The sequence below is a fragment of the Schistocerca nitens genome, chromosome 10 (genome assembly GCF_023898315.1).
Source record: "Schistocerca nitens isolate TAMUIC-IGC-003100 chromosome 10, iqSchNite1.1, whole genome shotgun sequence".
Taxonomy (NCBI): Eukaryota; Metazoa; Arthropoda; class Insecta; order Orthoptera; family Acrididae; genus Schistocerca; species Schistocerca nitens.
In genome coordinates, this window is record NC_064623.1 from 111,357,868 (window position 1) to 111,646,225 (window position 288,358).

Consider the following 288,358-nt stretch of genomic DNA (forward strand, 5'->3'; position numbering starts at 1 on the left):
CTCTTCTTTCCCTCGTCGATATCAGAGCATGAGAAATGTTTATGTTTGTGTTTACCTATTTGCTGTCGAGAACATACAACTACACGGCCACGGTATCACCTGGTTCCGGAATAGCTAGCTTAATATAGTATGAACATAGTGGGTTTCGGTGCAGCCTTATTTAAGTTTGATATTAATCTTCACTTAACCTTTGAGACTTTAAGAACAAGCTACTCTTAATCAGGCCCAAAACTCGACTTGTAACGAGAGCACTTACGATCAGTCCGTCACAATATTAATAATACGTAAGGCTCTACACCAGTGTAAGAAAATATCACTGTTCATGAAATAACAAAATATACGAATAAACTTCTTTACATTTTTCCTTTTATTTAATCAAATGCTTGCAAATGTTTATTTCGCGCCCACAAATCATCCACACCTCGATATAGAGTGTAAACGTGTGCATGAAAAATAGCACACTGTTTCTGCTGATAACCACGTATGAGCTTCTGGGTTGCTAGGCTACTTCGATCAACAGGATTTATATTGGATTTTGAAAATGATCTTTCTATCCAAACTTACGCCCCCCACAATGGCTCATCAAATACCCTTTGGCGATAATTAAGTATTCGCGTAAATTGTATTTTCGCGAGTTTAAAGCAAACCATCGGCGGCGCGAAAGCAGTCTTGATGCCGCGACACACCCGCGACGCTTAATAGCCTCTCACGAAACTGACCTGCATAGAGCTACAACCAATTTCAAGGTCATAATTCACCCTACACGATTGTGTGCAGTTGAACTGCGTCAAATCAATTATTTTTGGAATCGTAATCGCTGATCTCGACAATGACCGTCCATAAACGCACATAACACTCCTTTTTTTTCTAAGAGTGAACGAATGACGTCACGTCATCTAAATAGTTATTAAAATATTATTCCAAATGATCTCAAACATTTATCATTATATTTTAATGTTAATCAGAAAAAATATGATTTATTATCGGAAAGTAACACATAAGAGCCATCCACGGTGGCCGAGCGGTTCTAGACGCTTCAGTCCGGAACCGCGCGACTGCTGCGGTCGCAGGTTCGAATCCTGCCCCGGGCATGGATGTGTGTGATGTACTTAGGTTAGCTAGGTTTAAGTAGTTCTCAGTTCTAGGGGACTAATGACCTCAGATGTTAAGTCCCATAGTGCTCAGAGCCATTTGAACCATAATACATGATTGCAAATCGCACGTAACTATATGACAGTTTTGCATAGCGTCGGGACTTAATCACGCAAATTTATACAGGGTGTTACAAAAAGGTACGGCCAAACTTTCAGGAAACATCCCTCACACACAAATAAAGAAACGATGTTATGTGGACATGTGTCGGGAAACGCTTAATTTCCATATTAGAGCTCATTTTATTACTTCTCTTCAAACCACATTAACCATGGAATGGAAACACATAGCAACAGAACGTACCAGCGTGACTTCAAACACTTTGTTACAGGAAATGTTCAAAATGTCCTCCGTTAGCGAGGATACGTGCATCCACCTTCCGTCGCATGAAATCCCTGATGCGCTGATGCAGCCCTGGAGAATGGCGTATTGTATCACAGCCGTCCCCAATACGAGCACGAAGAGTCTCTACATTTGGTACCGGGGTTGCGTAGACAAGAGCTTTCAAATGCCCCCATAAATGAAAGTCAAGAGGGTTGAGGTCAGGAGAGCGTGGAGACCATGGAATTGGTCCGCCTCTACCAATCCATCGGTCACCGAATCTGTTGTTGAGAAGCGTACGAACACTTCGACTGAAATGTGCAGGAGCTCCATCGCGCATGAACCACATGTTGTGTCGTACTTGTAAAGGCACATGTTCTAGCAGCAAGGGTAGAGTACCCGTATGAAATCATGATAACGTGCTCCATTGAGCGTAGGTGGACGAAACTAAAATGTAACACCCTGTATAAAGAAATCCCCCAAATCTCAATTTCTCCATACCAACTGACAGATACCAATAAGATATTCAATACCTCATAGATCAATCCCGACCTATACAATTTTACGCGCTGTTACAGAAACGCCCTGTATGGATGTAAATGTAGACAATGCCCGAGATGGACCGGCGATGTGACGTACGGTAGTTGGTTGCCGAACCGAGCCTCACTGAATACTGCGTGGGCCTCCGTGCTCCAGATGCTTGGCGACGCCGTGACTGTCTCTGCGATAAGCGCCGGACCGCCTATCGTCTGTGGGCGGCCGAAGGTCCCCGGGGTGGGCAGTACTAGAGCAGTGCGCGTGCGGCGAGCTAATGCGTACGTAGCAGGCGGCGTCACCCACCGACAGCGGGCGGCTGCCACGCCCTCCAGCAGGTAAACGCCGCCGCTGCGGTACTTAACACGTCTATGCACTTCGAGAGGCACTTTACGGTGTGTGAAGGTGGCGCGCGCTGCACATGGATTGTTTTCAAAAAGTAGCGGGAATTTTGTAATTTCGCGTGTTGCATTAGTCCGATTCTCGCTATGTTTTCATTATTGTTTTGGTAAAAATCTCCGCAAAGTCTCGGTACAGTTAAAAATACCATTATACAATAACACAACTGTACCACTATTTTTTTGGGGTTCCGTAAGTGAATCGGTAAAAACTGATCACTTTTTTTTACAAGGGAACCTCCCCATCGCACCCTCCCCCCCTCAGATTTAGTTTTAAGTTGGCACAGTGGATAGGCCTTGAAAAACTGAACACAGATCAATCGAGAAAACAGGAAGAAGTTGTGTGGAACTACGAAAAAATAAGCAAAATATACAAACTCAGTAATCCATGTGCAAGATCAGCAACATCAAGGAGAGTATGAGCTCAGGAGCGCCGTGGTCCCGTGGTTAGCCTGAGCAGCTGCGGAACGAGAGGTCCTTGGTTCAAGTCTTCCCTCGAGTGACAAGTTTAATTTCTTATTTTCAGACAATTATCAAAGTTCAAGCACTCACACATAATCAACTTCGCTCTCCAAAATTCCAGGACATGTTCAGATTTGCTTGGACATATGCAGGATTTGACGGTCTACACAGGGAAAAATTTGAAAACGTTAAAAACATGTGTTTTGACAGAGCACAGGGAAAACTGTGCGACTGTGAAACTGTTGCATTCATTTGTTGCATTTTTGTGACAAATTCTTATGTTTTCATCACTCTTTTGGGAGTGATTATCACGTCCACAAGAAAACCTAAATCGGGCAAGGTAGAAGAATCTTTTTACCCATTCGTACCCAAGTGTACAAGTTAGGTGGGTCGACAACATATTCCTGTCATATGACGCACATGCCGTCACCAGTGTCGTATAGAATATATCAGACGTGTTTTCCTGTGGAGGAATCGGTTGACCTATGACTTTGCGATCAAATGTTTTCGGTTCCCATTGGAGAGGCACGTCCTTTCGTCTACTAATCGCACGGTTTTGCGGTGCGGTCGCAAAAACACAGGCACTAAACTTATTACAGTGAACAGAGACGTCAATGAACGAACGGACAGATCATAACTTTGCGAAAATAAAGAAAGTAAAATATTCATTCGAGGAAAGATTTGAACCAAGAACCTTTTGCTCCGCAGCTGCACACGCTAACCACGGGACCACGACGATGCTGTACTTACACTATCCTTTATGTTACTTATCTTGCGGATGGAATAGTCAGTTTGTATATTTTGCTTATTTTTTTCATAGTTCCATACAACTTCTTCCTGTTTTCTCGAGTGATCTGTGTTCAGTGTTTCAAGGCCTATCCACTGTGCCAACTTATAATTAAATCTGAGGGGGGTGCGATGGGGAGGTTCCCTTGTTAGAAACGGGTCGTTGCTATCAAGTTGAAATTTATGTCACATTCTCAGGTCTGTACGCCTCTGCTGGTGTCTGCCCCCGGTAGCTGAATGGTCGGCGCGACAGAACGTCAATGATAAGGGCCCGGGTTCGATTCTCGGCTGGGTCGGAGATTTTCTCCGCTCAGGGACTGGGTGTTGTTTTGTCCTAATCATCAGCATTTCATCCCCATCGACGCGCAAGTCGCCGAAGTGGCGTTAAAAAATGGCTCTGAGCACTATGGGACTTAACTGCTGTGGTCATCAGTCGCAGAGAACTTAGAACTACTTAAACCTAACTAACCTAAGGACATCAGACACATCTATGCCCGAGGCAGGATTCGAACCTGCGACCGTAGCGGTCGCGTGGTTCCAGACTGTAGCGCCTAGAACCGCTCGGCCACTCCGGCCGGCGAAGTGGCGTCAAATCGAAAGACTTGCACCCGGCGAACGGTCTACCCGACGGGAGGCCCTAGTCACACGACATTTACATTACCCCTGGTGATGTAATGCTAAGCTTTTAAGTCAGTGGTTCCCAATCCCAATCCTTCTTAGACCATTACCCCTGAGTGCAATCAGACATTAGCTAGTACGCACTCCCCCCCCCCCCCCCTTTTCCACTACTCAATATTATCACCAATTTAAGCACCTAACTAAAGTGTAGAATGAAAGACTTTTCTTGGAACACTTATTTTTAAAATGATGAAAGATGTACGATATTTAGTTAATGTGTGTGGGAGGCGTGGGATGGTGGAGTGGGGAGGGGGGAGGTTAGAATGAATGGCGAAGGAATTCTTGGTTCATCGCAAGTGCTACCCACATCTTCTTCTGAGATAAGAAAGCCAACTGTCCACAGTGATAGCAGGCACTTGTTTACAAAACAAACTTCCCCTGCTTTACTCCGCTACGTTGCGGCACTTGCTTGACCTGGTCACTGCAACCCCATTTAAAATCATCCAAGTTAAAATATTTGCACTATTCTTACTGTTCGTAAATAGATTGATGGCTGCACTCCTTATTTCTGAACTGACAGAAATTTGAAGACTTGAGGGTGTTAATGCATTGTGTGTGAACACGGCCTGTAATAGTAATAATAACAATAATAATAATACAGTGTACAGCGCTATAGTAGCCCATAGGTAAGTTACTGCTGTGTCGTGCTGTCAATTAATTCGATTAGCTGTTTCGGAGCGAGTAATGAAGCAACTGATGGACTTCTGAAGATTCTATCTACAACATGGAAAAAACGTTTTCTTGAGATATTTAGCATATGTTACGCATATGTCTCATTTTTATCATCAGCGATGTGTGGGACAAAACACAACATATGTTTGTATTGTGTGGACTATGTGAGAAACTTGTAAATTCCACCGCATTAATGCTATTAATTGAGAAAAAGTAATTATTGATAACTTATATGATCAATATTAGTAACTTACAGAAATGATAATAATAACGACATTCCAAAAATAATTTAGTTTCGTGACTGAAACAGAAACGAATCGTTTTGTTTTTACCTCTTAGACAATTTCATTTTACCCCTCAAGCGGTCATAACCCCACGTTGCGAACCACTGATCTAAGTCATTACGGTCAAACGATACGGCAATTTATGTCACTTATTTTGATACTCGCAAACTAACTCACTAAAACCTATAGGATACTTCCTCTTGACGTAGGATCATTAAAGTTAGCGAAAAAAACGTCTCACATACAAGTAAAGAAAAAGAACATCAGAAAATTATTAATTTTTAATTGTATGACACGCAAAAAATATGTCGCTTATCATTTGTTATCTGACTTCACACTAGAAATTAAAACTTCGTCGAAGGTCTTGGAATCCCTGGGACCTATATCTTGCCAATATCAGTGTCGACAGCTGCCAAAAATCGTCGAGAACCTCCGTCCCGGAATGGACGAACTGTCTATGTATACACAATTAAGTTTGTACGGAGCCCTGTGTTCGCGAGCCCGACCCGCACCTGGCCAATGTTTCATTAAAGACGTCGATTTCAGACCAATATCAGACAATTTTAGGGTCTCAAAAGCAACTAAGGTATGCATTCTCCCAGTTGCAATACCAATAGACTGTCAACAGTATCGTCTGAGATCGTTTATAACTACCAATTGATACTGCAACTGGAAAAATGCGCAGGCCGGTGTGGCCGAGCGGCTCTAGGCGCTTCAGTCCGGAACAGCGCGACTGCTACGGTCTCAGGTTCGAATCCTCCCTCGGGCATGGATGTGTGTGATGTCCCTATGTTAGTTAGGTTTAAGTAGTTCTAAGTTCTAGGGGACTGATGACCTCATATTTTAAGTCCCACAGTGCTCAGAGCCATTTGAACCATTTTTTGGAAAAATGCATAGCTGAGTTGCTTTTCAGATCCGAAGGTGGTCAGAGTTTTCAATAAATAATGGTGATTCAGCTGTGTATTTTGTGATGGAATTCTTAACCTTTGTAAAAGCTGTTCAACATCACCATCACAAAATATTTTCATGTATACCGTGTTAGCCGTATAGGATATTTAATCCATTGTCAGCTGGCAAAAAATTTACATGTGTTTCGGCAGTATGGGCGATCATTGCTTAATACGAGGTGCGGTTAGAAAAAAACCGGACTGATGCTGGAAAAAACATTTATTTACAATTATTTACAATTTCATGTTATCTCCTTCAATGTACTCTCCTCCTCGGTCTCTACACCGCTCCATACCAATTTTCCACTGTTCATAGCAATGCTGCAGATCATTTTCGGTAAGTCCATACATTACTTCCGTCGCTTTTTCTTTTACTGCTTCAACAGTCTCAAATCTAGTTCCTTTCAAAGCTGACTTGACTTTATGGAAAAGAAAAAAGTCACAGGGGGCCAAATAAGGTGAGTAGGGTGGATGATCTAAGATGGGAATGTTGTGTTTTGCCAAAAACGTCTTCACTGACAACGCACTGTGAGCTGGGGCATTGTCTTGGTGAAGGATCCATGACTTTTTTCTCCACAAATCGTTCCGTTTTCTCCGTACTCGCTCACGTAGGGTAGCCAGGACGCTAATGTAGTAATGCTGATTCACTGTTTGTCCCTCTGGTACCCAGTCAATGTGCACAATCCCTTTGATGTCAAAAAAAAACAATCATCATTGCCTTGAATTTCGATTTTGACATTCGTGCTTTTTTTTGTCGTGGAGAACCAGGAGTTTTCCAATGCATCGATTGGCGTTTAGTTTCGGGATCGTAAGTAAAAAACCACGATTCATCGCAAGTAATAACATTTTGTAAGAAGGTGGGATCACTTTCAATGTTTTCCAGGATGTCAGAACAAATCATTCTTCGGCGTTCCTTCTGTTCAATTGTGAGACACTTTGGAACCATTTTTGAACACACTTTGTTCATGTTGAAACTTTCATGAAGAATCTGCCTAACACTTTCCTTGTCAACTCCTGTTAACTCAGACACTGCTCTGATTGTTAAACGGCGATCTTGTCGAACAAGTTTACCGATTTTTTCAATGTTTGCATCAGTTTTTGCTGACAATGGTCTGCCAGTGCGAGTGTCATCACTGTTGTCTTCGCGGCCATCTTTAAATCGTTTAAACCACTCAAACACTTGTATTCGCGATAAACAATCATCGCCGTACACTTGTTGTAACATTACAAACGTTTCACTTGCAGATTTTCCTAGTTTGAAACAAAATTTGATGTTAAAACGCTGTTCTTTCTGTACACTCAACATTTTCCGACGCACAGACAAAACGTCAACTACTTAAAACAGACGCCACGGGCAGACTGAGTGCAGGAGGCAGATGAAACTCGAGCAGTAGGCGGAGCGAGCGTCACGTGACAGGCCACGCGACTTTCAGCCTTATTGCATTCGTTTTATTGTTTCACCAGTACTAGTCCGGTTTTTTTCTAGCCACACGTCGTATACAAAACGCGATGTCTTTGACAAATTCATCACCGTCCAGCCCAAACCGCCAAGGACAGACACTTGCACAGGATGTTGATCTTATACTGTAGGCGTCGTTCAAGAAGAGATTTTTCGGAATTCAGTGGATGAAAGAGTTTTTGAAAATACGTTGCTGTTACGGCAGTTTTATAGCTAGATCTACGAAAACTGGTATTTGGTTTCTCAGTCAGAAATAAAGAAAGACGAGTTTCAGGATTTTTGGAAATTTAGCTCCTATGGGGGGAGGGGGAGGTAAAACAGTGGGTATTTTTTTTAAATAAACCGCTAGTAAGGAACTATCAACGTACCTTTAAAGCTTACGTCTATCACAATTGGTAGCTGACTTACCGGTTACAAATAAAAAAATAAGTGTTTCGATATTCTGGGAAATACAACCCCTAATTGGGGGAAATTGGGGATGGAATGGTTTATGAATAATTTCCTTATGAAAGCCGTTTTAGGGCTAAATCTATGAACTTTTTAATTTGGCTTGTCAGTTAGAAATAAGAAAACACATGTTTCACTAAGTTTGGAAATTTAGCCACTAGAGAGGATAAGTAGGGTGTGGTAGTTTTATGGAAATACTTCAGCATGCAAATATTTTTGAAGCTCTAACTATGAAAATCTATTTTTCGCTTCTCTGCTAGAAATAGAAAAACACAAATATCACTGTTTCTCGAAACTCGGGCCCTAATATGGTGAAATCTGTGCCACAATGTTTTATGAAAACATTTTATTGTGAAAGCATTTTTAAATCTATGTTAATTGGTACTTGCTTTCTCTTTCAGAAATAAAAAAATCCGTGTTTCACTGTTTTTGGAAATTCAGCCCGTAATGGGGCGAAACAGGGGTGAAAATTTTTAAGAAAATATTTCGTTATATTAAAAAAAAATAAACCTAAATGTAAAAGTTGGTATACCCCTTGTCGGTTGGATGTAAAGAACTACCTTAGGGGATGAATGTTTCTATAGAAATATCACAAGAAAGCAAAAGTCATACTTGATAAAAGCCTTGGGCTCCAGCTACGAGAATCGCTTTTTGCTCAGAATTAAATTCGGAAAAAACCATGCTTCTACGGCCTTAATTAGCTTAAAAGTTTACACGATGTTGCAATTTTTGAACAACATAAAAATTCGATTAAAGAACAAAAAAAAAGTGGGACTGTACAGTCTACGTGAGCGAAGCAGAAAGCGCCATGCAAGTTGCATTACAAAAAACAAAACTGTATCACCACATTTTTTATTGACAACATTGATTTCGGTCAAACATCATACACTATTCGGATATCAAGGGCATCTCAGTTATGCATTCTCCCGGTCGCAGTACCAATAGAGTGTCAAACGTATAGACTGAGACAGTCTCTAGGTTACAGTTGGTATTGCAACTGAAAGAATGCATAGCTGAGTTGCTTTTGAGGCCCGAAGATGGTCTGATGTTTGATCGAATTTTATGTTTTCAGTAAAAAATTGTGGTGCAGCTGCGTTTTTTATAATTCAGTTAATAATCTCCCTAAAAGCTGTTCAACACCGCCTACAGAAAATATTTCTATCTGTATGGTGTTAGCCATATGGCATATTTAAACTGTTGTCAGGTAGAAAAAAGCTTGCGTGTGTTTTTGATAGTGTGGGCGATTATTTACCCATACATGCTATAAAAATGTGTGTGCGTGTGTGTGGGTTTTTCGTATGGCCTCCTCAACCTATGGACCGATTTCAATCAAACTAGGTATACATGTACCTCACTGCCAGGCGTCAATTGTCGTGGGGGCAAGAACCACATACTTATCAAAGGGATGGGGGCGGGTGTGAAAAACAAGCGTAGTCCGCGACTCATGTGTTCTCAGAATTCATTCATCTTGTATTTGAGAATGACAGCGACTAGCAAGAAACTTTACACATAATTTCAAAAATTTCAAATCTTTACGAAATCTTTTTCTCGCTGAGAACTCCTGCTAAGTAATGGAACGAAAAATGTTTATGGCTTAGTACTTTTTCGCTGCATGAGGCAGGAGGTATTATTTCTTTACTACTAATTGCATTCGCGAGACATTTTACAGACAGTATGCACATATATCAGTGAACAAAAGTGCAAAATTACATCATTGTGCGGCAGATAATTCAGTAGACATGTACTCATAAGCAGTGAGACGCTTGAAAAACTGCCGCATCATGCATGATGTGTAAATTTATTACTTCTTTGCGACTAACTCTGTTCGCTATAAATTTCTGACAGTATCCACATGTGCCGCTGAAAGCACCTACAACATTACACAGTTCCGGAGATGTGAGGTCATAAACAGTGAGATGAGTGAAAAACCGTCACATCGCACTTGGCTTTTAAATTTATTACTTCGTTGATACTACCTCCATTGGGAACACATTTTGCAGACAGTATCCACATATGCCGCAGAATGTAGCTACATAATTATCTCATTCTACTACACACAGTTCAGGAGGTATGACGTCACAAACACAAAGCACAAGGCGAGATGCTTCGTGGCACGGGCGTGGACGTACAGCTATGAATAATTACCTGGGCAACGCAGTGTTTCTTCGCTAATTGCTTATAAAATGGATCAGAGAATATGTAGTAAATTTTACTACAACAACTCAATAAAGTACAGCAAACTTTCAGAGCCGTTAAATACTCCTATGTTACAGGTAGAACTACGGATTACGAGTGGTATAAGAGATTCAAAGCAGGGCCTGAGGACGTTGAAGATGGCGTGCGACCTGCACGCCGCGGCACATCAGCCGATGAAATCTTGCAAAATGTGAAGGAAATCATAATTCACGGCCGTCTGAAAACAGAGAAGTCCCTTAAACGGCTTCCGTTTTATAAACAGATGAGATTAAAATTGCATCGTTGAAAATGTCCAGAAATTGAGGACAAGAGATTTTCGGGGATTGGAAAAGGGGTTGGCATATGTGTGGAATATCTATCGAAGACTATTTGGAAAGGGATAACATTTATGCAGAGAAATAAATTTCCTCTCTAAAAAAACAAAAACTCTCGATTTTCCTTAACATATGCAGTACGCTGTACAATACTGTAATTTTATGTAGGTACTGTGTTGAGCTGATACAGCTACACTATGTGATCAAAAGTATCCGGACACCGTCAGAAACATACGTTTTTCATGTTAGCTGCATTGTGCTACCACCTACTGCCAGGTACTCCATATCAGCGACCTCAGTAGTCATTAGACGTCGTGGGAGAGCAGAATGGGGCGCTCCACGGAACTCACGGACTTCGAACATGGTCAGATGATTGGGTGTCACTTGTGTCATACGTCTGTACGCGAGATTTCCACACTCCTAAATATCACTAGGGCCACTGTTTCCGATGTGATAGTGACGTGGAAACGTGAAGGGACACAGACAGCACAAAAGCGTATAAGCCGACCTCGTCTGTTGACAGAGACCGCCGACAGTTGAAGAGGGTCGTAATGTGTAACAGGCAGACATCTATCGAGACCATCACACAGGACTTCCAAACTGCATCATCATCCATTGAAAGTACTATGACAGTTAGGAGGGAGGTGAGAAAACGTGGATTTCACCGTCGAGCGGCTGCTCATAAGCCACACATTACGCTGGTAAATGCTAAACGGCGCATCGCTTGGTGTAAGGAACATAAACATTGGACGATTGAACAGTGGAAAAACGTTGTATGGAGTGACGAATCATGGTACACAATTTGGCGATCCGATGTCAGGGTGTGGATACGGCGAATGGCCTGTGAACGCTTCTGCCAACTTGTGTAGTGCCAACAGTACAATTCGGAAACGGTGGTGTTATGGTGCGGCCGTGTTTTTAATGGAGGGGGCTAGCACCCCTTGTTGTTTTGCTTGGCACTATCACAGCAAAGGCATAAATTGATGTTTTAAGCACCCTCTTCCTTTCCACTCTTTAAGAGCAATTCGGTGATGGGGATGCATCCTTCAACACGATCGAGCACCTGTTCGTAATGCACGGTGTGTGGCGGAGTGGTTGCACGACAATAACATCCCTGTAATGGACTGGCCTGCACAGAGTCCTGACGTGAATCCCACAGAACACCTTTGGGATGTTTTGGAACGCCGACTCTGTGCCAGGCCTCACCGACCGACATCGATACCTCTGTGAAGAACGGGATGCCACTCCCCAAGAAACCTTCCAGCACCTGATTGAACGTATGTCTGCGAGAGGGGAAGCTGTAGTCAGGGCTAAGGGTGAGCCAACACCACACTGAATTACAGCATTACCAATGGAGGGTGACTCGAACTTATAAGTCATTTTCAGCCAAGTGTCCGGATGCTTTTGATCATATAGTGTAGGAATGTTATGAGGCAGGCGTGGCTCGTAGTCAAAGGTGCTCAGTTGGGGCCGCAGCGAAAGTTATGTGAAAGCATATTTTTCAACATTATAGGTGTACACTGGCTGACAAAGAAAGTGAAGTACTTGGAAGTCAACGATGGGATGTCTGTGTAACTTCGTATACCTTGTGTAACTTCGTATACGTAAACACCGTCGGCGCGTATGTACGAGTTCTGTCCAAAAAATTCCGGAACTTTGTCCGCAAAATTTTGCTACGCTTACCTTTTACTTATTGTGCATGGTCTTCGAAATATACTCCTCCACAACTGATAGAGCGCTCGCAATTCCGTTTCCACTTCCGGGAGAAGTCTTAGTACGCCTCTCGCTCGATGACGCGTACCGCCATCTGCGAATTTTCTTTTATCTAGTCAATCCCTGCAAATCTTCGTCCTTTCAACGGGGTTTTCAACTTTGGAAATAAAAAAAGTCCACAGGAGCCAGGTCTTGTGAGCACAGAGGATGAGGCAGCACAGTGATTTTGTTCTTTGCGCAAAAGCGACGCACCAGCAGGGATGAAAGTGCGGGTGCGCTATCGTGATTCAAGAGCCATGAATTGTCTCGCCACATTTCATGCCGTTTCCTTCTCACATTCTCTCGCAGGTGTCGCAACATGTCCCGACACTACGATAGATTAACAGTTTATCCCTGTGGCATGAATTTGTGATAAACTATTCCTTCAAAATCAAAGAACACTTGGGCAGAACACTACACCCCTCACCTGACGAGTTTTTTTTTTTTTTTTAAATCTTGGAAAACGTTTCCTGACCCATTGTGAAGACTGAACCTTGGTGTCAACATCATAAGCGTTGATGCACGTCTCAATACCAATTAAGGAACATTTCTTTCTCAAATTAAAAGGAAGGTCAGCGTTGGTCGTAATATTGATGTTTTATTGATAGCAGAATGTCATCATCAATATTACGACCAACGCTGACCTTCCTTTTAATTTAACATACATGGTCGTTGTGCACACAGCACTCCATGAAGTCGCCAATCAGTTTCTTTCTCATCTGCGTGATTCAATTGCTCTTCACGCATTGCGAAGACAAGGTCTTCCTGGTCCTGACTCATCAACCGTGGGATGAACTCGGCGGCAACGTGATTCATTCCAAGATGCTGTGTCAGGATTTCGTGACACGATCCAGCTGAAATGTTACATTTTCTACCATCTCTCGGACAGTCAGTCTTCGATTGGCACGCACAATTTCTCACATGGGCGTCGTCGGTAGACGTCCGTCCTAAACGAGGGTCGTCTTTAACCTCCGTCCGGCCACTTTTAAATCGTTTGTGTCATTCGTAACACCGAGTACGGCTTGAACACTCATCACCGTAGACTTCCTGCATCATTTGGTGTCTCTGTAAAGGTTTTCTTGGGTTTCACGCAAAACTTAATGCAGACGCATTGCTCCTCTAACTCTGCCATCTCGAAAGTTGCAGACTGCGCGACACATTAAACACAGGCGTGTGCAGGGATCCGACCACATTTCGCTGCAACGCACCATTGCTGCGAAATTACGGTGTTCCGTAATTTTTTGCACAGGCCTTGTATAAGGTGACGCGGACAGCGCCAGATACTTACTGATGACTGTGAAGGACAAGGAGATGCCGTATACTGGTCTGAGGCTTCGTTATCAGGAGCGTTCTCAGAGTGTAGCATAAGCCGGTATGGGAAATTACCGTCCCATGCCTAGATGACTCTAACAACACAAACAGCTGGTTTTGGAGCGTGTGATGACCTCACCCCATACGAAAAATAATTATCAAAATCTGAAGTTACCCAAAATTCTAGTTAGAAAACAAAACTATTTGCTGTACTTCTCAATTGGTCACAATCCCGCTTCATTTATAAACTGAAAAACCGAATGTTTACAAGAAACTGCTCTGAAAATAACCCGAGTCAACAAAATTGTGTATGTAGGCCGACTCTCTGAAACTTCAAAAACATCACAGATAATATCCGATAGAATTTAGAGAAGGTGACAAAATTACGTGAATCGCATAAAATACTGTTAATAACTGCATGAACACTGGGGGGATTCACCATACATCTACCCACTTCTGTGTATAACCGGCATCTCTCAATACTACGACTCGCAGCAATACAAAATCAGAGCGTTTAATACTGTGTAAACATTCCCCACGTGTTTTTACAACTGGCATATGTGATTCGCGCTCTAATAACCCTACCACAACAAAGGTCAGCATTTAATAACGATTGTGGTGTTGCTCACGCTGCTAAATACTGCATTTTCGGGCAACAACAGTCATATTATGTGGCAGGTGTTATTAGAGCACAGTTAATAAAGTTATTTCATGTAATAATCAAAAAACTAGACACTCATCTTTTTGTGTTTCCCACGCTGGTCTCGTCGTAAAATCATGGCTCAATCGTTGAAAATGTAAGTGGTTATGATTCCAAGCTCGGATGCAAAAAGGCCTAGGTTTTATTCTGCTATATTCAAAAGTTATGTAGATGCGCTTCACAAACCATCCTTGAAGATTACACTTTTGCTGGACAATGGTGATGTAAAAAAATACTCAGCACTCCGAAATTGAGTTACACTTCCTTTTAATTGCTTTTATTGCAATATCACGTAAACACAAAACATCACTTCACAATACAAAAAAAAAACTTGAAAACATCTTCCTCACAGTCACTGTTAAAGTTCACATTTTATAAGCGGACTACGTTATGCGTCTTTCCAACATGACGTCCAACACTTGACTTTCTCAAGGTCCGACTCTCTAACAACTTAACAATCAACTAACTATCGCTTACGCGCCCAAAAATCAGAGTTACAAGTACGTCAAAGATCATAGTGACAAAAGAAAGAATACACATAAGAATAATATCATTGCAATATAAACATATCGATGTATCAAAAGTGAAATCAAATCTGAATGTTGTCTCAGAAACATGTAAACTACTTTACAGAAACACAGTAGAATATTACTGGTATCGAGAGGTTCAGATGAGGTACCATAGTGGTTACGTAATTCAAGTGCCATTACAGCGCTCATGACAGGAAATGCACCAATGGTGAAATAGTAGCTTTTATGTCATTGGTAGGAATTCAGCGCAATTATGGCGTTCGCCGTAATTTACGGGCGCAGCTGTATTTCGCGACAAAATACTCTTATTAGTCACTATCACATTGCTGTACTCATAACGATACACAAAACCACCTAAAATAAAGCGGCTACAATAATTTTGACATGCAAGGAGAAAGAGTTGTAATGAGAGGAAGAAGTTAACATTCACTGGTGTTTCAACATTGACTACCGTGCAAGTGTTAGTTCACTAATGGTACTTTTATTTTCGATAGCATAAAGCAAACAAACAAGCAGAGAACTGATTTGAATACTTTTAATATAGAAAGAAAGTTTTTAGATCAGGGGATAACGCTCGGCGAAATATCTTAACTTTTCGTTGCACACGAAGCGTTGCGCTGGGCAGCACGACGTCGGCGGGTTACGATGTTGTCAGCAGGACACAGGCAGTTCCGCTTGTTAATCTTTTCCTGCGAAACGCGAACAAAGTTTCTGCACAGCTGTATCAGTAACCCAGTGTCGATTAACACACCACGAGACGCTGGTATGCGATCGTTGTTGACACGTCCCCTCTTGCAAAGCACATTACGTAGACAGCGTTCGTTTACATACTTCGTGCACTGTCCATGACGCTTTCGTCCATAACTACGCAGTTCGTCACATTCATAGAGGCGTAGCCTCAAATACACAGTTCATAGAAGTCTTTTTTTACGTGATTCGCACTGTAAACAATGCCCACTCTGTTCTCGCAGTTGAAACTTCCGCAACGTCATTGAAATTCATATATACTGTACAGTTAGTTTTAGTGTCCACTTTCGTAGAATGATAACAGCTGCCAGCAAAGCTCTGTTCGTGTCGGTCACAACAAAGTCTCGTTTCCTGCAATTCCGCAGTCCAGCTTATTAGCCCCTGAAGCAAGCCGGCGATGGCATTACACACCGCCGTGGTAAAACAAATTGACGCCCTCATAGTTCGGCATCACTGTCCATACAATTCCGGGTGCTAGGGTCGATAATAATGTGCGAGGCGGGAGCGAAAGATCACCGAAAAATCTTGGGCGGTGCACATGCGGTGTAGCGTAGGTAGTTTTTGTAGGCCAATTTGGGGTAGTTTCCCGACCTCACACACCACAACTATCCATTACCAAATTGTTCAGCCGGCCGGAGTGGCCCAGCGGTTCTAGGTGCTACAGTCTGGAACCGCGCTGCCGCTACGGTCGCAGGTTCGAATCCTGCCTCGGGCATGGATGTGTGTGACGTCCTTAAGCTAGTTAGGTTTAAGCAGTTTAAAGTTCTAGGGGACTGATAACCTCAGATGTTAAGTCCCACAGTGCTAAGAGCCATTTGAACCATTTTTGAAACTCATCATCCGGTAAGTGACACGTCGGAAGAAAAAAAGGTCGGGTACGGCTTTTCTGCCATACACCCCCTAGACTGAAGCGCCTAGAACCGCACGTCCACACCGGCCGGCAGGCAAACAACAGCGTACCCATCAGTTCATCCGCTCTATTGATATTTTCGATTCCTTTTGTGGTGTCACCGCCAGACACCACACTTGCTAGGTGGTAGCTTTTAAATCGGCCGCGGTCCATTAGTATACGTCGGACCCGCGTGTCGCCACTGTCAGTAATTGCAGACCGAGCGCCACCACACGGCAGGTCTGGAGAGACGTCCTGGCAATCGCCCCAGTTGTACAGCAGACTTTGCTAGCGAAGCCACACTTACAAATACGCTCTCATTTGCCGAGACGATAGTTAGCATAGCCTTCAGCTACAATTGCTACGACCTAGCAAGGCGCTGTATTCAATTGATATTGAGATTCTATTAATGTATCATCAAGAGCGATGTTCTACAAAGGTGGATTAAAGTTAAGTATTCCAGAAGTACGGCCTTGCTGTGCTGGTACTGCGAACGGCTGAAAGCAAGGGGAAACTACAGCCGTAATTTTTCCCGAGGACATGCAGCTTTACTGTATGATTAAATGATGATGGCGTCCTCTTGGGTAAAATATTCCGGAGGTAAAATAGTCCCCCATTCGGATCTCCGGGCTGGGACTACTCAAGAGGACGTCGTTATCAGGAGAAAGAAAACTGGCATTCTACGGATCGGAGCGTGGAATGTCAGATCCCTTAATCGGGCAGGTAGGTTAGAAAATTTAAAAAGGGAAATGGATAGGTTAAAGTTAGATATAGTGGGAATTAGTGACGTTCGGTGGCAGGAGGAACAAGACTCTTGGTCAGGTGATTACAGGGTTATAAATACAAAATCAAATAGGGGTAATGCAGGAGTAGGTTTAATAATGAATAAAAAAGTAGGAGTGCGGGTTAGCTACTACAAACAGCATAGTGAACGCATTATTGTGGCCAAGATAGACACAAAGCCCATGCCTACTACAGTAGTACAAGTTTATATGCCAACTAGCTCTGCAGATGATGAAGAAATTGATGAAATGTATGACGAGATAAAAGAAATTATTCAGGTAGTGAAGGGAGACGAAAATTTAATAGTCATGGGTGACTGGAATTCGTCAGTAGGAAAAGGGAGAGAAGGAAACATAGTAGATGAATATGGATTGGGGGGAAGAAATGTAAGAGGAAGCCGCCTTGTAGAATTTTGCACAGAGCATAACTTAATCATAGCTAACACCTGGTTCAAGAATCATAAAAGAAGGTTGTATACATGGAAGAATCCTGGAGATACTAAAAGGTATCAGATAGATTATATAATGGTAAGACAGAGATTTAGGAACCAGGTTTTAAATTGTAAGACATTTCCAGGGGCAGATGTGGATTCTGACCACAATCTATTGGTTATGAACTGCAGATTGAAACTGAAGAAACTGAAAAAAGGTGGGAATTTAAGGAGATGGGACCTGGATAAACTGAAAGAACCAGAGGTTGTAGAGAGTTTCAGGGAGAGCATAAGGGAACAATTGACAGGAATGGGGGAAAGAAATACAGTAGAAGAAGAATGGGTAGCTCTGAGGGATGAAGTAGTGAAGGCAGCAGAGGATCAAGTAGGTAAAAAGACGAGGGCTAATAGAAATCCTTGGGTAACAGAAGAAATATTGAATTTAATTGATGAAAGGAGAAAATATAAAAATGCAGTAAATGAAGCAGGCAAAAAGGAATACAAACGTCTCAAAAATGAGATCGACAGGAAGTGCAAAATGGCCAAGCAGGGATGGCTAGAGGACAAATGTAAAGATGTAGAGGCTTGTCTCACTAGGGGTAAGATAGATACTGCCTACAGGAAAATTAAAGAGACCTTTGGAGAGAAGAGAACCACTTGTATGAATATCAAGAGCTCAGATGGCAACCCAGTTCTAAGCAAAGAAGGGAAGACAGAAAGGTGGAAGGAGTATATAGAGGGTTTATACAAGGGCGATGTACTTGAGGACAATATTATGGAAATGGAAGAGGATGTAGATGAAGATGAAATGGGAAATACGATACTGCGTGAAGAGTTTGACAGAGCACTGAAAGACCTGAGTCGAAACAAGGCCCCCGGAGTAGACAACATTCCATTGGAACTAGTGACGGCCTTGGGAGAGCCAGTCTTGACAAAACTCTACCATCTGGTGAGCAAGATGTATGAGACAGGCGAAATACCCACAGACTTCAAGAAGAATATAATAATTCCAATCCCAAAGGAAGCAGGTGTTGACAGATGTGAAAATTACCGAACTATCAGTTTAATAAGTCACAGCTGCAAAATACTAACGCGAATTCTTTACAGACGAATGGAAAAACTGGTAGAAGCGGACCTCGGGGAAGATCAGTTTGGATTCCGTAGAAATGTTGGAACACGTGAGGCAATACTAACCTTACGACTTATCTTAGAAGAAAGATTAAGGAAAGGCAAACCTACGTTTCTAGCATTTGTAGACTTAGAGAAAGCTTTTGACAACGTTAACTGGAATACTCTCTTTCAAATTCTGAAGGTGGCAGGGGTAAAATACAGGGAGCGAAAGGCTATTTACAATTTGTACAGAAACCAGATGGCAGTTATAAGAGTCGAGGGACATGAAAGGGAAGCAGCGGTTGGGAAGGGAGTCAGACAGGGTTGTAGCCTCTCCCCGATGTTATTCAATCTATATATTGAGCAAGCAGTAAAGGAAACAAAAGAAAAATTCGGAGTAGGTATTAAAATCCATGGAGAAGAAATAAAAACTTTGAGGTTCGCCGATGACATTGTAATTCTGTCAGAGACAGCAAAGGACTTGGAAGAGCAGTTGAACGGAATGGACAGTGTCTTGAAAGGAGGATATAAGATGAACATCAACAAAAGCAAAACGAGGATAATGGAATGTAGTCAAATTAAATCGGGTGATGCTGAGGGGATTAGATTAGGAAATGAGACACTTAAAGTAGTAAAGGAGTTTTGCTATTTGGGGAGCAAAATAACTGATGATGGTCGAAGTAGAGAGGATATAAAATGTAGACTGGCAATGGCAAGGAAATCGTTTCTGAAGAAGAGAAATTTGTTAACATCGAGTATAGATTTAAGTGTCAGGAAGTCGTTTCTGAAAGTATTTGTATGGAGTGTAGCCATGTATGGAAGTGAAACATGGACGATAACCAGTTTGGACAAGAAGAGAATAGAAGCTTTCGAAATGTGGTGCTACAGAAGAATGCTGAAGATAAGGTGGGTAGATCACGTAACTAATGAGGAGGTATTGAATAGGATTGGGGAGAAGAGAAGTCTGTGGCTTAACTTGACTAGAAGAAGGGATCGGTTGGTAGGACATGTTTTAAGGCATCAAGGGATCACAAATTTAGCATTGGAGGGCAGCGTGGAGGGTAAAAATCGTAGAGGGAGACCAAGAGATGAATACACTAAGCAGATTCAGAAGGATGTAGGTTGCAGTAGGTACTGGGAGATGAAGAAGCTTGCACAGGATAGAGTAACATGGAGAGCTGCATCAAACCAGTCTCAGAACTGAAGGCCACAACAACAACAACGTACTTTTCTTTATAGCATTCATTACATATCCTGTTTCAGACCTCACGCCAGCCTGCGTGAGTTTAAGCGCGTGTCTTTCGGCTTCCTCTCATTGTGTCTAGGCTGTCTTGTCTAGACACAACATATTTGGCGACGAGTCTCAAAAGAGGATTTAGCGTTCGTATTGCCCTAATTTACTTGTGTCATGGCTTCGCCACAATCTCCAGATGTACTGTGCGAATTTTATCGCTTGCAGAATCAGCAGACGCAGGCGTTATTGGATGCCCTTGGACAGCTCGTCCAGGGTCAACGTGCAATGCACAACGATGCGACAGCCGCCGCTCCACCGCTACCGCAGCCACAACACGCAGTTGCACCACCTTTTCGTCCCTTTGACGCGGAACTGGAAAGCTGGACGGAGTGGTCACGCCAATTTGGATTCCATCTCGCCGCCTACAGAATTCAAGGTAATGAGCGGCAGCCTCACTTATTATCGTGTATCGGCGTCCAGACGTACAGAGTGATAGTGAAATTGTTTCCCCGAGGCGACGTAGCAACTCTGTCCTACGACGAAATTTTGTTGGCATTAGATGAATATTTCAAGGAATCAGTCAATGTAGTTGCAAATAGGTATACGTTCTTTCGTACAAAACGTACGGCCGGTCAAACTAATCGGGAGTGGGTTGCAACTTTGCAAGGCCTTACTAGGGATTGTGCTTTTGAGTGTGAATGTGGACTCCCTTATTCAGATACAATGGTACGTGATGCAATTGCACAGAACGTTTCTGATGTTCGTATAAGAGAACAGATTTTGAAACTAGTCAATCCCTCCCTTCAACAAGTGATGGACATATTGGATAGGCAAGACACACTTGACTTTGCTCAGGAATCGTTTGAAACTTCGCCGGCTGTGTGTCACGTTAACCGGCCCGCCGGGCGTGCTGCATGGAACAGTAAACAGTCCTCGCGCCCGGCCGCGCTAAGCCGCCAAGACCTCAGCCACATGTGCCGTGCAAGCACCAAATGCAGTGCTAAAATCATGCCCGCGGTGTGCAACCAGACATTCGCGTGAGAATTGCCCGTCACACCAGGCTATTTGCTTTTTCTGTAATTAAAAAGGACATGTTCAGAGTGTTTGCCAGAAAAAGCTCCGAACGGACACTAAAAACCATTCCAGGTCCTTTGCTTCGAGCCGGAATCGAACCAAGAATACTCAGGCTCGTGAACCTTCGCCCATGGACATTCATGTAGTTAATTCCACTCCGCCCAGTGCCTCTCTCTCTAACAGTGACCGTGTTCGTCCCACAAAAAGTGTGCGTCGACGTCGCCGGAAATCACGTCAATTAGCAAGTGATTCTGTCCCAGCGCGTCTTGGTGGTTAACACGCATCTTGGTTTGTACCGATTCAAAAGACTGCCATTCGGGTGTGCATCCGCCCCTGCGTTGTTTCAGCAATATCTACAAACTGTTTGTGCCTTGGTCCCTACTGCAGCAAACTATCTGGACGATATTATGATCTCCGGAAAGACGGAAGAAGAACATTTAGCCAATCTCAGGACATTATTTCAGGTCTTGCGCCAAAATGGTCTTTGCTTGCGGAAGGACAAATGTGTGTTTTTTGCTCGTGATTTACCATATCTGGGACATGTAATCAATGCCCAAGGCATCCATCCTAGTCCAGAGCACCTCCGTGCCATACAAGCCTTGCCTTCACCGCAGAATTTGACGCAGCTACAGAGTGTGTTGGGAAAAATTAACTATTACAACCGATATGTTCCCCAGGCCTCTTCCATTTCAGCTCCGCTTCATCGCTTACGCCATAAAGGTGTTCCGTTCGTCTGGACGACGGAATGCGAACGCGCCATTCGCCAGTTGAAATAGGCGTTGCTTTCAAATACTTGCCTTACGCCATTCGATCCCCAGAAACCCCTTTTGTTGATGGTAGATGCATCGGATTTCGGGATCGGTGCTGTGCTTGCGCACAAAGATGGATCGCACGATCGCCCTATTGCCTTTGCGTCCAAATTGCTCTCGTCTGCGCAAAGAAATTATTCACAGATAGAGAAAGAAGCCTTGGCTCTCGTATTTGGTGTTACTAAGTTTCACGATTTCTTGTATGGTCGTCACTTTACCATCATCACAGACCACAAACCTTTGACATCGCTTTTTCATCCGAACAAGCCTGTACCTCCACGTACAGCGCAGAAATTCATTCGCTAGTCAATTTTCCTCTCGCAGTACCGCTACGATATCTTGTATCGGTCCACTGCTAAGCATGGCAACGCTGATGCGTTGTCCCGTTTGCCTGTTGCTGAAGATAGAGCATTCGATTCTTCCGAACTTGCTTGCATGTTCATTGATTCGGAAACCGATGACGTGGTCGAATCGTTTCCGATTGATTTTCGTCGTGTCGCTACAGCCACAGCTGCTGAACCTGTCCTTGCTACCGTTTTGCGTTTTGTTGCTACGCAATGGCCCTTGTCAAAATCACGGATCGAGGATCCGTTGGTTCGCCGATTTTTTGCTCACAAGGAGAGACTTTTTGTACGACGTGGTGTTTTGCTGTTGCGTTCTGATAATGATCAGTCCAGGATCGTGGTCCCACGTTCGTTACAGTCCCCTGTCTTACGGCTTCCCCACCAAGGACATTGGGGTATAGTGCGAACGAAACAACTTGCACGTCAGCACTGTACTTGGTTCGGAATCGATGCTGCGATTACGAAAATGTGCTCTCCTTGCATGGCGTGTGCCGAACAACAATCCGCCCCACCGCGGAAATTCTTTGCATGGCCGAAAGCCACTTCCCCTTGGCAACGCTTACACATCGATTTTGCTGGTCCGTTCTGGAATGCTCGATGGTTAGTTGTGGTCAATTCTTTCAGTAATTTTCCTTTTGTGGTCCGGATGTCTTCCACGACGTCATCTGCCACCATCCAAGCGTTATCCGCTATCTTTTGCATTGAAGGTCTTCCACAGACTATTGTTTCCGACAATGGCCCACAATTCATGTCCGCAGAATTTCAGTCATTCTACAAGGCCAATGGTATTCAACATCTGCCATCCGAGCCGTTTTCGCCTCAGTCAAACGGTGCCGCTGAACGATTGGTCCGGACTTTCAAGTCTCAGATGTTGAAGTTGAAAGAGTCGCATTCTCGGGGGGACGCGTTATTGCTCTTTTTGTCTTCGTATCGCTCTCAGCCCCGAGATGGTCGCTCGCCGGCTGAGTTGCTCCTCATCGAACCTTGATGTCTTTGCTGCATCCGCCGCATCAGGTTCCTGTGCAGCGGCAGCCACCTGCTTTTGCTCCAGGCGACGTTGTATACTATCGCAACTATCGAGGTTCACGGCGTTGGCTCGCAGGGCGCATTCTTCGCTGCCTCGGCCGCGCTATGTATCTGGTTTTGGGGGCCTCTGGTGAGGTGCGTCGGCATCTCAATCAGCTGCGCCTCTGTCGTCACACGGGTTCTGCCGCTCCCCGTCTGCTTTCAGCGACGGTGCCGTCCGGTCAGCGCCCTGGGGACCCATCTACTGGCTCGCCTCATCCCCAGGTGTTACCGACGATGCTTTCCATTTTGCCTCATGGCGACGCGCCGCCGCCGACCGCCGGTCCTCCCGCCGGCGCCGCCCGCAGTGGACGCGTCGCTGCAGCCGCCGGGCGCCTCCCTGGGTCACGCGCCGCCGATCGCTTTTCGGGACCAGCTATCCTCCGACATGGACCTCTTGCCCGCTCCGGACCAGATGTCGTCTTCGCCCGTCGGGTACCCCGAAGCGATGGAGGGCGACCCTTCGGCCCCTCCTGTCTCTTTACGGGCGCATACACCGCATGTTGGCGTGCACCCTGGACTAGGTTTTCAGGCGGTTCCTAGCTCCCCTCGGACCGAATGGCAGGGTGCGGGTGGCACAGCCTCGCCTGTTGTTAGGCTCCCCACCTCGTCGCATACGTCAACATGGGGTCCTCCCCACGGCGGGCGGAAGCCTTATAACACAACCGTACGCCGATTTGCGGGGGAGGAATGTGGTGTCACCGCCAGACACCACACTTGCTAGGTGGTAGCTTTTAAATCGGCCGCGGTCCATTAGTATACGTCGGACCCGCGTGTCGCCACTGTCAGTGATCGCAGACCGAGCGCCACCAAACGGCAGGTCTGGAGAGACGTCCTGGCAATCGCCCCAGCTGTACAGCGGACTTTGCTAGCGAAGCCACACTGACAAATACGCTCTCATTTGCCGAGACGATAGCATAGCCTTCAGCTACAATTGCTACGACCTAGCAAGGCGCCGTATTCAGTTGATATTGAGATTCTATTAATGTATCATCAAGAGCGATGTTCTACAAAGGTGGATTAAAGTTAAGTATTCCAGAAGCTACGTACTTTTCTTTATAGCATTCATTACGTATCCTGTTTCAGACCTCACGCCAGCCTGCGTGAGTTTAAGCGCGTGCCTTTCGGCTTCCTCTCATTGTGTCTAGGCTGTCTTATCTAGACACAACACCTTTTGTCCTCGTAGCTTTTTCTCGTAGGCCTACATGTGGCTTGGGAAGAAGACACTGAACGATTAATTTCCTTAGTGGCAGAGCGGCTTTTTTTGTGGGACAAGGCTCTACAAAATTGTAAGGACACAGGGTGACCATACATTTCCAACTGGAACTTGAATTGTCCAAAGATGTAATATTTATTTATTCATTTAAAAATACATACATTTAACACTGTCTTCTCTGATTATAGTATATGAACACTTAAGGGGACCACACCCTGCCTATCTAACCCATGATAATTTAGGCAAGTATTTGACCCATTTCTGAAAAAACTATTTGCTGCAGGACCTTAATATTTTTACTGTATGTTACATGATGCTAATAGAGTCAACTCTACTAAAATCTACTTTATCCATTTCATAGTTTTTAAGAAATACGGTTTTTAAATTTACTAACAAAAAAAGTTAAGTTTTTTCTGCAGAAAATATTGTGTGTGATGTAACCTCCCCACAAAAATTTTAAAAAGACTATATTTATTAGTAATGGAGCCACAGCTAAGTGTAAACTCCCCACAAGAATATTAATGGCAAAGACAATTAAATGAAAGCTCGCTATCTGACTCAAGTACAAGTTCCCATTAAATAATGAACGCTAATCCCATGATAATGAAACTGTAATGATAACCTAAACTCAATTCAACCGAAAACTCGGTGTTTGCCCTGTGCGAAACGAGAATAAATTTCTTACCTTAGTGAAACTGCATGTCAAAATTCTGCTCTTATTGTTCTCTGGCGCTTGCACGAAAAGCATTGGAAGTACCTTTTGAAAATCTTTGTTAAAAGGAAATGGAAGGAAATTTGAATGATTGTCTCTAAAATTGCTTTTAAATCAAAATTATTATTGGGGGCGATTTTTGAAAGTTAAATTACAATGACTGTTCGTTACATTATCTGATGAGCGCAAAGCTGCATGGTTATTTATTTAAATAAATTATACCTCGTCCTGAATCTCGACCATTGCGATGCCGACGCCCGCCGACTGCTCTCCGCTACTGCTAGCAACCGACTCCAAGCATTACTGAGGACTGACTATTGCAGACTGACTGACTGCTCGCTACTGCGAGTCGAGCGCAACTGCTCTGGTCAGAGATTCTACAATGTCTCAGCATCGCTGCCGCACAACATACGTGTTTCATAACCCTCCACTGGGGGGGCAAAAATTTGGCAGCGATGGTGAGTCATTTGGACTTGCCATCGTAACAAATTTTTCTTTTAATTAATTAACATTTACAAAATATTTAGATGTATCACATGAATTAAATGTTGTGCGCATGCACCGATTACAAAACATTACAGACAAGACAAAATATAAGTACAAAACAAATCAGGAAAAATGTATATACAAATTATTTGACAGATAACAAAGTGTACACACACTGAAAAATTCTTTAGCAGTTTCATAACAGGCAAAAAAAAAAAAATCATGTTGACAAGTGTCATGAGTGCACATGCACTGCAGTGGAGAACATATCAGTAAAAGACGAAATGTATATACAAGAGTAACAAATGACATAAATCATAAAAGGTATACAGAATGAACACAAATCATATCGAAAATTGAGAAGAGTGCACAGGCACTGTAGTTCAGTTGAAAACATATTCACATAAGTGCACATGCACTGAAAACTTTTGAACATTTTTATAACAAATAAACGCAAGAGTAGAAAAAATCATCAAATCACAAAAAGTATATACAATATAGATGACAAGAGTGCACACATACTGCACTTCAAAACAAATCGAAAATGTCTTTAGTATTTTGACAACAAATGGCAAAAATCATGTCGACAAGTGACACAAGTGTACTCGCACTAGAGTTCAACAAATCGAGAAAAAATGTATATGCCATGAACATAAATGGTGTTAGTAAAAAAATGATTTTCCCTATTAGGATAGGAAAGGAAAGGATTGCATCATGGTTGTAGCACTTTAGTTTGCACATAGCTGCACTGAAAGTCCATATCTTTCCACAGAATCACAACTAAGTGATACAATCTGCAGTTCCGTTCCCAGAAGTATTTATCAGCGTATCAAGACAGTGAAACGTCGTAGTAGTATTCCATACTATCATTTGGCAGTATACCAGGTACACCAAACAGTGGGACCAGAATAACGTCTTCATCGCTTACGGTGGTGGACAGCATGTCGTGTCAACACCACGCTCTTAAGAGGCGGCACACAGTGCTCCATAACAAAGTCTTGATTAGTGATTACATAAGTAGTTTCTTCGCCTACAGTGGTGGACAGCATGTCGTGTCAACACCACGCTTTTAAGAGGCGGCACACCAACGTAGAATTAGTGCAAAAACCAAATATAGTGCTCCATGATAATGAGGATGGAGAAGACAAATGGATGTTACAATAATTTCAGGTAGTTAGGTCAGAAGGTGAAGGACATTAACTAACACACAAGTCTTGATTAGTGATTACATAAGTAGTTTGCGGTATCCATACTCTAGTCATTGAACATTTCTGTACCATGAATGTAGTATTACAGAAAAATGTTCATTAATTAATTTAAAGACAAGAGTGGTAATCAATCGCCATCAAGTATTGAGTATTACAAAACATTTTTCCTCATTCAAATGACATATTTACAAGTAACTATTAACACTCAGTGGCCTAGCAACTTTCGATTAGTACAAAATATTTATCATCATTCAGTATTAATATGTGAAGTCATCATTGAAGACACTAACAAAACGTTAAGTTACATTAATTATTGGCACTCAGTGGCCAGCAAGTATTGAATAGTATAAAACATTATTCATCATTCAGTATTCTTCATATCATTAACAAATCATTATTAAAAATCAGTTAATTACAGTCATAGCATTAATAAGCATGGGCATTATAAGTTACATTAATTATGGGCACTCAGTGGCCAGCAAGTATTGAATAGTACAAAACATTAGTAGCATTAATAAGCATGGGCATTATAAGTTACATTAATTATGGGCACTCAGTGGCCAGCAAGTATTGAATAGTACAAAACATTAGTAGCATTAATAAGCATGGGCATTATAAGTACAGTCATAGCATTAATAAGCATGGGCATTATAAGTTACATTAATTATGGGCACTCAGTGGCCAGCAAGTATTGAATAGTATAAAACATTATTCATCATTCAGTATTATTCATATCATTAAGAAATCATTATTAGAAAAATCAGTTAATTACAGTCATAGCCTTAATAATCATGGGCATAATAAGTAATTACATTAATTATGGGCACTCAGTGGCCAGCAAGTATTGAATAGTACAAAACATTAGTAGCATTAATAAGCATGGGCATTATAAGTTACATTAATTATGGGCACTCAGTGGCCAGCAAGTATTGAATAGTACAAAACATTAGTAGCATTAATAAGCATGGGCATTATAAGTTACATTGATTATGGGCACTCAGTGGCCAGCAAGTATTGAATAGTACAAAACATTAGTAGCATTAATAAGCATGGGCATTATAAGTTACATTAATTATGGGCACTCAGTGGCCAGCAAGTATTGAATAGTACAAAACATTAGTAGCATTAATAAGCATGGGCATAATAAGTACTCTCATTACAATAGATAGTGGCAATTATGTTTTGGTATCATTAAGAAGTCATTATTCAAGTGACATACTATTCAGAGCTGATCAGTGTTATTCAGAATTATCATAAACTAGTGACATTATCTGGGACTGTTAATACATTTTGTGTTTTCTGCTAGCAATGCATTGCTTTGGGTAATTATAAGGGAAAGCAAGAAGAAATAAGAGAAAAAATTGCTTCTAGGTTGTTCCTATAAATGAAAAGATTGTGTAACGTCATTCGTCATGAGTCAGTTGTAGCAAGGTTATCACATTTATAAATGATAGACACAAGTGGGTAAGAAAAATGCAAGTACTAGAACAGGTATAATAAGTAACAAGTTTAGTAAGTATCATAAAAAGCTTCTCCTGAAAGAAAAATACAAAATGGATTATTGAGCTGAAAGAAGAAACGCAGACTATGCTGAAAAGTAGTGAACTTCGAATTAACAGGTAGTGAAATGTGTATAAAAAATGTGTTCCATAGCTGTCTTTTCCAAAACCTTCAGTCATCCTACTACGCAATATAACACCTGCTGTCAAAGTAAACTGCAACAAATACTTAAAGAACTACATGGCATAAATACATAACTTCAACATTATCCTCATCTGTAAAGAAAAACTTCATTATTCATATCATCATAACTCCATCATTATCATCACCTGTAAACAAAAACTTCATTATTCATAGTACCATATTCTTCATCATTGTTCATTATCAGCATTCATTATCATCTGCAAAAATCATTTCATTATTCATCACACAACTATTCCTAATCCCTAGCATATTTCATCACTTAAAACTAAAATGTGTAGTTCTGTCTGACAGCTTGCATCAATCGCTTTGTATTCTGAAAGAAAAAATTAGTTAAGACTGCTATTTTGCGATGTGTATAATATATTCTGGTTAATGCTTGTTAATTCTGATCCATTTACTCGTCCTCATTAGCTTATTGCATCTTCTTTCGTTTATTCCATAGGTGAAATTCCCACTTCTGTTTAATTTATTTCCTTAACGCATCATTTCTTTCTGAAATTGATGAACAAAGATTAATGTCTTGCATTTAAATCATATACCCATTAAATAGTGACTGGTTAATGGTGACTCAATTAAGCATACAACATAACATGACAGAAAACGTAATATCTCAAAACACAGACAGTGTTTAAAGGCAAAAAGTGTACAGAGAATATCGTAATGCAGCAGCAAAAAAGGAAAATGTAAAACAGTCATGATGTTGAGATATCACAAGGCAAAATGTCAAAGTCAAATGGTGTGTGTTATACCTTAACTAGTTCACAGTGCATACAAACAAAACATGAAAACAATCGTACATACATAAGAAAGACAAAATGTGACATTCGTTGTGTTCAGCTTATATGTAGTGTAGTTAATAGATGCGATAATTAAAGACTTCAATGGAGAGAGAATTTGATAAAATTAATGCGTCATTATAGAGAATTGCATAATTATTCATAAAATGCGTAAGTTCATCTGAAAAAATGCACGGTCTAGTGTGTAACGACAAGAAGAGCGACCTGCTAACCTTACCTTGCCGGGCACTTGCCAAGAAAAAATACGATAATCATCAGTAATTAGTAATGTCAATATAATTGCATAAGTGGTCATAAAATGTGTAAGTTCATCTGAAAAAATGTGCACGGTCTGATGTGTAACGACAAGAAAAGCGACCTGCTAACCTTACCTTGCCGGGCACTTGCCAAGAAAAAATACGATAATCATCAGTAATTAGTCATGTGAATATAATTGCATAAGTGGTCATAAAATGTGTAAACGGCCTCATAGCATGTTACATCGTAGAGTGGTTTCATTCGATAAAGGGTTTAATGTTTGACACATGATGGTTGCCTTTCGATTTTCTGGTTCTCAGAGTTTCGACGTGTACAACATTGGGGTGAGGAATGCTGCGAATCCGATATGGACCTGCGTATAGAAGTTCAAATTTACTGCACTTACCTTTTAATTTGCTGGATAAATAGTGTGTACGTACTAATATCTTCTGTCCAACGTGAAAGTCTCGGTGTCTACAAACCTGTTTTTGCTGTCTTCTCCGGCGCTCTGCGGCACGTTTGATGTTGTTCAGCGCAATGTCAATTATTTCGTGGTGTCGTAATCGACGAGATGTAGGAAATGTTACTAATTCTTTGATTTTGTTTGGTGGTTCAACGTTTTTCAGTATAACAGACGGAGATAGCATAGTGGATTCATTTGGAATGGAATTAATTACATCTTGAAATGAGTATACGTGTGTGTCCCAATTAATATGTCTTTTGTGGCAGTATATTCTACACAGTTTACCAATTTCTTTCATTAATCGTTCACAAGGGTTCGAAGAAGCGTGGTACTTAGATATATAAATCGGAGAAATGTTTCTAGCTCGTAACATGCGTGTCCATATAGTAGAACGAAATTGTGATCCATTGTCAGAAATTACTTTCATCACATGCCCTACATGAAATAAGAAATGCTTTACAAATGCTTTCGAAACAGTTTTGGCAGTAGCTTTGCGTAACGGAGTGAAAGTAACAAATTTTGAAGTGAGTTCAACAGCGACAAAGATGTAGCAAAAACCTCTATTAGTTCTCGGAATTGGACCAAAAATGTCTACTGCGGCCATATGTCTTAATTTAACAGGTACAATGGGGTATAATGGAGGAATATGTGAAGTGGTGTCAGACTTAGCTTTCTGGCAAATTTTGCATGACGCTAAAACTCGTCGTATACGTTTTTCCATGTTTGAAAAATAACAGTTCTGTCTCAGTATAAGAAAACATTTTCTGGCTCCATAATGTGCGTAGCTTAAATGAGTGTACCAGATTAATTTGTTAACCAGTTCGTCAGGAATGCATAATAACCAATTGTTACTGTCTGGATGAGAGCGGCGAAACAGAATGTCATTGCGTACAGTGTAGTGGTTTCTAATCGTAACATTATTCTTATCTTGCCAAAGGTGTTTAATTTCTTTCCATACATTGTCTTTACTTTGCTCTCGTGCTATGTCCTGTAATGACGATGAAATAAAATTTTCAAATGCGACTTGTTGAATGTACATGACGCTGAAATTTGCTTTGCAGAAATTGGTTGCTACGTCTTCCTGATTGTTGCTGAGAGAACGCGACAGTGCGTCTGCTATAACATTTTGTGTGCCGGGAATGTGAACTATTGTAAAATTAAATTCTTGTAAATACAGTTTCCATCTGCTTAATCTGTCATGAGTAAATTTAGCCGAAAGTAAGAATTGTATAGCTCTGTGATCCGTGTAAACAGTCGTATGTCTGCCATAAAGAAAGTGTCTAAATCTCGTAAAAGCCCATACAACACACAACGTTTCCAATTCTGTGACGGAATAATTTCGTTCAGCAGGTGACAGAATGCGGCTTGCAAATGCGATGTTTTTAATTACTGTAGAACCATCTTCTTCAATTTCCTGAAAAATGTGTACGCCTAAGGCTGTGTTGGAACTGTCGGTGGCAATGGAAAAATTTCGTGTAAGATCTGGGTGCGATAAAAGTGGTGCATTCAACAAAGCATGTTTCAAATAACATTCTCGTGAACAAAATTCTGCGTGTCAATAAGTATTGCTTACGTTACTGGAATAGGCTACCTGTACTGTGTCTGGTCAAATTCTGTCGTACGTGCTGTTATTTACGGGACGATGCTGTGGTATTTTGACTATTTAAACTGCTCTGTTATTTCTTACTGACATGTTACGCTATAGATGACACCTATTGTCTGTTTCATTCATGATTATATGTTGTTGCTGACATTCTTGCTGCTGAAAAGATCGACTGTAATGAAATGTACGCTGAAAAATTGTGCTCGTTAATTTCACGTCTGTCATAATAGTCACTTCTATACGGCGCATTGCGATACGAGTCGAAATAGTGTGTTTTCTGTACGTAGTTATTTCTTTGCTGTGCGTTACTATTTATTGTAGCTGGGACTATACGTGCACGCGGCGAAACATTAAAGCCTGGTTGACCTTGTAGACTGCATTGTTGGTTACGCATACTAAGCGGCTGACTTTCATGCTGTTGTGGTGGAAAACGTCTATTGTTACCAAAAATGTGGTTGCTGTTACTGCTAATTTTACATATACTGATGATTACGATTTTTTTTTGTTATTAAAATTACGGCGGTAGTTGTCATTACGGGAGTGCCTACTGAAAATTGTCACATTCGGTAAAAGTTTGTCTTATCGGATTTTCTTTAGTCATTTTTCTTAATTCTAAGTAGAGCAATAGTTAAAGAGCTGTTTTGATAGATATAAAGGATAGTAGAAGAGAAGGCAGCAGTGCAGAAAACTAAAGATGAAACAGCACTACTACAGCTCGGGGCCCTATGCTCGCTACGGCACATATTCATTAAAGCGTAATGAATCCCCTGAGGTCAATTACGCACTGCAAATAAATTTTAGCTTTTGCGTTCCAGGCAATGTCGGTAAAATTCCAAACACAAACTGCTGTATTCTTGCTAATTCCAATTTCTGCATTATAGGTAATACTGATGAAAGTACAATAGCAAATTGTCGTAACAGGTTCAAAGCTCGTTTCTGCATTACAGGTAATAGTGGTGAAAGTACAAAAATAAATTGTCTCATACAGTGCAAATCGTGTATCTGTGCTCTGTCATTATTAAATTCCTTACACTTTCTTACGGATAAAAATTGCTCGTAATCTACGTTCTCGCCACTGAATTTGAGAACACGTTCAGTTTTGTGTGTGAATCTGTTTGTCTGTGTCATTTCGGAATTCAAATTGCGTATCTTTTTAGGTTTTAAGTCGCGTAGCTTTTCGGATTTTAAGTCGCGTAGTCTCTGTAAATTGCTCACATTATACGCGCTGCGTGACTCTGACAAATGCTCGCAATGTGGCGGATCCTGTAACCTATTGGTGACGGCAATAGTTTTCAATTCTGTTACTTTAATACTCTCGTCATTTTGGTTGTTATGTGGTTCACTTTTACTATCGACTTCCGTATTCAGAGTGTGTTTAACTTCCAGTGACTCTAAATTAAACTCGTCGCGTATCTGTACTGCGTTTTTAGGGCATTGTTCAGTGACTGCATTAATTTCGTGGATCTGTGTTGCGTATGTTGAACATTGTTCAGTAACTGCATTAATTTCGACTTTCTGTGATTCTGTTGTACCTACACGTGCACTACTTAATTCTTGTGCAACAGTGCCAACTTCATTATTACTGTTACTAGCACAAGCTTTAGTATTCACACGTAATTGTTCTTTAGTGTCCTGACATTGCACGGTAACATCTGCAATCCGTTCGTTAGCTTGTTTGTTCTGTTCATTAAGGTTGTCCCTTTTTTTTTTGTTCGTTAGATTGAAACTTTCATTAATTGTTTCGTTAAGTTGTTTGGAATGCTTATCGAAACTTTCATTAAGTTGTTTGAAATGGTTGTCGAAACTTTCATTAAGTTGTTTAAACATTTGTTGCAAAAATGCTATAATTTGAGCCTCAGTAGCATTACCTGCTCTATTCTCTGTACTGTTTGACGGTGTATCTCCCATTATCACTTTCTGTGTGACCATTTGGTCATTCCGTAATTTACAAAAAGGTTTATCAGTCGAACGTACCCTGTCAGTCACTGTTTCGGAATTAAATAAATCCGTCGCACTTTCAGTACATTGTCCGTTTTCATTAGAAAAATTTCTCTGCACGTTACTTGAATTTTTCAAACCGGGTGTGTTAACCTGGGCAGCGCTCATTACAATAGGGCGCCCCGCGTCATCAATTGTCGTCAAATTAACAGAGGAGACAAATGAGTTCGCTTGTTCCTTATTAAGATTTACATCATTATTAGTGGCTGTAACGCACTGATTGTCGGTGAACGCAAGATTGTCATAATTACACTGCGTGTCACAATTACTATCGATCACATTGTTTAAGTCGGTAATTTCGTTCATGATACCTCGCGATACACTATTCACAGTCTTTCGCGGCATTTTCACAATAGTCACAATTAATCACAAAACAAATAAGCACAATGCAAAATCAACACACAAATACAACAGAGCAACGAATTGCCGTTGACCTGTAGTAAGAAAGTCACAAGATTAGTAAAAGCGTTACGCCAAATTATAATTATATCTAAGCAATAAGAGCAGATATCTGACTGTTTTTCAAAAGATTCTCACGAAATACGATCCTGGACTGGGTGTCGCCAAGTGTAACCTCCCCACAAAAATTTTAAAAAGACTATATTTATTAGTAATGGAGCCACAGCTAAGTGTAAACTCCCCACAAGAATATTAATGGCAAAGACAATTAAATGAAAGCTCGCTATCTGACTCAAGTACAAGTTCCCATTAAATAATGAACGCTAATCCCATGATAATGAAACTGTAATGATAACCTAAACTCAATTCAACCGAAAACTCGGTGTTTGCCCTGTGCGAAACGAGAATAAATTTCTTACCTTAGTGAAACTGCATGTCAAAATTCTGCTCTTATTGTTCTCTGGCGCTTGCACGAAAAGCATTGGAAGTACCTTTTGAAAATCTTTGTTAAAAGGAAATGGAAGGAAATTTGAATGATTGTCTCTAAAATTGCTTTTAAATCAAAATTATTATTGGGGGCGATTTTTGAAAGTTAAATTACAATGACTGTTCGTTACATTATCTGATGAGCGCAAAGCTGCATGGTTATTTATTTAAATAAATTATACCTCGTCCTGAATCTCGACCATTGCGATGCCGACGCCCGCCGACTGCTCTCCGCTACTGCTAGCAACCGACTCCAAGCATTACTGAGGACTGACTATTGCAGACTGACTGACTGCTCGCTACTGCGAGTCGAGCGCAACTGCTCTGGTCAGAGATTCTACAATGTCTCAGCATCGCTGCCGCACAACATACGTGTTTCAGTGAACTTCCTAATGGGGTAATATTAATTAATGTTGTACTGGAGGTGGCTTTTTATGTTATGCAGAGTCTCTGAAAATTTCATTCATTTATCTATGATAACATTCCTCACACACAAAGAAAGAAAATATGTTATGTGGACATGTGTCCGGAAACGCTTACTTTCCATGTTAGAGCTCATTTTATTACTTCTCTTCAAATCACATTAATCATGGAATGGAAAGACACAGCAACAGAACGTACCAGCGTGTCTTCAAACACTTTGTTACAGGAAATGTTCAAAATGTCCTCCGTTAGCGAGGAGACATGCATCCACCCTCCGTCGCATGGAAACCCTGATGCGCTGATGCAGCCCTGGAGAATGGCGTATTGTATCACAGCCGTCCACAATACCAGCACGAAGAGTCTCTACATTAGGTACCGGGGTTGCGTAGACGAGCTTTCAAATGTCCCCATAAATGAAAGAGGGTTGAGGTCAGAAGAGCGTGGAGGCCATGGAATTGGTCCGCTTCTACCAATCCATCGGTCACCAAATCTGTTCTTGAAAAGCGTACGAACACTTCGACTGAAATGTGCAGGAGCTCCATCGTGCATGAACCACATGTTGTGTCGTACTTGTAAAGGCACATGTTCTAGCAGCACAGGTAGAGTATCCCGTATGAAATCATGGCGGTGAATCGAGGAAGTACAGTACATACTGACGAAACTAAAATGACCTCTAACATGGAAATTAAGTGTTTGCGGACACATGTCCACATAACATTTTTTCTTTATTTGTGTGTGAGGAATGATTCCTGAAAGTTTGGCCGTACCTTTTTGTAACACCCTGTAGGCCTATAATTCTAACGTCGATCAGTTGTAGAATCTTGTAACACTTATTATGTTCGAGTATAATGACTTTTGTAGAGACTAGAAATCTACTCTGTGGGCATGGGTTTCGAAAAAGACGATGGTATGAAACCCATCTCGCGCTATTCGTCCACAAGACTCAGAGGGCCATAGACACGGGTTCCTAGGTAGATGCCTTGTTTCTTGACTTCCGCAAGGCGTTTGATACAGTTCTCCACAGTCGTTTAATGAACAAAGTAAGAGCATATGGACTATCAGACCGATTGTGTGATTGGATTGAAGAGTTCATAGATAACGCAGCATGTCATTCTCAATGGAGAGAAGTCTTTCAAAGTAAGAGTGATTTCAGGTGTGCTGCAGGGGAGTGTCTTAGGACCATTGCTGTTCACAATATATATAAATGACCTTGTGGATAACTTTGGAAGTTCACTGAGGCTTTTTCTGGATGATGCTGTAGTATGTCGAGAGGTTGTAACAATGGAAAATTGTACTGAAATGCAGGAGGATTTGCAACGAATTGACGCATGAGGCAGCGAATGGCAACTGAACCTCAATGTAGAAAAGTGTAATGTGCTGCGAATACACAGAAAGAAAAATCCTTTTTTAGCTGCAATATAGCAGGTCTGCAACTGGAAGTAGATAATTACATAAATTATCTGGGAGTAGGCCTTAGGATTGATTTAAAATGGAATGACCGTATAAAATCAATCGTCGGTAAAGCAGATGCCAGACCGAGATTCATTGGAAGAATCCTAAGGAAATTCAGTCCGAAAACAAAGGAAGTAGGTTATAGTACACTTGTTCGCCCACTGCTTGAATACTGCTCACCGGTGTGGGACCCGTACCTAATAGGGTTGACAGAAGAGATAGAGAAGATCCAACGGAGAGCAACGCGCTTCGTTACAGGATCATTTAGTAATCGCGAAAGCTTTACGGAGATCACAGATAAACTCCAATGGAAGACTCTGCATGAGAGACGCTCAGTAGCTCGGTACCGGCTTTTGTTGAGGTTTCGAGAACATACCTTCACCAAGGAGTCAAGCAGTATATTGCTCATTCCTACGTATATCTCCCGAAGAGACCATGACGATAAAATCAGAGAGGTTAGAGCCTACTCAAAGGCATACCGAGATTCTTTCTTTCCACGAACAATATGAGACTGTAATAGAAGGGAGAACCGATAGAGGTACTCAAAATACCCTCCGCCCACATTGTTAAGTGGCTTGCGGAGTATGGATGTAGATGTAGAACTGACGCTGATCACTCCCCTTAGCCCGGGTGCTGGCGTAAGAGTGTGCAAAAATGTAACAGGAGAGAGCGAATGATCCACTGAACTATTTGGGGGGTTTGAGAAGACAGCTTAACGAAATATTGAATTAAATTTGTTCAAAAATGGTTCAAATGGCTCGGAGCACTATGGGACTTAACAGCTGAAGTCATCAGTCCCCTAGAACATAGAACTACTTAAACATAACTAACCTAAGGACAACGCACACATCCATGCCTGAGGCAGGATTCGAACCTGCGTGGTTCCAGACTGAAGCGCCTAGAACCGCTCGGCCACTTCGGCCGGCAATAAATTTGTGTTAAGTTTGTCTAGTATTACTGTTTTCCAGATTATTTACAACTAACATGCGTACAAGTTTACACGTACTGTGCTGTTTACTTAGATGCAAACTCTTCATTTTGTGCAAGAAAACAATCAGGAAATTTTGGAAATTTCTGGTAAGTTCCTATGGGACCAAACTGTTGAGGTCATCGGTCTCTAGGCTTAGACATTGCTTAACCTAACTTAAACTAACTTACGCTAAGGACAACACACACACCCTTGCCAGAGGGAGGGCTCGAACCTCCGACGAAGGTAGCCGCGCGAGCCGTGCAAGGCGCCCTAGTCCTCGCGGCTACTCCGAGCGGCCACTGTAGCATGTCGGTCAATACTTGTGTGTGACGCTAAATCGACACAGTTATCCAGAATGAATGTTTCCCTGTGCAGCGGAGGGTTTCGATTGTTTTGGAGCTTGTCGGCAGTGTTAAACAGTACATGAAGTGTTCCGTACTCGGCACACTCCAACAAGAAACAAAATTCTGTCCCGACAGCGGAGGAAGAGAGGGGGGGGGGGGGGGGGGGGCGAGAACCGTGCAAGGCGCCCTTCGACCACGCGGGACTTGGAGAACGAGCCTGATTACCAGGAAGCTACGATGCAGGTATTGTTTACTTTACCTGTCCATAATGTTGCTCTGGTATATCGTATTTACATTGTCCCATGACGGAACGTGATGTGAATCAACGACATGACCATACATTGCTCAGTGCTGTTCAGAGACGTACAGTAGAATACGACAGAGCAGTACCGGTACAGCATTTCTGGGTTGGAGGGGGAGATCCTATTCCATGGCCAGCGAGGTCACCGAAGCCTTATGATTATTTTCTATGGGGACAACCAAAATCACTTTTGTATCAGACCCGAGTGCATACCGAGATGGAATTTATCTAGGCTGCCTGTGATGTGATTCGAAACACACCAGGGATGTTTGTCAGGGTGGGTCAGAATCTTGTTCGTCGGTGTCAAGCTTGCATTGAGGTTGATGCCCGTAATTTTCAGCACATTTTGTAAGATTCAGTGCTAACGGTACGTTCATTGTGTCAGTGATAGTATTTGCAGTTAACAGAAACTAATGTAAATAAAGAATTACACGGTAATGTGATTTTATTCATATTATCTCCTTAGCTGGCCAATCCGACCACAGGTTCCCTACCTCAAATTGTTCAGTGGAGCATCCTCTATGTATTGTTGAATTTTTGAATGCTCTTATGGAAACACCTTGTATAACATACTGTGCCTGGGCAGAACACTAAACACCAACAACAGTAACGCACGCTGATGGGCACTCTACGCGTCACGGAAAATTGTAACTATAATGAACGTGTACGAAGTTACAGTGACATACGACGGTGTCGTTTCGGTGCCTTTCTGTTTTTGTCAGGCTACAAGTGAAGAGTTTGAGTGCAAGTGCTGCTCTAAGGTGAAGTGGTTGACAGAGGAGAGGAATTCACAGTGGCCTGCATCAAGCCAGTTCCAACATAATCCACTCTGCACACACCCCCTCTCGAACAGCCCATGTGAGGAAATGGAGAAAGAAAAAACGTGGTCAGGTCACTCCTATACTAAACTTTGTTCCGTTTTAAGACTGCGCGATGTGTGAGAGGTAGACTGCCTCTAAGCCGCTCTCGGGATACAAGAGGATACGAGGAAGGAGACACCGCGGTGACGTCACGCAGACAGCGTTCGCGAGTTGCAGTGTCGCGTTACGCGGCGCAGAAAATGGCTCTGAGCACTATGGGACTTAACATCTATGGTCATCAGTCCCCTAGAACTTAGAACTACTTAAACCTAACTAACCTAAGGACAGCACACAACACCCAGCCATCACGAGGCAGAGAAAATCCCTGACCCCGCCGGGAATCGAACCCGGGAACCCGGGCGTGGGAAGCGAGAACGCTACCGCACGACCACGAGATGCGGGCCGCGGCGCAGAAACCAGAAGGCGGAAAAGAGATAGTTCAGACCTCCGAAGGCGTCTCCGAATGGCGGATCTGAAAAGACACAGATGCCGCATCATCACACTGGAATTGCCTCATCAGCTTTCTTGATTTAGTCACCAGTTTTAGAATAAAAGCTGTGTACAAACATATGTTATTGCTCAAATTACAAGTGCTTACACTCATCAACACTTTACAACTGATAGATTCTAGCGGCAACGTTGTTACGTCTATACATTACGTTCATACGTATATACATTACGTTACGTATATATAGTAGGTGACGCAGTGATAGAACGAATCTACACTCCTGGAAATTAAAATAAGAACACCGTGAATTCATTGTCCCAGGAAGGGGAAACTTTATTGACACATTCCTGGGGTCAGATACATCACATGATCACACTGACAGAACCACAGGCACATAGACACAGGCAACAGAGCATGCACAATGTCGGCACTAGTACAGTGTATATCCACCTTTCGCAGCAATGCAGGCTGCTATTCTCCCATGGAGACGATCGTAGAGATGCTGGATGTAGTCCTGTGGAACGGCTTGCCATGCCATTTCCACCTGGCGCCTCAGTTGGACCAGCGTTCGTGCTGGACGTGCAGACCGCGTGAGACGACGCTTCATCCAGTCCCAAACATGCTCAATGGGGGACAGATCCGGAGATCTTGCTGGCCAGGGTAGTTGACTTACACCTCCCAGAGCACGTTGGGTGGCACGGGATACATGCGGACGTGCATTGTCCTGTTGGAACAGCAAGTTCCCTTGCCGGTCTATGAATGGTAGAACGATGGGTTCGATGACGGTTTGGATGTACCGTGCACTATTCAGTGTCCCCTCGACGATCACCAGTGGTGTACGGCCAGTGTAGGAGATCGCTCCCCACACCATGATGCCGGGTGTTGGCCCTGTGTGCCTCGGTCGTATGCAGTCCTGATTGTGGCGCTCACCTGCACGGCGCCAAACACGCATACGACCATCATTGGCACCAAAGCAGAAGCGACTCTCATCGCTGAAGACGACACGTCTCCATTCGTCCCTCCATTCACGCCTGTCGCGACACCACTGGAGGCGGGCTGCACGATGTTGGGGCGTGAGCGGAAGACCGCCTAACGGTGTGCGGGACCGTAGCCCAGCTTCATGGAGACGGTTGCGAATGGTCCTCGCCGATACCCCAGGAGCAACAGTGTCCCTAATTTGCTGGGAAGTGGCGGTGCGGTCCCCTACGGCACTGCGTAGGATCCTACGGTCTTGGCGTGCATCCGTGCGTCGCTGCGGTCCGGTCCCAGGTCGACGGGCACGTGCACCTTCCGCCGACCACTGGCGACAACATCGATGTACTGTGGAGACCTCACGCCTCACGTGTTGAGCAATTCGGCGGTACGTCCACCCGGCCTCCCGCATGCCCACTATACGCCCTCGCTCAAAGTCCGTCAACTGCACATACGGTTCACGTCCACGCTGTCGCGGCATGCTACCAGTGTTAAAGACTGCGATGGAGCTCCGTATGCCACGGCAAACTGGCTGAAACTGACGGCGGCGGTGCACAAATGCTGCGCAGCTAGCGCCATTCGACGGCCAACACCGCGGGTCCTGGTGTGTCCGCTGTGCCGTGCGTGTGATCATTGCTTGTACAGCCCTCTCGCAGTGTCCGGAGCAAGTATGGTGGGTCTGACACACCGGTGTCAATGTGTTCTTTTTTCCATTTCCAGGAGTGTATATTATCATCTCACATTAAGTTATGGCAAGAATCTACTATTCTATAAACACTAAAGAGCCAAAAAAATTGGTGCACCTGCGTAATAGCGTGTAGGGCCACGCGAGCACCTAGAAATGCTGCAATACAACGTGGCATGCACTCGAATAATGCCTCAAATAGTGTTGGAGGGAACTGCCACCATTAATCCTGCAGGTCTGTCCAAAAATCTGTAAGAGAACGAGGAGGGGGAGATCTCTTCTGAACAGCGCGTTGCAAGGCATCCCAGATATGCTCAATAATGTTCATGTCTGGGGAGTTTGGTGGACAACGGAAGTGTTTAAACTCAGAAGAGTGTCTCTGGAGGCACTCTGTAGCAGTTCTGGACGTGTGGGGTGTCGTATTGTCCTGCTGGAATTGCACAGGTCTGTCGGGATCCACAATGGACATGAATGGATGCACGTGATCCGACGGCATGCTTACGTACGTCTCACCTGTCGGATTCGTATCTAGGCATCTCAGGCTCCCATATTACTCCAACTGCACACGTCCCACACAGTCACAGAGCTCCACCAACTTCAATAGTCCGTGGATGACATGCAGGGTGCATGGTTTAATGAGGTTGTCTCCATACCAGTACACGTCCATCATCAGCTCGATACAATTTGAAACGAGACTCGTCCGACCAGGCAACATGTTTCCAGTCATCAACAGCCCAATGTCGGTGTTCACGGGCCCAGACGATGCGTAAAGTTTTGTGTCGCGCAGTTATCAAGGGTACATGCGTGGGCCTTCGGCAGCGAAAGCCTATATCGATGATGTTTCGTTGAATGGTTCACACGCTGACAACTTGTTGATGGCCCAGCATATAAATCTGCAGCAATTTGCGGAGGGTTACACTTCTGTAACGTTGCACGACTCTCTCCAGTCGTCGTTGGCCCCGTTCTTGCAGGATCTTTTGCCGGCCGCAGTGATGTCGGAGATTTGATGTTTTATCGTATTCCTGATATTCACGATACACTCGTGAAATGGTCGTACCGGAAATTCCCTAACTCATCGCTACCTCGTAGACGCTGTCTCCCACCGCTCGTGCTCCGAGTATAACACCACGTTCGAACTGATTTAAATCTTGACGTACTGCCATTGTAGCAGCAGCAATCGATCTAACAACTACACCAAACACTTGTTGTCTTATATAGGCGTTGCCGACCGCAGCACCGTATTGTGCCTGTTTACATATCTTTGTATTTGAAAAGGCTTGCCTATGGCCGTTTCTTTGGCGCTTCAGTGTATTTGCTCTTCATAACTTATTGTCATAACGTATAAGACAAATACGTATTCTATAGTTCTAAAAACTGCCTGTAAAATCACCTGCAGCATTCGTAAATCATAATTTATACAAAAATCTTTTTACGTCATTTTAGAAAAAAAATATTTAGAAACATTTTTTAAGAATTCTTAAGAATTCATTACTAAATTTTTCTTTATACAAAAATCAGAAACAGTATGACAGACTTCACGTACACTTCCCACGTTTATTGTAGCCATCGTACAATTAGTACACAATATGGGATTGGAATCACTATTAACCGGAGGCCATCGTGTACAATTACCGGGTCACTTCTGCATATGGCTGTGCTAGAACTAATATATTAACGTGATATTTACCCATTATTTCCAATGTCAGAAATGCCACTATGTAGCAGAATTTGTTCCAACAAAGCTATAAATAGCAGTGAGCTGGTAATTCTACATGACGGCCTCCGGTTAAGAGTGATTCCAATCCCACGTTGTGTCATAATTGTACATTGGTTGTATTAAACAATGGAGGAATGTTCACCTAGGTATCAGGTGATCAGATTGCACACAGACGCCCGGTGACAAGAATTCACCTAGGTTCAAATGGTTCAAATGGCTCTGAGCACTATGGGACTCAACTGCTGTGGTTATCAGTCCCCTAGAACTCAGAACTACTTAAACCTAACTAACCTAAGGACATCACACACATCCATGCCCGAGGCAGGATTCGAACCTGCGACCGTAGCGGTCGCACGGTTCCGGACTGCGCGCCTAGAAAATTCACCTAGGCCTCAAGCGATGTGTTGTCGTGGATAAGTTCATATAAACATCGTAATTAATAAAAAAAAGCACACACATTATTAGCTCCATTGTCGGTCTACTCACTTTGAATATATTCTTAATGGAACGTATCTATGCCTGTAGATATGAACCTATTCCTGCTTGTACGAAAACCAACCTCTTCAAGATACCATTAGTTGTGCACAGAGAGGTTTTAAGTGGTTATAGAATGTCACATTGTTTCTGATTTTCTATAAAGGTATATTTGGGGATGAATTATTAACAATTTTTATACAATTATTTTAATTTTTTTCTTAAATGGTATGAAAAGGTTTATGTATAAATTTCTGTAGGGTTGATACTAATGGCATTTCGTGTAACTGAGTCTTCAGTGACTTGATTTAGGTTACCGTGGATATGAAACAGACTGCATATTTCAACATCCTTGGTGAGCAAGCGTTCCCGTCTCTTCTACATCTTCATGCCACTCAACGACAAGTTTCTCGTACACCACAGCATCGTTATCCAACTGCCCCAGACTGGTGCGCACATTGTCGGTCAGATCGTTTACCTGTAGAGAAAATAACAGCGGTCCTATCACACTTCCCTGGACCAACCCTGCCGATACCTCTGTCTCGGACGGACACTCGCCTTTCAGGACAACGTATTACTTTCTAAGTCTTCGGGAAAACCTTCGATCCAGCATTTGGGGACTTAGAGGAAGCTTTTAACAGTGTTTACTGGATTACTCTCCTGCAAATCCTGAAGGTGGCACAGGTAAAATACAGGGAGCGAAAGGCTATTTACAATTTGTACAGAAACCAGATGGCAGTTATAAGAGTAGAGTGACATGAAAGAGAAGCAGTAGTTGGAAAGGGAGTAAGACAGGGTTGTAGCCTCTCCACGATGCTATTCAATCTGTATATTGAGCAAGCAGTAAAGGAAACAAAAGAAAAATTCGGAGTAGGAATTAAAATCCACGGAGAAGAAATTAAATCTTTGAGGTTCACCGGTGACATTGTAATTCTGTCAGAGACAGCAAAGGACTTGGAAGAGCAGTTGAACGGAAAGGACAGTGTCTTGAAAGGAGGATATAAAATGAACATCAACAAAAGCAAAACGAGGATAATGGAATGTACTCGAATTAAGTCGGGTGATGCTGAGGGAATTAGATTAGGAAATGAGACACTTAAAGTAGTAAAGAAGTTTTGCTACTTGGGGAGCAAAATAACTGATGGTCGAAGTAGAGAGGATATAAAATGTAGACTGGCAATGGCAAGGAAAGCGTTCCTGAAGAAGAGAAATTTGTTAACATCGAGTATAGATTTAAGCGTCAGGAAGTCGTTTCTGAAAGTATTTGTATGGAGTGTAGCCATGTATGGAAGTGAAACATGGACGAGAAATAGTTTGAACAAGAAGAGAATAGAAGCTTTCGAAATGTGGTGTTACAGAAGAATGCTGAAGATTAGATGGATAGATCACATAACTAATGAGGAGGTATTGAACAGAACTGGGGAGAAGAGGAGTTTGTGGCACACCTTGATTAGAAGAAGGGATCGGTTGGTAGGACACATTCTGCGTCATCAAGGGATCACCAATTTAGTATTGGAGGGCAGCGTGGAGGGTAAAAATCGTAGAGGGAGACTAAGTGATGAATACACTAAACAGATTCAGTAGGATGTAGGTTGCAGTAGGTACTGGGAGATGAAGAAGCTTGCACAGGATAGAGTAGCATGGAGAGTTGCATTAAACCAGTCTCAGGACTGAAGACCACAACAACAACAACAAAGTCTTTGAGCCATTCACATATCTGGCAAACTGTCCCGTACCCTCATACCTTCGTTAACAGTCTACAGTGGCGCCCTTCTCAAACGTATTTCAGAAATCTAGGCATATGGAATCTGACTTTTGCTCTTCATCCATGGATCGCCGTATATCATGTGAGAAAAAGATCAGCTGACTTCCACAGAAGCCATGTTTTCTTAAACGTGCTGATTTGTGGATAAAAGCTTTCGCTTTTACCCAGTCACTTCGGACTCTGCGCTGGCAGGGACATTCGTGATAAATGCAAGCTAAATAAGCGACCAATGGCGTAGAGTAATCTTTGTGGAACAGAATTCGGATTAGATCTGAACCTGACGAATTATTTTCTTTCAACTCTTTCAGTCGCTTCTCTACGCCAGGGATGCTTGTTACTATGTCCTCCATACGGAAGTCTGTGCGATGGTCAAACGACGGTTTGTTTGAAGTTGCTTAACGTGAACGGCTTCTTAAATGTGAAATTTTAAGTTCTATGTCTTCTGCTAAAATCTGACGGTGGTAGTTGTATGCTTGTAGCATAGTTCATTTTACAGCCATCAAAATTTCTGTTAACGTTTTCCTGCCGTCAGTTCGCGTTCTCTTTTGAGACAAGACTACAGCAATCTTTGCTTCCTCAGTATTTTCGGAATATTGTTGTTAATCCACTTACTCGGCATATACTTCTCCGTGGTGCTATTCACAAACCGTTTAAACTTTGCCCATAATTTCTCTACGTTCGTCACACTGAAACTAAAGGATGTTTATTCATTTTCTAAGAAGGACGCTAGCAAATGCTTCTATGCTTTTTCTATTAAATATAATCTCCTAGACGTGCTGACTGATTTATGAACTTCAGTAAACATCATCGCTACATCATGATCACTAATCCCTGTCTCTATATTAATACCTTCGATAAGGTCACGCATGGCATGGCATGAACTCGACTAATATCTGAAGTAGTGCTGGAGGGAACTGACACCATGAATCCTGCAGGGCTGTCCATTAACCCGCAAGAGAATGAGACGTGGAGATCTATTCTGAACAGCAGGTTGCAAAGCATCTCAGATGTTCATGTCTGGGGAGTTTGGTATCCAGCGGGAATGTTTAAACTCAGAAGAATGTTCCTGGCCGGCCGCTGTGGCCGAGCGGTTCTAGGCGCTACCGTCTGGAACCGCGTGACCGCTACGGTCGCAGGTTCGAATCCTGCCTCGGGCATGGATGTGTGTAATGTCCTTAGATCAGTTAGGTTTACGTAGTTCCACGTTCTAGGGGACTGATGACCTCAGATGTTAAGTCCCATAGTGCTCAGAGCCATTTGAACCATTTTAAATGTTCCTGGAGGCTGTGCAATAATGGACGTGCGGGTGTCACATTGTTCGTCGTAATGCACAATGGACGTGTATGGATGCAGGTGATCAGGCAGGATGCTTACGTGCGTGTCATCAGTCAGAGTCGTATTTAGACGTATCAGAGGTCCCATATCACTGCCGACGCCCCACACCATTAGAGAGCCTCCACAAGCTTGAACAGTTCCCTGATGACATGCAGGGTCCATGGATTCATGAGGTTGTCTCCACACCAGTAAACTTCCATCCCTTCGATGCAATTTGAAACGAGACTCATCCGACCAGGCAACATGTTTCCAACAATCAACAGTCCAATATCAGTGTTGATGGGCCCAGGTGAAGTGTGAAGCTTTGTGTCGTACAATCATCAAGGGTACACGCGTGTGCTTTCTGCTCCGAAACCCCATATCGATGATGTTTCGTTGAATGGTTCGCACGCTGACACTTGTTGATGACCCTGCACTGAAATCTGCAGCAATTTGCGTAAGGGTTGCACTTCTGTCACACTGAACGATTCTCTTCAGTCTTCCTTTATTTCAAGTGTGTGATCAAAGAATATTGTCTATAGACCGTCAGTGTCGATTACACCCAATAATGGAAATCCTCAAATCGTAACCTAGACGGAATAACTTTTGCACGAGATCCAGAAATGAGTCATAGCGACAGTACGAAAAAAAATGGTCATCTAGGAATCCTTGAAAGACGTTATAAACAATATCTTTATTTCCATTTCAGGTCGAATTATGGGATCTTTTTAAGTTTTATTACTTTCTTTTTAGGTTTTTAAATTTTTACTAGCGTTTAGCGAATTAAGTAGTTCCTTGTTCATAACAAATTGGTTTTGGCTCACGTGGTTCCACTGAATCTGAGGAATTAAGTGACATTTTTGAGGCATGGTACTATTGATTTTATTACACGTATATGCAGCTGGCAGTCTGATTTAGGCTGAAGCAGTTTCGGAACCGTTTGGAAATTTACTCAGAACGTCCTCAGAGTCTATCTTCTTATACGTGGCCGCGACAGCTGAGTAAAATGTGTCACCATGTATCAAATGCTAAATCGTTAACATATGAGGACTATATTTCCATCCTTTCGATCGGCACGTACTCTTTCTGGGCGATGTAATCGTACTTCCGTAGGCGGTCTTCTGCGGTCCGTCGACAGCAAACCCACGTCCCCGGTGCGGCCTGTCACAGAGCAGAACATTTGCACTTAAATTGCCCAGTGGCGCCTTTGATGGCGGCGCCGTTAGGAATACGGCGCGCGCGTTTTAAATATCCATGAGATGCTTGGAATAACCAGCCGCACTAATACCGCACCACTCTCCCGCCTGCTGGCGGACGTAGAAGGAACGCACGCGGAACAACCCGGCAGCTGCATACATTGGCTACATATTGTCTCCACTACGTCACGCACAGTCGCTCTTTCGCTTATTCCTGCACGCAAACATGCAAATAAAAATACATACGTACTGCAGCGACGCGGTCTTTTCTGGGCCACTACGCGTCCAGATGTGTGAGACAAACTGATAGGGTGGGCGCAGATTCACGCTGGGTCGTCGAGTTAAGTAGTGGTAGTATTGACAGGTGTTCATCCAGCCAACTTTATACAGCAGTCTGTCAGGTCTCAGGGCTGCACTGCGTGCAAGCGTAAACGCTGACGCCAGATCAAGCGGTTACGACTGCTGTGTTGGACTGCGGGGAGCTGCTACTGCGGCGGTGCCATGTGGGGTGGGAGCCGAAGAAGGAGGAGGTCAGTCCACCCCGAACCTCCAGAGTTTCGCCGGCTATGTACCCCCACGCATACTCGTTGCCTCCCTGTAGTGTGCTTGGGTGCTTCATTTCCTGATGCCGAGCAGCAATGCACCAGTAACCTCTCTCCCCTCCCCCTACCCCGTCATTCCTAGTCAACAGTTTTCTGACCGGTTTGATGTGGACCATCACGAATTCCTCTCCTCTGCCAACCTCTTCATCTCAGAATGGCAATGTATCCTACGTCCTCAATTATTTGCTCAATGTATGAGGGTTGGTTGGTTTGTGGGATTGAAGGGACCAGACTGCTAGGGTCATCGGTCCCCTGTTCGAAAAACTTCAAACACCCACAAAGAATAAAAACGGACAATGGAGATGACAAGAGGCAACACAGGACAAGAAAGACTCAGACAGAGATCAGACAAAAGGAATTAAAAGCACACAGAGTGTGACAGTGGTTGGCCGAACATAGAGACAAAAAAAGGAAAAGCCAACCACCTAGAAACACACTAAATAACTCAGTCTGAAATCGTAGGGTAAAGGCCAGACAACTCGAAGACTGATAAACATTTACATCAAGTGGTAAAAGCCCCATGCCCGCATAAAACGCAAAACTGAGCCTGTCATGGCAGTGTCATCTGTTAAAAGGGCAGGGAGCGTATCAGGCAGCGCAAACGTCTGCCGGAGAACATTTAAAAGGGGACAGGCCAACAAAATGTGGACCACCGTCAAAGCCGACCCGCAGCGACATAGAGGCGGGTCCTCACAGCGCAGTAAATAGCTGTGCGTCAAGCGGGTGTGGCCAACGCGGAGCCGACAAAGGACGACTGATTCCCTGCGAGTGGCTCGCACGGATGACCGCCACACATTCGTCGTCTCCTTGATAGCACGGAGTTTCTTTGGTTTGGTCAGGTTGCGCCATTCAGCGTACCAAACCGCGAACACTTTGCGGCGGAAGACTGCTCGCAAATCGGTCCAGAGATGGTTTACTGGCGGCCTGTTTGGCCAGGCGGTCAACATGTTCATTGCCCAGTATCCCAACATGGCCTGGGGACCACATGAAGGTCACTGAGCGTCCACTCCTGTAGAGGGCAGAAAGAGACTACTGGATTAACAATACCAAAGTACGCCTAGGGAAGCACTGATCGAAGGCTTGTAGGCTGCTTAAGGAGTCACTACAAAGGACGTAGGATTCACCAGAGCAGGAGCGGATATGTTGAAGAGGGCGATAGATGGCAACCAGCTCAGCAGTGAAAACGCTGCAGCCATCCAGCAAGGAGCACTGTATGGTCAACGTGAGCGTAAGCAAAGCCAACAAGACCGTCGACCAGTGAGCCATCAGTGTATATGATGTCTGAGCCCCCAAACTCGCCAAGAACAGAGGGAAAAGTCCGGCAGAGGACCTCAGGTGGGACTGAGCCTTTGGGGCCAAGCAATAGGTCCAGCCGAAGCTGCAGCAATGTATGAGGGGAGTGTTCATTGCAGTTGATAAAAAATTTACAAATGTTAGAGCACAGCAATGGGTCGTCCTTTACTTCCAGGTTTTATTTCGCAAATATACACTCCTGGAAATGGAAAAAAGAACACATTGACACCGGTGTGTCAGACCCACCATACTTGCTCCGGACACTGCGAGAGGGCTGTACAAGCAATGATCACACGCACAGCACAGCGGACACACCAGGACCAGCGGTGTTGGCCGTCGAATGGCGCTAGCTGCGCAGCATTTGTGCACCGCCGCCGTCAGTGTCAGCCAGTTTGCCGTGGCATACGGAGCTCCATCGCAGTCTTTAACACTGGTAGCATGCCGCGACAGCGTGGACGTGAACCGTATGTGCAGTTGACGGACTTTGAGCGAGGGCGTATAGTGGGCATGCGGGAGGCCGGGTGGACGTACCGCCGAATTGCTCAACACGTGGGGCGTGAGGTCTCCACAGTACATCGATGTTGTCGCCAGTGGTCGGCGGAAGGTGCACGTGCCCGTCGACCTGGGACCGGACCGCAGCGACGCACGGATGCACGCCAAGACCGTAGGATCCTACGCAGCGTCGTAGGGGACCACACCGCCACTTCCCAGCAAATTAGGGACACTGTTGCTCCTGGGGTATCGGCGAGGACCATTCGAAACCGTGTCCATGAAGCTGGGCTACGGTCCCGCACACCGTTAGGCCGTCTTCAACTCACGCCCCAACATCGTGCAGCCCGCCTCCAGTGGTGTCGCGACAGGCGTGAATGGAGGGACGAATGGAGACGTGTCGTCTTCAGCGATGAGAGTCGCTTCTGCCTTGGTGCCAATGATGGTCGTATGCGTGTTTGGCGCCGTGCAGGTGAGCGCCACAATCAGGACTGCATACGACCGAGGCACACAGGGCCAACACCCGGCATCATGGTGTGGGGAGCGATCTCCTACACTGGCCGTACACCACTGGTGATCGTCGAGGGGACACTGAATAGTGCACGGTACATCCAAACCGTCATCGAACCCATCGTTCTACCATTCCTAGACCGGCAAGGGAACTTGCTGTTCCAACAGGACAATGCACGTCCGCATGTATCCCGTGCCACCCAACGTGCTCTAGAAGGTGTAAGTCAACTACCCTGGCTAGCAAGATCTCCGGATCTGTCCCCCATTGAGCATGTTTGGGACTGGATGAAGCGTCGTCTCACGCGGTCTGGACGTCCAGCACGAACGCTGGTCCAACTGAGGCGCCAGGTGGAAATGGCATGGCAAGCCGTTCCACAGGACTACATCCAGCATCTCTACGATCGTCTCCATGGGAGAATAGCAGCCTGCATTGCTGCGAAAGGTGGATATACACTGTACTAGTGCCGACATTGTGCATGCTCTGTTGCCTGTGTCTATGTGCCTGTGGTTCTGTCAGTGTGATCATGTGATGTATCTGACCCCAGGAATGTGTCAATAAAGTTTCCCCTTCCTGGGACAATGAATTCACGGTGTTCTTATTTCAATTTCCAGGAGTGTAGATTTCGTGTAGTGCCTATCCATTATCAATGCACTAAGTCATTGACCTTCTTGGTCGTGCGTCTGTCACAGTTCTTTCAGTTGAAAGACCTGTGACAGACGCCCGAACAACAGAGAACTGACATGTATTGAGGCTATAATATACTGCATTGATAATTCCTAGGCACTAGCCGAAATCTAGACTTGCGAAATTAAACCTGCAAGAGAAGGACGACGGAATTCTGTGCTCTACCATTTGTAAAGCATATCACAGTCGCTGAGTGCACCCGTGTTCCTAATGGAAGGTAACCTGATGGCAGAAATATTGTCTCCACTGAGACTGAAGTTGAGTGTGACATATGAAGTCATCTGGTCGCGTATAACCCGTGTAGGTGAAACCAAGTTAATTGCTGGATGTTTTTACCGGCCACCCGTCTCTGCTGTGACTGTACTAGAGTCATTCGAAGAAAGCCTACGGTCAACAGCGCATAAATACCCAGATCGTGATTCCTCGCATGTGCTGGGGGGGGGGGGGTACAGACGGTCACGCGAAATATTTTTGAACACGTTTTCTGAACACTGTCTTGACCAGCTAGCTCGGCAGCCCACACTCAATGGAAATATTTTAGACCTCGTAGCTAGTAACAGGGCGCACCTCATCGACAGTGTCAGTATAGAAACGGAGATTAGCGATAATGGTTTCATCAAAGCAAGTACCTTTGCGAAGGTTAATAAATTAGTCAAGAGCGCTAGGAGAGTATCTCTGCTAGAAACAACACAATCAGTTATTGGGATGTATCTGAGACAGTTAACTGCCATCACATACTTCCAGTAAGATGAATGTAGAGAAATTATAAGTAAATTTTAAGCAGATTGTAAATCGTGGCCGGCCGCGGTGGTCTAGCGGTTCTGGCGCTGCAGTCCGGAACCGCGGGACTGCTACGGTCGCAGGTTCGAATCCTGCCTCGGGCATGGGTGTGTGTGATGTCCTTAGGTTAGTTAGGTTTAAGTAGTTCTAAGTTCTAGGGGACTTATGACCTAAGATGTTGAGTCCCATAGTGCTCAGAGCCATTTTGTAAATCGTGATCTGAAGAGTTACGTGCCCAGTAAGTGCCATAATGGATGGAAAAGACCCACCATTGTTTAATAACGAATTAGACGGATACTGAGGAAACAGAGGCTGCTGCATCTCGGTTCAAAAGTGAACGCACAAATGACGACAAGCGAAGGTCAGTAAACATTCGTGCGTCTCTGAAAAGACCTGTGGGCGAAGCATACAACTACCACCGCTAGGTTTAAGTAGTTCTAGGGGACTGATGACCTCAGAAGTTAAGTCCCATAGTGCTCAGAGCCACTTGAACCATTTGGGAAGTTATTCACTGTGTTTTGACAGATGTCTTAACATCCTGTGCCTCCTTCTTGTCAGTGTTTTCCGTATCACGCTTCCTTCGTTTATTTTCTGGAGAACCTCCTCATTTCTAACCTTACCAGTCCGCGAAATTTCCAAAATTTTTTTGTTGCACCACATCTCAAATGCTTCGATTCTCTTCTGTTCCGATTTACCCAGAGTCCATGTTTCTCTACCATACAATGCTGTGCTCCAAACGAACATACTCAGATTTTTTCCTCGAATTTAAGCCTATGTTTGATAATAGTACATCTACCTCGTCCAGGAATGCCCTTTTTCCAGTGATAGTTGGCCTTTTATATCTTCCTCGCTCCGTCCATGATTGCTTGTTTTCCTGCCTAGGTAGTAGAATTCATTAAGTTCGTATAGTTCGTGATCCCCAGTTATGACGTTAAGTTTCTCACTGTTCTCATTTCTGCTGCTTGTCATCACTTACGACTTTCTTCTACACTCCTGGAAATTGAAATAAGAACACCGTGAATTCATTGTCCCAGGAAGGGGAAACTTTATTGACACATTCCTGGGGTCAGATACATCACATGATTACACTGACAGAACCACAGGCACATAGACACAGGCAACAGAGCATGCACAATGTCGGCACTAGTACAGTGTATATCCACCTTTCGCAGCAATGCAGGATGCTATTCTCCCATGGAGACGATCGTAGAGATGCTGGATGTAGTCCTGTGGAACGGCTTGCCATGCCATTTCCACCTGGCGCCTCAGTTGGACCAGCGTTCGTGCTGGACGTGCAGACCGCGTGAGACGACGCTTCATCCAGCCCCAAACATGCTCAATGGGGGACAGATCCGGAGATCTTGCTGGCCAGGGTAGTTGACATACACCTTCTAGAGCACGTTGGGTGGCACGGGATACATGCGGACGTGCATTGTCCTGTTGGAACAGCAAGTTCCCTTGCCGGTCTAGGAATGGTAGAACGATGGGTTCGATGACGGTTTGGATGTACCGTGCACTATTCAGTGTCCCCTCGACGATCACCAGTGGTGTACGGCCAGTGTAGGAGATCGCTCCCCACACCATGATGCTGGGTGTTGGCCCTGTGTGCCTCGGTCATATGCAGTCCTGATTGTGGCGCTCACCTGCACGGCGCCAAACACGCATACGACCATCATTGGCACCAAGGCAGAAGCGACTCTCATCGCTGAAGACGACACGTCTCCATTCGTCCCTCCATTCACGCCTGTCGCGACACAACTGGAGGCGGGCTGTACGATGTTGGGGCGTGAGCGGAAGACGGCCTAACGGTGTGCGGGACCGTAGCCCAGCTTCATGGAGACGGTTGCGAATGGTCCTCGCCGATACCCCAGGAGCAACAGTGTCCCTAATTTGCTGGGAAGTGGCGGTGCGGTCCCCTACGGCACTGCGTAGGATCCTACAGTCTTGGCGTGCATCCGTGCGTCGCTGCGGTCCGGTCCCAGGTCGACGGGCACGTGCACCTTCCGCCGACCACTGGCGACAACATCGATGTTCTGTGGAGACTTCACGCCCCACGTGTTGAGCAATTCGGCGGTACGTCCACCCGGCCTCCCGCATGCCCACTATACGCCCTCGCTCAAAGTCCGTCAACTGCACATACGGTTCACGTCCACGCTGTCGCGGCATGCTACCAGTGTTAAAGACTGCCATGGAGCTCCGTATGCCACGGCAAACTGGCTGACACTGACGGCGGCGGTGCACAAATGCTGCGCAGCTAGCGCCATTCGACGGCCAACACCGCGGTTCCTGGTGTGTCCGCTGTGCCGTGCGTGTGATCATTGCTTGTACAGCCCTCTCGCAGTGTCCGGAGCAAGTATGGTGGGTCTGACACACCGGTGTCAATGTGTTCTTTTTTCCATTTCCAGGAGTGTATTTACTCTCAACTGATTATTCTGCCAGTTTCCTCAACCACTTTCGTGATAGTCCCCAAATGATTTTGTAAATTCTGATGGATTGTTATCTACCCCTTATATCTTAAACCATCCAGGACACTTTTAGATTCTGACTAACACGGGATCCCCTATCTCTTCCCTGCCGACGCCTGTTTCTTCTTCTGTTACGCCATCAGCCAAGTTGTTCCCTTCATAGAGGTCTTCAATGTACTCTTTCCACCTATCCCCTCTCTCCTCGGCATTTAACAGTGAAATTCCCATTGCACTATTAGTGTTGCCACCCTTGCTTTTTATTTTCATCGAAAGTTGTTTTCGCTTTTCTGTTAGCGGAGCCAGTGTGCAACGCTACCACCGATCACCTTAAACGACATTCGATGTTTACGTTATTCCTCTGCGAGAAATTTTTGAAAGCTGTCCGGAGATAACCTAATGGAACCAGAACAATCAAAGTGGGATTCGCTTCCTCAACACTCCAGCAAAGTATAACCAACAGTAAACGGTCGGTGAGGAACAAACGTTCTCCCAGTACCAAAGCAAGTTGTAACATTGCATATTAAAACAGGTCGCCAGCCTAATTAGGCATTCTTATGTCAAGCATAATAATAAAGGAGAAGGCAGTGCTAAGGCTAACCTAACCTCCCTTGACACACACTCACATTAAACTCTTTCCTTATAACTGTTGATACTACAACACAGTGATCCATCATTGCAGATAAATGTGCTACTAACAAACAAATGGCCAATGAGATAGTAAACAGTAACATATGCCTCTCAGCAACACGTACCTTAAATGAACTAGGTGTAACAGTTTATAAAACCATTTACCGACCCACATGAAAGCAGTAGCAATATTGGACAGGGAAAAGCATGGAAAGATTCTGAATTTTAATCAGGGGTCTTTTAATGTTTATACTTCAAAAATGGTTCAAATGGTTCTGAGCACTATGGGACTTAACATCTGAGGTCATCAGTCCCCTAGAACTTAGAACTACGTAAACCTAACTGACCTAAGGACATCACGAACATCCCTGCCCGAGGCAGGATTCGAACCTGCAACCGTAGTGGTCGCGCGGTTCCAGACTGTAGCACCTAGAACCGCTCGGCCACCCCGGGCGGCGTTTATACTTCATTCGTAAGTACAGGGTCTCCAAGCCTGTGCATTAACCAACTTGCATTAGAGTAGATAGCACAGTAAATAGGTCTGTCTTAAACTCGGTCTGCGGCAACTAAACAGAATCCAAATCTAACTACACTGGCTCTGAAGGAACCTTTCCAGTGCTTTGTAGGACCCTTCAAATTTCATCGTTTGGAGAACCATTCTCATTAATAAAACTACACCAGTATGTATGAAAAATGGTAAGTATTCCTATAATTAATTATTAATTAAGTAGTATTCTTATCATTAGTAAAGCACAACAAGCTTAAACTCTTTAAATAACAAAGGCGCTTTCATAAGCAGTCTCTTGACCTAATGAAAAATATAATTATCTGTGCAACTAACAACGCAACATTAAAAACAACTTCAACCACTTTCTCATAATAAATCAGGACACTCGGAAATAAATTCACTAGGACAGCATTCCTAATGATTTAGAATAATCACGGGTGTAAGATAGAGTTTTTAGCAACACCATGATTATTATCAAAATCAACCGAATTTCATATATACCTGTTCCATTTACAGATTAGCAAATACAAACAATTTCGTGGAAGGCTGGTGGTACCGGTGGCCTAATTTGCAGTGGATGTTAACCTGGCGGCGATGCAGTCAAGGCAGTACTGTTCGCCTGGCCCTGTTACATATCATCTGGGCGTCAGAATTATATTTATAGTACCAAAAACTATGCCATGATAATGGTATCACCAAATGCAGCATCCGAGGCCCATAAATACTGCCCTTAAGCTCTTCTGGCCTCAAAACTCCAGGAATTTGAGCCACAATTATCCGCTGCTGCTAACGAGAAGTAAGCCGCAGCGCTGCTAAGCCCAGACTGCTTACCCGTCACAAAGGACGAGTTGCCACTTGCTCGCCAACCACATCTTTTCCACTCCGCTAGGCTACTTTCGTAGCTCCGGGGCTTCCCCACATCTTTAAAATTCAACCTTAACGTTCCCTAACTATGGACCAAGTCATTTACGGTACATTACATAACATCCCTGCAATTCGGGGAAAATTATGAATACAGAAATACAAGTCGCTGAGGAATGAAATAAATAGGAAGTGCAGGGTAGCTAAGACGAAATGGCTGCAGGAAAAATGTGAAGACATCGAAAAAGATATGATTGTCGGAAGGACAGACTCAACATACAGGAAAGTCAAAACAACCTTTGGTGACATTAAAAGCAACGGTGGTAACATTAAGAGTACAACGGGAATTCCACTGTTAAATGCAGAGGAGAGAGCAGATAGGTGGAAAGAATACATTGAAAGCCTCTATGAGGGTGTAGATTTGTCTGATGTGATAGAAGAAGAAACAGGAGTCGATTTAGAAGAGATAGGGGATCCAGTATTAGAATCGGAATTTAAAAGAGCTTTGGAGGACTTACGGTCAAATAAGGCAGAAGGGATAGATAACATTCCATCAGAATTTCTAAAATCATTGGGGGAAGTGGCAACAAAACGACTATTCACGTTGGTGTGTAGAATATATGAGTCTGGCGACATACCATCTGACTTTCGGAAAAGCATCATCCACACAATTCCGAAGACGGCAAGAGCTGACAAGTGCGAAAATTATCGCACAATCAGCTTAACAGCTCATGCATCGAAGCTGCTTACAAGAATAATATACAGAAGAATGGAAAAGAAAATTGAGAATGCGCTAGGTGACGATCAGTTTGTCTTTAGGAAAAGTAAAGGGACGAGAGAGGCAATTCTGACGTTACGGCTAATAATGGAAGCAAGGCTAAAGAAAAATCAAGACACTTTCATAGGATTTGTCGACCTGGAAAAAGCTTTCGATAATATAAAATGGTGCAAGCTGTTCGAGATTCTGAAAAAAGTAGGGGTAAGCTATAGGGAGAGACGGGTCATATACAATATGTACAACAACCAAGAGGGAATAATAAGAGTGGACGATCAAGAACGAAGTGCTCGTATTAAGAAGGGTGTAAGACAAGGCTGTAGCCTTTCGCCCCTACTCTTCAATCTGTACATCGAGGAAGCAATGATGGAAATAAAAGAAAGGTTCAGGAGTGGAATTACAAGGTGAAAGGATATCAATGATACGATTCGCTGATGACGTTGCTATCCTGAGTGAAAGTGAAGAAGAATTAAATGATCTGCTGAACGGAATGAACAGTCTAATGAGTACACAGTATGGTTTGAGAGTAAATCGGAGAAAGACGAAGGTAATGAGAAGTAGTAGAAATGAGAACAGCGAGAAACTTAACATCAGGATTGATGGTCACGAAGTCAATGAAGTTAAGGAATTGTGCTACCTAGGCAGTAAAATAACCAATGACGGACGGAGCAAGGAGGACATCAAAAGCAGACTCGCTATGGCAAAAAAGGCATTTCTGGCCAAGAGAAGTCTACTAATATCAAATACCGGCCTTAATTTGAGGAAGAAATTTCTGAGGATGTACGTCTGGAGTACAGCATTGTATGGTAGTGAAACATGGACTGTAGGAAAACCGGAACAGAAGAGAACCGAAGCATTTGAGATGTGGTGCTATAGACGAATGTTGAAAATTAGGTGGACTGATAAGGTAAGGAATGAGGAGGTTCTACGCAGAATCGGAGAGGAAAGGAATATGTGGAAAACACTGATAAGGAGAAGGGACAGGATGATAGGACATCTGCTAAGACATGAGGGAATGACTTCCATGGTACTAGAGGGCGCTAAAACCAGTCAGTAGAAAAAAAAAGAAAAAAACATAACATTCATTCCATTAGTTATTTAACTAAACAAGCATAATTTAAACGACATGGATCAAAAGTTTCACGTAACTGAAACATGCATACATAGTCAAAGATTTTCCATGACAGACACAACATTATACATAAGCAATACGACAAATTTACATAGAAATATCGATACAGATACAAAATGGGTCAAAAATAGATGTTACAAGTCCTGCAGACAGTCATTACTTTTTCGATTTCTTCACATTTTTTCTGCAGCAATTTCACCTTAGCTTCCCTGCAATTCGGGTTTATTTCATTACTAAGTGACATGTGATCTGCGCGCTATGCTGCTCATTATCGTACTATCTTTATCCTCAGGAAAATTGAAACGTATCATTCCTTACTATTTCATATCCCGTTTGTTTGCGCATTGATTCTTCCTGCCGAGCGGGATTAGCCGAGCGGTCTTGGGCGCTGCAGTCATGGACTGTGCGGCTGGTCCCGGCGGAGGTTCGAGTCCTCCCTCAGGCATGGGTGTCTGTGTTTGTCCTTAGGATAGTTTAGCTTAAGTAACCTGACTAGTCTGTTAAATTTCAGCCTCCTCTACATCATTACTAAATTACGATCTGCTCCTGCGGTTAACAATTCGATATCCGAGGGCGACCTCCATTGGTTGAAGAATGATGTCTTTTAGCGGGATAGCTGTTCATGTCACAATGTCAGTATGGTGTTTCAGGAGAAGAATAGGGAGCTCGTCTTTATGCCTTTGTCCAAAATCTCTTCTGATCTGATGGAAGAGATTTGGGACACTTACAGGTGCCAGGTTCGTAGCCATGAACAATAAGTAAGTAATTTACGAGAACTGCATGACCTGTGTATAGAGACGTGTGGTGTCAAATAACTCCAGAAATCACCAAGGACATGTTGATACTCTGGTCAACAGTACAGGTCCTGTATTACGTTCCTCAGAAGGATCAGCGCGTCATTATGAAGGTTACAGTAATATTGTGCCCAATCAGTGTAATTAAAACCCTTTTTCGCGTTGTCTGATATTGCAGACTACTGTCAGTGCATTAACTTCACAGTAAACAGTATCTGTACTCATTGCCTATTTCTATGTACGTCTTTTGGAAAAATTGGAAATTTGTGTTAAGGTCTTATGGGACCAAACTGCTGAGGTCATCGGTCTCTAAGCTTATACACTACTTAATCTAACTTACGCTAACTACAACACACACACACACACACACACACACACACACACGCACACACACATGCCCGAGGGAGGATTCGAGTCTCCGACGTACAAGACTTTTATTTTGTTGTGCACAAAGTTCTTTCCTGTTATATTTCATTACGTCGTGTCTTCGCACGATTTACAAGGTGCGTGTGTTAGGCAAGTGCATTATTTCAAAAATGGTTCAAATGGCTCTGAGCACTATGGGACTTAACATCTGCGGTCATCAGTCCCCTAGACTTAGAACTACTTAAACCTAACTAACCTAAGGACATCACACACATACATGCCCGAGGCAGGATTCGAACCCGCAACGTAGCAGCAGCGCGGTTCCGGACTCAAGTGCCTAGAACCGCTTGGTCACCACGGCCGGCTGCATTATTTATTTATGTGCCAAACGTTATCTTGTTTCCAACCACTGGTGGCTGTGCGCCCGCCATTATCTATATCTACATGTACATCATCTACACCTACATCTACCTTTATACTCCGCAAGCCACCCAACGGTGCGTGGCGGAGGGCACTCAACGTGCCATTGCATTATCTCCCTTTCCTGTTCCAGTCGCCCATGGTTCGCGGGAAGAACGACTGCCGGAAAGCCTCCGTGCGCGCTCTAATGTCCCTAATTTTACATTCGTGATCTCCTCGGGAGGTATAAGTAGGGGAAATCAATATATTCGATACCTCACCTAGAAACGCACCATGTCGAAACCTGGACAGCAGGCTACACCGTGATGCAGAGCGCCTCTCTTCCAGAGTCTGCCCCTTGAGTTTGCTAAACATCTCCGTAACGCTATCACGCTTACCAAATAACCCTGTGACAAAAAGCGCCGCTCTTCTTTGGATCTTCTCTATCTCCTCCGTCAACCCGATCTGGTACGGATCCCACACTGATGAGCAATACTCAAGTATAGGTCGAACGAGTGTTTTGTAAGCCACCTCCTTTGTTGATGAACTACATTTTCTAAGGACTCTCCCAATGAATCTCAACCTGGTACCCGCCTTACCAACAATAAATTTTATGTGATCATTCCACTTCAAATCGTTCCACACGCATACTCCCAGATATTTTACAGAAGTAACTGCTACCAGTGTTTGTTCCCCTATTATGTAATCATAGAAAAAAGGATCCTTCTTTCTATTTATTCGCAATAGATTACATTTGTCTATGTTAAGGGTCAGTTGCCACTCCTTGCACCAAGTGCCTATCCGCTGCAGATCGTCCTGCATTTCGCTGCAATTTTGAAATGCTGCAACTTCTCTGTATACTACATTATCATCCGCAAAAAGCCGCATGGAACTTCCGACACTATTTATTAGGTCATTTATATATATTGTGAAAAGCAATGGTCCCGTAACACTCCCCTGTGGCACGCCAGAGGTTACTTTAACGTCTGTAGACGTCTCTCCATTGAGAACAACATGCTATGTTCTGTTTGCTAGAAACTCATCAATCCAGCCACACAGCTGGTCTGATATTCCGTAGGCTCTTACTTTGTTTATTAGGCGACAGTGCGGAACTGTATCGAACGCCTTCCGGAAGTCAAGGAAAATGGCATCTACCTGGGAGCCTGTATCTAATTTTTTCCGGGTCTCATGAACAAATAAAGCGAGTTGGGTCACACACGATCGCTGTTTCCGGAATCCATGTTGATTCCTACAGAGTAGATTCTGTGTTTCCAGAAATGACACGATACGCGAGCAAAAAACATGTTCTAAAATTCTACAACAGATCGATCTCAGAGATATAGGTCTATAGTTTTGCGCATCTGCTCGACGACCCTTCTTGAAGACTGGGACTACCTGTGCTCTTTTCCAATCATTTGGAGCCTTCCGTTCCTGTAGAGACTTGCGGTACATGGCTGTTAGAAGGGGGGCAAGTTCTTTCGAGTACTCTGTGTAGAATCGAATTGGTATCCCGTCAGGTCCGGTGGACTTTCCTCTGTTGAGTGGTTTCAGTTGCTTTTCTATTCCTTGGACACTTATTTCGATGTCAGCCATTTTTTCGCTTGTGCGGTGATTTAGAGAAGGAACTGCATTGTGGTCTTCCTCTGTGAAACAGCTTTGGAAAAAGGTGTTTAATATTTCAGCTTTACGCTTGTCATCCTCTGTTTCAATGCCATCATTATCATCCCAGAGTGTCTGGATATGCTGTTTCGATCCACTTACTGATTTAACGTAACACTAGAACTTCCTAGGATTTTCTGCCAAGTCGGTACATAGAATTTTACTTTCGAATTCACTGAACGCTTCACGCGTAACCCTCCTTACGCTAACTTTGACATCACTTAGCTTCTGTTTGTCTGAGAGGTTTTGGCTGCGTGTAAACTTGCAGTGAAGCTCTCTTTGCTTTCGTAGTAGTTTCCTAACTTTGTTGTTGAGCCACGGTGGGTTTTTCCCGTCCCTCACAGTTTTACTCGGCACGTACCTGTCTAAAAGGCATTTTACGATTGCCTTGAACTTTTTCCATAAACACTCAACATTGTCAGTGTCGGAATAGAAATTTTCGTTTTGATCTGTTAGATAGCCTGAAATCTGCCTCCTTTTACTCTTGCTAAACAGATAAACCTTCCTCCCTTTTTTTATAATCCTACTTACTTCCATATTCAGGGATGCTGCAACGGCCTTATGATCACTGATTCCCTGTTCTGCACATACAGAGTCGAAAAGTTCGGGTCTGTTTGTTATCAGTAGGTCCAAGATGTTATCTCCACGAGTCGGTTCTCTGTTTAATTGCTAGAGGTAATTTCGGATAGTGCACTCAGTATAATGTCACTCGATGCTCTGTCCCTACCACCCGTCCTAAACATCCTCAGAAAGAACAGTGCGCCATTACGAATATTACTGTAATATTGTGCCTCTTCAGTGTAATTGAAATCCTTTTTCGCGTTATCTGAATGTTGCAGACTATCTTCAGCGCATTAACTTCACAGTAAACAGTATTTACAAAAAAATGGTTCAAATGGTTCTGAGCACTATGGGACTTAACATCTTAGGTCATCAGTCCCCTAGAACTTAGAACTAGTTAAACCTAACTAACCTAACGACATCACACACATCCATGCCCGAGGCAGGATTCGAACCTGCGACCGTAGAAGTCGCGCGGTTCCGGACTGCGCGCCTAGAACCCCGAGACCACCGCGGCCGGCCAGTATTTACACTCATTTACTGTTTCTATACACGTCTTTTATTTTATTGTGTACAAAGTTCTATCATTGCGCCGTGTCTTCGCACGACTAATAACCAGAGTGTGTTAGACAAGTGCATTATTTATTTATGTGCCATAACGTTATCTTGTTTCGAAACACTAGTGGCTGTGTATCCCCCAGTATCTGCTCTGAGTGTTAACGAATCAGCGTGCAGCAAGTGTCGATTCCGCTGTCACCGGTGGAATATGTAAAAAGCACTACATTTTTTTAATCTTATTGCTTGACCGACGGCTATTGTCTGTACTTTACGAACTTAAAATGTGTCATCTGGCTCGGGGTGATGAGTGAGAGTTTACGAATGATGCATTAATTAAATTAACCGTTTCAGTCAGTGTTCGTGTGCCTTAAATAAGTTTCTTAATTTTTTATTCCTTATTTACCAATGAGAGACTTTGTCGTGAGTCCAACTGTAATGTATGAGTCCTTTCCACTTCTGCATCTACGACTTTAAATTTAATTATGTAATTACATATTTTATCTAAATTTTTCAATACGCACAGTTTTAAATATACGGGGCGGTTGAAAGATAACGTTTGAGGACCTGGCTGCAGCGTGACTCCGATGAGGGTTTTTTACCACCGACATGCAGGTAAGAGATTAGTGTGGTATTCGAATCTTTCCAAGGTGCGGACGAAACTGTGGAAACGAAAACTTTTTTTTCATTTTTTGAGCCATCAGTCTTGTGACTGGTTTGATGCGGACTGCCACGAATTCCTCTCCTGTCCCAACCTCTTCATCTTAAGGTACCACTTGCAACCTACATACTCAATTACTTGCTGGATGTATTCCTATTTCTGTCTTCCTCTGCAGTTTTTGCTCTCTACAGCCCCCTCTAGTATCATGGAAGTTATTCCCTGATACCTTAACAGCTGTCCTCTCATCCTGTCCCTTCTCTTTGTCAGTGTTTTCCACCTATTCCTTTCCTCTCCGATGCTGCGCAGAACCTCCTCATTCCTTACCTTATCAGTCCATCTAATTTTGAACATTCGCCTGTAGCACCACGTCTCAAATGCTTCGTTCTCTTCCGTTCCGGTTTCTCCACAGTCCATATTCAACTACCATACACTTCTGTGTTCCAAACGACGTTGTCAGAAATTGCTTCCTCAAATGAAGGCTTATGTTCGATACTAGTAGACTTCACTTGACCAGGAATGTCCTTTATGCCACTGCTAGTCTGCTTTTGATGTACTCCATCATTGGTTATTTTGGTGCCTAGGTAGTATAATTCCTAACTTCGTTTACTTCGTGACCATCCTGATACTAAGTTTCTCACTGTTCCCATTTCTGCTACTTCTCATTATTTTGATTTATTCTCAATCCATACTATGTACTCATTAGACTGTTCATTCCATTCAGCATAACATGTAATTCTTCTTCACTTTCACTCAAGGTAGCAATGTCATCAGTGACTCGTATCACTGATGTGCTTCCACCTTGAATTTTAATCCCACTGCTGAATCTTTCTTTTATTTCCATCACTGATTCTTAAAAAAAATGGTTCAAATGGCTCTGAGCACTATGGAACTCAACTTCTGAGGTCATTAGTCCCCTAGAACTTAGAACTAGTTAAACCTAACTAACCTAAAGACATCAGACACATCCATGCCCAAGGCAGGATTCGAACCTGCGACCGTAGCGGTCTCGCGGTTCCAGACTGCAGCGCCTAGAACCGCACGGCCACTTCGGCCGGCTCACTGCTTCTTAGTTGCATAGACTGAACAGCAGGGGTGAAAGACTACATCCCTATCTCACATCCTTTGTAATCGTGAACTGTGGGGATATTTTTACCAAATGAGTCCGAAACAGGAGTTCCAAGACAAGACATGGAACGTACGGGAAGAAGGGCAGCATGAACGATGACAGATTAATCTCTCCCACGGGAAAGTGTCACGTAAATGTAGACATCTGAATTAAGATAGAGCAAAATTTTCCCTCTAAAGCCTGCTTACAAAATTTCAAGAACAACCATTAACTGAAGTTTCTAGAGATGTAACTGAGCCACCTCCGTTTCGCAACAGTAGTTACTGGAACCCTGACGTGTAGTACAATCTTAACTACTCTTTTCCTCGAAATTCACAGTCCTCTGCATACTATACACGGTTTTAACGGTATAAGACTAAATATGATCATTGGTACAGTAATACGTACCCATGCCAGTATTTCCGTTGTTTTTTCTCTGCGTCTAAAAGTCGTCCTGCAAACACGTTGCGTAATTTACTACCCGATGTCTCAACTGCACCACGAACGGGGAAAACACGGCAACTGCCATACGAGATTTCCCAGAGACTTCGCTCAGTGGAAGAGGGATCAAAGTAGGTGAACATCTGTCTCGGCTTATCCGTAGATATTCGACAGTTTCTGAGAAACCGATAATCAAAGTACCCTAGGTACTTTATGCTCCTTTTAACGAGTAAATAGTTTAATCGCACTGGTGACGCAGTGGCTAGCGTTGTGGCTTTATACTTTTGCATCCCATGTTCGAAATGTCATTATAATTTTTATTTTTTTATTTTCAGTCATCAGTAGAAGATTAGTACATGGATGTTCTCTAGCGTATATTGAAACATCGTTGTTATTCGTCTAGTAATTACATATCTGTTTAATGAATTAAAAAGACATTATATGAATGAGAAAATCATTTGAAATTGATTTTGGTGAAATTCCTGCAACATACCTTGATTCCAATCAATCGCGAACGCCACATTTCGATAAAGCGATTCGTTATGTGTGGTTTGACAACGAGTTAAATCTTGAACAGTGTTAACGATGTTTCTTTCCCGAGTGAGATTGCTAACCGAAAATGTCTTTGTCGATGAAACTTCCTGGCAGATTAAAACTGTGTGCGGACCGAAAAATAGTTCAAATGGCTCTGAGCACTATGCGACTTAACTTCTGAGGTCATCAGTCCTCTTGAACTTAGAACTATTTAAACCTAACTAACCTGAGGCACGATTCGAACCTGCGACCGTAGCGGTCGTGTGGTTCCAGACTGTAGCGCCTAGAACCGCTCGGCCACCCCGACCGCCACAGTTTTAATCTGCCAGGAAGTTTCATATCAGCGCAAACTCCATTGCAGAGTGAAAATCTCATTCTGGTCTCTGTGACTACCTGCCTCGGCGCATTACACGTTGTGCTCTGAATTTCTATATTTCGAATGCTTCTACGATTGATATCATCCAAGAGAATGCACCAAATCCTCCTGAAGAATAAACATAAGAATAAAATAAAAGCGTTAATACAGTAATTGAGACAAGAATGAAGTAGAAGTATATGAGAATTTAAAAAGCTACAGAGGGTCTTTCAGGAACATTCTTCTGATTTTCAACACTTCTGCCGGCCACGAAACTCCCCAGACATGAACAGTATCGAGCATACATAGGATGCCTTACAACGTGCTGTTCAGAAAAGATCCTGACCCCCTCGTACTCCTACGGATTTATGGACAGCCCTGCAGGATTCATGGTGTCAGTTCTCTCCAGCACTACTTCAGACATTAATCGGGTCCATGCCACGTCGTGTTGCGGCAGTTCTGCGTGCTCTCTGGTGCCCTACACATTAGGCAGGTGTACCAGTTTCTTTGGCTCTTCAGTGTGTATTACATAGTAAATGTATGACACATATTGTGCAACCAAGTTGTAATTTTACAGTTAATATTACGCCCTTGTTTCCTCTCACCTGATGAGAAATGGTTCAAATGGCTCTGAGCACTATGGGACTCAACTGCTGTGGTCATCAGTCCCCTAGAACTTAGAACTACTTAAACCTAACTAACCTAAGGACATCACACACAGCCATGCCCGAGGCAGGATTCGAACCCGCGACCGTAGCAGTCGCACGGTTCCGGACTGCGCGCCTAGAACCGCGAGACCACCGCGGCCGGCTGATGAGAAATATTCGCGTACTAATCTCTAAGGACATGGGTAGATAAACGACAAAAAAGTAAAATGAAATAAACAAATAAAAACAGTAATTGTGACCAGAATGAGATTTTGGCTCTGCAGCGGAGTGTGCGCTGAAATGAAACTTCCTGGCAGATTAAAACTGTGTGCCGAACCGAGAGTCGAACTCGGGACCTTTGCCTTTCGCGGGCAAGTGCTCTACCAACTGAGCTACCCAAGCACTAGGGTAGCTCAGGTGGTAGAGCACTTTCCCGCGAAATGCAAAGGTCCCGAGTTCGAGTCTCGGTCCGGCACACAGTTTTAATCTGCCAGGACGTATCACAGTAATTGTGCTTTGAACACGGATATGATTAGACGCGTGTCCATTTGTTTTGACGCCTCCTTCACTGACAAGGGAAATTTCGCATTGTACCACCATAGATTTCGTGCTAAGATGCATCATTCAAAATTGGTTCAAAGGGTTCTGAGCACTATGGGACTCAACTGCTGAGGTCATTAGTCCCCTAGAACTTAGAACTAGTTAAACCTAACTAACCTAAGGACATCACACACTTCCATGCCCGAGGCAGGATTAGAACCTGCGACCGTAGCGGTCGCGCAGTTCCAGACTGTAGCGCCTAGAACCGCTCGGCCACCCCGGCCGGCGCTCAGGATGAGCAAAGTCTCTGAAAATAGGTTTAATTGCTGTAATAACAGCAGCAGGAAGAGAATGCTGGTGAGAATAAGATTCTTCAGTTGCCTGAGCCCTATTGTATTTGCACCACCTCTTGTACAGAAAGCTTTCTAAACTTGTTTCCTCAAAATTGTTGTTTCTTGAAAATGTCTTTACGTTTCGTCATCTTCAATAAACACAACAAAACACACGTAAACAAGCACTGCAAACGTAAGTATAGCAACTACTCCCAATCACACTTGAACAAAACTAACCGCGGGTTTGAAAGTCCGTTGTTTACAAACAGCAGAAACAAAAGAATACCGACCGTTGCATTCTAAGGATAGCCAACACACTCGGGAGTAAAAACAAATCCCTAACGTGCAATGTAGGGGATATAAAGCTCTAAAATATATGCAGAAAAGTGGGTGACAGAAAAATGGGCGCGGCACATAAACACGCTTGGTAGGAAAATGCTCTTTAAATGTTCGAAAAAAAATTTTTTCAGCAAAATCCTTTTCAGAGTACTTAAATACAACCTTAATCTATCGAAATATGATGAAAACCGAAAATCGATTTTCTCGACCTGAACCACGGTGTGGTCCCCTTAAGACTGTTGTGGTCTGCAGCTTGGTCCTTCCTTATTATATTTTTTTGAGGTTCCCACTTTTTCGATTAGGATGGTCTCTTTTCTAGTGACATCCCAAACCTGCTGGGAGTTGTAGTCAGAGTTACTTTTTATTTTCATCACACTTTCCACTGTCTCTGCTGAAAGCCTACTTTTTTCAGGCGACCAATAGGTTAACACTGAACACTCTTTCGCAATCTGCATTGGTTCCTGTAATAGCGAAAATGATCTCCACGAGCCTTTCAAATTCTGCATTTATACCACAACCAGCCTTCATACAGCACTGTAGGACAGTGTCCCATTTTTTATGAGGACACCAAGTATTCTTCAGTTACTGACTTTATGGTGCAGTACATATCAGAAATAATGTTTCGTCACCCTGGTGTTCAGTTATATTTTCGTACAGTTCAAAGCATGTCCGCCTCGTTAGCTGAGTGGTCTGTATGAAGGCTGGCTGTGGTCTGCCGGCACGGTAGCTCAGCGTGTTCGGTCAGAGGGTTAGCTACTCTCTGTCATAAAAAACTGAGTGAACGGATCAACGAACAACCTGAAAGGGTGTCATCGGACGTCCGCCCCGAAGTAATTCAATGGACAATATAGAACAAAATGAGATCACAAAAAAAGTGGTCAGCGCGGCCGAATGCCATGGGACCCGGATTCGATTCCCGGCTGGGTCGGAGATTTTCTCCGCTCAGGAACTGGGTGTTGTGTTATCCTAATCATCATCATTTTATCCCTATCGACACGCAAGTCGCCGAAGTGGCGACGGGTGTCCCTAGCCATACGACATTTGATTTCTGTTCAAAGCATGAGTTAAATTTTTCGTATGTTATAACAAAATTTAAGAGCAACTTCCTTAGTTCAAGCATGTCTGTAATAAATCGTCTAGAGCATTTTTTTAACTATAGGATACATGCGTAGTAAAATGCCCTGACAGTTTCCTGAATCTGAGTTTTGTTCGAACACCATTCTGTGCTAATGTGCTCTGCAGTGTCAAGACTGTACATCGAATAAATGTATTCACTTGCCTGTCTTCTAACTTCTGAAGTAGATTGTTATATTCTGCTGCTACTTCAATTACAGTAATATCTTCCCTCTGAATTCTTGTAAGAAAATTACTGAACAAATTAAGTTGTGCGTGAATAAACCGACCACAGTTCACTATATTGCTGTTCAAAGAACTTTTTAAAGTTATTGGTATTACTTAAAAAATAGCTCTACAGCGGTTCAAACAGTTTTAGGATACGCTCCGCCACAGAAAAGAGAGAGATCCACCGAGTCTTCCCATGCTGCAACACTTGCTGATACTGGATTCCAATCAAGTCACAGAATTCTTTCAGCTTATTGACACGTGCTGTGTAAATGTATTGTTTATGTCAACAGGTGTCGTCTTTGCCATTGCAGATTTCAGTGCATTACGAATAATACACTCCTGGAAATGGAAAAAGAACACATTGACACCGGTGTGTCAGACCCACCATACTTGCTCCGGACACTGCGAGAGGGCTGTACAAGCAATGATCACACGCACGGCACAGCGGACACACCAGGACCAGCGGTGTTGGCCGTCGAATGCCGCTAGCTGCGCAAGCATTTGTGCACCGCCGCCGTCAGTGTCAGCCAGTTTGCCGTGGCATACGGAGCTCCATGGCAGTCTTTAACACTGGTAGCATGCCGCGACAGCGTGGACGTGAACCGTATGTGCAGTTGACGGACTTTGAGCGAGGGCGTATAGTGGGCATGCGGGAGGCCGGGTGGACGTACCGCCGAATTGCTCAACACGTGGGGCGTGAGGTCTCCACAGTACATCGATGTTGTCGCCAGTGGTCGGCGGAAGGTGCACGTGCCCGTCGACCTGGGACCGGACCGCAGCGACGCACGGATGCACGCCAAGACCGTAGGATCCTACGCAGTGCCGTAGGGGACCGCACCGCCACTTCCCAGCAAATTAGGGACACTGTTGCTCCTGGGGTATCGGCGAGGACCATTCGCAACCGTCTCCATGAAGCTGGGCTACGGTCCCGCACACCGTTAGGCCGTCTTCCGCTCACGCCCCAACATCGTGCAGCCCGCCTCCAGTGGTGTCGCGACAGGCGTGAATGGAGGGACGAATGGAGACGTGTCGTCTTCAGCGATGAGAGTCGCTTCTGCCTTGGTGCCAATGATGGTCGTATGCGTGTTTGGCGCCGTGCAGGTGAGCGCCACAATCAGGACTGCATACGACCGAGGCACACAGGGCCAACACCCGGCATCATGGTGTGGGGAGCGATCTCCTACACTGGCCGTACACCACTGGTGATCGTCGAGGGGACACTGAATAGTGCACGGTACATCCAAACCGTCATCGAACCCATCGTTCTACCATTCCTAGACCGGCAAGGGAACTTGCTGTTCCAACAGGACAATGCACGTCCGCATGTATCCCGTGCCACCCAACGTGCTCTAGAAGGTGTAAGTCAACTACCCTGGCCAGCAAGATCTCCGGATCTGTCCCCCATTGAGCATGTTTGGGACCGGATGAAGCGTCGTCTCACGCGGTCTGCACGTCCAGCACGAACGCTGGTCCAACTGAGGCGCCAGGTGGAAATGGCATGGCAAGCCGTTCCACAGGACTACATCCAGCATCTCTACGATCGTCTCCATGGGAGAATAGCAGCCTGCATTGCTGCGAAAGGTGGATATACACTGTACTAGTGCCGACATTGTGCATGCTCTGTTGCCTGTGTCTATGTGCCTGTGGTTCTGTCAGTGTGATCATGTGATGTATCTGACCCCAGGAATGTGTCAATGAAGTTTCCCCTTCCTGGGACAATGAATTCACGGTGTTCTTATTTCAATTTCCAGGAGTGTATGTGCAGCACGCCCTACTGTCAGCATCTCCTTCTTAAATGTCTTTTACAGTGCAGAGTGTACTTTGTTACCTTGACCTGTTTTTGCCAGAGAGCCAAAATTGACAGGTGCACTGTCTGCAACAACATAATCAATAATTCTTTCTTCCAACATGCAACACCTTACACAGATTGAACATGTTCTGCAACAGTCTCGGCAGTCTCGTTTGGAAGAATGCAAACTCGCAGAAGCCTTACTTTTACATTTATATTCATGTTGTCAGGCATGATGTAAAATTTGCAGAATCTAATCGGAACAGGAAGCATCTTCTTGTCCTTCCTATTTGCTGAATCACTTGCCAGTGCTCCGAAACTTGTTGACTTAATCTGTTCTATAAATCTTTCTTCGTAACAGCTTCTGATTTAGTCCTTGCAACAAAAATTCGCTGATCACATGAATCTTTGAGAAGAGTGTTTGTACAGCACATACTTCTAAACGATTGATTGTGTGCAGCATTATGATATGATATCACGAGTTCCATGTAAAGCAAAAAAATGGCTCTGAGCACTATGGGACTCAACTGCTGTGGTCATCAGTCCCCTAGAACTTAGAACTACTTAAACCTAACTAACCTAAGGACATCACACACATCCATGCCCGAGGCAGGACTCGAACCTGCGACCGTAGCAGCCTCACGGTTCCGGACTGCGCGCCTAGAACCGCGAGACCACCGCGGCCGGCTCCATGTAAAGCAGTTTCAGCTCCTCTGAACACAGCTGCTTTGGTCTAAAGAACGTTTCTAACCTAGTTTTGGGACCCGAACGCTAAGTTGTTCAAATGGTTCAAATGGCTCTGAGCACTATAGGACTTAACTGCTGAGGTCATCAGTCCCCCAGAACTACTTCAAACCTAAGGACATCACACACATCCATGTCCGAGGTAGGATTCGAACCTGCGACCGTAGCGGTCGTGCGGTTCCAGACTGTAGCGCCTAGAACCGCTCGGCCACCCCTGCCGGCCGTTAAGTTGTGCAGTGGCGTACTTAAATGCTGTTCACTATCGTGCTTACCTTTGTTTTGAATTGACAAAATTGCATTGCAGGTGAAAAATTTTGGCTTGCAGTCGTCGTCTTTAATCCGCTTTATGCCAGGACACTCTCAAAACGATCTTGAAATTTACATTTCCGGCGTGCCATTTCAGTTTTTCCGCTGTTCGTGTTGAGCAGCTGTTCTCTAGTTGATCATATATCGTCCACAATGAGGTAACAAATGCAAGCTAATCGAACAAAGACCCACATTCACTTGTGTGCATGTACAGCTCTGCAGGTAAGTGCGGTGACGGCTAGACAGTGGTGGGGCTGCGTTGCAAATTGGCGTCTGCTCAGTAAAGGCATTTCCATTCTAACGCAGACAGCTTCTCCCTGCAATTAACGGAAAGGTCTCATCCTGGGTACACGAAGAGAACTGGTGTACAACACATTTGGCACACTGTGCCGCGATACGCCACAAACCGTCATTAGCGCTGCCAACTTCGAACTCAAAGCATTTCAGACTATGCGAATCTGAGTAGAGTACAGCGTATGTAAACAAAGAGAAAGTGTAGAGTATATAGAGAAGAAGATGAAAAAGAGTACTTGTACTCTATTTAGAGTATGCCTGGTCATCCTGCAAGGACATGATTCATAAAAAATATGACTGCATCGTTCTCTTCAAGGAACTGAGCGGTCCATTTCAAAATACGACAAACGAAAAAAATGAATACTGTAAGTTATCCAGCCACTTAAAAATGTTTCATTGCATCGTTTTCTAAAATGAGTTTATTTTGAATGGCGTAGCAAGTCTTTCCAGAAATACGAAGTTTTATTAGTTCAGGAACAACATTCATTAAGTATTTTCAAGTTTTGTTTTATTACCAGGACCAATTTCAGATCAGTAGTGTTGCATCAGATGCAGTTTTCGTATTACATAAATCCATGCAGTTTTGGTTTGATTTAAAGTTATTGACAGTTTACATTCTCGCAGCTAAATTACATTTTCGCAGTGAGAACAGTTCAGTGTAAGCAAAGTGCATATACGACGAGATAAAACGCACGTTTACATGCCATTCCTATTTTAACAGTTGTGCTTGAAATTACTGTCAGTTGCGTAATTTCGATCATATTTCAAACGTACATGTTGCAGCACTTTTTTGCTTTTACAATGCCTGCAGTAAAACCAGGAGTTCTTAATGTATTAATAATTCTCCATTTCTTGCTCGGTATTCTGAAGGCACATTCTACGTACCTTCGTACGCTGTAAAGACGATAACTCAAAATTCTCTTAACAGCTGTCGAATATCCCCTCCATACGGTCGAAGAAAACGTCCTTGCAGTCCAAAAGCCTCGTCCGTCCACAAAAAAAGATATCTTGGGGCTTACTTCTGTGGCAGATGTAGTTCATCGAATGTTGATAAACTCATTCGAAAGTACTGGAAGAGTTTCTCGGGATCACTACAGAATTCTTGAAATACAACGTGAAACGCCCGCATTCGTTCTTTTTTAAATTAATTGGATGAATCAACTGCATTCTGCTTTTTTTTCGTCTTCTTTTTAAACGACTATAAAGCATGCAAACACTTCATTTTACGGCTCGCCCGGATCGCACTGGAAGAATTGGAAGGAAGAAAATGATGAAAGTGCCGTGACCGTCATGCACAATAGCTGCCGGATAAACGTGGAGCCACCGTTACGGCGAACCTTGTACTCGGTGCCGTTTAGAGGGCTGCCGCACAAGGGTGAAACCAGAAACAACGGCAACCTGACACACTGAGAACTTGGTTCTTCACCCTTATAATTAACATAACTGATAATATTCATGTGAAAGACCTATCATCTATGGACAAACCTTCATAGCCGCTGGCTTTCATTGTTTTGTTTAAGAAATCCAACACCGATTCATAGGCGTTATTGTCACTGATGCGGAAGGCACATCGGAGTGACGAGCGCTTCTAGTTCAAATGGCTCTGAGCACTATGGGACTTAACATCTGTGGTCATCAGTCCCCTAGACTAAGGACACTACACACACCGCAGCGCGGTTCCGGACTGAAGCGCCTAGAACCGCTCGGCCACAACGGCCGGCAGTGTCGAGCGCTGAATGCTTCTGGGCTGCATGGTGATGCGAAGTGGAATCAAAATACTTATTAGTAGGCTTTTGATACAGTTTATGTCCTAAGATGTTCTGGTATCTGTGAAGCTACTCTATACTGTGTGGCCGAGTGGTTCTAGGCGCTACAGTCTGGAACCGCGCGATCGCTGCGGTCGCAGGTTCGAATCCTGCCTCGGGCATGGATGTGTGTGATGTCCTTAAGGTAGTTAGGTTTACGTAGTTCTAAGTTCTAGGGGACTGATGACGTCAGCAGTTATGTCCCATAGTGCTCAGAGCCATTTGAATCATTTTTACTGTGTAGCCATGTAATAAATGTGCCATCCACAGAGCAGAGCCACCGAGAAGCCCTTAGTGGCGCATTTCTTACTGTGTGTTGTTCAAAATATTCCATGAAAATGTCAGTTGCTACTGGTGATGAGCACCGTCACATTGTTCATAAAATTCTCATTCATTTTTAAAATATTTTGATCTCAGACATAATTCGATGTGTCCATACTCATCTGAAACAACTTTCTCCCCCAAGACCTCCATAATGCCTCCCACTGGTATAGCAAAAAATGAATTCATGTCCAAGGTTACTTTTAGGTTTGCTGATAATGTAATTCTATCAGAGTCGCCAAAGGAGTCGGAGGATCAGCTGAATGGGATGGATAATGTCTTGAGAAGATACTTTAAGATGAACACAAACAAAAGTAATGCAAGGCTAATGAAATGTCCTCGCATTAAATCTGGATGTGACGAGTGAGGGAATTCGAGGGTGGTTTGAAAAGTTGTCGGAATAACCGTGAGAGGTCAGCGCCAGCGCAACGAATTGTTCACGTGATATTCATTGGACTGTTGCCTGTGCCGGCTCTGTGGCTGAGCGGCTCTAGGCGCTTCAGTCCGGAACCGCGCGACCGCTGCGGTCGCAGGTTCGAATCCTGCCTCGGGCATAGATGTGTGCGATGTGCTTAGGTTAGTTAGGTTTAAGTAGTTCTAAGTTCCAGTGTACTGATGACCTCAGATGTAAAGTCCCATAGTGCTCAGAGCCATTTGAACCATGTTTGAACCACTGTTGCCTGCAAACACGTGCCACGTCAGTGCTCTTGGAAGAGAGCTGTGGCGGTGACGTGGCTCTGTTGTTCCCTCGTAGTGACGTGCGAAGATGGAATCGAGATTCGAGCAACGAATAAGTACTTCGTAAAAAGAGATATGAAAACAAAGGACATTCATTCTGATTACCAGAATATGCTCCTTCATATTCAACTGTTGCCAAGTGGACAAATGATTTTATATTCGGTCGGGAGAGCTTAGATGATGATCCGCGCAGTGGTCGGCCAAGATGTGTCAATACTCCAGAAATCATTGCAAATGTGCACAAAATGATCATGGACGATCGCCGATTGAAAGTGCGTGAAGTCGCTCACACTTGCCAGATGTCATCTGAAAGGGTATACCATTTTTAACTGAAGAATTAGAAATGAAAAAATTATCTGCAAGATGGGTGCCGTCACTCTTGACGCTGGATCAAAAACGCATGCCGTCGCCACGGCCAAATTACACGATCTAAGGTATGAATTGTTGCCACACCTGCCTTATTCACCTGATATGGCTCCGTCTGACTTCCATCTCTTCCCAAAACTTAAAATTTTTCTTGGTGGACGAAGATTCACTTCAAACAAAGAATTTATAGCCGGAGTTGACAACTATTTTGCAGTCCTGGAGGAAACTCATTTTCGAGATGGGATCAAGGCACATGAACATCGTTGGACCAAGTGCATTTTCTACAAGAAGACTACATTGAAAAATAAAAAAAATTATCCAGTGATGTAAGTACTTTTTTCTATTCTGTTCCGAGAACTTTTCAAACCACCATCGTACATTAGGAAAGGAGGTACTGAAAGTAGTACACGAGTCTCGCTATTTGGGCAGTAAAATAACTGAAGGCCGAAATAGAGGACATAAAATTCAGCCTGTCAATAGCAAGAATAGCATTTCTGATGAAGATAAATTTCTTGACATCGAATATGAATTTAAATGTCAGGTAGTCGTTTGAAGAGACGTTTGTCTCGAGTATAGACTTGTTTCGGACGTGAAAAGTGGACCACAAACAGTTCGGCCAAGCAGAGAATATAAGTTTATGAAATGTGGTGGTGCAGAAGAATGCCGAGTAGCAAGTGGGTAGATCGAATGACAAATAAAGAATTACTGAACTGAACTGGGGTAAAAAAGAAATTTATGGCACAACTTGACCTATCGGTTGACAGGACACATACTAAGGCATCAAGGAACCGTCAGCTGGGTAATGCAGGATGTTGTGGAATGTGAAAATTGTAAAGAGAGGCCAAAGCTCGAATGCAGTATGCAAGTTCAAATGAATTTAAGTCGCAGTTGTTATACAGAAATGAAAAGGCTTGCACAGGAAAGCATCAAAGTAGTCTTCGCATTTGATTCTCTTGACGAGGGTGAGTGTGTCACAGGCATATTTTTAGATATTTAGAAGGCCTGAGGTGCTGTTGACCACAATATTATACTAATTAAGCAGGAATCGTGAGGAATAACAGACGTAGCAAATGAATAGTGCTGATCGTACCTAGCAGACAGGGTGCAAAGGGTAAAGATATTATACCTCAAATAAGGCTAAACTTTAAGTGAACACTTATCAGAATCAAAATGCATTAATACCTCCTGGTTAGGGCGCATACTGTTTATCATGCATATCAATGACTTTCCTAACACTGTTGCTCATGGGGAAAGAGTTGTCTTTCCTGATGACTGGTGTGGTGAGAACTGAATGAACTTTTAGCTCTATCCTTTAAATGACTTCTTTGCAAACAGTGTTGTTCAATAGGGATAAACCAAATGCCGTAGTACCGTTTTAAACAAACTGGCCTAGTATTCGAGAGGATGTAGGCTCCAATATTCAATTGGCCATTTTAATTTATGTTTTCTGTAGTTTCCCTAAACCAGTTCAGGCAAATGATGGTACGGTTGCTACTACAAGGCCACGGCCGGCAACACGTCCCAAACTTATCAACCCAGATCCTAAGTACTGAAACATTCCAGTCCGAGTCGCTTCACAATCATCATACTTGAGATGCACCTTGTGTACTAGCTGTTCTGGGCTGCAATTCTGGTAGCTTGCAGCTATGACCTTCTGAATGTACAACTTTTAAACAGTCGCTCTGTCCCACTGCAGCAAAGAAAGCTGACTATTCACGCTGAGTGTTGACAGTTGTTTCAAAACTTTGCTAGCCTAGCCATTCCTCTGCCTAGCGACACTTGCTTAACCCAGTCCGTACACACCCGTTCAGTAACAATCAAGTTAAAATGTGTGCACCATACTTATTTCTGGTATTTTGTGGGAACTGCCTGGAACTCGGAAACAGCATTTTCATGATATATTTAAATATATGTGTCATATATGTCTCAATCATAAATGTACGTTAGAAAGTATGTTTGTAACAGGTGAATTATGTAAGGAAGGTGTTATGCATACATTACTTTCACAAGCTGTAATATCCACCACATTGTATCACGTTATAATGGTAATGGAAAAAATGTAATTGTTACTAATTTATTTAATTAATATTACAGTCTTAGAAATAATGATAATAATAATGTATTTAAAAAATTCGTTTCGTGTCAGAAACACATTGGAACCCATTTATTTTAACCGTCAGAAAATTTCCTTTTACCTCTTAAGGGGTAGCTACCCCCGACATGGGAACAACTGTTGTTGTCGATGTCGTCGTCGTCGTTGTTGCTTTTGCGGTGTTGTAGTAGTATTAATAGTAGTCCTACTCATCTGTGGATCACATTTACAACGGTATTGGACATGTCGTGGTATTACAGTTTACGAATAACAAAAATAACGTAATTGATATGCACAGAAGACATTAACATACTAAATAATACTCGGATAACACAAAGGATAATGAAAAAACTAAGCTTCCATGTCATGGAAGATCATAAACTGGCTATGGCATCGATCTATAATTATATTATGTGTCTCTCTCTCTCACTTTTATATTAATTTTTATGTGGTGTGCATATTCCTCACATGTAAGCAAACACATGTAGGAGGATAAAAAAGGATCAGGATATATCAAATGAATTACCGAAACACAGTGTTTCTATATTAGAGGGAACGGTGAGGGTTTATTTATAGGAAAAAGTCAAACATGTGGGAACATAGACAACAAAATTTTACAGCACTTTTATCGGATAGAAATTCAAATTACAAGTATGAACACATTATTACAAGGAGTTACTGCTTGGACGTTCCTTAGAATATTATTATAATGGAGCTACAAGAGTACAGAGAATGTGAACTGCATCAGAGTATTAAGATTCCAAATAGAGTCACCACAAGAATCACATAATTCATACACATTCGCACCATAACGAAAGTGGGAAATGATTTCTTTTACCCCTGCATACTATTAAAACAAGCAGAGAACGAAAGAAGAGGTCAGTAGCCACCGTTGTTGAAATTACATGCAGTTTCAGTCATTTTGTCCAAAATTGAAAAAAGGATTTAACAGGAGCAATTCTGTATGGATGTTGCTATTCGTTGGATACAAAATTTCAAGGGCTACAAAAACCGTGTGAGCGCTATACAAAATCTATGAGATTATGGACATGTGGTACATGGTAGGTAAAGGCTAGTATGCTAAACACAAAGGATGATCATTTGGAAACGGCATAAAGTCCACGATAAATTCCCCACACAACACCTACATTGTTAAGCAAACAAATTTAACAATAACTTGAGCTCACAATAATTGTTAAGGCACTTAACTCTGAAGACATGATATGATGAGCCGAGTTCACACGAAGAAGGGACTATCAAACTGCTCTCCCACACAAAACTAATTAAAATGCCTTCCTGTCCAAACTGGTATCTAATCAGAACAGATTGCACTCTTCTACAGACTTAAAGTAACATATTCCAATACGTGAGCCCACACTGGAACAAGGCAGCTAGGAGCCTAGCCGAAACGGTCCCACTTTCAAATTGCGGTGGTGGGGAGAAAGGACCGTTGTCTCTGACTATCTATATCACGGCAATAATCTGAACCCAGCATTTATCTATGGCTAAACTACCTCACTGTGTTGTTGACAAAAACTTTAAGACAACACTTCCTAACTGTGATTGTCCGCAAAAACATGTCAATTGCAGACCCACTCATGTTTACTCATGATTAAATATAGAATTAGATATGGACAGAGAAGAATGTTTATTGTCGTCGTGAGGAAGCTGTGAGATCATGAACACGTGGTGGAATGGTAGACAAAGGTCAAGATGCTAAATACAAAGGATGAGCACGAAAATAAATCAACAGATTGGTCAATTCTTTCTCCAGAAGCCACTGGTAACATGCGTACAGCAACGTAGTCAAATTAAAAGAGAAGCGTTCGACGATAATCGTTTTTCATTCCAAAGGCGGTAATGTTGATGATAGAGGAGTGAGATGGGGGATGGGGATGGGTGGGTACTATAGTCTGATTAAAATTACTTGATATTTGACACTTCACGCGTCGGAGCTGATTTCCTCCATCCAGAGCGCCCAACGTCACGCCCAAATCGTTCCCCCTTGCCAAACTGCCACAACAATTGGTTCATTTCCTATTTTTTGTCCGGCATTCTTTCTTGATTTGTTTGAATTCCCAATCATGGGTCCGGCACTATTATTTCGTACTTCAAATGGCTCTGAGCACAATGGGACTTAACATCTATGGTCATCAGTCCCCTAGAACTTAGAACTACTTAAACCTAACTAACCTAAGGACATCACACAACACCCAGTCATCACGAGGCAGAGAAAATCCCTGACCCAGCCGGGAATCGAACCCGGGAACTTGGGCGCAGGAAAATCCCTGACCCCGCCTGGAATCGAACCCGGGAACTCGGGCGCAGGAAGCGAGAACGCTACCGCACGACCGTTTCGTACTTCATCACACATGATAACCACACCAAAAACAACACACACATATACACACAAAGATGCTAATGAAATATAGACGTTTCATACACAGCAACAACCAAACACCACTGGATACATCCTCATAAGACGCAGTTCAAGTCCAGCGTCACATAGCCTATACAGTTATCATAAACACCGGACAGGCTGCATAGATGAGCTTCGCACGAAGTTGCGTGAAAACATAGTGAACAAAATAACAACATTCACGTCGCAGCCTAGTGCATGAAGCTGACGTGCAAAATGTCGTAGATTGAAATTTCAGCAAACGTAGCAGCAGTCTTTGTTATTTCTAAATCTAATCAAAAGAGTCTGGTTATTGTTTTCATTTAATTAATTGGTTTAAATGTAAATCTTTATTTCTAATTCATTACCAAGTCATTTTCATCGTCGTATTGACTTTTTTATTTGCTCTTTTTTTTCTTCCTATCCTTCTTATTTCGTCTGGAAGCTGCCTATGTCGCCTATAATCTGCATCGAAGTGGCAACGAGGGCTGCTGTTAGGTTGTGCAACGCCGGCAGCTTGTCTAGCCGGTGTGAGGATAGTTTCAGGTAACCAGCGATAGCGAGAAATTACAGTTTGCTTTTAGCGCTGGAACTAATTTTTTTCTGTCCAGTGTTTGCTCGCTCTACGAGCTTTAATAGCTTTAATAGCCGTGAACAAGGTGATCACTATTTTCGTTCCGCCGGAGATTGTTGACCGCCGTTTTCTCGGATACACTGCACATCGCGAGGTTGGAGTTAGGTTAGCAGATGAGGACTACGAAGCGAGAAGTCTGACACAGTTCATTTACTGGCCACTTAAAATAAGCTGTCCACACAGCATCTCGCATTTCCGTCATACACTATGTGATCAAAAGTATCCGGACACATCAAAAGACATACTTTTTCATATTAGGCGCATTGTGATGCCACCTACTACCAGGTACTCCGTATCAGCGACCTCAGTTGTCATTAGGCATTGTGAGAGAGCAGAATGGGGCGTTCGGCGGAACTCACGGACTTCGAACGTGGTCAGGTGATTGGGTGTCACTTGTGACATACGTCTGTACGCGAGGTTTCCACACTCCTAAACATCACTACGTCCACTGTTTCCGAAGTGATAGTGAAGCGGAAACGTGAAGGGACATGTACAGCACAAAAGCGTACGGGCCGACCTCGTCTGTTGACTGACAGAGAAGGCCGTCAGTTGAAGAGGGTCGTAATGTGTAGTAGGCAGACACCTATCCAGACCATCACACAGGAATTACAAACTGCCTCAGGATCCACTGCAAGTACTACGACAGTTAGGCTGGAGGTGAGAAAACTTAGATGTCATGGTCGAGCCGCTGCTCATAAGCCACACACCACGCCGGTAAATGCAAAACGACGCTTCGCTTGGTGTAAGGAGCGTAAACATTGGACGATTCAACAATAGAAAAAAGTGTGGAGTGATGAATCACGGTGCACAATGTGGCTATCCGATGGTAGGGTGTGGGTATGGCGAATGCCCGGTAAACATCATCTGCCAGCGTGTGTAGTGCCATTCGGATGCGGTGGTGTCATGGTGTTGTCATGTTTTTCATGGAGGGGACTTGCAGCCCTTGATGGTTTGCATGGCACCATCACAGCACAGACCTACATTAATGTTTTCTAGCACCTTCATGCTTCCCACTGTTGAAGAGCAATTCGGGGATGGCGACTGTATCTATCAACACAATCGACCACCTGTTCATAATGCACGGTCTGTGGCGGAGAGGTGACACGACAATAACATCCCTGTAATAGACTGGCCTGCACAGTCCTGGCCTGAATACTACAGAACACCTTTGGGATATTTTGGATCACCGACTTCGTGCCGCGTCTCACTGACCGACATCGATACCTCTCCTCAGTGGAGCACTCCGTGAAGAATGGGCCGCCCTTCCCCAACAAACCTTCCATCACCTCATTGACTTATGCTTGCGAGAGTGGAAGCTGTCATCAAGACTAAGGGTAGGCCAACACCATACTTAATTCTGGGATTACCGATGGAGGGCGCCACGAACTTATAAGTCATTTCCAGCCAGGTGTCCGGATGCTTTTGATCGCATAGTGTACATAGCTGCAGCCACTTCAAACATTAAATGTATTCGCAATTTGGAACAAGGACAACCACCAGCTGTAGAATGGAATGACGACAATGAAAATTTGTGCAGGACCGGGTCTCCAACCCGGATTTCCAGCTTATCGCGGGCGGTCGCCTTACCATTTTTTTTTTTTTGTTTGTAAGTCGCATTTTGTCCGTTATCGTTCGTTGCACTTGTTCGGGGCCATTCATCATTGATTCATTTACTCCGTTATTTTGTTACAGAGGACGATTAACCCTCTGACCGAACACGCTGAGCTACCGTGTTGGCAGCCATCATGCTATACGTGCAGGAGTCACGGCTAGACCCAAATTTCCATATGTCATCAACCAATCATCTACGACCTGTACTCGTATATCCATTATCTATATTCCCATACAGGTCAGACATTGTAGTCGAAAGTCGCTTGCCTGGTATCGGCAAAGAAACAGGATATTGTCGTACCTGTGTTATTCTGATAATAACACAGGTACTGCAGTATCGTACTTCAAACGTTTCTCCACGTTACGCATTAACAGCATTTGTGAAGCAACTCAACATGTCTGTCTCCTACAGCCGACAGTATCAGGTAGCCGATGTGGCAACACTGTAACGGCAAGCGACAGGCGTCAACTATCAAGGAATTTTAAACAGTCTATAGCTAATACCCGATTACACAAAAGGGTAACGCCCCTGGAAAGATTAGCAACCACTAGACTACAACAACAGTATGGCAGAATTTTGTTCCACGATCAAGAATCAAGAATCAAGAATTTTATTGACCATAGATCATTTTACAATGATATTGGTTTCGTCATACAGGATGTACTAGTACATACAGAATAATAAAATAAACAAGTGTCAGTGCATTATAGTATACATTTCAAGCATGACAGTGTACCAAATTACACCAGGATAGCTTCTAAAAGTTAATGCAATAAGCTATACTATAATCTAATATAATATACTATTGTATTGTTTATTGTATGTTGTTGTTGTTGTGGTCTTCAGTCCTGAGACTGGTTTGATGCAGCTCTCCATGCTACTCTATCCTGTGCAAGCTTCTTCATCTCCCGGTACCTACTGCAACCTACATCCTTCTGAATCTGCTTAGTGTATTCATCTCTTGGTCTCCCTCTACGATTTTTACCCTCCACGCTGCCCTCCAATACTAAATTGGTGATCCCCTGATGCCTCAGAACATGTCCTACCAACCGGTCCCGTCTTCTGGTCAAGTTGTGAAACAAACTTCTCTTCTCCCCAATCCTATTCAGTACTTCCTCATTATGTGATCTACCCATCTAATCTTCAGCATTCATCTGTAGCACCACATTTCGAAAGCTTCTATTCTCTTCTTGTCCAAACTATTTATCGTCCACGTTTCACTTCCATACATGGCTACACTCCATACAAATACTTTCAGAAATGACTTCCTGGCACTTAAATCTATACTCGATGTTAACAAATTTCTCTTCTTCAGAAACGCTTTCCTTGCCATTGCCAGTCTACATTTTATATCCTCTCTACTTCGACCATCATCAGTTATTTTGCTCCCCAAATAGCAAAACTCCTTTACTACTTTAAGTGTCTCATTTCCTAATCTAATTCCCTCAGCATCACCCGACTTAATTCGACTACATTCCATCATCCTCGTTTTGCTTTTGTTGATGTTCATCTTATATCCTCCTTTCAAGACACTGTCCATCCCATTCAACTGCTCTTCCAAGTCCTTTGCTGTCTCTGACAGAATTACAATGTCATCGGCGAACCTCAAAGTTTTTATTTCTTCTCCATGAATTTTAATACCTACTCCGAATTTTTCTTTTGTTTCCTTTACTGCTTGCTCAATATACAGATTGAATAACATCGGGGAGAGGCTACAACCCTGTCTCACTCCTTTCCCAACCACTGCTTCCCTTTCATGCCCGTCGACTCTTATAACTGCCATCTGGTTTCTGTACAAATTGTAAATAGCCTTTCGCTCCCTGTATTTTACCCCTGCCACCTTTAGAATTTGAAAGAGAGTATTCCAGTCAACATTGTCAAAAGCTTTCTCTAAGTCTACAAATGCTAGAAACGTAGGTTTGCCTTTCCTTAATCTTTCTTCTAAGATAAGTCGTAAGGTCAGTATTGCGTCACGTGTTCCAGTGTTTCTACGGAATCCAAACTGATCTTCCCCGAGGTTGGCTTCTATTAGTATTTCCATTCGTCTGTAAAGAATTCGTGTTAGTATTTTGCAGCTGTGACTTATTAAACTGATAGTTCGGTAATTTTCACATCTGTCAACACCTGCTTTCTTTGGGATTGGAATTATTATATTCTTCTTGAAGTCTGAGGGTATTTCGCCTGTTTCATACATCTTGCTCACCAGATGGTAGAGTTTTGTCAGGACTGGCTCTCCCAAGGTTGTCAGTAGTTCTAATGGAATGTTGTCTACTCCGGGTGCCTTGTTTCGACTCAGGTCTTTCAGTGCTCTGTCAAACTCTTCACGCAGTATCGTATCTCCCATTTCATCTTCATCTACATCCTCTTCCATTTCCATAATATTGTCCTCAAGTACATCGCCTTTGTATAGACCCTCTATATAGTCCTTCCACCTTTCTGCTTTCCCTTTGTTGCTTAGAACTGGGTTGCCATCTGAGCTCTTGATATTCATACAAGTGGTTCTCTTCTCTCCAAAGGTCTCTTTAATTTTCCTGTAGGCAGTATCTATCTTATCCCTAGTGAGATAAGCCTCTACATCCTTACATTGGTCCTCTAGCCATCCCTGCTTAACCATTTTGCACTTCCTGTCGATTATTTTTGAGACGTTTGTATTCCTTTTTGCCTACTTCATTTACTGCATTTTTATATTTTCTCCTTTCATCACTTAAATTCAATATTTCTTCTGTTACCCAAGGATTTCTACTAGACCTCGTCTTTTTACCTACTTGATCCTCTGCTGCCTTCACTACTTCATCCCTCAAAGCTACCCATTCTTCTTCTACTGTATTTCTTTCCCCCATTCCTGTCAATTGTTCCCTTATGCTCTCCCTGAAACGCTGTACAACCTCTGGTTCTTTCAGTTTATCCAGGTCCCATCTCATTAAATTCCCACCTTTTTGCAGTTTCTTCAGTTTTAATCTACATGTCATAACCAATAGATTGTGGTCAGAGTCCACATCTGCCCCTGTAAATGTCTTACAATTTAAAACCTGGTTCCTAAATCTCTGTCTTACCATTATACAATCTATCTGATGCCTTTTAGTATATCCAGGGTTCTTCCATGTATACAACCTTCTTTTATGATTCTTAAACCAAGTGTTAGCTATGATTAAGTTATGCTCTGTGCAAAATTCTACCAGGCGGCTTCCTCTTTCATTTCTTAGCCCCAATCCATATTCACCTACTATGTTTCCTTCTCTCCCTTTTCCTACACTCGAATTCCAGTCACCCATGACTATTAAATTTTCGTCTCCCTTCACTATCTGAATAATTTCTTTTATTTCATCATACATTTCTTCAATTTCTTCGTCATCTGCAGAGCTAGTTGGCATATAAACTTGTACTACTGTAGTAGGTGTGGGCTTCGTATCTATCTTGGCCACAATAATGCGTTCACTATGCTGTTTGTAGTAGCTTACCCGCATTCCTATTTTCCTATTCATTATTAAACCTACTCCTGCATTACCCCTATTTGATTTTGTATTTATAACCCTGTAGTCACCTGACCAGAAGTCTTGTTCCTCCTGCCACCGAACTTCACTAATTCCCACTATATCTAACTTTAACCTATCCATTTCCCTTTTTAAATTTTCTAACCTACCTGCCCGATTAAGGGATCTGACATTCCACGCTCCGACCCGTAGAACGCCAGTTTTCTTTCTCCTGATAACGACATCCTCTTGAGTAGTCCCCGCCCGGAGATCCGAATGGGGGACTATTTTACCTCCGGAATATTTTACCCAAGAGGACGCCATCATCATTTAATCATACAGTAAAGCTGCATGTCCTCGGGAAAAATTACGGCTGTAGTTTCCCCTTGCTTTCAGCCGTTCGCAGTACCAGCACAGCAAGGCCGTTTTGGTTAATGTTACAAGGCCAGATCAGTCAATCATCCAGACTGTTGCCCTTGCAACTACTGAAAAGTCTGCTGCCCCTCTTCAGGAACCACACGTTTGTCTGGCCTCTCAACAGATACCCCTCCGTTGTGGTTGCACCTACGGTACGGCTATCTGTATCGCTGAGGCACGCAAGCCTCCCCACCAACAGCAAGGTCCATGGTTCATGGGGGGGGGGGTTATTGTATACACTATGTAATTACATACGATTAACCACAGAACACAATAGTATATTTAACTACAGACGTCTTTTAAATGCTAATATCCTCCTCAGTCATCTCAAAGAATTCTTTAATGTCATAGAATGGCTGATCTGACAGCCAGCTGTACCCATTAACTTAAAAAAATTATAGCCATAGACTGAACGTGAATTGATGGTTTATTGAACTTTTTGAGTGGGTTAACTTTGTGGGAATTTCATCTTGCTAGTCTGTGGCGCGGTATGTCTAAATTACCCTTAGCCCTGGTGTTGTGTTCACGTATTTCCCCTCTGGAAATAAATTCTGAAATATCATTTTTAATACAGAGTACAGATACATAGATGTATACATTTATAATTATGAGTATTCTGAGTCTGGAAAAAAGTGGACGACAGTGCTCCCTATGACCTCTTTTACATATTGTGTATAAGACTTTTTTTTTGTAATTTCAAGATGTTCTTGATGTGAGGGGAGTACCCCATATAATCAGACCATATGAAACATGTGACTGTAATAGCCCAAAGTATGTCACCCTAAGGTACTCTAAGCTCACTACTTCCCTTAGTTTCAAGATAAGGTATGCCACCCGAGATATTTTTTCACATACGTGACTTACATGATCCTCCCAATACAGTTTAGAGTCAATGTGAATACCTAAGAGTTTTACTTATTGCCTACTTCATTTGATGTTCCCATTAAAAGTTGTTGGGTTTGATCAGGATTGCACAGGAGCTTATTGGCTGCAAACCAGTCCAGGGCCTTATCAAGTGTTTCTTTTGTTAGTTTATTCAGATCTGGAATGTTCTGATGTGTGGTAAGTAGTCAGCATAACACACGACAGGGTGCGCTATGTTTTAGGTAAATCATTAATAGCAACGATGAAGAAGAAGGGTCCAAGTATAGACCCTTGTGGTACACCTGTGCTGATTTCCATTACGCAAGAATTTACATTTCTGACTGAAACGAATTGTTTTCGGTGACTTAAATAAGAATTTACCACAGCTAAAGTGCTCCCTCTCAGCCCATAAAACTCTAGTTTCCCCAGTAGTACGTCAACATGATGCCGGTGTCAGGGCATCTTCTCAGACTGTACCCTCCCTGGTGGCACAGGTCGGTCCCTGTTGACAATGGCGTACCGCTGCCCACTAGATACGACGCAACGGCAGCTGATCGCGCCCATCTTATGTGGACACTGAGTAGCCGTCCTATCTTGAGCTGTTGTTAGTCCGTCGCAGCCGAAGCCGCTGTTACTCGGTAGGCTGTTTACTGTGTAAGGCTGTGCCGTCCACGGCTTCCCTCGCAGTCACAGAATTTGTACAGCGAAACACACCAACGTGGACTGGTAAGAAATTTAGTTTTACTGTGTAGTTTCTGCGTAAACAGTGCAGATGATTTTTTCCCATCGCACTTCCTCAGCTATTTGTCGGATCTATTCCACTCTCGGACATCCCTTTCAGTTTTTACCCTCCGCAGCTCCGACAAGTGCCGTGTAGAATATTCTGTAATGCCTTAACACATGTCATATAATCCCAACCCTTTTTTTATCAGTGTTTCCCCACATGCACCTAATCGCCGATGCGAAATCTTCCTCAACCCTTATCGGTAGATCCCGCGTCTCCATGCAAATGCATGTGTGCATCTTTTCGCCAGTTAGGGAGTAAATGCGTATTTCGGAGGTCCCATCGATATAACTGCACCAATTTAGACATTTACAATGTACATTGCGTCATTTTTCTGACCTCAGTGCATATATTGCTATAACTTCATGTTAGCATCTTTTATCAACGTTTTCTCCTGTGAATTACACCAAAACTGCAGAACGTGAGGATTTTCGCGAATTTTGTTGTACTCTATAAACTTTATAGTGAGCTCAAGCGCCTTCAGTCGGTTCGGTAGATGTCCGTGAAAGTCAATATACCGCCTGTTTCGAAATGAATACCAAGATTTTAAGGCTTTGTAGCATTTATTATATTCAGCTTACAATTATAAATAGTACACAAAATGAAAGGACAACTGAAACAGTTATGCTTGTATACAATCCTTGCAAAGGGAAGAGTACGGGGCGACTAAGAGTGACTGAAGAACGTGCTGAGCGAGTGATACGTTCTTTCACGCGTAGCTCCAAGAAACCAGTTCTGAAGGCTAGTCGTGAATTAGCAATTCTAGTGACGTCTTTGTGGAGACATAAGGAGACCCTTACAACTACGTCATCATCGTAGAATGACATTACGTTATTACTTACTTTTTACCTAAAATAACGTTGTTCAGAAGTACCTTTTTAGGGAACATTATTACTTACAACTTAGTTATTAATTTAATGACACACTCGATAAACCTACTACTTACTAAGCATATGAAGCAAGTATGGCGACAAAACAACATAAAATTTAAACATATTTGTTTTTCAAGCAAGGGCCGTTTTGGCGCTGGAACCTTGGGATATTTTCGGACACTACCTGAAGTATGACAGTACATAACTTCAGTTCCTCTTTTTTTCTAAAATTCGTTTATTACTGCGTTCCACGAAGTCGACACCTGTCTCCGTCGGAAAATTTACGGGTCTCAGTTCAGTAACTAGGTGTAGTGCACTGACATCCTCATTTCTGTGTCACTGCGAAGAATCTGTATTAACTTGCCATGCAAATCAAATTGTTTAAATTCACTCATATTTTATTAGAAACGAACAGTACAATCCCATCAGTCATAATTTTCGGGATTTGATCGATTTCTGCTTGAATACTTACATGGTCTTTGTCTGATGTTTGCGCTTTATAGTTCGGTTCAGTGACTGCGTTCATTGATTCAGAAGATTAAGGCGACAGAACAAGGGACAGGATCAGTAAACGAGATTTCAGTTTTTGTAAAGCCACACGCGGGATACCACTGTCTACACCTTGATATATGCATACGAAGTTTTTAAAGAATTCTGAAATCCAAATACGGAGGTTTGGCTTCTGAAGCGACGCAGTATCAGGCTTCGACTTACGTAGTGGTACGGAAGATACAAACAGAGCAAATTGCAATCTGTTCTTGTGGTCGCAATTCATAACCTTTTTTCATCACATAGTTTTCGTCATACACTTTGGATTATGGATCCCTTTGGAGCACGCAAAGACACTCCTTGAGACGATTCTTCGAGAACAGAACTCGCAGATAATTCAAAAACTACCAATACAATCGTCTCACACAACTTATACCTGCAAGGTAAATACCAGAGATATTTGTGCAAAACGTTTTCAATCAAAATACGCGCCTCCTTAAAAGGTATTGTATTTTGTTGTGACGGAGCAGAAAAGCCATTCAGCGTGAGTTTCACGAACAATTTTTTCCACCCCTTTTCCGTAAGAAGTTAAACGACCGAATTATGCGAAAAATTAGTAGCTTCAAAACAGCGGTGGAATTTTCTTTTATTTTATTTTCAAATAAATTTGTGTGTATCATTTATCTTTTTAAGTACATTAATACGTAATTTTCTGATTTGTTGATTTTCATATTCGTGTCACTCTCGTCTGTTAATTGCTGCCTGTGCTCACTCAGAAGTTATCTTTCTCAAATAACTAATGACGGTTCCATGCATGTATCTTGGGGCCCTTTTCAAGGGCTAATTGATCAAAAACAAGTTACCTTTTTCATTTGTAAAGATCTCCAAAACAATGACGGTGCTAATTCGCCAAGGTTTTGGAAAAGAAATCTTTCTTTACCTTTCAATGGTACACTATGTGATCAAAAGCATCCGGACACTCCAGAAACATACGTTTTTCGTATTACGTGCATTGTGCTGCCACCTGCTGCCAGGTACTCCATATCAGCGACCTCAGTAGTCATTAGACATCGTGAGAGAGCAGCACACGGCGCTCCGCGGAACTCACGGACTTCCAACGTGCTCGGGTGTCACTTGTGTCATACGTCTGTACGCGTGATTTTCACACTCCTAACCAACACTAGGTCCACTGTTTCCGAAGTGGTAGTGAAGAGGAAACGTGAAGGAACACGTGCAGCACAAAAGCATACAGGCCGATCTCGTCTGTTGACTGACAGAGACCACCGACAGTCGAAGAGGGTCGTAATGTATAATAGGCAAACATCTATCCAGACCATCACACAGGAATTCCAAACTGCATCAGGATCCACCTCAAGTACTATGACAGTTAGGCGGGAGGTGAGAAAACTTGGATGTCATGGTCGAGTCGCTGTTCATAAGCCACACACCACGCCAGTAAATGCCAAACGACGCCTCGCTTGGTGTAAGGAGCGTAAACTTTGGACGATTGAACAGTGGAAAAACGTTGTGTGGAGTGACGAATGACAGTACACAATGTGGTGATCCGATGGCAGGGTGTGGGTATGACGAATACCCGGCGAACGTCATCTGCTAGCGTGTGTAGTGCCATCAGTAAAATTCGGAGGCGGCGGTGTTATGGTGTGGTCGTGTTTTTCATTGATGGGGCTTGCACCCCTTGTTTTGCGTGGCACGATCACAGCACGGGCCTACATTGATGTTTTAAGCACCTTCTTGCTTCTCACAGTTAAAGAGCAATCCGGGGATGGCGATTGCATCTATCACCACGATCGAGCAACTGTTCATAATGCACAGCCTGTGGTTACACGACAGTAACTTTCCTGTAATTGTTCAAATGGTTCAAATGGCTCTGAGTACTATGTGACTTAACTTCTATGGTCATCAGTCCCCTAGAACGTAGAACTACTTAAACCTAACTAACCTAAAGACATCACATACATCCATGCCCGAGGCAGGATTCGAACTTGCGACCGTAGCGGTCGCGCGGTGCCAGACTGTAGCGCCTAGAACCGCTCGGGCGCCATGGCTGGTTCCTGTAATGGACTGGCCTGCACAGAGTCCTGACCTGAAGCCTATAGAACATCTTTGGGATGTTTTGGAACGCCGACATTGTGCCAGGCCTCAACGACCGATATCTATACCTCTCCTCAGTGCAGCACTCGTGAAGAATGGGCTACCATTCCCCAAGAAACCTTCCAGCACCTGATTGAACGTATGCCTCTGAGAATGGAAGCTGTCATCAAGGCTAAGGGTGGGCCAACACCATACTGAATTCCAACACTGGCGATGGTGGGCGGCACGAGCTTGTAAGTCATTTTCAGCCAGGTGTCCGGATACTTTTGATCACATTGTGTATTTCATAGAAACGAACTGAAAACCAAGACATTGTACTTGATACGACTACACACTTCACTCATAAGTGGATGATGAATAGGCTTGTCCGTGCTGGATCGACATGGATTCTGTAATCCGTACTTGTGTTCAGCTTGTTCTGGGCTTTCTCGGTCTGCCTTGCGGTCAGTAGCCGTTACGTCACGCGACTATGTGATGTTTTCTGAGAACACATTCAGCCAAGAAAATCGGAGTAAACAATCTGTCTACGATAAGTAATCAATGACTTTATCATGCTAATATTTATGCGTACTTGAAATTTTTTTCGGAAATTTGTCTAAAATCAATATAGCAGGAAGTGAGATAGAGAAGGATCGGTGAACTAGTAAAAATGAACGGATCCCAAAACGAAACGACCGTCACTGAACTAGTTCCCAGAGATGAACGTATTTGCGGATCTCCATTCCAGATCTATTACCTCAAATTAGTAGAGGTAATGGGAACCGTACCCAGGTCTTTTCGCACCGATGGCAGCGACGCTAGCCATTTTTTTCCTGTCAAAACGTTTTTAAGAAAATTAGTAGAACTGAAACACATCACAATAGCATCACAGTCCGTAAAACATATTATGAATTATTGCGTACGTTGTAAAATATTCACACTTCAGTCTTGAGTAAGGAAAGCTGTGGGAATACAGTTACACATTTTCTGATTGAGAATGGAACGACATCGGGATGTAGAACATTCTGTTAGTGTGATATATTTGGGAGCCATTCTTTTCGTATTCGCTAGCTTCTGCCTGACAACTTGCATCTAAAACGATGTTTTCGATCTCATATTGCAGTGCAGATGTATTATTCCACGTATGAATGATCATATGGAATTGATTTTTAGACTGTATGACACAACACGATGGGCATATAGCGTACTACTTGTGAATAAGCGCTGGAAAATAGCTTAAGAGATAACTATACAGCCTACCATGGATAATATTTTCTTTCACAAAATTCTTAGAGGCTGTGGCTCTACATATGAAGAAAATATTGAAGTAATGAGAAGGCTTTTACTGAAAATATTACGATAAAGAAAACTGAATGTTTACTCAGTAAACAACACGCAACCGAATTTCATCGGCCGTCCGATGGAGATATTGGTTTCAACACAATGATATCATGTAAGGCCTATATCATTTATGGTCTAAGAAACGAGTTAACAATCAAACAAACACAGTAAGGTGAACCTGAGAATGTGTCTGTAAATATGCTCCGCTAAGACCCGTGTTACATTGTAAAAGAACATGGTGAAATATTTTTATATCAAACGGCTCTGTATGCGGAGAAACACTTAAACCAACTAGAAATGAAGATCTTGAGAAACTAGAGAAGGTCAAAAGAAGAATTTAAGGAAAATACTGGGAGCTAAAAGAAACGATAATGCTGAATATAGGTTAAGACTAAACGGAGAGCTATACTTGAAAACTGAAAAACTAACTGATGTAATGAGGAAGAGGAGACTACAGTTTTTTGGACATATATTCAGAATGGTTAACAACAAACCAAGCGGATATTAACATTACTCAATAGCTACAAATCTAAGCCCGTATGGTTCATAGACACTGCAAAGGACATGGAAAACGCTGTAATTACAATAGACACAATAAAAAACAGAACACATTTCCGAAAGGCAGTTCAACAGGCAGAATTTCAGGAGCAAAGAAAACAACTAGACGAAAGTGGACTCAAGAAGAAAGGAAACAACACTCTGAAAGGATGAAGCAAATAGCCAAAGTTGATTCATCGTACCCTCCAAATGGGTTATTCGAAAGAAGAAGAAGACGGCTTATCGACTTTTTGACGGCGTGCTAGGGTGCTTATATCTATTATAAAATTTAGAGCGCGGTCGTAGCTTTTATGAAAGACGAGTAAATCCCAGATTCTTTAAAGGAAAGAACGACAGTGTATACGACCGCTTCACAGAATACGACCGCGAAAATGTAGGAAGCGATAAACTTCCGTTTTAGCATTTTGTGGGGGATGTCAGCCAAACCTCAGTTTGTCAGAAGTCGCTATATGCTCTCATTTTGAAATATTGGCTGAATGTACTCTGGGTAATTTTCGCATCGCTAGCTACGCTACCTCACGATAGACACGCAGTTTCTAACTGCAGTACTTGTCTGGCGGTCTTGAACCTTTAACGTAACATTATACCTCTTAATGAGTCGATTACGACAACATTTTAAATTGGTCAAGAATTGTATAAAATTCTGAAAATCAAGGATCTGTGTCCCCGGACGGCGTTGGATATGCAATCTGCAACTGTGCCTCACCATCATAAACCATGAACCGTGTTTGCCATTCGAGCATTATGCTATCAAATTTCTTTGACAATATAAATCGATCAAGTATTCATTATACTTCTTTGACAAAGATCTCTGAGGTGGTGCAAAAAGGCGTATTACATTATCGTCAAATATTTTGTCACAGTGGCGCAAAAAGGCGTATCTATGACATTTTCAACGATTCCTTAATCACAAGAGTTTTCCCTGAGGCCTGCAAACTGGGACAAATCGAGCCACTGCCTAAAAAGGACGTTGCCACAGCACCCTCTGACTACCGCCCCATCTGCATTCTCCCTGCACTACCAAAAGCTTTTGAATATATAGTCCGTGACCAGCTCACCATGTACCTAATTACTAACAACCTACTAGACGAATACTAATCAGGTTTCCGTAAACATCGAACAACATCCGCATTGATAAAGGTGAAAGATGACCTGAAACTTGCCATGTATCGACAAGAAGCGACTACAATTTGGTTCTTAGATTTCAACAAAGCATTTGAAACTGTCGACTTCGACATCTTACTTGCCAAACTTAGCGGTCTAAATTTCTCACCAAGTGCAGTGCGTTTCACTCATACATGACGTCTCGTCAGAAACGCATCCTGTCCGGGAGTATAAAATCACAATGGCGGCAGATAGTGTCAGGCGTTCCCCAAGGCTCTGTATTATGTACTGTACTCTTCTCTCTGTATGTCAATGATGTGTCATCGGTTCTGACCTATTGCAAATATCACATGTATGCTGATGACCTTAATTTGCAGCTAAGTGCAAAACCAATCAGAAGAAAGCTATTGAAAATTTCAATACTGACCGCGATGCTCTATCAAAATGGGCACTGAACATAGGACTAAAACTCAACCCATCTAAAACCCAAGCGGTATTTGTTGGTCACTCTAAGCTCACCAGCCCAAAACATCGGGAATCCGTACCATCTCTAATCCTAAATGGAACAAATATCAACTTCTCTCCATCAGCAAAGAGTTTGGGAGTAATAAAAGACGAAAATCTAAATTGGTCAAAGCATGTAACTGCAATGTGCAAAAAAGCATCAGCATCCCTTCATGCCCTACAAAAATATAAAAAACTCTTCCCTTTCGATCTTAAAAAGAAATTAGCACAAACGTCTATACTCTCAATCTTTGACTACAGCGATATTATCCTACAAGGTCTCTCTCAGGAAAATTCGCAACGTCTGGAACTGGTCATGAATGCGTGCGTCCGACATATCTGTGACATTCGATTTTTTGATCACATTTCACCAGCATATACACAACTGTCCTTGCTGCGCGCAGACAAACGCAGAGATTTCCATATACTCCGTCTCATCTGTGTCTTATAAATATACACTGTCCCTCATATCTCTCCTCGTCCTTAACGCTAATATCTGAACAACATGACAAAAACACACGTTCTCATCATAATAAAATCCTCTCTGTTCCACTACATCGCTCAGACACCTTCTCGAAATCCTTTACAGTAGCAGGAACCCGACTCTGGAATAACCTCCCTCGTTATATTAGAGAACTTAAAAACATGTCCGGCTTCCAAAAACAGTTAATGCCGTATCTACTTAAGCAACAGTAATGCCTTCCTCTGTACATGAAGGCACTTCAACCCATTACTTCCTCCTTTCCTACTAGATCTTCCTCAGTTCCCAGTTTTTTCTTAACTGATGACACCTCCTTAAATCTCCCTTCCCCAAATCTCGCTGTACCAATAAACAGCCACTTTATACACCAATATACTAATGTACATCTGCACAAATCTTCATTACTATTGCCAATTTTTCTAATGGTTACCATTACTATTTCATTTTTTCTTTAACTGTTATTATTATTGCTTTTATCATAATTTTTATGTATAGCAGCTGTTATAAAAATACTGCCAGTATTTACTTTATCAGGTCTTAGTCATTACTCTTTAATTCATACTGTCACTAGATTAGTTATTTTTATTGGAACTACTGTCATGGTGTAACTATGATGTGCAAAAAGGTGCATGTGTGGAACACTGGTCCGATGTAAGAGAGGGACTGATGGCCCTAATCTGATCAGGTTAAATAAATAAATACATTATCGTCAAATATTTCGTCAGAGTTGCTTCCGAGTGGGCGACGAAACCTTATTACTGCGCTCTGCAGTTGTGTGTACTACGACTGCATTATGTTTACATTTGGAAGAGAAGAAGGAAAGAAGGAAACATAGTTGGGTGAAGCTGTGGGTTTCATAGCTGCCGCGCGGTTAGAGGTGCGGCGTCACGGATTGCGCGGCTCCTCCGGCCGGAGGTTCGTGTCCTCCCTTGGGCATGAGTGTGTGTCACGTTCTTAGCGTAAGTAAGTAGTATGTAAGTTTTGGGACCGATGACCTCATCAGTTTAGTCCCTTAGGAATTCACACATATTTGAACATTTTTTTCATGGCTAAACAATAAAACCATTCAACAAAATTTGTTACGGGAGTTGTAAGTCGAGAACGTATATTTATATGAAAATTACGTCCGTATCAACGAAGGTACGTTTTTGCATGTACTCAGGAAAGTAGTTCCTCATATTCCGAAACGGAATACTCACCTAAGAAATGCTGAACCTGCAAAAGATAGGAATTTAGACTTCCTCTTGCAGTAAACAAAATGCGATTGCCTTCTTTGATCAAATGTAAAGCGAGGCGCTAGGTTTGATCACATAAATTTGTCGAAAGACAATATTTGATAAAAGTTCCCTATTACATCACGTCAAATATTTTTGACAAACCAACTTTGCCAAAAAAACTTGATAGCGTAATACAGGCCTTCGTAACGCAGCAACTTATCGGCCGACCGACCCGCCAACTAGTTTCGCGTCAGTCTACACACGTCCCGACCGACTGCACTCTGTGACTAGAGCGTCGCTCTGTTGCTGTGACTTTTTTTTATCCTAACAAGTAAGTTCATTGAGTTTATGTTCTACGAGATCCCGTTTGGTTTCACATAGAAACAAAAACGGGGGTCTGCCTTGGCTGTTTTAGAGGTAACAAGGTCAAAAAGCAGTGAGAAAGCTATGGGCAAAGAAGTGGGTAAAGTAAGGAAATAATTCACCCTAGTTCAGTTACTTACGCAGCTGGGCAGCGATAACTTTCGTAATTATCTAAGAATAGATGAATCATGCTTCCGGAGCTGCTGAACATCGTTAAACCATTCTTAACGAAAAACAATACTTTCCGTAGAGAGGCTGTTTGCTACATTAAGATTTCCGTACAACGGCAGAAGTTAAGAGAACCTCAAACTGAGTGCTATTGTATCGCCACAATTATTAGCTAAAATGACTCCTGAACTGCGACATGATTTATAGTTAACTGAGGAAATACATCAAGATAAAGCAAAAATAAATAGAACAAAAGTAATTCGTGTAAACTTATTAATTTATCTATGTATGTTGCATAAAATCTGTAAATTTTAAAACTCATTTCAAATTCGAAGGAGAAAGATTATACATGGTGGTGGCGCATATCATCTAATAAATATACAGATGCATAAGAAATGAAGCATTTAGCAATTGTTAGAACGGTGAAATTATCCCACAGTTTGCTCTTCTTAGCACTGGGCTTGGATATGGGCTGGAATTTTTGTAACACATATAACAATGAAGCAAGTAAATTTTTTGAATTAACGGCCACTGAATGTCGATATTTCGGTTTTTAGATTTCATTTCCTGTAAGTTGTTGTTGTTGTTTTGGTCTTCAGTCCAGAGACTGGTTTGATGCAGCTTTCCATGCTACTCTACCTTGTGCAAGCTTCTTCGGCTCCCAGTGCCTACTGCAACCTACATCCTTCTGAATCTGTCTAGTGTATTCATCTCTTGATCTCCCTCTGCGATTTTTACCCTCCACGCTGCCCATCAATACTAAATTTGTGATCTCTTGATGCCCTAGAACACGTCCTACCAACCGGTCCCTTCTTCTCGTCACGTTGTGCCACAAACTCCTCCCCAATTCTATTCAATACCTCCTCATTAGTTATGTGATCTACCCATCTAATCTTCAGCATTCTTCTGTAGCACCACATTTCGAAAGCTTCTATTCTCTTCTTGTCTAAACTATTTATCGGCATGTTTCACTTCCATACGTGGCTACACTCCATACAAATACTTTCAGAAACGCCTTCCTGACACTTAAATCTATACTCGATGTTAACAAATTTCTCTTCTTCAGCTACGCTACCCTTGCCATTGCCAGTCTACATTTTACATCCTCTCTACTTGGACCATCATCAGTTATTGTGCTCCCCAAATAGCAAAACTCCTTTACTACTTTAAGTGTCTTATTTCCTAATCAAATAAATTCCCTCCCGTCCTAATTCGACTACATTCCATCATCCTCGTTTTGCTTTTGTCGATGTTCATCTCATATCCTTCTTTCAAGACACTGTCCATTCCGTTCAACTGCTCTTCCAGTTCTTCGGCCAATGTGGCCGAGCGGTTCTAGGCACTTCAGTCTGGAACCGCGCGACCGCTACGGTCGCAGGTTCGAATCCTGCCTCGGGTATGGATGTGTGTGATGTCCTTAGGTTAGTTAGGTTTCAGTAGTTCTAAGTTCTAGCGGACTGATGACCTTAGATGTTAAGTCCCATAGTGCTCAGAGGCATTCGAACCATTTTCTTCCAGGTCCTTTGCTCTGACAGAATTACAATGTCATCAGCGAACCTTAAAGTTTTTATATCTTCTCCGTGGATTTTAATTCCTACTCTGAATTCTCTGAATTTTTCTTTTGTTCCTTTCCGGTAAGTATCGGAAATAAAACCCAAAAATAGAGGTAAAGAAGGTCGACGGAGTTTTATTCTTTCCATGTGTCACACGAAACAGAGTCCTACAAACATCTGCAGTCTTTAAGTTTTTCGGGAAACAGTGGCAAAAGACGAACTTCTGTCGGGCTGTTGCCACGACAGCGCTACACACGGCACAGTTGGACGGGGGGTGGGGGGCGAGTGTAGGCCGTCGGGTGGTCCTACCCAACCGACATCCCGACAAGGAAAGTTCGTCAATCGGTCGATCCTATTTGTCGGTCGGTGTAGGAGCCTTAATGTTGACTGGTCCAAAACATTTGACAGTGTAATACGGGATTTTCGCAGGGCAGGGCTGCGACGTGTGGAGTGAACCGATGAATGTTTGACTGGCGACGTTGTCAGACACTTTGCTTGTCCGTGCCACGACACAGCCGAGGAGAACCGTAGCGGCGAAATAATTATCCAGGGCTGGTGCGAACAGTCGCTGCGCCGGTAGACTGACTACGTAGCTGGTGCAGCGGGGGCCAGCCTATTCCACGGTAAGTGCTGCGACTCATCCGAAGCACTGCAACCGCCCGTCGAGAACAACTCTCGTTCAAATTCCTGTCGCATCTGGACAGACAACGGAGGACTCCGGATCATCCGGTTTGCGAATTATCAGTGTGTAGTTGGGTCATTTTCGAAAAAGCAACAAAAAATAAACAGAGCTTGAAATATCGTTAGAACTCGAATATTTTCGTTTCGATCATACATTTCTGATTGTGAAGACGTAGATGACAAAAACCTTCACGAATTATTAGAGTTGCCTATCAATCGGGATTGGAGCAGCTAAGCGACACGGATACGGTGAACAAATTGTGTTAGAGGACGATGGTATCCAGGTAGCGCAGGATCTGAAATGAAATGCATTGATCTCTTATTAAAGTGTGCAGAAACGGAACTGTCGCCAGGAAAAACATGAAAAACGGAAGAAAGGAACGGTAGTTTTCAGAACTGAAAGCAAGTTTTTTAAAAAAAAATAAAACTTAGTTTTCGAGGAGTGACTCGTTAAGTATTACAGGGGACTTCACTGTACTGTAAACCGAGTAAATATCAGTATCCTGTAAATGGTTCAAATGGCTCTGAGCACTATGGGACTCAACATCTTAGGTCATAAGTCCCCTAGAACTTAGAACTACTTAAACCTAACTAACCTAAGGACATCACACACACCCAAGCCCGAGGCAGGATTCGAACCTGCGACCGTAGCAGTCCCGCGGTTCCGGACTGCAGCGCCAGAACCGCACGGCCACCGCGGCCGGCAGTACACTGTAAGAACGTGTTTTTTTAATTATACGTGGCTCACATTTACTCAGACTTGTATTAACCTAAATTTAGGGTGCGTCTTGTATTTGTTGGCATGTGATCAGAACCCTTCTATTTATTGTTGGTACCTGTAGAACTTCCCTCTTGTCACAAGCCATCTGATCCACACAATGTTACCGATTGATTTGCCAACGCCTCTTCCCCCCCCCCCCCCCCCCTCCTCCTCCTCCTCCATTTTCCAAAAATCTTGGCTGTGGCGAGTGTTATGTGTAGTGTCTCCCGAGATCAGCTTGAGTTCGGTTAGAACGTGACAAATTTAGTTGTCGAAGCAACCGAATGTGAATACAAAATGGTGTTGGTGATGCATCTGCTGCATAGCATGATGACTACGTTCGCTCCATATGTAACGCAATTCTCGTTGTAAAAACTAATACTGCAAGGTAAAATTAGACAAACGGTACTAAATTACACAAAACAGGGACGAGGGATGTTCTAACTCACACTGTGTGCATGTAGCGTACAAAAAATATAAATGTCTGAGATGGAGAGGGGGGGGGGGGGGGGGAGGTGAGGTCAGCTAACTGCTTAAGTCTCACTGGAGTGAACCACGCTTAATATGAAAGTGAGGGGACCAAAAATTTTTCCGCGAGTTAAAATACACATATGCATGCGAAAAAGGAAAAAAACGGTACTCTAATGTCGAATTCCCGTCAAATTTTATTCTAGTTAAGTAATTAAGTTTCTCGCTAAAATTAACTGTACTTAAATACCCTACGTTGAGGGTAAAAAGAACTTACCGAAACGGGATGGCTGCTCTCACATAAAGTAATAGTATCACAGCAGACAGAGGGATCAGTGTTAGAAATATCGTCTTCCTCAATATGTACGTAGGGACTCACACTGATGCTACGTGAGAGTTACATACGAAAGTCCTGTGTGACCGCCCCCCTCCACTTTTCGTAACTGAATTATAGTCAGTTTGCTTACTCTGCGTCTTGTAGACTTTGCCTCAACTGGTTCTTCTCCGTCAGTCGCTAAACAGTGCATAAATATGTGATACGGGGGTTTAAATGCTTCAGCATAATGAGAATCGTAAAATGTCGGTATGTCAACTAATTTTATCTCTCCGATTGCAAAATTAAAAAGATTTCTAGAGCCAAACTATAGTAAATATTAACAAGAACCTCGGTCATTAATCAGTTTCCGAGCGCCATAAAAAACGCAAAGTGCTTCACAAGATCTTACAGTCCCCATGGTATCGCAGAAATGTTCTTCGAGGCACATTTAACAATTAATTCCGTCTTTATGAGGAGTTGCACTTATGTATACCAGTGGCTTCCAGCATTTCTTAGACCATTCGACTTGAGTGTAATTAGGCTTTAGTTAGTAATCCCCTCCCCTCCTCCCCCCCCCAGTTTCTGGCCGCTCCTCCCTCACATTAACATCTGTTTTAGCACATAACTAAAATTTAAATGGTACTTTTCTTGGAACATTTTTATTTTTAAAATGCTGGAAGAATGACGACTTAGTGTGACGCATGACAAAGGAAATCGCGGTCCATCGCAAACGCTACTGGCAATTCCTTCTAAGAAAGCTAACTATCCACAGTGAGGGTAGACACTTTTACCAAAATACTTCCCCTGCATTACTCCTTTACATCAATAAGCCATGACAATATGTAAAATCTGTAATTAGCATTTCCTGATGAACTGAGGATACTGAAATTATTAGTAACAAGTTCTCAGTGCAGGTAACATCAGCACGGTTGGAGCTGTGTGTTGGTATTTAAACGGTAAATAAAACTAATAAACGATTTTCTCTCTCTGCTGCTGCTGCTGCTGCTGCTGCTGCTGTACGACCAGGCTCTTGCTCGGCCGGCCGTTATCACTGTGGCTATCTGGCCCGTCGTTTGACGGGTCACTCCCGTAACAAAATATTGCTATACTGTGCATTAAAACAGAGGAACAAAATTGTAATTAAAGTGTGTGACGTAATACGTGTGCATACAGAACAGTGTCAATAATTTCTGTATTAGTTTTAAGAAGATAGTTGTGACGTGTAGATACTGCAGCCTAGGATAGGCTTGAAAGTGACTGAAAGTCATTTGGTGAAGCGAAATCGAACGGTTCGGTTCATACACAATGTATGTCTGTAGTTCTTTTCGTAAGGACTTCTGTTTATCCAAAGTGAAAATCCATATGCTAAACACAGCAGGCGCCAACCATGCCTTCTTGTTTGCCTTATGCTGGACTGTGGATGCTGTTACATGTCTTAACAATCGCGATTTTAAAATTTCCCCATGAGAAATAAGGCTAAGATCTGTCCAATATAGTAATTCATTGCTCTTGACATTTTCACCTCAGAACATGACTATACCTTAAACGATAGTGCTTCCGGTACGAAGCGATAAAATGAGCCAGTTTCGTCGGCGATGAAGAAAACTGTCGAGTCAGTTGTTAAAGTACTGAAAGAAATATAGGCTGCAAGCAGTCTGTGGTAATAATCCGTAAAAGTTTGTTAGCTTCACAGCTAACATATTAACACTTTATAATTCCTAGTTTCTGGAATGTTCTAACCTGGATTGTCATAAAGCTCTGTACCCACTTGTTTTTCAGATTTATAGTCTTTCCAGCAATAAAGAGCCTGATGTAGGGGCATTGTGGGATCTAGCTTGTTTCAACTAAACAACGTAATCTCTGTATCTTCGTGTTTAGGCGTCTCGTACGTACTGTTTTCCAGTCAAATATTGCTATGATTCGATCCGTTTTTCTCATCGTCGTCAATTTCGTTATTAATACTAGTTACAGATTCCCATTTTTAATCAACTACCTTACACAGCTCCCTCTTCATATTAAACGAAATGTCGCTATGTTCGGCCGAAAAAAAGAACGGTAGCCTATCCACATGTAAAAACACAGGATAAGATTTAGATAGGAAATTCACTGACTGAAACACACAGATCAACAATTTCGAGAAATCTGAAACTGAATTCGAAAATAAATGTCTTAAACAACAGCAGTATACAAAGACAGCGGTAAACTTACAGCAGTATTATGCGGACAGTGTGAAAAGCCAAACACACGTACCAACCGACCGACAGATCGGCCGGCCAGTTTCGTGTGCACCCTACACACGTCCCGACCGATTTCACTCGGAGATTCCAGTGCCGCACTGTTCCTATCGGTGGCTGCGAATTGTTCATAGCAAACACACTGAGGTTATGTTCCACGAGATGTCACTTGGTTTTGCACAGCATAAAGAATAGGTTTTGTCTTGGCTGTTTCAGACGTGGCAAGACCAAAAGCAGCTGAAAGTAAGTTCACGCACATTGTCACGTACGGAGCTGGCAGCCGACGATTTTCGAAATTATCTAAGAATGCGTGAAACATGCATTTCGGAGGTGCTGAACACCATCAAGCCATTCGTAACGAAAAAGAATGGCCATGAGAGAAGCTGTGAGGAAAGGCTGTTATCTACATTGCAATTTCTAGCCACTGGCAGAAGTTAGGACCTCAAATTCAGTCCAGTACATCCTCAATTTTTTTTTATTCAATGTGATTCCTGAAACCGGCAACGTGATTTATAGTTGCCTGAGGAAATAACACGGTAAAGCGAAATAAATAAGATGTTCGTGTAAATTTATTATTTTATATCCATAAAAAATATTTGATGTTTGGCATGTAAATGAGAAAGTTTAGTAAAAATTTGAAATTAGGATTAAAATTCATAAGGTGTCGCTAAGTATTCTCACTATCAGACAGTATGTTTAATTTGCTCTCCATTTTAACCAGATACTAGTGTCTTCGCGCATCTCAATGTTCATGACATATATTTCCTGAACGGCTAAGTAGATCATGCGTTGAATATCTACCGCTCATAGATTGGCAACGCGTCAGTGTTCCGTCTAGGAAAAACTGGCATATGACCTGATGGTCCCACGCCACACGTTTACGCTCAATGGACACTGAAGTTCCACCTGACGAAGTCAACGTAGAGTGTAAACGGAATAATAGTGCATGTTTCGGCTTTTTACCTGGCCATAATCGGTAAATGCGGCTTCATCACTAAACGAGTTGTACGATACATCTGGAGTATCCTGTCGTAATGCCCATGTACAGAAGTTAACGATTCTCATAATCTTTTCCGTGCACCTCATGATGGAGGGAGATGCGATAGGTACCGAAACTATTTCGATGGAGAATGCGTAGGACACGCGTGACTCATGCCACTTCCTCGTACGACTGCACGGAACCCAATGCGAGGATCAACTGCAACAGCAGCAAGAATATTGATTTTTTCCCCCTCTTCTTTCGTCACCTGTTTCCTTCTGTTGTGTGAGGCGTTACACTACCACTTTAACGTAACTGGTTGAAGAGGTCGATAAATAATTGCCGAGATGGTTGACGTCTATTGGGATATCTTGCCGCATACGCCGTACAACAACGAAATGCATTCTTCCTACTGTCTCCATACACCATCAACATCCCCCCTGCGGGTCCGGGGATTAGAATAGGCCCGAGGTATTCCTGCCTGTCGTAAGAGGCGACTAAAAGGAGTCCCTCCCCCTCAAGGGGGTAGTTAGCGCCTGCGTCCGGAGACGGACGGTTCCACGACCTCTATTTGCGGTCATTTTGCTTTTTCACTTCTCGTTTCTTCCTTCCTTTGGTTGGTTCCTTTCTTTGCTCTTCTCCATCCCACTGTCTTCCTTACCCTTTTCCTTGCCTTCTCATTGCCTTCTTCTCCTTGCCTTCTCATTGCCTTCTTCTCCTTGCCTTCTCTGGTCTCCGCCTCGGCGTTTAAGACACTGTCCTCTCTTTCTCTCTCTCTCTCTCTCTCTCTCTCTCTCTCCCTCTCTCTCTCCCTCTCCTTTTTCCTCTTCTTCCTTCCTCCCTGTGCGCGCCTGAAGGCCGACCCACGCGTTCGCACGCGTAGCCGGTGACGGGGTAACGCGTAATTCCCCGCCCTGGGTAGACAAGTAAGGCACGCGCGTACCCCCTGGTAAAGGCCAGGCCCAGGTAGGGGTGATTGCCTGAGCTGATACCTTCTGACCATGCCGATTGGTCCCTCCGTCTGTTTCTCGGGAGGTGTGACCTGAGGTGTAAACATTCACCTAAGGCGGGAGTGCCCTCTGCGAGGGTCCCCACAAGGAAGGAGCGCGCCATCGGAGACGCTGGCAATCATGGGGGATTCCTCCGCAATGGATTTCTCTCCATCTCTCTCGACTTCTGCCCAAAAAACGGAAACTTGACCAGCCACCAGTGACAAAAGTACTACCGCCTGCCACCACAGTTCGTCGTTTCTCGATCTGAGGACGGAAAGGATTTTTCCTCTGTCAACCCTTTCGTTATCCAGAAGGGCGTAGATGCCATAGCCGGATCTGTCAAATCTTGTACCAGGTTGCGTAACGGTACCTTATTACTAGAAACTGAGGGCGCCTTTCAGGCACAAAAACTGCTTCGGGCCACACTCCTGTACACGTTCCCTGTCCGGGTGGAGGCTCACCGCACTTTGAATTCGTCTCGTGGTGTGGTCTATACTCGATCACTTGACGGATTGACTGACGAGGAGATTCAGTCTTTCCTCGCTGAGCAGGGCGTGACGGCTGTCCATAGGGTCATGAAAAAGGTCAACAATGACCTTGTACCGACCCGGACACTTTTCTTGACCTTTGACAGTGTTCAGCTGCCGTCGGGGCTACGAGGTTACTTCTGTTCGCCCCTATGTCCCGACACCTACGCGCTGCTACCAGTGTCAGCGTTTTAATCACACTCGCCAGTCTTGTTCCAATGCAGCTAAATGTGTCACTTGTGGCAGGGATGCCCATGAGGGTGACTGTCCACCTCCATCTCCTCGTTGTGTGAACTGTCGGGGTGACCATGCAGCGTCCTCCCGCGACTGTCCCATCTACAAGGAAGAACGCTGTATCCAAGAAATTCGGGTCAAAGAGAAAGTGTCCACCTCGGCTGCTCGCAAGCTATTTGCTAGTAGGAAGCCCGCGCTGCTCCCAGCGGGAAAGTACAGTACTGTCCTCGCCTCTCCTCGGACTACCAGGGAGGCGGCGACGCAGACATGCGATCTGACCTTCGGCACCACGGTCGTCCGTTCGGCCAGTGCTAAGATCGCGCGGTCGACGTCTGCTCTTCCTCCCGTCACCCCTCCAACACAAGCACCTTCATCAGCTTCTGCCAAGACGAAGACCCAGAAATCAGATGCACGGGCCTTCAAGAAGGAACCGTCCCGTGCAGACTTCCTACGTACCTCGCACTCCCAGCCGTCGACCAGTACTTCCACTAAAAGACCTTCCAAGAAGGCTCATAGGAAGCACAGTTCTCCTTCTCCTCCACGGCGCATTTCTTCTCCTGCGCCACCCAGCGGTTGCCGCCCCAGGCCGTCATCCGTTTCGCCTGGCCGCACCGCTGGTAGCCGAACATCTGGCCGTCCACCGGCGGAGGAAGCTCCTCCTCCCGGCCATCTTAACGAGAGATGGCCGATGAACCTATAGAACCAATGGACGATGACTGTCCGCCTACTGTTAGCGGCGGCAGTACTCGCTCGAAGCCAGGCCCTCAGCGGCCTTCGAGGTGACCCCTTCTTCCTTTTCTTCTCACGATGGCACTTCTTCACTGGAATATTCGCAGCATTCGCTCCAACCGAGAGGACTTGAAGTTGCTGCTTCGCTTGCACCGTCCGCTCGTCGTAGCCCTCCAGGAAACGAAGCTACGCCCATGCGATCAAATTGCCTTGGCACACTACACCTCTGTTCGTTTTGACCTACCCCCTGTGGTAGGTATCCCAGCTCATGGAGGGGTTATGTTGCTGGTCCGGGATGATATTTACTACGATCCCATCACGTTGCACACCGGCCTGCAGGCAGTTGCCATCCGCATTACTCTCCCCACTTTTACATTTTCCATTTGTACCGTTTACACTCCATCGTCGTCTGCCGTTACCAGGGCAGACATGATGCAACTTATTGCTCAGATACCTGCACCATTTTTGTTAACTGGAGACTTCAATGCCCACCATCCCCTTTGGGGCTCTCCAGCATCCTGCCCGAGGGGCTCCCTGTTAGCAGACCTTTTCAACCAGCTCAATCTCGTCTGCCTCAATACTGGTGCCCCTACTTTTCTTTCGGATACATCTCACACCTATTCCCATTTAGATCTCTCTATATGTACTCCCCAACTTGCACGCCGGTTCGAGTGGTATGCTCTTTCTGATACATATTCGAGCGACCACTTCCCGTGTGTTATCCATCTCCTGCAGCATACCCCCTCTCCGTGCTCATCTAGTTGGAACATCTCCAAAGCAGACTGGGGGCTCTTCTCTTCAAGGGTGACCTTTCAGGATCAAACATTCCCAAGCTGCGATAGTCAGGTCGCACACCTCACGGAAGTCATTCTCTCTGCTGCTGAATATTCCATCCCTCACCCTACTTCTTCTCCACGTCGCGTACCGGTCCCCTGGTGGACCGCAGCATGTAGAGACGCTCTACGTGCTCGTCGACGTGCTTTACGAGCCTTTAAACGCCACCCTACAGTGGCGAATTGTGTCAATTATAAACGATTACGTGCACAGTGTCGTCGTATTATTAAAGAAAGCAAGAAAGCCAGCTGGGCTGCTTTCACAAGCACCTTCAACAGTTTTACTCCTTCTTCTGTTGTCTGGGGTAGCCTGCGCCGGCTATCTGGCACTAAGGTCCACTCACCAGTTTCTGGCTTGACGGTCGCGAATGACGTCCTTGTGGCCCCTGAGGCTGTCTCCAATGCCTTCGGCCGCTTTTTCGCAGAGGTTTCGAGCTCCGCTCATTACCACCCTGCCTTCCTCCCCCGCAAACAGGCAGAGGAGGCTAGGCCACCCAACTTCCGCTCCCCGAATCGTGAAAGTTATAATGCCCCATTCACCATGCGGGAACTCGAAACCGCACTTGGCCGATCACGGTCCTCCGCTCCAGGGCCTGATTCTATTCATATTCAGATGCTGAAGAACCTTTCTCCTGCGGGTAAAGGTTTTCTTCTTCGTACTTACAATCGCATCTGGATTGAGGGACATGTTCCCGCATGCTGGCGCGAGTCTATTGTTGTCCCGATTCCTAAGCCGGGGAAGGACAAGCACTTGCCCTCCAGTTATCGACCCATCTCGCTTACCAGCTGTGTCTGTAAAGTGATGGAGCGAATGGTTAACTCTCGATTGGTTTGGCTGCTCGAGTCTCGACGCCTACTTACCAATGTACAATGTGGATTTCGTAGGCGCCGGTCTGCTGTTGACCATCTGGTTACCTTGTCGACCTTCATTATGAATAACTTCTTGCGGAAGCGCCCGACCGCGGCTGTGTTCTTTGATTTGGAGAAGGCTTACGACACCTGTTGGAGGGCGGGCATTCTCCGCACCATGCATACATGGGGTCTTCGCGGTCGCCTCCCTCTTTTTATTCGTTCCTTTTTAATGGATCGACAGTTCAGGGTACGTGTGGGTTCTGTCCTGTCAGACACCTTTCGCCAGGAGAATGGGGTACCACAGGGCTCAGTTTTGAGCGTCGCTCTCTTCGCCATAGCGATAAATCCAATAATGGATTGCCTCCCAGCTGATGTATCGGGCTCCCTTTTCGTGGACGATTTTACCATCTATTGCAGCGCGCAGCGTACGTGTTTCCTGGAGCGCTGTCTTCAGCGTTCTCTTGACCGTCTTTACTCGTGGAGTGTCGCCAATGGCTTCCGTTTTTCTGCCGAGAAGACGGTCTGTATTAACTTCTGGCGCTACAAAGAATTTCTCCCACCGTCTTTACGACTTGGTCCCGTTGCTCTCCCATTCGTGGAGACAACAAAATTTTTAGGTCTTACATTTGACAGGAAACTTAGTTGGTCTCCACATGTGTCATATTTGGCTGCCCGTTGTACCCGTTCTCTCAATGTCCCCCGTGTTCTCAGTGGTATGTCGTGGGGAGCGGATCGAACCGTCCTCCTTCGCCTATATCGGTCGATCGTCCGCTCCAAGCTGGATTATGGGAGCTTCGTATACTCCTCTGCACGGCCATCCATCTTACGCCGCCTCAACTCCATACAACATCGGGGTTTACGACTTGCGATCGGAGCGTTTTATACTAGTCCCGTCGAGAGTCTTCATGCTGACGCTGGTGAGTTGCCACTCACCTACCGGCGCGATATACTGCTTTGTCGGTATGCCTGTCGGCTACTGGCAATGCCTGACCACCCATCTTATCGTTCCTTTTTTTATGACTCTCTCGACAGTCAATACGGGTTGTATGTCTCCGCCCTGCTACCCCCTGGAGTTCGCTTTCGTCGCCTCCTTCAACACCTTCATTTTTCACTCCCTGCCACCTTTCGAGTGGGCGAGAGCCACACGCCACCTTGGCTCCAGGCTCAGGTTCGCGTCCACCTTGACCTCTGCTCGCTCCCGAAGGAGGTTACCCCTGATTCAGTCTACCACTCCCGTTTTGTCGAACTTCGTTCGAAGTTCATTAATACGACCTTCATTTATACAGATGGCTCTAAGACCAATGACGGGGTCGGGTGTTCTTTTATTGTCGGGGCACAAAGTTTCCAATATCGGCTCCATGGCCATTGTTCGGTCTTCACAGCTGAGCTCTTTGCCCTCTACCAGGCTGTCCTTTACATCTGCCGCCACCGACATTCTGCATATGTCATCTGCTCCGATTCCCTGAGCGCTATCCAGAGCCTCGGTGATCCGTACCCGGTTCACCCTTTCGTGCACCGGATCCAACGCTCTCTTCAGCAGCTGGTGGACGTCGGTTCTCCGGTTAGCTTTATGTGGATTCCTGGCCATGTCGGTATCCCTGGGAACGAAGCTGCAGATGCCGCGGCCAAGGCTGCGGTCCTCCAACCTCGGACAGCTTCTTGTGGTGTCCCTTCGTCAGATTGTAGCAGGGTAATTTGTCGGCGCATTGTCTCGCTGTGGCATGCCGATTGGACTGCACTTTCAGACAACAAGCTTCGGGCCTTGAAAGCTCTACCCGTGGCTTGGACGTCCTCCTCACGCCCTTCTCGGCGGGAGGAGGTAGTTTTGGCCCGGTTGCGAATTGGCCACTGCCGGTTCAGCCATCGCCATCTGCTGACGGCTGCGCCGGCGCCGTTCTGCCCATGTGGGCAATTGCTGACGGTCCGCCACATTTTAACGTCGTGTCCGAATTTTAACACCCTACGTCTCGATATTGGCCTGCCATGTACTGTAGAAGCCATTTTAGCGGATGACCCACGAGCAGCTGCTCGCGTTCTTCATTTTATCAATTTGACAACCCTCTCAAAGGACATTTGATTATGCTGTTTTCTTTTTTAATCCTATGCCTATCAGTATGTCTTTCATCGTGTTCTCCGTTTTGTTGCTGTTTTAAACTTGTGACTCGCGGTGCATTCCTAACGTAGTCTGGGCGCTAATGACCGTTGACGTTGTGCGCCCTAAAACCACCAAAAAAAAAAAAAGAAGTGACTTCTTCCAGACAGCAAATGATGTGTGTGCCGTTTGCTTTCAATGGGTCTAGTGATTTAGGAGGAGATGTGGAACATACATGTTGTTGTTGTTGTTGTTGTTGTTGTTGTTGTTGTTGTTGTTGTCTTCAGTCCAGTGACTGGTTTGATGCAGCTCTCCATGCTACTCTATCCCGTGCTACAACCTACGTCCTTCTGAATCTGCTTAGTGTATTCGTCTCTTGGTCTCCCTCTGCGATTTTTACCCTCCATGCTGCCCTCCAATACTAAACCGGTGATCCCCTGATGCCTCAGAACATGTCCTAGCAACCGGTCCCTTCTTCTAGTCACGTTGTGCCATAAACTCCTCTTCTCACCAATTCTCTTCAATACCTTCTCATTAGTTATGCGATCTACCCGTCTAATCTTCAGCATTCTTCTGTAACACCACATTCTGAAAGCTTCTATTCTCTTCTTGTCCAAACTATTTATCGTCCACATTTCACTTCCATACATGGCTACGCTCCATACAAACACTTTCAGAAACTACTTCCTGACACTTAAATCTATTCTAGATGTTAACAAATTTCTCTTCTTCAGGAACGATTTCCTTGCCATTGGCAGTCTACGTTTTACATCTCCTCTACTTCGACCATTATCAGTTATTGTTCTCCCCCAAATAGCAAAACTCATCTACTACTTTGTGTCCCATTTCCTAATCTAATTCCCTCCCGCCTTAAGTCGACTACATTTCATCATCCTCGTTTTGCTTTTGTTGATGTTCATCTTATATCCTCCTTTCAAGACACTGTCCATTCCGTTCAGCTGCTATTCCAGGTCCTGTGCTGTCTCTGACAGAATTACAATGACATCGGCGAACCTCAAAGATTTTATTTCTTCTCCATGGATTTTAATTCCTACTCCGAATTTTTCGTTTGTTTCCTTTACTGCTTGCTCAATATGCAGATTGAACATACAACATTTTTATAATTTGTATTGGTATCTAGTTTTCGAGTTACTGCAGTTAAGTCACGAGGCGGAGATGTACAGGAACACTACATCTTGGCGCATGTGCAGTTAGACGACAGTAGGGTCGAGGTGCTTGCATTTTGCTGTGCATCCAAGTGATTCCAAAAAGCTGCCCCTCCGCGTAGAGGAACAAACAGGCTCCTCCCACGCGCCTACGGCGCTAAGCGTTCGCGCTGGCCGCTCACCTCGCCGCTGACCGCGTTACCACTGCGACGCCGCATGATCTGCGCCCGGCCTTGAGTAACACTCGCTGTAAGACTTACCTAGTGCAGCTCGCAGCTGGGCACAGGCGAGCATCAGTAGCCTTGCGGGAGTCTGGACCGTGAAGAAATGCCGTTCTCGCTGTCGTGAGTACCTCCTTAAGTTTGTCGGCTTATTGTTCACTGTTCGGAATCGTGTTGTGGATATAGTGTGCTAGTATCAAAGACAGTTGGGATATATTCTCTGTGATAAATGAAAGTTGCCGTTCGCGAGAGCGTACAATAGAACGGTAGCGAAGGAAAGATCGAAACAATATGATTGTTGTTGTTTTGGGGAAGGAGACCAGACAACGAGGTCATCGGTCTCATCGGATTAGGGAAGGACGGGGAAGGAAGTCGGCCGTGCCCTTTGAAGGGAACCATCCCCGCATTTTCCTGGAGCGATTTAGGGAAATCACGGAAAACCTAAATCAGGATGGCCGGACGCGGGATTGAACCGACGTCCTCCCGAATGCGAGTCCAGTGTCTAACCACTGCGCCACCTTACTCGGTCTCGAAATAATAGATGGCGAATGTTTACTGTACCAGTGAGAGAGAACCAGCATGTCATATACCAGTAATTAGGAAAGTACGTCTTCTCACGGTAATTTGAAGACTTTTTAATAAAGAAAAAGCTATTGTTGAAATAGGAAAAAATCATAACCAAAAACTGGCTTTTCACTTGATTCGTTTCTTTGTATTACGGCGTAATACGTCAAAAGATAAGTCATATATATATATATATATATATATATATATATATATATATATATAAATTTATTTATTTATTTTTTTTTTTGCAAAATCTACTTTTCCTGATTGGAAGAGCCCTGGTAAGAGTAAAATATCTTTGTCTTTGCGAAAACCAAATATGTTAGTCACAAGTTAAATTACAAATTAACTCCTCTTCTGCTCGTCCAAACAAACTACGATTCTGTGGATCTGGCTCCACCCAACCCCAGAAGCCGGAAATGAACACTGAAATTACCAACACCAGAAGAAAGCTGTTTTCCGACGCAAAAGTCTACTTCTCAGCATTCCGCTGTCGTCGACGAGAGCTCAACTGAGCGATTGCAAGCAGACAGCGAGTGAGGCCGCCAGCTCTCGTCGACGGCAACTGTCCGCGGCTGCTGCTTCTCTCTTTTCGTCCTCTTCCTTAAGAGGGAGTGTTGGTGGAGGTTATTGTCGCATTTGGAGATTTCCTCCTTTTTTTTTTCTTTTTTTTTTTTTTTGGGCTCATGTGATATATGTGCTGATCTTTTGTTAGTTGCTATTCGATGTGTTTTTCTTTCTTATTCTCCTACTGCAGGAGTAGCAACTTGGGTCTTTTGTATTTCTCCCTTTGTTGCTCGTATTGCCCAGGGTGTTGATGAGTTCATTTTGCGGAGTTTCGCGCCGTGGCGTAGAAAGCTTCTGCCAGGGCACGAAAATGCCTTGATAGTGGCTTAATGCTTCATGGCCGCGGTCCATCGGTTTCCTTAAGTAGCTGTTCCCCAGGAAGAGGCGTGCTGCCTCGTAGAAACTCGTGACCGGATGTAGGCGCGGTCTAGAGACGCGGCCAGCGACCTTCTGCTGTTGCCTGGCGAGATAGTTTGCTGGTCCGCAGCTTTCGGTGCACTTCCTGGCAGACTGGAGGCGTCCTTGAAAAAGCCGCATGGCTGCTTCGGACCGGGTGAGTTTTTCTTTCCGTGACGCGCGCGCTGTAGCTGTCACGTGTGTTGCAGCTCGGGCCTCCGGACAGCATAGCATGCATCCTAAAGCACTACTGGCCATTAAAATTGCTACACCACGAAGATGACGTGCTACAGACGTGAAATTTAACCGACAGGAAGATGATGCTGTGATATGCAAATGATTAGCTTTCCAGAGCATTCACACATGGTTGAAGCCGGTGGCGACACCTACAAAGTGCTGACATGAGGAAAGTTTCCAACCGATTTCTCATACACAAACAGCAGTTGACCGGCGTTGCCTGGTGAAACGTTGTTGTGATGCCTCGTGTGAGGAGGAAGAATGCGTACCATCACGTTTCCGACTTTGATAAAGGTCGGATTGTAGCCCATCGCGATTGCGGTTTATCGTATCGCGACATTGCTGCTCGCGTTGGTCGAGATCTAATGACTGTTAGAATATGGACTCGGTGGGTTCAGGAGGGTAATACGGAACGCCGTGCTGGATCCCAACGGCCTCGTATCACTAGCAGTCGAGATGACAGGCATCTTACCCGCATGGCTGTAACGGATCGTGCAGCCATGTCTCGATCCCTGAGTCAACGGATGGGGACGTTTGCAAGACAAAAACCATCTGCACGAACAGTTCGACGACGTTTGCAGCAGCATGGACTGTCAGGTCGGAGACCGTGGCTGCGGTTACCCTTGACGCTGCGTCACAGACAGGAGCGTCTGCGATGGTGTACTCAACGACGAACCTGGGTGCACGAATGGCACAACGACATTTTTTCCGATGAATCCAGGTTCTGTTTACAGCATCATGATGGTCTTATCCGTGTTTGGCGACATCGCGGTGAACGCACATTGCAAGCGTGTATTCACCATACTGGCATATCACCCGGCGTGATGGTATAGGGTGCCATTGGTTACACGTCTCGGTCACCTCTTGTTCGCATTGACGGCACTTTGAACAGTGGACGTTACATTTCAGATGTTTTACGACCCGTGGCTCTACCCTTCATTCGATCCCTGCGAAACCCTACATTTCAGCAGGATAATGCGCGACCGCATGTTGCAGGTCCTGTACGGGCGTTTCTGGATACAGAAAATGTTCGACTGCTGCCCTGGTCAGCACATTCTCCAGATCTCCCATCAATTGAAAACGTCTGGTCAATGGTGGCCGAGCAACTGGCTCATCACAATCCGCCAGTTACTACTCTTGATGAACTGTGGTATCGCGTTGAAGCTGCATGGGCAGCTGTACCTGTGCACGCCATCCATGTTCTGTTTGACTCAATGCCCAGGCGTATCAAGACCGTTATTACGGGCAGAGGTGGTTGTTCTGGGTACTGATTTCTCAGGATCTATGCACCCAAATTGCGTGAAAATGTAATCACATTTCAGTTCTAGTATAATATATTTGTCCGACGAATACGCGTATATCATCTGCATTTCTTCTTGGTGTAGCAATTTTAATGGCCAGTAGTGTAGCTAGTGGAAGTACTGTGATATTTCTGTTTTAATGGTCGCGACTGGTACTACGTCCTCAGTTTACTTAGGGGCTGGTATTGAAACAGCGCTTGGAGGTTTTCAGAATAGTTTCCAAAATGCGACTGCAAGAGATAAAACATTAGATTCATGTTGCTTTGAGCAAAAGATGTTATTTCGCTGTTTCAAAGCTAAGGACACTGAAGGCAGAACTCTCCTGCCAGAGGCGACATAGGATTGTTGTCCTTAGTCCGAAATTGATTTGGTTAATCTCCTAAAATTTTTATCGTCCCTCCACTCCTTTCATTATCAAACTCACGACTGCTTACGGGGAGGTTTACTATCTTTTGGCCCGAAAAAAAAGCACGTTCTTTGAGAAACATTTTCTCGGGATGTCATAGATATTAATGTCAAATTTGGTCAAAATGTTTATTGCTATTTCCTCTACAAACTGGAATTTTTTCGATCGGAAATGTCTGAGAGCAAAGGCGGATGTGCCGTCGGAACGACGCAAATATTCGCGGTAACCTCCACGCGCAGTATGTGACAGGTCAGCCGGCTCCTCTGAAATCAAAAATGAGTTGACGTTAGTGAAGTATATACGATTCATTAGGAGTTGTACCTCGCTTAAGTTATTTGAATCATAGGAAACTAAATGGCAGCCGTTTAAAAAAAACGGAAACAAAGGATCATGCCAATCGGTTCAGTAGATTTGAAGTTACCATACCGCGCTATAAAGTAAGTCATTTCAAAGAAACGTGTTTCAAGTTTTGACTACATACGAATGCAATATTAAGCACCTTATGTCCAATCTGCTATTCCGGGTCCGTAAACTAGTCCTTCCTCTTCCTCGGCTTTCTGCTCGACCTGGGCCATCCTGCGCTGCTCCAGAGCCGCTCGTACGACCGGTGGCAAGCGGTTTTCGGTCGTTTGAATCCGGAGGTCGTCCGAATGCTTGGCGAACTGCGTCGAATAGTCCCAGGGTGACGTCCATCGTTGTCATGGTCTTCAGAATTGAATACCCTTCGTTGAAGCTGCTCACTGCCAGGAAAGTTACAATCACAGTCTTAGCACCAGAATGCAAATGCTTGGGGGCTAACTTCCAAACACACGAGTGCAAACTTTTATTTGAATTTTGTGTGTTTCCTCCCAAGCACCGGTACAATAGCTGGTCCTTCGAAAGAAAAAAACTGGTGCGTGAAAAAGGCCGATTTCAGGCAGGTGCATTTCTTGTTCAACCGCGAATAACAAACATTTCCGTTCCGTATTCGGAAAAACTGTTTCAGGGGTGGATTCTAAACACTTGTATGGATCCAAAAATGTAATTTTAAAAAAATCGATTTTTTTTAACCAAAAGGTAGTAAACCTCCCCTTAATGCATCAGTACTATCAACCGATACCTTCTTTGTCGAATTGTGGGATAAGGCTCTTTTTTTTAGATTCAGCTGCTCTTAAATGGTTATCCGATCCACCCATATAATTAGCATTCTTCCGTATCACCACATTTCAAAAGGTTCTATTCTCATCCGGACTGTTTACCGTCCGTTTCACTTCCGTACAAGGCTACACTGCAGACACCTATGTCCAGAAACGATTACAAACATTTGAATTTATATTCAATGTCAACTAATATACTTCGCACGTGCGCGCTTTCTCTGTGCAGAATCTTATAGGTATCTCGTAAATGCAGCCGTCGTTAAACGGTACGAGGCAGCTAACACTGACGTTGGTGCTGACGGGAAATCCAACGTCACGAGCTACAGCGCCATCGCCACACGGGACGTGCTCGTGCACGTGATTTCACGCTATCAGCTCTGCCGACCCAGTTGTTGACTTCATTTGGTTCACAAGCCATACAGCCTGTTTACGAAAATGGAAGCGCGTAGAATTCATACGTTAGCTCTATTAAAAAGCGCATTTCCTGCCTTGTTCATCTGCTAGTCAGGTTTCTCTGTCTGGGATACATAAATAAAAACATCAATATACATTCGCTTGTAATAGAGCAAAAAGAAACATCAGCTTGTAAAAGCTCACAAATCGAAAACTCATTCCTGACAGAGAGCGCGGTTCTAACTTCAAATATTACGCAATTATTCCTATCACCCTATTAAGAAAGTCCCACAACCTTTTAGAAGAAACGGAGATGGAAAAAATTTGGATGCAGCAGCACGCGAATCTGCTGTCCACCGTCTTTAACGTGGTGCCTCTACCAACAAAGATACGCTGAAGCGTTCAAAAAGTCTCCCTTAAAGTGGACTCTCCCAACATTACACTGTTTCGTTTCTCAGCCAGCCTCAGTAGTACCTTTGGTGTGCGTGTCGTTACGTGTTGATGTAAACATTTAAGTTTAGTTCCTTTGTTCATTTGTTTCGTTTTTGTCTCTGTTAAAATGCTAACCATTGAAGAACGTGCGTTTTTAGTTGAACAAGTGTTCAAAGCTGGCGGTAAATACACAGTTTCAGTTCATCGAACATTTAATTCAGTATTCCTGGAGAAAACACTCCCACATCGCGATGCTGTGCGAGATTTTATTAACAAATTTCCAAGTACGTGTTCAGTGACAGATGCACCGAGAAGTGGTCGTCCTAGCGTTTTATCTGAGGAGAAACTACTCGATATTTCTGGGAAAATCTCAAAAGAGTCCGAATAAGTCAGTAAGAAATGTGTTAAGTGAAATACTGAACGGTTATTTTCAACAAGATGGTGCAACCGCGCATACAGCTCGCGTTTCTATGTCACTGCTTGCTGATGTTTTTGGTGATCACATAATTTCACAGGGACTTTGGACTCCACGATCGCCTGACCTAACACCACTTGACTTTTTCTTTTAGGGTGCAGCAATAGCAACTGTCTATAAAAACAGTCCAAAATCCATCGAAGAATTGAAAACCGCAATATCCACTTTCACTGCTTCTTTTAAAGAAGAAATGTTACAGCTTGTGTTTGGAAACATGATTAGACGAATTGAATTGTGTAGTCAACAACAGGGGGGACGCTTTCAACATTTAATGTGAAAACTTGTAAGTAAAAATGAATATTCAATAAATTAATAACTTGTATTTCACGGAGTTTCATTTCATAATATTCACTGCGGCATACGGCACGCGCGGCTATCATACGGCACTGCGGAGAGACTTTTTGAACACCGCGTACAATAACCGACCTCACATTTTATGTTCCGGTCTACTGAAGGCTTTAATCGCTGATATGTCATTGACATAACATTTTAACAAATCCTACTAAGAACGAAATATTTTTGATGAATCTCCGACGTTTCGTTGCCTTATAACGGCGTACTTTCGTAACACGCGAGTTATAACCGGAAAATAACCAAACACAAAAATACCTTAACTACCAATACGGCGTTTCCCGTCACTATAGTGCAATAAGTCGTACTAATAACGACGCACTCCCAAGAGATTCAAAGTATTGGTGCTTAGAAACACCATATAATCACGTGGGGTAAATTGTAACACAAAAACTATCAATTATAGGCTTCAATTGAGCACGACAAATACAATATGGCGTCTCGCAAATTCAGCTCGTGACGTAGAATGCTGCTTGCTTCTCATTGGTTCTACTTCAAGCGGAACGTTGCCGAAATATCGCGGAATTTGTGTGTTTCACGAGAGGAATAGCTTTTCAATGTGAAATATCAGGAAATGCCATCACAAAACTTGAAAAGAGCCACGACAGCTGTCGCCCCCATGTTTAACGACGGTTTTGTTTTAAGAAGATTTAGAGTGCAACTTTAATAAATTTAAGGTTCCCTTCGTTCTACGAGTATAATTCCACATCCGCAGATATACTACTGCTTTTGTTGCTAAACAGTGTACTTCATGTTTCACATCAGCACAACACAATGATTAGAGCTGGTCGCAAAATCTCTCGTGTGGCGGTAACGGAGAGAGCGACCGATCGCACGCAATAGCTGACGAGACTGGCAGCGATATTTCGCATGTGTGGGGCACCATTCAGAAAACATACGGTATAATGACAGCAATGGTCCATTAGATCTACATTTTACGTAAACGGCAAAGCTTGCTGTGTGGCGCAAGCTGAGTGCCAACCAGGCAGTTTTAAAGACATTCAAATCAAAACATCTCAGCATATTCGTGCTTTTTTACTTGTTAGTATTTATAAACGTCATGTAATATAATGCATCGTGTCGAGTATAGTAACGTGTTCCATGATGTAATGTCGTATAACATGACACCAGCCATCATGTCATCCAACATGACATTTCTCATGTCGGGAAATATCAAACAACGCGTCATTAAAGTTTAATCCCACACTCTAGAAGCACAAATCTGTCTCTGTACTTGGATCACTTACCATACATGTAATAGAGCGTGGGTTTGAGGAAGAAATAGTCCTCTCGGGAAAATAAATCATCCCTCCCACATCCAAAAATCAAAAAATTGTTGTAGCGTTCCCCCTGGAATAATCGCATCCCCAGAAAAACTTTAAGTTATTTCATGTATATTCAGCCATATTGTATTATACGAGGTGTGGCTAGAAAAAAACCGGACTAGTACTGGTGAAACAATAAAACGAATGCAATAAGGCTGAAAGTCGCGTGGCCTGTCACGTGACTCTCGCTCCGCCTACTGCTCGAGTTTCATCTGCCTCCTGCACTCAGTCTGCCCGTGGCGTCTGTTTTAAGTAGTTGACGTTTTGTCTGTGCGTCGGAAAATGTTGAGTGTACAGAAAGAACAGCGTGTTAACATCAAATTTTGTTTCAAACTAGGAAAATCTGCAAGTGAAACGTTTGTAATGTTACAACAAGTGTACGGCGATGATTGTTTATCGCGAACACAAGTGTTTGAGTGGTTTAAACGATTTAAAGATGGCCGCGAAGACACCAGTGATGACACTCGCACTGGCAGACCATTGTCAGCAAAAACTGATGCAAACATTGAAAAAATCGGTAAACTTGTTCGACACTTTCCTTGTCAACTCCTGTTAACTCAGACACTGCTCTGATTGTTAAACGGCGATCTTGTCGAACACCTCGTACACTGAAGAGCCGAAGAAAATCGTACACCTGCTTAATAACGCGTAGGGCCTCCCGAGCCCGCAGAACGGCGCGACATAGACTCAACTAATGTCTGAAGTAGTGATGGAGGGAACTGACACCATGAATCCTGCAGGGCTGTCCATAAATCCGTAAGAGTGCGAGGGGGTGGAGATCTCTTCTGAACAGCACGTTGCAAGGCATCCCAGATATGCTCAATGTTCATGTCTGGGGAGTTTGGTGGCCAGCGGCAGTGTTTAAACTCAGATGAGTGTTCCTGGAGACACTCTGTAGCTACTGTGGACATGTGGAGTGTCGCACTGTCCTGCTGGAAGTGCCAGTCCTTCGGAATGGACAATGGACATGAACGGATGCAGGTGATGAGACAGGATGCTTACGTACGTCTCACCTGTCTCAGCCGTATCTAGACGTCACAGAGGTACCATATCACACCAACTGCAAACGCCCCACACTATTAAAGGGCCTCCAACAGCTTGAACAGTGCCCTGCCAACATGCAGGGTCCATGGATTCATGAGGTTGTCTCCATACCCATACATGTCCATCCGCTCGATACAATGAGAAACGAGACTCGTCCGACCAGGCAACATGTTTCCAGTCGTCAACAGTCCATTGTTGGTGTTGATGTGCCCAGGCGAGGCGTAAAGCTTTGTGTCGTACAGTCATTAAGGGTACACAAGTCAGCCATCGTCTCCAAAAGCCCGTATCGATTATGTTTTGTTGAATGTATATTTTAAATACGACATTATGCCATCTTAGGCACTGTATAACATTATAACACTTGATAATGGCAACTTAAAGCCGAAATCATGATCGTGTAAATGTAACACCGGAAATAAAGAAGTCTAATGGCGGTACTGACTTTAAAGTTTTGTTGAATGGTTCGCACGCTGACACTTGTTGATGGCCCAGCATTGAAATCTGCAGCAATTTGTGGAAGGGTTGCACTTCTGTCACGTTGAACGATTCTCTTCAGTCGTCGTTGGTCTCGTTCTTGCAGGATCTTTTTCCGGCCGCAGCGATGTCGGAGATTTGACGTTTTACCGGATTCCTGATATTCACGTTATACTTGTGACATGGTCGTAGGAGGAAAGCCCCATTCTTCGCTACCACGGAGATGCTGTCCCACCGCTCGTGCGCCAACTTCAACACCACTTCCAAACTCAATCAAATCTGATAACATGCCCTTGTAGCAACTAACAACTGCACCAGACGCTTGTTGTCTTATATAGGCTTGCCGACCGCAGCACGGTATTCAGCTTGTTTACATATCTCTGTATCTGAATACGCATGCCTATACGGGTTTCTTTAACGCTTCAGTTTATATTGCTTACTGTTGTTGGCGAATCTTCTGGTTTCTGGCATAGGATCAGCCCATAAATTACAAAGTGTAAGTGTGCCGACACTTTGCAGTTAAGAGATCTCTCTGCACTTAGGAGGTAGGGTTAATTCGTACAGAAGAGCGAATGTCTAGATGTTTTGATTTAAATGTCGTTGAAGCTGCCAGATAAGTCGAAAAGATAGTTTGCTTCTTTTGCATCCCTAACTCTGCCAAGGACGTATTGGCGTTTTTTGTGCTATGATAGCATTTTTAACTCTTTTACTCAACCATAATTTTGACATAACCATCGACGTAAATTTTTTGCTGTCTCGGGAGACGACTGGTTCAGTATAGGCTTTTTATTGTCTTTCGAACCATGTTGCTTATATCGTGGCAACAGATAATGCTTTAACAAAACAACACGCCATTAATTACATATATTTGACTACCTTCGTACAAAATTTCGATTCGAACAAGTTTGAAACACAGGTGGAGCGCGTAAAAAACCAAAACCGCTTTTTGCACGTATAATCCGAATAAGGGAATTTTTGATAGAGTTTTGAATTTTATCGTAAGAATGCGTTTTTGTCTTTTTGTTAAACTGCTCTCTGAAAGCCTTTTGTCGTCTGACGGAATTACAATGTCAATGGGAAACCTCAAAATTCTTATTTCTCCTCCTCGAACTTTAATTCCCTTTCCATATTTATGCATGGTTTCGTTACTGCTGGCTTCGTTGCTGCATTTCTGCGGATCCCAAACTGATCTTCCCCGAGGTCGGCTTCTACCAATTTTTCAATTCTTCTGTAGGTAAGTTTTGTCAGTATTGTACACTATGTGATCAAAAGTATCCGGATATCTGGCTGAAAATGACTTAAAAGTTCTTGGTGCACTCCATCGGTAATGCTGGAATTCAGTATGATGTTGGCCCACCCTTAGCCTGGATGACAGCTTTCACTCTCGCAGTCAGGTGCTGGAACGTTTCTTGGGGAATGGCAGCCCATTCTTCACGGAGTCCCCCCAGGGGATCCACAACTCTTTTGTGGATACGTGCGTAGCGAGCACGGGACCCCGAGCTGATGTGGCCTTCCTTCCTTTCCGGGCTGCATACCTTCCCTTTCCGCATCCTTCCCCATCCCCCATCTTCGCCCCCCCCTCACCTCTGGCTCTTTCCTTCCTTTTCTCCCCCTCTGGGGGAATGGTTTGTGCCTACGTCTGGAGACGGACGCTTGTAAATGTACCACATTCTTCGCCTTCCTTACTTGTAAGTCTTCGTCCTTCCTTTGTCCCTCTCTTTTCCTTACCTCTTCTCTCTACCCTTTTCTCCGCTGCGGCGTTTGAGACCTCTTCTTTCCTTTCCCTTTCCCTTTCTCTTTCTTCCTCCCTGTGCGTGTCTGAAGGCCGACCCACGCACTTCCATGCGTAGCCGGTGACGGGGTAACGCGTAATTCCCCGCCCCGGGTAGACAGGTAGGACACGTACGTACCCCCTGGTAACGGCCAGGCCCAGGGAGGGGTGATTACCCGAGCTGATACCTTCCGAAAGTGCCGATTGGTCCCTCCGTCCGTTTGTCGGGAGGTGTGACCTGAGGTGTGAACAATCACCTAAGGCGGGAGTGCCCTCAGAGAGGGCCCCCACAAGGGAGGAGCGCGCCATCGGAGACGCCGGTAATCATGGGGGATTCTTCCGCAATGGTTTCCTCATCTTCCACTATGTCTGCTCACAAACGTAAGTTCACTGAGTCTCAACCACAGTCAGTTCTTCCATCGTTGCCACAGTTCCTTGTTGTTTCTCGGCCTGACGAAGGTCACGACTTCTCCACAGTCAACCCTTTCATAATTCAGAAAGGTGTCGACGCAATTGCAGGTCCTGTAAAGTCTTGTTCCAGATTACGGAATGGCACCCTGTTGTTAGAAACACACAGTGCCCTCCAGGCACAAAAATTGCTGCGTACCTCACTACTACACACTTTCCCTGTCCGGGTGGAACCGCACCGTACCTTAAATTCCTCGCGTGGAGTTGTTTATACACGCTCCCTCGATGGACTGTCTGATGAAGAAATTCAGCACTACCTGTCAGACCAGGGCGTAACGGCTGTTCATAGGGTTATGAAAAGGGTTGACACGAAGATCATTCCAACCCGCACTGTCTTTTTGACATTTGACAAAGTGCAACTCCCATCGAAAATCAAAGCAGGCTATGAGATAATTTCCGTTCGTCCTTACGTCCCAAACCCTACGCGTTGCTATCGGTGCCAGCGATTCAATCACACCAGCCAGTCCTGTTCTAATCCGGCCAAATGTGTTACGTGTGGCAGGGATGCCCATGAGGGTGCTTGTCCACCTCCATCCCCTCGCTGCATCAACTGTATGGGTGACCACGCTGCTTCCTCTAGAGATTGCCCAGTTTTTAAGGACGAAAAGCTCATCCAGGAAATAAGAGTGAAGGAAAAGGTGTCGACCTTTGCTGCTCGGAAGTTGTTCGCCAGTCGACAGCCCACCGTGCCTCAGACAGGCAAATACAGCACTGTCCTTGCTTCTCCTCGGCCAACAAAGGAGGCGGCCACGCAGACTTGCGACCTCACCTTTAGTGCCACGGTCGTCCGATCGGCCAGTGCAAAGATCGCCCGTTCAACTTCACCACTTTCGCCTGCCCACTCTTTGGCTCACCCTTCGTCGGGTTCTGCTAAATCTCGGGCCCAAAAGTCAGACACCAAGTCTTCGAAGAAAGAGCATACTCGTGAAGAGTTTTTACGTACGGCAACTTCACCACCATCGGTTCCTCCTTCCTCTAAACCTCATACTTCCAAGAAGGCTACAAAGAAACCCAGTTCCTCTCCTTCTCCGCCAAGGCGTGTCCCATCCACAGCGCCACCTGGCGGAAATCGCCCTCGGCCGTCTTCTGTGTCGCCGAGGCGCACTGCTGGTGGCCGGTCAACCGGCCGATCGCTGGTGGCAGGAGCTGCTCCTGACCAACCTATGGATCAGGATCTTCTGCCTTCGGCCGAATGCCATTCCATGCTGTCGGTCGCAAGCTCTGAGCAGTCGTTGAGTTGACAGCACCCTTGGTCACATTCCTCCATTTTCTGTTCACCCTATGTCCATTATCCACTGGAATATCCGCGGCATTCGAGCCAATCGGGATGAATTGTCGATCCTCTTACGATCCTACTCGCCGGTCATCTTCTGTCTTCAGGAAACAAAGCTGCGTCCAAATGACCGCTTTGTTCTCCCTCATTTTCAGTCCGTCCGATATGACCTCCCCTCTGTGGAAGGCACTCCAGCCCATGGAGGACTGATGATTCTTCTCCATGATACTCTCCATTATCATCCAATCCCCTTAGACAGTTCCTTCCAAGCTGTCGCCGTCCGTCTTTCCCTTTCTGGATACACGTTATCTCTTTGTACTGTATACATTCCATCGTCCACACCAATGGCACGAGCTGATCTCCTTCATCTTCTTGGTCAGCTTCCACCCCCCTATTTGCTGGTTGGGGACTTCAATGCCCACCACCCGCTTTGGGGATCTCCACATCCTTGTCCACGTGGCTCCCTATTGCTAGACGTCTTCCACCAAGCGGATCTAGTTTGCCTCAACACTGGGGTCCCCACGTTTTTGTCTGCCTCCACGACAAATTTATCTCATTTGGACCTTGCGATCGGTACTGTTCCGCTTGCTCGGCGCTTCGACTGGTTCGCCCTTGATGATCCACACTCGAGTGACCACTTTCCATGTGTCCTTAGGCTGCAGTCTCAACTGCCATATATGCGCCCGCGACGCTGGAAGTTTGCCCAAGCCGATTGGACACTTTTTTCGTCTCTAGCGACATTCGATGACCGTCGCTTTCCCAGCGTCGACGATGAGGTCACACATATTACCGACGTTATTCTTACAGCTGCGGAACGTTCCATTCCACGCACCTCCGAATTGCCCCGGCGCCCCCCAGTTCCTTGGTGGAACGAGGCATGCCGTGACGCAATCCGTGAGCGGCGACGTGCTCTTCGCATTTTCCGTCACCATCCTACTTTAGCAAACTGTATCCGCTATAAGCAACTCCGTGCGCGATGCCGTCGCGTCATCCGCGATAGCAAGAAGGCAAGCTGGCAATTCTTTATTAGCTCCTTTAACACCTTCACTCCCTCCTCGGAAGTTTGGAGTCGGCTTCGACGGTTCTCAGGCGCGCCTAGTTTCTCCCCGGTCTCTGGGCTCACTGTCGCGCATGATACCTTAGTGGACCCCGTCGCAATTTCTAACTCATTGGGTCAGCACTTTGCAGAGATTTCGAGCTCTTCAAATTACCCGCCAGCGTTTCTCCCGAAGAAACGTGCAGCGGAAGTGCGACCTCTTGCTTTCTCCTCTCAAAATCGCGAAAGCTACAATACTGTTTTCTCCATGCGGGAACTCCAACATGCCCTCTCTTCTTCTCGCTCCTCCGCCCCTGGATCGGATGGTATCCATGTCCAAATGTTGCTGCATTTATCAACCCATAGTCTGCGTTACCTCCTTCGCCTTTATAATCGAATTTGGACCGACAGTACCTTTCCCAGACGATGGCGGGAAGCTATCGTCGTTCCCATTCCGAAACCTGGAAAGGACAAACATCTCCCCTCTAGTTATCGCCCCATTTCTCTCACGAGTAGTGTCTGTAAGATTTTGGAGCGTATGGTGAATTACCGTTTAGCTTGGTGGCTGGAATCCCGCAGTCTTTTAACACCTGCCCAATGCGGATTCCGAAAGCATCGCTCTGCAGTTGACCATCTTGTTGCTCTCTCCACTTATATCATGAACAATTTTCTCCGGAAACGCCAAACGGTAGCAATATTTTTTGATCTGGAGAGAGCATACGATACCTGTTGGAGGACAGGCATCCTCCGCACACTGTTCTCTTGGGGCTTTCGAGGCCGGCTGCCCCTTTTTCTTCGCGAATTTATGGCAGAGCGAACATTTAGGGTGCGGGTAAACACTACTCTCTCCCGTACTTTCTCTCAAGAAAACGGGGTACCCCAGGGCTCCGTGCTGAGTGTTGTACTGTTTGCCATCGCTATAAATCCAATTATGGATTGTCTCCTTCCTGACGTCTCGGGCTCCCTCTTTGTGGACGATTTTGCGATCTACTACAGCTCTCAACGGACCAGCCTTCTTGAACGACGTCTTCAAGGATGTCTCGATCGCCTCCACTCTTGGAGCCTCGAAACCGGCTTCCGTTTTTCTCCCAGTAAGACCGTTTGTATTAATTTTTGGCGACGTAAGGAGTTTCTTCCGCCCTCCTTACATCTAGGTCCCGTCAACCTTCCGTTTTCAGACGTCACTAAATTCTTGGGTCTTATGTTTGACAGAAAACTGTGCTGGTCCTCCCACGTTTCCTATCTTTCGGCTCGCTGTCTGCGAACGCTCAACGCCCTCCGTGTCCTGAATGGTACCTCCTGGGGAGCGGACTGAGTGGTCCTTCTCCGCCTCTATCGCGCCTTAGTGCGCTCGAAATTGGACTATGGAAGCATCGTCTACTCCTCTGCTCGGCCGTCTATTCTTCGGCGTCTCGACTCTATCCACCACCGTGGATTACGTTTAGCGTCTGGAGCTTTTTACACTAGCCCTGTGGAAAGCCTTTATGCTGAGACTGCTGAACCTCCGCTGTCCAATCGGCGAGCGGTCCTTCTGAGCCGTTATGCTAGCCATCTGTCTTCCATGCCTGCTAATCCAGCCCACGACCCTTTTTTCGACGCCTCCTTTGATGTAGGGTATGCAGGCCGCTCCTCCTCCCTACTACCCCCGGGAGTCCGCTTCCGTCAACTGCTCCATTCTCTTTCCTTCCGCTTTCCTAAAACCTTCTTGACAACTTGGGGTACAGCACCGCCTTGGCTTCGTCCCCGGATCTGTCTGCTCCGTGATCTTTGTCAATTTCCCAAGGATGGTACGCCTTCACTTGTTTATCGTCGGGCATTTGCTGCTCTATGTGCACAAATGACAGACGCCACCTTTATTTACACCGACGGCTCGAAAACATCGTTGGGTGTAGGGAGTGCCTATATTGTTGGCGACGCCCCAAATCACTTTCGGCTTCCCGACCAGTGTTCTGTTTATACTGCGGAGCTTTTCGCTGTTCTCCAGGCTGTCCACTACATCCGCCGCCATCAGCGGATACAGTACGTAATCTGCTCAGATTCTCTCAGCTCTCTCCTCAGTCTCCAAGCTCTTTACCCTGTGCACCCTCTGGTCCACCGGATTCAGGACTGTCTGCGCTTGCTCCACCTGGGGGTCGTCTCGGTGGCGTTCCTCTGGCTCCCGGGACACGCTGGTATCTGTGGGAATGAGGCGGCTGATATAGCAGCCAAGGCTGCAGTTTCTCTTCCTCGGCCAGCTATTCAGTCGCTTCCCTTCACCGATCTACGGAGCGGTTTATGTCGCAAAGTTGCTCATTTATGGCATGCGCATTGGTCAACACTTCCCCGCAATAAATTGCGGGAAGTGAAAGCCCTTCCTTGCGCTTGGACCTCTTCCTCCCTAACGCGTCGTCGGGAGGAGGTAATTTTAGCTAGACTCCGGATAGGGCACTGTCGTTTTAGCCATCGGCATCTTTTAAGCGGCGATCCTCCCCCACTCTGTCCCCACTGCTCTCAGCTGTGGACGGTAAGACACCTTTTAATTGAATGCCCCTATTTTAATCCGTTACGCTCCCGTCTACAGCTATCGCCTGATCTATCGTCGATTTTAGCAGATGACACGCGCTCAGCCGACCGCGTTCTCCAGTTTATTAGTGACAGTGAAATGACGTCAGTCATTTGAAGTTTTATCGGGGACCATCAACCCCTCTCTGTAGTGGACTTTTAAGCCTTGTTTCTGCTTTTCGTGTCCAATTTTTTGAGTTTTGTTCCCATTTTTGCTGTTTTCCATTTTCAGTTTTTATTTTTTCCTCAGTCGCGGACCGGGCGCAAATGACCATAGCAGTTTTGCGCCCTAAAACCAAAATAAAAAAAAAAAATAAAAAAAATTCTTCACGGAGTGCTGCACCGATGAAAGGTATCGATGTCTGTCGGTGAGGTCTGGCACGAAGTTGGCGTTCCAAAACATACCAAAGGTGTTCTATAGGACTCAAGTCGGGATTCTGTGTAGGCCAGTTCATTACAGGGATGCTATTGTCGCGTAACCACTCCGCCACAGTATGACACAAGTGACACCATTACACCTGACAACGTTCGTGAGTTCCGCGGAGCGCCGCATTCCGCTGTCTCACGATGTATAATGACTACTGAGGTCGCTGATATGTAGCACCTGGCAGTAGGTGGCAGCAAAATGCACCTAATATGAAAAAAAATTCGGATACTTTCGAACACGTAGTGTACATACAGGACTTTGGAAAACGAGAACTGGATAATATTCGGACCTGTCAGCACATGTCTTCTTTGGAATCTTGGCTGGTTCTATGGATCTCAATTTTGAAGGAATGTCAGTTCCAGGGTCGTTTCCACCCAGGTCTTACAATGGCCTGTGAAATTTATCGTTGGAAACGACAAGTGTGGCTCAGTCGAAATGCAGTTTCCTCTGCCTTAAATCTCTGCCTGCTGTGGACGGGAGATGTGTTATGGGACAGTCTTTGCAAAACTGCTCCGTATCCTGATTAATAACCGAATATTGAAATTGGACCGCAAATGACTTCAAAGTACAAGCGGATGCCAATGACTGTCAATGTAATTAGTAGTACTTCATTCCTATGTGGGGGTGAAAGATACGTTTCACTTTTTAATAAATCCTATCTTATTAAGGGGGAAAATGTTGCACTTTAATGTCCCTAAACTTGATGAAAAATATAAAAGGAGAATGGTTGTTGTTACTCTTTAAATCGTTGCTTTGAAAGTTCAAGTTTCATACGAAGTTCAAATAAGTTGAATTATGCAACACTGTTAAGGGAGTGCGTCCATTTCACGTAACAGTATATGTAGTTAAAGTCGAAAGTCTCACAATAATTACAATTTGCTTAAAGATATGGCTAGATTGATAACAGCGTGACGACGACTACTATTCACTAAAACAGCAGATCAAAAAGAACAGCATGAGTTATATTATTTTCAGGGTAAATGTGAGTTATGAAATTACCGCTGCTAATGACCTAAAAAATATTTACAAGAAGCTGAAAATAGTAAAAGAGAATGAGCTGCGTCCTTCTTTAACCTACGTGGCTGGCTGCGTCTTAGTGTATCTGAAATAATTTGAAATTGTGACCATATGTGCCCCTATTGTTTGCACATTTTGCTTCCCTTGATTAACGAACAGAGTTTGTAGCGAATATGTGGGCGCCAGGCGCCACGCCTATGTTTAGATGAATTTAGAGAATGTTGCAGCAATGACTGCTAACAATTAACGTAAATCTGCTAGACTGCATTATTGCAATTTTCAGACGAAATGTACTTTGCACGCATATGAACATTAAATAAAATCATTTATGTTAACTAACAATGATTATATTCTGAGATAACAAACAGAAATTATATCACAGACCTTTCCATCCACGGAATAACATGTTAGTTTACAAGTTTGCGTCTTATTTTTCCAAGGACTAGAACGAAAGTATTAATAGTATCACAGTTTAAACAGAAGTAGTGTTAACAACGAATATTGTATTTTCCATGATTTCGTTGCATCGCAGATACGGCTGTTATCTTAGTTTATTGGATTTCGTGCTTTTGTCACTTCGTGTCTTCTCACTCAAGAAAATATTTATTTAGCACTTCTCCATTTCCAGGCGACAACACAACTTTTCTGTGAGCTGAGTCCACTGGCTGCTTCCAAGAACGTGAGGGCCACAGGGGTAGAATAGTAAGAGTGTCGTGAAACTGTTCTTTCGCCAAAGGTCCGAATCGCTGACAAGTGTGCCCTGGGAGACTGTGGCTCTTCGTGGCAGTCACCGCGTCCCGGCGTCGACCATGTCAGGAGGGAGTAGGTTGAACTCGGTGAGTTGGAAACTGACATTATCGGCCGCAGTGGAAAGAACACTTCCTGAAAAGATAGGAATCTGTGCAGGAGGATGGGAAAACAAAGTGAGAGGCATCTGCTAGACTCAAAGGTGATCAGCAGTAATTGATATGTAAGTTTTGTAAGGGAGCACACGATTCTCTCACCAAAATTAGCTTCGTAATGCGAATGAAACCTTGCGAGTGCGTACGTGCAGCCACTATCGTTAGGGGAAACACGAAACCAAATTTAGTGGGAGGGAATATATGCTTTCTACACCAACGTTGAGTGAAATGTGGTTTATTGGTTAATCACAGCAGATTTTCTATGAAGAGGGAGACTGCTATGAGTTTTACCAATTTTGCATTGGACGGAACTCGGAAAATCCACAACGAGTGACTAAAGAGTACTCGGTGCTGGCAGTACCAGGATCATGTTTAGTAGCAGAGGACAGGAGCACTTTGCGTAGGGGTTCAGAAACGGAACACTCGCTCTGCATCTGCACGGCCAGCAGATATTTTGGCTGATGGTCGTTCTGAGACTGTCTCAGAGCCGATCAGATGCTGTGGCCAAACTTTTAGCTTTCAGCTATCACTGCAGCCATTCTAAGTTTGAGAACGATGGTGAGCCGGTAGGGAGCACAGAGCAAGTGATCTTAGATGGAGAGTCATTGTCAGATGTAGAGGTAATTTCGGTTATGCCCAGGGAAGTGTGTTGTGACCCCTTGCTGTCCATATCGTATATTAATGACCTTGCAGATAATATTAATAGCCGGCCGCGGTGACCGAGGGGTTCTAGGTGCTTCAGTCCGGAACCGCGCGACTGCTACGGTCGCAGGTTCGAATCTTGCCTCGGGCATGGCTGTCTGTGATGTCCTTAGGTTAGTTAAGTTTAAGTAGTTCTACGTTATAGGGGACTGATGACCTCAGTTGTTGCTCAGAGTCATTTGAACCGTTTGATAATATTAATAGTAAAATAAGGCTTTTTGCGGATGGTACAGTTATCTACGAGGTTGCATTCAAGTTCTAAGGCCTCCGATTAGTTTTCTAATTAACTACTCACCCGAAATGGGTGAAACAGGTGTTACTTCTCGACGTAATCGCCCTGCAGACGTACACATTTTTCACAACGCTGACGCCATGATTCCACGGCAGCGGCGAAGGCTTCTTCAGCAGTCTGTTTTGACCACTGTAGAATAGCTGAGGCAATAGCAGCACGGCTGGTGAATGTGCGGCCACGGAGAGTGTCTTTCATTGTTGGAAAAAGCCAAAAGTCACTAGGAGCCAGGTCAGGTGAGTAGGGAGCATGAGGAATCACTTCAAAGTTATCACGACGTGATGACTGGGTGTGATGTGTTGTCCTTATGTTAGTTAGGTTTAAGTAGTTCTAAGTTCTAGGGGACTGATGACCATAGCTGTTAAGTCCCGTAGTGCTCATAGCCATTTTATTGTTATCACGAAGAAACTGTTGCGTAACGTTAGCTCGATGTGCGGGTGCGTTGTCTTGGTGAAACAGCACACACGCAGCCCTTCCCGGACGTTTTTGTTGCAGTGCAGGAAGGAATTTGTTCAAAACATTTTCGTAGGATGCACCTGTTACCGTAGTGCCCTTTGGAACGCAATGGGTAAGGATTACGCCCTCGCTGTCCCAGAACATGGACACCATCATTTTTTCAGCACTGGCGGTTACCCGAAATTTTTTTGGTGGCGGTGAATCAGTGTGCTTCCATTGAGCTGACTGGCGCTTTGTTTCTGGATTGAAAAATGGCATCCAAGTCTCATCCATTGTTACAACTGACGAAAAGAAAGTCCCATTCATGCTGTCGTTGCGCATCAACATTGCTTGGCAACATGCCACACGGGCAGCCATGTGGTCGTCCGTCAGCATTCGTGGCACCCACCTGGATGACACTTTTCGCATTTTCAGGTCGTCATGCAGGATTGTGTGCACAGAACCCAAAGAAATGCCAACTCTGGAGGCGATCTGTTCAACAGTCATTCGGCGATCCCCCAAAACAATTCTCTCCACTTTCTCGATCGTGTCGTCAGACCGGCTTGTGCGAGCCCGAGGTTGTTTCGGTTTGTTGTCACACGATGTTCTGCCTTCATTAAACTGGTCGCACGCACGAACGCACTTTCGACACATCCATAACTCCATCACCACATGTCTCCTTCAACTGTCGATGAATTTCAATTGGTTTCACACCACGCAAATTCAGAAAACGAATGACTGCACGCTGTTCAAGTAAGGATAACGTCGCCATTTTAAGTATTTAAAACAGTTTTCATTCTCGCCGCTGGTGGTAAAATTTCATCTGCCGTACGGTGCTGTATCTGGGACGTATTGACAATGAACGCGGCCTCATTTTAAAACAATGCGCATGTTTCTATCTCTTTCCAGTCCGGAGAAAAAAAATCGGAGGTCTTAGAACTTGAATACACCTCGTATAATGAAGTCTTATCTGAAAGAAGCTGCATGAATATTCAGATATTAACTTTTTAGAGACTGGCAACATGCTCTAAATGTTCAGAAACGTAAAATGTTGCACTTCACAATACGAAAAAACGTATTCTATGACTATGTCTGAGTCACTATTTGAACTGGCGAACTCATATAAATACCTGAGTGTTCCACTTTGTATGGATATAAAATGGAATGATCATATAGGCTCAGTCGCGGGTAAAGCAGGTGGTAGACTTTATTGGTAGAATACCGGGAAGTGCGATCGATCTACAAATGGAGAAGGCTTACAAATACCTCGTGTGACCTTTTCTAGACTACTGCTCAAGTGTTTGGGACCTGTACCATATAGAACTAACAGGGGATGGTCAGCATATACAGAGAAGGGCAGCACGAATGGTCACAGGTTTCTTTAAATCGTGGGAGTGTCACAGAGGTTAGCACACTGGACTCGCATTCGGGAGGACGATGGTTCAAACCCGCGCCCGGCCATTCCCACGATTTCCCTAAATCGATTTCTGTCAGGATGGTTCCTGTGAAAGGGCACGCCCGACGTCCTTCCCCGATCTTTCCCTAATCCGATGGGACCGATCGGATTTTGCGCATGAACTGATCTCCTTATTAGGTCCCATAAATGTTCGATTGGATTCATGACGGGTGATCTGCGAGGCCAAATCATTCGCTCGAACTGTCCAGAATATCCCTCAAACCAATCGCGAGCAACTGTGACCCACTGACAGGGTGCATTGACATCCATAAAAATTCCATCATTGTTGTTGGGAACATGAAGTCCATGAATGGCTGCAAGTGGTCCCCAAGCAACCGAACATAACTGTTTCTAGTCAGTGACCAGTTCAAATGGACCAGAGGACCCCGTCCATTCCATGTCAGCACAGCCCACACCTTTATGAAGCTACCGTCAACTTGCACAGCGCCTTGTTGACAATTTGGGTCTGTGGCTTCGTGGCGTCTGTGCCACACCAGAATCCTACCATCATCTGTTACCAGCTGGAATCTGGGCTCATATGACCGTGCCACGGTTTTCTAGGGTCCAACCGATACGGTCACGAGCCCAGGAGAGCCGCTGAAGGCGATGTCGTGCTCTTAGCAAAGGCACTCGCGTCAGCTGTCTGCTGCCATAGCCCGTTAGCGCCAAATTTCGCCGCAATGTCCTAACGGATACGTTTGTTGTATGTCCCACATTTTTTTTCTGCGATTACTTAATAGAGAGCTACATCTCCGTCGCCTCTGACAACTATACACAAACGCCGCTGCTCTCGGTCGTTAAGTGAAGGCAGCCGGGCAATGCGCTGTCCGTATTGAGAGGTAAAGCCTGAAATTTGGTATTGTCGGCACACTTCTGACGCTATGGATATCGGAATATTGAATTCCCTAACGATTTCCGAAACTGAGTGTCGTATGCGTCTACCTCCAGCTGCCATTCCGCGTTCAAAGTCTGTTAATTCGCGTCGTGTGGCCATAACACGTTGGAAACTCACATGAATCTCGTGTATGCAAACGCAGCTCTGCCAAAGTACTTCCCTTTTATACCTTGTGTAGGTGATACTACCGCCATCTGTATATGTAGCTATTCCATAACTTTTCACACATCATTGTAAGGATTTTCATAAGCGTAGACGTTACGATGATGACTGAAAATCCCGTAAGATGAAATGCCAGCCTTATCGGTGACGAGGTACCAGGTAGTCATAATTAAAGTAAAAGTACCTAACAGAGGTCCAGTGTGGGCCGTAATTATAGTATGGAAGGGGAACGTGGTAGACATGCTAATGCGTTAATACAGCACCGATTTACGCTAGGAAAAATAAATATTTCCAATTTTGGTCAACTGGTGCAAATCTGGCGATGTGAATACGATAAAGATTATAGAAATATTTCCATATGTAGTGAATTAGGAATGGGATATGTGCTGAAAAGGACAAACAAGTGAGAAAGGCATAATGCTGATTTTGTCATTACCTACCGCATACACAACATGTTCATTATGAGCCCTAGAGACATCGACGAAATGTTCCGTCCGTAAATCGACAGTTGCTCGCAGGATTCCAGTGGAATCTGAGAAAAGTGTTTGTTGTATACCGGTCTTCAGATCAGATAAAGACCGAATGTGTCCCTGATAAATGAATTCTTCTGGATACCCCCAGAGCGAAATCTCTCATGGATCAGATCAGGCGATCTTGCAGGACGGTGCATCTGGAAAAACTCGGGAGATAACATGAAGGTGGAAGGATGCATCAAGCAGGTCTTTCACTGGGGGAGCGACAGAGGGTGTTGCCTCCCATCTTGCATGAAAATAGTGCTTTCCATATAGATGGGATCTGCCGATGTAGGAATCACATGTTGGGCCAGGTCTTGCTAACATGTAGATGTCGTGATACGCTGGGAGTATTCGCTTCAAGAAAAAACGGATCGAAAATAAAGGTGATCGTGAATCTACACCAATCAATCACATACGGCGGTGTATCACGCAGTTGAACAGCACTCCATATTCTGTAGTTCTATGTATTCAGTGCAACCTGTAGTTTAAATGATCCCATTCAACAGAACATTGCCTGGCCACATGTCATCAACTTCAGAAATAGACGGGCAAATTCAGAACATCGGGCCTCTGCTCAAGACGTTTCAATCGGCGATTCCTTCTCAATTCAGCACTGTAACTGCTACCGTCCGCGTAAAACAGTTTCGCTAACAGCGCACGGTCTCCCTTCTCGATAGTCGTACTGTTCACTCCAGTTATGGCTTGTCAAATGACAGCGAGGATGTCGTACCATCACACACACTTGTAACGTGGCAATTTCTCGCTGAAACTCTCAACGAACATCTTTGAGGTTGATAAGCAAATTCTCTTGATCAAGAAGTCGTTGAGACCACTGCTCTGTAATTTCAAATCGATTAGCACTGCCAGTGGATGTTTTTTCTGCACTTGGCGGTGGGTCTGAAGACTTTATCTGGTGACTTCAGTTTTATATTTTATGGAAAGAGCAGTTTTTTATTATTTTTTATTGGTTGTGACTACGATTTTATCAGATGGTCTGCCTCATGTGCCATGATGTCCATATGGTTTTATAAATGTTAATCCACGTTTCAGATCTGATGATGGCACCTTCAGAGTGCTGAAACCGGTCATCTAATAAACGATTGAGGCGATCGTGGCTTTTCAATTATTTTAAAAACAGAGTGATCGCTCCTTCTAAGACACCAGTTGGTAACTTCCACTTTCAAAGCCAATAAATCTATTTGCTATAGGGTCCATTTAGTTCCATCCATAGCTGAAAGGTCCATCATATTAATGTCTCTGCGAGTAGTGTAGTAGTCATTTTTATTATGCTTAACTGGGCCACCACTATTAATATTAATTTAAATAAGACGTATTCCGTTGCACGACGGTATCCTTGTTTTGAATCAATTATTGCTGTACCTACAGGAATTACGGTATTTGACACACCACGCCACAGTGTACAGCACCTGGTGGCCGCAACTGGAACTAATGTTCTCTAACGTAAATGGGTTCCGCATTAACGCATTAGCATGCGTATCTTGTTTCGCTTCGCTGCCGTACGATAATTACAGCCCACACTGTGCCTCTGTGTGTAACTGCACTGTAATTATAACCACGCGGTACGTGCAAGAACTGCAGGAACGCAGCACCTTCCCTAACACGTGTTGTCTGAATGTTGTTCTTGGCTGAAAGTCTGCCTCATTTAATACCTACACCCGTTTAATATGATACGCATACAGGTTGTCATACAGAATGTTCCAATCATCATGTGATTGGCGCCTTCCCTTCACGCAGTTCTCCTCGTACTGGTTTTAACGTGAGAAATGTGTGTTTTAGAGAGCATGTAGAAGTAATGCCGTCTGTTGGTGTATTGTGCGATCCTGAGACTCAACTTTCTTGCTAAACACCACGCAAAAACTGACCCTTCGCAGCATACAGTTTAACTTGGTGGGACATTGTTTTCGCTAGGAGCAACAGCTACAAGTCTTGCATTGTCGCAAGATTCGCTACCTAGTAAACTGTTGCCTCGGGCTGAAAATATCAACTCACGTGATACGATACCACGAGATACAAGGAAGTTGATCTGGATGAGCACAGATATGGAACAACCTGAGGATTTATTATATGTTGTAAAGCCATTGAAAAGTACCGAAGAATTGGATAAGTCACAGTGTTTTGTACGCGGAAGTATAATACTCGTCAGTGAAGTGGATTGAGAGTTTATGGTTCAAGTCAGTCTTGATAATTTTGGCAGAGATAAAGTGAGTCTACGTTTACTAATTGCTAATTTAGATATTTTGGAGGAAAATGACGTGGATAGGTCAAGTGAGGACCTCTGCCGTTAGTCAATCATCAATGCATCTGCATTATGTGAGAAACAATTACAGACAAATGATAGGGACGCAGTGGAAGTTTTAAGACTGCAGTTCATAGGTTGGTTTAATTTGAGTGGTCAGTTACCAGTAACGCAACTCAGGCGAGCCGTTCTGTCCAGATGACCCGTACACGTCATCTGGCGACGAGAATTCCGAACTCACTGCGCTGCATCATTTCCTGTGTCACTTTGCTATTCCTTGCTTGCTTGTTCGTTAACTTTTCCTGCATGTGCAAATTTTCTCTTACAGATTGGTACTCTTTTTGCTAATTAATATCTGTGCTCCCATAGTTCATAAGTTCGCTTTAGGATTTCTTGCCGTCCTTAAAACTCAGCCGTTGATGCATCGCGTGGCCTCACACCATCTGCAACTCTTCTCAAATGAGCGTCTCTGGCGCAAACGTTCTTGCACAAGTAGCGGTCTGTCGGGATTATGTTCAACTCAATATAACATTGACGTGCTGCGTCCACATTCCCGTATCAGGCCATACATGTAGTGCATGTCCGTCATTTGAGACACTGACAACATCACTGTGATGTAAGTTACCGTATAACAGGACAAACACAATCAGGCAAAACGAAGCATGACCAACTGTAAACTAAAAGGTCAGTTCATATAGCCACTTTTGAGGTAAATTACACAACCGGAACTCACTAAAAGGAATTCCCTTCAAACGTCACTGACGAAGGATTTTTGGACTCGAGCTCATATGAATTTTTTGTAATGTTTTGATATCAAGAACGCTCTCCCTAGAGTTTGATTTGTGTTTTTTACATACCCTGAAAATCTACAGATACCCCCCATCTGTGCAGAACTTCAGGCATAGGTACTTCTCACGTTGTTGGACTCAAAATACTGTACGACAGTGAATAGAGAGAACTGACACCCGCCTTAAGTCACTGGACTCCAAAGCCGATCAGCAAATACTGGAATGACAATTTAATGCTTTGTGCTTTATTGCAAGGTTACTGTTTAATTTCGATGACTGGTTGCACATGTTTTCTGTTTATATCCATCCTCTGTATCAAAAGGAAATTAGAGACATCTCAGTCGGCCCAAGGTAATTGGCTTGTGGCTTAGTGTCTACACATGGTCCTTCTACCTCTGACCTGACCAGTAAATTACTAAAACTTTTGAAAAAGTGGACTCGCTTTCAAGAGAGGCGCATATCAAACTCCGGGAGCTCTAGGCAATGTGACTTCGTGGGGAACGTCACTAGATATCGAAACTTAGTTCATGACGACGCTACAGGTTGAGGTGGTGAGCGATGCCTGTGCAATGAATTTTGGAGCAATGCATGTGGAATCAATACTGTGCTGCTCTGTCCAAAGTAGACTTGCGATAAGTACAACTCAAAACCTGAAGAATGTCATATTTGGTGGAAAAGACAGGAGTTTCAATATTTCCTATCTTTCATTAACAACCATTTCGGAGCTACCACGACAAAGAACAACAAGATTGGCAACATTAATCCACTGAATAATTTCAGGTAATACCAAAGCAGGGTTTGCGTCAACTGAGCAGGTAACACCTATGAAATTTATTGCTTCTCACAAAGTGTGCTAGTTTTGTTTAGACCTGTTTCAGATTTTGCCAGAAACTATAGAGTTTCGTCTGAATCTGCTATCCAGCTTTGATTTCGCATTAGCTTTGTTAATGACACACGGTTAGTCTTTCTCAGCTCTCGCTATCTTCCATGAATAGTTTGCTAGCAGCTGACACATAATATTCTAAAATTTGTGCCACAAAAACTGCAAGTTGTCCAGAAAGCTAAATGTTCACGGCAGGCCGCGCGGGTACTTGATCAACATTTTCTTTTTGAACTTGTAAGCAGAAATGCTTCCGCACATGTCATACGTAGCCTTCTGTTGGGGACCAGTAATCAACACAGCTACAATAATCCTCTGGTTGCATGTTCCCACACCTGTTTCCACTGAATCGAAATGTTCGGGTATTCCTGTTGAAGCAGATCTAATGCGTTTATTTCCCGTACTTTTTATAACCATTTACCTTCGATCATTTTGCCAATACTAGCTTGTAGTTCGTCTGTAACGAAGTCAGCGCCGCCTGGAAGTGAAACACTAATACTCATATCATTGCTGTTTTGTTCCTTCCGTCTCACCTTCATTTATAACTTCCTGTTTTCGTTTTCTTATTTCCGTCATTTACATTTCTCTTCATACCTTCCTTCTATTTTGTCGTTTTCGTCATTTCTTTTATACTGTCATTACATAGTTTTCGTTTTCTTCCATTTTTCTTCGTCTTCTTTATTTATTTATTATTTATTTACTAATTTCCTTTCCTCTCCTTTTATTTCCTTCCTTTCCTCTCTTTATTTTCTTCATTTACTTAATTTTCTTTACTTTTTCTTTGTTCACTTACTTTCCATAGTTTCTTTGCTTTCCTTGGACTTTCTTTGCTTTCCTTGGACTTTCTTTGCTTTCCTTGGACTTTCTTTGCTTTCCTTGGACTTTCTTTGCTTTCCTTGGACTTTCTTTGCTTTCCTTGGACTTTCTTTGCTTTCCTTGGACTTTCTTTGCTTTCCTTGGACTTTCTTTGCTTTCCTTGGACTTTCTTTGCTTTACTTGGACTTTCTTTGCTTTACTTGGACTTTCTTTGCTTTACTTGGACTTTCTTTGCTTTACTTGGACTTTCTTTGCTTTACTTGGACTTTCTTTGCTTTACTTGGACTTTCTTTGCTTTACTTGGACTTTCTTTGCTTTACTTGGACTTTCTTTGCTTTACTTGGACTTTCTTTGCTTTACTTGGACTTTCTTTGCTTTACTTGGACTTTCTTTGCTTTACTTGGACTTTCTTTGCTTTACTTGGACTTTCTTTGCTTTACTTGGACTTTCTTTGCTTTACTTGGACTTTCTTTGCTTTACTTGGACTTTCTTTGCTTTACTTGGACTTTCTTTGCTTTACTTGGACTTTCTTTGCTTTACTTTTCTTCTTTCCTTTTCCCCCTTTCCTCTTGTTTTCCCTTTCACCTTTCTTTTTCTTTTCTTTTTCTCTTTACTTTCCTTTTTCCCTTTTCTTTTTCTCCCTTTTCCCCCCTTTTCTTTCCCTTTTCCCCCCTTTTCTTTCCCTTTTCCCCCCTTTTCTTTCCCTTTTCCCCCCTTTTCTTTCCCTTTTCCCCCCTTTTCGTTCCCTTTTCCCCCCTTTTCGTTCCCTTTTCCCCCCTTTTCTTTCCCTTTTCCTCCTTTTCTTTCCCTTTTCCCCCTTTTCTTTCCCTTTTCCCCCCTTTTCTTTCCCTTTTCCCCCCTTTTCTTTCCCTTTTCCCCCCTTTTCTTTCCCTTTTCCCCACCCCCCTTACCTTTTCCTTTTCCCCACCCCCCTTACCTTTTCCTTTACCCCACCCCCCTTACCGTTTCCTTTACCCCACCCCCCTTACCGTTTCCTTTACCCCACCCCCCTTACCGTTTCCTTTACCCCACCCCCCTTACCGTTTCCTTTCCCCACCCCCCTTACCTTTTATTTTTCCCCCTATTCTTTTTTTCCCCATTTTCTTTCCTTTTCTGACTTAATTCTTTTGTCACCCTTTCACCTTCCCTCTATCCAAATTGTCACCTCAAGTTACCTTCTATTGATTGGTCTTGGTATTTGGTCTATACTATTCTTTTCAGTACTGTAAGGGTAGTAGTAGAGACTTATTTATTGGATGAACTCCTATGTAGAACATAAGCATAGTTGTCTTTTAGACAGTGCCAGCTCATGGAAAGTGTGTCAGAAACCAGCCCTTTTCTGGGAAACCTGGTCCCCATATTGTCTTTCGTGAATGTTCCCATTTCTGGCATTAGACACAGACATACAATTAGATGCAAATGGCATCGCCGTTTCGGGTTCCAGGTGCGCCATGATAAAGCTGGTGCTGGTGGTGAACGCGGCCGGGAAGGTGCGGCTGAGCAAGTTCTACGACCCGCGGCCGGCCGAGCCCCAGTCGCAGCAGCGGCTCACCCGCGGCCTGCACTCGCGCCTCGCCGCGCGCCAGAAGCACAACTGCAGCTTCTTCGACGTCAGCGACCTGCTGGGCCCCGACTCCACGGCCGTCTACCGCCGCTACGCAGACCTGTTCGTCGTCTTCGTGGCCGACGGCGCCGAGTCGCCGCTCGCCACGGTGGACCTCATCCAGGAGTTCGTGGACGCCGTCGACCGCTGCTTCGGCCTGGCGTGTGAGCTGGACTTCGTGTACCACGCGGACCAGGTGCACCACATCCTCAACGAGGTGCTGCAGGGCGGCCTGGTGTTGACCGTAAACTCGGCAGAGATCGCCGGGCACGCGCTGGAGCAGCAGGCCGCAGAGGACCGCCAGACGAGGCCGCTGAGGGCGGCGGCCGCCCAGGTGCTCAGCTCCATACAGGAGTTCCACGTCTTCCACAGTACGTGACCCCAGAAGCCGACCGCTCCATCCATTGGTTTGTCTTCCAGTGTCTGATCCCAAAACCCTGCAGCAGCCATCGAGGACTGCATAATCGGGCCTCTGAGGGTGGCCACTGTCCAGGTGCTCAGTTCCATACAGGAATTCCATGTCTTCCACGGTGTGTGACCCCCCAGAAACAAACAGCTTCATGCAGCCGATCGTCTTCCAGTGTCTCTGTATAAGGCTGTATAAGGCTGACAAGGACTGCCAGGTCAGGTTGCTGATGGCAGAGTAGTTCAGTCTTCCCCAGTGTGTGACCTCAGAATCCACCAGCTGAGTGCAGGGGTTCAAAGTCTTTCACCGTTTCTGGACCCTGTAACCTCCCCACAGAAAATTCTAATGGTAATACTTAATAGAAATGGAGCCACAGCTAAGTGTGACCTTCGCACAGAAAATCTAAAAAGACATTACTTAATGGAAATGGTGTAACCTCCCCACGGAATTATTTTAAATGACAATAGTTAATGGAAATGGAGCTAAGCGTAACCTTCCCGCAAAATTATTAATGACAAAGACAATTAAATGAAAGCTCGCTATCTGACTCAAGTACAAGTTCCCATTAAATAATGAACGCTAATCCCATGATAATGAAACTGTAATGATAACCTAAACTCAATTCAACCGAAAAATCGGTGTTTGCCCTGTGCGAAACGAGAATAAATTTCTTACCTTAGTGAAACTGCATGTCAAAATTCTGCTCTTATTGTTCTCTGGCGCTTGCATGAAAAGCATTGGAAGTACCTTTAAAAAATCTTTGTTAAAAGGAAATGGAAGGAAATTTGAATGATTGTCTCTAAAATTGCTTTTAAATCAAAATTATTATTGGGGGCGATTTTTGAAAGTTAAATTACAATGACTGTTCGTTACATTATCTGATGAGCGCAAAGCTGCATGATTATTTATTTAAATAAATTATACCTCGTCCTGAATCTCGACCATTGCGATGCCGACGCCCGCCGACTGCTCTCCGCTACTGCTAGCAACCGACTCCAAGCACTACTGAGGACTGACTACTGCACACTGACTGACTGCTCGCTACTGCGAGTCGAGCGCAACTGCTCTGGTCAGAGATTCTACAATGTCTCAGCATCGCTGCCGCACAACATACGTGTTTCATAACCCTCCACTGGGGGGGCAAAAATTTGGCAGCGATGGTGAGTCATTTGGACTTGCCATCGTAACAAATTTTTCTTTCAATTAATTAACATTTACAAAATATTTAGATGTATCACATGAATTAAATGTTGTGCGCATGCACCGATTACAAAACATTACAGACAAGACAAAATATAAGTACAAAACAAATCAGGAAAAATGTATATACAAATTATTTGACAGATAACAAAGTGTACACACACTGAAAAATTCTTTAGCAGTTTCATAACAGGCAAAAAAAAAAAAATCATGTTGACAAGTGTCATGAGTGCACATGCACTGCAGTGGAGAACATATCAGTAAAAGACGAAATGTATATACAAGAGTAACAAATGACATAAATCATAAAAGGTATACAGAATGAACACAAATCATATCGAAAATTGAGAAGAGTGCACAGGCACTGTAGTTCAGTTGAAAACATATTCACATAAGTGCACATGCACTGAAAACTTTTGAACATTTTTAGAACAAATAAACGCAAGAGTAGAAAAAATCATCAAATCACAAAAAGTATATACAATATAGATGACAAGAGTGCACACATACTGCACTTCAAAACAAATCGAAAATGTCTTTAGTATTTTGACAACAAATGGCAAAAATCATGTCGACAAGTGACACAAGTGTACTCGCACTAGAGTTCAACAAATCGAGAAAAAATGTATATGCCATGAACATAAATGGTGTTAGTAAAAAATGATTTTCACTATTAGGATAGGAAAGGAAGGATTGCATCATGGTTGTAGCACTTTAGTTTGCACATAGCTGCACTGAAAGTCCATATCTTTCCACAGAATCACAACTAAGTGATACAATCTGCAGTTCCGTTCCCAGAAGTATTTATCAGCTTATCAAGACAGTGAAACGTCGTAGTAGTATTCCATACTATCATTTGGCAGTATACCAGGTACACCAAACAGTGGGACCAGAATAACGTCTTCATCGGTTACGGTGGTGGACAGCATGTCGTGTCAACACCACGCTCTTAAGAGGCGGCACACAGTGCTCCATAACAAAGTCTTGATTAGTGATTACATAAGTAGTTTCTTCGCCTACAGTGGTGGACAGCATGTCGTGTCAACACCACGCTTTTAAGAGGCGGCACACCAACGTAGAATTAGTGCAAAAACCAAATATAGTGCTCCATGATAATGAGGATGGACAAGACAAATGGATGTTACAATAATTTCAGGTAGTTAGGTCAGAAGGTGAAGGACATTAACTAACACACAAGTCTTGATTAGTGATTACATAAGTAGTTTGCGGTATCCATACTCTAGTCATTGAACATTTCTGTACCATGTATTTTAATATTACAGAACATGTTCATAAAAAGTCTTAATTATAGGCACTCAGTGGCCAGCAAGTATTGAATAGTATAAAACATTATTCATTATTCAGTATTCTTCATATCATTAAGAAATCATTATTAAAAATCAGTTAATTACAGTCATAGCCTTAATAATCATGGGCATAATAAGTAATTACATTAATTATGGGCACTCAGTGGCTAGCAAGTATTGAATAGTATAAAACATTAGTAGCATTAATAAGCATGGGCATAATAAGTACTCTCATTACAATAGATAGTGGCAATTATGTTTAGGTATCATTAAGAAGTCATTATTCAAGTGACATACTATTCAGAGCTGATCAGTGTTATTCAGAATTATCATAAACTAGTGACATTATCTGGGACTGTTAATACATTTTGTTTTTTCTGCTAGCAATGCATTGCTTTGGGTAATTATAAGGGAAAGCAAGAAGAAATAAGAGAAAAAATTGCTTCTAGGTTGTTCCTATAAATGAAAAGATTGTGTAACGTCATTCGTCATGAGTCAGCTGTAGCAAGGTTATCACATTTATAAATGATAGACACAAGTGGGTAAAAAAAAATGCAAGTACTAGAACAGGTATAATAAGTAACAAGTTTAGTAAGTATCATAAAAAGCTTCTCCTGAAAGAAAAATACAAAATGGATTATTGAGCTGAAAGAAGAAACGCAGACTATGCTGAAAAGTAGTGAACTTCGAATTAACAGGTAGTGAAATGTGTATAAAAAATGTGTTCCATAGCTGTCCTTTCCAAAACCTTCAGTCATCCTACTACGCAATATAACACCTGCTGTCAAAGTAAACTGCAACAAATACTTAAATAACTACATAGCATAAATACATAACTTCAACATTATCCTCATCTGTAAAGAAAAAAACTTCATTATTCATATCATCATAACTCCATCATTATCATCACCTGTAAACAAAAACTTCATTATTCATAGTACCATATTCTTCATCATTGTTCATTATCAGCATTCATTATCATCTGCAAAAATCATTTCATTATTCATCACACAACTATTCCTAATCCCTAGCATATTTCATCACTTAAAACTAAAATGTGTAGTTCTGTCTGACAGCTTGCATCAATCGCTTTGTATTCTGAAAGAAAAAATTAGTTAAGACTGCTATTCTGCGATGTGTATAATATATTCTGGTTAATGCTTGTTAATTCTGATCCATTTACTCGTCCTCATTAGCTTATTGCATCTTCTTTCGTTTATTCCATAGGTGAAATTCCCACTTCTGTTTAATTCATTTCCTGTACGCATCATTTATTTCTGAAATTGATGAACAAAGATTAATGTCTTGCATTTAAATCATATACCCTTTAAATAGTGACTGGTTAATGGTGACTCAATTAAGCATACAACATAACATGACAGAAAACGTAATATCTCAAAGCACAGACAGTGTTTAAAGGCAAAAAGTGTACAGAGAATATGGTAATGCAGCAGCAAAAAAAGGAAAATGTAAAACAGTCACGATGTTGAGATGTCACAAGGCAAAATGTCAAAGTCAAATGGTGTGTGTTATACCTTAACTAGTTCACAGTGCATACAAACAAAACATGAAAACAATCGTACATACATAAGAAAGACAAAATGTGACATTCGTTGTGTTCAGCTTATATGTAGTGTAGTTAATAGATGCGATAATTAAAGACTTCAATGGAGAGAGAATTTGATAAAATTAATGCGTCATTATAGAGAATTGCATAATTATTCATAAAATGCGTAAGTTCATCTGAAAAAAATGCACGGTCTAGTGTGTAACGACAAGAAGAGCGACCTGCTAACCTTACCTTGCCGGGCACTTGCCAAGAAAAAAATACGATAATCATCAATAGGTAGTCACATAAATGTAATTGCATAAGTGGTCACAAAATGTGTAAGTTCATCTGGAAAATATGCACGGTCTGGTGTGTAACGACAAGAAAAGCGACCTGCTAACCTTACCTTGCCGGGCACTTGCCAAAAAAAAATACGATAATCATCAGTAATTAGTAATGTCAATATAATTGCATAAGTGGTCATAAAATGTGTAAGTTCATCTGAAAAAATGTGCACGGTCTGATGTGTAACGACAAGAAAAGCGACCTGCTAACCTTACCTTGCCGGGCACTTGCCAAGAGAAAATACGATAATCATCAGTAATTAGTCATGTGAATATAATTGCATAAGTGGTCATAAAATGTGTAAGTTCATCTGGAAAATATGCACGGTCTGATGTGTAACGACAAGAAGAGCGACCTGCTAACCTTACCTTGCCGGCCACTTGCCAAGAAAAAATACGATAATCATCAATAATTGTTCACATAAATATCTGAAAATGTATTACAGTGTGATAAATCATAAAGTATGTTCATGTAATAAACGGTTTAACATTGGAGATATGGTGATTGCCTTTCGATTTTCTGGTTCTCAAAGTTTCGACGTGTACAACATTGGGGTGAGGAATGCTGCGAATCCGATACGGACCTGCGTATAGAAGTTCAAATTTACTGCACTTACCTTTTAATTTGCTGGATAAATAGTGTGTACGTACTAATATCTTCTGTCCAACGTGAAAATCTCGGTGTCTACAAACCTGTTTTTGCTGTCTTCTCCGGCGCTCTGCGGCACGTTTGATGTTGTTCAGCGCAATGTCAATTATTTCGTGGTGTCGTAATCGACGAGATGTAGGAAATGTTACTAATTCTTTGATTTTGTTTGGTGGTTCAACGTTTTTCAGTATAACAGACGGAGGTAGCATAGTGGATTCATTTGGAATGGAATTAATTACATCTTGAAATGAGTGTACGTGTGTGTCCCAATTAACATGTCTTTTGTGGCAGTATATTCTACACAGTTTACCAATTTCTTTCATTAGTCGTTCACAAGGGTTCGAAGAGGCGTGGTACCTGGATATATAAATCGGAGAAATGTTTCTAGCTCGTAACATGCGTGTCCATATGACAGAACGAAATTGTGATCCATTGTCAGAAATTACTTTCATCACATGCCCTACATGAAATAAGAAATGCTTTACAAATGCTTTCGAAACAGTTTTAGCAGTAGCTTTGCGTAACGGAGTGAAGGTAACAAATTTTGAAGTGAGTTCAACAGCGACAAAGATGTAGCAAAAACCTCTATTAGTTCTCGGAATTGGACCAAAAATGTCTACTGCGGCCATATGTCTTAATTTAACAGGTACAATGGGATATAATGGAGGAATGTGTGAAGTGGTGTCTGACTTAGCTTTCTGGCAAATTTTACATGACGCTAAAACTCGTCGTATACGTTTTTCCATGTTTGTAAAATAACAGTTCTGTCTCAGTATCAGAAAACATTTTCTTGCTCCATAATGTGCGTAGCTTAAATGAGTGTACCAGATTAATTTGTTAACCAGTTCGTCAGGAATGCATAATAACCAATTGTTGTTGTCAGGATGAGAGCGGCGAAACAGAATGTCATTGCGTACAGTGTAGTGGTTCCTAATCGTAACATTATTCTTATCTTGCCAAAGGTGCTTAATTTCTTTCCATACATTGTCTTTACTTTGCTCTTTTGCTATGTCCTGTAATGACGACGAAATAAAATTTTCAAATGCAACTTGTTGAATGTACATGACGCTGAAATTTGCTTTGCAGAAGTTGGTTGCTACGTCTTGCTGATTGTTGCTGAGAGAACGAGAAAGTGCGTCTGCTATAACATTTTGTGTGCCGGGAATGTGAACAATCGTAAAATTAAATTCCTGTAAATACAGTTTCCATCTGCTTAATCTGTCGTGAGTAAATTTAGCTGAAAGTAAAAATTGTATAGCTCTGTGATCTGTGTAAACGGTGGTATGTCTGCCATAAAGAAAGTGCCGAAATCTCGTAAAAGCCCATACAACACATAATGTTTCTAGTTCAGTAACGGAATAATTTCGTTCAGCAGGTGACAAAATGCGGCTTGCAAATGCGATGTTTTTAATTACTATTGAGCCATCTTCTTCAATTTCCTGAAAAATGTGTACGCCTAAAGCTGTGTTGGAACTGTCGGTGGCAATAGAAAAATTTCTAGTAAGGTCTGGGTGCGATAAAAGTGGAGCATTCAACAAAGCATGTTTCAGGTTCACGAATTCAGAGTGTGCTTGCTTATCCCATGACCAAATAGTGTTTTTACCTGTTAATTGGCATAATCTAGGCGTGTCTAAAGCAGAGTGATGAATAAATTTACGAAAAAAGTTAATTAAGCCCAAAAAACTGCGTAATTGTTTCTTTGTTGTAGGAACAGTAATGTCACGTAGAGCTTGAAGTTTTTCTGGATCAGGCGCAATGCCTTCAGCTGAAATTACGTGTCCAAGAAATTTTATAGAAGTTTTACCAAAATGCGATTTACTGAGGTTAACTGTAAGTCCTTGTGCATGGAAAGTTTGCAATAGTCGTTCTAACATCAGATTATGTTCAGACCAGTTAGCTTCTGCAATAAGAATGTCGTCTACGTACGTCGTAATTCTGTCTTTAAGTTCTGTCGGAAGTATTGTGTTCAAACCGCGAATAAAAGCAGCAGAAGAAATAGTTAGGCCGAACGGTAATTTACAAAATTGATAACAGTCACCAAAACAGAGAAAAGCTGTATACTTTCTGCAATTCGGATGAAGTTGTATTTGCCAAAATCCCGATTTCAAATCTAATGTGGAATAAATAGCTGTACCGTGAAATTTCTGTAGCAGTTCTTCTAATGTCTGTGGTCGATCTGTTTCATTAATAATAATGTCATTAATGTGACGTGAATCAAGTACGAGGCGAAGTGAGCCATCTTTTTTCTTAACAATATGCAGCGGGTTTATGTACGGGCTAACTGCTGGTTCAATAATTCCTTGATCGAGCATATCCTGCAATTCTTTTTTAACTTGTTCTCTGTGGATATATGGAATGGGATAATGCTTTGCTTTAAATGTGTCGTGCTGTTTGACTTGAAATTCGTACATAAAGCCGGACATAGTACCAGGAATGTTGTCGAAAACTGGAGCTTGTTGTAAAAGAATTTTATGTAATTGCGTTCGTTCGTCGTCTGTATTTGCACTGCTTTGTTTAACTTTATCAGAAATCATTTGCATTACGTCGTAGTCAGTTTCGTCTGGAGTGTTATAGTTATGTACGTACGTGTCGGTGAACAATGCGGGATTACAGTCTATGTTGCGTGTTGCGGAAATGACCTCTGTGCGGTTAATTGTTTGTTCTTCCGCAGATAGTGAGTGCTGAAATTCTAAAGCCAATTGCACATTTTCGTCCTTCAACATTAAATAAGAATTTTGAAAATCAACCACTGCGTCGTGTTGTACGAGAAAATTAGTACCTAAAATTACGTCTGTTGTCAATAAAGGAACAATCCAAAAATTTGAATGAAAAGTATGACCTCCAATACAAAATGATAAATGCGTCTGTAATTTAACGTCTACTCCTTTACTCGATACTGCTCCTTTTACTTTCGTTTTGCCTAATGGTAATGTGGGATAAGTATTCTCTTTGTTACACTCGTTAAAAGTTTCCTCATTAATGACTGACATAGGTGATCCGGAATCGATTACTGCTGAAAATTTCGATGAACCAATTTTAATTTCGATGACAGGATGTGAAATGGTTTTCTGAACAACTGGTTTTTCCTGCAAAAGAGTGTCTCTGATGTCGTCAAACGTAATTACATTCTCGTAAACAGCATTCTGCGTGTCAAAACTAGTGCTTGTGTTATTGGAAGATGCGTCCTGTACGGTATCTAGTCAGATTCTATCTGACGTGTTATTATTTTCTGGATGATGTTGTGGCATTTCTACAATTTGAACAGTTCTATTACTTCTTCCAGACGCATTACGCTCTGGATGATACCTACTATCGGGTTCATTTACTAGAATATGTTGTTGCTGATCATTTTGTTGCTGGTAGGACCGGCTGTTATTATATGTACGCTGATAATTGTGCTCATCGTTTTTACGTCTGTCGTGATACTCATTCCTATACGGTGCATTGCGATAGGAATTGAAATACTGTCTTCTCTGTACGTAGTTATTTCCTTGCTGCCGTGCGTTACTATTTGTTGTATCAGGGACTACACGTGCACGCGCCGAAACATTAAAGCCTGGTTGACCTTGTGCATTCCATTGTTGGTTAGGTACGCTAACCGGCTGACTTTCATGTTGTTGTGGCGGAAAACGTCTATTGTTACCAAAATGTGATTCCTGTTGCCCATAATTTTGGCGATATTGATAATCAGAATTTTGCCTGCTGTTAAAGTTCTGGTAGTTGTCGTTCCTAAAGCCTCTGTTATTTTTCCTATTGAAATTACGTCCCTGATCATAATTACTGTACGTCTGTTGGCCTTGGTTGTTATACGAAAAATTTTTGTTTACAAAAGAATAATCAGATTGCTGCACTTCTAGAAGCTGCAATAGATCCCTGAATGCCGAAATGTTTTCTTTTTGCTGACCGGTTAAAAGTGACACTCTTAATGAGCGTGGTAATTTAGAGATACATAGTTGAATGAGTGCGGATTCACTATAGGGTTCACTTAAATACTGGTTTTGTTGCACCATGTGCTCAAAGAATTGCGTCACACTCGGAAAATTTGAGTTCTCATAGTTCGGTAGACTAATTAACTGATCTTTAATTCCGCGCTGTGTCGTCTTCGACCAATATGCTGATAGAAAAGCATTCTGAAATTCTTCTACTGAGTAACACTGCCTCGCGATCGGCCTCATACGAGTTGCCGGTTCGCCTTCCAAAAAGCTGCAAATAAATTCCAGTTTGTGCGTTACAGGCCAAGTCGGTGGAAAAGCAAAGCTAAATTGTTGGATCCAATCTAGCGGGTGAATCTGTGTTCTGTCGTTTTTAAACACTTTAAACTTTCTCACTGACAGAAAATGTTTGTAATCGAAATTATCGTCTCTGTGTGACGGAACAGGTTCATGGTTGTAAGAGAATCTGTTGAACTGTGATTGTTCGGAATCAAAGTCGGGTGCTCTTTGTAGATTACCCAAATTGCACGCGTTGCGCGAATCTGACAAATGTTCGCAAAGTGGCGTCTGCTGTGATGCGTTATTAACCGAAATATTTTTCATCTCTGTTACTTCCTGTTGTAAACTAGACAATTTTCTACGTAAAGTGTTGTTAGATGAATCGATCTCATTAATCGTCTGCTGTAAATTTTGAAATTCCGGTGTTTGATTAAATGAAACCGGTGTAGTATCGTCTGATTTACTGTCATTAGTATTTTCAATGATGTCAATACGACTGGCCAATTCATCACATTTTTCAGTCAGTATTTTAACCTGATCATCGGTTTTAGTGTCAGTGGCCTTAATCTGTTTTTGCAATTTACGTGTAGTTTCGTTCAGTTTTGTAACATCGGAATCCTGTGTTAGTTCTAATTGTTCGAGTCTGTCAGTCACTGTTTGAAAATCTGTTATGTATGTGTCTGTTTTCGATTTCAGATCAGAAATTTCGTCACGTAATTCTGTGTTTGACTGTTCGATGGTATTAATTTTGTCGGACACTGTAGCAATATTGTTGTCTACATACGTTTTTGCCTTCGCAAACATTTTACGCTTGTCTTCCTGTCTCTGAGCAGTGATTGTTTCCATTACTTGACGTTTTACTTTATTTTGATCATCAATAAATTTGCGGAAACGCGTATCACTGTTCTGTATGTGAAGACTAAGACGTTCGTTAATCTGAGTGTTCTGTTGTTCGAATTTCGCGTCAATCTTTTCATCCATTGTGCGCGATAGTTCTGTTGTCATTGCTTTAAACTCGTCGCGTAATTGTGTAGCTTTTTCAGAGCATTGTTTAGCGACTCCGCTAATTTCGTCTCTGAGTGTTTCTGTTGTGGCTGTTTGCATTTCCCTTAATTCTTGAGCAACAGACCTAATTTCTTCGCTACTTTTTCGTGAACAAGCCTCAATTTCTTCGCGTAACTGTTCCTTAGTGTCATGGCACTGCGCGGCAACGGCTCTAATTTGTTCACTTAACTGTCTGGAATTGTTATCTAATTTTTCATTTAACTGTCTGGAATTGTTATCTAATTTTTCATTTAAGTGTTGTTTAAGGTTTTCGTTATCTTGTTTGTTCTGTTCTCTAAGTTGTTTGAAATCTTCACTCTGTTGTCTGACCTGTTCACTAAGTTGTTTGTTATCTTCTTTAAAGTGTTGTATAAGATTTTGACTGTGTTGTTGTAGCAATCTTGCCATAAATTGTTCCAATCCATTATTACCTACTCTATTCTCCGTGCTGTTTAATGGTGGATCTGGAATTGTCCCGCTTTCTGTAACCATTTGGTTATTCTGAGATGTACAAAAAGGTTTGTCAGTCGGATGTACACTGTCAGACACTATTTCGGAATTAAATAGATCCGGAGTACTTTCAGTACACTGATCATTTTCATTCGAAAAATTTGTCTGTGCGTTAGTTGAATTTTCCAAACCGGGTGTGTTAAGCTGGGCAGCGCTCATTACAATAGAGCTCCCCGCATCATCAATTGTCGTCAAATTAACAGAGGACATAACCGAGTTCGTTTGTTCATCATTAAGACAGAAGTCATCATTAGTGGTTGGAACGCACTGATTGTTAGTGAACGCAGGATTGTCATCATTACTCTGCGTTTCACAATTGCTATCGGTCATGTTTAAGTCGGTAATTTCGTTCATAATACCTCGCGATACACTATTCACAGTCTTTCGCGGCATTTTCACAATAGTCACAATAAATCACAAAACAAATAAACACAATGCAAAAGCAACAAACAAAATACAACAGAGCAACGAATTGCCGTTGACCTGTAGAAAGAAAGTCACAGATTAGTAAAAGCGTTGCGCCAAATTATAATTATATTTAAGCAATAAGAGCAGATATCTGACTGTTTTTCAAAAGATTCTCTACGAAATACGATCCTGGACTGGGTGTCGCCAAGTGTAACCTCCCCACAGAAAATTCTAATGGTAATACTTAATAGAAATGGAGCCACAGCTAAGTGTGACCTTCGCACAGAAAATCTAAAAAGACATTACTTAATGGAAATGGTGTAACCTCCCCACGGAATTATTTTAAATGACAATAGTTAATGGAAATGGAGCTAAGCGTAACCTTCCCGCAAAATTATTAATGACAAAGACAATTAAATGAAAGCTCGCTATCTGACTCAAGTACAAGTTCCCATTAAATAATGAACGCTAATCCCATGATAATGAAACTGTAATGATAACCTAAACTCAATTCAACCGAAAAATCGGTGTTTGCCCTGTGCGAAACGAGAATAAATTTCTTACCTTAGTGAAACTGCATGTCAAAATTCTGCTCTTATTGTTCTCTGGCGCTTGCATGAAAAGCATTGGAAGTACCTTTAAAAAATCTTTGTTAAAAGGAAATGGAAGGAAATTTGAATGATTGTCTCTAAAATTGCTTTTAAATCAAAATTATTATTGGGGGCGATTTTTGAAAGTTAAATTACAATGACTGTTCGTTACATTATCTGATGAGCGCAAAGCTGCATGATTATTTATTTAAATAAATTATACCTCGTCCTGAATCTCGACCATTGCGATGCCGACGCCCGCCGACTGCTCTCCGCTACTGCTAGCAACCGACTCCAAGCACTACTGAGGACTGACTACTGCACACTGACTGACTGCTCGCTACTGCGAGTCGAGCGCAACTGCTCTGGTCAGAGATTCTACAATGTCTCAGCATCGCTGCCGCACAACATACGTGTTTCAACCCAAAACCCAACAACAGGCTATCAATAAGCACCAGACCGTTCCCAAAGACTGGCAGCTGCCAGGTGCTAAACTCCGAGCAGGAGTTCCACATTTGCGACAGCACCTGACCTCAAAAGTGAACAGCTCCAACCAGCTGTCCAATGTCCTTCAGTGCCTGACCTCAAAACTCAACAGCAGGGCGACGACGACGACGACGACGACGACGACGACCACCAGCACCACCACCACCACCACCGCTACCACTGCCACATAATTTTGTTACAAAGTGGGTCTAACAGAAATTTAATAAGTAGAAACTGGGGAGGGAATTGTTTCCTGCTGCCTCTCACACAAAATGCATCATCTCAATTTTTAGAAACTGAATCATTACTTAATGAGTATAGCTGAATAAAACCGAATTCTGCATGTATCATGAAATACCGCCTGCAGCAGAGAACATCCCAGTAAACTGAAACTATGCACGCTATGCCCTATTGTCATGAGGTAGAAAACTTATTTCTAACACCATTATACATGGTAAATACTATATGAACACGACCAACATTTTTTAATGTTCTTCCAAAATGTCCAAGAGACGACTGCACAATCTCATTGCTTTTTCTGGTGTTATCCTTCTTCTCTCGTAACGAACATAATATACGTAATTTCATTTCCGTTGTAATAAAATTCGAGAACACTCGAGGACTGCGCCAACAAAAAGAAAATACAAATCAACTCAGCGCATCTAGTACTAAAACGGACATGCACAAGATACAAGTTAGTATTTCAGCTGTGTACTGCGTAATACAGTGAAATAAGTGCATTAATACAGGATGCACACCAATGAGGAAATTTGTGACTTATACGACACTGAAATTGCTTTGAGTGTGTGTATACATTACTTATGTATGCATTACTTACGTATGAATATGCAACAGTGTTTTTAAAGATTACCTAACTTTGCTCTTACAGGTATCTTTAGTAAACTCTAGTGTTGCCGTGTGAAGCAATATCTACATTTAGTAAACCAACGTTATTACTCCTATCTGACAGTGAGCCAGAAGTAGCCTTCTTGTGTTCCTAACTAGAAATTTTTGTTAAACAAATGTTGGCAATTTTTCTTCGACATTTTTATATTTGATTTTTTCACAATACATGTTGTGACACTGCAAAACTTAATATCATTCACTGCCATGAAATATCTTTGTGGTGCCATGTAATAAATATTTTATCAGTATCAGATAAATGTAACTTTTATTTACATTCTCTCTCTCTCTCTCTCTCTCTCTCTCTCTCTCTCTTTGTTTGTTTGTTTGTTTGTTTGTTTGTTTGTTTGTTTGTTGGGTGAGGGGTGGGGGGACAAGTCGCTATTTCTGAAGGTCCATCAACCACGTTACTTCTACAAAACTCGATGTGAGCACGTAACACCATACCAGTTGATAAGTAACCTTCATAAAATCATATGGATGTATAATCAACTTCTCCTTCTGAAATTAAGAAAGCTATAGATTCTTTCAAAAATAAGATAATGTGGTTTCGATGATGTTTCTAACAATTCTTTAGTTTTGTACCCATATAATAAGACCAGTTTTATCTGAAATACGCAATGCATCACTAACTCGATGCAGTTTTCCAGAGATACTGAAATATGCCTTTCTTAAACCCTTCTTTAAGAAAGGTGATAAGAGACTTGTTTCACTGCAGACATTCGTGGCTTAACACACACTGAATAATGGTAAACCAGTTAGCAAAGGCATTGGGTCGGCTACGGCTATTGTGGAAATAAGTGTCGCAAAAAATAAGTTTCTACAGATGGAGCGAGCGAACTCCGCCATTGTCGTGCAGTGCCGCTATGGTATGTACTTTCTGTAAGGTAGTCTGTTCAAACTGCGCATTTTCGAAGAAGGTGGTGTACATTGCGATGCCAATGAATTGGAAACTGTTTCGAAATTAATTGTATAACCAATAACTCGGACTAGATAAAGAAAAATTACATGCTGTATTTCCTGTCGGCTATTGTTGTGCTGTTTGATCGATATCACAGGCAATCACCTTCCAAAAACAATTGCAATCTGAAGTTTTCAGATATATAGAGATTTTCAATTCTTTTGAAATCACTGCTAAACAGCAAGTTTCCAGATGGCACTAGTGAACTGACTCACACACTTACTACTTATATGCGAAGTGCAATTGAACGCTGCTCCGAAATAGAAATCACTTATCCCTGACAAGCCTGTACTCAGGAACTATTTAATATCATAAAACAGACACCCACCATAAATGGAAGGTACAGTACAAAATTCCTTGATACAAAGGTGAGATAGAAAGGGCCAACGATTTCGAAGTACCATAGTGAAACTATGCTGCTAATGGAGATGTAATCTTGAAAATATGAAGATGGCTTGGTTTGACAAGAATTATGTAGAATAATAAGTGTACTGCCAAAATATGGACCTATAACACCGTGATCCAGCGTAATGCCTCTACGCTAGTCAATGGCTTTCGGTTAATTAAAACCGTGCACAACCTACAGGTCCTGAAGAAAAAAAATGGATGTGGTATGGAATGAAAACTGAAATTTCAAAGCGATGGGAAAACCCATCAGACTGTGGAGACCTTTATTACAGATTCTGAGCTGGATACTGACAGCTGCAGTAGAACTAGACTATCACTATAAATAACACAATCACCGCTTTAACTCGCTATAGGTGGAGCAATATTTTCTCCTGCCACTGTACTGCTTCTGCTCATTATCCATTAATGTAATAAAAGGAAACATAAATCTGTTCCATACTGCTCATTCAGATTCCACATTATACCAAAGAAATGTGAATAAATACAATATCCAATATTTTGCTTAAAAAAGTTGCCTCATTTTCTATAAAGCACTCAGTACTCCGCTCTCGTAAACTAGTCTTCACGTTCCTGACAAATATTGTGTATACCAGGCTGTGGTCACAGCGCTATATAACGTTTGGCGGAGGTTTGAATTCATGGGGACGATGCATATGGATGCATGTAAGGTAAGAGATGTACAGTGGACCAAAGTTAGAATGCGACGACTTTTTCCTTGTGATAGCGATTTGAATAACTGAGAGTCGATTCATTCAGTTGTAATATCACGTACTGGTTGAAAATTCGCTCTTTTGAATCGAATAAAAACAGTCCACATAGTCCGGCGCATTCATTTTTGAGCAGAAACATTCGATCGTTTTTCTGTTGTTAAATTATTATTGTTTGCACTGTTATCGCCTAACATCACTGTTATTGCCGGCATATTTGCCAACCGTAGGGACATGTCCCTACGCGTACGCACTTTGGATCTTTTTTTCCAAAATGTAGGGACGGATTTCCGATCCCTCTGTAAAACGTAGGAAATTTTTGTCCAAGAAAGAACAATTACAAAATTAAAAAAGTTCCCAAACAGTGTAACTGTTTAACATTGTATACGTCTGTGTCCATTCCTTATGGAAAATTAACCGAATAGGCCTACCTCAGCGACAAAACCAGGTGCACAAGGAAAGTACACTCATGTTCAGAAAAAACAATACCTTGAACGACTGGAGACAGCACACTCATATTCACAGGACATGTACATTAGTATGTTCTGTAGAAAGGATTAGCATTTGAACCATGTTGGCCCGCAGTTTCAATGCCAACATTAATAACGCTGCGCAGCGCCACCTATCAGTAACAAGTGTCTGCAGCTATCGTTGGCGCTATAAACCGGGGGTAATGGATTAGTGTGAAGTGCAGGATGCCTCGCAGAAGTATCCGTGAACCGTATCGTCAAATCAGTGAGTTTAAGAGAGGGCGCATTACTAGTATGAGAGAATTTCCATTCAGGAAATTGCTGCTCATGTGGGCTAAGTGTTTCAGCAGTGCAACGATGTGTACGGAATGGTTCACAGTAGGCCGTAGGAGACGACGAGAAGCGTCACATCGCACCATACAGGCCCTCGCCCCCCCCCCCCCCACCGTCCCCTGAGAAGATAGACATCTCATCCGAATGGCACTGGAGGACAGTGGAACAGTATAACATATCGTACATTATCAGGGATGACAGTCCGTCACCGTTCATTGCAGCATGGGTTATGCGCGTGTCGTCCACTTCTCCGCGCACCTACGACGAATGTACAGAAACATGCTAGATTGCAATGGTGTATGGAACGACTGCACTGTGGACAGGAATCCAGGTTATGTTTGTTCGAAAATGATGGCAGCATTATACTTCGCCGCAGACAGTAGGAGAAGCATCTCAGAGACCGCATTTGCACAAGACGTATAGCGCCAACTTAAGGCCTTATTGTGTGGGGTGCTACTGGGTGCAATCACAAATCGCAGTTCGTGCATGGCCAAGGGCACTGTTACTAGTGTGATCTACGTGAATGACACTCTGCGATACTAATTCCCCGCCCCGGGTAGACAGGTAGGACACGTACGTACCCCCTGGTAACGGCCAGGCCCAGGGAGGGGTGAATACCCGAGCTGATACCTTCCGAAAGTGCCGATTGGTCCCTCCGTCCGTTTCTCGGGAGGTGTGACCTGAGGTATGAACAATCACCTAAGGCGGGAGTGCCCTCAGAGAGGGCCCTCCACAAGGAAGGAGCGCGCCATCGGAGACGCCGGTAATCGTGGGGGATACTTCCGAAATGGTTTCCTCATCATCTAATATGTCTCCTCAAAAGCGTAAGTTCAATGAGTCTCAGCCACGGACAATTCTTCAATCGTTGCCACAGTTCCTTGTTGTTTCTTGGTCGGACGAAGGTCAAGACTTCTTCACAGTCAACCCTTTCATTATTCAGAAAGGTGTCGACGCAATTGCAGGTCCTGTAAAGTCTTGTTCCCGATTACGAAATGGCACCTTGTTGTTAGAAACAGCCAGTGCCCTCCAGGCACAAAACCTGCTGCGTACTTCACTGCTACACACCTTCCCTGACAGGGTGGAAACGCACCGCACTTTAAATTCCTCACGTGGGGTCGTTTATACACGCTCCCTCGACGGATTGTCCGACGAGGAAATTGAAAACTACCTGTCTGACCAGGGCGTAACGGCTGTCAGTCATGAAAAGGGTTGACAAGAACGTCGTTCCAACCCGTACAGTCTTCTTGACATATGACAGAGTTCAACTTCCATCGAACATAAAAGCGGGCTATGAGATAACTTCCGTTTGCACTTACATCCCAAACCCTACGCGTTGTGCGTGGGGGCTTAATTAATAATAATGAATGCAAATACTTTTTAAGTTTTTAGTCGCTGTCTGTCCGGCTACGCAGTCTCGTAACCGGTTGGCCCTGACTGGTATTTGTACGCAATCTGACTGCATAGAATAACAACCAAGAACGAAAGAAAACTTCCGTTAACACAATTAATTAATTAAGTCCCCAGCAACTATAAAACCTACGAAACAACAAGGCACAAGTGTCGCTGTTCTGTATGTGGAAGTGTGATTCAACGTACACATCTGGCACGGTTCTTCCTCAATAAGACCAGATATTTTAAACACCATTTATACTGAAGTAATTAAAAAAAACCAGAAATACTATAATTGCACATAGAAACCAAAAATGCAGTCTAATACAAGAACACGAGCCAGATGCTTTGTTGACTGAACCTGTGACCAAGAGGCATTATTGTTTAAGACATTGAAATAATAAGAAAAGGAATTTTTTTACCTTCATATATATTGACGAAAAGCACACTCTGATCATTACAGCCTCCCAATCCAATAACATCTGGTGTCTAGCCCATCAAAACAATACTACAAATTCTGAACAAGCACTCACTACCGCAACTTCTCAACTACGACTCACCACTGCTACATCTCAACAAGCACTGCCTACTACGACTTCTCGAAAAGAACTCTCCACTACGACATCTCAACAAGCACTGCCAGTGGAGGCGGCTGAATAATACTCTTTGGCGCAATCTCTGGCGCTGTGACTCAGTGTAACCACCTTTCAGTTGCTATCGGTGTCAGCGGTTCAATTATACCAGCCAGTCCTGTTCCAATCCGGCCAAATGCGTTACGTGTGGCAAGGATGCCCATGAGGGTGCTTGTCCACCTCCATCCCCTCGTTGCATCAACTGTATGGGTGACCACGCTGCTTCCTCTAGAGATTGCCCCATTTTTAAAGACGAACGGCTCATTCAGGAAATCAGAGTGAGGGAAAAGGTGTCGACCTTTGTTGCTCGAAAATTATTCGCCAGTCGAAAGCCCACTGTGCCTCACACAGGTAAATACAGCACTGCCTTTGCCTCTCTTCGGCCAACAAAGGAGGCGGCCACTCAGAATTGTGACCTCACCTTTAGTGCCACGGTCGTCAGATCGGCCAACGCAAAGATCGCCTGTTCCACCTCCATACTCTCACCTGCTCACGCTATGGCTCACCCATCGGGTTCTGCTAAATCTCGAGCCCCAAAATCAGACACCCAGATCTCCTAAAAAGAACCTACTCGCGAAGATTTTTTACGTACAACTTCACAACCATCGGTTCCTCCTTCATCTCAACGTTCTGTTTCCAAAAAGGCTAATAAGAAACACAGTTCCTCTCCTTCTCCGCCACGGCGTGTCTCATCTACAGCACCACCTGGCGGTAGGCGGCCTCGGCCGTCTTCTGTGTCGCCGAGGCGCACTGCTGGGGGCCGATCAACCGGCCGACCGCTGGTGGCAGGAGCTGCTCCCAAACAACCTATGGATCAGGATCTTCTGCCTTCGGCTGAATGCCGTTCCACGCTGTCAGTCGCAAGGTCTGAGCAGTCGTTGAGGGCAACCTTGGTCACATCCATTTTCTGTCCACCCTATGTCCATTATCCATTGGAGTATCTGCGGCATTCGAGCCAATCGGGATGAATTGTCGATCTTCTTTTGATCCTACTCGCTGGTCATCTTCTGTCTTCAGGAAACAAAGCTGCGTCCCCACGACCGCTTTGTTCTCCCCCATTTTCAGTGAGTCCAATTTGATCTCCCCTCTGTTGAAGGCACTCCAGCACATGGAGGACTCATGATTCTTCTCCATGATACTCTCCATTATCACCCATTCCCCTTAAACACTTCCTTCCAAGCTGTCGCTGTCCTTCCCTTTCTGGATACACCTTCTCTCTTTGTACTGTCTACATTCTATAGTCCACACCAATGGCACGAGCTGATCTTCATCTTCTTGGTCAGCTTCCGCCCCACTGTTTGCTGGTTGGGGACTTCAATGACCACCACCCGCTTTGGGGATCTCCGCATCCTTGTCCGCGCGGCTCACTATTGATAGACGTCTTCCACCAAGCGGATCTTGTTTGCCTCAACACTGGGGACCCTACGTTTTTGTCTGCCTCCACGACAAATTTCTCTCATTTGGACTGTTCCGCTAGACCCGTGGTCTAGGGGTAGCGTCTTTGATTCATAAGTAAAACGTCTTCGGCCCCGGGTTCGATCCCCGCCAGTACCTAAATTTTGATAAATAATCAGCATTGGCGGCCGAAGACTTCCGGCATAAGAAGTCAGCCTCAGTCTGCCAACGGCCTTGTCAAAGAGGGCGGAGGAGCGGATAGAGGTTCAGGGCACTCTCTTGTCCTAGGGGTGGGAAATTGCCCCTAAAGATGGAAGAATCAGCAATGATCAACGACATGAGGATGCAGAAGGCAATGGAAACCACTGCGTTAAAGACACGTACGTGTATCCACAGGACATGTGGCCTGTAATTGAAGAAGTGTCATGATGATCTCTCCATTGGCAAAAGATTCCGGAATTGTCCCCCATTCGGATCTCCGGGAGGGGACTGCCAAGGGGGCGGTTACCATGAGAAAAAGATCGAACAATCAACGAAAGGATAACGTTCTACGAGTCGGGGCGTGGTATGTCAGAAGCTTGAACGTGGTAGAGAAACTAGAAAATCTGAAAATGGAAATGCAAAGGCTCAATCTAGCTAGATATAGTAGGTGTCAGTGAAGTGATGTGGAGGGAAGACAAGGATTTCTGGTCAGATGAGTATCGGGTAATATCAACAGCAGCAGAAAATGGTATAACAGGTGTAGGATTCGTTGTGAATAGGAAGGTAGGGCAGAGGGAATGTTACTGTGAACAATTCAGTGACTGGGTTGTTCTAATCAGAATCGACAGCAAACCAACACCGACAACGATAGTTCAGGTATACATGCCGACGTCGCAAGCTGAAGATGAACAGATAGAGAAAGTGTATGAGGATATTGAAAGGGTAATGCAGTATGTAAAGGGGGCCGAAAATCTAATAGTCATGGGCGACTGGAATGCAGTTGTAGGGGAAGAAGCAGAAGAAAAGGTTACAGGAGAATATGGGCTTGGGACAAGGAATGAAAGAGGAGAGAGACTGATTGAGTTCTGTAACAAGTTTCAGATGGTAATAGCGAATACCCTGTTCAAGAATCACAAGAGGAGGAGGTATCCTTGGGAAAGGCCGGGAGATACGGGAAGATTTCAATTAGATTACATCATGATCAGACAGAGATTCCGAAATCAGATACTGGATTGTAAGGCGTACCCAGGAGCAGATATAGACTCAGATCACAATATAGTAGTGATGAAGAGTAGGCTGAAGTTCAAGACATTAGTCAGGAAGAATCAATACGCAAAGAAGTGGGATACGGAAGTACTAAGGAATGACGAGATACGTTTGAAGTTCTCTAACGCTATAGATACAGCAATAAGGAATAGCGCAGTAGGCAGTACAGTTGACGAGGAATGGACATCTCTAAAAAGGGCCATCACAGAAGTTGGGAAGGAAAACATAGGTACAAAGAAGGTAGCTGCGAAGAAACCATGGGTAACAGAAGAAATACTCCAGTTGATTGATGAAAGGAGGAAGTACAAACATGTTCCGGGAAAATCAGGAATACAGAAATACAAGTCGCTGAGGAATGGTATAAATAGGAAGTTCAGGGAAGCTAAAACGAAATGGCTGCAAGAAAAATGTGAAGACATCGAAAAAGATTGTCGGAAGGACAGACTCAGCATAAAGGAAAGTCAAAACAATCCTTGGTGACATTAAAAGCAACGGTGGTAACATTAAGAGTGGAACGGGAATTCCACTGTTAAATGCAGAGGAGAGAGCAGATAGGTGGAAAGAATACATTGAAAGCTTCTATGAGGGTGAAGATTTGTTTGATGTGATAGAAGAAGAAACAGGAGTCGATTTAGAAGAGATAGGGAATCCAGTATTAGAATCGGAATTTAAAAGAGCTTTGGAGGACTTACGGTCAAATAAGGCAGAAGGGATAGATAACATTCCATCAGAATTTCTAAAATCATTGGGGGAAGTGGCAACAAAACGACTATTCACGTTGGTGTGTAGAATATATGAGTCTGGCGACATACCATCTGACTTTCGGAAAAGCATCATCCACACAATTCCGAAGACGCCAAGAGCTGACAAGTGCGAGAATTATCGCACAATCAGCTTAACAGCTCATGCATCGAAGCTGCTTACAAGAATAATATACAGGAGAATGGAAAAGAAAATTGAGAATGCGCTAGGTGACGATCAGTTTGGCTTTAGGAAAAGTAAAGGGACGAGAGAGGCAATTCTGACGTTACGGCTAATAATGGAAGCAAGGCTAAAGAAAAATCAAGACCCTTTCATAGGATTTGTCGACCTGGAAAAAGCGTTCGACAATATAAAATGGTGCAAGCTGTTCGAGATTCTGAAAAAAGTAGGGGTAAGCTATAGGGAGAGACGGGTCATATACAATATGTACAACAACCAAGAGGGAATAATAAGAGTGGACGACCAAGAACGAAGTGCTCGTATTAAGAAGGGTGTAAGACAAGGCTGTAGCCTTTCGCCCCTACTCTTCAATCTGTACATCGAGGAAGCAATGATGGAAATAAAAGAAAAGTTCAGGAGTGGAATTAAAATACAAGGTGAAAGGATATCAATGATACGATTCGCTGATGACATTGCTATCCTGAGTGAAAGTGAAGAAGAATTAAATGATCTGCTGAACGGAATGAATAGTCTAATGAGTACACAGTATGGTTTGAGAGTAAATCGGAGAAAGACGAAGGTAACGAGAAGTAGTAGAAATGAGAACAGCGAGAAACTTAACGTCATGATTGATGGTCACGAAGTCAATGAAGTTAAGGAATTCTGCTACCTAGGCAGTAAAATAACCAATGACGGACGGAGCAAGGAGGACATCAAAAGCAGACTCGCTATGGCAAAAAAGGCATTTCTGGCCAAGAGAAGTCTACTAATATCAAATACCGGCCTTAATTTGAGGAAGAAATTTCTGGGGATGTACGTCTGGAGTACAGCATTGTATGGTAGTGAAACATGGACAGTGGGAAAACCGGAACAGAAGAGAATCGAAGCATTTGAGATGTGGTGCTATAGACGAATGTTGAAAATTAGGTGGACTGATAAGGTAAGGAATGAGGAGGTTCTATGCAGAATCGGAGAGGAAAGGAATATGTGGAAAACACTGATAAGGAGAAGGGACAGGATGATAGGACATCTGCTAAGACATGAGGGAATGACTTCCATGGTACTAGAGGGATCTGTAGAGGGCAAAAACTGTAGAGGAAGACAGAGATTGGAATACGTCAAGCAAATAATTGAAGACGTAGGTTGCAAGTGCTACTCTGAGATGAAGAGGTTAGCACAGGAAAGGATTTCGTGGCGGGCCGCATCAAACCAGTCAGTAGACTGATGACCAAAAAAAAAAAAGCTCGGCGCTTCGAATGGTTCGCTCTTGCTGATACACACTCGAGTGACCACTTTCCATGTGTCCTTCGATTGCAGCCACAACTGCCATATATGCGCCCGAGACGCTGGAAGTTTGCCCAAGCCGATTGGACACTTTTTTCGTCTCTAGCGACATTCGATGACCGTCACATTCCTAGCGGCGACGATGAGGTCACACATGTTACCGACGTTATTCTTACAGCTGCGGAACGTTCAATACCTCGCACCTCCGAATTGCCCCGGCGCCTCCCAGTTCCTTGGTGGAACGAGGCATGCCGTGACGCAGTACGTGAGCGGCGACGTGCTCTTCGCGTTTTCAGACACCATCCTACTTTGGCCAACTGTATCCGCTATAAGCAGTTCCGTGCGCGATGCCGTCGCGTCATCCGCGATAGCAAGAAGGGAAGCTGGGACTTCTTTACTAGCTCATTTAACACCTTCACTCCCTCCTCGGAAGTTTGGAGTCGGATTCGGCGGTTATCTGGAGCGCCTAGTTTCTCCCCGGTCTTGGTTCAAATGGCTCTAAGTACTATGGGACTTAACATCTGAGGTCATCAGTCCCCTAGAACTTAGAACTACTTAAACCTAACTAACCTAAGGACATCACACACATCCATGCCCGAGGCAGGATTCGAACCTGCGACCGTAGCGGTCGCGCGATTCCAGACTGAAGCGCCTAGAACCGCTCGGCCACAAGGCCGGCTCTCCCCGGTCTCTGGGCTCACTGTCGCGCATGATACCTTAGTGGACCCCGTCGCAATTTCTAACTGATTGGGTCAACACTTTGCTGAGATTTCGAGCTCTTCAAATTACCCGCGAGCGTTTCTTCCGAAGAAACGTGCAGCGGAAGTGCAACCTCTTGCCTTCTCCTCTCAAAATCGCGAAAGCTACAATACTGTTTTCTGCATGCGGGAACTCCAACATGCACTCTCTTCTTGTCGCTCCTCCGCCCCAGGAACGGATGGTATCCACATCCAAATGTTGCTGCATTTATCAACCCATAGTCTGCGTTACCTCCTTCGCCTTTATAATCGAATTTGGACCGACAGTACTTTTCCCAGACGATGGCGGGAAGCTATCGTCGTTCCTGTTCCGAGACCTGGAAAGGACAAACATCTCCCCTCTAGCTATCGCCCCATTTCTCTCACGAATAGTGTATGTAAGGTTTTGGAGCGTATGGTGAATTGCCGTTTAGCCTGGTGGCTGGAGTCCCGCAGTCTTTTAACGCCTGCCCAATGCGGTTTCCGAAAGCATCGTTCTGCAGTTGACCATCTTGTTGCACTCTCCACTTATATGATGAACAATTTTCTTCGGAAACGCCAAACAGTATCCATATTTTTTGATCTGGAGAGAGCATACGGTACCTGTTGGAGGACAGGCATCCTCCGTACACTGTTGTCTTGGGGCTTTCGGGGTCGGCTGCCCCTTTTGCTTCGTGAAATTATGGCAGAGCGCACATTTAAAGTGCGGGTGAACACTACTGTCTCCCGTACCTTCTCCCAAGAAAACGGGGTACCTCAGGGCTCCGTGCTAAGTGTTGTACTGTTTGCCCTTGCCATAAATCCAATTATGGATTGTCTCCTTCCTGATGTCTCGGGCTCCCTCTTTGTGGACGATTTTGCGATCTACTACAGCTCTCAACGGACCAGCCTTCTTGAACGACGTCTTCAGGGAGGTCTCGATCGCCTCCACTCTTGGAGCATCGAAACCAGCTTCCGCTTTTCTCCCAGTAAGACCGTTTGTGTTCATGTTTGGCGCCGTACGGAGTTTCTTCCACCTTCCTTACATCTAGGACCTGTCAACCTTCCGTTCGCGGACGTCGCTAAATTCTTGGGTCTTATGTTTGACAGAAAACTGTGCTGGTCCTCCCACGTTTCCTATCTTTCGGCTCGCTGTCTGCGATCCCTCAACACCCTCCTGGGGAGCGGACCGAGTGGTCCTTCTCCGCCTCTATCGCGCCTTAGTGCGCTCGAAATTGGTCTACGGAAGCATAGTTTACTCCTCTGCTCGGCAGTCTATTCTTCGGCGTCTCGACTCTATCCACCAGCGTGGATTACGTTTAGTGTCTGGAGCTTTTTACACCAGCCCTGTGGAAAGCCTTTATGCTGAGACTGCTGAATCTCCGCAGTCCAATCGGCAAGCTCTTCTGAGTCGTTATGCTAGACAACTGTCTTCCATGCTTGCAAATCCGGCCCATGACATTTTTTTCGACGCCTCCTTGGATTTAGTGTATACTGGCCGCCCTTCCTCCCTACTACCACCGGGAGTCCGCTTCCGTCAACTGCTACATTCTCTTTCCTTCCACTGTTCTAAAACTTTCTTCACGACTTGAGGTACAGCACTGCCTTGGCTCCGGCCCCGGACCTGCCTGCTCCGTGACCTTTGTCAGTTTCCCAAGGATGGTACCCCTTCTCTTGTTTATCGTCGGGGATTTGCTGCTCTCTGCGCACGAATGAAGGATGCCACATTTATTTACACTGATGGCTCAAAAACATCGTTTGATGTTGGGAGTGCCTATATTGTTGGCGACACCACCGTGTTACAACAACCGAGTTAGAAAACTGCTGCGGAAGCAAAGGGAACTTCACAGCAAACATAAACATAGCCAAAGCCTTGCAGACAAACAAAAATTACGCGAAGCGAAATGTAGTGTGAGGAGGGATATGCGAGAGGCGTTCAATGAATTCGAAAGTAAAGTTCTATGTACTGACTTGGCAGAAAATCCTAAGAAATTTTGGTCTTATGTCAAAGCGGTAGGTGGATCAAAACAAAATGTCCAGACACTCTGTGACCAAAATGGTACTGAAACAGAGGATGACAGACTAAAGGCCGAAATACTAAATGTCTTTTTCCAAAGTTGTTTCACAGAGTAAGACTGCACTGTAGTTCCTACTCTAGATTGTCGCACAGATGACAAAATGGTAGATATCGAAATAGACGACAGAGAGATAGAGAAACAAAATCACTCAAAAGAGGAAAGGCCGCTGGACCTGATGGGATACCAGTTCGATTTTACACAGACTACGCGAAGGAACTTGCCCCCCTTCTTGCAGCGGTGTACCGTAGGTCTCTAGAAGAGCGTAGCGTTCCAAAGGATTGGAAAAGGGCACAGGTCATCCCCGTTTTCAAGAAGGGACGTCGAACAGATGTGCAGAACTATAGACCTATATCTCTAACGTCGATCAGTTGTAGAATTTTGGAACACGTATTGTGTTCGAGTATAATGACTTTAGAAATCTACTCTGTAGGAATCAGCATGGGTTTCGAAAAAGACGTTCATGTGAAACCCAGCTCGCGCTATTCGTCCACGAGACTCAGAGGGCCATAGACACGGGTTCACAGGTAGATGCCGTGTTTCTTGACTTCCGCAAGGCGTTCGATACAGTTCCCCCACAGTCGTTTAATGAACAAAGTAAGAGCATATGGACTATCAGACCATTTGTGTGATTGGATTGAGGAGTTCCTAGATAACAGAACGCAGCATGTCATTCTCAATGGAGAGAAGTCTTCCGAAGTAAGAGTGATTTCAGGTGTGCCGCAGGGGAGTGTCATAGGACCGTTGCTATTCACAGTATACATAAATGACCTGGTGGATGACATCGGAAGTTCACTGAGGCTTTTTGCAGATGATGCTGTGGTGTATCGAGAGGTTGTAACAATGGAAAATTGTACTGAAATGCAGGAGGATCTGCAGCGAATTGACGCATGGTGCAGGGAATGGCAATTGAATCTCAATGTAGACAAGTGTAATGTGCTGCGAATACATAGAAAGATAGATCCCTTATAATTTAGCTACAAAATAGCAGGTCAGCAACTGGAAGCAGTTAATTCCATAAATTATCTGGGAGTACGCATTAGGAGTGATTTAAAATGGAATGATCAAATAAAGTTGATCCTCAGTAAAGCAGGTGCCAGACTGAGATTCATTGGAAGAATCCTAAGGAAATGCAATCCGAAAACAAAGGAAGTAGGTTACAGTACGCTTGTTCGCCCACTGCTTGAATACTGCTCAGCAGTGTGGGATCCGTACCAGATAGGGTTGATAGAAGAGATAGAGAAGATCCAACGGAGAGCAGCGCGCTTCGTTACAGGATCATTTACTAATCGCGAATGCGTTATGGAGATGATAGATAAACTCCAGTGGAAGACTCTGCAGGAGAGACGCTCAGTAGCTCGGTACGGGCTTTTGTTAAAGTTTCGAGAACATACCTTCACCGAAGAGTCAAGCAGTATATTGCTCCCTCCTACGTATATCTCGCGAAGAGACCATGAGGATAAAATCAGAGAGATTAGAGCCCACACAGAAGCATACCGACAATCCTTCTTTCCACGAACAATACGAGACTGGAATAGAAGGGAGAACCGATAGAGGTACTCAGGGTACCTTCCGCCACACACCGTCAGGTGGCTTGCGGAGTATGGATGTAGATGTAGATCTTCCATTTTAGCAGATGACACGCGATCAGCCGATCGCGTTCTCGAGTTCATTAGTGCCAGTGAGATGACGTCAGTAATTTGAAGCTCTTTTTGGGGACAAACAACCCCCCCTTCTATAGTGGTTTTTTAAAGTTTTCCTTTTGTTTTTGGTTTCCCCACTATTTTGAGTTTTGCTCCCATTGCTGCTGGTTTCCAGTTTAGTTTTGTTTTTTAGCTTTTCCTAAGTCACAGACTGGTTGCTAATGACCGTAGCACTAAAACCATAACAAAAAAAAGGTCCATTATTTTACTTGCATTTATTACATTGTTAGCTAGTGGAGTGCATTCTCAAAAAATATCCCTATTGCAGAGACAGGCTTCCTAACCATTAAGACCCTAACATGATTCATTATTTTATTATCTCATTATTGTTTCATTAACTAATGAATAAACACCTGCCCTGCTTATCTAATGCAAAACTGACTCTATTGAAGAACACAGTAACAGATCCTTACGCTAAGTCTAACTTCTCATTACTGATCAGACAAAATTATCACTTAGAAAAACTAGTATTTCACTGTATTCCATGAAATTGCTTGAGATTCTAGCCTTAAGGGTGATATACATGCAATTCTTGCTTACTCTTTCCAGACACATTACTCTAGGAAACTAGGTTCAAACTTGAAATTTCTTAATATTAGAAAAGGCTGTACCACGACACACTTCTATTGGTAAATAGTTGTCTGCGTATACTGACTGCAGTGAACACAACCACTTCAACTATACTACCATTAATATTTAGTATTCAAGATGTATTATATTACTGTATATTGCCTCTGCTGCTGCACCAATGAGCTGATTACTTCAGATGTTAGTCATCCTCCACAAATGCTGACACCTTTCATTTTCTGTTTACTTTACCTCCTTGACAGAAATTTATAAATTGTGGTACCCTTTTCTAAAATATTTCTATACTAAAGGATCCTGCTGCACAAAGTTACATGAAAGTCAAAGATAGAATGGTTCTGATTTACTTATGAACTGCAGGTAGGATAGGAGAAGAGTCTGACTGCCTCAGGAATCATGAAACATGAGACAGACACCTGGAGTAAGCATTATCACCACATAATGAATTCAACACAGAATGTTGAACCCCTACTTGCTAATTGCACAACAGATTAGTCTCAAATATAACATCAATGCTGAATTTTGAATCACTCACAAATTGCACTTCAACAGCTGTCCTGCCAATTCCACAGTTATTATACTCTGTGTTCTTAAAAGATTCAAAAAATGCCTGAGAAATGCTGTTCAAATCACTACCACTGTCCAGTGAACACTTAACATGTATACCTTGTACACTTGCTGTTATTGCAGGGTGCCACACTTCCTTTTTACTTACCGCGTGATCTTCTTCATACAACAAATCCTCACTAACCCTTTCCCTGGAAAAACTATCATCCTACTTAACAAAATGATTATCAGTCACAGTCAAATGACAGATAGCATTGTCCTCTTCCTCAGTACCACTCTCAAACTCTAACTCTTCATTAGGCCTACTATTATCCTACTTTGTTCTTTCTTTACTTAGCACTTGGCCATAATTTTCAACTATAAATGCAAACACCTCATACTCATCACTACTGCATTACAGCTAAAGTCAGAATCAGACCCACTGTCACTTACGCTATGCTTTAGATTTGGTACTTCTTCCACTTTTTTCTCTATTGCAGCCAATTTTGAATTTACATTTTCATTTACTTTTTCTGGTTTCTCCGCTACCAGTGCTGCACACTTGATTTCTACCTCAGTTTTTGAATCATTTTTAATGTGATCGATTTTCAGCACATTGTTTCTCGAAAACCTCCACCTTCCTACTACTGTCATCACTAATTTTCTCTCTCTCTTCTACACATTTCCTACTCCATGTTAATTTCTCCTTAGTATTATCACAATCTATAACTACCGCATCAAATGTCTTATTTAATTCTCAAAGATTAGTGGTAACTACCCTTAATTTCCTTTTTAATTCCTTTCTTAAGTTCATTCTTTAAGCTAACGATGTTGGTTCCTTTGCACCCTGCTAATTTCTTCTTTCATACTATTTTAGTGGCCGTGCGGTTAAAGGCGCTGCAGTCTGGAACCGCAAGACCGCTACGGTCGCAGGTTCGAATCCTGCCTCGGGCATGGATGTTTGTGATGTCCTTAGGTTAGTTAGGTTTAACTAGTTCTAAGTTCTAGGGGACTAATGACCTCAGCAGTTGAGTCCCATAGTGCTCAGAGCCATTTGAACCATACTATTTTCTATCCTACCAATGTCTTCTTTCATACTATTTGCCATCCTACTCATGTCTTTTTCCATCCTACTCATGTCTTTTTCCACCCTACTCATGTCTCTTTTTCCACCCTACTCATGTCTCTTTTTCGTACTACTCATGTCTCTTTTTCGTACTACTCATGTCTTCTTTCTTACTCATATTATTCAAACTACTCATAATTTGCCTTAACATTGCTCCCAAAATTTCATCTGCCATAAACTGTTGCCCTTGCTGACTTTCGCTACTAGGTTCCTCCTCCTTAATCTTAATGATATCATGTACTTCAGTACTGTCTTCTTCCATTCCACTCACCTCAATATACACTGTAGATGAAGCTTTTTATCATTTTATCTACAACAGGAGTTTCGTTCTCATCATTCAAAGTTACATTCATGTTTGATTTATAATCGTCATCGTGTACAGAACCAGTCGCACTTACATCCTTCTGTTCATTTAACAACTTAACCTCTACAGCTTTGTCCTCAGCCACACTGTCTTGTTCACTAAGGCCACCCATTATGTATCACTTAATACAAAACAGCCTTTGCCATGAAATTACTTTATTATCATTCACTTTTCTTCTGCTGTTGCGGTTGTCATCTGTATCTGCATGGCTACAGCAAGTTTTAATTCTCTTGGCAAGGCGTCTTGTTGAACTCCAGTCAGCTGTGTTCACCTGCATGCTGATTGGCTACTCCTGTTCTCAATGGCTGCTTCCATAGAACCAGCTCGCTGATTGACTGCTGTCCTACTGTGACCATGAAAACCATGCTTTGATTGGCTGTTGCTCCAATGCACTGTAAACTGCTATTGAGTTCACTGCTCAAAATTCGCGAGTCCTTGTTTATTGTGGCTACATACTACATAGTTTGGAACTTAAATAGTGGCAACACTGCTGTGGAGATACTATGCAATGGAATCTACTATTGTCGCTGATAGCACACGTTGTTCACATACCTACCTTACCCCCAAGCAAAAGGACTCACCCGTCCCACATCACCGGCATGCGCACAATCAAGGGAAATACAGTCACTTGTGAGCGTGTGGTCTAACGTAACGGTGTCACTATATTTTCGAAACAGGAACAATGGATTTGGATCAAGATTGAACGAGGTCATACAATATGACAGTGTCAGCAAGGTCTTCAAGAGGCGTGCAGGGAATCGGCATTGCCGTACAGAACAGTGGTACATTGGGTAAAAGCCTAAAATGAAGGCGGGCAAACTGTGGCAGACATGCATCGGGCAGGTCGTCCTAGCATGCTGTTGCTGCGTTAGTGGGCAGTAATTAGCGCCATATGATTCGTGAGCTCGCCCACAAAACTGGATTAGTGCATACGACTGTGCTTCACATCCTGAAGGAACGCCTGGGCATGCAAAAAATTGCATCATGATGGGTTCCGAGTGACCTGACAGAAATACAGAACTGGGTGCAATACAGCATTGCTCAGATGCATTTGGAGCGCTATGAGTGTGAAGGAGAGGTTTTCTTATGCCGTATCATAACACTGGATGAGACATGGGCCACACCATATGAGCCAAAACTGAAATGCCAATGTAACGAATGGCGTCATTATGGGTTGCCACGAAAGTCGAAAGTGCATCAGAGCCCCAGTATGGTGATGTAGAAGGCATACAATATCATTAGCAGAGCCTGTTCTGCTGATAGTGCAAATGGAGCCGTCTACTGCCTGTGGAATCTCTGGAACAGTTCTGAAGCGAATGCGTCAAAGTGGTTCCTTCATCTTCGGAATCAAATCAAAGTCACAAGGTGTCATATTACTGTTCGTTTTTGAAGCATCACCTGCAACTAGCTTTGCAAAAGAAGCGGCGACACTTTCTGTGCAACCCATCCAACAGGTGCGTGGGCACATACAGTGCAAGCTGGGGCTGCTCTGTTTGGTCAATGAGACTGGGAAGTACTGTACCATCCCCCATACTCCCCAGACTTAAATCCTTGTCACTTTGATTTGATTCTGAAGATGAAGGAACCACTTCGTGGCATTTGCTTCAGAACTGTTCCAGATATTAGAGTGGCAGTAGACCACTCCATTTGCACTATCAACAGAACCGGTTCTGCTAACCGTATACTATGCCTTCCACATCGCTGGAAACAGGTACTACACAACAGTGGTGGCTACTTTGAAGGACAGTAAAAGTTGCAAACATGTAACTCTTTCTCGGCGTAATAATTGAAAATATTCTTCTCGGGTTTTCAGCCAGATCATAACGTCATCTTCAGGTGAGAGTGCTGTTACACGATCTCGCCGGAACTGACTTCTCAGCGCATTTTTCCCCCCTTCATTGAGTTTCGATTCCCCCTAAAGGGGGCTGGCTGGCAGCAGCTTATTACGCCGCTCTTCAGCCTACAGAATTTGTTTTAAAAAGATGAAGATAAGAAAAAATAATAAGTTGGCGATAAAATCGGTGGCTTACAGGTAAAATGGCAGAAAATGCTGGAGCTTAAAAGATAAAACACAGGGTTGATGATGCTAATAAAATACAGGAAGCAGAAAAAAGACAGACAATTAAAAAACACGGCGACAGTCTGGGTTCTGTTCGCAAAAGATATAAAATGCACACCCAGCGACAGCATGATTTCCGTTCGCAACACTGTGGAAAGACGCACAACACGGAACACTCACTTAAACACTGCACTAAAAAGTTGGCACAAATATGACATACCAGACCCGAGAGCAGGTGGGGGAAACTGGTCATATGACGGGAAAAAAAGGGGGGGAAGGAGAGGAAAAGTGAAGTGGGAGGGGGGAAAGGAGCCAATGGAAGAGGAGGATCCAGAAGAGGGATGGGGGGTGCTGAGCAGACGTGCCAGGGAGTGGGGAAGGCAGAGGGGGGGGGGGGGGGTCTCTGCGCAAGCGGCGGCGCCTATACGAGGTGTGGCTAGAAAAAAACCGGACTAGTACTGGTGAAACAATAAAACGAATGCAATAAGGCTGGAAGTCGCGTGGCCTGTCACGTGACTCTCGCTCCGCCTACTGCTCGAGTTTCATCTGCCTCCTGCACTCAGTCTGCCCGTGGCGTCTGTTTGAAGTAGTTGACGTTTTGTCTGTGCGTCGGAAAATGTTGAGTGTACAGAAAGAACAGCGTGTTAACATCAAATTTTGTTTCAAACTAGGAAAATCTGCAAGTGAAACGTTTGTAATGTTACAACAAGTGTACGGCGATGATTGTTTATCGCGAACACAAGTGTTTGAGTGGTTTAAACGATTAAAAGATGGCCGCGAAGACACCAGTGATGACACTCGCACTGGCAGACCATTGTTAGCAAAAACTGATGCAAACATTGAAAAAATCGGTAAACTTGTTCGACACTTTCCTTGTCAACTCCTGTTAACTCAGACACTACTCTGATTGTTAAACGGCGATCTTGTCGAACAAGTTTACCGATTTTTTCAATGTTTGCATCAGTTTTTGCTGACAATGGTCTGCCAGTGCGAGTGTCATCACTGGTGTCTTCGCGGCCATCTTTAAATCGTTTAAACCACTCAAACACTTGTGTTCGCGATAAACAATCATCGCCGTACACTTGTTGTAACATTACAAACGTTTCACTTGCAGATTTTCCTAGTTTGAAACAAAATTTGATGTTAACACGCTGTTCTTTCAGTACACTCAACATTTTCCGACGCACAGACAAAACGTCAACTACTTAAAACAGACGCCACGGGCAGACTGAGTGCAGGAGGCAGATGAAACTCGAGCAGTAGGCGGAGCGAGAGTCACGTGACAGGCCACGCGACTTTCAGCCTTATTGCATTCGTTTTATTGTTTCACCAGTACTAGTCCGGTTTTTTTCTAGCCACACCTCGTGTAGGCCACAGATGGCCCACAACGCATGTGCAAGAAGGTGCCGTAACTGCCCACTAGCACAAGTAAACATCCAGCGCCCCAGTGGTGGAAACAGGCGAAATATTGATATCGCTATCAAAAATTAAAATTTATTCCGGTGGCCGAAACACAGACCGTTGTTTTTTAATGTCTGATAACACCGGGTTCCAACTCTTACTTAAAAGGTAACCCTTATCTCTGTTTATAAGATTATCAGATAGTCGAATCTCTATGGATTCTTTTAAAACAGTCTCAATAGCTAGATGCAGGGGCAGCCATTTGTGTCTCATCATACAGCATTCTACGTCCGTCGGTGAGACAGTGCTCCACCACTGCAGATTTCTCAGGCTGAAACAACTGTGTGTGCCGCTGGTGCTCAGCACATTGGTCCAGAATGGTCCGGATTGTCTGACCAATATAAACCTTCCCACAGTGGCTAGGGATCTTGTGCACACTGGGCTTGCTCAAACCCAAGTCATCCTTAACTGAACCAAGAAGCGCTCTAATCTTGACTGGCGGACGAAAAATTAACACTCCCGGCAAGAGGTAGAAAAGCCACCGATTTGCAGGTGTCTTCTGGTGGTTCAGGCGAAGGTCCAAACTGGAAAGCACGACGGATCTGTTTATCTGTATAGCCATTCTGCTTGAACACAACCTCCTTAAGATGGTCCACTTCTTGTGTCAAGCTTTCTCCGTCTGAAATGGCATAAGCTCTTCTCGTCAACGTCCACGGGAACCCCGTACGTTGGAACGACAGATGACAGCTAGAAGCATGCAGGTAACGGTCCGTGTGCGTAGGCTTTCGATAAACACTGTGTCCCAGTGTGCCATCATTCATTCTGTACACCAAAACATCCAGACACGGAAGCTTTCCATCACTTTCCACCTCTATAATAAACTAAATGCTAGGATGCAGGGAATTAAAATGATCTAGGAGTCGGTCAAGAGCTTCTCTCCAATGAGGCCACACCATAAACGTATCGTCGACGTACCTCCAGAAATAGGTTGGTTTTAAGGACGCCGTCTTCAGCGCCAAGTCCTCAAAATCCTCCATAAAAAGACTGGCGACTATTGGGACAATGGGCTCCCCATAGCCACTCCGTCAGTCTCTTCAAAATATTTGCCATTGAATAAAAAGTTCGTCGACGTCAGCACATGGCGACAAAGCTTGGTTGTTTCCTCATCCACTTTCTCACCAAATAATTGCAAGCATTCTTCCAGAGGAACCTGGGTAAGAAGCGACATGACATCAAAACTCAGAAGCAAATCCCAGGGATTAAGAGACAAGGACTTCAATCTCTAAATAAACACCATACAATTGGGAATATGATGTTCACATTTACCGACGTGAGGGCCAAGAACAGATGCTAAATACTTGGCTAGATTGTAGGTAGGAGCACCCAAATTACTCACGATCGGACGAAGCGGAACCCCTTGCTTATGAATCTTCGGTAGACCGTATAATCTCGGCGGAACGGCAGCACCAGGACGAAGCTTTTGAAAACATCGTCAGGTAAAGAACTCTTCTTCAGAAGCGAAAGCGTCTTCCGTTTTATCCGTTCAGTTGGGTTGCCCTGCAATCTTCGGAATCTGAGTCCTCAAGTAAGTGATCCATCTTTCCCAGATAGTCATCCCGCGACAGAAGAACGATTACACTGCCTTTGTCTTCTGGTAGAATTGTCAGATCTTCGTCTTCTCTAATGGACCGGACTGCTGCCCTTACGAGAGAGGAGATGTTACTCCGTGGAGGCGGCGCCCGACGCAATGTGTGTGAGACCTCTTGCCTAATCTCTTCAGCTTGGTCCTCAGAAAACCTGGACACCACTTGTTCGACTACACAAATTAATTCGGTGACAGGCACAATCCTCGGTGCCGGCCGCGGTGGTCTCGCGGTTAAGGCGCTCAGTCCGGAACCGCGCGACTGCTACGGTCGCAGGTTCGAATCCTGCCTCGGGCATGGATGTGTGTGATGTCCTTAGGTTAGTTAGGTTTAAGTAGTTCTACGTTCTAGGGGACTGATGACCACAGAAGTTAAGTCCCATAGTGCTCAGAGCCATTTGAACCATTTGAACCTTCCTCAGTGTAGGGGCAAAATTCAGGCTTTTCTCCAACACTGACAGCGTGTCGTCGTGCAGTTCTTTACTCGTGAGGTTAATCACTGGCTGTCGATGGATGTCGTCATCAGATATCATGGGTTGAGAACAAAGCCGTTGAAACTTCGAAGACTGTTTCATAATGGCGCTCCTATACGACCAGTATCACAGTGCCCAAGAAGAACTATCCACACATTCCCAGGATGCAGCCGACAGCAGCGACGATACCTCCAAGTGAAAGAAAAGTAAATCCTTGGAAATGAGATCCAATTCTCTTCGAGTGAAGCGAATGCGCTCCTTTACTTAGGCGAAACTGGCACACATATCCTGTCCTTCACAGGATACTTCCCGGGACTGGATCAGACGCTGAATGTGGCTGTCCAGCAGGGATACAACTTCCTCAAATCCTGCCCTGAAATGAGAGCCATCCTTCATTAAATCCTCCCCACTCCACCAAGAGTGTCTTTCCGCCGTCCACCTAACCTTCGTAACCTCTTAGTTCATCCCTATGAAATCCCCAAACCACCTTCCCTGCCCTCTGGCTCCTACCCTTGTAACCGCCCCCGGTGTAAAACCTGTCCCATGCACCCTCCCACCACCACCTACTCCAGTCCTGTAACCCGGAAGGTGTACACGATCAAAGGCAGAGCCACGTGTGAAAGCACCCACGTGATTTACCAACTGACCTGCCTACACTGTGACGCTTTCTATGTGGGAATGACCACCAACAAACTGTCCATTCGCATGAATGGACACAGGCAGACTGTGTTTGTTGGTAATGAGGATTACCCTGTGGCTAAACATGCCTTGGTGCACGGCCAGCACATCTTGGCACAGTGTTACACCGTCTGGGTTATCTGGATACTTCCCACTAGCACCAACCTATCAGAACTCCGGAGATGGGAACTTGCCCTTCAATATATCCTCTCATCCCGTCATCCACCAGGCCTCAACCTCCGCTAATTTCAAGTTGCCGGCACTCATACCTCACCTGTCATTCAACAACATCTTTGCCTCTGCACTTCCGCCTCGACTGACATCTCTGCCCAAACTCTTTGTCTTTAAATATGTCTCCTTGTGTCTGTATATGTGTGGATGGATGTGTGTGTGTGTGTGTGTGCGCGAGTGTATATCCGTCCTTTTTTCCCCCCTAAGGTAAGTCTTTCCGCTCCCGGGATTGGAATGACTCCTTACCCCCTCCCTTAAAATCCACATCCTTTCGGCTTTCCCTCTCCTTCCCTCTTTCCTGATGAAGCAACCGTTGGTTGCAAAAGCTTGAATTTTGTGTGTATGTTTGTGTGTCTATAGACCTGCCAGCGCTTTTGTTTGTTAAGTCACATCATCTTTGTTTTTATATATATAAAAATAGAAATAAACATTCCATATGGGAAAAATATATTGTGTCTACCTACCAGCGCTTTCCCGTTTGGTAAGTCATGGAATCTTATTATATATATATATATATATATATATATATATATATATATATATATATATATATATAAAAACAAAGACGATGTAACTTACCAAACGAAAGTGTTAGTATGTTGATAGAGACACTAACAAACACAAACACACACACACAAAATTCAAGCTTTCGCAACCCACGGTTGCTTCATCAGGAAAGAGGGAAGGAGAGGGAAAGATGAAAGGGTGTGGGTTTTAAGGGAGAGGGTAAGGAGTCATTCCAATCCCGGGAGTGGAAAGACTTACCTTAGGGGGAAAAAGGGACAAGTGAGTTTCGCAACCCACATCCGTCCACATCAAACCCACCAACAAGCAACAGTACCTCCATTATGACAGCTGCCACCCATTCCATATCAAACAGTCCCTTCCCTACAGCCTAGGTCTTCATCGCAAACAAATCTGCTCCAGTCCTGAATCCCTGAACCATTACACCAACCACCTGAAAACAGCTTTCGCATCCCTCAACTACCCTCCCAACCTGGTACAGAAGCAAATAACCAGAGCCACTTCCTCAACCCCTCAAACCCAGAACCTTCCACAGAAGAACCCCAAAAGTGCCCCACTTGTGACAGGATACTTTCCGGGACTGGATTAGACTCTGAATGTGGCTATCCAGCAGGGATACGACTTCCTCAAATCCTGCCCTGAAATGAGAGCCATCCTTCATTAAATCCTCCCCACTCCACCAAGAGTGTCTTTCCGCCGTCCACCTAACCTTCGTAACCTCTTAGTTCATCCCTATGAAATCCCCAAACCACCTTCCCTACCCTCTGGCTCCTACCCTTGTAACCGCCCCCGGTGTAAAACCTGTCCCATGCACCCTCCCACCACCACCTACTCCAGTCCTGTAACCCGGAAGGTGTACATGATCAAAGGCAGAGCCACGTGTGAAAGCACCCACGTGATTTACCAACTGACCTGCCTACACTGTGATGCTTTCTATGTGGGAATGACCACCAACAAACTGTCCATTCGCATGAATGGACACAGGAAGACTGTGTTTGTTGGTAATGAGGATTACCCTGTGGCTAAACATGCCTTGGTGCACGGCCAGCACATCTTGGCACAGTGTTACACCGTCTGGGTTATCTGGATACTTCCCACTAGCACCAACCTATCAGAACTCCGGAGATGGGAACTTGCCCTTCAATATATGCTCTCATCCCGTTATCCACCAGGCCTCAACCTCCGCTAATTTCAAGTTGCCGGCACTCATACCTCACCTGTCATTCAACAACATCTTTGCCTCTGCACTTCCGCTTCGACTGACATCTCTGCCCAAACTCTTTGTCTTTAAATATGTCTGCTTGTGTCTGTATATGTGTGGATGGATGTGTGTGTGTGTGCGCGAGTGTATATCCGTCCTTTTTTCCCCCTAAAGTAAGTCTTTCCGCTCCCGGGATTGGAATGACTCCTTACCCCCTCCCTTAAAATCCACATCCTTTCGTCTTTCCCTCTCCTTCCCTCTTTCCTGATGAAACAACCGTTGGTTGCGAAAGCTTGAAATTCTGTGTGTGTGTTTGTGTGTTTTTTGTTGTGTCTATCTACCAGCACTTTCCCATTTGGTAAGTCATGGAATCTTTGTTTTTCATATATATATAAAGGTCAGAATCTGACTTGGTGTACTTCTATGGCATTTTTATACTATAGTACCACAGATGAATTTTACATCATGTCCATGCTCCATTCCATCACACGACTCATTTTACTTATTTACACAATACTAAATAACATTTTTATAATTTCATTTTAAGATCACATAGGGAGTTTCCTTTTCAGTATAAACTAAATTTTGGAGTGTGAAAAATCATATGTAAAATGTTACCAATATGCATGTGTCCCATTCCATCACCAGAATGGCCTATGCACTACTTTGAAAACTGTTGTTCTAAGAAATTAACTGTTGGAAACAGATTAAATGCACCTAAAATCTAGATTACAAATGAAATCAGGATTTCATGGAAAGATATAAGAAGACCTTTTTACATCAATGGAAAAAGATGGTGACAGGGATAATAAATTACAAAATGTATTGTAAAATTCTAAGCAGAGTCATCAGAGCACAAAATTTATGTACTTTCAAGATAAAAATAGCTTCTCCCAGCACCAAGATTAAAAAATATTTGAAACATAGTAAACATTAGATGGGAAAAAGGAATCAAGAAAATGAGGGAATTTCTTTAGAAGCAGATAGCGAACTGTTCAAAGATAGCCCTAAAATTGCTTAACATCTAATACAAGCATTCCAAAATAAGCTTGACAAAATGACAGGAAACAGCATGTATCAATTCCATGTCAATTGCTTAACAACAGGCACACAGAATTTGAAGCAATTACTAATAGTGCATAGAAGGTTTGAGTTTTAGTTTTTATGTTTTTGGTATACATAAGTGATCTTCCACTTCCAGTTTCAGAAGATACATATTTTATATTTTTTGCAGATGATAAAAGAATAGGAAAAAAATAGTATCAGTTGCTTTATGGAAAAGGCATCTAATGAAATATTTGAAAACTTCAAGAGCTGGTTCATGGCAAATGGATTTTCATTGAATTTTGACAAGACTCAGTAGTACAGTCCAGTACATCTCACAGAACTTGATAAACTATAGAAATATTTTTGAAATTGTGAAATACAAGACAAAGTGTTAAGAGTTTTGGACTACAGATAGTTCATATCCTCAACTGCAAAATCAACTGCCTAGAATTAATGAAGTGCCTAGAGCTGACTATGTTTGCATCAAGCATGATTATTACTATAGGCAATTAAAAAATGAATAAATTAGTTTGTTCTGTGTATTTCCTCTCACTACTGATTTATGGAGTGATCTGGGAAAACATGATGTATAGAAGCAAAATTTTCAGAATACAGTAGGATGTTGTAAGAATTATGTCTGGTGTTAATTCTAAAACATCCTGCAGAGACTACTTCACAATACATATATTTGTCAATATCCTTTGTCATTAAGAATATTTCTCTTTTCATAAAAAAAATAGTGAAAAGCCTGAATATAGCCTTAGGGCCAAAAAAACCAACTTTAAAAATATGTTAAGGGATTAGTATTAAACCAGAAAGGGGACAGATATGTGGTACTCATGTGAGGAACAGCTTACCAGAGCACATTAAATGTTGTGTAGTGATGTGGTCTAGTTTATGACCAAATTAAAGACCTTTCAGTTGGGCAGCTCTTTCTACTCCACTAGAAGTTATGTGCACAGAAACTCTTACATTTAATGTTTCAAGTTGGTTTAGTATTATAAGTAGCACTACAGCACATTAATGTAATGTCATTTCAATGTATTTCACTTAAATGAGGTTAAGTACACTTCCCTGACTTCTTTTCACACCCCAGAGACCACTCACTGTGGGATCCATGAAATAGTACTAATGTGATGAAATGTAAAAAGAGTAACAACTCAGATCAGTCAACTCATATAAATACCAGAGTGTAACAGTTTGTGGTGATATCAAATGGAAGGATCACTTAGGCTCACTCATGGGTAAAGCTGGTGGCAGACTCCAAGTTACTGCGAAAATTTAATCTGTCTGCCAAGAAGACTACTCAGGACACTTTTCACCCATCTTAGAATATCGCCTAAGTATTTGGGACCCATTTCAAATACTACTAATGGGATATTTAATGTACACAAATATGGGTAGCACAAAGGGTCACAGATATGTTTCAGTCATGTGAGACCATAATGGCACTAAAGAAACATGAAGTGGGAGATATTTGAAGATAAAAGCCTACCTACAAAGTTTCAAAAACCAGTGTTAGTGAGGAATCTAAAAACTTGCTAAAACTTTCCATGCATTGACCTTATGGGGACCACAAGGACAAGAATAGACTAATTACAATGTGCACAGAAGCATTTAAAGTCATTTTTCTAACATTCGATACATGAGTGGACTAGGGAGGAGTGTTAATATGTGATAAATAGAAAATACCATTTGTCATACACTTCACAGTAATAGGCAGTGTGTGCATGTTGATGTCAATGTAGAAGTTCTTGGGTTATTTAAGCTTGCTTCAGTCCATTTAAAATTTTAATATTTGTCCTGTCTTACATTCTTCATATTACTCTTACAAAATACTGTAAAAGACCCTCATTGAGAAAGACCTGAAAAATAATTTGATTCTTTTACCTTCAATATGCAATGATTTTTTGCCATGTTTATATCCAATCTCAAAAATTGCTGTAATACGCATACGAAAATATTCATATGTGTCTTCCTGACAGTAAAATGATATAGACAAATCTCACAGAAAAAGTACTCTGTGTTAAGCACATTGTAACTAGTAGGTAACTATTATTAAATGGTTGCATTAGTATGTTTGGTGAAAAAACCATTTTTCAGCACTTGGAAACTGCTGTAGAGATATTAAAATTTTTGGCTTGTAAGTGAGATTCAACACTTCTGCAAATTATCAGTGCAATGGATTGGGCCTGGCACACACACATGGTGAGGAGAATGATTGACAACCATTGAAATTGCATTGGACAGCAGTATGATGCATATTTTGTTGGATATTCAAAGATGTAGGAACCAAGTACTGCAACTGATTCCAAAAGAACTCTTTAGGAGATTTGCAATAACTTTATAAATGGTTCTCAAAGTTTATTGCTGCCAATGGAGATTACGTTGAAGGCAAACATGTGCATTTTGATTGTGTTCCCCATTATTTATACATGTGCAGAATATTTCAGCTGGATATAGATATTTTTCTAGTTTCATTTCAAGTTGAGTCATCAAACAAACTTGTGTTTTCAAGTCATCATTATAAGTATCTAATGGCAGTTATTTCTTATGTATTTCTACATTCAACAAATGTATAGGAAACCATATTACTAGATATTTGTGTGTTAATATTTAAACATTAATTAGAGATGAGCTCTAAAAACTGAATTTCTCAAAGCAAATGACTCTATTGTTCATTTATTACTTTTTTACAATGTAGGTACATGTAAGCGTGAATTGCTTATATAAAATAGACATGTTTGATACAGAATTACATTTTTGGTCTCGTGTAATATTACATCATCACTAATCTAAATATTTAGACAAAAACTTGCTATCTTTTAATCTTCATCTGGTCACATTTTCTTTGATGCATCTTTCTCCGTATTTCAAGACACCAAATTTTTCTCTGTCCATGTACTCACTGTATAATAAAGGACACTATCCATCAAGTTTTTGTAATACTTTGTCAATTCTGGCAAATGATTCCTGGAAAAACAACAACAAAATTAAAATGTGTGTAGCACTAATGTTAAATTTAAAGACTTCTGTTTCCTTTTTTTGTCTCTTTATATGACTAAAAGCTCAACATATATGATCACTTTTGTTCATTACTGAACTCAAATTTCATTAGACTTATTTGCTATTATCTTCTATGAATACCTATATCACTGCTATTCCCTTCTATTGTAGCAAAAAGTATAGTGAATATTATATATTAGGCTTAAAAATATTAGAGAATTATAAAGATTTGTTATCAGAAAAGACCCGAATTATATATATAAAAACACAGATGATGTGACTTACCGAACGAAAATGCTGGCAGGTCGATAGACACACAAACATACACGCTGAAATTCAAGCTTTCGCAACCAATAGAAGCTTGTCATACTCATCTCCAAAAGTTCATATAGTTTTCAGAGCGAGCTTGTACATATTTTTCTGATCAATTTTGTGTGGTACATAGGGCATTTTGTTATCTTCAAAAGGAACAAAATAACACAAGCTCAGACCTGCAAGTTCTGATCTGCAGTTGATGTATCTTGAATGATTGTCCAGGGATCAGCCCTGCCATACATAACATATCCTCTTTTTTCCTTCATATTACTTTGTTCATAGCATATTTAATTGCTGTGTGGTGTGTGACAGCAACTCTCCCTGAAACCTTGCTGCTAGCAGAAAATTATCTGTTTCTAGAAGCCTCCAATTTCAACACCTTTCTTCATAGAATTGGCTCCTCCTAGCCCCTACACTAGATGCTTGCCTGAATTGTCATCATTCAACTACATCTACAAAAAGGAATACATCATGATTCATGGAAAATAAAGGTTAAGTTTTCTGTGCTTGGCACAGTATCTTCCCACAGACTGGCACGTACAATGCTTGTGTAGAAGACAGTAATACAATGCTAGATAAACTTTGATCATCAGGCAGAATTGGCAATAAGACCAAAGAGTTTTGACATTCTTGCCACTTTCACAGCTGAAAATTGCACTGGGTGTTTCATCAAAATTCCTCAATTGAGCAACAGGGCTATATAAAGAATGTAGAATGAAATAATTTGAAATGTATTTCATAAGATTTAGAAATGATTGTACGAATTGGGTTGTGTGCACAAGGGCACATAATTCTGCAATTTTGTTTTATATTATTTCTTTACATATCATCTCTTCTGTGACTGCTGCAGTGTCTTTATATGAGATCTGTTCAAACAGCGATGGAACATTCGTAGTTTCATGCCAATGGTGAGTTGAAGCAAAGTGCAATTGGCATCCCTGCATTGCCTGTGTTTAACGTGCAGTTGCTAGAAGTTTTATTGGCGTACGTCTGTTATTTTTCAGTGCTGTATTGCGTAGAACACTTTGTTGCACAGCTTGCAAATTTTGAGATGGCAGAGTTAGAGGAGCAATGCATCTACATTAAATTTTGTGTGAAACTCAAGTAAACCTTTACTGAGACTCACCAAATGATGCAGGAAGCCAATGGTGATGAGTGCTTTAGCCATAATTATTACTACAAATGGCTCACAAGTTTTAAAAATGGCTAGATGGAAGTTAAAGGTGATCCTTAGTCAGGACACCCTACGATGACTACCAATGCTGTTTCTGTCAGGTATGTCAATGAAATTGTGCATTCGAATTGAAGACGGATGTTCTGAGAGATTGCAGAAGAATGTAACATTTCAGTTGGATCATGTAATGCAATCCTGATCACCATCTTGGAATGCATCCTCTTACCACCAAGTTCGTCCCAGGGCTCATGAGTCAAAATCAGAATGACCTTCACCTCACAATAAGTGAAGAGCTTTTGGATTGCGCAAATGAAAATGAGATGTTCCACTAGAGAATCTTAACCGATGACCTGGCCCTGCAGATATTTTTTTTTATTTCTGAAGTTGAAAGCCTCATTGAAAAGATGATTTGCAACAATAGACAAGATAAAAGAAAATTCACAGAAGATGCAATGTGTAATCCAGCAAGAGGTGTACCGAGACTGCTTCCAGAAGTGGAAAAGGCATTGTGACTGGTGTATCAATTGTGGAGGAGAGTATTTCAAAGGAGGTCATGTATAATAATTAAAAGGTAAGCATAGAAAAATTTTGTGGACAAAGTTCCAGAATTTTTTGAACAGAGCTCATACGTTTACAGAGAACACTGCTTTGTGTAATGTTGTTGCTTTCCTGGCTGTGATATGCAATTACCATTTAACTCCTACTGTTTCTACAATATCTATTTATTAGTCTGTAGAGAGTTTTTAAGCTGCATAAAGTATTGACTCCTGTTACATATACATAATATGTTGTATCTGTTTAAATACAAGTCACATAAGAAAGCACATAATTACATAAACAATGATAGAGGGAAAGACACATTTTGTTTGATCATAGATTAAGTTATCAGTGATCACATGATTGGATCATACCTCCTGAGCCACAGGAAGCTTTTGAAAGTCAGGAACAGCAAGGACACTCACTGCACATATGCCTTAAGTTCAAGATAATACATTGTTTCTGTGTATGTACAACTGCTTGTCATTCAAGCACGTTCTGCCTTTTGTCATAATGTTAAGGTCTTCTGTAACAGTTACTGTGTATGAACATTTGGTTTTCATTTGCCCAAAGTGGGTGTTTTGCATTGCAGTACTATCATGGATTAATAGGATAGACTTCAGCATTCCTGAAAGTAATTGCAGTGTTTGTGATACATATAGTGCTTTGCAAAATGTAAGTGTTTGGAGAAATGCAAGGCATACATTTCATGTATGGTGAGACACTGGTAATACGCATGAAGCTTGACACCTGTACTGCACTCAGTACAGAAACAGGCATCAACCATAGCCTTGCATATTTCAATCGTTTTACCATTTTACCATGTTGGGAGATGGGTCCCATACATCCAGTGCATTTTGTGGCCCACCAACAGGGTGCTCAGAGTCAATGTGGAAGAGGAGGCACTTGCACATGTGGAAGAAAAGCCATCAGCAAATATATGTACCACCACTCATCTCATGGATACATCTCAAAATAATGTGTACCATTTCCTACGTGACAACAAGTTACACCCCTATAATGAATAGTGAGTCCATGGTTTTATGTGTGGAGGATTTATGAGAGAGGTCAGTTTTGTGAATACATTATGAGAAAGAGGCCAATTTTCTACGCAACATGCTGTTCATGTACAGTTCACTAGGGATGGTTTCTTTAGTTGTCTTAACTGACCCATCTTTTTTAAACTTGGGCTGACATTACCTGTAATTGTGTCATTAGACTAGACCCCCATGTTTCAATGGCGTGAGGTATAAGGTCTCCATTGAACAAGTTCCTCCACAGCTATTAGAGGCTGTAGTCAGGTGTGGATGCAAGTAGAAGGAACATATGCACTCTTTTCTGTGCAAGTGTGTGATAAATTCAATGGCACATACCCTTTGCAGAAGTGGAGATGTTTGCCAATGGCATGGCAAACTTGCTATCCTAATCTGATGTTTCTCTGTTTTCTTTTTATTGGGGGGGGGGGGGGGAGGGGCATGCCAGAATTTTCTACGAAGATATTATGCTTGTTTCAATGTGGTGGTTGACATTTCCATCACCCTCTGTAGCATACAGCAATGTTGAGCAAACAGCACATTATCTTTACTGAACATAAGGTGTGTGTGCATTGATTGCCCTTGTTTTTCCTACATTGAAAAACTTTCACAGGCTCAGGATTACTTCTGAGATCATGAGCTCCTATTACAGAGTTGTTGTCTTTCACTCAACTCCTCCATCAGCTCCTGAAGTTTGTATGTGACCTTTTGAATTACCTTGTATTCTTCATAATTGCTATACACATTCTCTTAGGAAGAATGGAGAAAGAAGCTATTTATTTAGAGCTAAATTAATAATAATGAATTCACAAATTCATCAACAGTAAAGAAAGCCAGAATTCTATTGCCTTTCTGATTACTAATTTTCAGCAGTCTGATCTGACTCGGTAAAATGGACACTGGAAACTGATTGTCAACAAGAGACACTTTCCTGTTTACTGTCAAAATTTTGATGCAACCAAAACAAGCATTATTAAGAAGCCAGCCTCTAAAACATAAGATATGGGTTGCAACACAGACTAGGTGAATATATCACACTCTTAAAATTTATAAATGGGTAGAGATTGCTTCACTGTGAAATGGAACTTGTATGTGTGTGTGTGTTCAGATTTCTATTTTTATAAATAGTCCATTTGTCACAGGTGTTGTGTATACTAAGAAAACAGTCAAACCAGTCCTTACCTCATAGCCTTTAGCCATCATCCCCTTTATCAAGCAGCCAACAGTCATGGGACCACACTCACAGTAGCCATTGCAGCCAGTAACTGGAACAATAAGAGGTGAGGTGTTACTTAAATTGTCTTTCAACTAAACACGTCTCACGTACAAAATCACACACGAGGAAAGTACTGAGGAATAAAATGTGTCAAATTGTATGATACAGGATGCAGCAAACAATTTTCATTGGTCTTTTGATTTGTTTGCAACTCCCCACATGTTTCTGATACAAGCTAATGCCTTCACTTTTCTTTTATTATTGGACTCCATATCACTTATGTTTTTTTTTTTTAATCCCATTCAGCCTCTTGCTTGGCCTTTCTTCATATTTAATGCTCCTTCTAGAATGTTTATAAAGAAATGGTTATGGTGTAGTATGTATCCAGACCAATCACACCACCATTATTTCATTTTTGTCTTGAATGTTCTTGCCTCATCATATCTTTAGCTGACTTCCTGGTTGTTTCTTTGTGTGTGCATGTGATGGAGGCGGGGGGGGGGGGGGGAGAAGAAGGGGGGTTAAAATTGCAGAGGGAGAACACTGTTGGGTGAAGGGGGGAATGAGGGGGGAGGAATGGGGGTTAAAATTGCAGAGGGAGACCAAGGCAGGATCAGAGGGATGATTTAGGTTGCAGTAGTTATGGAAACACGATGATGCTTGCACAACATAGACGGGTATGGAGAGCTGCAGCAAATCAGCTTTCGGTCAGAGAACAGCTGCGGCAGCACAAGCAGCAACATCAACAGCAGCAGCAGCAGCAGCAACAACAACAACAACAACAACAACAACAACAACAACAACAACAGCAGCAGCAGCAGCAGCAGCAACAACAACAACAACAACAACAACAACAACCTACTATAAAATAAAATTGTACAAACTGCAACTCTGTTGAAGTCATGACTATGACTAATGAAAAATCGCCTCTGAGTAATAGAAGTACAACTTTATTTTACAAGAAACGATGTGTTTGAAACCTTACCTGTTTTGCCACAGTCATCTGCCACTGCCAAAGCAGCACTCTTTTCATCAGGCTTGTCCTTAAGGTGTTCACAGTTGCTTATCATTTGTTTAGTGCTAGCAGCATCATACTGTCCATCTGCAGAGAGCTGTTGTGGCAGAGAATGGGTATGAGTCAAGGAAGACATATGATGCCAGATAGCAATAGTGAGGAAATTAGTTACTATTTATGCAGAAGGGAGAAAACTTGTGAAGTTAGTCTTATGTGGTCAAACAGGACACTGTGTAATGCACATGATGCATCTTCAGCAGTCACACCGGGCATTTCAAATTCAATGTAATGAACAGTGATTCGTTTGTCTTGTAACATAAACTTACTATCATCTGATCATGGTACACCAAACACACCAAAAATTATATTTTTTCCCGAAAATAGTAATTTCTTTAACATAAGATTGATGTCTAGTGGTGACCGGCTTAAATTATATAGAACTCTTTCACTGAGTAGTAATATTTCTGTATCAGATAATCATGTACATTCTCACACAATAGAGCTAGAATCATGCTGAGAATGTCTTTATCTTTTAGTATGCTGATAATTTCTATTTCCACATGCAGGGCAGTCTGTGCATGTAATTTTAATCAAGAGACTGGAAGCATAAAGTAATCTTTATTCCTTGTGTTGTGGGAATGTCAAAGTATTCTTTTCCATGAGCAATAATTCTCATTTACCATATAAAAATATTACTACCTCACAGATGAATAGGGAGGGGATGTGAAAAGTTCCAGGTTTTTAAATAATTGATGATATGATTAAATTTTGATGTGAAGAACACATTTCTGACAACTTTTTTCCAGAGTTTCAGTATAAGTGGTATGTTACTAGGATTTCCCTAGTAGATTAGTATCTAGAATAATATGTAGAATGTAATTATTAAAAATGTCACTCACGCTCATCTTAATTTCTTCTAAATACCAAATAATCTATTGTTATATGCAGACTGAAACCAACACTACACATGAAGAAATATAAAAAAAGAATAAACTATTTTCATAATTTAGTAGCTTCAGAAATCACAATATTGATTAATATTTGTCATAATGACAGGTCTTCCAGTCCAGTGCAAAATAATTAAGAGAAGTTACATTATGTTCTATACAGTGTCCCAGGAGAAATGTTCATTTCTGGGAATTCTGTAAATCACCAAATGTAACAATTTTTATGGACTTAAATGAAACACTAAAAGTTTGAAGATGATAAAATATATTTTTCCACAATTCACATTTAAGGTCAGCAATAATATCTGTACTTACAAATGTCATATCCAGTGTCATACAGCCAATAAAGCACTGAAAGAGAAAATGATGTACATTAGTTACAACAGTTTTCTAAAGTTCATTTCGCATCCATCAGTTACATATCTCTATTGAATTAAGTGTGCAAGATGAAAGTTAATGGCCCCAAGGTTTGGAAAGATGACTCTGGGTGGGGGCATGGTGTGCTGATCCCATGCCTCCCCCTACCAAATAACCGCTGCTGACAGAGTGATGTAGTGGCCAGTCAATATCATGTTGTCCTCTTTAAATGTTTCACAATGTTCAGTTTAGTATGAGTGGATTACTGATTTGTTTTGTCATTTGTTGCTCTAGCACAAATGGAATGAAACTATAAGCGTTACAAACACATATGTTACAAAAGGGCAACTATTAACTGTAGGCCCATTGTTTTATCACCCGTGCCCTACAAATAGATGAAGTTGGCTGGTGTGTTGTCTGTATCCTCGCATACTCTTGACACTGTCAATCTCGGAATACTGAATTTCCTAAAAATTACTGAGATGAAATGTGTTGTGTGTACTCCAACTACTATACCATGTTCAAAATCTGTTAATTTCCATTGTGTGGCCATAATCACATCAGAAACTGTTTCACATTAATCAGCTGAATAGAAATGTCAGCTCGGCCAGTGCAATGTCCTTTTATATCTTATATACATGATACTACTGCCATCTCAAAATGTGCATGCTGCTATCCCATGACATTTGTAACCTTAGCGTACTTACCTTGTATGTTAAAATGTAGTTGAAAATGAAGCATATATGGGGCCTTCATATGATAGCAAAAGGTCAGTGATTGAATATAGCAGAATGAGAACTGTAAACATGATGAAGATTTCCAAGTGTAATAAGGGGTAACTGGTACAGTTAAACATAACCTTCATCATTATATACATTGTAACACAAATCGTTTGGAGAACCCTTTACATCATGCATATTTTTTTAATGGCCTTCAAAACACATTCTATACAGTAAATGTTAATGAAATCTGTTTACCTTCTCTTCATTGGTGAAGGGTTGTCTGTTAGCCTTGATTCCATCCAAACTATCTGTAACACACAGCAATAATTATTATATTAGTCAATGAACAATTTATAAATATTCTATAGTTCAAGTTACATAGTGCACTGAAAGTTTCAATTCTACAAACAACTGTGAATATAGCAATCTGGAGAAATCAACTGCCTTGTAACACTCCTTACTTAAGTCAGTATTGCTGAAGCATGCAGATATTTTTTTCCATTCAGGCTAATTAAAAATAAAATTGTATCATTTCAAACTCAGTCTTTGCCAAATTAAGTATGGGAGCTCTGTTGTTTACTGTTATTCAGATGTAACTGATTTACTAGGATTTTTTTGTTTAGACAAATTGTGAAATATTCAAAGATAAGTTGGTTCTAGATGGTGGTAATTGGACACCTCATAAAGATAGTGATTCAACCTTCAAAAAGTGCGCTATGATTCATAATTTCATCTGCTATTTAACATTTTAGAAACTGTTGTTAAAGTAACAAAGTATGTTAATGGCTTCACAAATATTCTTGCAGGTCACAAATTATGCTATTCCAAAAGACATGGGCTACATGAGGAAAAAACAGGTTGTGGAAGGAGTCAGCTAATCATAAGTCTTATGTAAAAGCCTGAATTGCAGTGTCCTAATTCAGCGTGAACCACATAATATGAGAGTGCTGAGCTTAACTTGAAGAGTGTTAAGTCATTTCTTTCTAAGTAGATTATTGGTCTGGATGTTAAAGAAGGATGTGCCTAACAAATTTCAGTGACTGATCTTAGCCTTTCTATCTTGCTAAATGCAATTCTGTAAATGAGCACATAAATATTTCAAAACTTGAAGTTCAGTTTCTGTCCTTGCCTAGATTTTTTGAAGTTCTAAATCTACAACAGTTTGGAAGAATTACAGGAATCTTCTAATTTTGCACTCAAACATGTAACTGCTCATTATGGAATATGCTTTGTTGGCTGACCTCGGAACCAATATCCTGCTGCTTCAATAACCTCCCCATCATCATCCATGTACTGTTTCGTGCAGGGTTCTCCTTTCACTGGGCAATTCCACATAGACGGTTCTCAGCTGCTCTATGTGGTCTTCTGTAAGGCAGTGAGGAGCCCATAGGGGACACCCCTCTGAGTGCCCCAACTGTTGGAAAAGCATTTCAGCACTACCGACAGAGAGGTCCAGTTGAGCAGCAAGGTGTTTGGTTGTGATACATCCAGCACCTTGGCAGAGGTGGCAACAACACAGCAGGCATCACAGCTGTGTGAGACCAGCCAGCACATGGGAGATGAGATAGGTACTCACAACTTTGTTGTGCTGTCACGCCTAATGACTCACTGTGCTTTTGTGTACTGACAGGTATGCATATACATTCTGTAAGCGCCTGCGAATATCTGTTATGCTCTAGTTTTCTGCCAAAAGAAACTCAATGACAGCTCTCTAGAGCTTGGAATGCAACTCCATTACAGACGCCATTTTGACGGCTATTTGTAGCACTGACACCTACCGCAACTTCATGAATCTATAGGGCCAGAAGCGGAAATATTCCATGATGTCCCACAAGAAATTTCACATCTTTTCAATCGAAATTGGCACAGAAAAAAGATGGATTGCATTACTTACTGAACGCCCCTGTATAATCACCAGTGTAACTTACCTAGGTTTTCAGATGCCTTGCACTTTTCTACAGCTTGTTTCAGCTTCGCAGGGTCTGCCTGTAACAGAAAATAGATTACTTGAGCTTTGGCTCAATATTTCAGCAGCGGACTTCAAAACGACTTGTTGAGTCCATGCCATGTCGAGTTGCTGCAATATGCCGGGCAAAAGGAGGTCCGGCATGATATTAGGGGGTGCCCCATGACTTCTGTTACTTCAGTATATACTAAACACAATAACATTAAAATTAATCATTTGTGTCTATGTTAACAAATAAAACTGGGCAAGGACATTCTCATTTCTTTCGAGCTTTTTTGCGATTTTGACTCAAGCACACTGGACAATAAATTTGTTACCTGAGGAGAAACCATGTAAATACCGCGTAACGTCGCCTCTAGGCGTGACAAAGTCCTCTTTTCAGTAAGAAAAAGAGTGCACAAGTTTCTTCAGGTATGCCATGTTCAGCTGAAGCCGCGCATTGACTGTTAGATCCCAGAAGCTACCTAATTGCATGGTTGTCGACTGCAGTGAATTGCCTGCTTGTCCAAACAGTGACAGACTGATACTATGGGATTAACATCAGGTGAGTTAGCGACCAATTCAGCGTGCAATAGAGTGCCTGAGTGTCCACAAAACCAGGAACATATGCGCAAAGTCGTTACAACACAGCTGTTGCCATTTTGGAAATGAGAGTATCCACAGAATACTCATCATGAGTTTGTAGAAGGAGGGCGACACTTGGTGTGAAAAATACCATCAAAACACCAGTGACCCATCTGAAGCCTAAACTACACCCTACACAAATTTAATGTTAAATGCGTCAGTTGGTTACCAGTGGACTTGATACACCTCATTTGAAAAAAAAAAAAAAGAATACTGCAACTCATTGAACCACACTACACGCCTCCAGCCAGTTGCTGCCCAGTTCCTGTTGTTTGAAAACTGAAGACATGCCACTGTGACCAATGGCCTTTTGTTAGATATCTTGAAATGTCCATTACACGCATTTCCCTTCGTATCACTTGGTCTAAAACTGGGGTAGAGGGACCTATACCCATTTATAACAGCAATTTCTATTGAGTTTAGAACCGATTATCTTTTACAACGAGTGGTACTCTTCTCTGGACCCTTTCAGTTAGGATCTTTCTACAATCACTGTTGTCACGCCGTGATACATGGCTGTCAGTGGTACACCATTCCTTGTAGTCACGCTGGGCAGTCCACACTGATGCATCAACAAATCAGGCAGGTTCGGTCATGGTACAGTGATGGGCACATTCAAACACAATAGCTCATTTCCACCTGGGCCCACGTTACCTGCGCTTATCCCATACAATCCACTATCACATACACATCACTACATCCTCGTGCAGGTAGCTTCTTTCATAGTGTAGTCATGGGGACACTCAAACACAATAGCTCATTCTATTCTGTCACGTTTCCACCTAGATCCACCTTAACTGTGCTGATCCCATACAACCAACTGCCACATACACATCACTTCACCGCCAGGCAGAACCATACCAAGATAATCTTGTGTCCTTGGCAGTACTGGTAAAGTTGCCCATCCCCTCTCCCAACCCCTTTGACCCCATGAGACTAGCTTTCAGCAAGCAGCTTTCTCTATGCAGCATTAAGAAATCTTGCTATTGCTGAAACTTTCTCAAGATACTGCAGTCAATGACATTGTCATAAATTCTATTCCCTTGTTTGGATAGGAATCTCATACTTCATATTTTGAGAAATCTTCAAAATATCTAACTGTGGGAACTGCGTCAATGCCTTTATTAGATTATTCACCTGGAACTTGAACCTAGCAATTGCGTTCAATAGTTCCAATGTATCAGTATCTCCGCTACATTTGCCACAAAAATCGGCTGTATATTTTAGGATGTGCAATACAGAGCACTCATGTAAGATGTTTCCCAAATGGAAATGTAAGTGACATGAAACGGTATGATTATGTGAGTTGTTTGACATTTCAGTTGAGTGACAGAGCAGGCACCACTGTTTATGATACAACATGCGTAAATATCATATTTTGATGGCGGTACCGTCGTCAGTCACAACTGGGCACAGGGATAATTCACTGGCGAAGGTTGAAAATTTGTGTCAGGCCGAGACCCGAACTTGGATTTGCTGCTTAACTCTAGTAGTCATCTTAAGCCGATTAGGCTATCTGAGTACACTTACTGTCTGATCCAAATTCTCAACCTATCACACACTATGAAGCAGTTTCCCTGTCCCTTGCTGGCCGTTGTGGCCAAGCGGTTCTAGGCGCTTCAGTCTGGAACCGCACGGCTGCTACGGTCACAGGTTCGAATCCTGCCTCAGGAATGGATGTGTGTGATGTCATTAGGTTAGGTTTAAGTAGGTCTAGGTTCTAGGGGACTGATGAACTCAGATGTTAAGTCCCATAGTGCTCAGAGCCATTTGAACCATTTGAACCCTGTCCCTTTACCTCATTTTGCTTGCAGTGTTTGCTGCATTGCCGCAAGAGGTTATCAAAACAACCAAGCTTACAGATGTCAGATATAAAACGTGGGGCAGAATGGACTCCCTGATTTGATGACTGAATTGTAAAAAAACCAATAAAGATAATTAAAAAAGATTTTTACCTCTGAAAGCTGCATTTAATACCATTTTATTTTCATTAGGTTTAGAAAATTATATCATCCAGATGACGACCTTGGCGAACGATGCACATAATGAGTTGTTCAAAAAAGTTTTCCAAAACTCTTCTCAGTGTATCTTGTGTTATTCCAATGACATCTGTAATTGCCCTCTTAAGAGATTCCAAGAACCTAGGTCGAACTTCTTCTCTGAGGTATCCCCAAAGAAAAACATCACAGGGGCTCCAATCTGGACAGCTAGAGAGCCACGAAACATCCCCTCATAACATCAGGCGGCTGGGAAACTGTTCTTGCTGAATTTGGCGTGAACGATGGTCAGTGTGAGCTGTGGCACCATCCTGTTGAAACCAAAAGACTTCTGTGTGATATTCTTCACCACACTCTTCCAATTTTGGTGAGAAAAAATTTCTTCAGCACCTAACAATACAGTAGCCGACAGTTCACAGCAACAGTTGCACCTCGAGATTCAAAAATGCTTATTTACTGAGCCAGATAGGCGAAAATGCATTTCATTGCTAGACCACAGAATAGTTTTGGGTTACACAGATGCTTAGATTGTACTGCAAGCATCTGTATGTTTCACCCAGTCTTCTGGACCAAGTTTTTGAGCAACCATCAACTTGTAGCGGTGTAAGCGAATGTCAGGGTGTAAAATTCGCCTTACTGTTCTGGACGATATTCCAAGAGTAACAGCATGTTTCCACGCCGAGTGCAATAGAGACTGTTCAGTGGACACTCACACTGCCACGACGTTTTAAGGTGTCCTCACACTTTTAGGTCCATCAGGTGGTTTTCTACGAAGTTCATATTCTGTCGCCCTAACACAAATTATAGAACTCGAACAACGTCATTATATTCTCGCCCAGTGATCGACAGACGTTCACTGCCCCTGACATGATTAAAACGACAATGATATTTGCGAAAGTAACAAGCCAGTAGGGCTGTGAGAAAAAATCATTGTTATTTAATTGACAATGAGAGTATTTGGGGACGTAAGAGTGTGCCACAGCTCCACTTGACCCAGAATTACAACAAAATATCTAATACGTAAGTAAGATGTATGTCCAATTGTGTTACACGATGCTCTTGTGCAATGCAGCTGATGACCAATGGTAGTGCATACGTTTGTTTACACGAAGTTTCAACGAAGTTGAACACATTATAGCCGTCTGTAGACACTACAGCTCCCGTAACATTGTTACTGAGCCACGGAAGCCATACACTTGAAATATTTTTTTCCTTACACAGCAGACCGCGCGAATCAAACCTTACAAGGGAACCTCCCCATCGCACCCCCCTCAGATTTAATTCTAAGTTGACACAGTGGATAGACCTTGAAAAACTGAACACAGATCAATCGAGGAAACAGGAAGAAGTTGTGTGTAACTATGAAAAAATAAGCAAAATATACAAACTGAGTAGTCCATGTGGAACATAAGCAACATCAAAGAGGATGTGAGCTTAGGAGCGCCGTGGTCCTGCGGTTAGCGTGAGCAACTACTGAACGAAAGGTCCTTGGTTCAACTCTTCCCTCGAGTGGAAATTTTAATTTTTTGTTTTCAGTTTATTTCACAAACTCTTATGTTTTCATCACTTTTTTGGGAGTGATTATCACATCCACAAGAAAACCTAAATCGGGAAAGGTAGAAGAATCTTTTTACCCATTCGCCAAGTGTACAAGTTAGGTGGCTCGACAACATATTCCTGTCATGTGACGCACATGCCGTCACCAGTTCCGTATAGAATATATCAGACGTGTTTTCCTGTGGAGGAATCGGTTGACCTATGACTTTGCGATCAGATGTTTTCGGTTCCCATTGAAGAGGCACGTCCTTTCGTCGACTAATCGCACCGTTTTGTGGTGCGGTCGCAAAACACAGACACTAAACTTATTACAGTGAACAGAGACGTCAATGAACGAACGGACAGATCATAACTTTACGAAAATAAAGAAAGTAAAATAATTACTCGAGGGAAGACTTGAACCAAGGACCTCTCGTTCCGCAGCTGCTCACGCTAACCACGAGACCACGGCGCACCTGTGCTTACACCATCCTTAATGTTGCCTATCTCTCGCATGGACTACTCAGTTTGTATATTTTTGCTTATTTTTTCATAGTTCTACACAACTTCTTCCTGTTTTCTCGATTGATCTGTGTTCTGTTTTTCAAGGCCTATCCACTGTGCCAACTTATAACTAAATGTGAGGGGGGTGCGATGGGGAGGTTCCCTTGTTAGGAGCAGAGCAGGTATTGGCTGGAGGGGCAAGTAAATTACGTTTTCGTACCTCCAGCTTTATAGCGTGTTTCCTCCACCATAGGACCTCACTCCAGTCATAAGTCTGCAAGAATCGTAAGCTTTCGGTCAAATGGCATATTCGCGTCAGATCCTGCAATACCGTAAGCGAAATTGCAGCAACTGCCCCAGTGTTTCACGTGAGCGGGCTGAGTACGCGCAGCTGTGTGAAGCAAGCGCACTGTTGCCACGCAACCCGTGTTTGCGACATACGTCTGCTCGGTAATGGTCCTTCCTCTATGATGTTACTTGAGCAGAATGGCACTGAGATAACTGTGTGAGATTAAAGCTGTGAATCGAGGAAAGGCTTCTTCCTGTAGGCATAGATGAAACTACGGACCCAAGACAAATCACAGTTTCTTTCTTTGTTTCCTTTTTTCCCGTTCAGCAGCTTGTCCACCTATGCCTGCTCCTTTGACAGGGACTAGAACTGTTGATGGTTTTGAAAATATCGCGAATCCAATATATCGACACTTCAAGAAACCATTAATTACCCTCGAGATATCGGAAAAATTGTCAATATATCGACGGAAAAAATGTCGACATACTTTTAAAAATATCGGTTGGACATTGTAAATATAACGCCAGTTTTAGAGGTGTATATTTAAGTATTGATTTATTATTAGATATTTTATACACCAACAAGCTAGCAGCCTGCTTATCTCCCATAGGGCAAGAATTGAAAGGAAAACGATGTACGTTCGTGCTTGGAAGATAGCCACTTAGCTAACAATGGCAACTGTATGTAAGTGGCACAATAAAAAGGTGTCCTATGGGTCCGTGGTTTGGTTTCGTCACATACAGGAATTGTATGGAATACTTCATGTCGACTTCCCTGTTTTGTCATTTGTGCAAACGCCAGCGAAATAGCAATCATACTGTCAAAACGGCATGGTGAATCTAAACATTGCAGTTTCCGTTGGTTGCGCGGGGCGTCGATTACGTCATCATTTCCCCTCTCACCTCTCTGCCCACCACAAAGACCAAACTTGTCATTCAGATTATGGTTTCATCAAGTGCTTTTTAAAGAATCCAGATATTAAATCTTGTTATTCCATTCACATGCCACCACCTTGTGCAATCACGCTTCTTCTTTGTGCCACCTGTACTTCCCTCACACAGTCAAAGAGAATGACTGGACGTGGTTAACGCTCAAAAACTAGTAAGACACCTTCACACAGTGAAAGTAATATTATGTTCTACTAAAATTTCAAAAGAATGATTTCGAATATTTACTGCAACTTTCGAAAAAAATATATAATATAAAATAAAAACATCGACACTCCATATTCATACTTCGATATCGATATATCGGTGTAGTTAATATCGCCGAAATATCTAGGTATTGCTTGGAAGATATATCGATAAATCGTTATGTCGATATTTTATCAACAGTCCTAGTGGGGACCTAACTCGCCATACCAACGGTACATCCCTGCTTCCGTTACTTGCACATCGTGATTGATACGGGCCCAGTTTGAGGCGCAAGCGGCACAAGCAGCCACTTGCGGTGGCAAACTGAGACGAGCACCTCCAAGTGGAAGGTTTGTACACTGGGTTTGACACAAGCATTAAGGTGGTAGCGTTTTTGTTTTTCATGTTAGTATTCCGATTACTATGGGTTTATTTACTGGTCGTAATTTTTTATTTGTAGTTCACTGTTTTTATTTGAGTTTACATATTGTCACTTTATCATCTGGATATAACGAGTGGTAGAGACTTGAGTGTCAAGTGGAGAAATTGTAAAATTTCCGACATATTCTTCTGTTTCAGTTCAGTAGAGGGGAGACAGCAGTAGAGGTAGCCAGAAACATTTACACCGCATGTGGGGATAACGCCATTGTACTGAGCACGCCAAGAAAATAATTTTCTCGTTTTGAGGAGGACCTTTTTGACATTGGTAGCTCTCTACCTTCAGGAAAACCTTGGGGGTTTCATGAAGATAGTTTAAACACATTGATCCTCAATGATCCATGACAGTGTATGACTCGCCAGGTTAGCAGTGGGCGCTAATGCACTGCTTCCTGGACTCAGGTACGCGCGCTGGCCCTGGCGGATTACTGATGAGGGCTGGTGTGCCGCCCAGTCTGGATGTGGTTTTTAGGCAGTTTTCCACATCACACTAGGTGAATTCTGGGCTGGTCCCCACGCCCCACCTCAGTTGCACGACTCGCAGACATTTGCAAAAAACATTCGCACTGTTTTAGCTGGAGCCGCGAAAAGAAGAAAAGATGAAGAAGAAGACCTGCACACAACGCTGCCAGTGAAGATGAGGTGGCGGCCAGTGCCACCAAACAGAAGAGGCAGCTGCCACTGGTCTCCCTGAGCACCCTCCCCCCCCCTCCCTCCCTGCACTTAAGAGGCAGGAGGTGGTAGAGTGTCATGGTGAAGAGTTGGCCACAGTCTCTGGTGGCATGTGCTCCGAACTGCATTTTGCTGTATGGATCTCATTGTTGACACTTGCAAATAATGTGATAATTATAACCTTCTGCAGAAGATGCAGCTGGTTGCTTATTACTTTGTTACAGATTTCACTGTAAGTAGGCCTACAGTACTCGGATGTCTGACATGACCTTGACGAACGAACCCGACGAAAACGGCTAGGCGAGTTGAAAAGATCTTGTGTGAAGGAACGGAATTGGCCTCCGTAATGCCTTCCAAATGAACACTGATGAGCCATGGCGTTATGACCACTTGCTAATGACATGTTGACAGACCTTTGTATCGAAGTGAAGAAGTGATTGTACAAGGCATGGAACTGACAAGCCCTCGGTAGGTTTACAGAGGTATGTGGCACCAGGTACACGTCACGCAGTTCCTGCAAATGACGAACTGGTTGTTGGCGGAACCGAGCTGGCGACCGGACATCAACAGAGTTCACGATCACGCTCCCGAAACCACTGTTGCACAGTTCTGGTATTGTGTTATCCTGCTGGAAGACGCCCTCAGTGTCGGGGAAGACGTCGAGCGTGAAGTGATAATGATGAAATTTGTCATAAATAATCCATCACAAAATGAGATTTTCACTCTGCAGCAGAGTGTGCGCTGATATGAAACTTCCTGGCAGATTAAAACTGTGTGCCGGACCGAGACTCGAACTCGGGACCTTTCGTGGGCAAGTGCTCTACCGACTGAGCTACACAAGGACGACTCACACCCCGTCCTCATAGCTTTACTTCTGCCAGTACCTCGTCTCCTACCTTCCAAACTTAACAGAAGCTCTCCTGCGAACCTTGCACTTGCCCGCGAAAGGCAAAGGTCCCGAGTTCGAGTCTCGGTCCTGCACACAGTTTTAATCTGCCAGGAAGTTTCAATCCATCACAATTTAAAGAACAGTGAATCCATGCCTACGACACTAGAGGGAAAAATGACCTCAATTACCCGCTATTAAAACTGGGGCACAGAAAGGAGTTCAATATGCAACAACAAAAATTATTGACCATTTTCCCGATACCGTAAAATGTCTGACAGGCAGAAAAACAGATCCAATTTAAAATCGTTCCTCCTGTCTACTGGTAAAAATTGAAATGAGCGTTTGGCGTCAATGGCGGGGAGGCCTCTTGCGGGGCAGATCCGGCCGCCTTGATGCAGGTCGTATTACATTCGACGCCACATTGGGCGACCTGCGCGCCGGGTGGGGATGAAATGACGAAGACAGCACAACACCCAGTCTCTGAGCGGAGAAAATCCCCGACGCAGTCGGGAATCGAACCCGGGCCCGTGGGACGGCGATCCGTCACGCTGACTACTCAGCTATCGGGTCGGACCCTGCCTCCTGGTCAACTTCTTCTATTCCACAGACGAATTTCTGTTTAAAATATGGTAGCCAGTAAAAAAACGCTTGTTCTTAAGTGTAACTGGATGAGTAGGACAAAAATAATGCGTTCATTAACGTTAGCACTAATCATGGTTACGTATCCTGTAAAGTGTCTCATTCCATATCATTCCGATAAAAGAATTGTTCAAGTGATCTATGGCGTGACTAACTAAATAATGCATGTGACGCAATTCGAATGAAGCCATGTGTTTTTGAAAGATGGCGTGATTCACAGTGAATAAGGGCTGAAGGGTGTGTCAGGACGCTTGTTGACAACATGCAACACTGCCCGTAGCGTCTGCTTCTACGTACTCCGTACAGCAGTCCTACCATGGTTCCTGGTATAATCGTCGATGCCACTTCACGCACAGAATCCGCATCTGCCACGACGCACTGGGTTCTACAGATGATCTGGATGGTGTCGAGACCAAGCAAAGGCACATGAAACAGAAAGACCGTGTAAGTTTCCCTGCACGGGAGGGAAGTAGTGGAATTCGCTTCTTCCGAACCTACGAGGTGTGGCTAGAAAAAAACCGGACTAGTACTGGTGAAACAATAAAACGAATGCAATAAGGCTGAAAGTCGCGTGGCCTGTCACGTGACTCTCGCTCCGCCTACTGCTCGAGTTTCATCTGCCTCCTGCACTCAGTCTGCCCGTGGCGTCTGTTTTAAGTAGTTGACGTTTTGTCTGTGCGTCGGAAAATGTTGAGTGTACAGAAAGAACAGCGTGTTAACATCAAATTTTGTTTCAAACTAGGAAAATCTGCAAGTGAAACGTTTGTAATGTTACAACAAGTGTACGGCGATGATTGTTTATCGCGAACACAAGTGTTTGAGTGGTTTAAACGATTTAAAGATGGCCGCGAAGACACCAGTGATGACACTCGCACTGGCAGACCATTGTCAGCAAAAACTGATGCAAACATTGAAAAAATCGGTAAACTTGTTCGACACTTTCCTTGTCAACTCCTGTTAACTCAGACACTGCTCTGATTGTTAAACGGCGATCTTGTCATGGCGCAACACCACAATTAGTCAGCCTTCCCCTCCATTTGCTCTTTCCAATCAGACTGGCGCGGCGGGGACACAGAGAATTTAGATTCAGGGAGACAGCAGTTCGACTCCCTGTGCGGCCATACGCACTTCCTAACTCGCCACAGCAATATGCTAGGCTGGTTTCTTTGAAAAAGACGCGACCCATCCATGTCCTTGCTGCAGCTGTAATGATCTTGTCGTCGACAAGACGTTAAAGACGATATTGCAGTGCCCGAGTTGTTCATGTCCGAAGGAACATTCTATCGTGCTTCTGCGATAGCATATCTATCCGTCGACTTCAGGCAAGTGACTTTCGATAAAAATATCTCCCTCGTACGGGAATATACGAATAATGGATGTACGAGTACAGGTTGTAGACGCGTGGTTGACCACATATGGAAGTACGGGTCTGGCTGTGAAGCGCCCTCGGATAGCCTATTGCAAAGGCGATCATTCGCGATAAACGGGGGACACTGGTTCGAGTCCCGGAGCGGCACAAATTTTCATTGTCGTCATTCCAATACACAACTGATGATTGTCCATGTTCGCAACTGCAAATACAGTTCACGTAGAGGTTAAGGAATCTCACGACTCTTTTGTTCCATTTGCGAACCTTGTTCTACAAGATACACTGACTGTACACGTCTGCGACAGTCAGAATATTTTCAGTTTCAATGTGCTCGTGGTGGAATTGACTGTAGTATCAGATACGAAGTGGCTTCAAAAATTGAATGACTTTTTTTGATACGTGAAATTCAGCACTCTTAGATTAATTGCCCAAACCTGTTAGATCCAACCGTAAAAAATTCTCGAATAAGTCAACTTTGAAGTTATCCGGCAATCTTTAACACGCTAATGCAAGGTCGATTTTTTCTCAACAGACTGTGTGGATGTCTAGGAAGAATGCTCCCCTGCCATATGGGGAGTTTAGGGTCGATTTCCGGCTGATTCAATTTTTTTAACGAAATTGTATCTTCTGCTAACAAATCCATGATGTTTAAAATATATAAAGATGGAAAAAGTTAGAAGCGCTCGAGTCTGGTAATCGCTGGTTCGAGTCTCGTTTCAGTCTTTATTTGTTCGTTTTCCCGTTCAGTTCTCACACCTACATCAGTTAAATGGTTCAAAATCGTTCAAATGGCTCTGAGCACTATGGGACTCAACTTCTGAGGTCATCAGTCCCCTAGAACTTAGAACTACTTAAACCGAACTAACCTAAGGACATCACACACATCCATGCCCGAGGCAGGATTCGAACCTGCGACCGTAGCGGTCTCGCTGTTCCAGACGGTAGCGCCTAGAACCGCTCGGCCACCCCTTCCGGCACATCAGTTAAATATAAAATTCATCAAATATATGCTAATTAACAGTATCTTATTGCTATTTTTATGGAAAAAGAACGTTTTCTTGTTTTTAGTTGCATATTGCACACAAAAATCCGATTTTCGTTGTAAATATAAACTCGTAATTACTGATCATTTATAAAAGATTGTTTACACTAAAAGAACATCACAATATAAATTCTTTTTCACCCATAATTATTGTGGCCTTCAGTGAAATTTTCATGGAACATGCGCCTTTGTTTGAAATTTTCACGAATCGAATACACGCCACCCACATGTTATGCGAGCATTCTATCACGCAGCCACACTGTAAGATGTGGCGGTTGTTGTTGTATTGCTGAGATTCAAAATTAAAACAGCGTGATCGTAAAACAGTGAAGCTCCGTATGCTTTCAAGCAATTTTACTTTTAAAAGGTAATGAAACAAGTCGCGCAGCGGATGACGTCTTAGCAAGTCTCAATTTAACAGAGGTAGGTCCATCTTTAAAAGTTAATAGTCATACATGAAATATACAGGTCAGCCACTACACTACAAAACATTTTAGCTTAAAGGGGCATCTAACCATTAATAGAAAATGCACCCTTACGAAAGATGCTTTTTATTTCCATTAACGGGCCTTCAAGTGGCAAAAACTCAACAAGCTAAAGTGAATGTAAAATTAAAGGTACAATTATGTCTGATTTTGGTAGCAGTTTTAGGATCGTGTAATGAATGTTTCCAATGGTGAAGAAAGCAGCATATTAGCAAGTGCTAATGAAAGGTGAACTCGAAAGAACAAAGGCCATTCACAAAGTGCAAGCCACAAATCAAACAACTAGGAGCATTCATGTTATCAAAACAGCTAACTCCGAAAATTTATTAATTACCGCGCCACCTGAACTATTTCACGGAAAAGCATTACCGGTCGAATCTCAGCAAAATGCCAGTACTCAGCAGCATGCGCGCCATCTGTGAACGGCAGTTAGTAGCGTACTGGCCCCACCTTCACGTGTGCAGCCCGCGAAGGTGCCAGCAAGGCGGTCGTTCGTGGACGCAGCAGGCAGAGCCTCTCAACATAAATTCTGACTTCTCTCCCAGTCCTGCAAAAGATCCACCAGTGACGGTAATGATTGCGAGAGCCGTTCAGCCCCTAGCCAAGTTTTACTGAGATTGCAACCATCGCCACAATGAAATTTCAAAGTTTCGAGAGATCGCCAGCAAGACTTTTTGCTCGTTTTGTGGATGGGGACTAGTGGTGTTAATAAAATATCGATATTTTTCCAAAATTAACATATGTCTCGGCGATATGTTTCCTCCAGTATATCTTTATCGAGATGGAAATATCGAGTGACGCCATTTATATATATATATATATATATATATATATATATATATATATATATATATATATCACAATATTCGGTACATATTTGAAGTTGCTCTCTCGAAACTGTAAATTTACTTTCACAGTGTGAAGGAGCCTTACTGCTTTTTGAGCTTTCATCACATCCAGACTGCTAGACAAGCTCAAGTATTGTGGCATGAGTGGGACAGTGCACAAATGGTTTAATTCGTACCTAACTGGAAGAGTGCAGAAAGTTGAAATAAGTAGTTCTCATAATATCCAAAGATCAGCACATTCCTCAAACTGGGGAACTATCAAGAATGGGGTTCCACAAGGGTCAGTCTTGGGTCCTTTGTTGTTCTTAATATATATTAATGACTTGCCATTCTATATTCATGAAGAGGCAAAGTTAGTTCTCTTTGCTGATGACGCAAGTACAGTAATCACACCTGACAAACAAGAATTAACTGATGAAATTGTCAATACTGTCTTTCAGAAAATTACTAAGTGGTTCCTTGTAAATTGACCCTCACTGAATTTTGATAAGTCACAGTACATACAGTTCCGTACAGTGAATGGTATGACGCCATTAATAAATATAGACCTTAATCAGAAGCATATAGCTAAGGTAGAATATTGCAAATTTTTAGGTGTGTCCATTGATGAGAGATTAAATTGGAAGAAACACATTGATGATCTGCTGAAATGTTTGAGTCCAGCTACTTATGCTATAAGGGTCATTGCAAATTTTGGTGATAAACATCTTAGTAAATTAGCTTACTACGCCTATTTTCACTCATTGCTTTCATATGGCATCATATTTTGGGGTAATTCATCACTGACGAATAAAGTCTTTATTGCACAAAAGCGTGTAATCAGAATAATAGCTGGAGTCCACCCAAGATCATCCTGCAGACATTTATTTAAGGATCTAGGGATATTCACAGTAGCTTCTCAGTATATATACTCTCTTATGAAATTTGTTATTAACAACCAAACCCAATTCAAAAGTAATAGCAGTGTGCATAACTACAATACTAGGAGAAAGGATGATCTTCACTATTCAAGATTAAATCTAACTTTGGCACAGAAAGGGGTGAATTATACTGCCACTAAAGTCTTTGCTCACTTACCAAATAGTATCAAAAGTCTGACAGATAACCAACAAGTATTTAAGAAGAAATTAAAAGAATTTCTGAATGACAACTCCTTCTACTCCATAGAGGAATTTTTAGATATAAATTAAGAAAAAAAGAAAAAATATTTAAAAAAAAATAGAAAAAATAAAAAAAACACAAAAAATAAAAAAAGTTGTTATATTAACTTACGTATGTTGTTAAATTAACTTAATTATGTCATGTATTGGAAAATTTGACTCGTTCCACATCATTACGAAATATCGTATTCATGATTCATGGAACTAGTATTAATCTAATCTAATCTAATCTCTTTGACTGTGTGAAGCAAGTATATGTGGCACAAAAGGGAAAGTCCGATTGCACTGGAGGGGGTGGCGGTGTGAATGGAATAAGATGTTTTCCAATGCATGCAATATGTAATTAGAAACAAGAAGACGTGTATTATTCATAAAAATGATGATGAATTTTACAATTGTTAGGTGTAAGTATTTCAAATTGAACGAAAAAAAAAGATGATTTAGGCGATCCATTAACTGCACTAGATTATCAACCAACTGCGCTACCGATTCCTCTATACATCTAACGTGTGCGTGGGTCTAAGCTGTATCAAGTACAGTCCCTGGGGAAACCTCAAAGCCGATTTCTTCTGTAAATTTCTCCTACTTTAAAACATTTGGAACAACCTATTTCTCAGTACTTTTCAATCGTGTTCAACATGCGTGTTTTACTGCGGAACATCATGGAGTCACAGCCATTTTCATATTGCGTGTTAACCGCGCGAAAATAAAAGTATAATACTATAGAGACTGTGATGGTGCACGATTTTTAATTAAAAACTACATAGCTAAGGCGTGATTAAGAAAAATGTTGTTGACTGTTAATACATTAGAATATCTTAAATTTTCATTTAACATAACTTAGTAAAAACATATATAATACATAAGTAGGACATACTCCCAAGAAAGCAGCATCAGTGTACGTGTACTCTGGTATCTGAATAATCGTCGCGGTTGTCTTTGTTTTCATCAGGTTCATTCTTATGATGTGTACGCTGCTGTGGAAAAGTACAGCATCTCACAAACCGAAGTGAACAGCTGCTTCACCTCCTACCTTGACCGTAAGCGATATGTGGAACTATATTTGCATTTTACAACTTGTTTTTGTGGTCTTCAGTTCGAAGACTGGTTAGATGCAGCTCTCCGTGCTACTCTACTCTGTGCGAGCCTCTTCATCTGCGAGTAACTACTGCAACCTACATCCTTCTCAATCTGCTTAGTGTATTCATCCCTTCGTCTCTCGACTTTTACCTCCCCACCCCCTCCCCCAAACTTCCCACCAGTAGTAAATTTGTGATCCCTTGATGTCTCAGAATATGTCCTATCAACCAATTCCTTCATCTGGTAAAGTTGTGCCACAAACTTGTCTCCCCAATTCTATTCAGAACTTCCTCATTACTTGCGTGATCGACCCATGCAATCTTCAGCTTTCTTCTGTATCACATTTTGAAAGCTCCTATTCTCTTTTTGTCTTAACTGTTTATCGTTCATGTTTCACTTCCATACATGGCACACTCCTTACAAATACCTTCAGAATAGACTTCCTGACAGTTAAATCCATATTCCATGTTACGTGATTTACTCACCTAATCTTCAGCATTCTTTTGTAGCATAACATTTCGAATGCTTCTATTCTCTTTTTATCTAAACTGTTTATCGTCCACGTTTCACTTCTATACATGGCTACATTCCATATAAATACCTTCAGAAAAGACTTCCTAAAAGTTAAATCTATGTTCCATGTTAATAAATTCTGCTTCTTCAGAAATGCTTTCCTTGCCTTTGCCGGTCTACATTTTATATCCTCTCTACGTCGGCCATCACTGGTTATTTTGTTGCCCAAATAGCAAGACTCATCTACAGCTTTAAATGTCTTGCTTCCTAATCTGATTTCATTAGCAACACGTGATTTAATACGACTACATTCCAATATCCTCGTTTTGCTTTTGTTGATGTTCATCTTATTTCCTCCTTTCAAGACACTATCCATGCCGTTCAACTGCTCTTCCATTTCATTGCTGTCTCTGAGAGAAATCTAGTGCTATCGACAAACCTCAAAGTTTCTATTTCTGCCCCCTGAACTTTAATTCCTACTCCAAACTCTCTTTGGTTTCTTGTACTGCTTGTTCAATGTACATATTGAATAGCATCGCTAATAGGTCATAATACTGTCTCACTCCCTTTTCAACCATTGCTTCCGTTTCATGTCCCTCGACACTTGTAACTGCTGCCTGGTTTCTGCACAAACTGTAAATAGCCTTTCGCTCGCTGTATTTTACCCCTACTACCTTCAGAATTCCAAAGAGAGTAATCCAATCAGCTCTTTCAAAACTTTCTCTAAGCCTACAAATGTTATATACAGTATGTAGGTTCGCCTTTCTTTAGCCTGTCTTCTGAGATAGCTCGTAGGGTTAGTACTGCCTCGTGTGTGCATACATTTCTCCGGAATCCAAACCGATCTTCCCCCAGATCGGCTTCTACAAATTTTTCCATTCTTCTGTAAAGAATCTGTGCTAGAATTTTGCAACCATGAATTATTAAACAGATAATTCGATAATTTTCACATCTGTCAGCAATTGCTTTCTTAGGAATTGGAATTCCTACATTAATCTTGAAGTGTGAGGGTATTTCGCCTGTCTCATACATCTTCCACACAAGGTGGAAGAGTTTTGTCATGGTTGGCTCTCCCAAGGTTATCAGTAGTTCTGACGGAATATCGTCTACTCCCGGGGCCTTGTTTCGACTTAGATCTTTCAGAGCTCTGTCACATTCTTCTCGCAGTATCGTATCTCCCAACCCATCTTCACTAGCGTCCACTTCCCTTTCTATAATATTGCTTTCAAGTTCATCTTCCTTGTACAGATCCTCAATATACTCCTTCCACCATTCTGCTTTCCCTTTTTTTGCTTGTTACTGGTTGACCATCTGAGCTATTGATATTCATACAGCTACTTCCACTTTCCCCAAAGACCTCTTTAATTTTCCTGTAGGTGGAATGTATCTTTCCCGTAGAAAAATGTGCTTTTAAATTCTTACATTTGTTCTCTAGCCATTCCTGCTTAGCAATTTTGCAGTTCCTGTCAATCTCATTTTTAACACGTTTCCCCTTCACCTGCTTCATTTGCTGCATTTTCAAATTTCCTCCTTTCATCAAATAAATTCAATATTCCTTGTATTATTCAGGTATTTCTACTACCCGTCGTCTTTTTACCTACTTCATCCTCTGCTGCCTTCACTATTTTATCTCCTAAAGCTACCCATTCGTCTTCTACTGTATTCCTTTCACCTGTTCTCGTTAACCATCGCCAAATGCTCCCTCTGAAACACTCAACAACCTCTGGTTCTTTTAACTTATCCCGGTCCCATCTCCTTAATTTCCTACCTTTCTCCAATTTCTTTAGTTTTAATCTCAGCGATACAGATAGCCGTACCGTAGGTATCTATTGAGCGACGAGCCTTTTCAGTAGTTGCAGCGGCAGCAGTCTGGATGATTGACCGATCTGGCCTTGTAACATCAACCAAAACAGCCTTGCTGCGCTAATACTGTGAATGACTGAAAGCAAGCTGAAACTACAGCCGTAATTTTTGTCGAGGAAATGCAGCTCTACTGTATGGTTAAATGACTATGGTGTCCTCTTGGGGCCGGCCGAAGTGGCCGCGCGGTTCTGGCGCTGCAGTCTGGAACCGCGAGACCGCTACGGTCGCAGGTTCGAATCCTGCCTCGGGCATGGATGTGTGTGATGTCAAAAAATGGTTCAAATGGCTCTGAGCACTATGGGACTCAACTGCTGAGGTCATTAGTCCCCTAGAACTTAGAACTAGTTAAACCTAACTAACCTAAGGACATCACAAACATCCATGCCCGAGGCAGGATTCGAACCTGCGACCGTAGCGGTCTTGCGGTTCCAGACTGCAGCGCCTTTAACCGCTCGGCCACTTCGGCCGGCTGTGTGTGATGTCCTTAGGTTAGTTAGGTTTAACTAGTTCTAAGTTCTAGGGGACTAATGACCTCAGCAGTTGAGTCCCATAGTGCTCAGAGCCATTTGAACCATTTTTTGTCCTCTTGGGTAAAATATTCTGGAAGTAAAATAGTCGCCCACTTGAGTCTCTGGCCACACAAATGTTCACGATGAACAGCGGAGTGGCAGGCCAGTACTCTGACCGATGACGTCATTGATCAGGTGAACCAAAAACTTCGAAACGATGTCGGTTGACGATTAGTTATCTGGCTAATGAATTCCAAAATGTTTCTGGAACCTCAATTTTCATGGCTATCACTGAACAGCTTGGATATCACAAACTGTGCGAGAGGTGGGTTCCAAAAACGCTTACTGATCAGTGCAAAGAGCAAAGAATGCGTAGTGCACCACAGTTTTTGGAGCGCTACAGACAACATAGAGATGAGTTGTTTTTACACACTGTTGTAGGCGACGAGACGTGGATATCGCACACTAACGCAGAATCGAAACAACAGTTAATATAGTGGCGCCGTTAAAGTTCGCGCAAACGAAAAAAGTTTAAGTAATCTCCAGTCTCGAACCGAAAAATGATGGCTAACATTTTTTTGGCACGAAAAGGGCAAAGGGCTTGAAAGGGATGCAGTGCGTGAGTAGGGAGAGAGACAGAACTGCAGCCTATCACCGATGTTATTCAATCTTCACACTGAGCAAGCAGTAAAGGAAACAAAAGAAAAATTTGGAATTAAAGTTCAGGGGGAAGAAATAAAAACTTTGAGGTTTGACAATGACATTGTAATTCTGTCAGAGACAGCAAAGAACTTGGAAGAGCAGCTGAAGGGAATGGACAGTGTCTTGAAAGAAGGATATAAAATGAACACCAACAGAAGTAAAACAAGTTAAACAATATAGTCGAATTAAATTCTGCCATGCTGGAGGGATTAGATTAGGGAACGAGACACTTAAAGTAGGAGACGACTTTTGGTATTTTGGCAGCAAAATAACTGATGATGGCCGAAGTAGAGGGCATACAAAATGTGGACCGGCAATGGCAAGTTAAGCATTACTGAAGAAGCGAAGTTTGTCAAGATCGTATATAGATGTAGGTGTTTGGAATTATTTTTATGAAAATATTTGTTTGGAGCATAGCCTTGTATGGAATTGAAATGTAGTGTTGCAGAAGAATGCTGAAGATCAGATGGGCAGATGAAGTAAGTAATGGGGAAGTATGAGCAGACTTGGCAGGGAAAGAAATTTGTGCCATAATTTGACTAAAAGACGGAACTGGTTCATAGGATACGTTCTGAGATATCAAGGGATCATCGATTCAGTACTGGATAGAAGTGTGCGGGGTAAAAGAATTGTAGAGGGAGGCCAAGAGATAAATATAGTAAGCAGATTCAGAAGGCTGTAGCTGTTCAGAGATAAAGCGGCTTTCACAGGACAGGGCAACATGGGGAGCGCCATCAAACCAGTCAGTGAACGAAGACCAAAACAGCAAGGAGACAAGAGGCGCTGTTACGCGGCATTTACGTACTGTTTCCTGGGTAGTGATTAATTTTTTGTCCAGTGTGCTTTTTATAACAAACATGTCGGCCTATGTACAGATAATTTTTTTGTTCGCGTTATTAAGATACCGTTGAGATGTGCACCTTCCTGCCGCAAGAGCCGTGACGCTTCACCACTGTGTGCACAAAGCAGAGTTTATGTTTACCTTAGCGACGGCGAAGAGAGCGACAGCTGCAAATACGAGAGCGAAGTAGCTCTTCATGTTGACAAATCGCTGATGATCGATACTCGCTGGTCGTCCACCAAGTGTCGCCACAGGCCAGGTCACCGCCATATTTGTACCCTGCCGAGCCTCCGGGCCTTGTTATTCTTCCGGCGCGCATGACTGTCACACGCTTCCGTTAAAACCCAGACCCTGTTAATAGCGCTTCTGACGTGTGAAAAAACGGACGAAAGCGCTAGCACAAAAAAATGGTCATGACTGGCGGAAACGAGCGTGAAAAATCACTTGTTAAGTTGCAGGTGGCTGTTAAAAAAAATGCAGACGCATTTCCTGTGCCACGTTCGACGACTTTGTGTTTCAGAGTCTGGCCGGGATTTAGTCTGGAACAATTATGGCTAAAACGCATCCACTGCTTTTTAATCACGAAGAATTTCCGATCAGTTCGCCATCTTCTTGTGTGACTCACACATATTAACACACAAAGGAACTAAAGACTTTAGCTACCAGTGGGCATTTATTGTTATGGATGGAACAAGTTGAAAATTTGTGCCAGAATGGGATTCGAACCTGGGTCTCCTGATGAGGTACAAGGGTGAGTCAAATGAAAACCTTAAATTTGTAATAACAAATCGAAATTTCGCGCCGTTATCCTGTAAGTTGGTAAGCGTGCTACAAACAACGTGCAGAATGGCCTGTAGGTTGTATGAATGGCTCTGAGCACTATGGGACTTAGCATTTATGGTCATCAGTCCCTAGAACATAGAACTACTTAAACCTAACTAACCTAAGGACACCACACAACACCCAGTCATCACGAGGCAGAGAAAATCACTGACCCCGCCGGGAATCGAACCCGGGAACCCGGGCATGGGAAGCGAGAACGCTACCGCACGACCACGAGCTGCGGACTGGCTTGTAGATGGTAGCATAGTGCAGATGCACACATACCTTCGCAGTATCAGTATAAAGATGGCCGCCCCAATTGCAACAGGGAAGAACAGCGTTCTGTTATTCGGTTTTTGCGTAGTGAAGGTGTGAAACCTATTGAAATTCATCGACGAATGAAGGTTCAGTACGGTGATGCATGTTTGTCACAGCAGTAAGTCTACGAATGGAGTAGGAAGTTCACAAATGGTGTGACTTCAGTGGAAGATGCTCCTCGTCCAGGTCAGGCACAACGAGTTGTGACTCCACAGAACATTGCAGCAGTTGAAGCTATAGTGGAGGAAAACCGCCGAGCGACACTGAATGACATTGCAGCATGTTTACAGATTACACATGGGTCAGCACACCGCATTGTGCATGATGTGCTCCAGTTCCCCAAAGTGTCTGCAAGGTGGGTGCCACGGCAGCTGACTCCTGAAATGAGAGAACGACGTGTTGACGCTTTTGAAGAACTTCTTCGGCGCTTTGAACGAGACGGTGATGGCTTCCTTGCAAGAATCGTTACTGGGGACGAAACCTGGGTTCACTTCCACCAACGGGAAACGAAGAGAGCGAGCAAGGAGTGGCGCCATTCCTCATCACCAAAACCAAAGAAGTTTCGAACCATCAGCAGGGAAGGTTATGCTGACTCTCTTTTGGGACGAAAAAGGCGTCATTTTGGAGCATTACATGCCTAGAGGGACCACTGTCACATCATACACAGATCTCCTAAAATACCACCTGCGGCCTGCAATCAAATCACAGCGACGAGGATTTCTGTCAGCAGGTGTCCTTTTGCAACATGACAACGCAAGGCCACACACTGCCCATACAACAGTTTTAACAATCACAGACCTGCATTTTGAGTGTCTTCCTCATCCACCATACCCACCAGACCTTGCCCCAGTGATTTCCATATGTCTGGACCACTCAAAGACGCAATGGGAGGAAAGAAGTTCCGTTCTGATGAAGAGGTACGCCACACGGTGCATGAGTGGTTGTGCGGACTACCAAAAGAACTTTTTTCTAAAGGAATTTATGCACTTTGTAAGCGCTGGAGGACTTGCATTGAGCGTGGGGTAGATTACGTTGAAAAGCGATTCAGCTCTGTACCACTTCTGCACAATAAATAATATTTAAAAAATATTTAAGGTTTTCATTTGACTCACCGTCGTAGATGCGCTGGTCAGTACGCCATCCAGACACAGTGGCCACCACAAGCGCATTGACCACCGCAGCATCGGCATAAATAAATGATGTATGGCTAGGGCCTCCCGTCGGGTAGACCGTTCGCCTAGTGCAAGTCTTTCGATTTGACGCCACTTCGGCGACTTGCGCGTCGCTGGGGATGAAATGATGATGATTAGGACAACACAACACCCAGTCCCTGAGCGGAGAACATCTCCGACCCAGCCGAGAATCGAACGAACCTTAGGATTGACAGTCTGTCGAGCTGACTACTCAGCTACCGGGGGGGGGGGGGGGGGGGGGGACTGCAGCATCGGTGAGATGCGACGACTAATGAGGATAGTGAGCAGGGGCATTACGTCAGTAGTGTGTGGTCTAGTTGAGAATTTGGGTCTGACATGAGTGGTGCTAGGGTAGTCCCTGCACTGACGATGACCACTGTGTGTGGATGGTGCATGGTCAGCAAATCTGCCTAGTAAGCAGAAAATCCGGGTTCGAATCCCAGTGTGGCACGAACTTTCAACTTGTCCCATTGATACAAGTCAACGCCCACCAGAAGATAAAGTCCTCAGTTCTCTTGTGTCTTGATTCATAGTAGCTGTAGGAACGGACGTGTCCGCCTTTTCAAACGGAAAGGGGGTTGTGTGAAATGTGAAACAAATATTGAATAAGGACTTGATGTTTCTTCCTTACAGGTGACGTGGAACCTGATGGGAAATGCTGATGCTAACACGTCAAGGCTAAAGGATGTGCTCAATGCATTGTGCAGCACGTTGTCAAGTTGGTGTTATTCCATACGTCCCGGAAGGCGAGCACAAGCATCAATAAACTACTCTGTGAGGTGTGAACAGATGCCTGAATATTTCCACACAGATAAAAATGTAATGAATCTAAATCTGGAGAACGTGGCGTCCATTCCACTAGACTTCTAAAACCTATTCATCCTCAAGGAACCTGGACATCCACTTATGCCTAACCAAACAATCCTTAATGAGTAGGGACACCCTCAAGATGAAATAAAGTTTGAAACGTCCTATTTTCAGACAGCAGCACATCTTCGTCTAACAACTGCAGGTAACGGGCTGCTGTTAGTGTACCCTGAATGAAGAAAGGATCCAACAAAACGAGAATCCCATATTCCACACCACATCTTACTTGCTAGGAGCCAATAATATTCGATGGTTCCATCCGCTGAGGATATGTGATTTTGCACATTGACTCTCCATTCATGTAGACATCCACTTTATCCGTAAACAGTATGTCACAGTGGAAGCAACAGTTTTCGTCTCCAGCTCCCATGTCGCCTAAACTGCAAACTAAACCTGACGATGTGGATCGTCCTCAGTGAAATAGTGTACTAGGGTTATTCGGAAAGTAAGGAACAATCGGTCGCGAAATGGAAACCACAGTGAAAATCCGATGAAGTTTTGCACAGGTGTGTTGGGCAGTGTCTCTAGTATGTCCGTCGATGGCGTTACGTCGTTCTTTTTAGTTCTGAGCACACTGGGAGCACAAAAAGATACCTAGAACAATAGTGGCTCCCGCCAAGTACGAGAGCCTGGTGAGAAATTTCACCTGAAGCTATGCAGCCAACATTACATAACTGTCGTGCATTTTCTTTTTCAAGACAATTCTAGCCACATTCTGAAGGGGCAATGAAGATGCTCCTGCATCGTTTTCAATTGGATTACCCACAATACAGCGCGTAATTGTCTCGCTCTGAGTTTCATCTCTGCTCACATCAACCGCTGGCTATGAAGACAACATTTTGGCACAGACAACGAGCTGTAGGCCAGCGTAGAGAATTAGCGGGAAGCACTGGCGGCTGCCTTCTATAACGAGGGTATTGGAATGTTGGTACAACACTACGACAAACGTCTAAGTCGCATCGGCGACTATGGAGATAAGTAGCTAGAAGTTGTAACTAACTGTTGCAAATAAAACAGTTTTGGTTTTCACTGTGATTTCCATTTCGCGACCTATCGTTCCTTACTTTCCGAATAGCCCTCGTAACATTACCATTTTGTAGGAGTGCATTTTATGTGGAGCCAAAATTCTCATTATTGATGTATGGCTGATCCCAGTTGTGTGTGAGATCCACTCTAGAAAAGGAGCACCCAAAGTTTCTGGGCTTGGAATCTACTACATGTAATTTGGTCCATTTAGAGAGCATCTGACTTAAAAATTCATAAAGGTTCAAGTACAAAAAAATACCGTAGCCAAAATTAACCATTTTAATTACGAAAAATACATACAACGTAATTTCCTCTCAATCAAAAGATCTAGACTGATGACCACTCGATTTTCAAGATATTACACAAGTGTAAAAAAATGCGACCATTCTTACCGTATTTGAGGGAAGTGTTTCATACTTAATTTCTGTAACTGTGCTGTCAAAAGATCAAGTTTTGCACGAAACGCTTTATAGAAAACATAAGAATTACGACGTTTGGTTCTTTGCCTTGAAGTGCTTTGTTTAATCCATTTAGTTACCTATCATATCAGTTACAAATGCCAGGTCGAACAACCGGCTCAAATCATATAGTTGTGATTTATCTTCCTCTCTTTCACACCCAAAACATTTTGTCGCTGGCAGAAGTTCTGTACATCTGTTTAGAACCATACGTCTACTCAGCCGTCGAAGTTCGGTGTGCAGTAGCAGGTCTCCGTGCTGCCATGTTTTCCTGTGTTTAGCTGCACTGTTGACTACCTGTTAAACAAATTATGTAGCTTTACATTTGCTATGCAAATATTAACAGGTGCAACAGACATGAATACAAGGAAAATTGCATACCACAGCTACTTTCAATCAGTTGTAAGGTATGGTATTGCTTTTTGGGGAAATTCAAGCAATATATTGCGCATATATTTGTATGGAGTGTAGCCATGTATGGAAGTGAAACATGGACGATAACCAGTTTGGACAAGAAGAGAATAGAAGCTTTCGAAATGTGGTGCTACAGAAGAATGCTGAAGATAAGGTGGGTAGATCACGTAACTAATGAGGAGCTATTGAATAGGATTGGGGAGAAGAGAAGTTTGTGGGACAACTTGACTAGAAGAAGGGATCGGTTGGTAGGACATGTTTTGAGGCATCAAGGGATCACAAATTTAGCATTGGAGGGCAGCGTGGAGGGTAAAAATCGTAGAGGGAGACCAAGAGATCAATACACTAAGCAGATTCAGAAGGATGTAGGTTGCAGTAGGTACTGGGAGATGAAGGAGCTTGCACAGGATAGAGTAGCATGGAGAGCTGCATCAAACCTGTCTCAGGACTGAAGACCACAACAACAACATTGCGCATACTAAAGTTACAGAAAAGAATAATAAGGAACATGTGTACTGCCCATCGAAGGACATCATGTCGCCCACTATTTGAAAAACAACAGTTATTAATAGTTCCCTCCTTATACATCTATGATATTATCGTCTTTCTACATAGCAATTTACAGTTATTCGAGAAAAACTGTTTCAATCACGCATATAACACGAGAAACAAAGACAATTTTATGCTTCCCACTCATCGCTTAAACCTATATGCTCAGTCTCCTCAGTATATGGCAATGAAAATTCATAACAAGCTAAAAGGAAAGAATGTTCTGAGTATGAACCTAGAGACACTGAAAACATAGCTATATGATATACTTGTCAAACGCTGCTACTACACTGTTGAGGAGTTCATGAAGGATGAACTGAACATTTGAGCAGGATAAATTTACATATAGTCTTGTGTGTAAATGTAGCTGTCCTTCACAAAAGGAAGGAAAGAAAAATAAAAGTTTATATTAATGTTAAAATTCTTTATGCCAATTAGGCCTAAGATGTGTTATCCATTTTTTGACGTGTCTCCTGTACACTAATCATATGATTAGAAATTGTATGTTATGAGACGAATAAAACACTATTCACTGTTCACTATTCACTCATTTTTCACGAGCACACGCTGGAGGAAAGGCTGTTACTTGGCGCGAAAGTTAAAGGCGGTGAAAAAAGATGCAGACGAAAGAAGTGGAGACAGTGTGGTCAAATTTACCGCCTACGAATACCATGCGAAACACTCATTGTCAACAAATTGATATTTTAGAAGAACAGCTCAGTTAAACAAATTTCGGACAAAGGTTTTGGATGATTGACTTACAAAGGCAAGGCGATCGATCGGTCGATTGCGATCGACGGGTGGGGCACCCCTGCTCTAGACTCTTAACTGAACGGCGCCGGAACTCCGGTTGATGGTGCTTCATCTGCATTCCTGACCATTTGGCGTCATTCACTGCGCCGACCGTTTCCAACAGTAACACGCAAAAGAAAAACCGCGGAAGCGTAAGCCGTTAAGTGCACTTTTACCCATATTTCGTAACCCAATTTTATTGATTTCTAACATATGTTGATCTAACGTCTGCCGCTGGAGTTTGACAAACATCTCCAAGACGTTTCCATGCTTACTAAACCAAATCTATATCGAAATGCTATGCTCTCTTTTGAATCTTCTCGATTTACTTACTGAATCAGTCCTACCTAGTATCAAACAACAGGCGTTTCCGCCTTTTTTTTACACAATACGTAATATTTATTTACGTTCAGGGTCAAACACCAATCCCTGCACCAGGAGACATTGTAAGTAGGCTGTTTAGGTTTTTTTATGGGTAACGCCACCTCTGTATAGAAAATCACTGGCTGTGCTGTGTGCAGTCTGTGGCTGCTTTGCATTGTTGTAATACTCGCCATTGTAGTGTTAGGCAGCTGGCTGCGAACAGCGCGTTGGAGGTGAGCCGCCAGCAGTGGTGGATGTGGGGAGAGAGATGGCGGAGTTTTGAAATTTGTCATGAACTGCTATATATATATATATATATATATGATGACTATTAAGGTAAATACAACGTTTGTTCTCTATTAATATTTTTCATTTGCTAACTATCCCTATCAATACTCGCCATTGTAGTGTTAGGCAGCTGGCTGCGAACTGCGCGTAGCGTTGCGCAGTTGGAGGTGAGCCGCCAGCAGTGGTGGATGTGGTGAGAGAGATGGCGGAGTTTTGAAATTTGTCATGAACTGCTATATATATATATATATATATATATATATATATATATATGATGACTATTAAGGTAAATACAACGTTTGTTCTCTATTAATATCTTTCATTTGCTAACTATCCCTATCAATACTCGCCATTGTAGTGTTAGGCAGCTGGCTGCGAACTGCACGTAGCGTTGCGCAGTTGGAGGTGAGTCGCCAGCAGTGGTGGATGTGGTGAGAGAGATGGCGGAGTTTTGAAATTTGTCATGAACTGCTATATATATATATATATATATATATATATATATATATATATATATGATGACTATTAAGGTAAATACAACGTTTGTTCTCTATTAATATCTTTCATTTGCTAACTATCCCTATCAATACTCGCCATTGTAGTGTTAGGCAGCTGGCTGCGAACTGCGCGTAGTGTTGCGCAGTTGGAGGTGAGCCGCCAGCAGTGGTGGATGTGGTGAGAGAGATGGCGGAGTTTTGAAATTTGTCATGAACTGCTATATATATATATATATATATATATATATATATATATATATATATATATATATGATGACTATTAAGGTAAATACAACGTTTGTTCTCTATTAATATCTTTCATTTGCTAACTATCCCTATCAGTAGTTAGTGCCTTCCATAGTTTAAATCTTTTATTTAGCTGGCAGTAGTGGCGCTTTCCGTATTGCAGTAGTGGGAGTAACCAAGATTTTTGTGAGGTAAGTGATTTGTGAAAAGTACAGGTTAATGTTAGTCAGGGCCATTCTCTTGTAGAGATTATTGAAAGTCAGATTGCGTTGCGCTAAAAATATTGTGCGTCAGTTTAAGGACAGTCTCGTGTATAATTGTTCAAAAAGGGGAGGTTTCAACATTACTAGGCAAGTCTTCCCGCATTTTGCCACAGTTATCTAGCATTCTGACGTTTTTGTATATTGCATCATCATCCGCGAAAAGCCACATGGAAATCCCGTCACCATCCACTGTCCCTATCGCTCTCTCTCTGTAGTTCCACCAGTACTCGCCCCAGTGTTCACAGCTCGACTTCTCCAAAGACTTTCATCACAACGTCAACAGTGCCCTACAGACGATCTGGTTGGGTCGTCAAAACGAAATCTGAAAAGGCATCTAGAAGTTCTCCTGCTCATCGACTTTTGGGTTCTGTGGAGAACACTTTCGCACGAAGGCCATGCCTTCCATTTTATTGGAAGAGAAGGGAACCAGAACTGCGGTGATAGCACTGCTAGATGCATCTAGCAAAGAAAAATAAGCATGCGTGCTAAAAGATGATTATGGAATTGTAGCCAGATTAGTCACTTGAGGTTACTGAAAGTCGTTGATGGTTACAATGTCTGTGATAAAGTGTATGCATCTTCAAAATACAATGTCTTGCAGACAGCTGTAATGGTCAGAGACAGTGTCTGTCCTTTCAGAGATGCATGTATTTGTCAAGGATATTGTACTGTGAAGATACAGCCCCTCATTGGCTAAAATGGCGATAGAGTGGTTGTCCCTCCTGCAGGTATCATGAATTATACGAACATAAGAATTGTGACTACTGACATATGGAAGTCTGTATCAATCGTGGGAGCGTGCTCAGATAGTCAAAGTGGAATTGGATGTTTTGTTTAGCCGGCCGTTGTGGCCGAGCGGTTCTAGGCGCTTCAGTCTGGAACCACGCGGCTGCTACGGTCGCAGGTTCGAATCCTGCCTCGGGCATGGATGTGTGTGATGTCCTTAGGTTAGTTAGGTTTACTTACTTCTAAGTCTAGGGGCTGATGACCTCAGATATTAAGTCCCATAGTGCTTAGAGCCACTTGAACCATTTTTGATGTTTTGTTTACATCCTTGCCACCGAACTCTAGCTCAGAGTTGTTTGTGTCATAAACTGAAGGTGGAGGGGGACAAAGGAAAGTTAAGGGATAAGTGATATCAGCTGCTTCGGGACATGACGCGGAATCAGCGGCGACGAGTGAAAATGTGTGGCAGACTGGGATTCGAAGACGGGTTCGCCTGCTTACCAGGCAGCTGCGTTAGCCAATGTGCCACCCAGGACACAAGAGTTTATCGCCACCACATGGACTATCTCGGTACCTGACGGCTGATTCACATTCCCACTGAGCGCCACCTATCTGCAGACCCTGTCCATTTCCTGCATGTCCAAAAGAAGAGACACCAAGCATTTATACAATTGTTTGTGTCATTCAGCTTTTTTAGAAGGGGAATGACTTATTTCTGCTGCAAATCAGCACTGAAGATAAGCTTTTCGACTAAATATTCATGGTCGAAGGCACTTGATCAGTTTACCAGAGATGAAGTGTAGGTTGATTCTAACAAACTTGGTGACATCCACCTGTCTTCAGTGAGCAGTGTGCTGTATGTGAAATGGATTAATATTGAAGTATGTAATAGAATTCTATGAGCAGCTAGAAGTGGTTTTAAACTCCATCACGCAGATGGACACATTGGTGAAGTAATTGTGGAACATGCATGACTTGGACTACGGCTGATTTGTGCATTTGAACTCACTTTCGAGGTCCCTTTGGAGATGGCAGTATCTGCATTCTTCTCACATGGAAAGGTGATTAGCCATAAAGCTGAAAAGTGAGCTCAATTTACCACGTACCCTGTTCTCAAAAGTGTGAGACAGTTCCACATCAAGCTGACCAACCATGTCCTACTTAGATAGAGTGTAGCAGATATAAGTGACTGGTGACTGAGAATGATGCATTGAACAACATCACATTTACGTCGTTATCAGACTAATTGTGGCCATTGCAAGTTGTATGTTTTTAGGATGAATACTACCTCCATGTAAATGTGGCAAGAGTCGTTAATGCTTATTTCCTTTTGGGCAGCCGGTCTGGTGCTGAAGTGTGGTCAGATGGATGTAAAGCAGTTAGTCTATACTGGCAGGCGTAGCCCACTTAGTGATGCAATACGAGTGTTCAGAAAACGGCTGGTTGTAAAGTATTTGACATGTTTGTGGGAAGAATTATGCAGAGAAAAACAGCCAACACTTGTTCAGATGTGTGCATATGTTAAGGTACCACATATAAAAATATCTGCACTTATACCCATTTTCCAGCCAAAGAGTGCTCAGGTTGTGGCCAAGAAGGGCATGTTTGTTCTTTCTGTATGTAATCCAGGATCACATAGCTACTGTCTGGGGACGAGCAAGTCTCGACCACTGCAACGCCACTCCTGCTGATGTTTGCTGAGATTCTCCAGAACGACCTCCAGCCACAGTCCATGCTGACTTCTACTACCTATTGCTGTCTCCAGTAGCACCTGACCGTGCTGCAGACAGGATGATGCATTTGCCTTTGCCACCTCCTACACTGCCTTGTGCACATCTCATGCTGTGGTGAGCAACCTCTGGTGGAGGGCATGGACCTTTACTCTATGATCGTGCCTATTGATGTTCTTGTGCCTTACCATCATGACTCCTAGGCATCTTCAGACACTGGAGCCACACGTGTAACCAATGATCCCTGAAGAGAAGATGGAAGCATTGGACCACCTCATCTGACAACTAGCGAACACCATCTCAAAACGACGAGGATCCCACTAGTCAAGACCATCTCTCAAAGGATGATTCTGTGGCCGAACCACATGCTAGCCCACCAGCTGTGGTGAGTCCACTGTCGCACGTACCAGGTGCTGCATTCTTGGATGTTGGACAACAGATGGGCCAACGACACTCTTCCACCATAGACATAACACCACCTTCAGACTAGCCATTCACTGTATCCACACAGCAACGAATGCTGCTGCTCCAAACCATGGCTGCTAATCGACAGAGGTAGTGGATGGGGATGTGCCGCCTGCTGGGGCTACACTTTTGTACATTGATGGTCTTCCTCCCTCAATGAGTGTCCCGGTAGTGACAATTCCGCGACAAGGTCATAGAATTAGCTCAATCAATGTCAACACCATTGGCATGCATGTCACAATTGCTCCCTGAAGTATTGCAGGCATCGGACCTCGATGTTGCCCTCCCACAAGAAGTTCGCCCACAGACGTTTCCAGCTGTCTACAGCCACACTGTGCATCTAACCCCATGTGCTGACAGTGGCAGTGGGATGGCTAAACTCCTAAAAGAAGACATATTGCTTGACAAGTGACTTACCTAGCACTGGCCAGGGGTCTTCCTGTTTTCTGTGGTGTCTGAATCATCAATGTCTACACTCCCTCGGTCATGGCCAAATAACAGGAATGCTTGCAATTCTTTCCAGAAGAGGTTGCCCCCTTGATTGTGGGCTGTTACGACATGGTGACATCAGTTGTGTGTTGTCTAAGAAGGACAAACATCCTCATTTTACGAAATGCCAGGAACTGGAGCTGTTAGTGCACAAACTGAACCTTCCCAATACTTGGGGCTGTGAGCATGGTGATCAGCCATTCAGCGAGTCGTCTTGACTATGTCTATATTTCTCAAGGCCTGGCAACTGCCACACTTCACAATGAATCGTGCCTTCTCTACTGCCGACATTTGCACTGTTTCCCTCGAGTGGCAGATGATGTAGCACAGTCAAAGCACATGGAAAATAAATGTTGCACATCTGCAGGATGCGGAATGCAGGCAGCTCATAGAGATGAGTTGGAACATCTGTGTGAGAAACCTTCCAGCATATTCTTTGACACTCTGGTGCTAGGTCGAGTATGCCGAGACTTCACATTGATCCATGATAAATTATGACTGTGACAAAATGCAATGGCACCAGTATAACATGGAATGTTATTTCACAATAAACTCTTACGCCATGCCCCCTCTATTCAACGACAAGCTGAAATTGAATGGATGGTACTCCTGGGGGCAGCCTGGGTTTATCGTCGTTGCTAGAGTCTTCTGGCAGCGAGCATAGCCCTACTGCCGTTGCCCACATCTCGTGGTCGTGCGGTAGCGTTCTCGCTTCCCACGCCCGGGTTCCCGGGTTCGATTCCCGGCGGGGTCAGGGATTTTCTCTGCCTCGTGATGGCTGGGTGTTGTGTGCTGTCCTTAGGTTAGTTAGGTTCAAGTAGTTCTAAGTTCTAGGGGACTTATGACCACAGTAGTTGAGTCCCATAGTGCTCAGAGCCATTTGAACCATTTGAACCTACTGCCGTTACTGTACAAGCTCACATGTTTGGGGATCACCTTCATTCGTGATATACAGCCTCAGTTAACTATAGACACCGCCTTCAATTGCCCTGCTTGAATGTTCGTTCCAGCCTCCTGTGACTACAGGACATGATACAATTGATCGATTTTGTCAACAATCATATGGCGTCACGATTTCCCCCTTTGGCACAAACTTCTCCAACTGCAGGCAATGGCGTGCAGACTGCTGGCGACATTTGGTTATTATGTGAGAACAGGTCTTATCACTAAAGTCCACTATGACACACTGACTCTTCCTCAACGTCCATGCAAAAGTGGCTGCCCTTTATTCAAGTACGATGATTAAATCATTGACGTGGCACTGGATCGGGTTAATGGGAACCCTGATTGATGAACCGGCTCCTTCTTCCCGAGTGCCACCCATGGCAGCAGCACATATGTTTACCTTGCCCTCATAATCCAAACTTTCTTCATCAAACACAGTTACGTCCTAGCATATGGTGCTTAGCGCTGAATGATAGAGACCATGCCCAGAATGTGATGGAAACCTGGTGTCCTACAGTCGACACAAATCCTCATGCCATCTGGTGTCTTGTCGTTAATGGAAAATACATGACACAACTTCGACTAAATGCCATTAACATGACAGTTTCCCCACTTTGACCTCAGTGTAACACTTCTGACACAAAAGAACATTGAGTGGTGTGTGGATCTTCTGCAAAGGTGTGGCAGCTGATTCGGAAAATGCTCGCCTTTCTTCTACATACGGCTCCCCATGCCGTTGCACGGAAATCATATCTGTTCCCATATGAAACCTATTCCACATATACACAACAAACATAGCGAATTGGATAAATTACTTGTTCCATGAAGAATATAAGAGCGTTCTCGACTTTTGCAAGAATGTTTTACCCATATCAAGCTTATTCCGAGATACCGTCAGTAAATTAGCAATTTTTTGGGTATTGTCTTTTTAGATCTCCTCCTCCGCCCGCTCTCCCGCCTCCCCCGGAGCTGGGGCGTCGTGGATATGAGAAGGTCATTTCAATGTGATTGTAGTACCAGGACTTGGAGCAGCGTACCAGAAAAATGCGATGACCTCCAAGGAGGCGTGTCGAAAATAGGCGTGATGCACTTGGGATTCTGAGTACATCTATACAAATGTTGGCGGTGAGAGGGTACCATTTTATTTGTTTCGTTGGAAGCGCGTCCTTAAGGGGACCACACCCTCCCTATCTAAGCCATGTTAAGTTAGGCAAGTATGTGACCCATTTCTGAAAAAAACTATTTGATGCAGGACCTTAATATTTTTACTGTATGTTACATGATGCTCATAGAGTCAACTGTACTAAAATCTACTTTATTTCATAGTTTTTAAGAAATACTTTTTTTAAATTTATTAATAAAAAATATTAAGTTTTTTCTGCAGAAAATATTTTTTGTGAACTTCCTAATTGGAGAACATTAATGAATGTAGTACCAGAGGTGGCTTTTTATGTTATGCAGAGTCTCTGAAAATTTCATTCATTTATCTATGATAGTTTCTGATATAATGGGGCATATGTACTCAAAATTTTAGTTTGCGGGAAATTGACTTTAAAGAAACAATTTTTGAAAATTGTTGCTTACAGTTAATTAAAACTGTCCTGCTGCATATGATGGTCCTTCTTTGGCCTCTAGCAGTTCTTCCAGCTTCTTTTTCACTTTCCTGGATGTTTGTCTTGCTTTCTTGGCCATATTAGATGCAGACCTGTCTGCATCTGCTATCCTCATTTTATCGCAATGTTGCAGCCCAGAGATCATATTTTCACCAGGATTAATTCCCAGCTTTTTCAGTACCTAACACTTTCCAATATTACCACATTTGAATGTAATAACAGCATCATGAACTCTTAGTTTCATTGTATGCATGCCTACAAATACAGTTTTAGAAAGACGGTTCCAAATTTTTCTGTTGAAACATTCATTTGAGTTCTGTGTCTGCCCATGCAGACATTTCGTTAGAAGGTCAGGAAGAGCCGTCCCTGAAAATAGGTTCAATTGCTGTAATAACAGCAGCAGGAAGAGAACGCTGGTGAAAATAAGATTCTCCAGTTGCCTGAGCCCTATTGTATTTGCACCACGAATTTTCTCCTGATGGACACAATCATGACATGGCTTATCATCAGTAGAGGACTTATGGAAGAATATGGCCCAAACATCTCTCTTCATTTCCTCCAGATTTTCTTTATTTCTCCTAATTGCCTGCTCATAGTATACCTGCAAGTTTTCTGTATCCTGTCCGGTCAACAATTTTCCATGTTCTAATTTTTTCCCTCTCATATCAACAGTTAGTTTTCTCAGCCTTGTTCCCAAAAGTTGTTGAACATGGCGTACACATTCTATTTTGCTAATAATGGCATCTCCATTTGGCTTAGAGTTCCCCACATTGTTGTATGCCTTACTGTCACCATCGCCCAAATATTTGGTGTACCGTACGCCTCCTGTTCTTACAGAGCTACAGAGCGATGAAATATTTGCTGTACTCAATGAACTTCCATACCACCATTTGTTCCTCTAAAATTAGCCATACAGTTGTGTCCTTTATGTTAATTGACTTTACAACATTTGCAATATCTAGACTTTATCTCCACATCTAACACTTTACCGGTGTCTACACTCGTGGCAGTCACTACTCATACTGCCAACTTCCGTCAAGTGCAACTGCAATATCCGAACATCGATCATTTTCTTCCACTGCTTCCCTAGCAGTCAGTTACATGCGTTCCTCACTGACCTCACATACAGTTTTTTTCTAATATTGCAGTCAGTTTTTCAAATTGATTTGGTGGTTGATGTAAGTTCATCACTGAACAAAATGTTCTCCCTGCAGCCATGCCCTTGCCAATGGGTAAGGCATAAACTAATCTAGTATCGATTTCATAAGGGCCACTTGCATCTGGTTTTGAAGAACTCATAAATGAAATCACACTGTCTACATTGTAGAAATTTAGAAATTACATCTGATAATATTCTCAAATTTATAATAATGTTACTGCACCCCTTGTCACTTACAGTAAATTCGTTGTAACTCTATTGAAATGGTGAGAGCTTCTTTGATGATGCACTTGTTGAAGAATTACAATTAGAAACATCGTTGCCAGGCGACATAACCGCTTGTACAGAAAGCTTTCTAAACTTGTTTCATCTAAATTGTCGTTTCTTGAAAATGCCTTTACGTTTCGTCATCTTCAATAAACACAACAAAACACACGTAAACAAGCACTGCAAACGTAAGTATAAGAACTACTCGCAATCACACTTGAACAAAACTAACCGCGTGTTTGAAAGAGTCTTGTTTACAAACAGGAGAAAAAAAAGAATACCGACCGGTGCATTCCAAGGATAGCCAACACACTCGGGAGTACAAAAAATCCCTAACGTGCAATGTAAGGGATATAAAGTCTGAAATATATGCAGAAAAGTGGGTGACAGAAAAGTGGGTGTGGTACATAAACACACGTGGTAGGAAAACGCTCTTTAAATGCTCGAAACAAATTTTTTTCAGAGTACTTAAAAAAAACCTTAATCTATCGAAATATGATGAAAACCGAAAATCGATTTTTGTCGACCTGTACCACAGTGTGGTCCCCGTAATTCCATTTCTGTCTTGTTGTTATTGATGCTAATAGCACATGTATGTGACTCCCTTATAGAGCTTCTCTTCTCACACTGGGAAGCTTTTGTCAAAAAAGTGCTTGTGCCTTGGGAATCGATGTAATACTATGCGTCTCTTGTTCTGCGGCCGCCAATTTTCATTATTTTTCGCCAAGAGGGCGTTCTCTGTTGATCCTAGTTGTTTTGTTGGTCTGGTGATGGTCACCTGTATTATGTTTTTTTCTCCCATAGATCTATTTTTGTTGATTTTGTTATTTCCAAATAAAAGTCTGAAATAGGAAAAAGGGTGGTTAACGCGACTAAGGAAAAAAGTGCCTAAGGCGATAGCTCACGATAAGCGGGAGAGCCGGGTTTGAGTCCCGGTCTGGCACAAATCTTGATGTGTCACAAACAGCTGACGTGAATGCATAGTCGCAGTATGTGAAACTACACTGGGGGGAAAAAATCACAACACCTAAAAGTAATGAATGTAGAGTAACGAAATTTCTGGAATATATTTATCTAGGTAAGATATTTTAAATGATGAACAACGCAAGATCACAGTTTAATGTAAGCACGAAATAATCCATTGCAAATGTGAAAGGTCTGTACATTAATAACCCGTGAAACCTCCAGAATTTTAAATGCAAGCATGCAGACGTGCATCCATTCTGTTGCAAAGGTGCCAGATGTCAGTTTGCGGTATGGGGTTCTATGCCTGTTGCATTGGTCGCTCAGTACAGCGCGGTTAATGATGGTTGTGCACGACGCTCTAATTGCCGTCCGGTGATGGCGCATATTTGCTTGAACGGAGATAGATCTGGTGATCGAGCAGGCCGAGGCGAAATGTCGACACTTCGTAGAGCATGTTGGGTTACAACAGCGATATGTGGCCGTACGTTATCCTGTTGGAAAACACACCCTGGAATGCTGTTCACGAACGGCAGCGCAACAGGTCGAATCACTAGAGTGACACACAAATTTTCAGTCAGAATGAATGGGATAACCACTGAGTGCTCCTGCTGTGTTGCGAAATCTCATTGCAGACTATAACTCCATGTGTAGGTACTAACAATAGCACCACTTGCAAAGTAGGTTAGAAATCTGATTAATAATGTTGCTCACACAGCATATGTTCACTTTATCGGGCAACAACAAAGTTATTGACTGTGGATGGTATCGTCAGAATGGAAATAATGAAGTCACTGTAAAAAAGTCATTAATTTTGGCAATTATCTTGAATGGATTCCCACGTAGATTTCGTCGAAGTTGTTATGACTCATCTTGTTGATTCTTGGGTGATTCCACTTTGACTGCTAGAAGGTCCAGATCTGTATTTTAGCAATATTTGAAGACCTAACAAATGCGTTTTTCAGGAAATTCTTAATTATCAAACAATCCCAGATCAGAACAATGGTATGGTAGAAATAATTTTCGTCTTGGTGTTCACGACCCACATTTTTGTTAAACTTCTTGTAAATTCACATATACTTCTTCTTAATTGTCACATCATCAAGAAAACAGTTTTGTATCAATCTTCATATATTTAATTTCCACTTTAACAAAACACAAGACTTGACTATTGAAAGGTGGCTACACTGAGCCACAGCGCCAGAGATCGCGCTAGAGAGTATTGTTTCGCCGCCTCCACTGGGCAATGCTTGTTCAGAACTCGTGGTAGGCAGTGATTCTTGAGATGTCGTGGTAGGCAGAGCTTGTTTAGAACTCGTAGTAGGCAGTGGTTGTTGAGAACTCGTAGTAGTCAGTGCTTGTTAAGAACTGGTAGCAGAGAGTGTTTGTTGAGATGTGCTAGTAGGGAGTGCTTGCTGAGATGTGATACTGAAAAGTTCTTGTTGAGATGTGGTAATAGCGAGTCGGTGTGGAGATATATTGTAATGATTAGAGTGATTTTGGTCAATACATGAAGGTAACGAAACTTGATTTATTTTTCATTATTTAATGTCGTAAATAATGCTTCATTACAGGTTCAGTCAACAAAGCATCTGGCTTGTGTTCTGGGATTAGAGTGTAATTCTGGTTCTCTTGAGTAATTATGGTATTTTTATTTTCTTTAATTAATTCAGTATAAATGATATTTAAAATTTCTTGTGTTATTGAAGAAGAACCGTGCCAGATGCGTACGTTGAGTCATACTTCCACACACAGAACAGTTATACTTCTGCTTTGGTTTCGTAGGTTTTATAGTTGCTGGGGACTTAATTAATTAATTGTGTTAATGAAAATTTCCATTTCATTCTTTGTTGTTGTTCTATGCAGTCAGATTGCGTAATAATACTAGTCAGGGCCAACCGTTTACGAGACTTCGTAATCGAACAGACAGCTACTAAAGCAAAAATACCAAAAATTAAAATTATTTGCATTCTATTTTAATTAAGCCCCCCATGCACTATTCTTTTACAAAGCGAATAACAACTTAACTTCTGCAAAGTGAAACAGAGACTGCTCTGTGCGCATTCGCACCAAAACGGTTACAAGTAAGCAAAGATTATGACAGTCTCACAGAAATGAATACACATAAGAAGCATATCACTGTAATATATCGATACATCGGAGTACCTATACATTAATAAAACCAATGTGAATATTGTCACAAAAATATGTCTGTTACTTCACAGAAAAGTAGTACGATATTACTGGTATCGAGAACTGGGGTTGGAGTGCCGTAATGGTCACGTAAATAATGAACCATTACAAGGTCCAGTGTGTCTAGCACACAGACAGGCTGGTTAAGGTCCTCAACTAGCCTCCTTCTAACCAACATATGGCCGTCACTGGCACCAAGGCTGAATCAGGTTTCATGAGAAAACACAACAAACCTCCACCCTGCCCTCCAATGAGCTACTGCTTGACACCAATGAAGTCGCAAATGGCGGTGGTTTGCGGTCAGTGGAACACACGCTACAAGGCTTCTGGCTCGGAGCTTTACTTTGAAGTAACCGATTCGTATCAGTTCATTGTCTCAGTGTGTTGCCAGCTGCTGCTCAAATTGCTGCTGCAGATGCATAACGATGATCCAGGACCATATGCCGAACACGACGGGTTTCCCTCTCAGTGGTGACACGTTGTCGTCAGAAGTCCGGTTTCCTTGCGACCGTACATTCCCGTGACCGCCGCTGCCAGCAGTCATGTACAGTGGCTACCTTCCTGCCAAGTCTTTCTGCAGTATCGCAGAAGCAACATCCAGCTTCGCGTAGCTCTATTACACGACCTCGTTCAAAGTCAGTGAGGTGTTGATAATGGCGTCTTTGTCGCCTGAAAAGTAGTCTTGACTGACGTCAACTAACGGTGTCCATTGTCAAAGGCAACTAAGGCTCACGACTGTCGCAGCGTGTATTTAAAGCAAACCTGATATGCATCCTCACAGTGACGCTACTAGCGAAACTCTTATGCGACTGGAGCGAAATTCGAATAGACACCATCTTCCATATGTAGAAATCCGCGTACCAACTTTCGTTTATGCCACGCAACTGCTTCTTGGTGTTGCGATTTTTATCCCGTCAGTGAAATTCGTATGTCACTGAAAAGGTACGTTTACACTGGGATACATGTATCGCGACATGTATGAGCGACATGTCAATTTGACATGTGTCGATACATCACCTCATACAAAAATTCACGGAACTTGTATGCGGACCCTCGAGCTCATACATGTCGCGTATACATTTTGTATATCGCTTTTTGGCCATATACGCGACATGTATGAGCGACATTTGAACTCGCGCATGCGCAGTACTATCATTTCCTGTCGTCTTGTCGACTGCCGCTAATTTCGACGATTAGCGCATGCGTAGCACCAGGCTCTTTGGCGGCTGTTTGAGTTTTGAAGGTGCCGACTGTCGTTTCGACGTTTAATGTATCTGCATAGAATATCAAAAAGGGCCATATGCAACATTATTCTTCGTGTTTGCGAGGCCATTGTGCAAGTTTTATCCCAAGAAGTGAAGGTAAAAGTTATATATATATATTATTCCGGCGGTCTCGCGTGGTAATGTTGACAACGGATGCCGACAATCGTGTGTGAGGTGTTGGCATAAGCAATCGCGCGACAATGCAAATGTTTTGTCATGAAATCTTCGTTTTACGAGGAATCCCCAGTGGCTAAAAATCGGAGTGTTACTGCCAACTGATGCTCTGGTGGAATCGCTTCCCGAAAGTTTGTGTTGGTTTTGGACACAAGAGAAGCCACAAACCGCGGAAATCCTCCATACTCATCCTAACATAATTTCTAAAATATGCGCCATCCTCTAGCGTTAATTCGCGAGAAACTCTCTGTGCCACCGTCTACGCTTCCTCCGCCTTTTCTTCCTATCATCTTCCAAAAGAGCAAGTGTATCAGCATATAAAAATGTCAAATCTTCCAAATCGTCGTCGGAACCTATCGCACAGTGATACATATCAACCAGTGTAAACGCACGCTCGTACATTTATGAGGTTGATACTTGTCAACTCATACAAGTCGCGATACATGTCGCAAAGTCGCATATACATGTATCTCATACATGTGCCAATACAAATCGCGGTGTAAACGCACCTAAAGAAATGAATGTTGACGATTTTCGCAATTATATAGGGAATTACAGCTTTATTAGACTGCTACGTTTGACCTATTTATTGATTGCGAAGCAAAAGAGAGTCGCCAGAGAAGCAATTCTGTAGAAATACAGGTTGCCACTTTAAGTTTTTGGATTACTATCTGATCTAAAATATATCATTTCACTTTCTTTGCAATTACTTTCAGGAATAAACGCTGAAACTTGTATATATTATTTCTGCTAACAAGCGCCAATGTTACTCAATGTTTGTTTCATATACCTTTATCTGCCCTTCTCTCTCTCTCTCTCTCTCTCTCTCTCTCTCTCTCTCCTCTCTTTCTCTTTTTTCGTAGAGTCCTAATTTATCGGGTGTCTGGTGTAAGAGTCGAGTCGATATGTTGTTTTTGTGGTCTACAGTCCAGAGACTGGTTTGATTAAGCTCTCCATGCTACTCTATCCTGTGCAAGCTTCTTCATCTCCCAGTACCTAATCCTTTCGATATAGCGCTCCCAGTTAAGTTCGTTTCGTCGATATGTATCAACAAGGAGAGTCACGCCCGAAGAATAAAGAGCAATGCAGCAGCGACTCACAAGGAACCCTTTGTGTGCGAGGTGACAAGTTCAATCTTGAGTAAGGTTCATTTGAAAGTATTGTGTTAGCAACTATGATAGGAAAAATATTAGTTGTTAATGAATCACCATGTGCATCAGAAAGGCAACAGAAAATGAGCATCTGGGAGGTGCAGAGATCAATCTTCTATAGTATTTATGTACGAGGGCGGTTCAGAAAGTAACCTCCGATTGGTCACAGTGCGGGTTGTGGGGGGAGTAGCGACGCCATCTGTGCGTTCACGCACTCAACAGGTCAGTCGGCATCAAGCCGTGGTCGAGTGAACGTCGTACCTGCGCTAGTTTAGTTTTTGTGGCAGTTTGAAATGTGTGCTGCAATAGAAAACCCCGCCAAATGTGAAGTGCGTGCTGTCATAAGGTTTTTTACAGCCAAAGGATATTCTGCAGCAGCTATTCATCGTGAGCTTTGTGCCGTGTACGGACCAAGAGTTATGAGTGAAGGAGTTGTCCGTGAATGGGTACGTTTATTTAAAAGTGGACGAGAAAACGTTCATGATGAAGAGAGGAGTGGTAGACCATCATTGGTGACTGACGAACTCGTTCAGACAGTTGATGCAAAAGTTCGTGAAAATCGACGTTTCTCAATGTCGGAGTTGTCTACTGGTTTTCCACAGATTTCTAAGACTCTCTTGTACGAGATAGTGACAGCAAGATTGGGTTACCGTAAGTTCTGTGCACGATGGGTGCCCAAAATTCTTACCGACCACCACAAAACTCAAAGAATGGCCTCTGCATTAGACTTTCTGTCACGTTATGAGGACGAAGGAGAACCATTGTTAAACAGAATCGTGACCGGTGACGAAACCTGGATTAAGTACGTGAACCCTGAGACAAAAGAACAATCAAAGATGTGGGCACATTCAAATTCGCCTACCAAACCAAGAAAAGCCTCGCAAGATTTTTCTGCCAGGAAACTGATGGCAACGGTGTTTTGAGATGCCAAAGGGGTGTTGTTGTTGAATTCATGGAACGTGGTACGACCATTAATCGAGACGTGTACTGTGAAACAATAAAAACGTTACGACGGGCTATACAGAACAAACGCCGTGGTATGCTGACTTCCGGTATCGTTTTTTTGCACGATAACGCCCGTCCTCACTCTGCTCGCAGAACAACGGCCCTTCTTGAGTCCTTCAAGTGGGACGTTATCAACCATCCACCTTACAGCCCAGACCTGGCGCCAAGTGATTATCACCTCTTCATGCATTTGAAGAAATGGCTCGGGTCACAGCGGTTTGATGACGACGAAGAGCTCAAAGATGCGGTCACAGGCTGGCTCCAGGCACAAGCGGGTGATTTTTATGCAGAAGGAATTTCAAAGCTTGTGAAGAGATACGATAAGTGCCTCAATCGCTATGGAGACTATGTAGAAAAATAGTGCAAAGATGTAGTTGTAAGATGTATATATTAAAATATTTTTATTTAACTTGGTGTATTTTTTTAAATCAACCGGAGGTTACTTTCTGAACGGCCCTCGTATTTATGTATTTATTATACTCCACAAAATGCACATCGTCGACAGTCAAGAAACGTTCGAAACAAAGCAGTAACTTTCACCTTGAACATCCAGTGAGAAATAGCGTGCCATAGTGATAACATAGGTTCGCACGATCGAGACCGAAGGTAACCTTCTTGAGTGTTACAAACCTTTCAACGAGGTATCCACTCTTAAACAATGCGTGTAGAATCATATTAGTATAACAAGGTGCTGAGCACTGATAGAATATGATGGCATGCAACCGAATGCGAAAACTTCTGTCGTGGGACTTATCGTTAAATTAAGGCGTAGCCGCAGATAGTGCGATAATAATATTTATAGGCGCGGAAGGGTCAAACATCCAGAGGCTGAATTTGCCCTGTGATTCCAGGTGGTATGAATTGCAATGTGACACACTTTTCGGAAGGTATAGTTTGCTCTAAGGTAGTATGATTTTTATATTGACCAGGAATCAAGCAAAAGCATTTTGATCAGCTATTGGCCAAAACCAGTGCTCATACCATAGCTGCAGTTCTCTTACGCCCATTTTCCCACTCTTGCTTGCTGCGACGTAACTATTCCCTACTGTTCTTGGAACAACAGAATCACGACAAAGAATCATAGGGATCAGGGCACCTCCAGCTTCTCGCAGCACAACAAATATCTTTCCAGCCAATTGAACATCCAGATTAACATTCGGCATAATGGTATAAGAATGTCTTAAGGGGCTCCGGAACGCCCTATACTTGCAATGTTAAAATAACGCTTATAAATTACATCTTTCCTCACAAAGCATTTGAGGTAGGAAGTTGAACTTTTTACAGATTATTTATTGGAATATGGGCTACAACTTAACACAGGGATTTTACAAAATTTTAGTTCAGTTATTAAAGATGATTTTTTTTCGATTGTAATGAAAATTCACAACATTTTTTTGCAATTTTTTATTTATATATTCAAAAATATACAGTTTTTTGGAAAAAGTCTGTGTTAAATTATGCAGAAGGTACTGTGTAACATTTACTGAAAGTTTGAAACAAATATGTTTGGAAGATCCTTAGAAAACATGTAATTAGTATGAGAAAATAAAAGTTTTGGGAATCGAGCGACAAAGATTGGATCAACTTTTTAGTGCATTCCAGGTCCATAGGATGGATTATCTTCATCCTCTGCAAACTCCTCCTCCAGCTTCCTCTTGTTCCTCCTCCTGTTTACTCTTGCTTGTATTTCTAGACTCTTTACAGCCCTGTCTGCAGCCCGAAGGCGTTCCTTGTCTAAAGCAAGCATCGCTCTTACCATGTTAGAACCTATCTTCCTTCCCATATTTCTAAATACCTTGCACCTTACAATGTTGCCATCATTGAAAGTCGCAACAGCATCATACACACCAAAGTGAAGTGTTTCTATTCCAACAAATACAGTCTTGGGGATTCTCGACCATATAACACTATTTACACTTTCATTGGGGTTTTGAGTTTTTCCGTGAATACACTTTTTCAACAGCTCAGGTGCTGTTAAGTCTCTGAAAATAGGTTTTATCACCTCCATTATTGCATGAGGCTGACTATGCTTATGAGTGTACACTTCACCAGTTAGCAATCCTTTGTTATATTTACACCAACTGTCTTCTTCTTTGGGACACAAGCTATGTTGGGGATTTTCATCGTCTTTATTGTTTACAGTAATAACACATACCTTTGGCTTTCCAACATTTCTCCTTTTCTTAAAAGCCCTCAGAGGATTTCTAATAACTTTACTTTTACTCATTATTATACTTCAGCAAAACAGAGACTCAAGAAACAGAATTAATTACGAATATTTTCGAGATAACGACAGAGTAAATAAACATGAAACAATCGACAATCACACCAGCGATATATATTGAACCATCACAGGTTAGCCACAACACATACTTTATCTCACATCACTAAAATGTACCTGATGAACACGGACGTTAATAATAACACCATTTGACAGCAGTTTAACAGCGCCACAGTGGGTCACGCCCATGTAGAACACATTTCAAAAAAAATTTAAAAATAGTTGTAGTCTTCGGAATTGAATAAATTATATATCTATTAAAAGGTAATAGTCTGCAGATTCAGAAAACGCAAAAAAGTAAAAATTGAACTTTTCATGATTTTGAGCCTTTCCGGAGCCCCTTAAGGCACTGATGTCAACTGATCTTGATACAGCTATCTTGGTACCTCTAATTTCCAGGGTTCCATTCATACGCATTTCCTCTTTAAATCCCGATTTATCAGCGTTGAAAACAAGTTTGCTTATCTCACCTACAGATTTTCGGGCCTATTCCGCAGTTTACTGTGCATTGTCAGATTGACGCTTTGTTATCTTACGTCTTTTTGTTCTGCAACACTGTTTGAAGTAATGCAACCATCCACTGCTTCCCATGAAATCATTGTAATTGCAATTTGATGTGCGTGACGAAGTAGGTGACTATAATGCACTACCTGTAAACTGTATCGAGCATCCTTGAACAGCGGAAACATTAGTTTTTGTAACAAGTGCGCCTTGTCCTTCCTTGAAAATTCCTAATTTTTCTTATGCACTACACTGTCATGCTGCTGCGGACTTATTACAAATCCGTTTGTAATTGCTTTTTTTTTTACTATGTTTAGTACCCGCTCCTTGGTCAACGATATTCATTTACTACGTTTCACTGGAGACGGGATTTGTGGCTCGCTATCCGACAAGGATGAGAACAACATGCCTCGACACATGTTTCAGTATCACTTTCACTTGTTGAGAATGTATCGTCATCACTAAATTCCTCACGTACATTGTCCTCACAGTCGAGCGTATACGACACCAAACATTACTCTGACTCATCTTGCAGAGACGCTACTACAGGGTGTCCATAAAGTCCCTTTACAACTTGAGAAGTTTATTACAACGGCAGTTGTTGAAATATTTTAACAAAATTTCTTTTATTGTAATCACTGTTTACTAAAGTTTTTATATATACTAAAATTTGTCGTTTCAGGTACTCTGTCGATGGAAGGAACTGAACCTCTATAAAATGGCAACTCATCAAGAGAAGGCACAATGTGTCTCCTGGTTTATTGAGACAAAATCGGATGTTCAGATTCAAGGAAACTTCAGAACGAAGTATGGAAGAGATCCACCTTCGCGCCCTTCAGTCCGTCTATGGCACAAAAAATCATGGAGACAGCGACAGTGCTGGATAAAGGGAGGAGCGGGCGACCAAGAACATCCGAGGAAAACATCTATCGCATTTTAAACGTCTTCACATGTTCACCTACGAAGTCCATCCGCACTGCTTCCAGACAGTTGCAACTACCACGTTCAACCATGCATGAGGTCCTCCACAAGAACTTACGGTTGTACGCTTACAAAGTGAAACTGCTACAGACACTTGAGCCAAATGACAAGCCAAAACGGGCAGAGTTTGCACTCCACATGCTGGAACGTTTTTAGGAGGATGAAGCATTCCTCAAGCGAGTTTGTTTCAGTGACGAGGCAACTTTTTATGTTTCTGGGACATTAAGCAGGCACAATGTGAGAACCTGGGCATCTGAACACCCCCATGTGACTAGGGAGCTTCACCGGGTTAGTCCAAAAGTGAATGTGTGGTGTGGAATCATGTGCAAGAAAATTGGTCCATTTTTCTTCAACGAGTCAACAGTTACTGCAGATGTTTACCTCGACCTTCTGACGGAATATGTAGTACCACAACTGATTGAACAACTATCATTTTCCAGCAAGATGGTGCATCACCACATTGGGAACTGCATGTTCGTCGGTTCCTCAATGAAACATTTCCAGGCAGATGGATTGGGAGGGGTGGGCCATTTCCTAGGCCACCGCGTTCGCCAGATATCACTCTCTTGAATTTTTTTATGGGGGTATGTAAGAGATATCGTATATCAAACACAGATGCGGGACACTGCTGACTTGAAGCAAAGGATTCGTAACGCCATTGTCACCACTGATGACGCTATCCTAAAGCAACATGGCAAGAAATGGAGTACCGTCTTGAAGTACTTCGTGCAACTAAAGGCGACCATATAGAGCTCTATTAAACACTGTCAAAAAACTTTTATAAACACTGATTTCAATAAAAGAAATGTTGGTAAAATATTTCAACAACTGCCGTTGAAATAAAATTTTGAAGTTGCAAAGGGACTTTATAGACACTCTGTACTTCATCGGTCACTTCTTTCTCACTCTGCTTTAAGTCATCACTACTAACAATGTAGAACTGTTATTAACTGACTTGTGACTAAGCAGTTCAACTACGTGCCATAGACTTTTACTGTGCCGGCCGAAGTGGCCGTGCGGTTAAAGGCGCTGCAGTCTGGAACCGCAAGGCCGCTACGGTCGCAGGTTCGAATCCTGCCTCGGGCATGGATGTTTGTGATGTCCTTAGGTTAGTTAGGTTTAACTAGTTCTAAGTTCTAGGGGACTAATGACCTCAGCAGTTGAGTCCCATAGTGCTCAGAGCCATTTTTGAACTTATACTGTGCTCCCCATTGTATACTATATCTGTATCTTTCACCATCGCCTGTTTCGTCAGTTTATATCTGTGTTTTTAATAAGAAGGGGTGACATGAAGAGAGGGCAATGATTTTTGCCAGATGATCCCTTGGAAGGTTTAGTGGTAGGATATTGGATTTCAGAATTAGTCATTGGAACAAACTTTAGCTCAAATACGACGATCAGATACATATATACATATGCAACGCGTAAGTGCATAGGAATGGCTGGAAGACCTGTAATCTTGTTGAGAAAATATTAGCGGTTTTGCCATTGCCTGTTCAACAATGGGTTGCTGTGACCGTGTTATTTGAAACTAAAATAATGACAGAATAATTTGACGGCATCGGACTTTGAAAACCCCTTACTAAACGTTCGAGAAGACTAGGGTCTTAGTGTTCTGGCCTTGCAATTTGCACTAACAGCATTGACCATTTCTGCTGGTCAAATGCATCTATTTGTTATCAGCATATGGCGACAGTCCCACAGAAAATCTAAAGCTGTAATCAGAAACATGGACAACTATTTAATATAGTGATGATTAAGGTTAATTAAATTATTAAAACAACTGACTGAAATAACTTAAATATTCTTTACGATGTTTACGTAAATTTTACACATTGCACAATTGTTACCACACCTGTAATGGAAAAGGCGTCTAGTAGTAACTAGAGGTAAAACAGAAGTGTGTCTCTTTGGTGGCAGCGACGGAGCCGTAAAACAATCATTCATTTATTTTAACAAAATACGCCACAGAGTATTTAAGGCTTCTTAAAGGCAGCCCATCGCTGCTTTATTGATATGAGGGTGTTATGTATACGCCCTCGAATGGCGATGACAATACGAAACTTGTCTAGCTTGAAGGGGGAAACCAGATGCCGCTATGGTTGGCCCGCTAGCTGGCGCTGCCATAGGTCAAACGGATATCAACTGCGTTTTTTTAAATAGGAACCCCCATTTTTTATTACATATGCGTGTAGTACGTAAAGAAATATGAATGTTTTAGTTGGACCACTTTTTTCGCTTTGTGATAGATGGCGCTGTAATAGTCAAGAACATATGGCTCACAATTTTAGACGAACAGTTGGTAACTGGTAGGTTCTCTGTATCAAAATACAGAACGTGGGTTCGTTTGAACATTTTATTTCGGTTGTTCCAATGTAATACATGTACCTTTGTGTGTAGTTCGCGTTCCGTAATGTTCGCACATGCATTGACAACGCGCTGACGCATGTTGTCATGCGCTGTCGTTGGATCAAGATAGCAAATATCCTTCAACTTTCCCCACAGAAAGAAATCCGGGGACGTCAGATCCGGTGAACGTGCGGGCCATGGTATGGTGCTTCGACGACCAATCCACCTGTCATGAAATATGCTATTCAATACCGCTTCAACCGCACGCGAGCTATGTGCCGGACATCCATCATGTTGGAAGTACATCGCCATTCTATCGTGCAGTGAACATCGGTAGAACAGTACGTAGGAAATCAGCATACATTGCACCATTTAGATTGCCATCGATAAAATGGGGGCCAATTATCCTTCCTCCCATAATGCCGCACCATACATTAACCCGCCAAGGTCGCTGATGTTCCATTTGTCGCAGCCATTGTGGATTTTCCGTTGCCCAATAGTGCATATTATGCCGGTTTACTTTACAGCTGTCAGTGAATGACGCTTCGTCGCTAAATACAAAGCGTGCAAAAAATCTGTCATCGTCCCGTAATTTCTCTCGTGCCCAGTGGCAGAACTGTACACGACGTTCAGCGTCGTCGCCAAGCAATTCCTGGTGCATAGAAATATGGCACGGGTTCAATCGATGTTGACGTAGCATTCTCAACACAGACGTTTTTAAGATTCCCGATTCTCGCGCTATTTGTCTGCTACTTATGCGCAGATTAGCCGTGACAGCAGCTAAAACACCTACTTGGGCATCATCATTTGTTGCAGGTCGTGGTTGACGTTTCACATGTGGCTGAACACTGCCTGTCTGCTTAAATAACGTTACTATACGGCGAACGGTCCGGACACTTGGATGATGTCGTCCAGGATACCGAGCAGCATACATAGCACACGCCCGTTGGGCATTTTGATCACTATTACAGCGCCATCTATCACAAAGCGAAAAAAGTGGTCCAACTAAGACATTCATATTTCTTTACGTACTACACGAATATGTAATAAAAACGGGGCTTCCTATTTAAAAAAACGCAGTTGATATCCGTTTGACCTATGGCAGCGCCATCTAGCGGCCAACCATAGCGCCATCTGGTTTCCCACTTCAAGCTAGAAAAGTTTCGTTCTTGATGCTTATTTCGTGAGATTTTTGTCCCGGTCAGTATCAATGGACCACCCTGTATCCCCTCCAATCCGTCACCTACGGGACCGGGATCATGGTCGGAACGAAAAAGAGGTCGGATTATCCGAAAAATCTAATATTTATTGCAAATAATATAAAAAGACATTTAGTACAAAAAATTAAACGATTTAAGGACTAAAAGACGTCTACAGTAATATAAAAGGATGTTTTTACAGTGGTAAATAATATATTAACTGAAAAACGTCTACACCCACTATAACATGTATTGGTTTTAAAAGGAAAAACGACAAACAAATTACTGTACTGTACTGTACTTAACAACTTATAGACGATATATACTGTAAACTAAAAAAATGTTTATAGCACTGTATAAAAAAACGAATTTTTTACAAAGAAATAAACTACTGTAAGTATAAACTAAGAAATGATTATACTGTATGCATTGTTTTTACGGTAAAAACGAAAACAAATTACTTGGAAATAAAGTCAGTTATACATTTTTGTTTAGCAGATGTTATTCTAGATTTAGCTGCAGTGTCCCTCTATTTTTTTATCCACAAAACGTCCATTGGAGTTTAAGCTGGATTCTGCTCGATGTGTTGAAGGGCGATGTCAATAGCGTTTTTTGCATCGTTGTGTAAAATCCGGGTGGGGGGTTCGTCTCGCCGTCCGAGTCCTCATTCACAGTTTTCTGGCTAACAGCGGCAACAATCTGGTCGCCATTGAGCTCTTCAAAAGTGTCACAGTCTTTGTCACATCACTTCATTGACAGAGACGCTCGGCTCCAGAGTTTGTAGATCTTTAACGATTTCCAGTGCGTCGTTGTTTTGCTCATCTTCGGTATGCTCATTTTCAGTCATAACTTGTGGTCAAAGCTTACGCCACGATTTCCGCAGTGTGTCAGGTTTCAGTTCATCCCATGCTGCAGCGATTGCGTAGATAGCATCTTTGATGTTCGGGGATTTCATTGCCTCAAATAAGTTATGACCTCCTTCAGATTTTTCCAAGCTTGAGCTGATATACTTTCTGCAATATCGCCTTTTTAACCATTCGATAACGCCCTGATCCATTGGTTGGATAAGTGAAGTCGCATTAGGAGACAGAAAGAGAGCTTTTATGTCCACTTTCACCAAATCTACCTCAGATGCATGTGTTGTTGTTGTTGTTGTGGTCTTCAGTCCTGAGACTGGTTTGATGCAGCTCTCCATGCTACTCTATCCTGTGCAAGCTTCTTCATCTCCCAGTACCTACTGCAACCTACATCCTTCTGAATCTGCTTAGTGTATTGATCTCTTGGTCTCCCTCTACGATTTTTACCCTCCACGCTGCCCTCCAATGCTAAATTTGTGATCCCTTGATGCCTCAAAACATGTCCTACCAACCGATCCCTTCTTCTAGTCAAGTTGTGCCACAAACTTCTCTTCTCCCCAATCCTATTCAATACCTCCTCATTAGTTACGTAATCCACCCACCTTATCTTCAGCATTCTTCTGTAGCACCACATTTCGAAAGCTTCTACTCTCTTCTTTTCCAATCTGGTTATCGTACATGTTTCACTTCCATACATGGCTACACTCCATACAAATACTTTCAGAAACGACTTCCTGACACTTAAATCTATACTCGATGTTAACAAATTTCTCTTCTTCAGAACGATTTCCTTGCCATTGCCAGTCTACATTTTATATCCTCTCTACTTCGACCATCATCAGTTATTTTACTCCCTAAATAGCAAAACTCCTTTACTACTTTAAGTGTCTCATTTCCTAATCTAATCCCCTCAGCATCGCCCGATTTAATTTGACTACATTCCATTATCCTCGTTTTGCTTTTGTTGATGTTCATCTTATATCCTCCTTTCAAGACACTGTCCATTCCGTTCAACTGCTCTTCCAAGTCCTTTGCTGTCTCTGACAGAATTACAATGTCATCGGCGAACCTCAAAGTTTTTCCTTCTTCTCCATGAATTTTAATACCTACTCCGAATTTTTCTTTTGTTTCCTTTACTGCTTGCTCAATATACAGATTGAATAACATCGGGGAGAGGCTACAACCCTGTCTCACTCCTTTCCCAACCACTGCTTCCCTTTCATACCCCTCGACTCTTATAACTGCCATCTGGTTTCTGTACAAATTGTAAATAGCCCTTCGCTCCCTGTATTTTACCCCTGCCACCTTCAGAATTTGAAAGAGAGTATTCCAGTTAACGTTGTCAAAAGCTTTCTCTAAGTCTACAAATGCTAGAAACGTAGGTTTGCCTTTTCTTAATCTTTCTTCTAAGATAAGTCGTAAGGTTAATATTGCCTCACGTGTTCCAACATTTCTACGGAATCCAAACTGATCTTCCCCGAGGTCCGCTTCTACCAGTTTTTCTATTCGTCTGTAAGGAATTAGCGTTACTATTTTGCAGCTGTAACTTATTAAACTGATAGTTCGGTAATTTTCACATCTGTCAACACCTGCTTTCTTTGGTATTGGAATTATTATATTCTTCATGAAGTCTGTGGGTATTTCGCCTGTCTCATACATCTTGCTCACCAGATGGTAGAGTTTTGTCAGGACTGGCTCTCCCAAGGCCATCAGTAGTTCTAATGGAATGTTGTCTACTCTGGGGGCCTTGTTTCGACTCAGGTCTTTCAGTGCTCTGTCAAACTCTTCGCACAGTATCTTATCTCCCATTTCATCTTCATCTACATCCTCTTCCATTTCCATAATACTGTCCTCAAGTACATCGCCCTTGTATAAACCCTCTATATACTCCTTCCACCTTTCTGCCTTCCCTTCTTTGCTTAGAACTGGGTTGCCATCTGAGCTCTTGATATTCATACAAGTGGTTCTCTTCTCTCCAAAGGTCTCTTTAATTTTCCTGTAGGCAGTATCTATCTTACCCCTAGTGAGACAAGCCTCTACATCCTTACATTTGTCCTCTAGCCATCCCTGCTTAGCCATTTTGCACTTTCTGTCGATCTCATTTTTGAGACGTTTGTATTCCCTTTTGCCTGCTTCATTTACTGCATTTTTATATTTTCTCCTTTCATCAATTAAATTCAATATTTCTTCTGTTGCCCAAGGATTTCTATTAGCCCTCGTCTTTTTACCTACTTGATCCTCTGCTGCCTTCACTACTTCATCCCTCAGAGCTACCCATTCTTCTTCTACTGTATTTCTTTCCCCCATTCCTGTCAATTGTTCCCTTATGCTCTCGCTGAAACTCTGTACAACCTCTGGTTCTTTCAGTTTATGCAGGTCCCATCTCCTTAAATTCCCACTTTTTGCAGTTTCTTCAGTTTCAATCTGCAGTTCATAACCAATAGATTGTGGTCAGAATCCACATCTGCCCCTGGAAATGTCTTACAATTTAAAACCTGGTTCCTAAATCTCTGTCTTACCATTATATAATCTATCTGATACCTATTAGTATCTCCAGGATTCTTCCAGGTATACAACCTTCTTTTATGATTCTTGAACCAAGTTTTAGCTATGATTAAGTTATGCTCTGTGCAAAATTGTACAAGGCGGCTTCCTCTTTCATTTCTTCCCCCCAATCCATATTCACCTACTATGTTTCCTTCTCTCCCTTTTCCTACTGACGAATTCCAGTCACCCATGACTATTAAATTTTCGTCTCCCTTCACTACCTGAATAATTTCTTTTATCTCGTCATACATTTCATCAATTTCTTCATCATCTGCAGAGCTAGTTGGCATATAAACTTGTACTACTGTAGTAGGCATGGGCTTTGTGTCTATCTTGGCCACAATAATGCGTTCACTATGCTGTTTGTAGTAGCTAACCCGCACTCCTATTTTTTTATTCATTATTAAACCTACTCCTGCATTACCCCTATTTGATTTTGTATTTATAACCCTGTAATCACCTGACCAAAAGTCTTGTTCCTCCTGCCACCGAACTTCACTAATTCCCACTATATCTAACTTTAACCTATCCATTTCCCTTTTTAAATTTTCTAACCTACCTGCCCGATTAAAGGATCTGACATTCCACGCTCCGATCCGTAGAATGCCAGTTTTCTTTCTCCTGATAACGACGTCCTCTTGAGTAGTCCCCGCCCGGAGATCCGAATGGGGGACTATTTTACCTCCGGAATATTTTACCCAAGAGGACGCCATCATCATTTAATCATACAGTAAAGCTGCATGTCCTCGGGAAAAATCACGGCTGTAGTTTCCCCTTGCTTTCAGCCGTTCGCAGTACCAGCACAGCAAGGCCGTTTTGGTTAATGTTACAAGGCCAGATCAGTCAATCATCCAGACTGTTGCCCCTGCAACTACTGAAAAGGCTGCTGCCCCTCTTCAGGAACCACATGTTTGTCTGGCCTCTCGACAGATACCCCTCCGTTGTGGTTGCACCTACGGTACGGCCATCTGTATCGCTGAGGCACACAAGCCTCCCCACCGACGGCAAGGTCCATGGTTCATGGGGGAAGAGATGCATGTGATGGTGCGTTATCCGACAGCAGTAGAGCACGAATAGGCAGATTTTTTTGCTTAAAGTCTCTTTCGACGATGGCACAAACTCGTCGAAAAATCAGGATTCAAAAAGGTTGCAGTCCATCCAAGCAGATTTTTGATTGCGGTAATAAACCGGAAAAGAAGATAAGTTTATATTTTTGGACGCCATTGGCTTCTTAGATTTGCCATTGACGAACAAGGGAAGCTTGTGAGTACCATCTGCGTTGCTACAAGGAATGGCTGTTATTCTACCGTTTATAAGTTTCGTTCTTACCACGGATTCATTTGAAGCTGCGAGGGTTTTTGTTGGCAAGATTTTAAAGTTTAGCTCTCTCTCGTCGATGTTATACACTTCGCAGGGTAACAGTTCATTTTCTTATACAATTTCTTGAAACTTAGCATAAAACTCCTTAGCAGCTGCCTCATCGGCAGATAGTTTTTCACCGGAAATAGAAACAAATCGGACACGATCAATCCAGCCTTCACTAGCAGCAAATTTACTTTCGGCTTCAGTTTTTTGTGCAAAACTATCGCTTTTTCTTTGAGAATTGGCCCGGATATTGGAGTCCCTTTTCTTCTTTCGTGACAAAACCACATCCACAATGCCTTATCAAACCGTTCAAGTTTAGACTTTTTTAATGTTTTGCGATTCTTCAGAGTGTTTTCACCATCAATCGCAACTGTATAGGATTCAATGTCTTTCCGATTCTTCCTCCAATCCTTAACTGTCGTAACACCTACATTCACTTCCTTTGCAATGTTTTGGAACGATTCTCCTTCGTGCAGTCTTTGTAGCACTGCTAATTTTTCATTTAGTGAAAGATTTTCCTGTTTACGTTTGAATCCAGACACGTTGAAAAACAGACAACTGTACACACAATGAATCTACAGTAATGAGTACTGTAGAGAACACGGAATAAAGCAAACAACGACGTTTTTTAATACCAACAAAGGATAAAACTGCACAATAACGTACAGTATAACAATATGCACAGCGATAGACACCGCAACAATGGCCCTACAGGCGTCCAGTCAGTGACAGTCGGCACGGGCACACGAACCTGAGCATGGTCGGACTAACCGGAGCGACGGACCATCCAAGGTCGGATTAGAGGGGTTCTACTGTATACATATTTGTAAGCGTCATTCGACCATTTGCATCAATCTTTTCTTTCGTTCATGAGTCTGTTAAGTTTATCCCCACCATATGGTTGCATCTCACAGTTCATGTTTCTTGATAGTACTTATTTCGTATTAATTCGATTCAAACAACATAAAAACAAAACATAAGCATTACAAGTTACAATCACAAATATACATGAATATACTACGTTTTTGTGTAGTCGTTCTCTGAGAAAGGTCTCTGCATTTTTACACTGAAGTTTTCACATTAATTAACGTTTGCAAAATTTAACACTTTATTTCCTGTATTGCCCTATTTCATCAGCGTCAGAAAAGATAGTTCGTTGTGACGATTTCGTGTTGTACTCCCGCACCTGCTGGCCAAAGCAGTTGCGTGTGAAGGCCGCGAAGTATCGAGCGCAGCATTAGTCCAGGTGCAACAGCAGATAGTAGTGGAAGAAACTTCAGGCAGCCGAGAACATGAAACACATTATACAGCAGTATCAGCAGTCTAGTGTGCCTTTGACCGAAGCACACACTAGCGCTTGCATCTAACATACACTGAAGTGCCAAAGAAACTGGTACAGTATGAATATTCAAATACAGAGATATTTAAACAGGCAGAATACGGCGCTGCGGTCAGCAGCGCCTATATAAGACAACAAGTGTCTGGCGCAGTTGTTACATCAGTTATGTTTGGCGCAGTTGTTACATCTGTTACTGCTGCTAAAATGGCAGATTATCAGAATTTAAATAAATCCGAACATGGTGTTTCAGTCGGCGCACGAGCGATGGGACACGGCACCTCAGAGGTAGCGATGAAGTGGGGATTTTCCCATACGACCATTTCACGAGTCTACTGCGAATGCCAAGAATCCGGTAAAACATCAAATCTCCGACATCGCCGCGGGCGAAAAAGACCCAGCAAGAACGGGACCAACGACGACCGAAAAGAATCAACATGACGGAAGTGCAACCCTTCCACAAATTGTTGCAGATTTCAATGCTGGGCCATCAACAAGTGTCAGCGTGCGGACCATTCGACGAAACATAATCGATATGGGTTTTCGCAGGGCGAAGTCCACTCGTGTACTCTTTATGACTTCACGACACAAAGCTTTACGACCCGACTGGAGCCGTCAACACCTTCATTAAACGGTTGATGACTGGAAACATGTTGCCTGGTCGGACGAGTCTCGTTTCAAACTCCATCGGGCGGATGGACGTGTGCGGTATGGAGACAACCTGATGAATCCATGGATCCTGCATGTCAGCGGGGTCTGGTCAAGCTGGTGGAGGCTCGGTAATGATGAGGGGCGCGTACAGTTGGAGTGTAATGGGACCCCTGAAACGTCTAGACTCTATTCTGAATGCTGACCGCAAGCACCCTGTTTGATCACCTGCATCCATTTATGTCCATTGTGCATTGCGACGGACTTGGGAAATTCTAGCAGGACAATGCGGCATCCCACACGCGCAGAATTGCTACAGAGTGCCTTCACGAACACTCTTGTGAGTTTAGACACTACCGCTGGCCACCAACCTCCCCAGACATGACCACTGCTGAGCATATTTGGGACGTCTTGCAGCGTGCTGTTCAGAAGAGATGTCCGCCCCCTCGTACTCTTACGGATTTATGGACAGCCTTGCAGGATTCATGGTGTCAGTTCCCTCCAGTACCACTTGAAACACTAGTCGAGTCCACGCCATGTCGTGCTGCGGCACTTCAGCATCCTTCTGGGAGCCCTACACGATATTAGGCAGGTGTAACACTTTCTTTGGCTCTTCAGTGTATATACATACACAAACAATTACAGATTTCCTGTAACGTGGAACATTTACATAAAACTACTGTAGCCCGCATCTCGTGGTCGTGCGGTAGCGTTCTCGCTTCCCACGCCCGGGTTCCCGGGTTCGATTCCCGGCGGGGTCAGGGATTTTCTCTGCCTCGTGATGGCTGGGTGTTGTGTGCTGTCCTTAGGTTAGTTAGGTTTGGGTAGTTCTAAGTTCTAGGGGACTGATGACCATAGATGTTAAGTCCCATAGTGCTCAGAGCCATTTGAACCAAAACTACTGTAAATTTTCCGGGGGTTCGCTTATTTGTCTTTAAGGTGAAATGCGGTCAATATTATTTTTGCTTAGACTAGATTTCGTTTCTCTGTCGTCCTTGTTTTCCATTACTGGTATACATAAAACACATCACATATGGACCCTTAAAACATTTTTCAATTATCGTTGCACTACACACCTCTTAATGCAGATGTGAACGAAGTGTACCATCCCGCACTTTTAGTGTCCTGGGAATTATGTTCATTTATTGTGTCCATGATCATTACTTTGCGTCTTTATTTGAAATATCGCCATACGTGCTCACGCACCATCGAACGTTGAAAACCGTTGCTGTGGGCATTGTTGCTGCACGTGGCAGTTACAAGCAGCCATTTAGCCTGCTGGCTTTGTTATTACTAGTTCACGTCTTCCGCGAATGCTGCTACTTTTGTGGGCCCGCGTATTTATCCGTGTTTGTGCGTGTGTGTGGATGTTTCAAGCTTTCGGATTATCCCACATCCTCGCAACACATGGGAGCGCTGACCCACAATGTCACTGGTTCGTGCTTCAGTGAAATTCAATGTCTCTTCACTGTGGCTACGTTGGCACTGTAGTTCAACGATCTTTGACCAACCCAACACTTCGTATTCACATTTCACAGATTGCTCTTTCCAGAGTTGACACACGCGTTTCCCATCTAGGAAGTCCGAGTACAGGTTTAAAGCTTTACACACTGTATTCTCCACTCTTTACGATATGAATTACACCCACACAGCGCCCCCCGGTTTAAGTTAAAGATTTTTACTAATCTTATTACTTTCGTAATTGCATATTCATATACATTCTTTTTAAGTATTGTTTATACATTTCTCTTAAACGTCTGCTTTCCACCTAATGTGTGGAAGTTTTCGTGTGTAGCTTGTCATTTTGTTTCTATCAGGTTGCAGGTCATTCACACATTTCACTATTTAATGATAAGACAACAAACTTTATGCTTGTTTATTTACTGGACATGCGGCCGTGGCAAATGCACAATCTTCGTTTCAGAATTTGTAAAAACGTCCTCACAAAGAGCGTGTTTGTGCTTCAGGGATACACATAATGTTTGGTATTCCAAATTTAAGTCCTCACAAAGTCATTAAAAACTTTTCAAACTTAACAAATGAACAAAACATCGGCTCACACTGGGCTAAATCAAAATTGTTTCCATATATACAAAATTTACTCAAAATTTTCCTCACATGTGCCCGCAAAGTATTCCTTCAAATGAAAAATTCTAGTTTCTCTGCTAGTCAGTCCACCAAGTTATTAAAAGTTTTCTAAGTGATCTACTTCTTGTGAGTATTGCCGCTTACATACTAATATTGTTTCACATTACTCAGAAAACTTCTTCAAATAATTCGATGTTACAGTTCCAGTTTGATCTTACGCCAGATGTATTACCTTTTCTTAAGCTACTAAATTAATCTACGTCATAGAACAAAGCATTAAAGGTCAGTTCTGTTTGAAGAAACAAATAATTAAATTCGTCACAAAGTTTGGTGTAAAACATTCTTATAAATAACACCATTCAGCAAAACTGAACTCAGAAATCAGCATGTCTTAGGCAAACACTAAAGAAAGAAATCACATTATTGTGAACACATTGACATTTTATAGTAAATTTTCATAAGTCTGATAAAATGACATTGCTCATAAACTAGTATACTTGATATTTAACTTTTTTGTATTGCGACTTGAAAATCTATGCTCGTTGATATCATTTTAGGCCGTGGTGTCAGTAAAGTCCTTTGATCTTTAACGATTGAGGTAATGCCAAAAGATAACTTCCAGGGTGTCGTATGTATGGACCTGTGTGTCCTCAGCTTGTGGTTTTGCGGTAGCGTTCTCGCTTCCCGCCACGGGGTTCCGGGTTCGATTCCCGGCGGGGTCAGAGATTTTCCCTGCCTGGAGATGACTGGGTGTTGTTGTGTCGTCATCATCATCATTCATCCTCATTACGGTCGGAGGAAGGCAATGGCAAAACACCTCCGCTAGGACCCTACGTAGAACGGAGGTGCGGGTCTCCCGCATCGCCGCTTGCGCTCCTCGGAGTATGAGATCTCATCATCATCATCATCATCATAGACCTCTGTACAGTAGATGACATTAACAGCTTTTCTTAAGTAGAACTGAAGATTGTGGATGAGTGTGTAGAAGTACTAGGTCTCCCTTAGAGTATTGCTGGGTTTCACCAAGTTTTTTGCCATATACCCTTTTTCGTAGCGTTGCTTGGATTCTAAACACAGTTAGCGTGTCCTGTGAGAATCTTCACATTACGGCAGATGCCGTTGCTGACTTTAATGCATATAACTCAACGTATCTTGTGGACACATAATGAAATACTACTAAATATTTTGCACCATCGCGTCCAGCTGGGTCTGGACCCGTAATATCGGCACAGACTAATTCTCTGTGTTTGACTGGTATGACTGGATGTAACTCAGTGTCACTACTCTAGTTTGCTGGCTTAGCTTTCTGACAAATCAAACATGTTTGTAATTGGTTGTGTATGTACCTACATATATTTGGAAAATAACAACACCTGTTGAATTTTTTAAACATTTATCTGTTCCATAGTGTGCCATTCTAAAGCGTGTTTACAAGAATCAGGAATACACACATACACACACACACACACACACACACACACACGCATATATATACTTACTTACTTACTTATCGCGAATGGACCCAGAAGGATCACGCAAAGCTTTCTGACGTCGTTTCTTCCATACTTCTTTCATTCGTTCTCCATGTTTTCTTTTTCTTTCTTCTGTCCATTTTGTTCCTGGTCTCTTTAGTGCTTCCTTCTCCGACAATACATTCCACTTTTCCACCTTATTTCTAAAAGTTTTTCTATCTTTGACATCTTTAAGTTCAATATTTGCTTTTTGTAAATCTAATTTTACTTGGCTAATCCATGGTGTTGTTGATTTGACTTTTTCTATGTAAGTGAGAATTCTGTTGGTGAGTCGTGTGGGGGGAAGTCTAGTGACATGTCCATAAAATTTTAATCTTCGCCTTCTTATGTCGGCTGCCAGGTTTGATATAGTTTCTGTGGTTCTTCTTGATTGTATCCGGTATCCTTCTTCTGTTAGTTTTGGACCTAAAATCTTTCTCATAATTTTTCGTTCTTCTTTTAGTATTTTTTCTAAATCAGACACACACACACACACACACACACACACACACACACACACATATATATATATATATATATATATATATATATATATATATATATATATATATATATACCAATGGTTTTGCGTAGAGTTTGTTGAATAAATTAATGCATCATCATAAATTTTACAGTGTGCTTTATGCTTTTCAGAGGTGTTCTGAATAAGCTGTGTTTTTACAGCGTGTCATCACTCATCTAGATTTTGTAGTACAGCCATGTCTTTTCACATGGCTAAATGATACTGACGGTAGTTTGTTGTTTTCATTAACAAAGTTCTATGGTCTGTAATCTGTTCTAAAATGTCATTTAAATCTGTGAGAGTGCATCCAGTATGATATTGTCCTGTGCTGGTAGGTTTACAATTTCAGTTGAGTAAAGTGTAACTTCCACCAAGCAATTCTCGCATGTTGTAATATCCATATCAGTAAAAAACATAAGATCCCAGTGGTCATAGAACACACGTATACGCTTAACAAAGATGTAATTGTTCAACTTTTTGAAAGCGCATAGGACAGCAAACGCTTCAGTGGTTGAATATGAACGTTAAATTCTGGAAGTGTTCTACTACCAAAACTAATGGTGTGGATCCCTTGTCTTGAGTCTATTATGTTTACCTGGAACGGACAGGCTCCAAGACCATGTAACGAAACATCAGCTCCTACACAAAAATGTAAATTAATATTTGGATGGCATAAAATATTTGAATTTACTAAGGTTCGCTTTATAGTCTCAAAATCCTTTCAATAGTTTCAAAAGGGACGGACTATTTAGTAGTTTAGGAACGAAACGACACCAACCGTCTACACGAACAGTTCGACGACGTTTGCAGCAGCATGGACTAACAGCTCGGAGACCATGGCTGCGGGTTACCCTAGACGCTGCATGACAGACAGGAGCGCCTGCGATGGTGTACTCAACGACGAATCTGGGTGCACGAATGGCAAAACGTCATTTTTTCGGATGAATCCAGGTTCTGTTTACAGCATCACGATGGTCGTATCCGTGTTTGGCGACATCGCGGTGAACGCACATTGGAAGCGTGTATTCGTCATCGCCATACTGGCGTATCACCCTGCGTGATGGTATGGGGTGTCATTGGTTACACGTCACGGTCACCTCGTGTTCGCATTGACGGCACTTTGAACAGTGCAGGTTACATTTCAGATGTGTTACGACCCGTGGCTCTACCCTTCATTCGATCTCTGCGAAACCCTACATTTCAGCAGGATAATGCACGACCGCATGTTGCAGGTCCTGTACGGGCCTTTCTGGATACAGAAAATGTTCGACTACTGCCCTGGCCAGCACATTCTCTACAGTTTGTTCAAATGTTACTGAATGTTCGTTGCCCAAGAGCTACATACAGGGTGGTCCATTCATCGTGACCGGGCCAAATATCTCACGAGATAAGAATCAAACGAAAAAATTAAAAAGGACGAAACTTGTCTAGCTTGAAGGGGGAAACCAGATGGCGCTATGGTTGGGCCGCTAGATGGCGCTGCCATAGGTCAAACGGATATCAACAGAGTTTTTTTAAAAATAGGAACCCCCACTCTTTATTACATATTCGTGTTGTACGTAAAGAAATATGAATGTTTTATAGTTGGACCACTTTTTTCGCTTTGTGATAGATGGCGCTGTAATAGTCACAAACGTATAAGTACGTGGTATCACGCAACATTCCACCAGTGCGGACGGTATTTGCTTCGTGTTAAAATGGACCGTTTACCAATTGCGGAAAAGGTCGATATCGTGTTGATGTAGGGCTATTGTGATCAAAATGCCCAACGGGCATTCTCTTCCCGAGCCTGTTATGAATGAAATAAAAAAAATTTTTAGAGACCTGAGTGACCCTGTTTTGCTTAGTAAATGTCTTCATAAGGGCACTCAGAATACGAATGAAAATTTTAATCATTGCATATGGGAAAGATTACCCAAGAATGTTTTTGTAGGACTAAAAGTTGGTGTACTAGATGCAGTGACATGTTTCAATGATGGGTGTGAGAGGAAGGTTGGAAGACCTGAGAAATTTAGGCATAAAATGTGGCTCTAATATGGAAGATGAATTGCTTGTATGACAGACAACGGGTGTATGAAGCTGAAACATTCGCTCTTCAAGTTACCAAAGAGGCAAGAAGTGCTAAAAGAAATGCCAAGAGGAAGTCTGAAGATGAAGAAATGCTGCAGGATGAAGACTATGCTTCAGGACTGTTCTGAGACACAGTTTAATTGGACTCATATCTTCATTCGCAATTTCCCGCAAGTTGTATTTTTCAGAATTCAGGTACAAATACTTCCTAAAGTTTATAAAGCATTGCTCTAATTTTTTTCTGTAACTTGCAACAGCCCATATTTACGTAGTAGACCTAAGCTTTATTGCGGAATCAACAAAATTAAAAAATAATATTTTGATTAGAAAAAATTATAAAATTAAAATGTGATTTTTTACCCTTGTAATATACATAACAGGTGAAATTAAATAGGTCTAGTACCTCAGCCATGCATATCTGCTAAAAATTTGGTCTCCTTCAAATGTATAGCATTAAATGGTACCTCAATTTGAGGAAGCATTTTGGAAAAAACATTGCGTCAATTTCTTTGTAATTTTTTTAATAACCCTAAGCAGGTAAAAAATATTCAAAATACTTCTAATTTGTTTAGAAAGTGTGATGCATTACCTGATATCAACAAAAAATCTGTAAAACATATACATTATAAACAGTGCCTGAAACAAACAGGTGTCGATATTTACATAATATTGAGCCAGGAAAGTGCCCTGTATCCTTAACGGTGGACGAAGTTCACCTTGTCTTTCAGGCATGTACAATAAACAACTTTTATTTGTTTACCCTCGTGCATCAAAAAGAATTTTCCGATGGAAAATTCGATCAATGCGTCCTTTTATCCAAAAAATTCAATGCCAAGGAGGCATTCTACGGTGAGACCGCTTATTACTGGGAATGGGCGCAATATAACTCCGTTTCCTGTGATTATGTGCATCTGTGTCTGCCATTCCACTATAGCTGTTGGACCAGTAGCACTTGAGGCTTTGCAACTTTATACTGGGAGTAAGGGAATATTTGTGGCTCCCCTAATACTGTTTGAAAATGTTTGTGAGACACAATTTGTCATTTTGTCGTTGCGCCTGTGACGAGAACTACAGTGATAGGTATTTTGCCTACAATTCTTTTTATTTTAGCCTGTACTGCTCTTTGTATCTTATGTTGACACGTGTGTGGCGCCTGTGTGAGTTCGTCCCTGATGTTAATACCCTCATTATATCTAAGTAGGTTTGTTTTTACGTGTTCTGTGCACCCAGACAGTGTTTCGACCGACATTCGAGGTCTTAACATGGTCGGTTCTCATTTGTCGACGCAGACTGTACATCGGGTGGCGTCTGCCCATTTGTAACCTTCGCGATATGTACGAAATGTCCTTGTTGTGCATGCGGTACCCAGTTATCATGGTCACTTGATGTACCCACCATACGACTCTTTTACGGACTATTGTTTTGCGGAAAGTTATTCACGTTGTGGTTAGGCCTGTTCCAGCACTGTGAGTTTTGTTTCGCATAGTACTGACTGTCGTCATTGCCCTGATACCCAGAGCTGTACCTGTTGTTAAACTTCTTTTTGTTTTTGAAGTTATTCCGCGGTCGTTGATCGGTAGGCTGACCGTCATAGCTTGGTGACGTGGGCGTTGACGTCACGGGCTGTGTCCCTGGCGGCCCGCCGTTATTGTTGGCATATCGTGGCTGGCATGGCTGCGATGGCCCGTTCTCATTATTCATGTTATTTTGATTATAACTAGCTCTCACATCGTCGTGTACCAGATCAATTGTATCGAGAGTGGCCACAAACTGAACCAGGCCGTCTTCGGAAGCGTACACCAAAACTTTAAACGTAGGTTCCCTTTACGGACTCTTTTATTACAGCTTCGTGTGAAACGGTTTCATCCCTGTAGCGCGTTTTGTTCAGGTATTTTTCGAAATATCGCCTGCGGCTGCCTTGTTTGGCATTAAACGGTTCTGGATTGAAAACCTCTTTCCTCAAGTACTCCTGTAAACATGTGGACCAGTATTTCTTCTAAGAACGCGTTTTCAGATCGCCGATATGTTTCGCATGTTTCAGCTGCCCATAGGGCTTAGTCACCCTGGGCGTGCCCCACACCGAACTGAATATTTTGATGCTCTGTCCAGGTGGTGGGTAATACACCGCGAAAAGATCTGGTGGCGGAGAAGCTTTGTTTGTGTTCGCCCTGTCACTAAAATCTGGCGGATACTCCTCGCGATTTGGACTATTGCCAAATGTTTAGCGAATTTTACGTGACGCATCAGACGTATATTTCCTAGCCGCCGACAGTTCCTTGTGTATTGCGTTAAACCACGTGTGTACCTCATCACACGATTTGGGTATATGTTTTTTGATACATCTCTGTTTTCAGACAATTCCTTTTTGCAAATTTTCACTGATACACCACGTTTTCTTGTTATTTCAGTGGTGTTTTCAGTGACTATTTTATTCAAATCTTGGTTCACCTTTTCCGCTAGTTCGGCGTCTTTTCTTTTGCGCCAAGCTGTGTAATTGTCTGTGGTAGTTTGACAGTGCGCACTAATCCGTTGTTTTAGGTGGCTGTACTGTTCGCTAGCAACATTTACCACAAGGGTTTTCACATTCTTCACAGCATTTCTTAGCCTATCCTGATTTTTTTCTAAGTTTGTATACTGTTAGTGGGAGGTTCTTATATGCATTTTGGAATTTCTTTATCTACTGTGATACATTGTAAAGACAGATTGTCAGAATTTGTATTTTAACGTATCTATGTCATCAGAGTGCGTCTGTAATTGTGTACATATATCATCTAATTTTTGTTTTGTGGCAAGACCATTTGTTCTTTCATGTAACTTTTATTGAGCTGGATAGTTATTTCGGTATTCAATTAAGATTTTGATTAACTGAATTCTGGAAATGCCTTTCCAGATCTCAACATCTCCTTTTCCAGCACATCTTTGAAACAAGTAGGTCAGTTCCTCTATCTAGGAAGTATATTATCAACTAACTACTCGTCGGAAAAGGATGTCGAGAACTGAATGCATGCAGCACATGTTGCTTTTGGACGTCTCCTACATCGTGTCTTCCCGAATAAAGATCTGACACTTCGCACCAAACTGATGGTGTATCGAGGAGTTGTTCCTAGTCTGCTCTGTGGCTGCGAAACCTAGCCATTATATCGCCGTGATCTTAATAAGCTAGAATGCTTCAACCAACAGAAGCTTAGATACATTATGGTCATCGAATGGGATGACTTCTTGAGAAGGCAACGATGTATAACATAGAAGCCACCGTTATTGGTCACCAACTCAGATGGGCTGGGCATGCCCTGCAGATGAGAAACAACAGACTACTTCGACAAATTTTGTATAGAGAAATGAGCGCAGGTAACAGAAGATTCTAAATATCGGTGCACAGCTACTTCAGCTGCTGCGTCCACTCCCTACTATGTGTAATGTATGTGGCCATATGTTTCACGCCAGGGTTGGTCTGCTAACCCATCATAGACATCTCCATACCTGAAGTGCTATGTAATAATGGAAATGCGGGAGAAAAATGGAAACTCGGATAGATTATCAGCCAACAACGGGCCAAGGGAGATAAAATAACAATGACAGGAAAAAAAGATGAAGACTCCGTGGTCAATGTCAAATGGTATGAGTGCCAGTGGGCTGCTGGTAAGTCCTCATATTCACTAGCTGCGGGCTATGACGTCACTGGTACTTACTCTGTCACTATATAGGAGCGTATACCTTACCTCAGTGTTCGATGTGCCCTGATGCTGTTGAGGTGTTCCAGGAAGTGATAAAGTTGTGATAGGAAGCCCGGTACCTCCAGCTATTCCAAACCTCTTCATGGAGAATCTCGAGGATATTGCATTAGACACGGAGCCATTAAAGTCTAGTTGTTTCTTTCGATACGTTTGGCCCCTCAGACGTGAAAAACTTGGTAAGTTCTTGTAACATCTGAACAACACTAACAGTAACATGCAGTTCACTACGGAAGTAAAAGAAAACAATGCATTGCACTTCCTCGACGTTCACCTCCGCTGCAAACGAAATGCATTCCTTCTCCACAACGTCTATAGAAAACCTACCCACAGCAATCTGTCCTCGCATGACATCACTCTTCATCATCTGGCACCAAAGCGCACTGTTTTAGATACATTGACGCATCGTGAACGAACGGTATCAGATGTTTTTAACTGGCCACAAGAAATGAGCCATCTAAACAAGGCCTTCAGGTGCAGCAGCTACAAAGTTCACAAAATAAATGAAGTGATCTCAAGCAAGAGTCACAATAAGACCACCGACGAGGAGCAGGGACGATAGTTGTTCCTTTCTAATGCTTGGTTTAAGATGCAACAGAAGTCTGAAGTAAATATTTTCTACATCATGATGCTTCTCAAAATCACAGTATTTTTGCAAGCATTCTCCATATCAGCGATGCTTGTCAAGTGTAAACATATTCTAAAATGACTACATTCATATATCTGCAATGTAAAGAAAGTGCAATTGTAATGTTGTTAGTTTCTACATATACAAATAGTACCCAAAATTCTAAAGTATGTGCTCCAGTGCAAGTTTTTCATATCTAATAACAGTTGAAACTTCTTTATTTAAATGTGTGAATCTGTACTTAAATTGCTGAATGACTGAGAAGATGAAACTTCTACGTTATTTGATTCTGAAACAGCTGAGTGAAACTGAACGTACTGAGCCTACTTTCTCTTCACTTTTTCTTATCATGTCAACACTGACCCACAACATTCTAGTGCAACGCAATCGGAATGCTCAAAATAAATTACAACCTGACTTCAAATAATTAATACAAAAGAATGGCCCTGAATAAGAAGCAATCCTGACAATAACCCATACATTTCATTAAGCACTTACCTCACAAAAATCTTCATTACGCGAACTACTGCAATGCAGCCAGCGTCAGTACTGTCAGCTAAATGAAAGATTCTAACTACTAAAGCCACTAACTACTAATAGGCATGTGGTTAGCAAGGGGAAGATTTTGCTGCAAACAAAACAATGTATTTTTTACCTTAATAATGTGACATCTAGTTCAAACACGAATATAAATCGTCGTTGACATCCAGTACAAAGATATATAATCATGAATAATTTTCAATCTCCCAGTCGGATACTCCCAGATCGTTAGCCTACGCTAACGCTTCAGACCTCTACCCTCCATCAAAGCTAACTTCTCACATTTGATAGCTGTCACTGCTGACTGTTCACCTCCAACTGCCCAACAGCACTTCCATCGCTGCTGGCGACTAACTTCCAACTGCCCAACACTACTGGCGATTAACTTCCAACAACGAGTCCAACCAGCCACAGAGTCTCCTACAAAGAAAGCGCAGTCAGAAATCCAACACAGAGGCAGCCCACTTACACAGTTAACATTTTAGAAAGTTAGCCCTTTATAAATGCAGAAAAAGACATGTTAGCTAAAATACTACGCTAAACAGGCAAGCATGCAAGCAATCTGTCAGTCTGAATGTAGCTCGTTAGTCACAATGTAACTCATAATACAACCATAAATTAAGTATTTACGCATTTAAATTGTCCTCAAGCACGACTTTACGAAATGTTGGCTGTGACCAGATGGAACTACTTTCACGTGGGTTCTTTGACTGCTAAGTGAGGCGGCATGCACAAACCATAGCTCACGAAATATTAGCTCACTTTATTACATTCATGAATAAAACATTTTTTTAACTTTGACACACTTCTTTGTCGCAGGATAGTTGTATGATTTACAGCTGTCATTGAATGGCAAAGCATCACCTGATGCACTTGTTAACAAACAGTTCTCTTACAGTACAAAATGAAACATTTACAAAGCACATTCCATCAGAAACTTAACAAGTATTACTGTCCTACACGACGATGATGACTGCTGCAGCTGAGGCCTCGAACTGCGGATGAGCTCTAGCATGTGCGACAATGTTATAATGAGGAGGAGGGCGTGTCTTGTGGAGTGTCTCCCATTGGTTGTTGCGAACTGAAGCGAGCACTCGGTAATATCTGTGATTTGATTCACGATCCCGACTTGGGTGTGACACCGTGATCTCTGGAAGATACCACAACGTCAGTCACTCGAAAATATATAATCTATGATATTGATTGCCACTTACTGCTATTATTACAAATAACACGTGTCTACTGGAGACTATGAACAAATAACAACTTTCGACAAAGTTCAAGTCGGGGATAGGAGGCAAGGCTCCCTAAAAGCTTTACAGACTGTATTTCCTGTATTATTTTCCACGTGTATGGTGACTCAACATTCAAAACTGTCTGCTAAATACGACAGCAACTCGAAAAGTTATATGCTTACCTCGATTATCTAGAACATACTTGATGTTAAGTACAAGTAAAAGTGCTGTAAGGTTGAAATCAAATACTTTACCATATCCGTGATGTCATGCTATTCTAAAAGTCGTCGCAGAATGTAGTGTCATGTTGCTGCAGTATCTAAATAAGTAAAGAGTGTATTCAATTCAGTCTGTGCAGTTGCATTATGGAAATGTATGCCTTCCGAAAATAATAAAACCTGTAGTTTACACCAACGACTAATTAAAATACTAGCACACATACAGATACACACGTGCACAACACTGTTGTCTTATTAGGGAAGGAAGGAACAAGGTGCTTTATTACGATATATCTATAAACCGCAGAACCCTGTTGGCTTAAAAAACTGAAACTTACAACCCACCACACATACTACAAATTCAGCTTGTTTGTATTTAATGCTTATGCAGGTGATACGAGCAAGGTCATCTAATCCGATTACTACAATGTAACTATGCATATCCAACTCGCAAGAACCACAACAACAACAACAACAACAACAACAACAGTATTTTTTACATATACTCGCTGTACTCTGTACCGATTACCTGAATGTGGTGGTGTAAACTATAACACAGGCTCCAACAGAGACAAATAGTATCAATTTATATTTAAAACGCACGTGTGTCTGTAACTTGCTACTAACAAGTCAGAACTTAATTTGTTATCTTCTGACACATAGATCTGTTGGTAAGTTGCAAAGCTGGATTGGAGGGAATAGCAAAAATAATTTATTTACAATTACTGTGTTATAATACAGTATTTCGCAAACTTTTCAACAGTCTAAAACCTAGCAGATGAAGTTAATAAAATGCACCCAAATATCAAATTCACAGTTGAACACCAGACCACTGAAGGAATTAAATTCCTCGACACGACTATTTCCACTCACAATAACGAGCATACCTTCCAAGTATACAGAAAACTCACCACCAGTGATATTACCATTAACAATACCTCATGCGACCCGAACCAACAAAACTGCTTTCTTTAGGTCATCTGTAAACCGTATGCTCTGCATCCCTATCAGCGAAGAAGCTGCGTGTAAAGAAATAAACATACTTTCTACGGCCCAAAATAATGATTATAATGCCTCTTTGATGAACACCCAAGTTGAAAAAAATCCGAAGTTAACACAAGCAACCAGCATCACCATTACAAACTAAGAAAGAAATACCAAAATTTTTCTGTCTTCCATTTCTTGGCAAAGTTTCATATAAACTTGCAAATCTTTTCAGACCACATAACATAAAAATATCCTTCCACAATGACAATATTCTACCAAATAATATTTTTCATAGTAATAAATCCTCTGGAGATTGGCATAAAAATTCTGGCGTATACAAACTCACATGCTCCCGTTCTTGCTTCTACATAGACCAAACATGGAGAAATTTTGCAACCACTACAAAGAACATATGGATCCCTTAGGCTCAAAAACTTAAATAAATCCAGTTTTGCATCACACGTTGCTCATAATGAACCCTCTGTTGTTGATATCAGTGACAATCTTTCTGTGCTACACACTGCTGAGTAAGGAATATAGACGGACCTTGAAAATTAGAAATTTATATCCACAAACTAAAAGCACTCCAAAAAATCCTGATGAACATACTGTCTCAACATAAAACCTTTTCTTCCAGAATTTCCAGGATATCCCGGCACCAAAACAACAAAAATGACAGTAGTAACACATATTCATCTTCCTGCATTATATTTAGCGCTACAGAGAGGCACTCAAGAAAAAGACCACCTAGGCACCCCCTTTACTCTGGCCGCTGGCCTAGATGATCTACGCCCAGAACAAATAAAAATGTTCGGACCTGTTACCAGACGGTGGTTACTAGATATGATGAACAAATGTGTTCTTGAAATGAAAATCCCCAAGACTTGGCGGAAGGCAAATATAGTAGCTATACCAAAACCTGGAAAAAAAACCACAAACCCTAAAAATTTTCGGCCTATCTCCCTGCTTTGTCAGCTCTATAAAGTCTTAGAAAGAATGATCCTTAACCGCATCTCAGAACATGTAGACAAGAATATAATTAAAGAGCAAGCAGGAAGGTCATGCTGCGGACAAATCCTCAACCTTACACAGTACATAGAAGATGGATACGAGCGGAAACAAATTACAGGTGCAGCCTTTATCGACCTTACAGCAGCTTACGACACCATAAACCACAGTAGGTTAATATCAAAAATATATAACACCACAAAAGACTACCGACTGGCCCAATTCATCCAGTGCCTGTTGCAGAATAGACGGTATTTTGTCACGCTGCAGTTGAAGAAGAGCCGATGGCGGACCCAGAAAAACGGCCTACCTCAAGGTAGCGTCCTCGCCCCATTGCTGTATAATATTGATACCAATGACCAACCGATCAGCATGGACGCTCGCTCCTTCATCTATGCAGACGATACAGTCGTTGCCACCCAGGGAAAAACCTTTGAAGAGGTAAAAAGTAAATTAACTTTAGCGATTGAAAAGCTGGGTGACTATTATGATAATAACAACCTCAAGCCAAACCCAGCAAAAACCCAGGTCTGTGCTTTTCACCTACGTAATAAGGAAGCAAGGAGGAAACTCAAGCTGGAAGGGACAACATCTATCTCACTGCGACACACCAAAATATCTTGGGATTAAACTTGACCGTGCTCTCACCTACAAGGAACAATGTTTGGCCACAAAGATGAAAGTGAGTGCCAGGAACAACATCATCCGCAAGCTAACAAATAGCAGATGGGGAGCGCAACCTACAGTTCTCCGCACGTCAGCTTTAGCTTTATGTTTCTCCACTGCGGAGTACTCGGCACCCGTTTGGCAAAATTCCACCCACGCTGAACAAGTAAATATAGCATTGAATGGACGCATCGTGACGGGATGCCTCCGGCCAACTCCCACAAAGCAGCTGTACCACCTCATGGGCATAGCCCCGCCAGACATCAGAAGAAGGACTGCCGCAGAAATCGAGAAACATAAACAGGAGACAGATTCCACGCATCCAATGTTCGGATACAATCTTCAATCTCGCCGACTTAAATCAAGGAAGAGTTTCCTACGAACAACTGAAGCAACTCTTTTATCGCCTAGAGCACGACGAGAAGAGCTGTGGTACAATGTGGACCCGGGAAGACCAGGGAATAGCCCCAGGGAAGAACACACAGCTGGCTCTGAACTCCCATATACGACCTGGAAAGCCCTGAATAGACTACGAACAGGCGTATCAAGATGCAGAGCAAACTTGGAAAAATGGGGCTACATCAGTGCAGACGAGCCCTGCGAGTGTGGAGAACACCAAGACCCACAACACCTACTGGTCTGCAGGAAACTAAACAACCCGTGTTCGACTCAAGACCTATTTGAAGCAAATGACAAGGCTATTGAAGCTGCAGTGTATTGGGCTTCACGTGGGATATGAAAATCGCTCTGTTTCGCATCCTTAGCGCTTATCATTATATGTTACATACTTTTCTATATTATTGTAGTTAATTTACCTTATAACCATGTATTATTGTATTATAACTGCTTCTCTTGCATTGTAATATAATTTTTTTTTTGTAAGATGGTGATGTCTTGGATACGATAAATAAATAAATAAATCTTCCTGCATAAATCTTGTTCCTCTCAGCATGTATCCTGTGACTTACAAAAAGTAAGCCGGCCATAGTGGCCGAGCGGTTCTAGGCGCTGCAGGCTGGAACCGCGCGACAGCTACGGTCGCAGGTTCGAATCCTGCCTCGGGCATGGATGTGTGTGACGTCCTTAGGTTAGTTAGGTTTAAGTAGTTCTAAGTTCTAGGGGACTGATGACCACAGCAGTTAAGTCCCATAGTGCTCAGAGCCATTTGAACCATTTGAACAAAAAGTAAATATTCCAGTCTAGCTGTTTACTTTCTGTATAACTGTTAACCAACATCAAAAATCTTTTTGTCGATATAAAGACACTCCTGCAGCTAGCAACATTTACTGAAACGTAAAATCTGTACTAGTAATATTTGTACCATAAAGCAATGCATCTCTTGCCACAGAGTATTGTGTAGTAAAGTGTAGTATCTGTCGTATCCCTATTCTTTGTAAAAATATCGGATGTTTACTTTCTGTGAATCAGTGTAAAACCAAGTGTAGTTAAATACCGTGTTTATTTGTGTACATAGTTTAATAATGCACGTTATAAGAAGCAATCTGGTGTGGATACCATAAGGCAGTGCACTGTAACTACCTAAAATATAAAAAGCTTTCGGGTAAGTGAATGCTTCGTCACAGATTACTAAATTTCCGTCATTTTCGCCAGCAGCACCAGCACTGCATGTAGCTACACTTTGTCCACAACATAATGTTCTTGTAACATCTCCATCTGATGATGTGCCTGCTGTGGCTCGAAAACATGTTCATGGTTGAATAAATCGTAAAAATGCGAAAGGTTGCATATCGATTACAAGATAAACGCCACTACACGAATGTTTTCCAGCGTATATTGATATAACGTTGTCCTTATTCGTCAACTAATTTTATGTCAGATCAATAAATTTAAAAGAAATGAGCAAATTACTTGAAATTTTTTACCGTGAAATTCTTATAGTGTATCTTGATTCGTAATCAGTCATAAGTGCCACTTTTCGCAAAAGTGATCTGTTATGCATGTTTTGCCACGAAATTATTGCCAACGTGCGAAATCTTCACCAGGACTCAGGACGTTTCTTCCCCGAGATTCATAGGAAGAAATATCACTGTGACAAACTTGCCTTCGCCCAATGTTCGTGGTGTTCGGAATATCTGTGTTTCAAATGTTCCTGCGATTGGTATCATTCAAGCGAATGCACCAAATTTTCCTGAAGAATAAACATATGGATAAAATATAAGTATTGGTATGAAAATAAAATATCAGAATATGAGAATTTAAAAAGGTTGTATCCCCTCAACATTCCATTCACACAAATATTATACAGGGTGATTCAAAAAGAATACCACAACTTTAGGAATTTAAAACTCTGCAACGACAAAAGGCAGAGCTAAGCACTATCTGTCGGCGAATTAAGGGAGCTATAAAGTTTCATTTAGTTGTACATTTGTTCGCTTGAGGCGCTGTTGACTAGGCGTCAGCGTCAGTTGATGCTAAGATGGCGACCGCTCAACAGAAAGCTTTTTGTGGTATTGAGTACGGCAGAAGTGAATCGACGACAGTTGTTCAGCGTGCATTTCGAACGAAGTATGGTGTTAAACCTCCTGATAGGTGGTGTATTAAACGTTGGTATAAACAGTTTACAGAGAATGGGTGTTTGTGCAAAGGGAAAAGTTCTGGACGGCAGAGAACGAGTGATGAAAATGTAGCACGCATCCAGCAAGCAGTAACTGGACTACAGTATCTGGAGATGTTAGAGAATTGGTTGTTCCCTCAGCTCGAACAAGAAGCACAACAATTCATATTTCAGCAGGATGGAGCGCCACCACATTGGCACTTATCTGTCCGTAACTACCTGAACGTCAACTACCCGAGGCGATGGATCGGCCGCCAGGCAGCCCGTGACAGAGCACTTCATCACTGGCCTCCAAGAAGCCCTGATCTTACCCCCTGCGATTATTTCTTATGGGGGTATGTTAAGGATATGGTGTTTTGGCCACCTCTCCCAGCCACCATTGATGATTTGAAACGAGAAATAACAGCAGCTATCCAAAGTGTTACGCCTGATATGCTACAGAGAGTGTGGAACGAGTTGGAGTATCGGGTTGATATTGCTCGAGTGTCTGGAGGGGGCCATATTAAACATCTCTGAACTTGTTTTTGAGTGAAAAAAACCTTTTTAAATACTCTTTGTAATGATGTATAACAGAAGGTTATATTATGTTTCTTTCATTAAATACACATTTTTAACGTTGTGGTATTCTTTTTGAATCACGCTGTATAATAAATGTGTGACACTTACTGTGGAATCCAATCGTAATTTTACAATTATTATAAAGGCCTGGCATCGCTTTATTTGATAAGAAACATTCGTGTAGTAACCTTATGCGGACGTGGATATACACTCCTGGAAATTGAAATAAGAACACCGTGAATTCATTGTCCCAGGAAGGGGAAACTTTATTGACACATTCCTGGGGTCAGATACATCACATGATCACACTGACAGAACCACAGGCACATAGACACAGGCAACAGAGCATGCACAATGTCGGCACTAGTACAGTGTATATCCACCTTTCGCAGCAATGCAGGCTGCTATTCTCCCATGGATACGATCGTAGAGTTGCTGGATGTAGTCCTGTGGAACGGCTTGCCATGTCATTTCCACCTGCCGCCTCAGTTGGACCAGCGTTCGTGCTGGACGTGCAGACCGCGTGAGACGACGCTTCATCCAGTCCCAAACATGCTCAATGGGGGACAGATCCGGAGATCTTGCTGGCCAGGGTAGTTGACTTACACCTTCTAGAGCACGTTGGGTGGCACGGGATACATGCGGACGTGCATTGTCCTGTTGGAACAGCAAGTTCCCTTGCCGGTCTAGGAATGGTAGAACGATGGGTTCGATGACGGTTTGGATGTACCGTGCACTATTCAGTGTCCCCTCGACGATCACCAGTGGTGTACGGCCAGTGTAGGAGATCGCTCCCCACACCATGATGCCGGGTGTTGGCCCTGTGTGCCTCGGTCGTATGCAGTCCTGATTGTGGCGCTCACCTGCACGGCGCCAAACACGCATACGACCATCATTGGCACCAAGGCAGAAGCGACTCTCATCACTGAAGACACGTCTCCATTCGTCCCTCCATTCACGCCTGTCGCGACACCACTGGAGGCGGGCTGCACGATGTTGGGGCGTGAGCGGAAGACGGCCTAACGGTGTGCGGGACCGTAGCCCAGCTTCATGGAGACGGTTGCGAATGGTCCTCGCCGATACCCCAGGAGCAACAGTGTCCCTAATTTGCTGGGAAGTGGCGGTGCGGTCCCCTACGGCACTGCGTAGGATCCTACGGTCTTGGCGTGCATCCGTGCGTCGCTGCGGTCCGGTCCCAGGTCGACGGGCACGTGCACCTTCCGCCGACCACTGGCGACAACATCGATGTACTGTGGAGACCTCACGCCCCACGTGTTGAGCAATTCGGCGGTACGTCCACCCGGCCTCCCGCATGCCCACTATACGCCCTCGCTCAAAGTCCGTCAACTGCACATACGGTTCACGTCCACGCTGTCGCGGCATGCTACCAGTGTTAAAGACTGCGATGGAGCTCCGTATGCCACGGCAAACTGGCTGACACTGACGGCGGCGGTGCACAAATGCCGCGCAGCTAGCGCCATTCGACGGCCAACACCGCGGTTCCTGGTGTGTCCGCTGTGCCGTGCGTGTGATCATTGCTTGTACAGCCCTCTATGGTGGGTCTGACACACCGGTGTCAATGTGTTCTTTTTTCCATTTCCAGGAGTGTATTATAAAGGCCTGGCATCGCTTTATTTGATAAGAAACATTCGTGTAGTAACCTTATGCGGACGTGGATATATTAATGAAAACAATAAAAATAAATTTAGCAAAAACAATAATCGAGTTTTGAACACGAGACACAAAATTCAGAAGCCGCGACGCTAACACTGAGGTACAATGTAGTCGCAGGATATCGTGAGGTAAAATGCATATCAAGTGCATGGAAAATACCTCGAAAACTTTCGAGTAGCTACAGATAAACCGACACACGTGTTCGCTTATTTTGACTGGTCTACCGCTGAGAGAAGTTTCTGGGAAATCGGGTTATGGGACTTGACGTGTTCTCCTCGTAAATTTAGCGCCACACACTGCACTCTCTTTGTTGAGGAAAATGATCCGATTCGCCATCAGGATTATCAGACTTAAATTCTCTGCAGATTCAATAAATTAGTGCATCCGAGCGTTGCGGTAGTTCCACAGGAGAGGACACGCCAACACCGTTCCCCAGAGGTTCTCCAGTCAGTCATTCAGATTTTGTTTCCTTCCTTTTCGTTAAAGGCCGTAGCAGAAACACAGTATGAGTTCCTGAACGTATACAGCTGCTGAGGTTTTCATGTGCAGATGGTTAGCAGTTAGGGTACATCTACATACATGGTTACTCGGCAATTCACACTTAAGTGCCTGGCAGAGGGTTCATCGAGCCATTTTCATACTACTTCTCTACCATTCCACTCTCGAATGGCGCGTGGGAAAAAGGAACATCTAAATCCTTCCGTTCGAGCTCTGATTTCTCTTATTTTATTATGATGATCATTTCTCCCTACGTAGGAGGGTATCAACAAAATATTTTCGCATTCGGAAGAGAAAGTTGGTGATTGAAATTTCGTAAACAGTTATCGCCTCAAAGGAAACCGCCTTTGTTTCAGTGACTACCACCCCAACTCGCGTATCATATGAGTGACCCTCTCACCCCTATTGCGCGATAACACGAAACGAGCTGCCCTTCTTTGCACTTTTTCGATGTCCTCCGTCAATCCTACCTGGTAAGGATCCCACATCGCGCAGCAATATTCCAGCAGAGGGCGGACTAGTGTAATGTAGGCTGTCTCTTTAGTGGGTGTGTCGCATGTTCTAAGTGTTCTGCCAACAAAGTGCAGTCTTTGTTTCACCTTCCCCACAATATTATCTATGTGGTCTTTCCAATTTAAGTTGCTCGTAATTATAATTCCTAGGTATTTAGTGGAATTGACAGTCCTTAGATTTGTGCGATTTATTGGATACCCAAAATTTATCGGATTTCTTTTAGTACCCATGTGGATGATCTCGCACTTTTCTTTGTTTAGTGCCAATTGCCACTTTTCGCACCATACAGAAATTCTCCCTAGATCGTTTGGTAACTGGAAATGATCGTCTGATGGTTTTACTAGACGGTAAATTACAGCGTCATCTGCAAACAATCTAAGGCGGCTGCTCAGATTATCACCTAGATCATTTATGTAAATCAGGAACAGCAGAGGGCCTATGACACTACCTTGCGGAACGCCAGATGTCACTTCTGTTCTGCTCGATGATCTACCGTCTATCACTACGAACTGTGACCTCTTTGAGAGGAAATCACGAATCCAGGCACACGACTGAGACGATACTCCGTATGCACGCAATTTGATTAATAGTCGATTGTGAGGAACGGTATCAAAAGCCTTCTGGAAATCTAGGAATATGGAATCGATCTGAGATCCCTAGTCGACAGAACTTCCATGGCAATTAAGAGCTAGCTGTGTTACAGAAGAACAATATTTTCTGAATCCGTGTTGGTTATGTATCAATAAGTCACTTTCTTCAAGGTGATTCATAATGTTCGAGTACAATATATACTCCATAATCCTACTGCCCGTTGAGGTCAGTGATATGGGTCTGTAATTCAATGGGTCCTTTCTTGAACATTGGTGTGACCTGTGTTACTTTCCAGTCTTTAGGAACAGACCTTTCGACAAGTGAGCGGTTTTATATGATTGCTAAGAAAGGCGCTATTGTCTGCGTACTCTGAAAGGAACCTGATTGATATACCATCTGGGCTGGAAGACTTGCCTTTCTTAAGTGACTTGAGTTGTTTCGCAACACCTAAGATATCTGCTTTTGTGTCACTCATGCTAACAGCTGTTCTGGTTTCGAATTCCGCAATATTTAGTTCGTCTTCTTTCGTGAAGGAATTACGGAAAACTGTATTTAGTAACTCCGCTTTAGTGGCACCATCATCGGTAACATTTCCATCGCTATCGCGCAGTGACGGTATTGACAGTCCCTATAAATTTTGTTGTTATCCCTCTTTCTTGGATAGCAGGAGGTGCATCAAATGCTAGACATTCAACGAGACTTTTTGGACTCTGATTTGGTGAAACGGATAGGGGAGAGAGTGGAAGGGAGAGAGGGAGAGAGAGAGAGAGAGAGATAAAGGGGCATGGAGAGGGATAGAGATGAAAGATAACGCAGTATTCGACAACAATAGTTAATGGCATAATTATGTTATTGCACAATCTTGGTGTAGGCATCGGACTGACGGAATTTGTAATGACAGTGAGATACAGGGCGTGCTGTTGTTGACCGGTAACAGGATGTCACAGCCCGCTGCGTCAGATGTTCCCTGCGGCGAGTACAATGACGGCGGCTCGTGTCCGCGTCAACATTGTGGGAGTAACACGACGCAGTAGCGAGACCTCTCGACACAAGGACACTTGACAAATGGCTCTGATACATATCCTCTTCAAGAGCAGCACAGGCGTTTCACTGTTTCGAAAGCCACGTGTGCACTAATATCCAAAGAGTTAGAAAAAAAAGAGGAAAATTGAAAGAGGAAGTTAATCAAAGACTGCAAGCTTTCACAGGCGGTACGTGCCGAGTTGCAGATATTTGTATTATGAGCATTATGTGTAATGCGTATGTGCATTTCCTTCACGTGTTTAAGTAAAGTATTATGAATAATTATGTGATTGGGAATGCTCAGTAGCAGCCAGGATACGTGTACTTTCAACAATTAAGCGTCAGTAAGGAGCATTAGTGATGAAATCATAGGAGGCAATGTTGTGCAACCTTAGTGGGGACAAGATCCGACTATTCGGGAGTAGGATCTTACAATCTGAGACAATGTTCCGAGACAAACTTCCGTCACAATGTCCGCAAATGTGACGTCATATATATATATATATATATATATATATATATATATATATATATATATATATATATATATATATATATATATATCAAAACCTTCAGCCAGTGGCCATTCAGATCGCTGTTGCTAGGCGGATCTGACGTCACATGTGCAGACACTGTGACGGAAGTTTGTCTCGGAACATTGTCTCAGATTGTAAGATCCTACTCCCAAATAGTCGGATCTTGTCCCCACTAAGGTTGCACAACATTGCCTCCTATGATTTCAGCACTAATGCTTCTTACTGACGCTTAATTGTTGAAAGTACACGTATCCTGGCTGCTACTGAGCATTCCCGATCGCATAATTATATATATATACACTCCTGGAAATGGAAAAAAGAACACATTGACACCGGTGTGTCAGACCCACCATACTTGCTCCGGACACTGCGAGAGGGCTGTACAAGCAATGATCACACGCACGGCACAGCGGACACACCAGGAACCGCGGTGTTGGCCGTCGAATGGCGCTAGCTGCGCAGCATTTGTGCACCGCCGCCGTCAGTGTCAGCCAGTTTGCCGTGGCATACGGAGCTCCATCGCAGTCTTTAACACTGGTAGCATGCCGCGACAGCGTGGACGTGAACCGTATGTGCAGTTGACGGACTTTGAGCGAGGGCGTATAGTGGGCATGCGGGAGGCCGGGTGGACGTACCGCCGAATTGCTCAACACGTGGGGCGTGAGGTCTCCACAGTACATCGATGTTGTCGCCAGTGGTCGGCGGAAGGTGCACGTGCCCGTCGACCTGGGACCGGACCGCAGCGACGCACGGATGCACGCCAAGACCGTAGGATCCTACGCAGTGCCGTAGGGGACCGCACCGCCACTTCCCAGCAAATTAGGGACACTGTTGCTCCTGGGGTATCGGCGAGGACCATTCGCAACCGTCTCCATGAAGCTGGGCTACGGTCCCGCACACCGTTAGGCCGTCTTCCGCTCACGCCCCAACATCGTGCAGCCCGCCTCCAGTGATGTCGCGACAGGCGTGAATGGAGGGACGAATGGAGACGTGTCGTCTTCAGCGATGAGAGTCGCTTCTGCCTTGGTGCCAATGATGGTCGTATGCGTGTTTGGCGCCGTGCGGGTGAGCGCCACAATCAGGACTGCATACGACCGAGGCACACAGGGCCAACATGGTGTGGGGAGCGATCTCCTACACTGGCCGTACACCACTGGTGATCGTCGAGGGGACACTGAATAGTGCACGGTACATCCAAACCGTCATCGAACCCATCGTTCTACCATTCCTAGACCGGCAAGGGAACTTGCTGTTCCAACACGACAATGCACGTCCGCATGTATCCCGTGCCACCCAACGTGCTCTAGAAGGTGTAAGTCAACTACCCTGGCCAGCAAGATCTCCGGATCTGTCCCCCATTGAGCATGTTTGGGACTGGATGAAGCGTCGTCTCACGCGGTCTGCACGTCCAGCACGAACGCTGGTCCAACTGAGGCGCCAGGTGGAAATGGCATGGCAAGCCGTTCCACAGGACTACATCCAGCATCTCTACGATCGTCTCCATGGGAGAATAGCAGCCTGCATTGCTGCGAAAGGTGGATATACACTGTACTAGTGCCGACATTGTGCATGCTCTGTTGCCTGTGTCTATGTGCCTGTGGTTCTGTCAGTGTGATCATGTGATGTATCTGACCCCAGGAATGTGTCAATAAAGTTTCTCCTTCCTGGGACAATGAATTCACGGTGTTCTTATTTCAATTTCCAGGAGTATATATATATATATATATATATATATATATATATATATATGAAACGAGAGAAGTATCCCCACTGGCTGAGAGAGAAAGGTGGGGTTATTGGTTATAAGAACGCCACGTGTCGTGGGCAGTGTCTATCATTATGTAAAGTCAGAAAACTGTGTTAATGTGTGTCAAGGGTCGAATATAATGTCGTAGTCCAGAGCCGCCATATTGCAAATACTGATTCCGTGACGTGTGCGACAAAACAAATTCTGTATTAAAACAAGTATAGTTCAAACGTTGTTAACAATTAACAACTGGCATCCCTAAACACTCCACTTCAGCAGGATCACCAACTACATGGAACCTGCCGACTGAGCGCTACCACTGTGCGACGAGGGACTTACCGAAGCAGCAAGACACCAGGTTAGTGATAACGCCCAGGGAAGTACTACCTTCTCGCTACAATGCCAATGAGGGTGTTGTATTTGCGTTGGACCACAGTCTAATGCCCTTAATACAGATATTAGCAATATCGAAAAAGGAACTGTTTTGTTCCACCCATCCAGATCATTTGCGTTACGCAAAAGAGTACCACCAAAACTACTGATGGAACAGTTCCGTATTCTAGCGTACCACAACTGTACGTGGCGGTCACGATTTCTACCCACAAACTGTACAAGTGGCATCTGTTTCATATAGCAGTCCTCCCAGATTCAAGTTTTTTTTTTTTTTTTACTGTGGTCGTTAGATCGAAGACTGGTTTAATTTCATTTACCACAAACGATTTTCGCTCCTTGTCAAATATCACACACAACACTGAAAGTAGCAACAGTAGATGGGAGCGAGAATTATCACACAATCAGCTTAACAGTTCATGCATCCAAGCTGCTGACAAGACTAATATACAGAAGAATGGAAAAGAAAATTGAGGATCTGTTTGATAACGATTAGATTGGCTTTAGGAGACGTAAAAGCAGCAGAAAGCAGCTCTGTTGTTGCAGTTGATGATGGAAACCAAAGAAAAATTATGACACGTACGTAGGATTTGTGGATCTAGAAGAAGCATTCGACAATGGAAAAAAAAAAAACAAGATGCTTGGATTCTATGAGAAGCAGAAGTAAGCTATAGGGAGAGACGAGTAATACGCAATATTTACGAGAACCAAGAGTGAACAATAAGAGTGCAAGCCAAGTTCTTTTTATCAGTCTTCTGATTAGTTTAATGCGATCCGCCAACAATTTCTCTTATGTACCAACCCTTTCATCTCAGAGTAGTACTTGCAACTTTACGTCATCAATTATTTTATCTACATATACATGAATACTCTGCAATTCACATTTAAGTGCCTGGCACAGGGTTCATCGAACCACCTTGAAAATAGTTCTCTATTATTCCTCTCTCAAACGCTGATTTCCCTTATTTTATTATTGTGATCGTTCCTCGCCAAGCAGGTCAGTGTCAACAAAATATTTTCACATTCGGAGGAGAAAGTTTTACATTGGAATTTCGTGAGAATTCCTGCCCTATTTCGCGATAATACAAAACGTGCTACCCTTCTTTGAACTTTCTCAATGTACTCAGTCAGTCCTATCTGGTAAGGATCTCAGACCACGCAGCATTACTCCAAAAGAGGACGGACAAACGTGTCGTAGGCAGTCTCTTTAGTAGATCGGTTACAGTTTCTAAGTGTTCTGCCAGTAAAACGCAGTCTTTGGTTGCCATCCCCACAACATTTTGTGTGTGTTCTTTCCTATTTAAGTTGTTCGTAACTCTACTTCCTAGGTATTTAGTTGAATTTACGGTCTCTAGATTTGATAGATTTATCGTGTAACAGAAGTTCAACAGACTCGTTTTAACACTCATGTGGGCGACCTCACATATTGCATTATTTAGGGTCAAAAATAGTTCAAATGGCTCTGAGCACTATGGGACTTAACATCTGAGGTCATCAGTCCCCTGGAACTTAGAACTACTTAAACCTAACTAACCTAAGGACATCACACACATCCATGCCCGAAGCAGGATTCGAACCTCGAACCTGCGATAGTAGCGGTCGCGCGGTTCCAAACTGAAGCGCCTAGAACCGCTCGGCCACCGCGGCCGGCATTTAGGGTCAATTGTCAATTCTCGCACCATACTGATATATTTCATAAATTGTTTTGAAATTTGTTTATGCCTTTACAAGGCAATAAAGGATACCGTCATCTACAAACAACCAAAGACGGCTGTTCCGATTGTCTCCTAAATCGTTTATATGGATAAGGAACAGCAGAGGGCTGTAACACTACCTTGGGGAACGCCAGAAATCACTTCTGTTTTACTTGATGACTGACTATCCGTCAATTACTACGAACTGTGACCTCTCTGACAGGAAGTAACAAATCCAGCCACATAATTGAGACGATATTCCATAAGCACGCAATTTCACTATAAGCCGCTTGTGTGGTACAGTGTCAAAAGCCTTCTGGGAATCTAGAAATACGGAATAGATCTGAAATCCCTTGTCAATAGCATTCAACACTTCATGCGAATAAAGAGCTAATTGTGTTTCACAAGAACAATGTTTTCTAAACCTATGCATATCGACGTTAATGATATGGGCCTGTAATTTAGTGGATTACTCCTACTACCTCTTTTGAATATTGGAGTGACCCGTGTTGTAACGGCGACCGGTACGGTCGCGGGGTAGTAGTGACGGATACGCGGGGGGACCCGCGGAGGAGCCCGTGAACAACAACACAACGGAAGAGGACGGACACGACCAACGAAGGACCTTACGACACAACAAGAACAGACAACAGAGTCACGAACCAAACGAGACAACCACGTCCACTGGAATAGAAACACGAAAGTCAATACGCTGTCTGAGGCGATATGTCCTGAGACGCACGCGATGTTAGACTGCTGGCTGAGCTTTCTCTCTGTTTTTTTTTCTTTATTGAATTTCGATTCCCCCGAAGGGGGCGGGCTGGCAGCAGCGTAGTATGCCGCTCCTCAGCCTACAGACTTCGTTAAAAAGATGAAGAGAAAACAGGCGACAAAATCGCTTAAATAGGAACATGGCGAAAAAAAAATCGTGGAACTTAAAACATAGACCAACATGATGATGCGAATAAAATACATACGAAGCAGACAGGTAAAATAATAGACAGACAATTAAAAAACACGGCGACAGTCTGGTTTCTGCCCGCAAAAGACATAAAATTCACACCCAGCGACAGCATGGTTTCTGTTCACAATACTAGAAAGACGAACAACACTGAACATTCACTGGAACACTGCACCAAAAAGATTGCAAATGTGACATACCACAGGTGAGAGCAGATGGGGGGAACCTGGGCAGAGGATGGGGAAAATAAAAAAAGGTGGGGAAGGAAAGCAAAAGCGAAGGGGGGGAGGGGGGAAAGGAGCCGATGGAGGATGAGGACCCATAAGAGGGGTGGGGGGTGCTGGGCAGTCGCGACAGGGAGTGGGGAAGGCAGAGGAGGGGAATACAAAATAAAAATAACTTGGGGGGGGGGGAAGGGAGGTAGGGATAGGTTTAGCGGGGAGAAAACAGGATGGAAGGGGGGGAAGAGGGAGCCCAGGGAAAGGACGGAGGAAAGGAGGGGGGGGGGGGGTCAGGATCAGAGTTGATAGGAGGGATAGATGGAGGGAGAGAGGGCATCGTCCGGGAGGGGGAGTTGATGGAAGCCACCTTGGGAAAGGAGATGAAGGGTGTAGAGATGGAGGGTAGGGGGGACACAACAGTGAAGGCGTGGCAGGGGGCAGAGACGGGAGAGGAGAGGAGCAACCAGGGGGTGAGGGGTATCAAGGCAGCGAGAGGTGTAGATTATGCAGATATGTTCGAGGAATAGGACCAGATGGGGGAAAGGAATGAGGTCATAGAGGATCCGTGTGGGGGACGGGAGACATATACGGAAGGCGAGACAGAGTGCATGACGCTCAAGGATCTGGAGGGACTAAGAGAATTTGGGGGGGGGGGGCAGATATTCAGGCTGGACTGGCATAACAGAGGATGGGACAGATTAAGGATCTGTAGGTGTGGAGAATGGGTGCAACCCCCATGTCCGGCCAGAGAGGAGTTTGAGGAGTTGGAGGTGGTTGTGGGCTTTGGATTGGATGAAGCGGAGATGAGGGATCCAGGTGACGTGGCGGTCAATGGTGAGGCCAAGGTAGGTGAGGGTGGGGGTAAGGTGGACAGGACGGGAACAGACAGTAAGGGAGGAATCCAGGAGCCAGAAGGAACGAGTGGTACGACCTATGATGGTTGCCTCGAAGGATTGATTTTCAGGAGCCACTGGTCACACCATGCAGCAAAAAGGTCAAGGTGATTCTGGAGAAGGCGATGGGACCGTTGGAGGGTAGGAGTGATGGCGTGGAATGCGGTGTCATTGGCATATTGCAAGAGGTGTACTGGAGGGGGGGGGGGGGTTGGGGCATATCTGCCATGTAAAGGAGAGGGGAGAGGACAGAGCCCTGGGGCACACCTGCAGAGGGGTAGAAGGTGTGGGAATTGGCTTTATGGATGGTAACATAGGAGGGGTGGCGGGAGAGGAAGGAGGCCATCAGACGAATGGAGTTGACAGGAAGGATGTAGGCTTGGAGACTGGGATGCCAGACACGGTCGTAGGCCTTTTCGAGGTCGAGGGAGACAAAAATGGCGGAGTGACGGGAGTTGAGCTGGAGGGAGAGGAGATGAGTGAGGCGGAGGAGTTGGTCATCAGTAGAGAAGGAAGGTCGAAAGCCACATTGGGTGTCGGGGAGGAGATGGTGGAGTTGGATGCGCCAGATAAGGATGGATTGGTTCAAATGGCTCTGGGCACTATGGGACTTAACTTCTGAGATCATCAGTCCCCTAGAACTTAGAACTACTTAAACCTAACTAACCTAAGGACCACACACCTCCATGCCCGAGGCAGGATTCGAACCTGCGACCATAGCAGCAGCACAGTTCCAGACAGAAGCGCCTAGAACCGCTCGGCCACAGAAGCCGGCAAACCAATTGCAAATAAGGTTGACAATAAGGAACAATTCTCAAATTTGGCTGTTAAGACACAATGTCTAATAAAAAATTCTTGAGCAAGTTGCACTCACGGCTGAAGGCCTTATTGACAATAAATTCAAATTACTTGTCAGCTGAAGACCCCAATAGTAATTACTCAAAATTAAATTTTTTTAAAAAAAGACTACACAATCATCATAAGCTGATGAAACCAAGAGTGAAGTGGGCCTCAGACAGTGCTCCAAGGATCGGCCTGGGAAAGTCGCTCAACTTAATGATGAGACAGGCAGCCAAGAGTTGTATTCACTTAACCAGATGGCAACTCAAACTAGTGACACTTTAAACGCAGACCAACACTCTTGCAAAATCTACCTAACGTCTGATAACGAATACAACAATGGAATAACCCAGGCAAGGAGGAACCGGCAGACAGTACTTCGTCTTCAGAATCTGGTGTTTAGAACATCCAGAAGCAGAAGGAAACACTACGACCAAAGTAGTCCAAAAGAAACAACACATCCGAACCACAATCAAGGAGCCTGTCGAACTACACGCCTAACCGGACAGCAGCGGCAAGGCAAGGAAATGCGTTAACCTCCAAGGCAGGTGACTGGAGTTTTAGCGGCCACTGGGCAGAAAACCCGTGGTCTAGAGGTAGCGTCTTTGATTCATAATCAAAACGTCCTCGGTCCCAGGTTCGACCCCCGCCACTGCCTAAATTTTGATAAAATAATCAGCACTGGCGACCGAAGACTTCCGGCATAAGAAGTCTGCCTCATTCTGCCAACGGCCTTGTCAAAGAGGGCAGAGGAGCGGATAGAGGTTCAGGGCACTCTCTTGTCCTAGGGATGGGAAATTGCCCCTAAAGGCGGAAGAATCAGCAATGATCAACGACATGAGGATGCAGAAGGCAATGGAAACCACTGCATTAGACACATATCGTGTATCCACCAGACATGTGGCCTGTAATTGAAGAAGTGTCATGATGATCTCTTCATTGGCAAAAGATTCCGGAATAGTCCCCCATTCGGATCTCCGGGAGGGGACTGCCAAGGGGGAGATTACCATGAGAAAAAGATTGAATAATCAACGAAAGGATAACGTTCTACGAGTCGGGGCGTGGAATGTCAGAAGCTTGAACGTGGTAGGGAAACTAGAAAATCTGAAAAGGGAAATGCAAAGGCTCAATCTACATACGGTAGGGGTCAGTGAAGTGAAGTGGAAGGAAGACAAGGATTTCTGGTCAGATGAGTATCGGGTAATATCAACAGCAGCAGAAAATGGTATAACAGGTGTAGGATTCGTTATGAATAGGAAGGTTGGGCAGAGGGTGTGTTACTGTGAACAGTTCAGTGACCGGGTTGTTCTAATCAGAATCGACAGCAGACCAACACCGACAACGATAGTTCAGGTATACATGCCGACGTCGCAAGCTGAAGATGAACAGATAAAGTGTATGAGGATATTGAAAGGGTAATGCAGTATGTAAAGGGAGACGAAAATCTAATAGTCATGGGCGACTGGAATGCAGTTGTAGGGGAAGGAGTAGAAGAAGGGTTACAGGAGAATATGGGCTTGGGACAAGGAATGAAAGAGGAGAAAGACTAATTGAGTTCTGTAACAAGTTTCAGCTGGTAATAGCGAATACCCTGTTCAAGAATCACAAGAGGAGGAGGTATACTTGGAAAAGGCCGGGAGATATGGGAAGATTTCAGTTAGATTACATCATGGTCAGACAGAGATTCCGAAATCAGATACTGGATTGTAAGGCGTACCCAGGAGCAGATATAGACTCAGATCACAATATAGTAGTGAGAAGAGTAGGCTGAAGTTCATGACATTAGTCAGGAAGAATCAATACGCAAAGAAGTGGGATACGGAAGTACTAAGGAATGACGAGATACGTTTGAAGTTCTCTAACGCTATAGATACAGCAATAAGGAATAGCGCAGTAGGCAGTACAGTTGAAGAGGAATGGACATCTCTAAAAAGGGCCATCACAGAAGTTGGGAAGGAAAACATAGGTACAAAGAAGGTAGCTGCGAAGAAACCATGGGTAACAGAAGAAATACTCCAGTTGATTGATGAAAGGAGGAAGTACAAACATGTTCCGGGAAAATCAGGAATACAGAAATACAAGTCGCTGAGGAATGAAATAAATAGGAAGTGCAGGGAAGCTAAGACGAAATGGCTGCAGGAAAAATGTGAAGACATCGAAAAAGATATGATTGTCGGAAGGACAGACTCAGCATACAGGAAAGTCAAAACAACCTTTGGTGACATTAAAAGCAACGGTGGTAACATTAAGAGTGCAACGGGAATTCCACTGTTAAATGCAGAGGAGAGAGCAGATAGGTGGAAAGAATACATTGAAAGCCTCTATGAGGGTGAAGATTTGTCTGATGTGATAGAAGAAGAAACAGGAGTCGATTTAGAAGAGATAGGGGATCCAGTATTAGAATCGGAATTTAAAAGAGCTTTGGAGGACTTACGGTCAAATAAGGCAGAAGGGATAGATAACATTCCATCAGAATTTCTAAAATCATTGGGGAAGTGGCAACAAAACGACTATTCACGTTGGTGTGTAGAATATATGAGGCTGGCGACATACCATTTGACTTTCGGAAAAGCATCATCCACACAATTCCGAAGACGGCAAGAGCTGACAAGTGTGAGAATTATCGCACAATTAGCTTAACAGCTCATGCATCGAAGCTGCTTACAAGAATAATATACAGAAGAATGGAAAAGAAAATTGAGAATGCGCTAGGTGACGATCAGTTTGGCTTTAGGAAAAGTAAAGGGACGAGAGAGGCAATTCTGACGTTACGGCTAATAATGGAAGCAAGGCGAAAGACGGCCGAAGTGGCCGTGCGGTTAAAGGCGCTGCAGTCTGGAACCGCAAGCCCGCTACGGTCGCAGGTTCGAATCCTGCCTCGGGCATGGATGTTTGTAATGTCCTTAGGTTAGTTAGGTTTAACTAGTTCTAAGTTCTAGGGGACTAATAACCTCAGCAGTTGAGTCCCATAGTGCTCAGAGCCATTTGAAGGCGAAAGAAAAATCAAGACACTTTCATAGGATTTGTCGACCTGGAAAAAGCGTTCGACAATATAAAATGGTGCAAGCTGTTCGAGATTCTGAAAAAAGTAGGGGTAAGCTATAGGGAGAGACGGGTCATATACAATATGTACAACAACCAAGAGGGAATAATAAGAGTGGACGATCAAGAACGAAGTGCTCGTATTAAGAAGGGTGTAAGACAAGGCTGTAGCCTTTCGCCTTCTTCAATCTGTACATCGAGGAAGCAATGATGGAAATAAAAGAAAGGTTGAGGAGTGGAATAAAAATACAAGGTGAAAGGATATCAATGATACGATTCGCTGATGACATTGCTATCCTGAGTGAAAGTGAAGAAGAATTAAATGATCTGCTGAACGGAATGAACAGTCTAATGAGTACACAGTATGGTTTGAGAGTAAATCGGAGAAAGACGAAGGTAATGAGAAGTAGTAGAAATGAGAACAGCGAGAAACTTAACATCAGGATTGATGGTCACGAAGTCAATGAAGTTAAGGAATTCTGCTACGTAGGCACTAAAATTACCAATGACGGACGGAGCAAGGAGGACATCAAAAGCAGACTCGCTATGGCAAAAAAGGCATTTCTGGCCAAGAGAAGTCTACTAATATCAAATACCGGTCTTAATTTGAGGAAGAAATTTCTGAGGATGTACGTCTGGAGTACAGCATTGTATAGTAGTGAAACATGGACCCTGGGAAAACCGGAACAGAAGAGAATCGAAGCATTTGAGATGTGGTGCTATAGACGAATGTTGAAAATTAGGTGGCCTGATAAGGTAAGGAATGAGGAGGTTCTACGCAGAATCGGAGAGGAAAGGAATATGTGGAAAACACTGATAAGGAGAAGGGACAGGATGATAGGACATCTGCTAGTACATGAGGGAATGACTTCCATGGTACTAGAGGGAGCTGTAGAGGGCAAAAACTGTTGAGGAAGACAGAGAGTGGAATACGTCAAGCAAATAATTGAGGACGTAGGTTGCAAGTGCTACTCTGAGATGAAGAGGTTAGCACAGGAAAGGAATTCGTGGCGGGCCGCATCAAACCAGTCAGTAGACTGATGACAAAAAAAAAAAAGGCAGATAAATACCGCTGGTTGAACTTCATCGATAAACACAAGGAATTCAATGGCTCTTAGCACTATGGGACTTAACATCTTAGGTCATCAGTCCCCTAGAACTCAGAACTACTTAAACCTAACTAACCTAATGACATCACACACATCCATGCCCGAGGCAGGATTCGAACCTGCGACCGTAGCAGTCCCGCGGTTCTGGACTGCAGCGCCTAGAACCGCACGGTCACCGCGGCCGGCAAGGAATTCAATGATTAATAATACGAGGTGTGGCTAGAAAAAAACCGGACTAGTACTGGTGAAACAATAAAACGAATGCAATAAGGCTGAAAGTCGCGTGGCCTGTCACGTGACTCTCGCTCCGCCTACTGCTCGAGTTTCATCTGCCTCCTGCACTCAGTCTGCCCGTGGCGTCTGTTTTAAGTAGTTGACGTTTTGTCTGTGCGTCGGAAAATGTTGAGTGTACAGAAAGAACAGCGTGTTAACATCAAATTTTGTTTCAAACTAGGAAAATCTGCAAGTGAAACGTTTGTAATGTTACAACAAGTGTACGGCGATGATTGTTTATCGCGGACACAAGTGTTTGAGTGGTTTAAACGATTTAAAGATGGCCGCGAAGACACCAGTGATGACACTCGCACTGACAGACCTTGTCAGCAAAAACTGATGCAAACATTGAAAAAATCGGTTAACTTGTTCGACAAGATCGCCGTTTAACAATCAGAGCAGTGTCTGAGTTAACAGGAGTTGACAAGGAAAGTGTTAGGCAGATTCTTCATGAAAGTTTCAACATGAACAAAGTGTGTTCAAAAATGGTTCCAAAGTGTCTCACAATTGAACAGAAGGAACGCCGAAGAATGATTTGTTCTGACATCCTGGAAAACATTGAAAGTGGTCGCACCTTCTTACAAAATGTTATTACTTGCGATGAATCGTGGTTTTTTACTTACGATCCCGAAACTAAACGCCAATCGATGCATTGGAAAACTCCTTGTTCTCCACGACAAAAAAAAAGCACGAATGTCAAAATCGAAATTCAAGGCAATGATGATTGTTTTTTTTTTTTTTTGACATGAAAGGGATTGTGCACATTGATTGGGTACCAGAGGGACAAACAGTGAATCAGCATTACTACATTAGCGTCCTGGCTACCCTACGTGAGCGAGTACGGAGAAAACGGAACGATTTGTGGAGAAAAAAGTCATGGATCCTTCACCAAGACAATGCCCCAGCTCACAATGCGTTGTCAGTGAAGACGTTTTTGGCAAAACACAACATTCCCATCTTAGATCATCCACCCTACTCACCTGATTTGGCTCCCTGTGACTTTTTCCTTTTCCCTAAAGTCAAGTCAGCTTTGAAAGGAACTAGATTTGAGACTGTTGAAGCAGTAAAAGAAAAAGCGACGGAAGTAATGTATGGACTTACCGAAAATGATCTGCAGCATTGCTATGAACAGTGGAAAATTCGTATGGAGCGGTGTAGAGACCGAGGAGGAGAGTACATTGAAGGAGATAACATGAAATTGTAAATAAATGTTTTTTCCAGCATCAGTCCGGTTTTTTTCTAGCCGCACCTCGTAAAAGGTGGAGGATGGCTAATTAATTTCGCCAGCTCCAAACACTCCACACGTTGCTCTTCCACTCAGCGACCCTGCGAGCAGCAACGCGCGAACGAACGGCGTGATTTCAAAATAGTGGAGGTTTCACTACTGGGTTAAAGTTCACTCAACTCAAACATCCTGGGTCCGGTGGACAACAAGGTTGTGGCCTTCGCAACGACAGCCCCTCGATCCGGCAGTGCCTGCGAGCCTCCAGCAGTCCCCGTACGTCCTCGTACTGCTGGACCTCACTGCTGCTCCATCCCAACCGAACTGCCCGACACACTCCGACCCGAAAAACACCTGACGTCCTTCCATAGAAAGCACCACGGTACTAGATATCGATAACCGCTGCTGCTGCCACTTGACGACAGACAGCGCCAGCAAACGTACTGGCGTCAGTAAACACAAGAAGAAAACGAGACGCCACTATCCCTACTACACCAACGGCACCTACGCGAGCCTCAACACAGCTCACAGCAAAATGTCCTAATAATCTAAATGACTTTGTGTGGTGTGCGTACTGTAAGGCCTTCGGTACACACACCATCAGATTATTTGACTTGTCGCTCTAACGAAGTAGGCGAGTGTCAGCAATATGTCTCGTGGTCTTATTGTGCCGTGTTTATCTTCTGCGGTTAGGTCAGACGATAGAAATGCCATTTGTACGCTTAGAGTAGCAGATTGACGGTGACCAACTTTAAACAGAACTTGATTAATTTTCACACGCATTTATTAAAATAATAAAAAGCGTAGACATTACGTAACTTGATTCTGAATGCTGTTTACAATTGACAATCTGAAGTTCCTTTGGTCTTGGTACGTTAATCTTATTCTCATATATCTCTGATACTTGACAAAGTGTCTATTCATTTATCTTCATGGCTATGTACAGGAATATGATAATCTTATTAGGTGCAGATTGAAACTTGAGTATAGACTGGTACAGACTAATGCAGACTGGTACAGACTGGTGCAGACAAATGCAGACTGACTAATCGGAGGTCTGTACACTCGTTATTGATGTGTCGGCAGAAGTGCCAACACCGTGTTGTTTGACGAAGCCGAAATGCACGCTATAAACTCACGCAGGCTGGCGTGAGGTCTGAAACAGGATACGTATTGAATGCTATAAAGAAAAGTACGTACTTCTGGAATACTTAACTTTAATCCATAATTGGTGAACATTGGTCTTGTTACTGTACATGCTTCATTAGATACATAGCAAAGGAGAAATGGCGCCTTGCTAGGTCGTAGCAATTGACTTAGCTGAAGGCTATGCTAACTATCGTCTCGGCAAATGAGAGCGTAATTCTCAGTGAACCTTTCCTAGCAACGTCGGCTGTACAACTGGGGCGAGTGCTAGGAAGTCTCTCTAGACCTGCCGTGTGGCGGCGCTCGGTCTGCAATTACTGACAGTGGCGACACGCGGGTCCGACGTATACTAATGGACCGCGGCGGATTTAAAAGCTACCACCTAGCAAGTGTGGTGTCTGGCGGTGACACCACAGTTATAGTAACTCGGGCGTTCAGGTATCACTGCGCGAGTGTGATCCACGAGGAGAAAAGGTTCTACGTTAGCAGCAATCTCATTGGCTGCGTTACATATTAATACGTGGATCGGCGGAAGCAGAATTTGGTCCATCTCTAAAGCAGCGCCGTCTCGTAGTGCGGAGACGGACGAGCGCTGCGCCTGCGTTGTTGTGCTAAGCGGGGCGCGCTCTAGTGGGAAGGTTGTGTACGCGCTGACTATGCTGAACTATGTAGACAACTCTTTGCCACACTCCACTATGACGTGGTAGTTATACAGATGATATTTCAAAAAACAGTGACTTGGGAGTTCACAGTAGATGTTCACTTGACTGCTACAACGCTATTCAGGAAAGAAAGTGTAGTACTATTTACAATGCAAATTAGCAATGTCTTCCACTATAGAGCCAAAGTGCGGAGAGATATGGATGCATTGCCGACTTTTCCTGACTACACATCCATGTCGTAGAGAAGAGACCACCAGGCTTGCAGCGAAAGCAGAGGGTGGTGTGAGTAGGGAGAGACACATCTACATCTACATTTATACTCCGCAAGCCACCCAACGGTGTGTGGCGGAGGGCACTTTACGTGCCACGGTCATTACCTTCCTTTTCTGAAAGCCTCCGTACGCTCTCGAATCTCTCTAATTTTACATTCGTGATCTCCTCGGGAGGTATAAGTAGGGGGAAGCAATATATTCGATACCTCATCCAGAAACGCACCCTCTCGAAACCTGGCGAGCAAGCTACACCGCGATGCAGAGCGCCTCTCTTGCAGAGTCTGCCCCTTGAGTTTGCTAAACATCTCCGTAACGCCATCACGGTTACCAAATAACCCTGTGACGAAACGCGCCGCTCTTCTTTGGATCTTCTCTATCTCCTCCGTCAACCCGACCTGGTACGGATCCCACACTGATGAGCAATTCTCAAGTATAGGTCGAACGAGTGTTTTGTAAGCCACCTCCTTTGTTGATGGACTACATTTTCTAAGGACTCTCCCAATGAATCTCAACCTGGCACCCGCCTTACCAACAATTAATTTTATATGATCATTCCACTTCAAATCGTTCCGCACGCATACTCCCAGATATTTTACAGAAGTAACTGCTACCAGTGTTTGTTGCGCTATCATATAATCATACAATAAAGGATCCTTCTTTCTATGTATTCGCAATACATTATATTTGTCTATGTTAAGGGTCAGTTGCCACTCCCTGCACCAAGTGCCTATCCGCTGCAGATCTTCCTGCATTTCGCTACAATTTTCTAATGCTGTAACTTCTCTGTATACTACAGCATCATCCGCGAAAAGCCGCATGGAACTTCCGACACTATCTACTAGGCCTGCAGCTCTGTTGTCTATGCCAAGCGAAGGCAGCTGCAGTCGACGGGAGACGTAGAGTCCGCGCAGGGTACCATAGCCGATGCGTAGTGACCAGTTTTCGTCTCAAGCGCTGGGCGAGTTTATTCGTTTGTTGAGAATGGGGGGCCGACAGTGTCTGTCATTTTCTGGTCGGTCAGTGATGATAGAATCGAGGCGTAGGCCCTGCAATTTTTCTCTACCGACTTTAGAGACTATTCGGTAAAATAATTTCATTTTTGCTTTGCTTGAAGCTTTATATGTCAGGTTCATGATGATGTGCCCATCATTTCGCTAATGGTCATAATTATGTGTAGGTAACACACTGTGCGCAATACGAAAAAGTTTTCAACGAATAGTAGGTGTCGCTATGATTTTGTGTTTGTTGCATATGACATAATATGTTGCTGCATATGACATTTAGCTAACATATTGAATTTTTTTGATGTCTTATTTCATTGGGAACCATGTGCACCATGATCATATAACTGTCAATATATTTTCAAAAAAATGTTCAAATTTGTGTGAAATCTTATCGGACTTAACTGCTGAGGTCATCAATCCCTAAGGTTACACACTACTTAACCTAAATTATCCTAAGGACAAACACACACACCCATGCCCGAGGGAGGACTCGAACCTCCGCCGGAACCAGGCGCACAGTCCATGACTGCAGCGCCTTACACCATTCGGCTAATCCCGCGCGGCAATATATTTTGGATAAATGGCAGCATCGGTCGTAAATACTAAAAACCTTTATATTATAGATCGATTTCGGTTAATGTGTGACCATCCAGAATGAGATTTTCACTCTGCAGCGGAGTGCGCGCTGATATGAAACTTCCTGGCAGATTAAAACTGTGTGCCCGACCGAGACTCGAACTCGGGACATTTGCCTTTCGCGGGCAAGTGCTCTACCAACTGAGCTACCCAAGCACGAAAGGCAAAGGTCCCGAGTTCGAGTCTCGGTCCGGCAAACAGTTTTAATCTGACAGGAAGTTTCAATGTGTGGCCATGTTCACTGCAACTTTGCGGCACATTTCACTGATATGAGCCATGCTCCTCCTGACTTGACATCACAGCTTGATTGCAGCATAGGGGAGATGGATGTTTTCTGCAATTTGAAATCTCTTAATTGCACATTGCTTAGCGAGCAGACAGTTACGAAAACTGCCAATTTTTGAGAGTACTTCGAAAGCTGCCTAATGCATGACAAGAAATCCATCCACAAGGCCAGCAACAAGACTAAAGATCAGCTGGCATGACGCTCTTATACAGTACAACAGTCTGATTCATAATATGAGTGTAAACGTGGTGCGCATTTAGACAATCTTCAGTGATTTTTTGCTATGAGGTATTTAACAGGATTCCTAATAGCGGTAGGTACTGGGAGATGAAGAGGCTTGAACAGGATAGAGTAGCATGGAGAGCTGCATCAAACCAGTCTCAGGACTGAAGACCACAACAACAACAATAGCGAATGAAGAATATTAGTTTTGTTTTTGAGCCCTGTATGCCATGGTGTATTGTATTGTATGTTAACCGGGGGCCTAGAAACGACGGAGATGCTCCGTCCCCGCCGCAGC

The 288,358-nt window shown here is 43.0% G+C and overlaps 2 protein-coding genes across 4 annotated transcripts; one reads left to right on the top strand and one right to left on the bottom strand.

Annotated features, from left to right (window-relative positions):
• Nucleotides 1-20,437: 20,437 nt before the first annotated feature.
• On the top strand, nt 20,438-141,991 carry LOC126210542 (uncharacterized). Of its 2 annotated transcripts, none has more exons than XM_049939795.1 (2): nt 20,438-20,572; nt 140,655-141,991. In XM_049939795.1, the coding sequence occupies exon 2, from the start codon at nt 140,662-140,664 to the stop codon at nt 141,190-141,192; it is 531 nt and encodes a 176-aa protein (XP_049795752.1). In that variant the 5' UTR covers nt 20,438-20,572; nt 140,655-140,661; the 3' UTR covers nt 141,193-141,991. The 2 variants fall into 2 exon arrangements, with proteins under 2 accessions (XP_049795752.1, XP_049795751.1); XM_049939794.1 differs by lacking the exon at nt 20,438-20,572 and adding an exon at nt 111,547-111,599.
• A 41,215-nt stretch (nt 141,992-183,206) lies between these two features.
• Nucleotides 183,207-212,256, bottom strand: LOC126210543 (uncharacterized). 2 transcript variants are annotated; one of them, XM_049939796.1, is made up of 7 exons: nt 212,104-212,255; nt 192,792-192,849; nt 191,119-191,171; nt 190,100-190,135; nt 188,808-188,934; nt 187,789-187,871; nt 183,207-183,513 (listed from the first exon to the last, which is right to left on the bottom strand). In XM_049939796.1, the coding sequence occupies exons 1-7, from the start codon at nt 212,230-212,232 to the stop codon at nt 183,466-183,468; spliced, it is 534 nt and encodes a 177-aa protein (XP_049795753.1). In that variant the 5' UTR covers nt 212,233-212,255; the 3' UTR covers nt 183,207-183,465. The 2 variants fall into 2 exon arrangements, with proteins under 2 accessions (XP_049795753.1, XP_049795754.1); XM_049939797.1 differs by lacking the exon at nt 190,100-190,135 and having other exon boundaries at nt 212,104-212,256.
• Nucleotides 212,257-288,358: the final 76,102 nt, after the last annotated feature.

What these genes read in the sequence shown, in the direction of transcription:
- LOC126210543 (XM_049939796.1), bottom strand. Translation starts at nt 212,232, where the DNA reads ATGGCGGTGACCTGGCCTGTGGCGACACTTGGTGGACGACCAGCGAGT. An exon ending in CTCTCTTCGCCGTCGCTAAG is followed by an intron (nt 192,850 to 212,103) that starts GTAAACATAAAC and finishes TTTCTGTTACAG; the next exon opens with GCAGACCCTGCGAAGCTGAA. An exon ending in TGATGGCTAAAGGCTATGAG is followed by an intron (nt 183,514 to 187,788) that starts GTAAGGACTGGT and finishes TTGTTTTTCCAG; the next exon opens with GAATCATTTGCCAGAATTGA.